This window comes from Rhineura floridana, chromosome 9 (genome assembly GCF_030035675.1).
Source record: "Rhineura floridana isolate rRhiFlo1 chromosome 9, rRhiFlo1.hap2, whole genome shotgun sequence".
Classification (NCBI taxonomy): Eukaryota; Metazoa; Chordata; class Lepidosauria; order Squamata; family Rhineuridae; genus Rhineura; species Rhineura floridana.
In genome coordinates, this window is record NC_084488.1 from 51,291,104 (window position 1) to 51,504,512 (window position 213,409).

General features: G+C 40.8%; 3 protein-coding genes and 1 pseudogene across 17 annotated transcripts; 3 read left to right on the forward strand and 1 right to left on the reverse strand.

Annotated features, from left to right (window-relative positions):
* Window positions 1-12,166: 12,166 nt before the first annotated feature.
* Window positions 12,167-12,285, forward strand: LOC133364621 (5S ribosomal RNA; annotated as a pseudogene).
* Window positions 12,286-49,627: 37,342 nt separating this feature from the next.
* LOC133364287 (histone PARylation factor 1) lies at window positions 49,628-58,780 on the forward strand. Of its 2 annotated transcripts, none has more exons than XM_061584646.1 (8): window positions 49,628-49,821; window positions 50,347-50,506; window positions 51,281-51,470; window positions 53,570-53,668; window positions 55,614-55,764; window positions 56,958-57,045; window positions 58,018-58,190; window positions 58,528-58,780. In XM_061584646.1, exons 1-8 carry the CDS (start codon window positions 49,687-49,689, stop codon window positions 58,657-58,659), a joined length of 1,128 nt encoding a protein of 375 aa, XP_061440630.1. In that variant the 5' UTR covers window positions 49,628-49,686; the 3' UTR covers window positions 58,660-58,780. The 2 variants fall into 2 exon arrangements, with proteins under 2 accessions (XP_061440630.1, XP_061440629.1); XM_061584645.1 differs by having other exon boundaries at window positions 49,731-49,821; window positions 50,311-50,506.
* Window positions 58,781-64,505: 5,725 nt separating this feature from the next.
* CLCN3 (chloride voltage-gated channel 3) lies at window positions 64,506-141,229 on the reverse strand. 12 transcript variants are annotated; one of them, XM_061584103.1, is made up of 15 exons: window positions 139,698-139,873; window positions 138,951-139,021; window positions 123,588-123,764; window positions 94,876-95,036; window positions 94,093-94,192; window positions 90,754-90,941; window positions 83,370-83,492; window positions 81,770-81,976; window positions 80,772-80,852; window positions 79,231-79,776; window positions 77,430-77,616; window positions 75,367-75,765; window positions 73,269-73,485; window positions 70,058-70,133; window positions 64,506-68,623 (listed from the first exon to the last, which is right to left on the reverse strand). In XM_061584103.1, exons 3-15 carry the CDS (start codon window positions 123,745-123,747, stop codon window positions 68,465-68,467), a joined length of 2,604 nt encoding a protein of 867 aa, XP_061440087.1. In that variant the 5' UTR covers window positions 123,748-123,764; window positions 138,951-139,021; window positions 139,698-139,873; the 3' UTR covers window positions 64,506-68,464. The 12 variants fall into 12 exon arrangements, with proteins under 12 accessions (XP_061440087.1, XP_061440088.1, XP_061440086.1 ...); XM_061584104.1 differs by lacking the exon at window positions 139,698-139,873 and adding an exon at window positions 139,397-139,677; XM_061584102.1 differs by lacking the exons at window positions 138,951-139,021; window positions 139,698-139,873 and adding an exon at window positions 141,044-141,229.
* A 118-nt stretch (window positions 141,230-141,347) lies between these two features.
* On the forward strand, window positions 141,348-213,180 carry NEK1 (NIMA related kinase 1). 3 transcript variants are annotated; one of them, XM_061584097.1, is made up of 36 exons: window positions 141,348-141,612; window positions 143,789-143,881; window positions 144,433-144,580; window positions 144,686-144,782; window positions 145,404-145,501; window positions 150,227-150,310; window positions 151,250-151,317; window positions 151,397-151,483; window positions 152,077-152,131; window positions 153,249-153,449; window positions 155,779-155,839; window positions 156,620-156,774; window positions 158,548-158,607; window positions 158,835-158,894; window positions 159,016-159,063; window positions 159,161-159,235; window positions 160,401-160,576; window positions 160,659-160,790; window positions 167,575-167,677; window positions 172,086-172,169; window positions 172,903-172,986; window positions 175,399-175,476; window positions 176,152-176,247; window positions 185,527-185,679; window positions 186,059-186,121; window positions 186,211-186,442; window positions 188,439-188,591; window positions 190,049-190,216; window positions 190,676-190,796; window positions 190,909-191,012; window positions 202,152-202,363; window positions 202,751-202,905; window positions 204,844-205,043; window positions 209,890-210,023; window positions 210,246-210,378; window positions 211,822-213,180. In XM_061584097.1, the coding sequence occupies exons 3-36, from the start codon at window positions 144,464-144,466 to the stop codon at window positions 211,833-211,835; spliced, it is 3,861 nt and encodes a 1,286-aa protein (XP_061440081.1). In that variant the 5' UTR covers window positions 141,348-141,612; window positions 143,789-143,881; window positions 144,433-144,463; the 3' UTR covers window positions 211,836-213,180. The 3 variants fall into 3 exon arrangements, with proteins under 3 accessions (XP_061440081.1, XP_061440080.1, XP_061440082.1); XM_061584096.1 differs by having other exon boundaries at window positions 141,350-141,612; window positions 190,046-190,216; XM_061584098.1 differs by lacking the exon at window positions 172,086-172,169 and having other exon boundaries at window positions 141,353-141,612; window positions 190,046-190,216.
* The last annotated feature ends 229 nt before the right edge of the window (window positions 213,181-213,409 follow it).

Consider the following 213,409-nt stretch of genomic DNA (forward strand, 5'->3'; position numbering starts at 1 on the left):
TATATAACAATCCTGTCTCTTAAATTATATTATAAAATCACTTTCCTCCAGTAGTTATCTTAATTAATCATCAAATCTCATAAACATTACTTTATTCTTTCCACAAAAAGTCAAAGAGAGGTTTCAATTCTTTAAGAAATATATCTATCAATTTTTCTCCAAATAAACATGTCGATTAATCCATCTCGTTAATAATAATAATAATCTTATTGTCATAACCATAGTCCAAATAAACATATCGATTAATCCATCTCATCAAAATCTGTTAGGTCCAATAATTTCAATAGCCATTATTCCATTATCCATATTAATTCCATCTTCCATCTTCAATAGTCCTGTTAAGTCCAGTAATTTCAGTGTCCAATCTTCCATTATCAGTATTCCATAATAATCTTGCTGTCATAGCCATAGTCATATAATAAGAGTCTGATGGGAATTTCCTCTATCCCAAATATTTTCTTGCCATCAATTCTGAATAAGTTGCTGAAATATTGTTGTAAAGTCATATCTGTGTTCTTCTTTTTTACAAAATGCACTGGCTCATCTCTTGAGAGTTTTTCCATTGTCACATGGCTGCAGTTAATTCCATAGATTTTCTCTATATCAAGCTCCATCACGTCATTCCAGTCCAGAAGATTATCCAAGCCATTGATAACTTTATCTCTAATATCTTCATTAATTTCTTCAGAGATAACGTTAAATTCCAAACAGTAGATTTTATTTCTAATATCCATAAACTCCAGATCTTTTTCCAATTCCACATTTGTTCCAATCTCCAGGGCTTGTATCTTCCCTTTATTTTTTCTTTTCTCATCTCTGATCTCATTCTCCTCTCTCACAGGATCCCCTATTTCTTTAAGCTCCTGCGTCATTTTGCTCAGTTCAATTTTCAGCTCCTTACTGCCCTGTCGCAGGGTTTGTTTCGTTATCTCAATCTCATCCATTATTTTCTGAAACATAATTACTTCCAGATTCTCAGCCACTTTCTTGATTGCCATTTTTAAAACCACGAAAACAAAACAAAACAAAAATAAAGAAGAACCACTTCTTATTTCAGCAACAATTGGGTTAATATTCCAGGCTTGATGACATCACAGTATAAACAGAGCAGCCTGCCTTATCTCTCTATGTTCAAGAATACAAAACAAATTTAGTTCCCAGCATCAAAACAGTTAGTGGCGTCGTGAAGAAGCAGATTCGTCAAAATAAAATAGACCAAAAAGAGAATAGTCCCAGACAATATAATGTTCCTCGGAATAGAAATCCCTCTTCTGTTTATATCTTTAGAATGCACTTCCAGGACAGCTTTTTGCAATAGAAACAGAGATAAACTGTTAATTTCGTGAATAACAGAGAAGAGTTATAGCTCACCCAGAAGTTCTTTAAAGCTGATTCATTTGACAAATCTCTTTTTGCTGCAACAATTTAAACCAAGTAAAAAAAATAATAGAAAGAAGGGTGCTTGCCTGTTAGTCCGTTTTCTCTTTGAAGAAAAGATAAACGTATCGCATTAATCAGATAGAGCTTGTTCGGAAGTCGGTCCGGCATTGCTGGCTGGACCTTTTCTCATAAATTAATGAAATCCAGTCCTCCCAACAAAAACAGGCTTTTGAGGTTGATCTCTACGTTTCTCCCTGCCCGGGAGAAATTTCATCAGTCAAAAAAAAAAATGTTCTGATTGATTTATATCTGAATAAGCTTCTTTTGAGGCGGGAGCCCGTCTCAAAAGCAGGCACAAGCGAAGTCACCCTTCCCGGAAGTCTGTCGAGTGGAACTTGCTTCTGAATAATCCTAACAGAATCTTACCCAGGCATTGTTAGATTTTGCTATGATGCTTAACTTAAATACCACATGGAAGCATGTTTTCAATTGCCCTTTCCAGCTGATTGTGGAAGAGCAATTCCTCAGCAGTGCTAAAAAAAAACTAGCATGGAAAAACCACCAAAGAGATTCTGTTCACGACATGCCTCTCTGCCTGCGTCCACCTCTTGGAACTTTTTCCCAGCTCAAAAAAAGACAAGATATAAGAAAGGAAAGGGCACATGCAGAAGAGAATTATGGGGGATGGAATTCTCTTCCTTGTTATGTCCCCCACTCTGCATTCTTTCAGGGTGCTTCTAGATGGGTGTTTATTATGGGAAGGGAGCTGCTGATGCATGCAAATTGTTTTGTTTATTTTTGGCAGAGTCCACAAATACGCCCTCCATTAAATCTGGATTCACCCTTTCCAGAGAAAATCTGATGAGTTTGTCATTTTGTAAACCCATTGCTGATGACCCGTTTGCAATATTAAACCCCCTTCTGGAAACACCCTCCAAAGAGTTGCTGAGGGGACAGGAGTAAACCGCATCTTTAGGAGCCTGATTTAGCCCAGAGGGCACCTGTTGCCAACCTCTCTTGTTTAGCGTGATCATTGTTTCAGTAAAGAATTTGCGCGGGATTGGATGACCATGTGTCACTGTTAAAAGCAGTGGTGTTTGGGGTTTATTGGTTCACATGATCCTTCAAATCATGTTGCAAATGCATACCTCAGCAGGATCATCAGGTGCTATGTCCAGTTTATGCAGGATATAGATTGGGGTTGGAGTGCCTTGCTACTGAAGATATAGACTTGCTTCGGGAAGGGACTTGCCATGCTGATATGAATCTACCTGGACCATAACAGCATCCTCTGAGGCCCTTCTCCAGGTGCCCCCTCTGAGAGAGGCTTCGAGGGTGGCAACAAAGACAGCCTTTTCTGTTGTGGAATCCTCTTCTCAGCAAGGCCTGCCTGGTGCTAACACTGACATCTTTTTGGTGCCAGGTTAAGACTTTCCTCTTCTCCCAGACATTTGATGAAATATGATCCAACTGTGTCAAGGCTTTATGTTAGTGTAGCTCTGGGTGCTGCTAAGTTAGTTTGTTTCTGTGAAGGTTGGTGTTTTATGTTTTATATATCGATTTGTTAAAATCTGATGGCCATTTTTAACAATGTTGGGCATTTTTAAATTATTGTTAAATCACCTAGAGACTGTCCGGGATTAGGCAACTAACAAGTTAAATAAATAACAAATAATCTGCCCCTCCTTTTCTTTTATAAATGTCCCAGTGCTAAGCACATCTTTTAATTTCTTGTCCTAAATGCCTTGCCACAGCTATATGGCTGTGTTTTGTCAATGGCGTTCCTGGAATTAAGATTGACAAGGATCATTCACAGTGCTGAGGGAAAAGGAGGTGTCTGGGCCTATGGTGGGAAGTCAACTATATACCAAACACACAAGTAGTTTATCAGATATGTTAGTAACTAGGCAGGCAAACGTAAGAGCAGGTTGCTCATAAGTAGGGATGGGTAAGAATTCCAATTCGGTTTGCATTTCAAGCAGAATTTATCAGATTTGCAATTTCCAAAACAATATGAGAACTGAAACACAGCCATCCTTCGAAATTCACATTTATTACAATGTTGGGATGCAGTTGCCAACTAAACAACATTTACAAAAATGCATATATTTGGGAAAGTGTGCATAAAAATGAATACATGAGTGAAAATAAGATGCAAAAAGGCATGAAATGATGAGAAATGGCTTGCAAAAATGTGTACCCTTGTCAAAACTGCCTACAAAAATGTGTTTATTTGGAGAAATTCGCACTAAAATGGTGGACAATTTTCATGAGGATTTTTTTTTAAATTTGCAGATAGCTGTAGAAATGTGGAGAACTGAATTTAACATTGGAAAAATGAGAAACTGAGAGAACCGAAACAGACAGATCCTTCCATCCCTACTCATAAGTTACACAAATTGAGAAGCAGGCCTGAGTCAGAACCCTCTTGGCCCCTTGCGTCACCTGATCCTTCTGGCTATCTACAGTGGTGATATTGAAGTGTGGCAGAAAGCAAGCCACCAATTCCTTCTTCTGGCAAGCTAGCACAGTTGTACAAAGAGTAGCTCCTGAGTCCTGCTGCTAGAATTCCTGGTTTGATATCTCTGCTGTTTTAAGCACAAAGTTTCAACACTTTGTTGTTGTTATGTGCCTTCAAGTCAATTATGACTTATGGCGACCCTATGAATCAGTGACCTCCAAGAGCATCTGTTATGAACCACCCTGTTCAGATCTTGTACGTTCAGGTCTGTGGCTTTCTTTACGGAATCAATCCAACTCTTGTTTGGCCTTCCTCTTTTTCTACTCCCTTCTGTTTTTCCCAGCATTATTGTCTTTTCTAGTGAATCATGTCTTCTCATGATGTGTCCAAAGTATGATAACCTCAGTTTCATCATTTTAGCTTCTAGTGACAGTTCTGGTTTAATTTGCTCTAACACCCAATTATGTCTTTTTCACAGTCCATGGTATGCGCAAAGCTCTCCTCCAGACCACATTTCAAATTAGTTGATTTTTCTCTTATCTGCCTTTTTCACTGTCCAACTTTCAAAATGATATTCACAAACATTAGGCACAGTGCTGGATGGAGTGATTTATCCTCTTATTTTATTTAAGGGCTCCTGTACTGGAGCTGTACAGTGAGGGATTACAGTACCTCCAACAGTTACACAAAAATAAAGTTCACAAAATTGCGGGGGTGGAAGGGAAAGTTATGATGCTAGCTACTAATGATGTCCCAGCCTCTAATGATGTCCCAGACACTATTCAATAAAGGCTCATTATATTTTCCTAACCACAATTCACCCTGCTATCTCAATAGCAATGCTTGAGTTATCTAAGCAAAGATTCCTATTTGAATACCTGGAAAAAGAAACATTCCCACAGTGGAAACACTACTGTCAGACAAGACATCTGTGTTCATTATCATCATCATCATCATCACCACCACCACCATCATCGTCATCATCTTCCCTGTCTTTTAGAAAGTTCTTAGAAGGTGACTGACAATATAAAAAATATCAGTAACAATTTAAAATACAATAAAATATAATAGAAGCAGTTAACAGCAACAGTGACAAATGTGTTAACAGCCAAGTATTTGCTGCACACACAAAAAACAATTGAGTAGAAAGGGTTTTAAAAGCATCACAGTTGCTTATGTGGCAAACAAATAAATGGGGAGGGGCATTTTTCATTTGATTCAGTATCACCTAATGTATTCAAAAAGCCAGCACTTAAAAGTCCAGGCTATCAGCCTGCTATTCCAGGGAGGTATACATGATTGGATTGGATTGGTGCTGGGCTGGCATTCCTCTTCATCCACCTCCCACAACTAGGGGATGAAACAATAATGAGATAGGATTATGGGCAAGAGAATTCCACCACAAGATTCTACATATGGAGCCTGTTTTATGAGTTTTGTATCTCTTGCCAAACATTTGCACCATCTCTGGGTGACACTTGGCAATTCACAACATTTATTTAGTCAAGCAGCTCTTAGCATGGGACAATGAATCATTTAATACCTCTCTCTCTTTAGTGTTTCATTGAAGGAAATACAATGAACACAAAGGATTTTTCCAGTCTTACTGCAATGCAGCAATGAACTAAAGACTATTTTCCTGAAAATAGTTTTTGTTTGTGGCTGAATATGGGGTTTCTTTTTGCCCCCAAAATATACTTGGAAAAGGAAATTGGAAAGCTTAAAAGTCACAATTGGTGAATCCAAAAAATAGAGAAGTCAGGTTTTTGTCACGTTGAAGTAGAAAAGCATTGTAAGCTATGTATTCGTTCCAATCTATGTGGTCACCATAGAAATAGGCACAAATGCCAAGGACATCTTTGCCCATCTTATTTCAGATCACTTCTGTTCCACTGGAACAGAACTATTGAGAACTATTAATTGCTCAGAGTGGCTGAGAAGCATTTATTTTCTGGGTTGTGAAAGAAGATGGTTCTACAACAGCCGAGCTGTAACTTGGCACCGAAATCATTCTGTAAATGAATGGTACAGCACATAATATATAAACAAGCTGTGCGTGAAAGAGGGTGCTTAAGATTTTAAATGCCCTCTTGAGAAAAGATAGAAAGCATTTCCTGGGAACAGTAGAAAAAGCTATCAGGAAACAAAGATCATTGATTTCCTCACAGATGACTTATGATCAGAGAGATGCGTATGGAATAGGAAAGCAGTTCCACGAAGGCTTGCATTCCCTAATGTCTCTTGTGGGACTTGATCCACACTCATTTAATAAAAGCATTTTTGCAAATCAGGGAGTTGTGCTTGTTAAACCTACTGATCTCAGATCTACTTCTTATGCAGTAATCCAGTTAAGAATCTGTTTAATCACCAACAAAGGCCCGCCTTCTTGTACAAGAACATGAAGCATATGCTGCTTTAAATGTTTTTGAAAGAGAGGAAAACTCCCTGTTTTCAAAATGCATACGAAGATCTACATTGGCAACAAAACAAAACAAAAGTGAAGCCCGACGCTAGTTCATGTGGTCAGAAGTACTGAAATACAATGAGAGCGTGATCTAGCCAAAGCGAAGCACTTTGGGTTCCTATTGATTTCAACAGGCGTGTGGAAGAGAGTTAAGCACCTACATAACTCTCTCCCACTGAAATCAATGTGCCATAAAAGGCACTTAACTTTTATTGTGCCCTATGTGCAATGGGGCTCAGGCTCACAGCCAACAGAGTAAATACAAGGTATTGTTTCCAGTCATTCTTGAGCTGAGAGCCATGTTAATAGGAGGTATGCACACATATGGCCTACATGTACATAGGTGTACAGCAGATGTTGTACACACAGTGATAGCCAAACACATGGTCCTACATATATGATATTTCGACACTTTTCATCTTGATATTTCTACATTCTTTGTGGGGCTGCTCTGGGAACAGGTGTTCAGAAACTTCAGCTGGTACAAAAGGCAGCAACCTGTCTCCCAAAAGGGATGGGCCCCCTAAGCACACTGTACCTGTGCTCTGATGTCTTTATTCACTCTGTTTTTTTTTCCTTGGCACAATTTCTTGTTCTAGCTTATAAACCCCTGGATGGCTTAGGCCAAACATACTGTAGCAACCACCAGTGGTCAGAGACGATGGGAGTTCAGCAACATCTGGAGAGCCACAGATTCCCCAACCCTGGTGTAAACAATACTGAGTTAGTTGGGCCAATGGTCTGACTCAGTATAAGACAGCTTCCTAGTCCTCCCGGGGCATTGTGGTGTCGCCCGGGCAGCTTGCTCAAGGATGTCAGGTGCAGAGCAGATTAATGTCAACAAAAGTCTCTTCTATTATGAAATTGCCATATTATGAAACTTATAAAACCTTCATGGTTTTTAACATCAGAGTGCTTCAGACTGAGACCATGAGTCCCTTCAGATTACAACAAAACTTTGGTTCAATGCTGCACAGGATTTTGATATGCAAAAGCCTGGTTGGGAAATATATATCTCCTCTTTTGAAGCTGAGATACAAGTGAGCCTTATGCTCATGCACTCCATTCTCACACCACCCCTTCCTTCCTCTCTTGTCTGTGTACCACAGTTCAACACTTCCTGGGTTAATTAACCAAACCAGGAAACTATGGGTTAGCATGATTGGAACAAGTCAGGCTTTCCAAATATGGTTTGAAGTCGGTTGTCAGGATTCCATCCAAGCCAGACCATGGAGAGATCTCTTTAAGAGGCTTTGGGTTCCATGAAGATCCCTAAAAGCTATTCCTCCACTTCCACCCTCCCCAGATATTATTCACGATAGCACAAGAGCAAACCCAGATGACAGTATTGCTTCATGGACCTTCTTTCTGGCATATCCTTTATTTCCTGATGCTATATTTTTACAGCTGGGTAAGGCTACCCAGACGTCTGGATCCTCAGAAATCTGAGGGCTGAAATGAGCCCCTTCTAGCTCTGCTGCTGAGAAACTTCCAAGGCCTAGAAACCTGCGAGTAATTTCTGCCACACAGCAAGCAAGGAGCTGTGCATTGAGCTGATTCCTAATTACTGCTGCCTCTAGGGGAAAGTGCTGGCATCTGGAGAAATCTCCAGCCCTTCTCAACTAATTTTATCACTACATACTGGCTTCCGTTCATTCTATGGCAATGAGAATTTATCCCAAGGTGGTGCAAAACCCCTCTGCTACTGGATCAAAGTGGAGCCTATATGATAATTGCAGAGATTAGCACAGCTTGGTTCTGCAGTAAAAGCACTGCAACACAAGTGCATTTGCCATAACAAGTATTCTGTATTTTCTACAATCCATGGAAGAATCCTCTTAAAGTCAACAGAGCTGGAGAAAGCAAGCTGAGGTCTGCAGCTTCATTTCTACAACTCTGAAAATAGGGATAACAATATCCATCAATTTAAATTATCCCCAGATTAGTGATAGCCATAAAAGGGGAGAGGTCTTATCTGTGTGGTTTGTTAATACGTATTAAATAAACTGTTTCTATGCCATACTAAACTATTGCAATTGAGTGTACATGCTGCCTTAAAAAAACACTGTAAAGTTGATTTGTGGTACAGTTCACAAATCAGATGATTAACCAAAATGCTTTAATTTATAATGGCTTAATTAGTTAGTACTTAACTATTGTACTAGTTTAAATCCAACTGCCCTGTCCCAAGTTATCTGTTTGGGGGTCATACTGTCTAATACTGTGCCAGATTTGCCAAATTTTGGATAGGTACTCACAGTCTTGGCCTTAGTTTTCCTGAAGAAAGCAGCCTATGCAACAATGAACCGGGAGTAAAAATGAGGCAAAGGTAAATCAAGATGAGTTCTGCTGTGTTAGTGTATGTGATTTCTAGATTTGCCATGAAAGAAAAGGAATTGTACCCTTTGGAAGCATTTCTGCATGGAGACAGCCTGCCAGCACACACAGGCCGTCCCTGTAACCTTGAGCACTCAGGGTTCCCATTCATGGGAGACATCCTAGTACAGTTTGGTTGGCTGCCCCACTGCAGTCATGCTCCCAAACACATGGGTAGCATTCAGAAGGGGCCAGTGTGGGGATAGACATAGGGCGAACATGCATTGCCCCATTCTCCTGCTCACATGATTATCATTGCTTGTTTTGAATGCCCAAATAGGGCTTTATTGTCTTGCTTTAAAAAAAAAGTTACTGCTTTCCCAATTCATCTGGACCGCAACGGGTTTACCCTTGATAGCTCCCCTTTTCCAGTAGAGTGAGCACTCTTGCCTGGATGAGTCACCTCCCAATGATGGTGCCTCACTAAGTGACGGGGAGGGGAAGAGAAGATCCTTAGTGGCTGCAGATGACTGTGATGACAGGATATAGATTCAGCAAAGATGATGGCACAAGCAACAAGGTAACAAGGATGCTTCCCAAGGCCAGTCCCCTCTCATTAGATTTCAAATGGGATACCGAGACTTTCAGTGCCAATCCAAAATCTGGCAAATTTGGGTTGTGGATACTCTTGGTGGTCTCAGTGCCTTACCCATAGTTCCTTCTCCCTTGAAATTTGTGTTAATGTCAAAGTATGATTATTGTGCAGTGCCGTGTTTAAAAAGAAGTTAGGTTTACTGATTTGGTACATGATTGCCAGGATACATGGCATTTGGGAGAGCTGTACAGAAGTTATTTATCTAACCCTGTGATGTCAGATTGCAGCATGGATCATGTTAATGCCACATCAGAGCTATAAAGGCACATCATGTGGTGGCAGCAGGAGCAGCAGCAGATTTTATTTATTTATTTATTAACTGGAGGATTTCGATGCTCTGTAACAGAGTTTTCAGCATGACTCACAAGAAGAAATAAAGCAATTCAAAATTCAATAGCACTAAAACAAATGATGATCAAAAGCGTAAGGCAGTATCAGTTCACAAGTCATGGAGACTAAAAACAGGTTAAAGCTAAGGCAAATTAAAAGACCTGTGGACATGGTGCCAAAATGACAACAAAGTAGATGTCAGGCAAGCGTCTCTGAAGAGGGCATTCACCGAAGAGGGCCCAGAGAAGATCTCAAGCTCCAGATAGGTGCATGTGGGGAGAGGCCACCCTTCATCTCCCCTGGTTCCAAGCCATCATGAAAGGTTTTAAAGAACAAAATGCAACCCCCTGAATTGGGCCTGGAAATGGACTGGGATCCAGTGAAGGTGGCAAAGCGCTAATGAGACTGAGTAGTCATACAGTCTTGTTCCGAACCAGCTGAAATTTCCTGACCATTTTCAAAGGTAGCCCCGTGTACAGTGCGTTGCAGTAGTCCAAATGGGAGGTGACCAGTGCATTGATAACTGAAGTAAGTCTGTCTCTATCCAGGTAGAGTCACAGCTGTCATGGCAGCCTAAGCTGTTAAGAGGTACTCAGGTCTAAGAGGCTACTTGTGTCATCAATGACACAGACTATGAACCTGATCTTTTAAGACAGCCTTCCTCAACCTGGTGCCCAGATGTTTTGGACTACATGTCCTATAATCTTTGACCATTAGCCATGCTGGCTCAGTTTGATGGGAGTTGTAGTCCAAAATAACTGGAGAAGACCAGGCTGAAAAAGGCTGCTTTGAGGAGAGTGCAACCCCATCTAGAACAGGTTAAACACCACTTACCTGGGCAGATTAACTGCCCACTAACAGTACCGCCATAGATTGAGGTTCAGTTTATTGGCTCTCATCCAGCCTATTGCCGCATCCAGGCATTGTGTATTCAGTAGATGCCTGTTATTTTTTTTTTGCTTAGGGAGAAATGGTGCAAAAAATCAGCAAAGACAGACATGCACTATACCTAGGTTATCACATGGAGGGCACTTCAGGTGTCAAAACAGATTCTGCCTGGATAAGCAGGGGGTTGGACTCGATGGCCTTATAGGCCCCTTCCAACTCTACTATTCTATGATTCTATGATAAAGGAAATGAATTTTAATCCTACTGTCACCAGATGGTTTGAGTATATAAGACACAGGAGAAGTCATGTTCAGGCAAGCTTCAAAAGCCCAAAGAAAATAGTTTGCATTAATTACATTTAATAGCATGAAATTTCCAAGGAACCCTTGCTGGTGTTCAATAACCATAATGCTGAACTAGCTGAGAAAAAAAGCACATGGATCGCTAAACTATACTACATTCTTTCATTGATCAAATGGCACCATTAGTCAGCCACATACAAAAAACCAGAGCTTGGAAAAGTTACTTTTTTGAACTACAACTCCCATCAGCCCAATCCAGTGGCCATGCTGGCTAGGGCTGATGGGAGTTGTAGTTTAAAAAAGTAACTTTTCCAAGCTCTGCAAAAAACACAGGGTGCTGAAGCGCCCCACCACAATGCACACTTGGCAGTCCTTTTTGTTTCCTTTACCCAAGCATCAGATTGGATGAGAAATAAATGTACAACTGTCTTTCCTACTATTTTGCACCCAGTAGCTTGAACTTATGCATGTTGATTCTGAAGGAAGTGTCAGTGAGTTCAGTGGAGATATAATCGTCTGCATGGACACAAATATCTTGGTGCACCTCTGCAGGTCATTGGATACTTCTGTAGAGGAAAGGTTCTAGAGGAGGAACCAGACTGCCATTTTCTTGGTTCCTCTTTGATTACTTATTGGCAATGCCAAAGGAAAAACATAGAACACGCTTCTGTGGAAATGAGGAGCTGGGTTTTTAAGGAAAAGGAATTAGGGGCAATCTCCAGTTTGCAATCTTGCAACCCTATTTAACACATGCAACTCAACAATGTATGGTAGAGGTGAGCAGGGAGAATTTTGAGAGAAACGGGAGCGGAAATTGCCAGTGTTCGCTTATTTGTCCCATGTCTGGAATTGAAATCGATCCAGCTACTGTTTCTGGTTGTGATGAGGAGGAGGGAGGGTGATGGTGGGGAAATCAAGGTAACACAACAGAAGCAAGAGACTTGCCCAGCTCACATGTCTGTCCTGGTGTCCACAAGCAGAAGGCCTGACAATGCCACTGAGTGCCGCAAGAGTTCCCAAGCGTTGCCACAGAGGTTTCCCCACCCAGCTAGCCAACAGCAAGCAAACTGACACAGTGCCCAGAAAAAGGCACAACAAAGGTCTTCAGAATAGCATACTGGAGCCACAGGAAAGGTGCACTGAGATAGGATCAGATATAACTCAGATATGCTCAGCTGTGATGTAACAAGCCATGGTTAATCTGATCATCTGCAAGACAGGTCCTCTTTATCCAAGGTTTATAAACTATGGATAATGCTAACAATGGTTAATGTGAAGTATGCCTTAGTGTGTCATCCAAACAAGGCCATAGCCTATTAGTCATGATGGTTGTGTACTGCCTATATTATTGGAGGTAGTATGCCTCTGAAGCCTACAGCCATATTACCCTGAACATGCCCAATCTCGTCTGATCTTGGAAGCTGAGCAGGGTCTGGCCTGGTTAGTGCTTTGATGGGAAACCACCTAGGAACACCGGGTGCTGTAGGCTTAGAGGAAGGCAATGGTAAACCACCTCTGAATACCTCTTACCATGAAACCCCTATGAATATATCCAAAAAAGATTCATAGGGTCGCCATAAGTCATAATCAACTTGAAGGCATATAGCAACAAATGCCTCTGAATACCTGTTGCTGTGAAACAGAAAGGGGAGAATGCAGTTGCCCTCGTGTCCTGATTATGGGGTTCTCATAGGCATCTGGTTGGCTGCTGTGAGAACAGAATGCTGGACTACATGGCTCTTTGCCCTGATCCGGAAGGACTGACTGACTGACTGATTTATTTATTTATTTATTTATTGTTTGATTTATATCCCACCCTTCCTCCCAGCAGGAGCCCATGGTGGGAAACAAAAGCACTAAAAACACTTTGAAATGGAAATGGACTGCCTTCAAGTCGATTCCGACTTATGGGCGACCCTTTGAATAGGGTTTTCATGGTAAGCGGTATTCAGAGGGGGGTTACCATTGCCTCCCTCTGAGGCTGAGAGCCAATGACTGGCCCAAGGTCATCACTTCCTTTGCTTGGTGTTAGCTTCTTTAAGCATTTGTTAAGGTTGTCTTAAAACTTCTTCTTGAAGGGGGTTAATAAATTATACTTTTTGAGTAGGTGAGAGATAGATTTAGATTGCCAGAAAATTACACTGCAAGGCTGAAAATAAAACACAATTTCCAGTGTTGACTAAAATTTGCACTGATGCCCATACACTGAGACTTTATTTCACTTTTATTTAATGGACATAAAAGACTTCCAATCAAAATGGGAAGATAGAATTTGGATAAAGCTGTGCATTAAATTAACTCAAGTGGATTCAATGCAATCTCTAAATGGATGCTTTTGATAAAATCAAACCACATTGCAATTTAGCAGGAACAACTTTTTCCTGCAGATGTACTTCAGTGTCTCTATAGTTAATAGAGATATTAGTGATGTCTTAAAACAGAAATGGGGAACTTGTCACTTTCCAGATGTTACTAGACTACAATTCCTGTCATCTCTGACCACTGGCCATGCTGGCTGGGAATGATGGGATTTGTACCCCCGCCCCATTGAAAAATATAAGAGCTGAAATATTCAGAGGTCCTTTTTGCATCACGGATGCAAAATAATTTTTTTATTATTTTATTTTATTATTAATTGCCTTCTACACACGTCAAGGCAACATACAATATGATTCAAACACAGATAGATAATATTTAAAACATTTGTAAATCCATGTTAGCATTGTAGCATATGGTGATATCCATTATGCTTTGCAAGATCTTGCAAGTGCAAGATCTCAAAACAGTTATATAAGTAGGACTAAGCCAAAACAGAGCACTTTTGGGAAATACACTGCTCTTTGGGGGATTTTTCAGTTATCATGAAAGGCACTGAAAGTGTTTGTAAATTCAAGATATGTTTACCGCTCACTCCAAACTGCTGTGGCCAAGTTAGTGATTTTCTCACTAAATCTAGTGTTTTTAGGCACGTGTCTGGTGGTGAATTTTCCGTCTAGTGGCTAGTGGAAAATCTAGTGGATGTCAAACATTTTATGGTAAGAATCTGGTGGATTCAATCTCATTATTTTTTTTCTCTGTTATGAATTTCATGAAACTGTCTAACAAAAATCTAGCATTTTTTTTTAAAAAAACAGCTTTTGGACATTTTCTTGTATTTTTCATTGTTTGCATTTCTGTTCCTATGTACAGTCTCTAAAGTGCTACTTGACTGTTGTTTCATTTCTGCTGTAAGCCATGGCTAGTTGGCTACCCCTTTGATTGAAAGGATACAAGAGTTATTTACCCAACGCAACACAATGAGCCAGTGACAGAGAGGATTTTTAAGTCAAGTCTCCAGATCCTCTGGTGTGCTTTTTTTAAAAAAAAAAAGGGTATAAAGACAAGGAAGTTCTTGCCAATTGGCTTACTGAGAAGGAATACGTGCAAGCAATATTCTGCCCAAGTGTGATGCAGCCTAAGCACCACCAAATCCTCTTCACAAACCACATCTGGCTCCCACAGACTTGAGCACAGGAGACATGATTAGAAACTGTAAGCCTCAGAAACAGATGGCATGAGAATGCACAGAACGCACCTGCCTCACCAATGAGGAATCTGTGTTTAATAAGGTTATTCCCAGAGGTATTATTTGTATAAACAGTACATTTTATAATAATAATAGGAAGAGTTTCCTGGATCAGGCCAAAGACCCATCTAGTCCAGCATCCTGTTCTCAGAGTAGCCAAACAAACACACATACACCGCATTTTTAAACCTAAAAAGCCAAGAATGCAAAACCTCCATACTTCTCTATCTAAAAGACACACACACAAATGTATACCTGCAGTTCCAAACTTAAATACAACACACAGGCACACAGAGCATTTTTGAACCTTTTAAATTCTCTTATCCACCTTGTTAAGCAATTCCTCACAACAAGTGTTTCACAATAACACAAAAATCTTATCAGATGCGGTATCTAGTGGGTTAAGGCCAGATTTTGGTGGATCTGGGGCGTGGGTTGGTGGGGGGAAAATTGTATTGTTGGCAACACTGCTCCAGACTAGTGTTGTTTGTTCTTAGTGATATTGTGATGCAGTCAAATCTGCTCTACTGCTTAGTGTTATGATGCCATTCTATTTACAATGTGAGCCTTGATTGGCTGGGATTACCCATGTGACTATTCCTACAGAGAACCAGAACCAGCAAGCAGCAATAGTTTGGGGAAGCAAAGGCAGTGAATCGGGTTGGAAAAGGTGAACGGTTACACAATTTAGAGTTTTTGGAATAATATTTCTCCCCTCCCCCAAAAAAACCTACTATCAACTCATGCATTGAACTAGGTGAATATTTAATGCAGCGCTAGTTATAAGTAGTTTGAATAAATTAAAATAATTCAGCATAGGTTTCTGTCACCTCTTTAGTGCTGTTCAGGCATTCAAAGAATGTGTGGGGAAATAAAGCGTGGAGGGGGGGGTGGAAAACTGCATGCCAGGCGTACCTCAGTTTTCCTGTCCCAGCTACTTCCACCCTCAACATGCATTGAGCAGGAAGGTCTCCAGGGGGTTGTGCAGGGTCTCCAATCACAGGGAGCATTCTAAGCATGTTCAGGTGCACTCAAGAAGAATTCCACTTCAGATTTTTGGCCTCAATGAGCAAAACTCCAGGGCACACTTGACCTCCCACTCCCTCTACACTTTATTCCCCCATGCATTCTTTGAATGCCTGAATAGGACTTTTGTTTTTTAAATTCCTGCCTATTGCTTGCATTGTTTCCACGCAAATGGGATGTCAGTGCATAATTCAAATCCATTTTAAATTCCCAGCGAAATTCACATGGTCAATCTTACACAGTAAAGATTACTGATATGATGTATTCAGGTGAATACAGCTACAGAATACAACAATTTTATCCATTTGCAGTTGCTCTCTAGGAAAAGCCTGTCTTCATTAACAACGGGCAGCCTTTAGACTGGAAGTGGATGCTCCAAGGAATTTTGGTTCATGCTCACCTGATTATTTAGAATGGATTTCTGTCTTTACTTGAAAGGAAAATGTGCCTTCCTATCAGAAGTAAAATGTTAGTATGTTAAGTGTGTGTGAGCAGAGTAATATTCATTCTACTGTGCCTCCTTTGTGAAGGTAGGTAGGCCAACACAAGTTTAAATAGGCAAAAAAAAAAAAAAACACCAGGGCAGCCTGTGACTTATTGAGCCAAATATGGTTAACCAGCCATGAACAGTAACCCACTGGTGGCCCAATAAGCTTCCTGTTTTTGCTGCCTTTTTGGCACAGAAACAATGGAAACTACATGTTGTTTACCTGTCTTCACCATTCTCAAGGGAAGAAACAAACAATTTCTTCTAAAGTCATCCCCCCGAAATTAGTTATATCTAGCTAATAAATCAGTCTTTTCGCTCTCTTTTTACCCTTTTGTCACAAAGTGCTGGTTCAGACAGCAATTTAATGTGAGATAGGTGCTACTTGCATCCCCGTTTGATTTGCAGGGTTTACATGATGCAGGCAAAGGGAAGGTGTGTTGCTGCTTTTCCCTTTAAATCCGAATTAAACCAGCCAGCTGAAAATGCAAAAAGTGAAGGAAGAACTGTCTCCGTTTTGCCAGGCTCCTCCCATGTAGGTGCTTTGCTCTGATGATTTTTGCTGGAGGGTAGATCGTCACTTTCAGATACTCCCCTTTCTCTGCCCACTAACTCTCCATTTTATTTCCATTGGCTCAACAACTTCCTGACTGCTCCTGAACTGCTGCAGCCCTCCTTTCTTTCATCCCTTTCTCGCCCAGTAAACTGCCTTTCTTTCTTTCTTTTTTAAAACTTTGGCACGGTTTGAACTCTTTCCACCCAAACTCCCTCAGGCTTTGCAAAAACGAAGCTGAACTACCCCCACGACTTTCCTGCACAGGAAGGAAGGGAATGTTGGGCTGTGAAGCATGTGGAGGTGGGGGTGGGGGTGGCGTCTACAATTCATTGCAGCACACACACACACAAAACCTGTCTCCAACTACCTAATTAAAAAAATAAAAAGGAAGAAAGGGTTTTACTAGGAATAGGAGGGGGGTCTAGTCAGTGTCATATCAGTTTCATGCTGAGGCACCCTCCCGACTTCAATCTTGAAGCCCGAACAGTCATGGGGATTGCACCCCACTCTCCATTCTGAGTTCCATAGTCTCTTCTTCCAATTACATCACATCATGAGTGTGTGTGTGTATTATTTAACAGTTCCCAGCATGATGGTTGATGGAACGCCCCTCCAATATCGTTGTATCGCCCAATTACCAATGTGCCTGAAGGCGCGCGCGCACACACACACACACACACACACACACACTTCCACTAAAAATTGCATTTCATAAGTACTTAATAAAAAGGGGGTTTTGCTATAAATATGTCAGGAGGAAATGAAACTGACAGAAAAACGTTTTTTGTGTCAATTGCACACACACACACACATGCTCTGCTGGCTTCAGCTGCAAGGAACAATGAAACAAAAGCCCCTCCCCTTCTCCATTAGCAATACTCCAGAGGGAGTAAACATGTAAATTTGGGGGCAGGGCCACAAGGAAACAGTGATACTAAATGTGAATAGAAAACAGTGGATTGGAAGGTAGTGTAAAACACCGGATTGGAAGGTGGTGTGAATCTTGCAAATCTATTGTGAAGGGAAAAGCTGTGGTTTAATCCAAAGTTCACCTCCCATGTGAATCAGGCATTTGTCATGCACTTAATAGCTGTACTCCCAAAGTGCTACAGAAGGCTCTCAATCTAACTGGAAACTATGTTAAGGAAAACATGCCAGGGAATCAATGGAATCATTCTCAGAGAAGCTTTGTTTTATTTATAAAAACATTGCACCTCTTTTTGACTCATCAAAATGGCAGTCATCCACTGCAAAATGGTATCCAAGCGTGACTTCTATTCAAAAGCAGCAGCACTATCTGCCCAGTGCTAAAACATCACTCAGAAATCCAGCAAGGGGGGTGATATATGGTGTTGCTGCTGCCATCATGGCAGCAGTGCCAGGGGGGAAAGTGTGGTGTGTGTGTGTGCATTCAGGGGGTTGGGCTGCTTGGCGGCACTGTGCCATGGGCTTCCTGAAGCCAGCTTCCAGCCCTGATGAGGCTAGTTTCACTTCCATTGAGGAGTTCTACAACTGGGGTGGTGCCAGAGAAAAGGCCCTGCCTCACATTTCCACCAGCCAAAGCTGCAGATGGCAGGACTAAAAGAGGGGTGCTAAGTTTCCTGGCATCTGTTTGCACAAAAGAAAGATACTCCTAACAAAACCTGGAGAGATGCACATAATGAATTTTCCAGAGGACAAATTTAAAGCAAGCTGACAGATTAAAGTAAAAGGTCAACAAGACTTGATAGCATAAATCCTAATGCACTTTGAAAGCACTTTAGTATGAAATTGCTGTATGACTCACTATGATGCGTAATCCCCTACTCTGTACAAAAAAAAAACCTGAAAAGGTAACTAATGTAATTTTTTACCAATATTTTGAAAGCCTCCAGAAGTTGGTTTGACAACTCAGTGGCGCTTACAGTAATGTCTAAAAATAGAAGGCAAAATGTCAAGATGCTGCAAATATTTTTTGCATGTCATACATGCATGACCTTGTGAATTTCACATGTTATTTAGGGGAGAAAGTGTTGCATTAAAAAAGAGCCTGAGCTTTCTCTGATGAGTCCAATCCTTTTCAGATCTATCTTCTTGCAGTGCCAATCAAATGAAACCATTATGGCTAAGAACAGAACACTCTAAATACATGAAGAAATATAATGTGTTAAGAGATGCGTCAACATGGATTTTGAAGTTTCATAAAACCATTTGGAGTATGAGGATATGACTGAACATGTGACTAAGGATGATTCTGTTTATATTAAGTACTTGGTCTTTATGATTGGAGCCTGTGCTTGGGGTTGGGTTGGACCAACATCAGTTGTTACCTGGGAAAAAGTAATACAAGCAAGGGAGGATGCAGGACACATTTTCTTAATAGTGAGTAGCTGCTATATGACACAGTTTCTTTTCCAGGTGTTCAAGTTTTCTTTCCGGATCTGTAAAAGACAGCCCAATTTCTAAACCTCCTGAAGTGGGCTTTCCAATACCTTCATTATATTCCGTTTATTGGAGGGATCTCAGCATTGACTTCTTTAAAAAAAATAGATCTCCTGGCTGTCTTTTTTCAGTGTCTCTCCAATGGCTGTTCCCCAAATTCCAGGATGGTCCCATGGCTGGAGTGTCAGCTGGTGATATAATTTCTGGGTGCCACCAGTTGGGCAGTAACAGCATTTTCCTAGGCAGGCAACATGGCTGCACAGGCTTGGGGAGCAGGCAACAAGTTCCTGACCCCAAGGCTTTTGACACAACCAAAATGAAATAATTGCGATGCTCATAACATCCTCCCCAGCCAAAGGAAGGGAGCAGATGTCTCCTTCCAGAACAGTCTCTCTTCCAGCTCCTTGCAATCAGCTTCACTGTATTGAATAAAGTGATAACATTTGCAATGTTTACCTCTACACAGATTTCTAGTTATTGCAGAATATATTAAAAAGGACAGGTCTTAATATAAATCCTTGCAATATACCTGCTGTTTTCATTTCATTGTGGAAAAACAAACCACTTATGCAATGTTGGCTCCAGAATTTGGGGGCCCCTCGGCCATGACACCCTCAGTGGACCCTCTTAACCAGGATGAGATGGAATATACAAAGTGAGAATTCGCTTATGCTGCATGTGATCTAGAGATGGGCTAGAATTCCACTCTATTCGGATTTGGTACCAAATTTTCCATTTACTCACTTATTTGCTATAGTTGCAGATCAGATTTTTATGTAGTGATTTTCCATGGCTATTTTCAGAAACAGTTTTCTTAAAAAACCAGTGCCTACAATATTGATATTAATAGCTATATTTTTATCCATATTTCCTTCAGCTTATTGATTTTTCCTTTAATTTACTGACATTTCCTTTTAAAATATCAATATTAATATCAATATTTTTTCTGTGGCAGAAAAAACTGATTGGTAAAAGCAACAGCTTGCAGATAAAGAACAAACTCAAATCAATACCAGCCCTTGAGGTCAACGGAATGCCTTTGAACTGGCACTGGTCAATGGATCCCATCCCTAATCTGATCTTGGATGTTCTGTGGAAAGTCAAATTGTAGCATTGTTAGGGTCGTCAGCCCTCTGCTGGTCTTGGGGCCCTGGCAAATGCCCATCCTTGCCACTCTCTAGAGTTGGGCCAGCATTTATATCAGTCTCTGCCAGCAGATTCTGCTCAGCTCCCCATATGCTGTCAAGCTGGGAGAGAGGAAAAAAATAAATACAAGAGAGTTCCATTAATATTTAATTCATATTTTATAAATGTGAATTAAAATTACTGAATTAACTAATCTCAAATTTGCCAAGTTCAAAACTTACTCTCCAGAGCTGTGAACAGGGGCTGTGGCTCATGCAAGAAGAGAAACAGCCTGAGTATATCAATACCCTTTGAAAGGAACTTGAATAGTTCAATAGGTGTCCCAGACACTACACATTATGCAGTGGTAATAGACACTCTAATTTATTCCAAACAGGACTCCAGTTTCAAACAGATGGCTCTAGTTTCCTTACATAGTCTGTTGTTACAAAGTGCCACTGTGAGCTTCATAACGTGACGGGCAGTACAATATCAACTATGAAATCTCTCGATGGCAAGGTACACCACCAGCCCAAGACATTTTGCAGCCTGAAGCAAATCCTAAATGCTCCCTTCCCACTACAGCCAACATTTTAAAAAGTCTAGCAGCACCATTCAGACTCTGTTCATCGACCAGGTTGGAGGGTGGGAGGCAGGCAGATTGCTAAACCAGCCTTGAGCTGTTCCAGTGATCAGGCCTGATGACATCACATGATGGCAGGGAAACCAGTTCAGGAGCTAATGGATTCTGGGCTGGCTTAGCCTTTACCACTCCCCAAAATGCCTCACTCTGGCTGCCACTGGTGGGGATTCATTTTCACCTGCCTACAAGTTCAGCCGGCAGAAGGGGAAGTGCTGTACTAGAGATGTGAAGGCCTGGAAAAAAACGGAAAAATTCAGGAAAAAGCTGTTTTTCCCCATTTTTGAAGACTTTTTGTTTGTTGTTTTTTGAAAAATTGGGAAAAAAATTGGGAAAAAATGGATTATGGAATGTTTTATTTTAGCACGATGAATAAAATGTTTAATTGAATCTTGGTCCCTCCCCTTTTCTCAGTTCTTTTTATGGGAATGGGTGCTTTATGTCTGCTTGACACTTTGGAGGACTAGCGGAGACATAAATAGTTTTCTTTGTTTTTAATGTTGATGTTTTTTTCTGTTTTTTTTAATTGTTTTTTGCCTGCTCATCATAAACTGGCAAAATGAAAGAGGTTCCTTACAGTTCAGGTGTTCCTTACAGTTCAGGAGCTTGTAGATCCATTTGTTACAAAAAAAGTAAAAATTTTAAAAAGTAAATTCAATGTGTAATAATTGCTTGAATAAAATGTACTTTTAATATACCAAATGTGATAATTTTATGCCGAACCAACTTGTACATAATTACATTTGATGTTCCTGATGTAACAAAGTGACTCAATCTGTAACAACTGCTAATATTGCATTTTTTCAATTTTTCTGAAAATTTCCGTTTTCTGGGGAAAAAAGGGGGAAAACATTTTTTTCCCATGGCTTCAAAATTTCTGGAAAGTTTACATCTCTATGCTGTACAAACAAAGTGACCCTTGTATCACTCTGCTGGTGGCAAATGGGAGTCTATCTTAACCAGCAGAGCTGGCTGGAGGGACCCTCCACCCAATCCAACCACCCACACCCCTGCTCAAATTTAATTGTGGAATGTAAAGGTATTAGCCATTAGGGAGTCTAAATTAAATATAAGGCAGCTCAATAAGAGTGCAATCCAAATCCTCGCTGCCGACTGGCAGGGCTGTAAGGAGCAACAGGGCCACTGCGAAATCCATAATCCTGCTGTGCACAACAGCTGAGTCAGAAAGCATGGTGGGGCAAGCTAGGAGGCACTGGGCAGGCTGTGACACTGAGGCCCAGCTGACAGTGGCCCAAAGCCAACTGGTGGGTGTGGTCCTACTGTTTGAAAAACACGGTAATAAACAATACAATGGCATGGTCTAAGTTTCCTTCCTTGAATGGAACAGAATTCAAGTTCAAGGACTGGGGCTTTCCTGCTTCCGTCTTCCAAACCTTGTGTCCACTGAAAATCTGCTCCTTGGGTTTGGGAAATCCTTGGGAATAGTTTGGGATATGAAATCAGTAGTGTAGTGGCAAATTTAGAAGTCCAGGGTCCCTTCATGAGTCATCAGGATCGGCCTCACAGGCCAAATTTGACAGGTGACTGGGGACACTCACCTGACAATCACATGACATTATTATCCAACCCACTTATCCGAACCCCTTGCAGGAGGTTCCCAAGGCACAACATCCTGCCATCAATCAGGTGCTTGGAAATCGCTGCACATGGGGTGTTGCTAGCCCTGTGCCCAGTGCTTCCCAAAGCACCAAACAGAGAGCTAGCAAAGTGGTTGCTTCTCCCCTCCCTGTGGGGAGCAGGGAGAAAGAAGCTGGTGTTTTGCAAGCATTGCTGCTTGCAAGAAGGGTCCCTCTCACAGGTGATCTGCAAAAAGCAGTTTCCCCCCTCAGCTCTGCATATCAGCTGAGAGAAAGACTTCTCTCTCACAAGTGATGCCTGTAAAATAAAAGGGGCATTGCTTGACAAGTGTTTCTTTCTCCTTGCACAGACTCACAGCAGCCAAAATGGAGGGTGCTTGGGCAGAGAGAGAAAGAGGGCTAAGAAGAGTGGTTGGAGAGTGAGGTGAGGTGGCATTTCCTACAAAGAAGGGGGCAAAGGAAGGCTGAAGAAAGGGAGAAGGAAGGCTGCCTGTAAAATACAAGGGGAATTGCTTGTAAAGCAGTTCTTTTTCCCTGGATTGTGCTTTTTGCAGATTGTCTGTGAAAAAGTGGAGGGGGGAAGAGAGAGCCTTACGGAAGGTGGGGGAAGACAGAAAAAGCAAACGGCTAAGAAGAATGAGGCTGCCTGTATTTTACAAGGGGAAGAGACCTGCTTTTTGTAGATTAGCTGTGAGGAGGAGTTCTGTTGTGCGCATTGATGTCTGTAAAATACTCCCACTCTTCTTAGCCCTTTGTCTCTCTCCTCTGACCCTTCACTTTATCCCAGACAATCTGCAAAAAGCACCACTGAGGAAGAAAAAATGTTTTACAAGCAATGCACCTTGTATTTTACAAGCAGCCTTCCTTCTTTCAGCCTTCCTTCCTTAGTCCCCCTTTCTGTGAGAAAATGCTGCTTTGCCTCATTCTTAGCCTCATCCTCCCCAGCCCCCAGTGTGGCTGTCTCAACCTACCCTCCGCATTGGCTGCTATGGGTCTGCGGGGACTGTTTGAAAGCCCTTCGTTTTAGGAAGATACTGATGCAAACCCCCTCTCAAGTCAGGCTTGGCTGTCCCTCCTCTTCTCAGTAAACTCCCCTCTTAACTCCTGTTGACTCTCTCCCTCCTCATGTTTCTCTCCTCCCCACAACAATAGATGGTGGGAGCCAATTAGCATGCAAGGAGATTCATACTGACTGCTGATTAACTGTAGTGACTCCTGACCTTGCTGGATTCTCTTGCTCTCCTAACGCAAGAGGAAAGGGTGTAGCTTTTAAATGCAAGCATACACTCCACATTAGGGAATTGCAGTGGCTTGATTGACTGTAGAGACAGACAGAGCGACTCCAGCAGGGGGAAGGCAGGGGGACAGCTGCAAAAAAAGTAATGGAGCTGCATCCCAGAGCATCCCCCCAGGAAAACATACCTTAATATGATGCAGCAGGTTGCCGATGAACAGGAAATTAAATGAATGGAGGACCACCCTAGGATCCAAGTCAATATGTATAAGCTTGGCTTTGCAGTATTGATTTATGTCTTGTTACATGTCATCCTCCAGCTTTATATTTATGATGTGAGTGATTTGTAAATGAAAGATTCACCCTCTATTCCAGAAGCAAAGTTGTGACTGTTAGAAATGGGTTTCCATCTTTCACTGTTCATTGAAACTTGTTCCTATGTCAATTTCATTTTTTTCTCCTTAAGGATATAGCTGATGAGTTGCAAAGTATTTCTCAATACTGCATTAGCAAAGATGTGATGGAGTGCAAGGATACTATTATTATTATTATTATTATTATTATTATTATTATTATTATTATTACCCCCACCCTTCACTGGTAGATGCCAGGGTGGGTCACAACAAACCAAAATACACCACTGAAAACAATTTAAAACAAAACACATAAACGTTTATTTATAAAATGCTTTTAGCTACTGTGTTGGACTCTCTTTTGATGTTAAATCTTTTGATGAATATTGTGTCCAGTTCTGGACACCACACTTTAAGAAGGATGCAGACATACTGGAATGGGTTCAGAGGAGGGCAATGAGGATGATCAGAGGACTGGAAACAAAGCCCTATGAGGAGAGACTGAAAGAACTGGCCATGTTTAGCTTTGAGAAGAGAAGACTAAGGAGAGAAATGATAGTATTCTTCAAGTACTTGAAAGGTTGTCACACAGAGGAGGGCCAAGATCTCTTCTTGATCATCCCAGAGTGCTAGACACGGAATAATGGGCTCAAGTTGCAGGAAGCCAGATTTCGGCTGAATATCAGGAAAACACTCCTAAGAGTGGTACAACAATGGAACCAATGACCTAGGGAGGTGGTGGGCTCTCCAACATTGGAGGCATTCAAGAGGCAGCTGGACAGCCACTCATTGGGTATGCTTTAATTTGGTTTCCTGCACTGAGCAGGGGGTTGGACTCAATTACCTTAAAGACCCCTTCCAACTCTTGTTGTTATGTTCCTTCAAGTCGACCACGACTTATGGCGAACCCTATGAAACAGCAACCTCCAAGAGCATCTGTCATGAACCACCATGTCCAGATCTTGTAAGTTCAGGTCTGTGGCTTCCTTTATGGAATCAATCCATCTCTTGTTTGGCCTCAATCCATCTCTTGTTTGGTTTTTAAGTGGAGCTGCAGTGTGTATTTATTACTTAAAAGAACATGGAATGGATGCATTAAAGGCAACTCTGCATAGAAAAAGTTGTCATGGAAACCTCAGACAATTGGCATCCAGTCAGAGTAATAATGCATTCTGATGACTCAATCAGTGGCACTTTTAGGCTAAGGAGCACTTGCACTCCTTTCATGACGCAAAACTATTTGTTTCAAGGACATCTTCTCCAGGGTAAAATTATGATGAGACAAAAATGTGTTCCCTCTTCTTGGCCAGAGTAATTGGCGTTAAACAGTGGGTTGCTGGGTTGTAGAAACCGCACGTTTGCCTGAAACCTTGTTAGAGGAGTCCAAAAGGAAAATATCATGGAAGCTTTGTTCTGAATGACAATCTTTCTAAGAGCATGATCTCTCCTTCCCACTCCCCCGGAACTTCAGACATAAAACAGGTCGTATGCCAAAAGGGAGAGAAAGAGAGCTTCCCTTCTCCATTAAAATCCTCAATTAAATATAAACACACACACCCCAAGCCTCTAGTAAGAGATCAGCTGCCTACTGCTCTCTCAAACTGTTACTCCATTTGTCTGCAGGGCAGAGAGGAAGAGTGTTGTTATTATGTGCCTTCAAGTCAATTTTGACTTATGGCAACCCTATGAATCAGTGACGTCCAATAGCATCTGTTATGAACCACCCTGTTCAGATCAGTCCTGTTCTGTGGTTTCCTTTATGGAATCAATCCATCTCTTGTTTGGCCCTCCTCTTTTTCTACTCCCTTCTGTTTTTCCCAACATTATTGTCTTTTCTAGTGAATCATGTCTTCTCATGATGTGTCCAAAGTATGATAACCTCAGTTTCATCATTTTAGCTTCTAGTGGTAGTTCTGGTTTAATTTCTTCTAACACCCAATTATTTCTCTTTTTCATGGTCCATGGTATCTGCAAAGCTCTCCTCCAACACCACATTTCAAATGAGTTGATTTTTCTCTTATCCGCTTTTTTCACTGTTCAACTTTCACATCCGTACATAGAGATCAGGAATACCATGGTCTGAATGATCCTGACTTTAGGGTTCAGTGATACATCTTTGCATTTGAGGACCTTTTCTAGTCCTCTCATAGCTGCCCTCCCCAGTCCTAGCCTTCTTCTGATTTCTTGACTAGTGTCTCCATTTTGATTAATGACTGTGTCAAGGTATTGATAATCCCTGATAAGTTCAATGTCCTCATTGTCAACTGTAAAGTTACATAAATCTTCTGTTGTCATTACTTTAGTCTTCTTGACATTCAGCTGTAGTCCTGCTTTTGTGCTTTCCTCTTTAACTTTCATTTCAAATCATAACTGGTTTCTGCTAGTAGCATGGTATTGTCTGCATATCTTAAATAATTGATATTTCTCCCTCCAGTTTTTACACCTCCTTCATCTTGGTCCAATCCTGCTTTCCGTATGATATTTCTGCATATAGGTTAAATAAATAGGGTGATAAAATACACCCCTGTCTCACACCCTTTCCGATGGGGAACCAATCGGTTTCTCCATATTCTATCCTTACAGTAGCCTCTTGTGCAGAGTATAGGTTGCGCATCAGGACAATCAGATGCTGTGGCACCCCTATTTTCCCAGTTTGACAAAGATGTGATGAATTTGGGAAATTCCCTCTAAAACATTTCTTGAAAACCCTGTTAGTTCACTTCTCTATGTGAGCTTCTACACATATGCCTGTTTTACGCATACAGAGACAAGGAAATGTGCCTATTGAAGTTAAATGAAGGCATGGATACTGCCAGGAAATCCAATAATATTACCTGAAGAGAACAATAAAATCTGCAGGTGTTAATTCGTTTAAATTAAAATGAGACTACAGCTGCAGTCATTGAACCACTTTTAATTATTTCCTTTAAAGGTATGCTACAATGTCCACATAAAGATATTAGTTGCACTTGAAGTTAATTTAAACCTAAGTTTTTAGCTTAAGTGCTGCACCTCTAAAATGCAAGTCAAGGGTAATATGGGTGTGGAGAGTATTGGAGTTGTATAGTACTGTTCTCACCTCATTTCTCTACATACAGTAAAAAACCACCACACAGTGGCCAATCAGCTGCAGCCACCAAGTACCCTGGGGAAAGGCCAGAGCTCTGTTCAGAACCCCAGCAACTGCGTTGACAACCTTACAGATGAAGGAGTATCCAGGTTGCTAATTTGGCAACCCAGCTTGTAAAACCTGGTTGATTATAGGTCATAGTGGTATGGAAAAAACAGGTGTCCACACCATGGGAAGCACTGCCTCTCTCAAACCACTTTCAGCTCTCTTAAAAATCGCACCCAAGACAGCTCTCCCTACTGACAAGATGGGGAAAAAAGGGTAAAGGCTCTCCCATCTTCCAAGCAACAGACCTGGAGTCCTGCTGCCACTCTCAGCTGTGCTTATGCAACCATCAGAAAAATAAATATATATATATATTGTTAGGATCTCAGTATTTGAAACATTTGTTTGCTGCCAAATCAGGTCCAGTTCACCCAGAGCTTGGAAGTAATTCATTACTTTTTTGAGGAACGAGAGGGTAATTCCTTTACATTTTGATTGTAATAGAACTAAGAGTAATTTTATTACTTTTGTGGAGTAACTGTAATGTTTCCAGCATTGCTTTTGGGGGGGAAGCAAGGGAAATCTTCTGCTCCTCTGATTCGTGGATTAAAATCATGTTCCTCAAACTGGGCTTCTGTGCAGCATCCCTCTTCCCTCTTGATCTGTGGGTGGGTAGGAGGTGACAAGGGAGGAGGCGGAGAGTGGGATGGGGTGGAGTGGAGGAAAAAATGGATGGTGGTGGTGAAGAATGGAGGGAAAAAGGAGCCAGAGGGCAAGAACATGGATAAGGGAGGAGGAGGAAGCAGCAGCAGAATGGAGATAAAGAACGGTGGAGGTGAAAGATGACAGTGTGTGTGTGTGTGTGTGTGTGTGTGTGTGTGTGTGTGTGTGTGTGTGTGTGTGTGTGTGTGTGAGAGAGAGAGAGAGAGAGAGAGAGAGAGAGAGAGAGAGAGAGAGAGAGAGAGAGAGAGAGAGAGAGAGAGAGAGAATACTGTGATTGCACTTGGCATACAAAGTGGCCTCCACCACCCTCTCTGGCTACTGCGCTGCATTTGCAGTATTTTAACTTTGTTGCGTCTCAGGGGAAAATGTTTGCTTGGGGGGGGTGTCCCTTAGTTGGTGGCAGGGCTGGGTCCAGGAGGTGGTTAAGTGAGAGAGATTATGCTTGCTGGCTGGGGGGGGGGTTGCACTTGGTTTGACATGCAAAATCTGAGTAGTAGCCTCTGCCTCCCTCCCCACCTCCCTTACAAGCAGAGAAACCACCATTGCTATCTTATGGATAAAAAGAATTATTCTACTACCTCTGTTGGTGTGTGTTTATTTTTAATGTTGTTTTAGGCTACTTAGATGTGCAGCAGCCAAGGCCAGCACCTTGTAGGCGGTTTTTTTAACTGAAATGTAATTGTAGTGATTACTTTTGAGAAAAAATAATCAGTTACTTTCAGAGCAATTGTAATTGTAACAGTAATTTCTACTTTTTGGGCCATGTAATTGTAACTGTAACTTATTACTTTTTAAAAGTAATCTTCCAAGCTCTGAGTTCACCCTTTAACTTGGATTGTTGGTTGTCTTATACCAGATCTGAAAATTCGCTGGAGAGATTTAGAAAACAAAAGTGCACTCTAGATGTACATAGTTAAGTGGTTTAATAAGGATTTGATTGTAAGGTCTTTAGATCTTTTAAACTATTCATTATTTATGGCACATCTGTCAACGTTTCAGACTTGCAAGATGCCAGCCTACCAGAATGCCTGCCTAAAAGGATTAAGATTGAAATCCTACACCCACTTACCTAAGAGTAAGTTCTGTTGAACTCAATGGGACTTACTTCTGAGAAGATATTATAAAATTGTGCTGTATGCTGTAATCCTATTCATATCTGCCTGGGATTAAGCCTCATTGAATAGAGTGGGTTTATTTCTGCATCAATATGCATAGGATTGCATTGCACTTATATAAATATGTGTTCAGTATGAAGATTTGGTCATGATTCTTTTGTACTATGCATTGATGCCTTCTGTTGCTGCTTATGCTGTTTTCCGGAATTTCTCTAAGTAATTATTGCTGGCTTTGAAAAGTGAACATTTTCATTTCAAAGCAGCATTCCTGCCCTAGAACAAGGTTGGCTTCTGTGGTCCCCCAGATGTTGGTGAACTACAATACCCCATCAATCCCAGCCAGCATGGCCAACAGTCAGGAATGGTGGGAGTTGTAGTCCTACAAGATCTGGAGGGCCACAGGTTAGCCACCTCTGCTCTAGAAAATAAGATTAAAATTCCTAAAGAAAAACCAGGATTTAAAGAAAAAGTAAGCTCTGTTAAACACTGGGCCCAATTCTTCACTAAGGATGATCAAACCCTGCACAAGATCAACATTTAATTCCAGGTGTTGGATATCATAAACAGCAATACACTTTTTCCTTCAAAGTGTCAGTAATTGATCTCTTTATTTATTTACATTTATAATTTATCCAAAGGCTTCAGAAGGTAACAGAACATTGCAAATTGATTGAAATAAGCACATTAAAATATAATAATAGTAATTTAAAAAACGTCCTCCGCCAATTTGTCAGTAAGTCCCCATAACTAGCTGAAACTAGATTGCTGTGCAAAAGCATGGACTTTGGCGAGTCTCCAAAGGAAGTGTCCTCACTTAAGTAGGGCTGCTATACATGTGGTAAATTCACCTGTGTCCATGGTACAGGGATACTACTGGTACTATTGTTGCCAAATCGTATGCTGCACATAGGACAGTTGTGCATTAAATAGCTGTGAAAAAAAGAAGTCCAGCAAGTGCAGTTTCTCCTGTTATAGGTGGGATGGGGAATCTGATCTGACCACCACGCCAGATCCTTATCTTCCCTACCCCTCATAAGCCAAATTTGCCAGGTAGTGATGTCAGGTAGCAATAGTTTCAGGAGATGATTATCAGAACAAACCACTACACGGGGCTTGCAAAGAACTTTGCATGGTGCTTTGAAGTGCCACTAATCAGCAGACTTGAAGCCACTGCCTATCAGCTGATGGGCAGTCATTGGAAGTCTGCTTTCTGCAGGGATCGGCTGCATGGTGTTCTCCATCGGGAACTTGGTTGTGCAGCTGATGCAGCTGTGTCTCTACCTGCATCTCTGCATCACATAACATCAGTTATGGAGCAGGTGGGTGTGGTTTGGGAAAAACATCTTGAAGGGCCAAACTGGAACCCAGGCCAAATTTGTCTTGTCTAACATGTATGCCAAAGGCAAGAGACCAAGACTGTCAAACCAGCCCACCAGCCATGTGCAATAGCCCATCAGAGTCTCAATGAAACTTCTATTTTTGCTATCTACCTGGCACTGCAAAAATAGCAGAGCTGTCATACACCAGCCACATACATAGGCTATGCTTGTACTGGTGGGTCACAGGTTATGCAGGCTTGGTCTAGAGTCGACCAATGTAGGTATGTGAAAGGTTACAATGCAGCAACCTGATAACAAGAAACTGTATGAGCCCATATTAATATTACCATCATGAAGTAAGGGCTCATCCAGACGACTGCAAAATGTGTGACATGACCGCTTTGTGTTCTCATTATTTTTCGGTCGTCCTGATGACGCCGAGTGCAAAAGCGCATTTTCGCGCGGTTAAATCCGCTTTCGCACAACCGCGGAAAATGCGATACACTTTCTAAAAGCGTGAATCATCCGCGGTTCCTTCGGCCGCTCGGACGCAATACCGTGGATTTAAGAGATGACGCTGTTGCATGGGCGGTCCTGGGGCGGTTCCCCAGTCCCCCTCCTCTTTTCCAGCCAATCCCGTCCTTTGCACGTTTGTGCTTGTGTGGAAACATCACCCGGGAAAACGTGGCCAATCAGTGCTGTTGGATATACTGCGCAGGTGCGGAAATGCAGGTTTGCGCAGAAGCAGGAAGTAGAGGCCGGCACTCTGACCTCCTAGAGAGCCCGGCGCACACTCTTTGTGTGAAGGGAACCGCTGCTGCATTGCTTTCCAAAGTATATGGGAATTGAGACGTTCGTGTATATAAAAAGGAGTGTAATAGGGCTGTTTAACCGTTTTGGATTAACGTGATTGCAGAAATGCAAGAAAGCATATTTGTGAAAGCAGCAGAAGGAAGGGGAAACTGGAAGGGGAAACACAAATCACTTTTGCGCCCCAGTTATGATGTACTTGCTGGGACCTATAAATGGCTGCAATAGGGAGTGTTTGGCAAGCCGAAAAGGGAAATATCCAAGAAGCCGCTTGCTAAATGGAGTAACTTTTCTGCTTTACCACGAATGTGCATTTCTGCGAGACTTGCCAAGCAGATATGCTGCTATAGGTGCTCTGTCACAGAGCTATAGCCTTTCGCCCATAGCAACAGAATTAGCTGTGATCCTGACTTATGGCTAACTGTAACCAGAGGGAGTGTTTGGCAAGCTGAAACGGGAAATATCCAAGAACTCGCTTGCCAAATGGAATAACTATTCTGGTTTACCACAAATGCGCAGTTCTGCAAGACTTGCCAAGCAGACATGGTGTTGTAAAGTGGGGGACACCGTGCGATGAGAAGCTGGGTGGGCTGTGGCGTGTTTTTCTCCTTTGTAGCCGTGCAGCCTCGTAAGCCACTTCCCGCTCTTGGGGCATCCCCCATCCCCAGATGAGTGGCTGGACAGCTTCCCCCCTCTCTGCTCATCAGCTGTGAATCGGGTTTGTGTGAGGTACTTTGGCGGGAGGTTTGAATCCCCTGAGTGAATTCCTTGTGCTGCCCGATTCCGGCTCATCAGCTGTGAAGCAGGCGTGCTCACGGCTTTTAGGGGGGAGGTGCGAATCCCCTGCCTGAGTGGGTTCTTTGTGCTGCCCGCCGCCCTTTCATCAGCCACCTATGATTTTGCCCAGGGCCCCACAGGCTACGGGAGGACTCGTGGCCGCCTCCTCCAAATTCGGTTTGGGCCATGACTGCCAGCTTTTTGCGCTTCCGCGTTCAAGCACGCATGCTCAGAACTGATAGCAGTGGAAGGGGAGAGGGGAGCAGACCAGAATGCTGGAAAGATATGGCTTTATTCTGTGCACAAAGGCATCTAATAATTTCTTGTATATAAAAAAAGATGAATTTCTGTATAAAATATATCAAAGCCCAACGCGTTTCAGCCTGTGTAGTCAAGCCTTCATTAGGGGCTACAATACAAAATAATAAATATTCTTTAAAAAAACATACTAACAACTTAAACACACATATTCATTTTTAGAAGGACACAGTTACAATTACAAAAATTGCTTTCATAATTCTCAAAATATAATTACAAAACTCTAACAACTTAAATACATACTGACAACTTAAACACACTCATTTTCATTTCTAGGAGGATACAGTTATAGCCAAATGTTGCTTTCATTATATATCAAAATATGGTTGCAAAACTTTAACAACTTAAATACGTATCTTGTTCTGAAAGACCAATCACAGAATAATATTGCAGTCAATATTGCTTCATATGACTTTTCAACTCTGTCTACCATCGCCAAAGCCCCTCTCCCTCCTTCCCACTACCCCCCAGTTTGCCAAAGCTCTCCTCCTTCCCCCCATGGGTCACCAATCCCCCCTTCTTGCTTCACGCCTCCCCACATTTCATCAAAGTTCTCCCCCTTCCCCCCAGGTTGTGGAAGTTCCCCTCCCACAGGTCATGGGAGCTTCCCCATGGGTCACCAGAGCTTCCCCCCAATGGGTTTCCAGAGCTCCCCTCCTGCTGGGAGGAATGGCAGGATATAAATCAAATAATAAATAAATAAATAATTCACACTTCCCAAAACAATATCCATACTACAGAAACACAGTGCTCCTTCAAAATGTACACTTCTTTGAGTTTTACAATGCAGTTCTCCAATCAGATGTGTACAAAAGTGCATATACTAGAGGGAATGTGTGTATAAAACTGCATATAATAGTGAAAATGACATGCAAAATGCATTATATAAGGGAAATTGCTTGCAAAAAGTGTGTGTATTAGGAGAGATGTGCAGTAAAATGCTGTCATTTTCATGAGGCCTTTTTTAAAAAAAAAATTGCAAACTGGTGCAGAAGTATGGAGAACTGAACTTGAGATTGCAAAAAAAAATGAGAAATTGGCAGATTTGCCCACCCCTTCCAGATGCAAAATTAAGCATCCAAAATTACCAGATATACGTTAAATAGAATAATTGATTGAGGTCACTGGATTAAAATTTATTGGGCAGGGCTTTGAGTTACCTTAGCTCAGATGATGATGATGATTGTTGTTGTTGTTATACACAGTGTACACAGTCCTTATTGTAACTGCCTCTGTGCTTTACCCCACCCACTCCCTGTTTGGCTTCTCAAAAATTCCATACTGTTAAATACATGGTGTCTATTCCTTTATTATATAAGCTGTGAAGCCAGTTGTTTTCCAACTTTTGAATAAATCTAAAATCTGATAACCTATTCAACGTGAGAAACAAGACGACAATGGACGTGATGGCAGATTTCTGATACAGAATTAATGGAATATTTAAGATTAATATAAAGGCAGGATGAGTGGAAGAATGGCAAGCCTTTTGTGTAGCTGTCTATATGCTCATATAAAAGTTCAAATCTCTCCTAGTTAAAATATTGTCAAAGATTGTCCCCTGGGGTTCTTTGACCTCAGCAACCCCAAGGGGGTGTCTTTCCTTCTGCGAACCGTCCCCATTCCCTGGGCCACTGCTTCCCGGGCAACACTCACTTTCCCAGGGTTAGTTTATACCTAACGCCAACCCTAGAAGGTAGACTGCCACCTTCACTCTGAGTAAGGGGAATAGTCCTTCACTCTGAGTAAGGGGAAACTCAAAGCACTGTCTGAAATCCTAGAGAAGATCTAAACCTTGCTCTGAAGCATTAACCTAAATTAATCAACAGTACTCAGTAGCTGTGGTCGAAGAATGGATTTAGGATCATTAACTCCAAGCAATACACACCAGTAAGAAAAGGTAGTTTATTTAAAAGAAAAAAAAGGTACATATAAAAAAGAGAGCAGCATTGCTTTCCTTTAAAGCCAATTACCCACAACTGGGCTGAGCAAGGGATACATTTACATAATACTGTGAGAGATTCAAAACAGACCAAAAGAAAACAAAACTTGCCTATTCTTGCTACTGCTCACTTCAAGTTGAAAGCCTGGTTCCCACTGGCTTACAAGAGTTTTCAGGCAATTCAAGGTAGATGGAAGGGAACAAGTAGCTGAAGGATCACCTTCATTTCATGGGGCTTAGCTGGCAACAGGGAGGGAGCCAATTAGCCATCCTAGGCGCCCCTTCCATGATCACTTTCTTTGAAGATAAGGAGAGCTAGACAGTCAAGGAGAGCGGTCCTTGATCTGCGATACTCAAGCTCTTGACTTGGATCTTAGGAAGCAGGTAAGAGATAACAGATAGAACTCAGCTGCATCTTCTTGACATTAGCAATTTTGCAGCTGTCTGGCACTAAAACACTTGGGTTTCCCCAGCACAGAGTATTTCAGAGGTATTTCAAAGAAAGCCCCCAGAATTCCCTCTGGTTGAGCCATTTTAGCTTGACCAAACTTAGCTATTCTTTACATTAATGTCTAACTAGAAAACTTGGCTTTAACTAAATCAGGAAGACAAAATTTTCCTATCATCTTCTCAATCCTGATGTTTCTTTTTCACGTTGTTTTTCAGGTAACTCAAGCATTTCAAGAGCAATGGGCAATTGTACGATTTGGAATAATCACAACTGGGTAGCAGTAGTGCACTACAGTTTATTTACTTCTTATTCTACCTTTGGGGAGATTTGGGTTAACGAATCATAGGCTAGCGTTGATGCTGCAGTCCAAAGCTGGATCTCAGCATATTAACACCCTCCTGTGGAATATAATTACTTTAATTGCTTTTTTAAAAAGCTCTTAGTATTTATAGCAACTTCCAGTGCTGAGGACTGAAAACATTATTATCACTCAGAATCTTTAGATTTTATCAGAATTGCATTCATTGTGAAATAAAAGGACTCCTGAGTCCTGATACTTGACTGCCAATTGAAACAGATGCAAATAGAAGAAATCCAAATATGATGGCTAGCACAGTCTCGCTGTTGTCAGTTGATGGCTGATGCAAAAACAAAAGTGAGATGGGAAGCTGGAATGTGATCCTATCCTAAAAACTACCATCATAAGAGAAATGCTGAAATTGCTTTTCAGTTTCTGGATTCCACTACTAATTCATTCCTTTCCCTTTTCTGTGCTTACATTTCTGCACAAGTGTGGGACAGAGCAGCCCACAATTGTGAATTGATAAGACCATAATACCATGCTTGTTAAAAACAGTTTTCCCCATGTGAGGTTCCACATGCTCAGCATTATGTACAAACCAAGTGCTCGTACCTACATGTGCAAAATTATTTATTTATTTGTGCATTTATATTCTGCCCTTCCTCCTTTTATCCTCTAGATAGGGCAGGCTAAGAGAGAGAGGTCCAAGGTAAACCAGCAAGCTTCATAGCTGAGGGGGCATTTGAACTTGTGCCTCCTCAATGCTAGCTTAACACTCTTACCATTACACTATGCTGGGTCTCAATTAGAACATTAGTATACCAGGCTTCAGTTGCCCACACATATGCAGTGCTGGCATGCTTACAGTGTATATTCAGGCACTAGAGAACCCAGTTTCATACTATACCAACATGACTAGTGTCATATTTAAACTAGGTCTAAGATTCACTTTGTCAGCCAACATAAAGCACAGCTTAGTCTATGATCCAACCAGATATCCGTAAGGCTGTATGCACAGAAACTGGGATTTCTCTCCCCTTCCCTCCCGCACCAAACTATTCCTTGCATCAAAGCAGAGGCCACTTCTAAAGTTCTCCGGGGGGGCGGGTGTATTTGTTCAGTAGCTGCCTCCAGAATGAGTGCACATAGAAGACCTGCTGTGCACATATAACTTGCCAGGTCTTTGGATCAAAACCTTAGTAGACTGTATACTAGTGTGACAGTACAAAATTACAAACCAGAAGTGAGGAAGCTGTGCTATCATCTGACTGTAACCATCAGCCATGTTGGATGGGGCTGATGGGAGCTGTAGTCCAATAACATCTGGAGGGCCTCAGCTTCCCCCCCCATTATAAACCATATGATCACGGTGGTGTTGATGGGATAATATGGTGGCATTGCAGGCAGCTAAGAATACAAATCTTTTAAGACTCTAGTGTAGAATTCTAGGAGAAAAAAGCCTGGGACACAAATAATTCAGACTAGAATGTTAAAACCAAGCTTGCTCATTAAGTAGAACACAAGGCTGCTTCACACATTACTGAAATTAGGAGATATATACTTGAATACCTTTTCTACCCAATGTATTTCCGGTACATACAGGGAAACTAATGAACACGCCCAGAGACTGGTGGACACACTCCGAGGTTCCTGAGCCAATCACAGGTCCTCACAACATGAACAGACATGTGTACCTGCTATTTCTGTAACATGTGAAGTGGACCCTATTCAATTCTAAACTGTGAAGCCAAATGCGAATTGTACCTAATGCATTTTAGGAACATGAAAAAATCCCTGCTGAATCAGACCAAAGGCCTATCTAGTCCAGCATTCTGTTCTCATAGTGGCCAGCCAGGTTGCCATGATAAGCCCACAAGCAGGACATGAGTGCAGTAGCCTTCTACTGCTTGTGATTCGCACTATCTTTGTGTGGAGCAGAGCAACAGCATCAATGTTTTGAAGAAACAAACTTTGAAACAACTGCAGGGTTGCGCCACTCAAACTCATTAATGAATACTGCTGCTGTACAATCAGTACTGTTTCTTGTCATTCTAGAACTATCTGCTCATTGAATATACAATAGATAATAATAAAATCTGTTTTCAGATTTATTTACAAAGTACAGATAGCCTACAGCTGTGTCCAGATAAGAAAAATGAAGTCCAGAAAAGGTTGTGCATAGAAAAATTCAGATAAAATTGTGTGGTTTTATTTATTCTTCCCAACCAAGGAACTGAAAAAAAAGGAGGGGGAACAGCAGCAGAAAAGCACATTTTCCCTGATTTTTAATGTATAATCGATATTAAGGCAAGCTCAGTAAAAGATCAATATTTAAAATAAGGATGTCTTAGTCTGTCATAAAACGAGCCAGAGTTAACACGTAATCTTTAGCATAGGGATATGAAGCTGAAAATGCAGTGGCAAAAAGAAAACCAGTGCCTTCTCTTCCACACTAAATTTACTCTGCCCCTGATCAAAAGGGGAAGGCATAACCTAAAACATTGTGCTGTTTCAAACATTTTAGATTTAGCAATCTAGCTACAGCAGAATCATACAAGATTTGCATAAGCACATAGCAGGACCTGCCAGCAAGGGGGAGATTTTAAAATAATGGTGATATGCTCATCAGCATTTTCTCCAGGATCACATTGAATAATTTTGCTATAACTACAAATCTATAGAGGAGACTAGTTTCTGCTTCCATAGCAGAAGTGTGCGCCTTGAAGGCCACTGAAGCTGCAATTCATGTTGGCAGAAATTAACTGTTATTTCTTTTGCCCCTCAACAGTAATGTGATTTGTTTCTTAATTAGTAAAAGTCATGCATTGCATTTGCGTTTTTCAAAGACGATGTGAACATTATCATCGCTACAAGTGAGTAATTCTGAATTAACAGCACCTGCAGTTCCCTCATCCAGACATAAAATGTGAAGCACCAGAAAAGTCAGGCTTTTAGAAGTCTGTTAGAAAACAACAGCAACATTCTCAATTGCTATGTGTTGCAGTGGGAGAGCAGCAAAACACAAAAATAAATTTTGCAAGTTGCTCTAGGTGTCATCTCAAGAATTCCATAGTCAATAGGGATGAATGAATCTGTCAATTTTGGTTTTTTTCTCCGTTTATTTTTCCAATCTTAAGCTCAGTACTGTACATTTCCACATCAGTTTGCAATTTTTTAAGTCCCCATGAGTATGCATTAGCATTTTAGTGTGCATTGCTTCTAATGTACACATTTTGTATGCAATCTTGCCTTATATACACATTATTGCAAGCTTTCCCCCAATATAATGCACTTTTCTGCTATTTCATGAATACATTTATGTAATTTTTTTCTTAATATACACTTTTTAATTTTTAATAACTTTTATTTTTTCAACATTTATTGCAATTATAAAAAAGTACATACATAGGAAATAACAAAATGCCGTACACAATTTCAATGATAAACACAATGTAAAAGGAAGTAAAAAAGTTTGAAATCCAAAAGTCCAAAAATAGTTATCCATCCATTCAAGCTAAATTCACATTACAAAAACAAATTTTAATCATACCTCAGCTCTGTAGGATTAATAATGAAAATCATTATGAGTTTATAATTTCTAATATTCTAATGTTTCTCGTATCTATTATCAGGTCTAGTAAAACATGTGATTGAACTCTATTTGGTATCTTACTATTCCAATATACCAGCCTTTCCCAACCAGTGTGCCTCCAGATGTTGTCGGACCACAACTCCCATCTTTCCTAACCATTGGCAATGCTGGCTGAGGCTGATGGGAGTTGTGGTCCAACAACATCTGGAGGCACACTGGTTGGGAAAGGCTGCAATATACAATAAATAAAGACTATTTTTCTACAAACAAATTGTTTGATGCAGGTGCTTCTCTAACTCTAATTGTCTGTCAACTCCACCATGCACGTTATGTTCCAGATTCTGAAAAGCCATTCATCAACTGTAGGGGATCTAATATTTTTCCAGTTAGCAGGATTTGTCATTCTGGCAGCTGGGAGAAAAAGAATTACCATTTCCCATTCTTCGGGAAGAACCAAGTCCTTAACAAAATTAAATAGTATGACTGGATCTAGAGATAATCTATATCCAATTACATCTTCCCAAAATTCTCTTATACAGAGGCAAGACCAAAATATATGCGACATGTCTCCATCTAACATTTGGCATCTCCAACAGTTACTTTGGGTAGTATTATGGGTAGTTATTGGGTGATTACTTTGGATAACCATATACACATTTTTGGTACACATTACAAACACATGGCCAAATTTGGAGAATTGCAAATTTTGAAGGACAGGTATGCTTTGGTTCATGTATTATTTCAGGAAGTGCAAATTAAGTAGGCTCACATTAAAATGTCCATTAAACTGAACCAAATTTCTCCCTCTTTCCTAGAAAACTATCAGCAAACTATTTCCTACCACTACCACTTTATTTGAGGACTTTGTTCTTGAACTTTGTGTTTACTTAATTATTAGGGTTAAGTTCTGGGTTAGGGTTAGGTCTGGGTTAGGGTTAGCTTTATGGTTGAGTTCTGGGTTAGGGGTAGGTTCTGAGCTAGGAGTAGGTTCCAGGTTAGGATTAGGGTTAGGTTCTGGGTTAGGGTTATGGTTAGCTTCTCGGCTAGGGCTAGGCTATGGTTAGGGTTAAGTTCCAAGTTACTGTTAGGTTCTGGGTTAGGGTTAAGTTCCTGGTTAGAGTTTACTTACTTATATTTCCATTTATAGACCGCTTACTATCTGGAAGATCTCAAAGCTGTTTACAATAAAATACACAAGATACAATTAAAAAAAAAATTACAAGGCAAAATACATGAACAATATCCATATTCATAAATACAGTATAAAAGCCAGAGTAGGCCACAAGGGACCCAAATGCAAAAGATTCAAACACTGGAATTCCTTGCATGGGCCTCAGGAAGAGTGTATTTGCAGCTGATACTCTGAGCTCTGATAAACCAGGCAGGTGATGGGGATTTAGCACCCATCAACAGCGCTAATCGGATCAGTATTTATAGCATTTTAACCTCATACTTTAGCCAAAAAGGGTTCCCAGAGCAGCTTACAAAGATTGGTAGTTTGACAGTCCCTGCCCTCAGGCTTATAATTAGAGGACATAACACAGGGGATGGGGAGGGAGGAAGAAAAGAGCAAACTCTGGCATTTAAAAGTTCTTAAAGTTATAGTGACCGGCTGGGATAAAAACAGTTCAGGTAGCCTGATGGAATGGCAGAAGATAGGCTGCTAAGTGCCAGTTGAGGAAGGCCAAAAGCAGTTGGTCTCTCAACAGTGGAAAGCAGGACTGGACCAAGATGAAGGAGGTGTGAAAATTGGAGGGAGAAATATCAATAATTTAAGATATGCAGACGATACCATACTACTAGCAGAAACCAGTTATGATTTGAAATGAATGCTGATGAAAGTTAAAGAGGAAGGCACAAAAGCAGGACTACAGCTGAACATCAAAAAGACTAAAGTAATGACAACAAAAGATTTATGTAACTTTACAGTTGACAACGAGGACATTGAACTTGTCAGGGATTATCAATACCTTGACACAGTCATTAATCAAAATGGAGACAATAGTCAAGAAATCAGAAGAAGGCTAGGACTGGGGAAGGCAGCTATGAGAGGACTAGAAAAGGTCCTCAAATGCAAAGATGTATCACTGAACACTGAAGTTAGGATCATTCAGACCATGGTATTCCTGATCTCTATGTACGGATGTGAAAGTTGGACAGTGAAAAAAGCGGATAAGAGAAAAATCAACTCATTTGAAATGTGGTGTTGGAGGAGAGCTTTGCAGATACCATGGACCACGAAAAAGAGAAATAATTGGGTGCTAGAAGAAATTAAACCAGAACTACCACTAGAAGCTAAAATGATGAAACTGAGGTTATCATACTAACATCATGAGAAGACATGATTCACTAGAAAAGACAATAATGTTGGGAAAAACAGAAGGGAGTAGAAAAAGAGGAGGGCCAAACAAGAGATGGATTGATTCCATAAAGGAAACCACAGACCTTAACTTACAAGATCTGAACAGGGTGGTTTATAACAGATGCTACTGGACATCACTGATTCATAGGGTCGCCATAAGTCAAAATCGACTTGAAGGCACATAATAACAGCACTCTTCCTCTCTGCTCTGCAGACAAATGGAGTAACAGTTTGAGAGAGCAGTAGGCAGCTGATCTCTTACTAGAGGCTTGGGGGGGGGCTTTTATATTTAATTGAGGATTTTAATGGAGAAGAGAAGCTCTCTTTCTCTCCCTTTTGGCATACGACCTGTTTTATGTCTGAAGTTCCGGGGGAGCGGGAAGGAGAGATCATGCTCTTAGAAAGATTGTCATTCAGAACAAAGCTTCCATGATATTTTCCTTTTGGACTCCTCTAACAAGGTTTCAGGCAAACGTGCGGTTTCTACAACCTAGCAACCCACTGTGTAACACCAATTACTCTGGCCAAGAAGAGGGAACACATTTTTGTCTCATCATAATTTTACCCTGGAGAAGATGTCCTTGAAACAAATAATTTTGCATCATAAAAGGAGTGCAAGTGCTCCTTATCCTAAAAGTGCCACTGATTGAGTCATCAGAATGCATTATTACTCTGACTGGATGCCAATTGTCTGAGGTTTCCATGACAACTTTTTCTATGCAGAGTTGACTTTAATCCATCCATTCCATGTTCTTTTAAGTAATAAATACACACTGCAGCTCCACTTAAAAACCAATAATATTGGCTAATGTTGCTTGATAATTACGCTGTCTACTGGAACTGTTCATGTGGTTTTCAGGTGGGCAACCACCACATATTGGAACATAGGAAGCTGCCTTATATCAAGTCAAATAATTGGTCCATCTAGCTCAGTATTATTTACACTGAGTTGTAGTGGGCCTCCAGGGTTTCAGGTGGGAATCTCTCTTGGTCCTTCTTGGAGATGAACCTGGGACCTTCTGCATTCAAGGCAGATGCTCTCTTACTGAGCTACAGCCCTTCCCCCAGCCTAATTTCATGGGGCAACAAGGAGGTGAAAAGGGGGCAAGGGGCTCACAGAGAGGAAGAGAGAAAGGGGGAGGAGAGAGAGAAACAGCATGTTCCACCTACTCTGGCTCAGGACCTGCTGGCATGTGGTCCTTGGCAGGTACTTCAGAGGAAATGTGGCCCTAGACAGCAAAATGTCCCTCACCCCTGCTGTAGTTGGAACAGTATGGCATATGCAAGTTTCCTGCTATGTTAATGAGCCTTCACAAAGTATGCTCAAGGTCACACGTTCCTTTCTCCCCTCCCTTCCTCCTTTTTGCTGCGCCAGAGGAAACTGAAGATTTTTCACTAACCAGTTTCCTTTGACATCTGTGGTTTTCTTAACTTACGTTTCATGAGAACATGCCAGGATCAAACCTTGGTTTCAGATCCTGGTTGGTCTCAGACCACAGTGGCATGCTCCTGCACATCACAGAAGAACACTGCACACAACCAACTCTGAAAGACATTGCTTGCAGGCACGTGCAGGAGTACATCATGACTTACAATATGTACAGCAGCATGCACTGCTGCACATTTGTGCACATTTAAATACAATGTATTACTCCGTATTTGCATGCAACAAGGAGCTTTATGGACATACATGTATGAGAGAGAGAGAGAGAGAGAGAGAGAGAGAGAGGCTGCCATGACTTCATTTGATTTTCAGTCTCTGGCTCAGTTGCCTTCCTCTAATGATCTGCTCTACATTTCTTTTGATATCTCTTGCCACATTCATTTAATTGCAGCCTGTGATAACATGGGGCTACATTCTAATCCCTCTGCTGCAGGTTTATTTGCTATTTTTTATTCCATTTATGAACCTCTTCCTATAAAGCGTCTCAAAGTGATTCCACAATAAAAAAATAAGGACAATAAAAACATGCACAATAAAACATGTATAAAACAATTCCATATATAAAAACAAGCTTTAGCCTCTCCCTTCTAGCTAAACAATACTGTCCTCCTGATAGTATTCTTTTTGAACTATTGGACAATCTATAATAACAACAAACTATCAATAATATGGAAAGTGTGGCTGCATGGAAGCCACGTTGTAAGTGAGCCCAATATATGAGAACGTATTTGCAGTTTACATGACACAGAGTTAAAATGAGTGCCTCAGCTTATATTTTGTGCTTCTGCCATTAATGTTTAAATATATGAATCTTTAAGACTCCAAACTCTTATCTTAAATCCAAGGTCTTTCAATCCACGAACCAGTGTAATGTGCAATTAGTTCTCTGGCAGACCTATGAACTGTAAGGTTTCAGAATCCTGTTGGCAGTTCAAGGGAGTAGCAGCTGTACTGCACATTAACATATTAGGGTTGTGTGCAAATGCAGAGATGAGAATGTCACATGGGAGATTTTCTAGATGCACCAGAGGTAATATGCGTAATGGTTGATGGTCAATGATATTCCACACAAATGTTATTGCAAACAATTTGTCTTCTTATTGCCTGAGAAGGCCACATTACTCACTAGGAGTTAATGATTGGAGAGTATTAACCCACAGTGTTTAAGCTACTTAACTCCTATTAACATTAATAGGAGTCATGTGGCTGATAATATGTCTCACACTAATGAAAAACCTTACTCCTACACCCTGTCTCATCTGAGTTATTTGGTTTCACATGGAGGATTCTTTATACTATTAACTGTTTCTTAATGCTTCCCTCTGGGGGGGGGGAGTCTATTCTTGAGAGCCACATTGAACAAGATCTCAACACCAGGTTCCCGTTAAAACCTCAAGTATGTATTTAGCTATCTTGAATTTTATTGAGAGCATATTTGAATCTTGATGACAAAAGTAAAACTACAATGGGACTAATTCAGAAGACTTTAGATTCAGAAGACTTTAGATTTGGAATATAGAATATATTGAAATTTAGATTTGGAACTGTGTACAGTTCTGGTTGCCTCACCTGAAAAAGAATACTGTAGAGTTGGAAAAAGTTCAGAAAAGGGCAACCAGAATGATCAAGGGGATGGAGCAATTCCCCTACGAGGAAAGGTTGCAGCATTTGGGGCTTTTTAGTTTAGAGAAAAGGAGAGTCAGAGGCAACATGATAGAAGTGTATAAAATTATGCAAGGCATGAAAAAAGTGGATAGAGAACAGTTTTTCTCCCCCTCATATAAAACTAGAACTCATGGACATTCAATGAAGCTGAACGTTGGAAGATTCAGGACAGACAAAAGAAAGTACTTCTTCATACAGCACATAGTTAAAAACTATGGAATTCATTCCCACAAGAGGCAGTGATGGCCACCAACTTGGATGACTTTAACAGATTCAATGAATTCATGGATAAATATCAGTGGCTACCAGCCATGATGATTGTGCCCTGCAACCATAGTCAGATGCAGTATCCATCTGAAAACCAGTTGCAGGTAGCATGCAGGAGTACTCTTGCACTCAGGTCCTGCTTGTGGGCTTCCCATGAGCATTTGTTTGGCCACTGTGAGAACAGGATGCAGGACTAGATGGGCCACTGGCCTGATCCAGCAGGCTCTTCTTAAGTTCTTATGGTGAGCTATTAAGCCATGTCTGACAATGACAAGAAAGGAGTATACAAGCCTCACATGATGAGGGGAGGAGTCCACTTGCCAGGCTCCATCCGTCACATCCCCATTGCCAGCTTCATCACCTTCCATGTGTTGGGAAGGAAACATCTAGAATGGAAAGCCTTCTCGGCTAGGGACTGGGGAAACATTCAGTTCAGTTTTCACATTTAAAGACCAATCTATCAAATTTGTTCTTTCTGAAACAATACAAGAACCAAAACACAGACACCCTTTGAAATTTGCACTTCTCTGAATTTTGAGATGCAGTTCTCCAAGCAATGTTTACTAAAATGTGTATATTAAGGACAAGTGTGCATGAAAATGAATATATTAGCAAAAATTATATAAAATGCAGATTAGGGGAAAGTGATTGCAAAAATGTGTACATCAGTCAAAACTGCACACAAAAGGGTGTTTATTAGCAGAACTTGAACCCTGACAAAACCGACGTACTGTTTGTGGGAGACAAGGGAAGGTTGGGGGATGTTGACCTGGTGCTCAATGGGGTACAATTGCCCTGAAAGACCAGGTCTGCAGCCTGGGGGTCATTCTTGACTCCCAGCTGTCCATGGAGGCTCAGGACTCGGCTGTGAGCCGGGCGGCACTGTATCAACTCCATCTGATACGGAGGCTGCACCCCTACCTTCCCAACCATCTGCTCCCATCTGTGGTACATGCTCTGGTCTCCTCTCGCCTAGACTACTGTAATGCGCTTTACGTGGGGTTACCCTTGAAAACGGTACGGAAGCTGCAACTGGTACAGAATGTGGCAGCTCGCCTGATTAAAGGCAGCCACCGGCGAGATCACATCACTCCAGTGCTGAAGGAGTTGCACTGGTTACCGGTTGTTTTCCGGGCCCAATTTATTTATTTATTTATTTAATTTCATCTATAAACCGCCCATAGCCAATGGCTCCCTGGGCGGTGTACAACATACAATAATACAATAAATTCAAGGTGTTGGTTCTGACCTTTAAAACCCTATACAGTTTCGGCCCAGTCTATCTGAAGGAGCGCCTCCAACATCATCAGGGATGCCGCTCAACAAGATCAGCCTCAAAAGGCCTTCTCTCTATCCCACCAGTTAAAACAGCTAGACTGGTGAGAACTAGGGAGAGGGCTTTTTCAATTGTGGCCCCCACCCTGTGGAACTCCCTCCCAAATGATCTCCGCCATGCCCCCTCTATGATGAGCTTCCGCTGGGCCTTGAAGACCTGGCTCTTCAGGCAGGCTTTTGGGGTGGGTTAGGTTTTATTATTATTGTTGAGATTTTTAATGTTTTGATGTATTTGTATGTTTTTACTTTGTACGTCGCCCAGAGTGGCTGGACAGCCAGCCAGATGGGCGACTAATAAATTTAATAAATAATAAAATAAAAATTCATACTAAAGTCAAGAATTTTCATGAGGATTTGTTTTTTTTTTTTTTAAAAGTCACAAGTTGCTGCAGAAATGTAGAGAATTGAATTTAAAGATTGGGAAAAAAATGAGAAAGATGAGAACCAAAATGGACAGATCTTCCCATCTCTATTCTCTACTGACGTGCAGTTTAGAACTCCGGAGGATTGAGCATTGTTTTGCCAACCCCTTTTTATCTAAGCCCTCTTCAGGTATTTTTCCTTCCAGGTGGCTATCTGCAGAAGAGGTGGAGAGCAGGGATGAGACCACTGCATTCCCTTCTTCACCGCCTTCTGTGCATTGGGAAAGAAATGTCTTAGCAAGGAGCCTTCTCTCCACACAATTTAGAACCCTGGAATATAGATGCCCTATTCAGGTGTTCACAGCACCAGCATGTCAGCAACCATGCAAAGGGGAGCAGAGAAGTAGTACCAAGCCCCACTCCCTTCTGCATGTTATCTTTATTCCATGCACAGCTCTCCACAAGTCTGAGGGCATTAGCCTGCAGCAGGGAGTCATCTCTGCTCACTGAGGCTTCCTACACAATTTAAAACTTGACAGTCTCCATGATTAAAGGAGACTCCCCATTGCAGACCTTTCTAGTATAACTAGCGTAGAGTTCTATATGGAATAAGGATGACATGCCAGAGGGGCATGGCTTGGCAGTGTACCCCATTGTGTGATTGCTTATATGCAAATGCAGTGAACACGCCAACAGGGCTTACAATTCTAAACAGTCCAGGGAGTCTATGTGAGTAAGCTGAGACGTTCCCTTCCCAACACATGGAATGAGAAGACAGCAATGGGGCATGATGGAAGAAGTAGGGGCAAGAGCTCTTCCCCACTCTCCTTACACAATGACAATCACACAAAGGAAGAATAAAGAGTGCTAAGACTGGAGAGCTGTTAGCAACACCTGATTTGTAAGATAACACTTCAAGCAGTTTATGGAATTTTGTGGGGTGGAGTGAGGAGATATGTTTGTTACTAAATTAAATGTCCTTTACAAGAGTCATGCAAAATCTTCTTGTGTTTTCCCCCCAGGTTTACATGCTTCTTACATTGTTGCCAAAATGGTGCATAAACAAATTAGTCAACATGTAGGGATATGCCCCTGACAAACCCACAACCCCTCTCATTGACGGTAACATCAAATAATCATAACAGGAAAAGTTCTTGCACTCCTGTGTGAGAGGCAACCAGCAGGGCTTTGAATTAAACAGGCTTTGGATTCATCCCGATGCCTTAGGATTGCACCCTAAAGAACCTAAAACACAAAACTGTGTGCATTTGTGCAAGTCTTACATCTCCAGTAACAACTTTTCTTCACCGTAAATAAAAATGTGAAGCCTATCAACTTTTCAAAAGGAAAAATACTATAAACATTTTCCTCTTAAGACAGTACAAGAACATAGTTTCTCATCTCATCCCTCACTGAGAGTTCTTCTTTCTCTGTTCAATCATCTTACTCTGCCAACCTTACAGAACTGCAGAGAGAAGTGCTGGGCAGAATTCCAAAATGACCCTGGCAGCATAAAAAGTAGTGGTGTGGTGACTCAGCAAACTCATGGTATGCCTTTGCAGTTCTGCTGCAGCATTCGTCACTTACTGTCTTCCTGGAGACAGTTCTTTTCTGTACCAACAGGCTTTATTGCTTTCATTTCATTTTGCTGAGATAAAATGCTGGGCTTCAAGCAATGCTGGGGAAATGTATGGATGATTCTCTCTCAAAATAGGTGGGAATTTTATATTAGATAAAAAAAGAAAAATCCACTCTGTAAAATAACAATGCTAGCTAGCCACAGGAGCTCTAAGCGTGTCATGATGGTTGCAATATTTAAACGTTAAAAATAAGTGGCATTTGCTTATTTTATAGATGATGTTTGATTACCAGGCAGATCAATATTAAAAAAAAATGTGAGAATTACAGCAGAACATTTCTCAAGTCTTAAACAATGAACAAAATGGACTGCCTTCAAGTCGATTCCAACTTATGGCGACCCTATGAATAGGATTTTCATGGTAAGCGGTATTCAGAGGTGGTTTACCATTGTCTTCCTCTGAGGCTGAGAGGCAGTGACTGGCCCAAGGTTACCCAGTGAGTTTCATGGCTGCATGGGGATTCAAATCCTGGTTTCCCAGGTCGTAGACCAACACTGTACAGTAGAGCCCCACTCATACGGCGGGTTAGGTTCCAGACCCCCGCCGAACAGCGAAAATTGCCAAAAAGTGGAACACCAACAATAAAATGGTGCCCGATGCCCGAAAAACGCCAAAAAAGCAGAATAAGCGCAGTATGAGTGGGACCCTGCTGTAATTGAAAACTGCCGTATTAGCAGAACGCCAAAAAGCAGGGCCCGACTGTAACTACTACGTCACACTGGCTCTCTAACAATGAACAAAGGACTATATAAATGCAAGAAATTCCCGCCCCAGTTTAGGAGATTTACAGTGCAATCCTATACATGGCAACTCAGAAGTAAATCCTACTGAGTTCAATGGAGGCTTACTTTCAGGAAGCAGAAAAAGGGTTGCAGCATTTCATAAACTTACACAGCAAAAACTAATAGACAGAAATTAGCTGGTGAGTTAGCTAGATCTAATGCTTACATCTAACAGAATAGCTAAGCTTTGGTTAAGGTCACTACCTCAAACTCCTGTGCAGTGTTGTCAATATTGGAGGTACTGAGTTCCAACAGCTTGTCTACATTTGAGAGTTTCTCCACCAGAACTACAATGGCTCCCTCTTGTGGTAAACAAAAAGAGTAGGGATGTTTTAAATACATATTTATGAACCCATATGCATTGTTATCTAGGGCCCAACACATGACCTTATTTAGAAGTGTAAAAATTGGACATCATCCACTTCAAAATTTAGGGACATTAAATTGGTTATATAGTCTACGGCTACACTCCTAAATATATTTACTTGGGAAGTAGCCTCCATTGAACACAGACTTAGTTCCGAGTACATAGGAAGCTGCCTTATTGTCCATCTAGCTCAGTATTGCCTACACTGACTGACAGCAGCTCTCCAGGGTTTCAGGCAGGAGTCTCTCCCAGCTCTACCTGGAGATGCTGAGGACTGAACCTGGGACCTTCTTTATGCAAAGCAGTTGCTCTACCACTGAGCTATGGCCCTTCTCCAGAAACATACATAGGACCGTGCTGTACATCAGAACTCTTACAGCACAAACCTATATCCAGCACAAACCTATATCCAGAAGTAAGTCCCATTGAGTTCAATGGGGTATACTTAAGTCGGCACAGGATTGCAACCTTAAGGTATGTTTTGTCAAGGTGAATCTAGCTGCTTTCATTACTAGTCTTTCTCTGACCATAGTTGAACAGTTACACTTTTCCGTCTGAAATACAATAGCTTTTTTGAAAATAGTAATAAAACCAGACAACATATTGTTATTGAAAGCCTGCAGGCAGGCCAGCTTCCAACATCTTCCCTGCTCCTGATTCTTCGTGCGATGAATGGTGCAATTCCTAGACACTTCCTAGGGGGCAAGGAATCGGATTGCACTGTCAGCCGTTCAGTGTTATACCAGGGTGCAGGACTGATTATTCCGTAGCCTAGCTAATAAAATCACAGCCCGATCCTACATTTACTCCAAAGCAAGTCCCCTTGAGTTCCGTGCTGCTTCCTCTCAAGTAAGCATTGCAGCCAATGCCTTACTCCCGTACTCAACCGTTTATGAATGATACTGCATCATTTCCCCGCTCGCTAGCCACCTTGGCTACTCGCTTGCACCTCTTATGACCCCTAAGCTGCAACGCACATACAAAAGCCAAAAGGCAACAGCCGCGTTCGGCCTTGAGGAAAAAACCCTCCCCAATCCACCGTTGCTAGTCAGGTGGATTTCGCCTACAAAAAGAGTCTCTATAACGTGCAAGAGACCCTTACAAGCGCCTGGCCGGTCTCACGTCTTCAACGTGCCCTTGTTTTAAGCATTCTCTGCATTGCCTTCTCCAAGCCTTTGAGGGACCCAGAAGCCTTTGCGCGATGACGTCACGGGAACGGGGCCTCGGAAACCCTCGCGGCGGCAAGAGGCGGGATGTTGCGGTTGCGGTGGCGACGGCGGGAAGCAAAATGACTGGAGGTGGGAAGCGGCCACCCGAAGCAGCTGTGCAGGAACAGGTACCCTCCGCGCAAACCCCTTCCCAGCCCTCACCTGGTAGAGAGGGCAGCCTCATTCAGCCCCTTTTGTGTGGGCCGGCTCCTCTTCTAAACAGGGGTCCAGCAGCCTCCTGCAGAGCTCAGCGGCAGCTCCGGAATGTCTGCTGGGGTGAAGAGCGTATCTTTGAGCCTTGCCCGCATGCCTGAGCACCCAGAGCCAACCGCATGAAGAGACGATGGTGGGATGTGTCCTTGATTTTCCAGCAGGCCTGAAAGCGGCCCTTTATTTTAGCATCCTCTTAAACACGCTCCAGTTATGTCAGCTGGGCCTGACAAGCAAGGATTGGGTCTTTCTCTTAGCAGAGAGTCTCTCGGTACAAGAAACCCATAAGGGGTGCACAAGTGTTGGTTAAATTCCCTTCCCTATCCTCTTTCCTTGCCAAATTACTATATCCCCGACCACTCAGATGCCCTCTTAAAGTATAAAAGTACGAGTTTGCTTCTTCCCAGGTGTGGGATTAAAACTGATCTGCTGTCCACTGGCAGTGTGACAAGAGTAAAGAAGTCAAGAAGAGACGGTCCTTGGAAGCAGATGTCCCTGATCATGTACGCCAAGAAGTGGAAAGTTGCTACCGGCTCAAGATGCCTGAAGACTTCTATCATTTCTGGAAGTTTTGTGAGGAGTTGAATCCTGACAAGCCATGTGGTGGGTTCCAAAAAAAAACAATTTTCAATACTAGGTTATTTTTAAATGTGAAATTTCAGCAAGGAAGACTGAAAGAGAAACTCAGATTTTTCTGTTTGTTTGAGTTTAAAATCCAAACCTAACAAACATTTATTTTTGACTGTAGTCTGCAAACTGTTTCCTCAGATATATTCCTATGAAAAATGTGGCACTGCCCAATGAATCTTCCAGAGTCAATGGTTTGTACTTAGTTCACAGCTATATGGAAGTAATACCTGTTAATTTTAGTGGAGCATACTTCTGTGTTGTGTTTAGGATTGGGCTGTGGTGCAAAGAAATTATAACAACCAAAAATTGAATCTTCTGTACAACACAGACTAACCATAAGAAGTTTCCGCCTTAGCCTATAGCAGCCTTTGGGTCCCCAGATGTTGTTGGACTACAACTCCCATCACCCCAGCCAGCATGGGTCACAAGTGATGGGAATTGTAGTCCAGCAGAAACTGGGGACCCAAAGGTTGTGAAAGGCTGGTCTAGCTAGAAAGTTTTTACCCCGCCCCTTTTAAATTGATATTTTATCCTGTCATGATTGGCAACACATGCTTTGCATGCACCTCTTCTGTAGGTAGATGGAACATGAATTCAGAGTTTGAGAATGCAGAAGTGTACCTCAATTAGAGTTATGCTAATATGGGGCTAAGAATAGCTTCCTTTAATTAAATGTCATTTTTTAAGTTGGGACATATATTTGCTCAGATCTTTCTCCATGAACAAAAGATATTTTGTGTTTTGCAGATGCACTGAAATCAAGCATTGGACTTCAGTTAGTTGGGCCGTATGACATTCTTGCAGGAAAACATAAAAAGACTAGTAGATCAGGAGATGTGAACTTCAGTCTTCACTGGAGGTTTTTTTATGATCCTCCTGAATTCCAGACTGTCTTTAGTGGAGACAGCAAAATGCAATATCATATGGGATATTTTAGGTAAGTTATGTATCCATCTTGGAGAAAGGTTTTGCTGCATACTGGCACTTCTACTCCTGCCAAAGCTTTAAGACATACATCAGGCACTGCTGATTCTTACTTTCATGAAGTTCTTCCTGGAACAGGATGTGAGCCTGATGACCAATTTCAATGTAACATTTGGCTCTTCAGTACAGGAATACCCCGCTATATGGACCTTCACTTAACATGCACTTGCTTTTACGGACATACTCCATACTCCACCATGCTCCTGTTTACATATGCTTGCTTCACACTTACGGACACTTAACGGTGCATGGGGGTGGAAATAGATGCGATCGTGCCACTGCAAATCAGCTGGGAGGCGCGATCACGATCAGCTGAGAGGCGCAGCAGCGCAGCAGCAGAGGCTTTAGCGCGGGTCTTTGAGGCTCCGCATGAAGGAGAGGTAAAAAAAGTTTTAAAAGGTAGTGCTTCACTTTAAGGACATTTTCGGTTTACGTACTCGCTCTGGTCCCATTGAGTACATTAATGCAAGGTATTCCTGAAATACTTATTTAAAGTAATCCATAAGACCTTTGTCCATATAGATGAAAAAGTGACATCAGAATGTGTTATTCATATAATGAGGGAGTTCAATAAATATTAATTGTGTCTAGAAACCTTGTCCACACAGGCTGTTTTGATATTCATTTTCCATGCAAAATTTCACATTGTATTTAAAAGCTTTCATATTTGTGCCGAATATTTTGTAACAAGCCTGTAGTCTCATGTATGTGGGATACACAGGCATCCCACCAGAAAACAATGTACGTTGAATGCCATCTGATACTTGCTTATATGGAAATTATAAGCTCTTAAACTTAATTCCTTTATGGTTAGGAAGAAAAATTTCCTGATTTATTTGTCCAGCAGTTGACTCTATACATCAGGTGTGGTGAACCTCTGGGCCAAATATGGCCCTTCAGGGGCTCCCATTTGGACCCTGAGGCCATTTTCCCCAAACTGCCCATCTGGTGACATCACTAGTGACGTCAGCTGATGAGTGAGAACATGGTTTAATTATGCATTGGCTGTGCAGTCCTGTTCCCAGCTAAGGCAGCAGAATGCAATTCGCACAGCAGCTGAGGAGGAATTGCTGTGCAAAAACTCCTTTTGAAGCAGTACGTTCGTGAGAACTACTTCAAAGAGGCTTTTGCAAAGGCTTTATGACAGCTTCTGCATTCCAGGTTGCTGAAACAGAAGTGTGGGGGCTATCTTAAAGCCTTTTCCAAGTCTCTTCACCCTTTCCTTTTAAGTCTCCAACTTTGAAGAGGCTTTTGTAAGTTTTTGCCCCCTTCCCCTCTAAGTCCCTGATGTTGGGGACTTCAAAGGAAAGCACAGGGAGACTTCAAAAAGGCTTTTGCAAGTCTCCCCTCTTTCCCTTTTAAGTCCCTAATCTCGGAGATTTAAAAACGAAGTATAAGGGATTTTGACAGGTGGATGTGATCATCCACCTGTCAAATTTGACCTGCAAGGCAGAGCCAAAAAAGTTCCCCTGCTATATGTTACTTCATCCCAATGAGTGAAAGAGGAAAACATTCTGGGAGATATTGCTTCCTAAACTGACTGACTTTTATAGTAGGCTTTGGCAATAAGATTGCTTTCAAACTGAAAGCTAAACATTTTACTTTACTGTTATCTTCAATATGCAAATTAAGGTTGGAATCCTAAACCCACTTACTAGGTAGTAAGACCCGTTGAACACAAAAGGACTTATAAGCATATGATTGCATGGTAAGCATGCTAAATGTTTTTTTTATTGTCAAAAACTTGAAGGTATTATTAACTTTGATACACCTTGTAAAGTCTGTTCTTACATCTGTCAGTCTTGCCTGGGCCACAGCTTTCTGGAATACAGAAGCATAAATTATTAAGAAGCTAACATTTCTGATTTGAGATTAGAATAATTAGAATTTGAGAGGCAGTTGTATAACCCTCAAAGAAATGTGGGAACTCATCACTTGTTTTTTAAACAATTTTGAGAGGGGGGAAATCTGTATTGAGTCCTTTTTGCAATACTGTAAAGAATGCATTTGAAATTAGTTAAAATACTTTCACTTATGTGTGCATTTTTTTAGAGATATGCCAGATGAACTGCCAGTGTGGGTTGGTGAAAATGAAGCCAAGAAGGGGTGCACAATTTCTCAAGTTGGTGACAATGTGTTTGCTGCTGTAAAGTAAGAGTTAATACTTTCAACCTGAGGAGTGAATCTGGGCCAAAATAGATGAGACAGGAGAGCAATTTCAATGTTCATGGTTGTTTTTTAACTGAAATGTAGCTGCAGAGTGTGTGCAAATTGATTGGAGCAGTGTGTGTGTGCATTTATGTATGGCAAGCCATGTCCCAATAAAAATGGTACCTCATCTATGTTTCTCAATGGAAGGGAAAAGATATAGGAACTGTGTATTGTTTTCCCCCATGGGTAGGTGAACCAGCTTGAGGGTGGGGTACTTTGTCCAGACTGAAGTGCTCCTTGCCCTCGTGAGCCCTACTGGATGGCTTTCTTTTTAAGTCTATTTATTATTATCTTTTTTATTAAATTTGTATCTTGCCCTTCCTACCAAAGGAGTCCAGGGAGGCAAAATCAAAATTTAGATTATTGGGAACAAGTTGCTGATGAAAGAATTCTCTTGCACTTGCAACAAGACTAGTGTGTGGCACAACATGGCTTAGCTTCTGCTGCTGCACCATAAACTTCAATAGATCAACCTATCTTCCTGAGGCTCTGTTTCAGTTTCGAAAAGAATGTTTACATAGCTCATCTAGCTTGGGTCTCGGAATGTCTAATTTGAGTAATTCAGTGACATTTAGTGTGCAATCCTACACACTCTTTCCTGGGGAGTAAGTCACAATGCAATGAGACTTACTTATGACTAGGTATGGGTAGGATTTCACTGTTAGTTACTTGGTACTTGCGTTTGTATAGCTGTGTGTTAGTTTCAGCTTTTGTGATATTTTGATTTTTTCTTTTTTTAGTTTCTGTAAGCTAGTAAAACTTCCCAGATACTTCAAAAAGCAAGAACTGAATCACTTTCCTATCAATAAGTTTTCTTCTGAACACCATGCATTATTATTGCTCACATTGTGTTTCTTAGCAATCTAGAATAAAACAAATTTGGGATGTTCCAATAAAAATTTATAGCCAAGTTTCTGCTTTCAGACAGCAGTCAGCCTTTTGAGGCTGCCTTTACGTTATCATTTAGAAGTCATTACTCTTTGTAAACTGACACTGATGCAGTTTATGCATTTTCCAATTGTTAGCTCAAATACTTTCAGCTATTCAGTTCAATAATTTTATTGAAAGCTATGCATAATAATGGGGTTGATTAATGTACTGTGACTTGTTCAATTTGCACATACTGAATTTGTTTTTTATTTTTTACTAAAACACAGAAGAAAAAAGTGTAAATGTAGTTAAAAGCCAATAGCTAAAAAATACTGGAAAAGATTTTCCATGCAGCTTTTGTTTTGTCTTAGTTTCTCTTGGATTGAGAGAACTTGGTTGTCAAAAGTGTTATAATGTAGAACAGCATCTCAAGTCTCTTGTATAACCTGTTCTGGCACATCAGCTGAAAGCTGCTAAGTGATCATGTGAGCAGTTCAACCAGAAAAAAGTATGTGGTAACTAGTCATCTATGAATACAGCTGAGTAATCAGTGAATAAGACTCTCTTAATAGTATCCTTTGGGAAAGGTTAAGTCCCCCACTTAACTGTTGCTTCCCTATGGAGGCACTTGTGATCATTTCAAAAGTCAATGTCTGAGCACATAGCCTAATTTTGAAGTAGTCCTTTGGAATCTTTACATCTGAAGTTACTTAAATGTCATTGTTAAAAATTGAGTTTTAAAAAATAAAAGTGTTGGCTTGCTGATGAAATCCCTGTTAGATTCTTTGCAAGACCAAGAAAACTTTTTATGCTTTTATCACTAGAGAAGAGATGGGGAACCTGTGGCCTTCCAGATGTTGTTGGACTATAACTTCCATCATCCCTGATCATCAGTTATGCTGGTTAGGACTAATGTGAGCTGTAGGCCAACAACATCTGGAGGGCCATAGGTTTCCTATTCCTGTTCTAGAGAAAGGTGGATGGTAATGTAGTATGAAATTTTCTTTTGTTTCAGGCTTTTTTTGTCCAAAAGGCTTAAGGAATTGACAGACAAAAAGAAAAGCAGCATTTTGAAAGATATAGATGAAAAACTAACCAAAACAGCAAAAGAACTGGGTTATTTGCTGGAGCAAAAAACTGCCACGATGAAACAGAGAGATAAGAAAGTATGGCTTGATTTATTTCTAGATTCAGTAAAGAACTCAAATGTATAAGTCAGCTGATTTTTTCCTCCTAGAGGCCAGCTGGCACTAACTTTCTAGTAAGCTTGCAAGGTAACTTATCCTAGAAAATAAGTGTTGAATATTTTTAATCACCTTTTTACAAAGATGTCAAATGTGTTGTTTTATGCATACTTAGAATCTGATTATTGTTGAAAGTAGGCATAAAATACAAAGTATTGCTTGGTCACAGCTATTTTTTAAAGCTGTAGTAGCCATAAGAAGTTATATTCACAGCAGAGAAAACATGTTCTTGGTGGCATCTGACAACTGAGCCTTTGATATAAATTACAGCACTAACACTGTCTTCATGGTAGAACTTGAGATCACTGCTAATGTGAAATATTTTAAAGATCAAAGGAACTTAAGTAATACAGAACAAAGCACAAGCAATAGTTTGGAGAACATAGAAGTAATTCAAGGTCAACACAGAAAACAAATTGGGAATTAAGTATTTTGAGACTCTTATGGATTTAGCCTATCAGACAAAATATGTTAATTATAGCTGATGAAACATAAGCTAGTTTTATGCTATGCATAGAAGGTTACCTTGGACAACAGGAATACCAACTGCTTGTGTCACAGTCTATATATTAGAATGGTAGGTGTAAATTGTGAGCTATGAATTCTCAGGCAGAACATTTTTGTCTCTAAAAATCTTTAATTTCATTTGGGAAAGAGTAGCAAGTTATAAATCCCTCCTCCCCACAGCTGCTAAGGAAACAGCTGAATAGTGGCAAAGAGGGGGTTCCTTTGGAAACAGCCAGTTCAAAGCACTGTAGGTGCCCCATGGTGGTGACTTCCTTGTCATCTGATGGAATGGAGAGGTAAGTGGAGGTCAGTGGAACACTGTTTTCAGTGGGCTGCCTAATGCTCCAGAAGATTCCAAGGAGGAGGAGCTAGGAACACTGAGCAATGTTTTTTAACCACTTCTAAAAAAAAAAAAAGGAAGCTCATGGTCTGATTCAAAAGGATTTGCAGGCTGGTTAATTGCTTAGTTAAGTGTAAACCCTTTAGAAAAAAAGCTTAAGTTTTCTGAATAGATGCAGAATCAATATTTTAAACAAAGCTTGTTTCAGTATAGCATGACAGGTCTATGGGTAATATTATTTATTTGTCTCTTTCTCTTTTCAACACAGGTAGTAACCAAAACATTTCATGGAGGTGGCCTGGTTGTCCCTGTAGATAAGAATGATGTCGGGTACAGAGAGCTTCCTGAAACAAATGGTAAACTATTTTTAGGATTTCTAATCTCAGAAAGAAAAAGAAAAGTAGCATTTTGCTATTAGTAGTAGAGTGTATTTAGATATTTGACTGAAATTTTCAAAGGAAACTGATGCAACTATATTTTAGTGGAAAAGACTAGAAATCCACATAAAGTAAGCAATTGATTATATTATTTTTGAACAAGATAGATGTCTGGTAAAAAATAGTGGCATGATTTTCACACCATAATAAAATAGCTTTAGATGTCATAGGACTCTTGGTCTGTTGTAGCAGAAACATCATGCTTGCCCTTTTGGAATTCATTGTCTCTTGCTGAAAAATCAGTCATGCTTTAGTTTTCTTGAAGATAGCTCCTTAAATACATAAAAATCTTGTGTGTAACTAACGGATGTTTTCACTGTTAACTTCAAACTAATCTGCCGTTTTCCTTTTCCTAATCTAGTTAATTTTTTTTATGTTGTGGGAACTGTTTCTGTGTTGGGTTGGATCCAGATTTCTAGTCCTTCCAATGAGAGCAGAAGGGCGGGGAGGTGACTTTTGCTGGTCCCTCCTTGGGAGATGCTCCAGAACAGTGTGATACTGGGGGTTGCAGGGGGAGTGGAGAAATGGGGGGAAATTCTCCCCCCCACCAGCGGAAATATCTCCTGAGTTCCTCAGATCTTGTTTGAAAATTGTTACTTTAAGCAGTTCTCTTAAGAAGATCATTTCATGGCTAACAGTAATTCACATACGTTTTAGTAACGGGCATTTGTCCAGATTCGTGACCTTGCCTACAAGATTCCCAGGAACCTGCTGCTTGGACTCAGTGGGACAACTCCTTTTGGCCTGCCCTCCTCAATAGTACTGTATATTTAGTGTACTTATTTAGTTCAGTTAATAAACTGCCTAATAAAAGTATTACCTAGGCAACATACAGTAAAATAGACAAAGGAAATGTTCCATTTTATTTATCATGTGAACCTTTCTCTATAGCTAATCTCAAAAGAATCTGTAAAGCCATTGTAGATGCTCCTAATGATGACCAGAGACTGAAAGCCTTTGCCCCTATTCAGGAAATGCTGACTTTCATTCAGTTTGCTAATGATGAATGTGACTATGGAATGGGGTATGAACTGGGAATAGACCTCTTCTGCTATGGGTCGCATGTAAGTAAAATCACTTTCTCCACATAAATTATCATGTCCAGTACATAAGAACTACTTTCCCTAATTTATTTGCTTCAGAGGTTGATATTAAAGCCACAACCCTAAAGTCACTTTGGAATAGTAAGAAATGAAGTAAAACAGCATTTTTATCTGGAAGTAGTTATTGTGGAAAGTTTGTGAATGAACAGAAAGTAAGTTAGCTCAAGCAAGTAGTTCTCAAAGCTGTGTTCCTCTAGAGGAAGCTGAGACGAAAAACAGACTAGAGAGAAATCTGTATGGCTGTGTAATATGTTAGCAATTTCAGCAGGATGATATGTGTTCTTTTAATCTTTTGCAGTATTTTCACAAGATTATTGGCCAGTTGCTGCCTCTTGCTTACAACTTGCTGAAGAGGAATTTATTTGCAGAGATCATTGAAGCTCATTTAGCTAATAGGAAGGAAGATAATGTAGACCAGCTCACAGCATAATAGGCAATGTCACTGAAGTACAGTAAAGTATGGTGTTTTGTTTTGGGGGTATTTTCTTGGATTTTGGTATTAAACTGATGTAGTTTCTATGTGAGAGAAATAAACTTTTTTTTTGCTAAAGAAGAGTAGCTTATTGGAGTAGGTGGAGGAATCCAAACTGCATATGTCTTTTAACTTTGATTTTACCCTCTATTTTGGCCCACGCTGCAGCTGCTGTACCAAAGCTTGGGCTCCCTCAACAAGGTGGCCTTATGGCAGAAAAGCTTTTTCAAAAATACATCTTTTGTACCTTTATTGATATTTCAACTCAGACAATGTCAGGCTTACCATGGGAAGTCATCTATGTCCTGCTGGTCCTAATTGTGGAAATCACACAATAGTGATTGTTCCCTGACACACAATGCTGCTGTTCCTGTCTAACAACAAGGGTCATTCCCCGGTTCCAGGAAAAATATACAAAGTGGCTGTGCCACTTTCACTCTCTTATGCACGTGAACACACTTAACGCCACATTCAGCCCACAAACCAGTGACGATTCTATGTCTGGGCAGTGGAATCTGCTCTGGGTTTTAGTCCAGACTTTCAAGGGAGCTGTCCAAAATGCTGAATCTATTTTTGGGAATAGGTTTCAGTGCCTTGAAAATTTGGACTAAAACCCAGAGTGAATTCCACTGACATGGAGTCACTGCCACTAGCATAGGCAAACATGCATCTCTCACAAATTCATATATACATTTCACAGACATTTCCTCTCTTACCCCCCCATTTACATCTTTCTCTCTTCCTGTACATCAATGATTCTCAAACGGTGCACTGCGGCACACTGGTGCGCTGCAAGAGGTGACTAGGTGTGCCGCGAGTATTATGAAAGTATATTTTAAAAATGAGAAGAAACCCATTTGTATAGAGATTTATTACATCCATGATCAATTAATATATATATATATATATATATTGTACACGAAGTGTGCCAGAAAATTTTTATATGTTTTACAGTGCGCTGCAAACCAAAAGAGTTTGAGAACCACTGCTCTACATGCATCTCTCTTACACATGGGAGTCTGCAAGGAAAAGGGGGGGGGAGAGCATTGAAAGGGTGGAGCAAGCTAATTTTTCACAAAAGATGAGAATGGTATCTATACATTTTGCTTCATGTTTCAGGTTCTACAAGTGGTAGAAAATGTTTTTTTTTAAAAGCTGGGAATCAGTGGGTTAGAGTTTATCTTGGGGGCACCATAAAGGGCTTTGTAGGTGCTGAATTAGTGACCCTTAAATCAAGACTGAAGCATAATCGAAGGGTGAACAGATCTCAAGTACCCCATCTACTAATGGAAAAGGGCAAATATGAAACCTTTCCACATTACTTGAGTGGTACTGTTGCTATTGCCTGCACAGTTACACTCATCCCATCCTCAGCAAGTGGAGCTATATGTAGCATGGCCATCACAATCCCTTGCTCAGAAGCTGTACTAGATTACAAAGGTGGCAGCAAACATGCTGTTCAGGTGTAGGATAAACTAAGCCATAGTCTTATAGGAAGAAGAGAGGAAACACACAACAAAGCACAAATTCATTATGCTTGCTTGCAACAGACAAGCTAGTAAAACAAATTTAATAAATGATTTTTTTCTTCCAAAATGATTGTTTTCCAATCAGCCACCATGGACTTTAAGAAAAATCCTGTTGCTTCCCTTTTAGGTGACTTATTTACTTTTTTTAAATCCTGCCTTTTCAGACATTTGGTATCTCCCAAAGCAACTCACATTAATTAAAAATAGCCACTACTATCAAGCTTTGGCACACACACGGAGAGTAAAAGAAATACAGGGAGATCTGTTCTTTCATGCCAGAACAAAGTGGTCAGTTGAAAGTGGGCTATCCTAGCTAATGAGTCCATGCTGATTATACCTTGCTGGCATTCTTACTCAGCTAGTGGCTTTTTCCTTTGAGAGATGGGGATAGTGTCTCCTTTTGTCTTATTTCTGCAGCTGCTAGTTCTGTCAGAAAGGAGGGAAGCAAGCTCCCTTCAGTTGCTCCTTCAGTGGCTGATGGATGGGGCCAGGTTGGTCTGCACCTTGCCATTTATGTTCTTCCTGCCAGGCGGACGGGGGGGGGTATCCAGAGTATGCTGCCTCTGCAGCCCCTGGGACCTGAAGCAGAGCTTTCTTTCTGCCAGAAAGCAAACAAAGTACCTGACAAGGAAAATGCAGGTTGAGATTTTAGCTAGGTTTCCATATGGCTTTTGACCTTGTCTTGTATGTCATCCTTCTACCAAAGTTTAGAAGTGAAATGCAAGTCCAGATTATGAGTACACAAACTGCCTGAAAACGTATATGACAAATAAATATAATTAACTTTATGTGCAACAAGCTCAACCACTAAAATTGTGTGTTAAGTCTTTTCAGTATTTCATAAATCTTAGATTAATTCTGGTTCAGTTTCAGTACAATCCCTGTAAATTTTTAAAAAACAAATATATAACTTAAGAATTGTTTATAAACATGCTATTTATATACACTAATAGTCCAATTTTTCCTCTGGAAGAATAGGATCAATTTTAGACACAATTTGTATTATCTTAGCCAATTATTTTATTAAGCTGACATCCTCTGCTTAAAATATGTAGGGATCAATCATCTCTCTTGCTTCATAGCATTTGTGCATTCCTGAGTAGTCTGAACTCATAATCTGAATTCACCAGACATTTCTAATTGGAAAACGAGTCTCATTCAGTTTATGTTTTGAAATACCCATCTCTAGAAGAGTGCATCTAATTTGGATGAAACACAAAAAGAAGTGTGTTGCTTCAGAAAGATTTGGGCCTTCTCCAAGTTGAAGCAGGATCTGTCCAAAGTGTCTCAGGGACTTCCAAACGGGTCTGGGGAAATGTGGATGTTAAAAAAATTAAGCCAATAGTATGACTGCAAAAACTGCAATATTGCTCCCCAACCTTGCCATATAATGAAAATGCTAGAAAGGAGGAGGCAGGGAGAGCTCTTCTGTGACTAACAAGTCTAGTTTCTAATCAGAGAGAATGATACTAGCAGGGCTCTTCAATCAGGGCTTTGGAGAAGGGATGTTTTAAGTAACAGTGAAATAATATATCACCTTATTCTTTTCCATTCTATGTTCTTGCTAGTTCTGCTAGCAGTTCTTGCTTGGGAAATTGTTTTCCTTGTCTCTGTGCCACATACCTTCACATCTACTCATGTTAAATCCATTTTCACTTACACAACCCTGAAGCTTTTTTTTTTTAATTTATCGTTAACTCCCTGGAACCTACACCCATCCTTCAGAAAATTTGCAGATTACATTCCTAGGGGCATCTCTATGATGTGTGCCATTTTCTATACTAAACTTGTTGCCCATGAAACCACTGGGAGGAAGCAAATCTAAAGCTTCATTTTTCCAAATCACAAGGCCAAATTAGGGGCTGAACCAAATCTTATTGTAAGTGCACAGTAGGGATGGAATCCTCTCCTTTTTACATTGGTTTTTAAGTGTGGCCCCCTGATGGTCGTTAAAAATAATTCCTTTTTCTTCCAGTATCTTTTTTATTTTTCCAATCTCTGACATTTTTGTTTTGCTTTGTAGAGAATTATAGATATTATAATTGCTATTTATTCACAAGTCTCCACTGGTATAGAACTTTATTCTGAACTCTGTAATGATTGCCTTACATTCCTTTTCAAGTGCACCGGATAAGGCAGATAATGAAGTCAGTATCTTCTGCCGTGCTGCTTACAATCAACACCTCATTCCCCCTGCTGCTGTCTGTCCATTATAATCAAAACTTCACTGACAAGTGAAAGGGAATACACCTTTGAAGAGCTCATATAGAAAGTAGACAAAAGTATCACACAATTGATATAAACCAATTTTTTAAAAGAATATAAAAAATAATGAATTGGAAACCAGGTGTGTAGAGTTGTTACTTCAAAATTCTCTCCGCAAAGATAGAGAATATCAGAAATAATAATTAATCTGATGGCAAATCCACTTGTTGCAGAAACAGAGCCCATCACTAGTGCACAGCCCCTCAGTCTTTAAAGGTAAAGGTGTCCCCACACTTATAGTGCGAGTCGTTTCCGACTCTTAGGGTGACATCTTGCGATGTTTACTAGGCAGACCTATATATGGGGTGGGATTGCCAGTTCCGTCCCCGGCCTTTCTTTACCCCCCAGCATACGCCGGGTACTCATTTTACTGACCACAGATGGATGGAAGGCTGAGTGGACCTCGACCCCTTTTACCGGAGATTCCACTTCCTCCTTCTGTTGGAATCGAACTCCGGTCGTGAGCAGAGCTTTGGCTGCGTTACCGCCGCTTACCACTCTGCACCACGGAGAAATACCAAATTCACAATGTAGCTTCGCTTTGTCTTTATACGAGAAAGTTTGCACTTGAGAGTTAAAGTAAGTGGATTGTAGAACTAACCCCAGACCCACTCCTTATTTCCTAGGATTGCCTCAAATGTTGAGATATCTGCCTGAGCTTCTGATGATCAAACTCCTTATTTTGACATGATGGTTGGATTTGGTGCTTAGGAATTCAGATATTAGAGTGAGACTTAGTTCTTATCCACTGACCCGCCCACCCAAAACTAATTTGGGGTTCAGGTACAATGCAGTTTAACTTAATGCTTTTTATCAGGGTAGACAAGTCTAGGAACAAATTTAAAACAAGTACAGGTTTGCAATCAATATTTTGGCATTGGACTGGGCTGCGTACACAGTATGGATTCTTCAGGGGGTCTCTAAAACCTACAAAGCAGATGCAGGGGATATTTTAGAGATAGCATATATAAGCAGGGACGGATAACATGTAACCCTCCGGATGCTCTTGGGACTAGGGTCCATCAACCCTAACCACTGGCCATATTGACTGCAGCTAATGGGAGTGTGTGTCTAACATAGGGAGAGTGACAGGTTCACCATCTTGGATATATAGTTTTAGAGTATTTAGCCCATTCAATCATAATTTTGATTTGTCCTTTTATTTACATTTTATATTCTGTTCACTTTTAGTCCAAATGATTCACAAAATTTAATACAATTTAATGGTCAAACCAATCTTTATCTTCAAACACTATACATGTATGCTCAAATGAAGGGGAGAAGCTTCTCTCTACAAAATACTTAAGACAGCCCTGCATCTGGGGGAGGGCAGAGCCAGCCAGCAAAGAACTCTTCAACAGATGGAAGACCCTGCCAAAGCCATTTTGATAGAGTAGCAAATAACTATTTGCTTAATATACCTTTCCAACAAATAGAAGTTATTGATGGCAGATTGTGTTGTCATAGCAGCACTGCATACTGAATCTCACACTTCTGTGCTATAAAATTTCTTAGCAATAATAGTTGTGGTGTCCTCAATGTGTCAGCATGATGTGTGACATTGTGCTGACTTGGCTTTTAATCGCATGCAAGGCTTTGCCTCTCAAATTTTTTTTTACACCTGAAACTTGTTTATGTGGAAGAAAAAACAAGACAGGCATCTGTAATACAAATAGGCATGCTGGCCAATGTGGGATCTATATTTGCATTACAATCCTAAGAACAGTAGTTGCTGGCTTTGTATTTGGCTTCTATATTAATATATTTGGCAATTGTTGATTGTAAAGCTAGACCAATCTTTGGTACTGACCAGTTTTTACTGGTTCTTCAATTTCAGAAAAAAAGCAGTTGTGCCTTTTCTGTTCATTCACTAAGCAAATGCAAGTATGTGGAAAGCTGTGCTTTAACATTCTTCAATTCTGGCACATTACTGTACATTCCAAATCTTCAGGTAGAAAAAATGTTATATTTGTGTAGTAAATGATTAAAGTAATGAAAAATGAAACCAAATTGTCATACAGAAAAATTTAATACGTTTTTATAATTAAATCATCACAGTACTAGGATTTTATTTTACTGTAATGATATGCAACTATACCACACTAGTATAGATAAAAACATTAGGATTAATGTTTAATACAGGTCTAGGAAATATCACAGATTAACAAACTATGCATTCATGAACTAACTGAACTGCTATAAACAAAACAAAAAGATGCTGACACCCTCAAATACCACATCCTGTTCAATTTTAATAAGGCTCTGCAAATTTTTACATTAGTAACCCCCGCACACACTTTTTTGCACACAACAGAGGGACACTTAGTTCAATGCCAGAGTCTCTAATGCGTCATAATGAGCAGAAACACATTCCATGTGCCAGTAAGGAAAACTGAGCAGGTAAAAACAGCAAAGTGCATTAGATCAGCACAGTATAGAAGTGAAGTATTCAATGTGAAGATCTAATGTTTAAATAAGTGATTATCGGGCATGAATTGGTATCTTTTCACTTCATGCCGCTGAGGGCAGTCGAAGGACAATGAATTTATAAACTACATATAACTTGAGTGCTATGGTAAAGCAAGTCGCCAGATGGAAGTTTCAAACTGAACAGGAGGCTTTCAAAATTAGTGCATGTTACTTTGAGAAACAACATTTGGCTTTAGATATACATGATTTTGAGTTGGGGCAGAAGAGTTTTAACATTATTTAACAGTTTAAAAAGTGATAGAAGTATCACAAGTAGTCATGTATCTACACATAGGCCAAATTCTCTTCATGTTAACACTGATTTATACAATAACAGGCTCCAAATGAAAAACACCCAGGCAAAAAAACCAAAAAGGGTTCACAATTATTAATTTTAACTCACTAAAAATATAAAGAACCGTTTGGACCCAAAGGTCCTCTTTCTCTGAAAGAGGACGCTCCTTCCATCAAAGGAAGGAACCTTTGAATCCAACCAAATGAATTGTGCCAAAAACAGAGCTTTGGCAAAAGTTCAGACATAGAGTTCAAAGCAAAACTTTTTTTAAAAGAAGTCTCTAATCATACTGACCAATTAGGCACTGCAGAAAAATATCAAAGGATTTCAAAACCTACACCTAAATAACTATCAATATTTGGGCCACTTAGGAAAGCATTTGTTTACAGTTCTTCGTTGCATTCGCATTTACTTCACCAAATTTATTTTGGTACTCCTTTGGAATAAGTTTTCCTCATTTAAGGTTTTGGATAACCCTGTGTCATCAAGGATTTTTGCAAGAAATAAATAGGTCATTTTACTTTGGCAATACACTTAAGGCCCCCTTTTTGGTGTCTTATATGAACTTTCATCTATGCTGTAGGGCAGAGTTATCCAACATGGAACCCTCCAGAAGTTGGACTCTACCTCCAATCAACCCCAGCCAGCATGGCCAATGGAAAGGCATGATGGGAGTTGGAGTCCAACATCTGGAGGTCACCATAATGGTTAACCCACCAGTAGGGCTTCTGGTTCTTTTTGTCTCATTAAGGGAAGGTTGCTGTGCTACCTTACAAACATCTTGTGAACTTCCAATATTTCAAAATGGGCTTATCAAGTGAGGTAGGAGGCTACTGGGCAGCTGGAAACAGAGTCAGAGCTACGCTGTGCATAAAGGGCTTACCACACAACCCTCAATCATTTTATAGCAGGAAACCTCACCATAAATGTTTTAACAGCCAACTACATGAATGCCCTCCCTCAGGAGATGTGATGCTTTGGAATGTTCAGCTACAACTCACACTTCCAAACTCTCCTATTTATATATTTCAGTTTTATTATGGTCAATACGTCACAATAACTTGAGATATTTAGTCTGGTTCACATGACATGCTGAAACAAATTTTGGTTGAGAGAGAGACCATGGAGGCTCCCAGAAAGGAACTCATAACCACTTTGCTCTGCATTTCTTTTTGCTACCCCCCAGAGCTATGCCAAAGTTTGGCTTAGTGTGTTGGCCAAACCAGGGCTCTTGGTTAAGCTCTCTCCTCACTAACCATGAGGTATAAAACAAGGTGGTTACAGCTCATGATTAGCGAGGAGAGATCTTAACCATGAGCCAAACCTTGACATAGCTCAGCGCGGTGCAGCAGCAAAAAGGGGCTGAGTAGCAAAGTGGCTTGAAAGCTCTCTGGAAGCATTCATGGTCTCACTCAGCCAAGATTTGGCTTTGTGAGTCATACAAACCAGGCCACTGTGGTGGAGCTGATGCTTTGCTAAATAGACATTTTAGTAAATAGACATTCAAAACACAAAGGATCGTTATATCATTGGTGTTTCCTTGCTGATAGAAGGCAGTGGAGTTTCCCTCAGTAGAGTGGGGCAATTTTCAGTGATTCCCCTTTCAGCCCCCCTCCAATCAGCTTTGGAGGATGGGGAACCCTTTGGAACAATGTGGAAGGTGGTGCAGGGGGCTGCAAGGGCGAGGGGAAATCACCAATGATTGCCTTGATCATTTTTCCACTGATGGAAGGTTCCACCACATCAAAGTGCCTTCTGTCAGTGGAGGGACATCAAGCAGATACAAGTCAGAAAACTCTAATTGGGATTAAAAAAATGTTCCAGTTGTCAAGTCCTCCTTGCATCTACTGTGGATAGGAGTTAAACCTTACACAGTTTTTAAAGTAACAATTGCTTCTTACAACTGAGTTATCACTTCAGCTGCTACATTTTAAAGTTCTTGAAAATACAAATTAAATTATTACAGGTCTATAATTAAAATATTTTTAAATCCTGCAATATTTACAAATATTGGGTCTCCAATTATTTCAGTTATTTGATTAAAAACAGTAACTAAATTTATGGCAATCAAGTGTCAGGCTGCATTATAAAGAAATATTAAACACATCCTCCATTGGTAAGCTTTTGCCTAAGTTACCCATCTTTACTTATGGAGGATTCTGAATTACTGTATAAAAAATCACATTATAAAGGTAAAATTAACTGTGACTATTAACTAATTTTATTTTCTATATTTTTAATTCATAAAAATATAAATAAAACAATGGTCAAATATCAGTGTATATCTAGTGCAAAATAGGACTACAGTTTTGTAGGAACAGGAAACAAAAAGCGAAAGACCATAATTTAAGGGCTGGGGAGGAAATCTCCAGTGTTTGAGCATGCAGTTGTTACCAGACATATTTATATAGAACTGTTCTTTGCAGAACAGCAGTATTTTCCTTGCACTGCACAACATTGGTATATACCTTAGTGTTTTTAATAATACAAAAAATTGCATAAGCCCAGGTCACCTTGAGACAGGTTTTGGCTGTTTTAAGTTGCAGCTCAAAAGCTGCAGGATTTCAAACATGCTTTGTGCAAGTTATTTAAACCTGTTCAATCTACTTTTGTTGCAGTAGATCAAAACTGCCACAAGAATTTCATGATATACAATCGTTTAAATGGCAGAAGAAATACTTTGTTCTTGTGATCAAACTCAGCAGGTCACAGTACATCTCAATATGAGAAACAACCATTTCAAAAGGGCGCACCAATTGTAAAGAGGCTGTTAGGGCTCAGGAGAGAGAAATAAAAGCTCTTTTGGAATGTAAAGAGGTGATGTGAAGTAATTATGCACTTCATGAATTAACACAACAATCATCTGTGGTAAAAAGGGCAAAATCTTCCAGTATTCAAAAGATGGCTCAGTTCAAAATGATCCCTCTGGAAACAGGGACTAATAAGCAGTTTCTTCAATGCTAAAGCAGCAGGGTACAGATTGGAGCCTTCCATCTTCTGACACAACTTTGTACTGCACTATCATGGCCGCTCTAGCAACTCAGAATGCATCCAGTGCAGGACTGCAGAACTTTGCTCCCAACCTCTTTGCCCATGAGGAACATCCTTTTTCCATCTCCCCACCTTTTCCTAAACCAACTCCTGAATTCCAACAGCTTTCCCAAAAATCCAATTTTCCTTTTGCATTGCAAAACAATGCTTCATGCTAAAGTGTTGTGCTAGTCAACAAATGAACCTCCTCTTCACTTTCCTCTCTCTCCTCCGTTACTGGATTTAGTTGAACATTATTGATGCGGGGTCTTGGTTTGCCGTCTGGGCCATATGACGGAGGATATCTTTTTTTGTTATGATGCCAAGGAGGCGCCTGGAAAGAGACACAGAGAAGACGGCTAATTAAATAGAAGGAGAAAAGGAAATAGATGCGCTAAATTTATAGCCAAATCCTTTTGGCTGACAGGAGCAGAGTGCAGTAAAGCCTGATTTTCTTATTCCAAGAAACACATTTTATTGACATCAACCATCATTTTGTTTAAAACGACAGCAGTATTAAAATGCTAGAGGATGGTCACTAAACTATTACCCATTTTCAACATCCAAGTACATAAAAGACAATCCTGTACCCACTGGTAGTTATTTTTTTGTTGTTGATCATATGCCAACAAAAAAGTAACAAAGGAGAACAAAGAAAGAACAAATGGGTGAATAAGTGATATCGATCCCATTACCAAAGGAAATTATAGTTGAATATAGCTGAACTCAAAATTGTTTGATAGATCAATTTTGAGGCTCTGCCCAACATTACCTATTGGTTTTGATATCTTCATAAGAGCACATGCACATATGTTTGAAGATCAGGTGATCACAAATTAATTTGTTTCAAGTTCAAAACATATTTAGACCCCTCCTTCCTTCCTTTTTTTTTTTTTTAAGAAACAGTGCTCTTATGATCAAGATTTACTACTAATATACCAAGGAGTGAAGCTGTCCTAACAGGTTTATCACAGGAGTGGCAGAAAGAAAGAATGAGCTTTCTGACCTTGTCATTCTGGTTAGTAGTTTATGCTGTAAACCTTTTTTTTTTTTTAAGAGGATGCATGAAACACTTGTGAAGTATTAGAATAAAATGCAAATTCAATTAGCATGTAAGCAGCTAAACTTGGAGGGCAGGTTTTAATACCAACTACTGCAGAGCAGCAACAATAATTTAAGTAGCACAGAATACAGCAAGAGGGACAAATGACAAAGTACATCACTGTTGATCATGTTACTTGGGAAATAAAGTTCCTTCTAGCAGTCACTCCACAAAAGTGACTCTGCAACTGGGCAGGAAACAGTTCTAATGCTACAATGTGTCCTAGTATAGATGTCAAAAACTATAATGAAGTTTGCAGGTCGATTGGTAGCTCTTGTTAACAATAAAAACCCCAAACCTACAAAGCTTTGGCACAACGTTATTTTACATAAGTCTACAAAACTTATCAAGAAACAGATGTACTCTGGTACCTTTGGGATAGCAGGATTTCTATCTTTGAAATCTCTAATCCACTTTCTTGCATAACATTCACTTTTAATTAGTTAACAGTGAATTTTCAGCTCCCATCTTCATTTAGTGTATTTTCCACAATAGGATTTTGCTCATGTTTCAAAACCATACTGTATCCTAATTGAAAGACCTATATGCTTGTTTGTGAAGGGTTGTTGTTGTTCAGATGTTGTAAGAGAACACTGAACAATTCACAAGTTTCATGCTTCCTGATGTCTAAAGTGTCTAATGAGGAGATCTGATATATCTAATCACCAAGAGTTCGACGTGCTGCTTTAGTTGCTCGAGATGCTCTAATATGTTCTTCTTTGTGATGATCCCCAAGACAATCCTGAAACAGATTATGTTATGCTAATAACTGTGTGTGAAATCAAACAAAAAAAGCTCCAATCATAATGAAAGAAGGGGTTTTTGGGGGGGAAGTAAAATGAAAACATGGACAGCAGAAATACTAACAATGAAAATGTTAACTGAAAAATGATTTGCCCCTTTTCTCAAAGATTTAAAATCCTTAAAATGCACATTAAACTTAGAATAATGTAGACACATGCGGAACACAGGTATCTAGATGTTTTACCCTTATTACAACCAATTTTTCTGTTTTCTTAATGAAATGCAAGAACAAGCTTAACTTGTGCATTTTAATTTTACAAATATCAGATGTTCAAAATGTTAAGCCCGCTTCTCATTTGTATTTTAATCATATTAAGAAGTTATTAAAGGTGCAAGAATGCTATGTCGTTTCCCCTCTCCTTGAATTCTGCATCTAGAATAAATTTGATCGAAAAATGCATACAGACACTTAGTTTGGATTTCCTTTAAAAGCACGGATGGTAGAATGGAAACAGGCAAGAATAGGGAGACTGGGGATAAATGTCTTGTAGGAAAATAGAGGCAGGGAGTAGAGGAAACAGCAGATCGACAAGGTGTTAAGCAGGATGCCAACACCCCACATCCTGACTCCTGGTAGTCCTGCTTAGTTTCTTTTCAACATCTTGGACTTACTAACACCTGTTTTATCTTCAAGCTTTCCTTGCAAGCCATCTGAACTGGAAGCTTTTTTAAAAAATCAAGATTCCTAGGATGCCACATACTGTACCAATACTAAATCCTACACATATACAATAGTTCCATCGAATATACGCAGCCACAATTAAAACAGAACAGTTAGGATGCGAGTAGTACCATCAAAATGCAGAAACAAAAACCCTGAGTTTTCCTTTAATTTTCTTAGTTCTACTCAAAATGGAAACAATAGTGGGATCACAAAAATTAACAAATATTTTGTAAACCAGCTTTTTAAAAATTAAAGGTGGTATTAGAGTAGACCCACCAAGACCAAAGGACTTAAGTCCAATGGGTGTAATCTGAGCATGGCTAACATAGGCTATTCTCCCCAATGTTTAGATATGTGTTGGAGATATTAAAATAGTTTTATTGGCCCAGATGTTACCACCTCTTGCCTAGAAGAAGAGATTCAAATTTTCGGTCTGCATAAATGTTTTCTTGGCTAATGCAGGAATATGCAGCAAATACACTAGTCTATTTGGTGATTTTGCTAATTTGGGGGTTTGCCCCAAGTTGACAAGTGGAATGGTATCTGGCTACTACTAAAATTATAAAATGCAAAGTAACAAGCTGAAGCAAGAAAACAAATATGGACATTACACAGCTGCAGATTAACAAAGCAAGTGACTTCTTTTCAAACTCACTTAGGAATTTGTTAAGAAATGTTGCATAATCATTTTGGAACATGAGAGACTTTCAGTTGCAGCAGTATATTTTGCTACACAACAGATGCCCTTCCACACAGCTGGCTTCAGGCATTATCAGTGGTTTAGTATATATTTAACATTTAATATATAAAATATTTTGTTGGATGCTATAGGATACTAAATCCCATAACACTGTAACTTTCAGCCTGCACTCCTATACATACTTACCTGGGTGTAAGTCTCAATTAACTCGTGGAAAATTACTTCTGAATAGACATGCATAATATTGTTCTGTTAATTTAGGTTGAAGGCAACTATAAACTTTTCCTTTAAAATACTATTTAAGGCAGAAAATTTAATTCATTTGTAAATTTAACTAATGTGCAAGATCACATAGTAATGTCCAACTAAGTCATACTTCACGTAAACCCACTGAACTCCATGGGCTTAAGTCCACTTATTTCAATGCATCTACCCAGAGTATGACTAATGTTGGATATCGCCCATAATTTATTTTTATTTCAGGATTATTAGTGCTATTTTTGTGGGCAAAAAGTCTCAGGTTCAATTCTGAGCATCTCCAGATCGGTCTACAAGGCAACTTCCAAGCTATGTACTTGGCATGAATAGCTGGAGGGAATACATGTAAACTTAACAGAATGGCACCTGTGCTCTAAGCAAGGATTTTCTGTTTCAGTGTGTCTGAGGTTCATGGAAGCTGATATACAAAGTTTCATAAGTCTCCTCCTCTGATGTCACCGTGCTCCCATGAATAGGTCATTCCTATAAGAAATTAAATGTGCAAAAGTAACATCTGAACCAGCTCTGTAACACTGTGGCTTCACAGATCATGCTGAGAAGGGGTGTGTTTGTAGGTTGTAAGTTCCAACCTTATGATGTAAAGCAGAGAAGGGGAAATGCACCATGTAATAGCATCAGGAGTAAATTGTACTAGATGTTACAGATGGGGAGAAGGAACTTATTGTGGGGCTTCCACTGTGGGGACAGCTTCACATTCCTTATAATATGCAGTTCCTTGCTGATATGTTAGTTTGAGGGGTATGTAATCAATAGAAAAGGAGGAAATCACAATAAGGACAGTGGCAAACGTTATGGCAATGTAGCATTCACTTTTATTGTAACTGAAGGGCACAGAGACGGCAAACTATGAAAAGCTTTTAGGGCCATTTTGTGACATGAGAGCTCTTGTAATACACAAGGGGGAGAAGAGGCAATACCTCCAGGAAAAACACAAATGTGTTGACAAACTGGGAGCAATTAAGTGGTATTAGTATCTTAGCTTGAGGCAGAAATACGTATAAATCCATTCTATATGATGGTTTCAGACACTGGAACAATATGAGATAGTGGTCCAGTATCTTAAGAATAAAATATGGCCAAAAAAATCATTTTTGCATGCCCCTCATCTCATGTCAAAATCCAATGAGAAGAATTTTCTGATGTCACAGATTACCCTGAGTGGATGATTCTCAGAGTTTATTTGGGGTTTGCTTTTAAATAAATAAATACAAAGAAAGTGTTTACAGTGTTCCCTCCTCTGACACAATGCTACTCATGCCAAGTACAAAATGCAAACTAAGTTAACACCCTGCTACACTATTGTCCCACATTTAATATTTTTAACAAGTGAAAGGGTGTTAGGCTTCTGAAGGAGCAACTAGATGGAGACAGAAAAATAAGCAATCTCAAACCTTTGTGATATAAACAGCTTTTTCCATCACTGGACTCACCCATTGTGTGTTACAAGGCACTGTCTCAGGCCCAGTTTGCGGAAAATATCGACCACTATCTCCATTGGTGTGTGATCTGTCACAGTAAAAGGACTCATATCAAGAATGCTTCTAAGCTTCAAAGGTCGAGGGCTTTCTGCTGGAAGTGATGGGGTATGCTGGGCGAAACAGACTCTGGAACTGCCAACAATACATTCTTGCTTCTTTCTGGCAGTTTCTTTAATCGGAACAAGAGAAGGCAAATATGCAAAGGAGGATGAATTCTTATCTTACATCTAAAACAATGTAATCTGCATTTTTTAAAAAATGAAAGACACAAGTAGATTTGAGCCCAAGAACTGTAACTGGTGGTGGTACCCCCCCCCCAAAAAAGTTGCTTTTCTTTTCTAGTAATCCATGTCATGTTAATGTAGTTTAATAACCCCCAAATCCTAAACAACAATAAAGAAATTCAATCCTACAAATCACCCAATTTAGGAAGCATATTGGGGATGTTTCAGAAGACTAAACAATGACAATTTTGTTTTTAGAAAACATAATTTTGTTATTAATATATTTGTAATGTGCCTTTTGACTAAAAGTCTCCACAGCGGCTATCACTAGAAACGCTAGCAGTTCAAAATTGTACTAAATTTTAAAATTAGGAGAACATTAATCGTAAGAGCAGGAAAAAGGAAGCAAGCTAATCAGGACAACTCAAAAAGCCTTCCAGAAAAGGGTTGTCTTGGTCTGGTACCTAACAGGAAGTAGTGACTTGCACAGCTTCAGTGTCACATCACTGCCCCTCACATTTCAGAAAGTGGGGGCATACAAATAAGGCATATGAGGAAAATCACACTGCATCGGTAGGTTCATAAGGGAGGAGTCAGTCCTTAAAGTAAGTGGGCCCAGACATTTCAGGTTTAAAAAGGTCAGAACTTTAAACTGGACCTAGAAATCAGTAGGGTCCCAAGTTCTATGTACCATGCACATATGGATGGATGTATATGTGTGCGTGTATATCTTTACACACAAATATTTTCTAAACAAGCAAGAACAAAAAAACTCAACCTACAAACACAGTACACATGTAGTAATATCAGAGATAAGAAGTTGTGCATACAAGTGAACGTCAAGTGACAAGAGAAACATGGTGGATTGTACAGACACATAAGTCAGTCCAAAATTATCTCGTGATTTTAAGATTTTAAGAGTGTTTCTTATCTTCATACATTTGAGCACATTAAACCAGTATAATATATATGTGACTAAGGCATGAATCATCATGGCTAAGTCATTCCTCCTGCAACCCAGCCTACACGAACTCCTGGGTATACTTGCATATCCAGGTGGAGCACTGAATCCAGAAGATCCTCCAAGCTGCAAGCCTGATCAGAGGATCCTATAATCACATTTGATATATTCCCAATCAATAGAACTTTCATCTTGCCTGGATTAAGTTTCAGCTTGTTTGCTCGCATTTACTGAAGCAGTGTTGTTTAAATCCACAAAATTAATGCAAGCCATGCTGTTTCTCCACAGAGCCATACTGCAAGATTATATTCACTTCTAGGACTTCATAATTGGCCCTGAAACCACCATATTCTGTTGTACATGTCACAAACTCCTCCTAGATATCTCAACTTAAAAATGTGGCAGTAAAAAGTAGTAACAATGTACACAATCCAATCTACTTAAATACTACTGAGGTACAGTTGTCACATAGTTATGCATGGCATAATTTCATCTCAAGACTGTTGTGGGATCTTTTCTTTCCCTTTCAAATTTCTCTATGGTGAAAGTCCCAGTAGACATTTCACTTGGCTGATTTCCACTGCTCCTCCTAAAGCTACTTTACAGTGATAGGGCTGCCATATTTACTTACATGGGACTAAAAGTTTATCTCGTCTTCTCAATTTGGTGCAGAAATGGAGAGCAGAGACACAGAAACCATACCCAAAATGGCTGAGAGAGCCCATTTCTGCTTTTTCAAATATCATGTCCCCATTTCCATCCCATAATTGATGTAATCCTGCAAGATTGCTTCTATGGTTTGGCTTCCTGTTAATGCTTTTCAAAAAAAAAAAAGACAACAGACAGAATACTAAAACACAATTACCTATTGCAATAGTCAGATCTCTCCTTAGGGCAAATCCCACTAGTCTCTGGGACTCTTTTGACATTATAACAGGGAAACCATTATAGCTGGTTTCATTGATCAAGTTTTCTATATCATCCACTGTCATGTTATCTTGTGTTAACACTGCCAGGGGTGCATCATTTCTTCGAGGTCTCATGACATCTGCAGCCAGAGTTGTGTGGGTAAATTCTTCCTTGGCATCCAAGAAAGGATATCCATTCAGACGAATGTGTGCTTCATAGATACCTTCCCTGCCAAAAGCATCTCCTACCCATTTGCTTGTCATTACTGCAGCCATGAGGGGCACAATGTATTCTAGCCCACCCGTTAATTCAAACACTATAACCACTAGAGATACTGTCATCCTTGTCACACCACCTGAAAGGCAAAAAACAGAGGGTTACTTATCAATATGTGCTTATGGAGTAATATTTAAATGTGGTTTTCCCTGGCCATCTCGATAATATCAGACACCGCCAGGTAATATGCCAGTCACCACAGGCCTTCAACCTGACATTAAGTCTACACAAAAGTAACAATGAAAGGCACTTGAACACCCCATGGGGGGAGAGGGGAGACATACAATTACCTTAATGGAAGGAAGATGAATGACTGGTTTTTGTGATATAAAATAATTTAATCCCAAAATCACAAACTAGTCCTTTTATGCTGCAATCCTACAATACCTGGGAGTAAGTCCAACTGAGCTCAACAGTGCTTAGTTATAACAAGATATGCCCAGGACTGCATTGTTTTATTTAAGTTTCAAGATTTAATAATGCGGTTAAGTGGTACTGAGAATTTCAACAAACAATTTAAAAGTAAAACTAGCACTCAATAAGCTGGCTTGCAAATCAAATCAAAATACAAAAAATGCTGACATCACATCAGGAATGAAAATGGCTATAACTCAGAAAATCTACTGATCCTCCCCATACAGTACGGTCCCGCTCGTTTGTGCCCCGCTTTTCGGTGTTCCGCTAATATGGCGGTACCAGTGGGGCGATCAGCTGTAGTGCAGGGAGCTCCAGCCACCGCACTCCAGCTGACAGCGATCAGCTGGAGCTCGCTTGCTCCAGCTGATTGCTGTCAGCTGGAGTGTGCAATCAGCTGTAGGGTGGGGAGCTTGAGCGTTCCAGCTGATCGCTGTCAGCTGGAGCGCTGAGTAGGGCCTCACTTTCCGGCAGTTTTCGGAGGGGGCCTAGAACGGAACCTGCTTTCCCAAGACATCTGTTCCTAGTTCCTTAACATTTTTCCAAAGATCAACCAAAATCTGTCTGGTCATTTACTGACTCAAAAGCTAATTGGCCAGGAGTAGCAACAGCACCAGTTGTTGGGGGTCATTTCGTAGTTTTTGTCAATTTGCAACTCTAGATTGTAAGGGCCTTATGACCTTCTACATCAGGGGTTTCCAATCTTTTACCCCCATGGATCACTTGAAAACTGCTGAGGGTCCAGGCAGACCATTAAAGATTTTTTTGCCTGTTGTAGCAATTGTAACATGTTGTACTAGATATTGTTTAATTTTTAATTGTATTTTCACAGACATGCCACAGACCACCTGAATGAAGCTCATGGACCACTGTTTGGCAACCCCTATTCTACATCATGATTCCTAATGCAGCGACTGGCCGAATCTATGTTTATAGAATATACCAAAGACAGAGTTGAAAAACAGCCTATGGATGTTTCTGAATAAATATTTCAAGTATTAGCTTCCTTATGATCAACACTAATCCCAATTCAGCTTCAGCTTTAAACTTTTAAAGTTTGTCATGCTACATCTCAGGCTGATTCTGAATCTTGTGATGGGGATTTTTTTTTTAAATGGTGATTTAAATATAGCATCACATACACACAAGATGGGCTTATGGAATAATAGTGATTGTGCTATAATTAGGATACTCTAACGTTCAGTAAATTTTCCCAGTTCAACACAACAAGCTCTTCAAATATAGGGCCTGTCCATTTCCTTCATAACTTACCTATTAAAGCAACCTAAGAATGAATCCCTGTCATTTACTGTGTTATGATTTAGTTACCTAAGCATGCAGCAGCACCAACCATAGCATAAAGGCCAGGTGTTATACAGTCTGCTCCAACTTCACACCACTCCTTGAAGATAAACCAGTCGTGGTGATAATAAGCAAGCTGCTCCACAGCAATTCCCACAATTCTCCCAGCTATTGCTCCAATGGCCATACTAGGTATGAACAAGCCTGATGGCACCTAAGAGAAAGAGGAAAAAAACAAGATTGTGACCTTGTAGAGGAAATGCTTCCTCATAAGAACAAGGTTGAAGAACCTGCTGCCCACCAGATGTTGCAAAACTGGGACCCTCATCATTCCTAACCACTGATGGGAATTGGAGTCAAAGAACACCTAGACAACCACAGGTTCCCCATCACTGTTGCAGAGGAAAACTTTAAAAATGCACTAAGACTATCTGGTTGTGTGAATGATTCCAGAGCCACAAGCCTACACAAATATTACATTCTACTGCCTTTCCCTCTCTCTATTCTGATGGGAAGTGAACTGAAAAAGTGTGAAGACACACCCCTCCCTAGGTTCTAGCTAACTGGGGCTCTACTAATGTCTGAGAAGTATCACCAGCCTGTTGGGGCATCATGGTAGGGTACATACAGTGCCAGGTACAGCTGGAACAGGGAGAGTCTATTTAGATTTATTTGGGGGGAGCAGAACCCAATGCATACAATACAGGCACAGACCCACTACAGCCATGTGGAGGCCTTCAACAGCTTGTAGAAACCATCAACAGCATTAGTTATTGTTAGCAGAAACAGTCAAAATCTACAGGTGCTGCAATGCTTCGTTAATTACAGTCTCCCCCCACCCCCAACACAAAGGTAACAAGTCAGTGCTCTTATGAATCTCTTCCCCTCCACCACCACCCCACTCCTCTTTTCACTACAATGAAAGACAGCCAGTGCATTATTACAGCATGCTTTCCCACAAAGCTGCCACAGCAATCTTTCTACTGAGCTAGTTGTTTCAACGACAAAAATATCTGCATTTGAAATCTTCTTAAAGTCCTATCTAACATTACATCAGATCTGCATCAATTGTTTATTTGTTCAAGCCTACTAATCAAACCAGTATGGGCTCCCTGCAGAACACTGCAATTTGACTTTAGGGCAACGCTCAACCATTCTTCTACTAAGCCTTCAGAGATCTGGAATATATGTTGTTTTTTTAAAAAAACTTACTACACATTGTACTAATGGAAGCATGGAGGACTTATGTAATGTCATATGAACGTCAACACCAATTCTTGCTGGAGTTCAACATTTCAAAGCAAAGAAGATTTTATCTTCTGAAAACAGGTGTTTCTATTCCATATAATTGTTCAAGAGAATACAATAGTCTTTGTTTCCCTTATCTGGAGTTTTCAGTTCAAACTTCAGTGTGTATTACTCACTGAATGCTCAACAAAGTACCATTTGTCATCTGTACTGAATTAAACTTGAAGCCTATTTTACCAAAAGCCATGTGCCATATATTAAAACACCTAGTTAACATTAATGTGAAAACCTAAGACAGTTCCTTCTTTCAGCCTGCCTAAAGTGAAATAGATATCCAAACAATCTTTGCTGAAGCTGTATTTGTATAATGCTCTCTTTCTTTCTAAAATATATCTAACTATATAGATTAATAGCATAATCCTATGCATGTATACTCAGAAGTAAATCCTAGTGAGTTCAATGGGACTTACTCTAAGGTAAGCGTGTACAGGAGTGGAGCTTGAGAAAAAGAGCGCTCCAGATTTGAACAACAGAACAGACATAAGCAATGACTAGAGAAACATTGCTTGTTACATCTTACCTTGATACCAAAGGTGAAGACTGTCATTATAATCTTAAATATGAGGGCTAAACACAGCTGCCATATAGCTGAATACACTCCAGTGCCCGCTGGACGATCAGGAATATCATCTACTATTTTACTGACATTCATGTCATTTCTGTAATCACAAAGGGAGGAGGATTCCAAGGGCCCACAGTCTGTGAAAAGTTCTTTAATAAGCTCACTGGTGTTGACTCTGGTGTATGGATTTGGAAAAGCAATGACAGCGGTTATTGCTGCTACAATAATGACCTCCAGAACTGGATATTTTCCAAATTTTGTTGATTTGCGTCGACGGCACCAAGCAATGTTTGCACGGATGAAAAATGCTCCCCACAGCCCACCAAACACCCCCAAAAGAATGAATGGCAACAGTTCAAACAGGTACCATGGAGTATGGTATTCAACATAGAAAAGAACTAGGCGACTGTTACCAAAAGGATTGATTGATCTCAACACAAATGCAGCCACCAAAGCAGCAAAAAATGATCTCCACAAAGTTTTCAGTGGAAAATAATAACTGACCTACAAAAGAAAAAAAGAGAATACGTTTGCTCATTCCACTAGTAACAGGTATGTGAAAAATTATATTGGCAGTATCAGCTAATACTGAACACTACTTTATGTGTTGTAATAACTTAGACATCACTTAAAGCGTTGAGGAAAATAACTTGCATTAGAAGATTTTAAAACAGAACGTTTTAACAGTTAGGACAATGGGTTAGATGTGCATGGATTCTGTGCCAAATTTCCAGTCAAATATGGCAGACATGGGCTGAGCTTGGCCTAAAGCAGTTTCACTATAGCTTCACTGTATGTCAAACCCATGAACTGTCCACAACTCAACCCAATTATCAATGCTACTGAAAACAGCTTGGTGGTGCACAGTAAAGATGGACTGAATTGCAAGCTAGGTGTGTAAAAATTACAACTGCTTCTTCATATGCCAGATTCAGTTAAGATTTCTGCAACCCATATACTTCCCAACCACTTTGGCCATGCCAATTCACCTTCAGTATCTGAAATGCACAATCGTGTTCGCACCAAGCGCTGCTGGTAATGACTGAGCTTCACTGAAGATAGGAAGAATGGAAGCATTACATGCAGATAATGTTCTAAGGAGCTTCTCGCTATTTAAAGATAACAATAAAAAGCTACTTGCCTAGTAGCCTGCAGCAAGTAAGGTTTATCTCCAGGTGGCAAGACAAGGGAGGTTTTTTAAATCGGAAGAGATATTCTTTTGCCACAAATGACTAACATTGTTTAGGCAGGGAAGCTAATAGAATTTTGTGTTGGCTAGTAACTTCTTGTCAACTTATTTGCAAGGGTTTTATTACAAAGTTTGCAAGTTAAACTTTACCACTCATTTACAACCAAACTACCCTGTAATGAGTACACATGAGTACACTGTGCTAAGCTTAGACCTGCATGGTTATGTATGTGAGAGACGAAGTTTGAGCAGTCATGTAAGATTACAGTAATACTGAAATACATGTTTTGTCATCATTACTTATACATACTTCTTCTAGGCTGAAAAGGACTCCACCAATGGGGGCACCAAAGGCTACTGATACTCCAGCTGCTGAAGCAGCTGATAATACCTGCAGAAAGGATTACACCACTTTAGAGTTTGAAAGAGAATCTTAAATGTTAATAGTTCACTGTTAGGACTTATCCACAAACACTGGCATATATAAACCCCACGGCAGCAAAACTCATCCTTCATGGTCTACTGGGATTATGTGAATTTTTCTCAGTTTAAGATTGGGAGATCCTGCTTTTTCTAAGGCAGCAATATAGTCACAACTAGACAAGTATTCAAAAGTTGCTTATTCCAAGACTAATTCTATAATTCAGAGGAAGAGCTCTGTTATCTGACCAAATGGAAGAAAAGGTGTGTTTCCAAGGAAGAAAAGACTGCTGCATTGGAATCTGAGAGCCTGATCTTATGCACTCACAACGTTACAATATATGCACCAAACAAGTGTGGCACAGCTGTCAGATTGTGTTCCAGTTCCTTCTGAAAAGCTCTAACACCTCTTGCTGCACATTTTTACAAGAGCAAATTTATACCAGCAGCACTGAATGCACAGGACCATATCCGTAGTCCACAGGTTGCTGAACCCTCTTTACATCTATGAAAGCTCCTTGTGCAACATACAGGCTTTCTAACCAGAGCAGCGGTTTCTGCACTGTAGCATGGGGTTAGGGGTCTCATTGCACCGGGAGCCCTATATCCAATACTAGGCCCCTGGCGCATGCTGCCAATTCATTACAAATATGAGAACACTGCAAATTCTAGGTAAGATTACCCCCTGAACTAGCTGAAAATACAAGTAATCAATTGTCCTAATCCTGTGTGGCTTACTATCCTACTCAATTAAGAAAACAGCAATTTTATAACTACTTCAAAAATATTTAACTATTAACTGGATTAATAAACATGTTTCTAACATAAAAAATCAGTACTGCCATTTGATAACAATCAATTACTGCAAATGTGTATCATTTTACACACCTCCCTTTTTTTTGCTTCATTTGTGCTATACTTCGGAAAGAGGTAGGAAAAGATATTTCCACAGCAACAGGCAACATGTACTAGAGGACCCTCTTTTCCTAAACTCAAACCTGAGGCTACAGCCAAGACTAAAGTGATTGTTTTTATCATCAAGGTCCACTTGCCCAAGTATCCTCTAATGATGAAGCCACTCAATATAGTTTTGATCTAGAACGGAAAAGAACAGACATTAAAAAAAAATCATTTCAGCTTTTCATGAAAATTTTCAATGTCTCTCAGAAAATGTAACTCATTCAGAACTTAAAATTACACAGCTGCCACTACAAAAAGAACCAGTTTGCAAATTCTCATTCCACCATGTTTGAGTCTAAAAGACTGAAACATATTAATCTGTAATCCTGGACAAATACTACAAATACAATATTCCATTCAGCTTTCTAAATATTCTGATTATAATGATTATTTCAATATGTTACAAAGCAACTGCAGCATTCATTATATTTTACTTATTTGCTCAAAATATAATTAAATGTTTGACCAAATACAATGACTTCTAAGAGCTTCTTAACTATTCTATATCCTCCCCTAGATTATTGCTTTTGGGGCTATTTCACTTTGTGCTATGATGGTTCAAGATTGCTTTCATCTGTATCTGCTATATAACTGAAAATAATTTTTATAGGTGACATAAGCAAAATGTAAGTTGTTGTAAGTGGCTGTCATTAGTGTTTCTGCCACTTTTATTTCACTATACAACACTCCCACTATGTATACTGATCTTCTGGTCTTGTAGCCGTACAATGCCAAAACATGTCTGATATTATTGCATTAACTTTAATTTTACTGGGCTAAGATACAAAGTATAAAATAATCCTGCAATGTTTTCCCTCAAATTAGAAATATGTTTTTTGGTAGGTGGGAGCTCTTCTAATTTGTGAATAGCTAACATGTAATATACATGACTAAAACTGCATTATGATCAACGTTATGGAATGTGTTTTGATATGTGGAAGTCTTATGTTGCTTAATTTGAATATAGAAATATTCAGTGGTGTGTTTTCATTGAATAGTTTCCTTTTGGATATTCTGATGAAGCATTTTTAACCCTGGTTAGTGATATATTATAATTTGTCATATCCTAAGAGCAAGACAAAGCTCTTTCAGCAGGGCAAAAATGGTTTTTACCATTTTTTAAAAAGTATTTCCCTGCCATTGAGAACAATGGGAGGGAAAGGAGGAGACGAGATTTATGCCACTTCCTTAGCTGGCATAACCCCCCCAATTGGGGGACATCCTCCTTTCGGGCCTATTCAATGTTGCTAGGGACAGAGTGTTGGAGGTTTCCATGGTAGTGGGGAAGGGGGATCTGACATCAGATCTTTCTCCAACATCTGAAAGGGAGGTCCAATGTATCTTATGGCCCTTGGAACCCCCTCACAGGGGCTATAGGATTGCAGCCTTAAAAAGTTTTGAATCACAGCCTGAGTTCCAATGCTTTGTTTTGTATATTATTTATAAAGTAACATGTAATGAGTTATATGTGACAACACTTCTCTTTTAAAATTTCCTTCAATGTTGATAATAATAATGGAAACCTTACCTCTGGAATCCCAGAGCCACAAGCATAAGGTGCAAACACCTTCACCAGAGAAACTGCTAGGAAAGCAAAGCTCAAGGCCCAGAAAATATACATGATGTAGTTCATGATGTAGGAGCCTGGGCCCTAAAAGAAAAAAAAGGACAAACTGTTAATAAATTTTAGTTAACTGCCACACAGGTATTTCACTGCAGATCAGATTAATATTTTGACACAAAAGAGCCTTTCCTTTTTAAAGTGTAGCAATTGCAGCAAGTGGGGTAGGGTGAGGTGATCATTGGCTATATTCAGTGACAAAGTAGATCACTTGCAGTCCAAGCCTATGTATCAGTACTTTGATCCCAGAATGCCAACAAGTATTTGAATGATATGCAAGGGACTGCCACAAAGGTTCCATCACACACACCAGTTCATACCCAGAAGGGATTTGTATAGATACAATGGAGTCTTTGGGTCCCAGCCAAATTTGCAGTACCACAGAGTTTGAAAAGGAAATGGTTCTGGTTATAGATCTGTGCCAGTACTCAACCACTGGCAACATAGCTCTCCCTGTATGTATAAGTTCCTTTTCCTTGCACACAGCACCTGGACATACAACTCAATCAGGCAGAATACATTTTGTTTCTGTTTTTAATAAGCAGTATTTCTAACACTTCCACACAAACATGAATCAGGAAAATGAGCAGCCCAACACACAAACCAGTTAAGCAGGTTTTAAAAATTTTAAGAGGTGCTCCATGCCAACTCAGCCAACAAGGGTTGCATCATAGTCATAATTTTGTTGACAATTTGAAGCCTTTATACATGTTGAGATTTATCTACAGCCAATTAAAAAAAAATCTGTTTGAGTGGGGCATGACCTCACACCTCCAAAATTGTGTTCCATGTCAAAACTTTGTTACAAGCTCCTTGTTTCTGCTACAGAGTGAGATGTACTCTCTCTACAATAGTGATGAAAGCAGGTGTGGAAAACCTGTGCCTCCCCAGAACTTGCTGGATGACGACTTTTTAGGCCTATAGCCAGCCTAAATGTTTGGGGAGGCACATTACCAAAGCGGGGGGGGGCATGGCTTGGCACTGAGCTGAATGGAAGCAAAATAGATCCAGTAGCTATGGGACAATAAAGGCTTTGAAAGGCGGCAGAATTGAGCAATCAAACATTTAAAAGTAAGCAATATATAAAGAATGTTCTAAAGTTGAGCAGAAGTTGAGAGAAGACTGTTTTTGTCTTCCTCGCCAGACGAAGACAGGAATAACATGGCGAAGGGCAGCACTAAAACACAGAAAGGCGCAAAATTGACAAGTTTATTGACAGACAGTAACGATATCAACAAACAAATCAGGAAACTCAGACAGGCTTTAATAGCAGATTGGGGGTAGCCTTGCAACCATTAGAGATTAAATAGAAACTATGTCTGCTCAAATTTCGGACATTGCTAAAACGGCAAACTAGGCAATGCAAATAGGTCTTGATAATCACACTAAACTTCAACTTGTCAAAATGGTGACAGCAGACTTTGAGATCCACCAGGAAAAGCAGGAGAATAGGGAGCGTAAAAAGAATTTTCAGGTGCATGGGATCCCAAAAAAGAGGAAGGGGTGGATATGCCTAGTTTCTTAGTAAAATGGATTAACTTTTTTTTTTACAATAATTTTTATTCAAATTTTCATAAAACATACAAAACAAAATCATAAAACATTCAAAGACAAAAAACAAAACAAAACAAAAATGATTAAACAAAAAAATAAAATGTTGACTTCCCATTTGTCGCAGATCAAATCAGTTGTAGGTCTACAATATATAACAATCCTGTCTCTTAAATTATATTATAAAATCACTTTCCTCCAGTAGTTATCTTAATTAATCATCAAATCTCTTAAACATTACTTTATTCTTTCCACAAAAAGTCAAAGAGAGGTTTCAATTCTTTAAGAAATATATCTATCAATTTTTCTCCAAATAAACATGTCGATTAATCCATCTCGTTAATAATAATAATAATCTTATTGTCATAACCATAGTCCAAATAAACATATCGATTAATCCATCTCATCAAATCTGTTAAGTCCAATAATTTCAATAGCCATTATTCCATTATCCATATTAATTCCATCTTCCATCTTCAATAGTCCTGTTAAATCCAGTAATTTCAGTGTCCAATCTTCCATTATCAGTATTCCATAATAATCTTGCTGTCATAGCCATAGTCATATAATAAGAGTCTGATGGGAATTTCCTCTATCCCAAATATTTTCTTGCCATCGATTCTAAATAAGTTGCTGAAATATTGTTGTAAAGTCATATCTCTGTTCTTCTTTTTTACAAAATGCACTGGCTCATCTCTTGAGAGTTTTTCCATTGTCACATGGCTGCAGTTAATTCCATAGATTTTCTCTATATCAAGCTCCATCACGTCATTCCAGTCCAGAAAATTATCCAAGCCATTGATAACTTTATCTCTAATATCTTCATTAATTTCTTCAGAGATAACGTTAAATTCCAAACAGTAGATTTTATTTCTAATATCCATAAACTCCAGATCTTTTTCCAATTCCACATTTGTTCCAATCTCCAGGGCTTGTATCTTCCCTTTATTTTTTCTTTTCTCATCTCTGATCTCATTCTCCTCTCTCACAGGATCCCCTATTTCTTTAAGCTCCTGCGTCATTTTGCTCAGTTCAATTTTCAGCTCCTTACTACCCTGTCGCAGGGTTTGTTTCGTTATCTCAATCTCATCCATTATTTTCTGAAACATAATTACTTCCAGATTCTCAGCCACTTTGATTGCCATTTTTAAAACCACAAAAACAAAACAAAACAAAAATAAAGAAGAACCACTTCTTATTTCAGCAACAATTGGGTTAATATTCCAGGCTTGATGACATCACAGTATAAACAGAGCAGCCTGCCTTATCTCTCTATGTTCAAGAATCCAAAACAAATTTAGTTCCCAGCATCAAAACAGTTAGTGGCGTCGTGAAGAAGCAGATTCGTCAAAATAAAATAGACCAAAAAGAGAATAGTCCCAGACAATATAATGTTCCAAAGTTCATATTTTTTATTTTTTTCTCCTCGGAATAGAAATCCCTCTTCTGTTTATATCTTTAGAATGCACTTCCAGGACAGCTTTTTGCAATAGAAACAGAGATAAGCTGTTAATTTCGTGAATAACAGAGAAGAGTTATAGCTCACCTTTAAATAGAACTTTAAAGAAGTTCTTTAAAGCTGATTCATTTGACAAATCTCTTTTTGCTGCAACAATTTAAACCAAGTAAAAAAAATAATAGAAAGAAGGGTGCTTGCCTGTTAGTCCGTTTTCTCTTTGAAGAAAAGATAAACGTATCGCATTAATCAGATAGAGCTTGTTCGGAAGTCCGTCCAGCATTGCTGGCTGGACCTTTTCTCATAAATTAATGAAATCCAGTCCTCCCAACAAAAACAGGCTTTTGAGGTTGATCTCTACATTTCTCCCTGCCCGGGAGAAATTTCATCAGTCAAAAAAAAATGTTCTGACTGATTTATATCTGAATAAGCTTCTTTTGAGGCGGGAGCCCGTCTCAAAAGCAGGCACAAGCGAAGTCACCCTTCCCGGAAGTCCAGTAAAATGGATTAACTCAATTGACTTGGGAGTTACTATATCAGTTACTATACAAAGCAAGAACAGTTTATATAAAAGACACACTGTCCCACTTGCAATTATTTTGTCAAGGAGCAATCATCGTGGGAGGTGATTTGAATGCATGCCTTGATGAAACCATCAATAGGAGCACTTTTACGGTAAAATCCACACAACAAGGATCAAGACTAAAAACACTTTTCAATAATTATGGTCTGATAGACATATGGAGGAAACAACAGCCTACTATGCATGACTACATGTTCTTCTCTTCCAGGTATCAGTCTTTTTCACGCATTTATTATCTATTCACATCAACAGACCTATATCCTACGATTTCGCAATCTACATCACATCTACATCACAGCACCTGATCCTGCGCTAGTTATGCTAGACTTTTGCTTGGCAGACTGTCCCAAGGGATCTAGAAGGTAATACTTTCCTATGGAGATACTTGCTGATGCGGTATCTCAGACCAATAGACTTACTTTCAGACTCCAGAGACATTGTGCAGGAGTTTGCAAATTTTTATGCCTCTCTGTACTCCTCGGACAGTCCTGATAGCAGTGCTACAGAAAAATATCTAAACACAGCTAAAACAGGCCGATGGTCGGAGAACAGGGAATTCTTGCAAGGTCCAATGTCTGAAGATGAAGTGAGGGAAGCTATAAAAAAACTCAAAACTGGTAAGTCTCCAGGCCCTGATGGGTTCTCAGGGAATTTTTATAAAGTCTTCAATAATGAACTAACACTTTGGCTCACTAAACTGTTCAATGACATATTATTGGGTGGGAGGATACCAGAAACATGGCAGCACTCCAGGCTTGCGATTATATTGAAACCTGATAACGACCCCGCCATAGTGGGCTCATATAGGCCAACAGCCTTAACCAATATAGATGCAAAACTACTATCAACTGTTACGGTAGCCCAATTAAATCCGTTATTGGAAAATATATCTCCTCAGACCAGATGAGATTTATTCCACAACATAAAATAGCGGACTCCATTTGAAGAGGGTTAAATGTGGTCCATGAGGCTAATAAAAAAAATGAAGCCAGTCTTGGTATCACTAGAAGCCTTTAAGGCCTTTGATAGAATAGAATGGAGCTTCCTAAAATATCTATCATCTAAAATGAATTTTAGGGAGAGATTTTTACATCTTATCCACCAATAGTTGAAAGCGACAATAGGCATTAATGGGCTAGACTGCAAGTATTAAGCTGGGTAGAGGCACAAAGCAAGGGTGCCCATTGTCACCCCTGCTGTTTGCACTTGTTATTGAAGTATTGGCAAATAACATTAGATCCCATCCGGAAATAAATGGAGTAAGCACTGGGTGAGTAGAACACAGAATCAATTTATTTGCCGACGACGTGCTCTTAATGTTGAGAGATCCACTGAAGGCTCTGTCACTCCTAATGGCAGTCCTAGAAGATTTTGATAAAGTGGCGGACCTTCAAATTAATTATTCTAAGTTGCTAGTCTCCCCTCTAAATATGCCTAAATGGGAGAGAGATCAAATGTATAGATCATCAATTGGGATTCCAAGCTACAGAGGCTTCCGTTACCTTGGAGTAATTATCCAAAAGACCTCAATCAATCAATTATATAGAAGAAATATTGTTAACCACTGCAACTCAGTGTTAAATGAGTTATATTCTTGGAAACACCTTAATCTTTCCTAATTAGGAAGGGTAGTGGCGGTCAAGATGTCTATTCTTCCCAAATGTAAACACTTGGCAAAAGATACTTAATGATTTTGTCCATCATGGAAAGCCAAGTAGGTTCAATAAGCCTGCATTATATACACTGAAACATAAAGATGGCTTAGCTATGCCTAATTTACAGCTATACTACGATGTATTTCAATTAAAGCAGATGGCACATATCATTAACGGAAATGTAAATATCCCATGGGTTCAAATCAAATTGATTCCAAGGCAGTCCTCTCTCCAAGCAGTCCCCTTTCTACACCTGTCATGGGCAGCTATTCATAAAATAATAAATCCCTTTACTCATACCACCTTGTTGGTATGGAAAAGATCGGGGAAATTAACTCTGAGGGACCCCTCCAATCCCTTTCCTTGACTCCCCAGAGTTTTCCTCTCCCAAAAAATACCAACAGTTTTGAGACTGGAAAGAGAGAGGTTTGTTTAGGATTAGGGACTTAGTGGAAAGGGGACACCCAATAACTGAAGCCTCTTTGATAGAAAAACTGTGTGGTCTCCGAATCAATTGGTTTAGTATTCTACAGGTCATGCCTTTTATTAAGAGGCTAATAAGGGATGAGGTATGTCTTCATTCCCTCACGGATCAGCCTCTTTTATATATGATACTTATTGATGAAAAAATGGGAAACATGGATACCTTTTGTCAGGCTTGGGAAGATGACTTAAACATCCTAATAGAGGAGGCCAAATGGAATTATCTATGGACATCTTCCCCCTTGAAAACCACATCAGCCGATATACAAGAGACAACATTCAAAACCCTATTAAGATGGCACTGGACTCCAGTCAGACTCTATCACATTACAGGTCAAGTGTCACCATTATGTTAGAGGGGATGCAGTGAACAAGGAACATTAATTCACCTCTGGTGGAATTGTGGGGTGGTGTCTGAGTTTTGGACATGTGTCTTCACTGAAGTATCCCAAGTGACACTTCAGAATGTAGTTAAAGACCCATCCTTGGTGTTGGTGTCCCTTGAGAGCAACTTGAATCCTAAGGTAAACATAGGGAGCTGATTGCTTTATTGTTTACTGCAGCCGGCATTGAAATAGTGAGGCACTGGAAAGATCCTATAGGACCCTCACACTCGGGCTGGTTAGAAAGGGTGTGGGAGATTGCTTTGTCAGAACACTTAACTCAGTATAGAAGGGTGGTCTGTGGTCTAGCAAAAAATGACAAGTTTGAGAAAATATGGTCTCCCTTTATTAACTTTTTTAACAAGAAAGGGATCATTCGTTCTCCATGAACACATGCAACTATGTGAAGAGATTATATACATGTATTACAATGAAAATGTTGATGTCAGTAAGATAACTCAATATGAATAGTGTCCTCCAATGAATTTATTTGGTAACCTTACACTTTAAAAGAACCACACTGCATAAGTTTATATTTTGTGTTTGGTTGTTTATTCAAGAAAAGCATGTACAAGATAATATAATTTGCTGTACGTTCTCTTTGAAAATTAATAAAAGTATCTTGAAAAAAAATTACCAAAGGTGTTACTGGATTCACTTGCATGCAAAGATAATGGACGTAAATATTCCTGAAAATGTGGATTTTTTCCAAACAGTTGGCCATCAGTTATGTTGTTTCTGCTAATTTTGGCATGCAGCCCTTAACTTTTGAAAGAGATCTCAAACTTCAAATAAGTTCTTAACAACTGATGTAGGTAAAGTACATCTCATTATATGGCAAAAAGAACGAGCACACTTTTTTCCGAGAAATGTCACCTTGCACACATTTTTGGAGGGGTGTGCCTCTTCTGCCTTTTCAGTGACAGAAAAAAGTTATTTTGACTGTAGGTATATCAACATGTATAATGACTCTGCACAATTTCAACAAAATCCATTACTACGAAGCGACCCACACATGCCAAATTTTGCTCATTGAACATGGAGTGCTCTTTAAGCCTTAATTTTATGTTATGACACAATTAAATCATTACATTTTCAGTGTTTAGATAAAATATCATCCTTATTCCACAGACTGGTCAAGTCAGTGAAGCAATGACTCCAGTTTCAAAGCTATACTTACTTCTGCTTGACCAATTATGAGTTCTGCCCATGTTTTCCATAGTGGACACTTGTCCCGCTCTTCAAATGTTGTTTCATTTGATGCCCAACAACACTGTTCATGGTTGAACCACAGGGCACTGAGACAAATACCTTCCTTTAAATCAGTCATCCAGTCTGCAGCAATGTCTATCAACCCAGCCAATGCACCTGTTGTATTGAGAGAGATAGTTTAGCACTTTCAGAGGCCATAAATAGGCAAAACCATCATCAATTCACACAGAATGTAATAAAAACACATGCATTCAAACAACAGGCCTGGCTGAAATTGCTATTCCTCAAGAAGTAGATTACCAAATCTCTTCTACCAAAAATGCCAAAACATTAATGGTGCCATTAATTTAGAATTTGTTTCCAGCACACTACTTTACATTAGTGACTTAAGTGTGTGATGAGAAATATCCTTAATGGTGCTTCTCAGGATTAAGTCTGTATGACGACGGCACAGATAACCTGATCTTGTGAAGACAACATTGCACATGCAAAAAAGGTGCTGTGTGAATGGTTTCTATGGATGGATCTTGCATCTAGCAATTGGTAATGGACACAAAATTCCCACACTGGAACCATCCAGTGTTGGTGGGCTCTCCAACACTGGAGGCATTCAAGAGGCAGCTGGACAGCCATCTGTCTGGTATGCTTTAAGTTGGATTCCTACATTGAACAGGGGATTGACTCAATGGCCTTATAAGCCCCTTCCAACTCTACTATTCTATGATTCTATCATTCTCTGCAGATATTCAGCGCCATCAGCTATCACACCACCAATTACCAATGTGGTAGGGTTGTAAGGGGGACTGAATTCAAGCTTTTTCCACATCATGCAGTCAAGCATGATGTAATGTGTAGGCAGAAGGGGACAGGGCATGCTCTCAATGCATGCAGGGCACCATGTAAACAGTAAAAGCCTGCAAACTAGCTAGGCCCCCACTGAAAATGAGAGGACATAATTGGGTATTTTACTCTCAACAAATGAAGCTACTTTATATACCAAATCACACCATTAGTCCATCTTGCTCAGTACTGTCTACGGTGACTGGCAGTGGCTCTAACTAGCCTCTTCTAGCCCTACCTGGAGACATCAGGGATTGAACCTTGGACCTTTTGCATGCAAGGCAGGTGCTCTACCACTGAACTACAGTTCTTCCCCAAATTTGTAGCTCTCCTCAAAGTCATGTTGCCATGAATACCATTCCAAAGCAGATCTCCTTGATCCAAGGAGTAACCTGGAACAGCTATGCCTCATAATAACTCGTTAATGATGTCAAAGCCGACCGCACTAACCATCTGTTTTGGGCCTAAGTACATATAGATGTACACACAGTAATACAAGGACAGCCCATGATGCACACGCACATGATAAATCTAGATTTGGGCTAGAGATAAACTCTGCTTTCAAGAGAGTGGCTAAAGCCAGACAACTAGACAAATCTCTCTATTTGGGCTGAACTTTAAATGTTGGATTAAACTTTTTTCCTAATGGTTTTTAAAATCTTATTTCTTTTATTTTTTTAGTTTGCATCTTCTGAAGTATGCACAGGGGTGTAGTCATCCGGGGTCTCAGACCCCTTACCTTTTTGGGAACAGGGTCCCAATGTCTCCTGCATCCTACAAGCCAATGTAGGTAGCTGCTAAGAAGAGTCTTCTCACATGCTTCCTTGTCCTTTTCTGCTGATTGGAGTCAATCAGAGAGAAAGGAGGTGAGTCAGCCACTGAGAAGACTTTTTAGTAGCTAACACTCTCCCCTTTCATGCTGATTGACACCTATGGACGTCTGTTGTAGGAAAAGGCATTAACAAGGGTCTCCTCAACCCAGCAGCAAAAAAGGGGGAGGGAGGGATGTGGCTGTGACTATTATGAAGGGACCCCACACTTTTGAATTTGCTACTACACTACTGGATATGCATGTAAATTAGAATATCTACCATATTTCCTTTTTCATACATACAAACATCTATACACACATAAGTTTGGATACAAATCCCATATGCAAGTGAAAAATATTTCAATTCACACATTAGGGGGTTGTGTGTGCTTCCAATTTCCACCAATACTCCTCTCTCCACCTGCTGCAGCTCCCTGTGACGGATCACAGCCAGAGTCCCACCAGCCTTCACTGCTCTTCAGAAGGCACAAGAAGTTGAAGGAGAAGGATGGGGGAGAAAAGCCCTAAAGCACATACAATATTATTCTCTGTATACAAACCACCCTTAACACCCTTAACTCTTTGATTTAGTATTTACACTGAAATTCAGGCTAATATTTACACAGGCGTTCAGGGTGTATGTGTATATGGGGGTATGGGTTGTCCCCTATGACTTATTTCTAGTAGCACACTATTTGATCTCAATGAAGCTGGGCTGGAGGGGGTGGAGATGAGAATATGACCAGCAAGAACTTCTGGGACATAAGAGGACAAGTGAATCTTTTAAATGCTTAACAATCTCTAGGGAGTTCGATATTAATCACATTTCTTCTCAAATTAAAATGAGGAAAAGTAAAGGCTCAAGGTATCAATCAAAATAACCAAAAATTAGAGAACTGTTCAGTGGCCTCTGAGAAGAAGCAATCTGCTTTGAAACAATACCATCTCTCTCTCTCATATATACACATACACACACAGGGTAATTCTTAGAAAATACAAGACAATGTTGATATAGGACTGAGATAGCAATCTAATGAATTGGGGTCTGATGAAAGCACAAGCCCCACACAAGCAGAAGTTGCTGACTCCCATTTTATAAAATGAACTGTACAACCAGCCTGACTTGTTCTGTACCTGAAAGAAAAAATATATTGCTTACTGCATGTAAGTTAATATTTAACTTGGCAGGGAAACAAAAAGCCAAGAACTGCAAATGTTTTGCACTCAGCAATATTCTAATATTTGAAGTTGCACTCAAGAAGTCCATGAAAATTTAGTAGACGTAATAAAAATACTGTATGCAAGTCAATTTACCTAGACAAAGTTATAGAGACACAAAAATGGTTTGAAGTCAAGAGGAGGAAGAGTGAGGTATTCATATGTATGATTTACTGCACGATTTATTATACTCATCAACAAAATAAACAGAGATAAAAGCCTTCACCTTTATCTCTGCTCCACATACTGTAGATTGCCAATATTCTAATGATCAGATGTTAACATTGCACTCCAGTACTCATTTGTCTAGGAGTAAGCCCCCTTGAACTCAATAGAGACTTATTTCTGAGTAGACATATATAGCATTGCACTGTAAATATCACACAATTCATCAGGAGTTCTGTAAAAACTAGACAGGCTTCTTCAGATTGTTCCTACCTGATGCCAATCCAGTTAGTGTTACAACTAGCCATCCTGACCATGCATCATACAAACTCTTTGTCATCTCCCAGGCAGATTCTTTCTTCTTGCTATTGATCTGTAGAAACAAAATATTACCTGGTATATTATAAATCTTTATTTGGTTAACAAGCTATATGAAAAGTTTGTGTTCTCCTACTGAGAGATGGTCCTTCTCTGAACTATGTGGAATAGGCCCTGAAACTTGCTACATTCTTATGTCAATGATCACACCCTTCTTAAAGTTGTCCATCTGTGGCAAGTTGCCAGATGTTGGTGAAGTCAAATCCTTTTCCTACTGATGGATGTTCTCTTAGCCCTTCTGTTCTGAAGCTAAGGCCAATCTCCCATAAGCAAAATTCCACCTTTCCTGCCTGTTCGCCCCCTGCATAAGCTGATTTAGAAGGAGTCAAAGAGTGCTTCTCATGCTCAGAATGTACATGCAGACACATAACGAACCGTAAGTGGGACCTATAGCGGAGCCCACTTGCACATTCCCAGACAAAACATTTGTTCAACTTTGGTGTGATTAATCATTGTACTGGTTTATGGCATTGTAAATGAGAAATGAATTTTAAAAATTCACCCAGCAAAAAACCAGTTGAGTGTCGCTACTGCTGTGACTCAAAATTCAATAGGCACCAACAAACATGCTACAGATATGACACCCCTACTGGACACTGATTTAAATCACCATCTATTAATCTTACCAAACAATATGTAAACACATAATAAAAATGCAGTATCTTAAGGAGTTTTTACCCGTCTGTGTCTTTCTCTGTCTTTGCACTTCTCTCGCACCCAGTCAATGGTGTGGAAGTCATCATAAGTTCCAACCCCAGGAATGGGCTCATCCAAGAGGTCCAGTAAGTGCGTAGTACTGTTAATATTTCCGCCATTTGTCATTGTATAATGAGTTCCTGCTGTGGAATGAGAATTTTAAAAAATTAGTTTCTAACAGGAAATAACTATCTATTCAGCTTATACGTGCCAACATTCTAAACCTAAATCAAATAAACACCTTGTGGTATCATCGTCTGGATTGAAGATGATACTGGTTACTGATCATCAGTATGGATTTGTTATACATCAGCTCTTTAAAGACAAATCCTGTTGGAACCTATGGGCTCACACATGACTCAGTGGTCATATCAAGAGCACCTCACACTCGTTTTATCCTGGTATGTAATATTTATAGCAACAGTGAGGAAACTATCAGGCATAAATAGACAAAGGTGACTTAAGTTTTGGGCATTTTCTTCATATTAATACTTTTCTCCCACATTATTTTGTTCTACTGGTTTCAATTAGAGACCAAGGGTAAGAAAAACCTAAGGAGGTATAACAAAAACTTCCTATGATTACATTTCAGTTCACTTTATGTTTTGAGATATCAGTATTTTTACTGGTGATAGTGTCAAACTTCTTTGTAAATGAGGGTTCAGCAGACTTCTTTCAACTATCTATCCAAGGCTTACACTACTAAGTCTAAGACCCCTAATTGCTTCATGTGCTCCAACAGTCAAATGTGATTTCCATATCTACAGTGGATGAACTGTCATTTTCACCACTAAAGAATATGGGGTTCTAAAACAGCTCTTACTATGCACATCTCCACTCCATATGTCCCTCTGCCAGGCAGAAAGAGCATTCACCAGGTCACCTCTGATGAATGCGTGCCTCTAGAACCCCTGACATGTAACCAAACTCTGATTACGATTCTCTTTGGCAGAAAAACGAACGCAGAGCCACAAAAGCTCTGCTGCGTTCACACACCTGGGAAAATACGATAAACCTAGCTGGCTGCATTTATTCTTTCTCCTTCCCAGACTCAAAACAAGAACATTGTTGCTATCAGCGTTGTGGGCACAGCATAAACCCATTCCAGCTCCTCCTTGTCTTCTGAATGTGTGGGGCAGGGGTGAAGAAGAGCTCAGGTAAGCAGAGCAGGGAGCAATCAGGGAAATATTCTGATTTTATTTACAAGTCTGTGTTCATAGCATTTATTTCTACTGGGTAAGATTTGCAGTGGCAAATTAAGCCACATTATGAATCTATAACATGAGACAATCTCTGCCTCAACAGTATCACCATATTTCAGTGTTCAGCCACTAGATAGCATCTGGAGTAGGTGGATCTATTTGCTGGATGCTCACTGATTGTCTGAAAAATTAATCTGATCCAAATTCATTTCTCAGCAGACTGGGCCAGAAGTGTTTACAGGTGCCCCCACCCACTTAACAGCATGCGATCACAACTTACTGGAGAGATGGCAAGGCAAACTTCCAGGACTACTGGAACAAGGACCGAGCTTCAAACTCTAAGGTGCATGTTTGCTAACCATCCTAGTATGCTGGAAATAATGGGGAAGATAGTTCCCATGGCTCCCTGGTTACTGCCATGCAAGCTTGCACTCACACCCTTCTTCAAAGTGTGCTATGCTACATGCACACATACCTGCCATCAACTAAGATGGTGGCAGGGGAGTCAGCCCCTTAGGGAAGCCTCTGCCACCGTCCTGGTGGATGGCTGGTATGCGTGAGCAGCAAGCACAGCATTCACTACAACAGGAAAGGTAGGTGAGGCATGTGGACAGGCATCACAGGTCAACACTTTTGTAGGGGGGCCTGGCAGCTCCCCTCTGTGATCTGAAGCAGGGTTGGGAGTTGATGCTGCTGCAGATCATAGAATGGGAGCACTACCCTCCCACCCTAAGAAGGGACCCTTCGGGGCAGCTCTGGGCCACAGGGGCCCTCAGCCAGGGCCCAACTTGGCCACCCTCGGGCACTGGCCCTGTGTGGGGGGACAACTCCTGTGAACACTGACAGGGGCAAGTTACATATTCATTTCAAATGATTTGAATCAGTTCTGGAGAGTAAGCGGTCTGGCCCAAAATAGACTGGCTGCACCCCATTTCAGAGTTCACCTATGTCCTATCTGGCAGCTTCTTTTCCTTCAAAAAGCCAGCTGACGTTGCTTAAGACAAAACATTTTAAGTTTTACAGACTTTGGCTGCAATCCAATACACATTTACCTGGGAGTAAATCCAATGGAGCTTACTTCTGAGTAGAACTATATTGGATTGCCGCCTACATGGGCCAACTGCCGATTGTCTTCAAACAGGATTTAGTTCATAATCTCAAAAGACAGATTGCTATAAGTGCTGTCAAGTACAGGAAAGGCAGCATATAAATGTTTTAAATAAACAGAGTATGTGTACAATTTTCAGGAAACTATATTCATGTAGGCTAAGATCTCTCAGCACTATGACTGGGCTGCAAACAGCAGAATTGTGACTCTGTAACAGGTAGCATGTTATTTGAACAAGCGAGGTCAATAATCAGAAAGAGGCTATTAAGACATCTGCTCCAGTACTACATGAAATTTGGTCCAGGTATGGCACAGACACCACTACTTTACAGCCACACATATCGGTTATTCTGATCTAATATTCTTACTCTGAGTCAAGTCTCTTCTTTGGTGGAATATTGGGTAACATATCAAAAGTATCAAACAGAAAAGGTATTGCTTTTAAACAATTAAATCCTCAATGCTGCTTTCCAGCCAAATGACTAAGAGCCGCAACACTGCCAAACTGCAGATACTAAAGTCACTAAAATCATGAGTCTAGTTTCAAAATAGCAGCTTTCTATAGCTCAATTTCTCTTTTCCACTCTCCTTTCAGAAGTTTAGTACAAATGACATCCATATTTTCATCAGATTTCTTGAAACCATGAGATCTAGAAATGTGAATAATTTAGCAAAATGTCCATTTATAGATGCTCAAGTTTGCAGATGTTTTAAAACCCAAAGTCAAAAGTGTTAGAATGGTCAAACAGATATTAACGTGGAAGGTTATAAGCAGATGCCATTTACTATATCCAAAAGAAACAAACTAGAGATATTGAAAAAAAATATTTCATCTCCATTTGTTTAAATTGGGTTTTGTTTTTTATTTTTTGTAGTTATGTTTGTAAATGACTCTTTCCTCATATTTCCCTACATATCCTCCAGGTATCTTTTTGAAAAGCCCTCCAACACAAATAATTACCTCCCATCCACAACTATGCTGTTAGCAATTCAGTATAGCAAGTGGCTGGAGGAGTATTCTGAAGGTGTCCTTGGGTCATGACTAAACTATGAAAGTGGGTCACGCTGCAAGTATATTAGCTAATAAGTTTCAAGTAACACACTTCAAAACAGGAGTAGAGATACAGTTCAACACCTTCAGAACACTCCAGCTGCTCAGGGATAAATAACTAGTCCACAGCTTTTGTTTCTGTTTCAGACTACAGCTTGTTGTAAAATGTGGATAACCTTAACTATGGTTGTTTGAAACAAGCCAATCTCATGCAGATTTGGGGTACTTTTGGACCCCAGCTGCACTTTTCATTGTGTAATTTACACATAAACAGACCTACATGGTGTCCTAAGATATTGTTGCAAACTGTCACCCATACAGTATCCCCAAATTTCAGCCAGTTATTATTACTGTTTTCCTTCTGGAAACAAAAATACCCCAGAAATTGTGTTTACTCAATATGCATGGAGAAGAGAATGTATACTGCTAAAAAGATTCTACCTCATCTGCATCAGTGTTTTTTGGGCACAAGGTGCTTTGATAGTGTCAATCACACTTGTGGTGACCAAAGAAAGGTCTCTGTGGTACAAAGTGATCCATCCTTCCACTGGATATCTCACTGGGGTCCAAATATACCCCAAAGTCAGCCACTGTGATTTTTTTGCCGGGTCTGCATTAAGGTTAAAACCATGGGTTAAAAAGATGCCTTGTTTCAACAAGCCATAGTTAGGATCAACCTCGATTTATGGTTTGGGTGAAATAACAGATGGTTAATCAATGTAAGTGAATAAGTGAAAGCTTTCCACCATCTCCTCCCAGCAATACCAGAGGAATGCATGAACATGGACCTTTTTAACTCACAGCAAAGCACAAAAGGTTTCATACTTCAACTGGAGCCATACAAGATAAATATATTACAGCCTAAACTTCAAGAAATCTCCAATGACAATCCTATCTTGTAAAAACTAGACAAATTTTATCTGTTCATTCAGCTAAAGTAGTAACATTTATATGCCACTTTTCATCCATTCTTTTCAGACTGCTGATAAGGAGATTTCTTGGGATCAATTTTGATGAAGTGAGCTGTGCTCCCTGAAAGTCTATGCCATAAATTGAATATGTTACTCTTTAAGTTGCCACAAGACTCTTGTTATTACTTCTGGGGGCATGAATGCCTGGTACTGAAAAACAAGCTATTAAGTGTGCTTCAGATATGGGGATTCGTCCTATTTAATACTCATAATCATCTGCCAAAATGCATAATAGCAGAACGTTGCTTGAAATAAAGAACACAACCCAACAAAATGGATAAAAATAACAGGAGTTTTTTTAAAATGAGATTCTTTTGATTTTTTAAAAAATGTAAACACTAAGTTTCTGTTCAACACTTTTCTGGATATAAGCATGTTAGCCCTACATTTAACCTCTAAACGGAACCTATGTCTCTACCAGACGTTGGTCATTTTCTCTACGAGTGTTGAACCAATTTGATCAGTTCTCAGATATTAATGTTTAGACTCTACCTATCAATTACAGGCATTTCATTGTCACCTGATGAAAATGAACTGCTCTAGACTATCCAGTAACTCACTTATCATGAGCATTACAATTTTGTTTCCTACTTTGTTTTTGTAAGGGTGAGGCCGGACCAAATCAGGGTGAAGCAGAAAGAAGCAATACTGGAAACACAAAGAAAAAATAACATTGTCCTGTAGACAAGTTTCTCTATTCCCATACGAAGGCTAAAATCCTATATCCACTTGCCTGGAAGTAAACCCCATTCAACTCAAGGGGACTTTCTTCTGAGTAGGTATGAATTATGCTGTTGCTCTTACAACCAGCAACCATAATAGTTTGTAAGACCAGTAATAGAAGAATATTTAAAAAACATTCCCTTGGAAAGCATACCGAATGTTTACAATGTGACAAAGAGATAAGACCTGACTGTAAGAATGAAACAATGTAAACAATATTCTATTTAGTCGGGATGTGTGCACCAACCACAAGATTAAGTTCTGATCTGCAAGCCTCTTAAGGAAGCAGCCCAATCTGTTCTGAGTAATTCTGTAGTCTGTCCAATTTGACTTGTATTTTGGGTCTGAAGCAGCTTCATTAAAAATGAAGCTCTGATGTTTCCCATCATTCATTACTATGGGGGAATTAAAAAACAGCTATACCTTTTTTTCTTTTTTACAGGAAATTTGCAGGAATAGCGGCCTCTCCAGAATGGCCTAATCCTGCAAAATTTCAGGAAAATACATCCAAGGGTTTGGGAGCTGGAACCTTGATAATTCAGAAAAAGGGAAAGATCTTATTGGAGGGAAGGAAAGACTGGATGAAATTTGCAGCTATGGTTACCCCTTCTGAAGGCATGAACTCTACCACATTTCAGAATTATAGCTGCAGTAGTGTTCAAGCAAGGACAACCATTACAGTTTGGGTTGTATAAAGAAGGGATCACTTGCCCTCCCATATAGGTTTGCGGGTAAATGGTTTTAAAAATTGCAGACATTACTTGTTGTGATATCTGTAATCACAAACAGATCACACAGAAAACACTTGTACTGTTTCAACTTTTATGTGACTTACACCAAGCCATTTATAAACACAACTAAATATTGCCAAGACTCATAGCAAAGAGCCTGGCAGCCACCTTGAGATGCATTGGTACATGAGGAAGGAAAGCTAGAAAACATTTGGGAGGACTGGTACTCATCAACAATGCCACCATAGCCAGTGTTCAAATAACCAACTAGCTAGAAAACCTTTAAGAGAAGATCTAGCTGAAACTTTGATTACTTCTAAAAAGCATTCAGAAAACATGGTTTCCAGCAATATCCACAATTCCTGGAACAAAACAAAACTTTGGTCAGACTTCTAACTTAAACTTAAAAAATTGTCAATACAATCTTCATACTGTTTTATCAAAGGCTCACTGCCAGTGAGATTCCATTTTGGAGTGCATAAGCAGCGAGCTTCTAAAAGCAGCTGCTATGATTCACCCTCCCCAACTGCCCTTAATTTCCAGAAGCACTCTCTGCCCTGAGCACAACCCCTCCTGGAAAGAAATCACAATAGTCTTAACTCGTGATGCAGAGAACACATTCCCTAAGTGAGGAAATCAGAGCTTTCTGAAAATGTTCTACCATGCCTCACATGAATCAGCACAAGCAAAGGATGATTAGTTAAGAATGCTAAGTATAAACAGTTGTATGTATCAATATGAAGATTACTTTGTGCAAAATGGAAAGCTGGACTTAATGTGAAGTGTCCTTCTGGTCAGCAGAAGGTGGAGCAGACAGGAATGGGTTAACTCTCCTGGAGGCAGGGTCAGCACTATAACACAAAGGTTTAGCTGGTGGCCGGCCAGAAGGGGAGGAACCTTCTCCCATTCTCCAGTTTGTGACACAGCCGTAAAAAAACGAGTACTGAGAAGCTGGCCACTCCACCTACACGAACTTGAAACTTGAACAGAGGATAGAATAAGAGCAAGCGTTAACAAATCAGCACACAGTGCCAGGAAGGGATGAAGGGAGTCCTTACTACTCTATCCAGAGGGTGAGCAACTGGCAGTTGCCAGAGGGTTTTCGGAAAGGTGCCCTCCCCACCCCACAGCCTAGGTTTTGCTGCAGGGTGGGGCTGTCTGCTCCACTCTCCGCTGACCAGAAGGACATTTCACGGTAAGTCCAACTTTCCATTCTCGGTCAGCAAAGGAGTGGAGCAGACAGGAATGGGGTGTACATGAGCAGTGACCCCCCTTACATCCTTGGGTGGGAGCAAACCTAGGCCACCACCCTCTGAAGAACCCTTCTGCTGAAGCTGCTTTCGGCAGAAGCAAATTTATCCACCTTGTAGTGCTTGATGAAGGTGGATGGGCGAGCCCAGGTGGTGGCTTTGTAGATTTCCTCTAGCGGGGCATCCTTGTGGAGTGCTGCTGTGGTGGCAGCCCCTCTGAGTGTGCAGTGATCCCTGGAGGGAGAGCTCTCCCTTTTGCCTGATAGGCCTTAACTACGTAATCCCTCATCCAGCGGCTGATGGTGGACCTGGACACCTTTAATCCCTGCACCCCTTGTTTAAAAGACACAAACAGGGCCTCAGACCTCCTGAATGGTTCTATACAGTCCAGGTAGGTCCGAAGTGCGCACCTGACGTTGAGTTTGTGCCACTTTTTCTCCCTGCGATGGACTGGGTTGGGGCTGAAGTTGGGTAGAGAAATGTCCTGTCCCCTGTGGAATGAGGAATTGACCTTGGGTAGAAAACTGGAATCAGGGCAAAGAATCACCTTGCCTGGGTGAAAAATGCATAGCTCCTCCCAGATGGAGAGAGCCCCCAGTTCCCCCACCCTCCTGGCTGAGCTGATTGCCACCAGAAAAACTGTCTTAAGGGTGAGGTCCTTGATTGGTATTGAATGTGCTGGTTCAAATGAATACTGTGAGAGAGCTCTAAGGACTAACAAAAGATCCCAGGAGGGAAACCTGTGTTGCACTGGAGATGACAGCAGGGTTGCCCCTAGGAGAAAGTGTTTGACTCGAGGGTGAGAGGAAATGGAATGGCCCCCCACTGTCGGAAACAGACTGCCTAGGGCCGCTGCCTGTCTCTTGAGCATGTTGAGAGCTACCCCCTGGTCCAGACCGTCTTGCAGGAAGTCGAGAACGGTGCGAATATGGCATTCCGCAGCAGGTAACTGTTTGCATCTACTCCACCTGTTGAACGCCTTCCATGTGAGATCATAAATTCCCTAGGTAGATTGTTTGCGAGAAGCCAGAATGATGGAAACAACCCTCTCAGACAGCCCCTCTTCACTTAGCCACTGCCGCTCAGCCTCCAAGCGTGAAGGTGGAGCCACTCTGGATCTGGGTGAAGGATGTGTCCTTGTGAGAGGAGATCTGGCCTGGAGGGAAGACGCCACGGCAGACTGGAGCTGAGGTCCACTAGGTCGGAAAATCACAGTCTCCATGGCCAGTGTGGAGCCACCACTATCACCTGGGCCTGGAGAACTCTGATTCTGCGTATCAGCCTGGACAGAAGAGGTAGAGGCGGGAAGGCGTAGAGGAATCCCCAAGGCCAGGGGGCTGACAGGGCGTCTATGTCCTGGGCACGTGGATCCCACCTTGTGCCATGAACTGGTCCAGTTGGGCATTCACAGATGAGGAAAACAGGTCCATGCATGGGAGCCCCCACTTCTGAGTGATCTCTAGGAACATGTCCCGGTGAAGCGCCCGCTGTCCCTGGTGGACTTGTTCCCAGCTCAGCCAGTTGGCCTTTCTACTCACTGGAAGAGCAAGTTGGTCTCTCTCTGAAGCGGGCCTGATTTTGTGCCCCCTTGTTTGCAGACATGTGATTTGGCTGTGACGTTGTGGGTGCGTACTAGCACATGAGTCTGATAAATAAGAGGTAGGAACTCCTGGAGTGCTAGTCAGATTGCTCTGAGCTCCAACCAGTTGATTGACTGGCATCGCTCCTGCACTGACCACTTCCCCTGTGTGATGTTGCGAGCAACAGGTCGGCCCCCCAGCCATATAGGCTCACATCTGTGGTGACTACTGAGACTGTTGGAACTCTGAGGAAAAGGCCTTTCTCCAGATGAGGTAAACATTCCCACCACTGGAGGGACTCCCAGCACATGTCTCAGGAGGGTGATAAGCCAGTTCTGGCACGAGGTGATCTGGTCCCAATATGGAAGGAGAAGCCACTGCAGGGCTCTTGAGTGGAAGCACGCCCACTGCATTGAGTCTATGGCTCCTATCATGGAGCCCTGCAGCTGAGCCAGTTCCATCAGAGGAGCCTAGCTGCCTTGCAGGCACGTGTGCAGCTGGTGCAGGAGCTTGTCTGTGCGATCGTTGGTCAGGAAGAGCTTGCTTTGAGCTGTGTCGATGACGACTCCCACATGTTGAAGGCGCTGTGTGGATATCAGATGGCTCTTGTTCCTGTTGATGATGAAGCCATGGTTCTCCAGACACTGGATGGTAGTCTGGAGATCCCGTTGCGCCACTGTTGCTGAAGAGGCCCTCACCAGAAGGTCGTCCAGGTAAGGGTATACATGGACTCCCTGAGTGCGAAGGTGTGCCACTGCTGCTACCATTATTTTGGTGAACATCTGCGGGGCTGAGGCGAGGTCAAAGGACATGGCCCTGTACTGAAACTGGTGGTGGCAGTGCGCAAAGCGGAGAAAGTGTCTGTGCTGCTGGAGAATGGGGACATGCAGTTATGCCTCCGTGAGATCTATACATTCCAGGAAGTCCCCAGGTTGAATGACTTCCGCAATAGACCTGAGCGCCTCCATCTTGGAACTTCTTTGTCCGCAGGAAGCGGTTCAGGAATTTTAAATCCAAGATGGTGCTGTAATTGCCGTTGCGTTTGGGAACTGTAAAGAAGACAGAGAAGACTCCTGATGCTCTGGCACGGGTTCTATGGCATGTATCTCGAGAAGGTGAGAAATGGCATCAAGGGTTCTCTGCCGCTTCTCTGGCTGAAGAGATGGAGGAGCAGTCCTCCATCTGTCCTGCGGGATGGTGGCAAACTCTAGTCCTAATTTGGCCTGCAAACCCATTGTTCCCAGATCATCACAACCTGACATCATATCTGTAATCGGGTGTGCAGCAGGCAGACACATAGCTGCCAACAAACCACCTTCTGGTGGGATGCCAAAAAACAGAAAACCTTAGTGGGGAAGACTCAAATTGGGAATGTGACATGCATCCAGTTATAGATGCATCATTCTGGTTAAAGTACATAGGCTGCAATCCTAACCAGGTCTACTCAGAAGTAAGTCCTATAGAATTCAATGGACCAACAGCCATATGAGGTAGGTTAGGCTGAGAGTTCTAGTGGCTGGCCTAAGGCAGTAAGTGAGCAAAAAAAGGTGGGTAAAGTTCAGTTTTAAAAATGTGAAATTGCACAAGCTCAGTGTATTTTTGTTGCTGTTTATCAAGGCTTTGAGTGCTTTTAAACAGTTGTATATGTTCATTTTGAATATATTTTTAAATATTTTAAAATATGCTAAGTTGCCCATATTTTGTTGTTTTTACTCTTACCTTGAGTTCTTTGCATGGTTTAGGGTTGGTATTGTGGGAGAGCAGGACTCTTGTGTCTTTAACAGCTGTGTTGCAGGCAGAAATTAAACAAAAATTAAATTAAACCTTTTCTAGTGTGGAAATACTTTTCATTTCCTTCAAAATTTGTTAAAAGTTGTTTATATTGTTGTAACCTGCCCTGGGACCTTCTGGTGAAGGGCAGGTAATAAATATCATCATCATCGCATTTGTTTTTTGTGATGAATAAGAAGTGACATTATTTAATGCTTCACTATGTATTTTTTTCAATTAACAGATACTAAAATTACAATACTTAGCATGTGGGGGTTGTGAATTTTTTTGAGGTTACAATGGGGTCCCATACTTATAAAGGTTGGGAACCACTGATCTAGACCAGATGTTGTGTGAGTTTTTGCTACAATACTGTAAGCTGCAATTGAGTCTGCTGTATTCAACCATCCGAACGGATGCAGTGTAGGGCTTGAGTTTGAATGTGAATGGCGCATGTATAACAGGGAACTACTAATTATATCCAAGAATTCATTACTACTCTCAAGTTTAACAGAACTTAGTATTTTAATACATTTCCTTTTGAAAAACCAGAGTAATTTTATGATTTTATTTTAAAAAAACTCTTCCAGTTTAGGATCAGAGTTAAGACACTTTCCAGCAGTAGTTTGCTTTTATGTTCATCTGGGTTATAGTCTCCCTAAACATTTTAATTTGCAGATTGCTATTATTTATACTGAGCATTCAAAAATGCCTGGAAGGTATGCACATAAGTCAGTTTGAAAAAAGCCAAGTCACAACCACCTTTGGAACCACTTTTAAAGAATGTGTCAAGAGTCTTCTGTTTTGTACACATAACAAAACTAGGACATAATCCTCAACCTCAACAGCTTAAGCTGTTACTAAAACATTTTTAATATCCAGGTAACTCTGAAAACAAAAGACATAGTTCAATCTTAGGAACAATTTAACTCAAACAAGCTACCAAGCTGCACACGCAGTTTTTAATGAAGAAATAACCGCTCCTAATTTTGTTTTGTTGTTGGGCTGCAGAAGCAACAGGGACATCATTAGATTTTTAAAGTAACTGCAGTGTGTCAGCAGGATAGGATAGAATAGATTTTGACATACAGTACAGTGCAAAAGAAAAACAGAACAAAGTGCAAGCTAAAGAAACCTGAGATCTTTCATTCAATATGCTATTTAGTAGTTGGAGAAAGAAATGAATGACAATCAACTGTTAAAACGAAAGTTGTTCAAGTCATGCCTGTTAATTAGTTCTAATATTTGTTATTATTAAACCCAAGTTAGTACTGTGAAATTTTATTCCAGATCTAAGGGACAAAATATGTTGTATGGCATTTAAGGAAGGAGTGGATTCAACAGATCTACTTACAACAGAACAGGTAAGAAAACCATGGATCTATTCTGGGAGCTGAAGATTCCATATAGCATTGTTACTCAACTGGTGAGCAGCCCATCCCTAATGCTACTAGGAACAGATAAAGATGGATGTGGGAGAAATAGTAATGAGGAGAGGAAGAGGTTCAGCAGGTCAGACAGAGAGGATTAAATGCTAGATGAGGCCCATAGCAGCCTGTTGAGAAATAGGATCAGATAAGCACACATCCATGTTCAGATGGAATCATGTCTGTAGACTCCAAGGTGGTGGTGCAGAAATCCCTGGCACTGCTAGCATTCACAAAAAGCCAAGGACAGGCTTCCCTATGCTTAGGTACGCCAGTGCAAAACAGACCAAAGAACAATATATGAAAAGCAGACAACTAGATACAAACCATAGTAATTCTTGCCTGACTTCCTTGGGAAGCCAACATGGAATTTCACTGAATCTGGCTTTTAAACACTTTTTATGATACAATTTAATACAAAAACAACTTCCAGATGTGTATCTCTATTTTTCTACTGCTACAAAAACAGAGTCATGTGACTAACATACCACAAAACTCACTCTTTTTAGAGAAACCCTTTCATATCAACCAGGAGCACTTTCACGATAGCTGTCTCCCCTGTAATGGTTATTGACTTATCTTTAGCCATTAGCTTCTGCTCCTATACACACCAATTATTATCATGTTTGAATGTACTAAGGAATGTCTAGGAGTTAATGCATGATTATAACCTTCAAGAACCTGTAACTCCAATATGTTTGTCAAGGCTAATTAAAATCATGCCACCTAAGAAGCATCACAAAACTAATCACGATCCTCCTGTCTTTACATACAAGAATCTCTCAGATGAACAAAGGAAGCAATTTATATTAAGCAGCACAAAAGAATTTTATATAACAAAGATGTTAATCTTCAGATACATGCACAATAGTGAATATAAGGTAATTGATCCATATGCATCTGAATAAAAGATCTCCCTACTATTCAGTTGATGAACTCTCTCCACCCATAAGCACTTTATACAGACATGAGAAGAAACATAAGACACCCATAAAAGCTGAAATACAAGAAACTTCCTGGTTCTTTCCCAAAGACATTATTTTTAAATAGATGTAATATTATTTGCTTTAGAGTGCCATTTTAGTAAAATCTTATTCCTTAATATACATGTGACAATCATATGAATGACCTCTTCAGCTGTGGCTCTGCATAAGTGTATTTTTACCAGCTGTATAAGGCTTAAATTTGATCCTATGCAAGAAAGCTAGTGTGCTGACTTGTTTTTGATAGTTATGAAACAACTTGGGGAAATAATAAGCTTGAGTTCAAAGAGTTGCTTATTATTTCATTTTAAATTTGTGACAAAATTAAATTTTTTGGTAAATGTCATTAGTTTACTGAAATAACTTGAGGAACAACTAGAACTTCCTGAATGCTTTTTCTTGCTTGTATCACTGCCACGTTAACACTCTATACAAAGATCAGTTTCCTTAAAGGCTGTACAAAGTTTCACATGGGCATTTATGTTATGCAAATCAGAGCCCTTCATAGAAGAACTGTGCTCCAGCACCTGACCGCAGGTGATTCATAGGATTTCTGTCTTTAGATTTATGTTCTACTCACTTAAACCAGGCTGCTTCTGTGCCTCACTGCACAATTAACACACCTCATAGTGTTCTCTTTATATATGTTGGACACACTGGATCAGCCCTTCAAAACCCCTCTTCCCAAAAGCACCCATGCAGCCCAATCCTATGCATGTTTATTCAGAAGTAAGTTCCTCTGGAGAAGGGCCACAGCTCAGTGGTAGAGCACCTGCTTTCAATTAAGTTTTCAGTTAAATAATACTTTATTGCAAAGTCTACAGACCATCGCAAACACACAGAATACAGGAATGGACACATAAGAAAAACAATTAGCAATTATAAATACTCAGGAGCCCGTCCCAGTCATGACCTTCCTAATCATCATGGCCTGATTTAAGTATTTAGCCACTGTCATGGTGATTGCTTCGTCAGAGCCCTGAAGGAGAATTGTTAAAAGTGAGCTGGGAGTATGACCTGGTATATTTGAAAAAATAGGGATTAAAAGGTCATTTCTAACTCCCTCATAAAATTTACATTTAAAAAGAACGTGCAAAACCGTTTCCACCTCATGTGTATCGCAGGGGCAGTACCTGAGCATTCTCGGGGTCTTATCGTACCTACCCTCCAATAATTTCAAGGGTAGGGCTTCAAAGTGAGCCAACGAGTAGGCCCGCCTATATTTGGGGACAGTAAGCCAGGGGAAGTATCGCATCCCATCATTACTGGTGGATACGACCAGACCTACAGCCTGAGGAGAGCGTGGACCTGAAGCTGCTATAGTTTCACCATTGCCTTGGCCACGCTAAGCGCCATTTTCAACAGTTCCGCTGGGGAAAGCCCTACCGAAACAATCTTTTCTAGGACCAGTTTCAGCCAGGAGGCGTTAAACGAGTCTTTCAGGCCTGCTTTCAATCCCTGGCATCCCCAGGTGAGTCTGGAAGAAAACCCTGTCTGAAATCCTGGGAAACCAGTGTAGACAATACTGACTTTGATGGACCAATGATCTTCCTATGTTCCTATTATGTTCAACGAGGTTTACTCCCAAGAAAGTGAGTAAGGATTGCAAGCTTCATTTCAAAGAACATTGATATAAAAATGGCCTAAGTGTCAGTACGCATATATAAAATTGGACAAGATTCTTCACTGAAAAGGGAAAAAAGAGACAGGTCAATTCATAAGTCCAAACAAGCTTCTAAAAATTATCATAAACAACCACATAATGATTATTTCAGCATAGAAATAACGTGGCTGAAGACTAGCTCAAAAGACTTATTGTACAAGGTGACAGACATTTTAGCTTCTGGTACTTCAACAAGGAACCTTAGAGAGAACTGTGTACAAAGTGGCATACACCAAATGCTGACTGGACAAACTCTTGTCCTAATTACTTCTCTACAGTAATAAAGTGTATTGCACAAAGATGAATAGCTTGCTACAAATGCATAAAAATGTGCTTTATGGAAATCAAGCTACCATTCATGAGTAACCTAACCTCAAGTTCCCAAAACACAAAATGTGAAACAAAAAACACACTGATAACATTCTATTTTTAGCTCAGTGAGCTACTCAGAGACTCAAATGAAATGCATCTAGCTCAGTATATATAAATATTATTTCAGGGCAAACTCAACCTTACACTAATAAACATTAATAAATAATGAACAATAGATTCCTAGACCTGTGTTTATTCTTTGTGCCTTAGTTCACTGAGGCTGCAATCCAATACACGTTTACCTGAGAGTAAGTGCCATTGAACCCAATGGAGCTTACTTCTGAGTAGACACGTATCAGATTGCAGCTTAAGTTCCTTTGGTACAAAATAAATCACTGATTTAAACTACATTCAGACAGCTACTCCCTCCACACCCAGTTCTATAATTCACTGCTAAATTGCAATATAAATATAAAATTATCTCCTGTTTTGCACAATAATCTCTTATTAGTATTTCATCTGGACTGTGTCAGCTATACTGACTCTACAAAATGCATGTCTGCCATTTGGGCTAGTGAAGAGAAGCATAGCACTTTGACAGTTTGCATTATATTTGAATGCACTGAATCAGTATCAGCAATATCCCCAAACATTCTGAAAACAGCCAATACCCCTGAAACACCTTAAAGTACCCACAATTTCTCTGAATAGATACATATTTACATCAAAATAGCTAAATGGACAATATATAATTGTACTAATCGTGGTACTCTTCCTTCAAATATATCCTATTTCCTGTAAATCAAAATGTAACAAGTGCAGCTTTTATATTTTTAAATTTAAACAGCTATTTTGAATCATAGCAAATTCATTGCACCAAGCTTCCAGAATGCCATGAAGGAGTTAACTGTAAGAGCACGCACAGAAACTTCAATGCCCAGTACAAACAGCATTCCTTTTAAGTTCTCTAAAGAGAGGAATCAGCTTCCTTAATTCTCGTCAGTAATGGCTGCCCACAGCTAGACTACGGAATTTATTTCACGACTTACATAAAAGAAAAGGTAGGGTTTTATGCTCTTTTAGAAGAATGCCAGATAGTGAAGATGGAGTCACTAGCTGACGTGATCTGAAGCAGAACTAATCTGTTATTTAAAAAAAAACTACTGGCCTACTAAAGAGCCGGTACAGCCTGATTTTTACCAGAATGCAACATATTGGAGCGGTTTGATGAAACAGTGCAGCATTTAAAAAGCAATTAATAACTCATCTCTAAATGTGAAAGCAGCTTGCCACACATACGAATACATACAAAAACTGAATCACAACATGAATTTGCTGTACCTCTTTTATGCAACTCTCTCAGTGGAATGCTGTCTCCTCCCCCATCATAGGGTAAATAAGGATCAGAAGATACTTCCATGAGCGTAACAGACAGAGGGCTTCTAAGATCAGAACTGAGCCATTTCTTTTAGAACAGCAGCAGGCTGGGAAGCTGCCATATTTGATCAGGATTTGGACTGTGCGCTGGCTTGCTGCAGCAACTCGGTTCTTCCACAATTGATGATGTCATCAAAGGGAAATTATTGCAGCCTGGTTGCTACTGGCTACAATCTAGGGAGTGCTTAAAGGTGGAAGAACGACTTTATCTAAAAAGCCTGCTATTTCTGAAGGTGACTATGCATGAAGGAAAACAGAATAAACTAGTTTAGGAGAATATAAACTAAACCCAGCTACCTACCCAAGCTACTACTAATGTAAAAATATCAGCACTGAAAAGGCAGCCATGTTTGTTCTTGAGCTTGTTTTTTTTTTTTAATACAGTCCAAATGCTTAGATTTTATTCCCAAAAAAAGAACAGGGAAGAAGACAGCCTGATTCATAGTCTTAAATACACAAATCTATGAGTATTGTAATAAAAGCATAAATCAGAGTTGCTTAGAAACTTGAATGTTTTCTCACATCCAAAAAGCAGAGGAGGGTATCAAAACTACAGAGACGGACTTGATATAGTTTAGCGTATCTCACTTTAAATATGTCATTGCGCTTGCTTAACCAAGAGAAATGCAAGCTCATACCCTAGGCACATTTAGAGATCCCACTGAAGTCTCTCAGATTTACTTCCAAGTAACTATACACAGCACCAGGCTGCTTCTTAACTTCCCATATGTATCTCCTTCAACATGGGCTGCCTTTTGGTTTGTGGGTATCCAATACACTGAATTATCAAAGTGGTTATGGATTCCTGGACATTTAAGAATGAATCTAACTGCTGTTTAAAGTCCATTCTTCAGAAAGGCCGGACATAATCTGTGACAATTGATTTTAGTGACAACTGAAGAGTTGAAGGAAGATCCTGAACATGAAGGTTTGGCTCTAATTTTTTGTCCAGACACCAATACTAACACATCCCAACGTGAGGAGCAAAGGAATTATGTGCTTTGCTCTGGGCAAAGGCAAATACTTGTTCTGGTTTCTTAGCACATGTATTGTGAATGAAACAATCTTGCCCTGATATCCACATATTAGTATGCTTCCATCCCAAACAGTGATAATATTCTGAAAAAAGTAACCCAGATACCTGGGTTTGTGCTGTGCATGCACACTGCAAGGTGACTTGCCTGCTTGGCGGATGGTAGATAGTGCTGGAATGGAAAAATGGAAATGGACTGCCTTCAAGTTGATCCCGACTTATGGTGACCCTATGAATAGGGTTTTCATGGTAAGCAGTATTCAGAGGGGGTTTACCTTCCTCTGAGGCTGAGGCAGTGACTGGCCCAAGCTCACCCAGTGAGCTTCATGGCTGTGTGGGGATTCGAATCCTAGTCTCCCAGGTCGTAGTCCAACACTCTAACCACTACACCACACTGGGTCTAAGGAATTGGTAAATATTATGTATGTTGGCACCAATCATATGAGCAAATATTGATGTGAAGTCCTGGAAGCAAAATTTAAGTTGCAAGATAGGAGGTTGAAAACCAAGACTTTCAACATAGCTTTCTCTGAAATCTATCTGCTTTGACAGACAGGGCCAGCTAGGTAAGTGCAGCCAATGAGTAGATGAGACAGTGATCTTGGGAGGAAAAATTTACATATGTTAGGTGCTGGGAAATATTTTATGACAAGCCAGTCTTGTACAAAAGAGATGGGTTTTACATGAACCAGGATGGAACCAGACAGCTGGCACCTGAAACCAAAGGTGGCAAAGCAGCTTTTAAGCTGATTGTTGAGGGAAAGCCAACAGGAACTAAGGAGTATTTGGTTCAGGACAGTCATTCCCCAAGGAAGAGGGTGAAAATGTTTATGACTGTCCAAATGGAGGAGGGGTATAACTAGACACTGGAAGTTCAGAAGTACATGATAGCAACTCAAAGAGGCCAAAGCGCCATAGACAAAACACATGTGCCAAAGACATTTGGAGAGACACACGATATATACACGTTTATATGCTAATACTAGACACCATGAGCGAATACAGGCAAGCTGGAGTGCTTGGTCTTAGAGGAGAACACAGATACAGTGGGCCCAATGAAAACCTGGTAGAATGGAGAGAACCAGTGGGTCACGCTAATCTCTGGATACAAGGGTTATTTCTATACAAACAACAGGGAAGGCCATATTGAAGGTGGTGTTGCACTGTACATCAGAGAGGACACACAGTCTAACAAGCTTAAAATCTCAAAAGGACTGCAGACTCCTCCATAGAACCAATATTGGTGGTGATACTAGGCCTCAAGTGTAATTTAGTAATGTGGATGTACTACTGCTCCCCTGACCAAAATGCTCACAGTGATCTTGAGATGAAGAATGAAATTAAGGAACTATCCACAGGTAGAAGAGTTGTAGTCAAAGTGACTTCAATTAGCCTCACAGAGATTGGCTATGTGTGTGTTGCAGTAATTTATTTATTTCACAACTTTTATATACCCCTTATATATAAATCCATCCAAGCAGTGATTAGTTGATTGTAATAAAACCAAGCAGTTTACAAAATAAAAACTAAAACTTTAAAATTATGTCCTGACACAGAGGAAAACATTTCTAGGTACCCTAAATGACTGTGCCCCAGAACAGTTCATCTTGAAACCAACCAACCAAAGGGGCAGCAACCCTAGCTTAAAGGTTTGTATTCAATTAAGACCTAATCAGAGTAGAACCCCTCCATTGGAATAACGTTACTCATCTTTATTAATTTCAGTGGGTTTACTCTAAATAGGGCTAGCACTGAATACCACCCAAAATCTTAACTGACACCCAGGACTAATGTGAGGATGTTAATTGTTATTGAACTGATTTGCAACAGTAACCATAGTGCTATTAAATTCCATAGACAATTGCTAAGAAAGTCCAGCAGAGTCACATATGACTTCAAAAGAGGAAACTTTCCAAACACGAGGGGCTTGGTAAAAAGGAGTAAGTTGAAAGGGAAAGTGAGGAGGGTCACATCTCTCCAGAATGCTTGTTCAAAACCACAACAGAAGCTCAGCTAGAATGTATACCGCACGTCAGGAAAGATAACATCAAGGCCAAGAAGATGCCGGCATGGTTAATGAGCCTGGCCAAAGGAAGGAAATGGTTTCCCCAAATAGGAGTGGCTTTGTTCAGACGTCATACCAAACCATGGCCTGTGTATTAACTACAGGTCAGTTTACCACAACTTAAATTATTATTAGCTTCCAAATATATATCAGGCAGTCCATGGTTTGCAGCTACTTGCCCACTATTGTTTTTCATCCTCTCATTCCTCAGCTCATTAGTTCATTTCTAACTTTATCACGTAACAGCCTTTCTGGAGGGAACTAAGGCCATGACTATGGCTTGTCGTTTTTTGGTGAACATTTTACTTGTCATGTAGTTTGCCTCTGCATGGCTAATTTTGAAAATAGCTAATATGGGGGGCATAGGTCAGATCAGGACCACTACATGGAAGATGGGGCTTTAAGCCTTTAGCCTCACCACGCTCCCAGACGGAATCATCCCCTCCATCTGCTGTTTACAATGAGAGAAAAACCTCCCACTGGCACCAAAACATAGACACCATGCCAAACCACAGTTAACCCAAACCATGGTAAACTCACTACAAAACACTTCTTTTTAATTGTAAAGTTAGAGTATGTGAATGATACCCAACATTAGTCATTCTCAATAAATTGTTTAAGCCCATTAATTTCAGTAAGTCTAGTTGGATATCATCCAAGGTTTGGCTGGCAAATCAGAAATGCTGGCTTTTCAGACAAACACATATCATGATTTGTCAATTAGGATAATATGCCAAAACCATACCTAACTTCCCTTAACCAAAATTGGTTATGCTTGTGAACTGCTGCAGTAAGATGGTAATTACTTTGAATGGCCTTGGAAGACAAATGCAAAGCTCTCTTTCTTAGGTGTTCCGATATCCAATTACAAGCTAGCAAGAGAGATCTGTTAGTCTCCTGCAGTCTGAATACATTTATGCTCTCTACATATACTAGATTCAAAACAAGCCTGTCCCAGAAACACAAATGAAGTAGGGAAGTCTTGTTTCAAGCCCAGCTGCAGTCCTAACTCCACTGAACTCAATGGGACTTCTGTGTAAACATGGTTAGCATTGCAGCTGAAGACATACTGAATGAGGCAAGATTCAATATGCAGCTCTTGTTTCTTTTCTTCAGTACCTTACTGTTTACTGATTTACTGTTTACTGATAAATATAAGCTATATCACCTGAACACATCAGCACCTGTTATAAGCAGGGCTTGTCCAAACAGGATGTGGGGTTAGAGTTAATAGTATATGAAAGAATAAAGCGGATCCATCCAAGTTAAGCAGCAATTAATTACTTGACAATACTGCTAGGTGGCATGGTAAGAATGTAGAGGTGAAAGTAGAAAGGGACACACACATAATAGAATGTGAAAGAAAAAAACAGCATAGGTACTACAGAGAAGGCTTTTTATGTATTGTTACATACCACATTGTTTTCACATGCAATGACAGGAGCTATCTAGATGACAACTGGACACTAGCCTGAACATACTTCCCCTGGATTTGCTGCCATGTGCTTCAAAAATATGGGGTTGACAAGCAACTAGCAGGTCATAATAAAATTGCTTGTAGACGGATTAAAGTTAGTGGATCACAAGTCAGGCAGGCCTCTGTGAGCCACTCTATCTTAAATCCAATGATCTGGATACAACATGGAAGACACACTCTGCAGAAAGTACTTAATTTTGAAAAAGAACTTGGATAACCAGAGTTTTATGAACATATCATTTAATTTCTTATCAGAGAAATGAGGATCAGTGTAAAAAAACTTAAGCTTGTACTTGAATAGCACTTCATATGTAGGCTTATTTGATATTTTGTTGCCTATTACTACTACACTATGGCTGCACACTTACAATTTATATTGGAAAAACGAAATAGCTCTTTATGCAAACAGAGAAGTGTGCCATGTAAATTTCAGTGACTCACCTTCAACATGAAGTATTACGCAGTGGTCAGTGGTTCCTGTATTTTTCCAAACTACATATGACTTTACATACTTTTATCTTCTCAGCACACTGAGAGTTTATTCAAACATTTCCTCCTCAGTTCCTAAGAATCTAGTTGCAACTTAATTTTTTAAAGTCTTTGGGGGACTGTTAAGATTGAAATTTGTCATTTTAAATCAAGTTATGAATTCCCCCTCTTGTTGCCTTTGCAGAATATGGATCTGTGTTTTAAATCACCTTAGCATATTACAAATATGACTTGTAGTCAATAAAGCCGGAATAAAGCTGATCAAACCTGTCTCTAGGTTTAATCTTCCATAACTGTGCCATAAGTAAACAGGCTTTTCCCAACATGTTCAAGACAAGTTGGCACCAGCTCATTTCATGTACATTTCACAATTCCAGTATATGATCTAAAGGCACTTGAGGCCACCACCTTGTTGAAACTCTGGGTCTGGTCAGAGACTGGATGGGTGATTGCTTGGAAATCATATGCATACCACCTTAGACTCCATGACAAGAAAGGCAGGATATAAATGTAAGGAAAATAGTACACCTTCTCAGCTTAAGTCTCATTTTTCCAGGTGAACATTTGTATTTATTTATAAAAATTCATTGAAGTAGCTAGTTTGCAGTATCACAACAAACCATAGTTAACTAAAGGTTTACTGTGAACAGACAGCTTTCCTCCCCCCCCCCTCCAAGTGGCAGTAACAAGCTGCAATCCATAACTACAGTTACATTCTAACCAAGAATTGTGGTTTGTCGTCCGATTACCACTCTGGCTTTATTTGAGCAAAACAAATGACAGTCCTTGATTAGGACATAATGCTAAGACAAGGATAGCGGTTGGTTGATCCTGCAGGGTGAAAGGGAGGAGCAAAATGAGAGGCTTCTGTACATCCACATTAAACTGCAGCTATTAAAACTGTGGTATAAACTCTGGCTACCATGACATGCAAATGCTGCCATTCTCTGCCCTCAAAGTACTATATAAATTAAAAGCATAAAAATTACGTATGAAGTTGCATACTCATGTCCCCAAGACCCTACACATGAACAAAACTGGCAGACAGATCACAAACATCTGAACATTTTCAGAATCATGGTACAAGTGTTCATGATTTAAATATTTTTACAAATTCCATCTGAACTACCTCTAAATCAGCGATTCCCAAAGTGGGTGGTAGCGCCCCCCTGGGGGGCATTACAGCCTTTCAGGGGGGCATTGGCATGACTACAAACTTTAGGGGGACGTTTGGGTTCATTAGAGGGGCGCTGACATTTGGCGGTCTGATGCAACAGTTGAAGCATTTAAGTTTAATTTTATTTAATACACAAATCATTAATTTTTAAACTGTTTTGTCCCCAGTTAGAATGTATTTAATAGTCTCAATTCATGGAAATAACACTATAAATAGTTTGTGCTGTTTAGTAAAGAAATTCTGAATAGCAGCCAGTGTCATATCAAGGAATGGGGATATCAGCCACGCCCTGGTAATGTTCCGATGCTGTCTTGAGGGATGTTGGAACCAATCACAAGAGAGTGTTTGATAAGTTGGGTGTATTGGTGGAGGGCGCATTCTTCCAACGGATGAGTGCTGTGTGCAAACGGGTGACGCAGACAGTCAGTTATTCGCTGGTTTTCTTGAGGAATGGGACACACTCGCTACCCGTTGTTTCTGTGATGTTTAAATGAACTTGTTTAACGAAACAATGCCGGTAAACTGAATGAGTTTGTTGTTAAGTAACACAGTGTATTCTATTGGTTCATACTGTGTGGACTTAATTAGTTAGGATTTAGTGCAGTGAATCGCATACTAGTGAAGAATCGAAACCGTTTGGATATTGTTAGTCGTGGTGACTTAAGACTATTACTATCCAAGTATACTCCAGATATTGTGAAGTTAGCCAAAAGTCATCAAGCTCAAGGATCACACTAGTATTTTATAATAAATCTCATTTTATTTACTTTTCTATAACTATGTATGTATATTAATAAATCATACTAAGAATTCAATATGTAATCTAAGTGCAATAAAAAGGCATGATAAAAATGATCAGTAATAATCATTGAAAATACCTTTTATGCATTACTCATATTTTAAGGGAAGAATAGGAAGCATTGGCATATACTTAATCTGAGGGGAGCGTTGGGCACAAAAAGATTTTGCAAAGGGGCATTGGGTTGAAAAGGGTTGGGTAACGCTGCTCTAAATAAACAAGGCTGGAAGGCAATACCTGTCACTGGCAACTTCAAAAACATGGCACCAAAATCCTGAACCATGCTATAACTTCCTACCATTCTCTCCCACACGTTAATAATAATTATTTATTTAATTGATGTACTACTCTTCATAAAAAATCCCAGTGGTTTACATAATACATCATTAAAATCCAATAAAAATATCAAGTTAACATTATAACCTGCCTATTTAATCAACATAGGTAAAATCCAACAGCAAAGGCACAAGCTAATCACACAGCCATGTGACTACAGAAAAAACCAAATCAACCACCTGGCTGAAGATCTTATGGAGACCCCAAAACCAGGAAAAACAGGCCATCACAAGTGAGCCACTGTGAGTGTCTGCTGCACCTCCAAAGGCTGGGAGTTCCATAGAAGGAGCGCTAGAACAGAAAAGGCCCTATTAAATATTAATGGATAGTTCAGACAGTAATATCTCATGGAAGCAACAGCAATATTCCTGTAACACTGGTATCGATAAAGAGCACTCGCAGCTTGGTTTGTTTTCTCAGTTCAAAATATGATATTCCCACACACAGCAGTGGCTGGTAACATTTTGATTTAGTAGGGCTGCAATATTTAGTAGGACTTGTATAGCACTTATTTAGGAAAGTGTGCCATTATGCATGTGCAGAATGCCACTGTCTCCTCACTAAAAATTTATCAATTCTCTGCACATCTATGAGCAATGGTATAGCTTCTATAAAAGAGGGCCAAGTATGGTTTTCAGACAAGATTGACTCCACACCTCTTACTTAGAAATTAACCCATGCCAAATGACTTGTTTTTGAATTCATGTATTGATTATACCTGCAGAGCCACTGCCAAAAACAACAAGAAACTACCACACACAAATCTTTTAAATTATAAGAAATACTTCCTTCCAGTTTTGTGGAGTCCCCCCCCCAAAAAAATCAATTTAACTTTTCATTATCCAAAACACTTTCTTCTTTAAATTAAAAGCACAAAGTATTCTAGCCAACAGCCAAAAGATGTCTCATCTGAGCATCATCAGAACATATTTGCAATGCACAGCTCAGTCCTGAAAATGTGAATAATGTCTGCTCATGTGCAGAGTATATCACATCAGACTATTCCTAATCAGCCTCTTATTTCTGTGATTAGGGACAATATCTTCCAGGTTTGGGGAAGGATGTGGAATCATATCCAGACAGGCATACAGCCCAAACTTTTCATTTTAGAAATTACTGACAAAACTCATCACAAAGCAAGCTAGAAGTAACAGCACCACATTTCTTCCTCTGCATTCAACCTACTTTGAGCTAAGAGGGGGATTTGTTAGAAGCAGATCCACACCCCTTTTCTGAAATATTCTTTCATTACAAGTGACTCAGATGAACCTGCCCTGCTCCGCTGAGTGAATGCAGGAAAATGATTAATGCAGAGTTTGTTACAACACATACCCAAGCCATCCACCATTTCTCTTCCTAGTTCATAAAAATAAATGCAAATAAAAAATGATCTTTATTATAGAAAGAGACTCACTGCTTGCTTGCTCGCTCGTGCTCTCTCTCTCTCTCAAGGGCACGAAGAATTAAACAAAAAGCTCGTCATAGTAAGAAACACTCCTTACTTTATTTCTCTAGTTAACTAAGAGATCTGGCCTTCAGGGAAATAGCTCTCAGCATGCTCAGGTCCAGGCTAAGAGTACCACATAGGGCTGTTCTTGAAGCAGGCCTGATTCAGAGCTGACTCTTCCCTAATCTGCTATACTGGCTGTGCTGGATAAGCCTCAGAACAATAGATGGAGTAGGAAGGCTTCCTAATAAGGCTGATAGCAGGCAGTCCAGGAAGGGACCTCTTTCCCAAGGCTACACTTTTGGATTAGAATTGGCTGAGTGGTGTAGAGAGCTGATTGGCCAGAGAACAGGAGATTGACAGAAATGCCTTCTCAAACCTCTTTAAATTCAAGAAATTATATAATGTGTGTGAAACACAAAAGAGTGTATAGCTTTTGAGATTTTTTTGGAAGGGGAGGATTTTTTAAAATTGCTTGACATTCTCATTGGGAGGGCTGTGCCCCAATAGCCCTAGTAAACCAGCCTCTTCTGCCCATACATTAAAATTTTAATTTCTTAAGAGTTTTTTTAAAAAGCACAAACAACTATTATATACAACTGCACCACTGCATGGTAAAACAATATAAAAATGAGAACGTTGGAAAAAAAGAGACAATCAGGGAACCAGACATCTCATTAGTGGCAAGCACCCTTCCCCTCAGGTAAGCACCCTTCCCCTCAGGTAAGCACCCTTCCCCTCAGGTAAGCACCCTTCCCCTCAGGTAAGCACCCTTCCCCTCAGGTAAGCACCCTTCCCCTCAGGTAAGCACCCATGCCTGGCATAAAGATGACTTTTCCAAATTCTTCACACATGGTAGAGAATTCAGAGGATAAAGGGGTCTTTATACTGAATGAGGGAAACCAATTCTGTACCACTTCCAATTTTTCTGGCATGTGCAAAAAAGAAGGAGGGGAGCAGAGTTGGCATCTTTCACTTTGCACAGGAGATACCCCGGAATAAAGAGCAAGAGAAGCAGCAGACACACATACAGGCCCAGCATCAAGTTTCTGTCACAAAAGTGAGGGAGCTGAGATCTGAACTAGTGCTGCTCCTTCAAATACCTATGTGGAAAGTGGGCCTCCTCCCACTAATATGGAACACAGAGATTGACAAAAGGGCTACAAGCACATGACAAGGCTAGATGAAGCTCTGATATAGGGGAAACACATTTTTGAGGAGTGATTTTTATGAACAAGCAAGCCAATGAGCTTGCGCAATATGAAGAACAATATAATGTTTCAAGGAAACTAGTACATCAAAATAATGGTTTTTTTCACTGTCCATGCTAGGGAGAAAAAAGGAGACCCGATATTTACTGGCAAGTTTCACAAGCTGATGCGCTACAACCTTAATATATATATATATATATAATATATATATATACACTTAATATAGGATAGCTCCCATTTCAAATGTCTGTTACTTAAATCAGGAATTGTCATTGTAGTGCTCATCGGCACGCGCATGCCCAGAAAGGTTTTCCCTGACACCTGTAAGTGACCTGCCACTACTGAAATCTGGCTTGAAATAAGCATTTTATTGTCACCAATAGAATAGGTTGTGGTGTGCCCTTGACTGCACTGTGTGTGGTGCCCACAACAATTCCTTCCGGCTGCAAGTGTGTTCATGGGCCCATAAGGGTTGGTGGCCCCTGACTTAAATTACAGCTAAAATTGTCAAAATTGTGTGCAGCTGTTAAGCTGTTAACAGTATCAAGTTTCATTATTTAACACAGTTCTATTCCAGAGACTCAAGACAACTATAACATTTAAAAAGTGTGGCAGATATTGTCATCATAATCTTTGGGGACATTATACTCCTCCACAAGTTTGTAAAGGTATTTACTAATGGCTCAGATTTCGGCAACTAGTTCCTTCAATACACAAAGGTTTGTGCCTGGTTTGTTTGAACTTCTTCATCTTAAGCTATTGTTCTTTGACCAGCCCTGACCCGTGTTAGAATTTCCAAGTATAAAAGCAATTTAGCACAAACATTTTGTCCTTAAACAATGTAACACATTTTATGTTTTCCTTTAAAGCTTTTCTTATTAAGGCTTAAAAAGAACAGGCTTGAACATTTTCTTCCTGTAATTTATGGACAGACTATCTAAAAGTTCATGTCAAGCCTCAGTATTCATCAGTTATTGTTCCCGCTTGATTTTCTTCCCAAATGTTCTCATGTAGCATCTGCATTTTAATCAGTTGTGGGATTAGTTATGACAACCACACTTAAAGAAAATATAGAGAGGGTTGTGGTTTTTTTAAATAAGTTAGTTCTGGAAAGCATTAAAATCCAAATTATCTGAAGTGTATGCATTGCACAGCATCTGGAAGAACTGTAGGTACTAGATGCACAACCCCTTTATATGGCCACCCAACTCAAGCATATTCAGGACAAGTGGTGGGAAGAAGAGGGGCAAGAGCACACAAGACTGCTATCCAGGACTCTAAGATTCAACTACACCCAGCACTCAGTTCTACTACATGGAAATGCACAAAGGCTACAAATGATCGTCATCATCATTATCATCAATTAAATTTGTATCCTGTCCTTCCTCCAAAAAGGAGCCCAGAGTGGCAGTGGAAATCAAATATAGCATTGGGGGACTTTAGCTGAAGAATCTCTTCAATCAACTCTATACTACTATTAGGTACAGACTTAAATTTCGCATTTAAAATATTTATGTCTAAAGATGAAGTCGCTTCTAATAATGAAGTTCATAATGCCAGTATTCATTCAAACATAAAGAAATATATCAGAAAGGTATAATGTGGCATACGGAGTGTACACTTTCTGTTCAAACATTACATTTGTCTTAAGAGCACACATTGGATATCCAAAGTCTGCAAGAACAATCAGCTTAGCATATTATAGTCTAGTTCAGATATGGCAAAACCATAGTTTTGTTATAAAGGTTATGCATGGGGCTCATGTGCTCCCTTCTTCCTTGAACTATTCCTCTTCTACCTCTCCTTTCTTCCTACAGTTGAATTCGGTCCTGCTCTTCCTAGTTTGTGATTAACTATAGTTATGTCTGAACAGGGCAAATTATAGTTACCATGCTTTGTCTCCAAACCAGAACTGAGAACCCAGTAAGGAGCAAGATCTAACACGGCACAACCAGGCATCCATTCAGGCAATGGGGCCTCATCTCCCCCTGCAGACTCCCCATGTGCCCTGGAGATTTGGGGGGAACAAGTGGGGTGGAGGGGAGAAGAGAAACCATAAGTCTTAGTGCGTAGGCAAGTTTCTATTGTGCAAGCAATCTGACAACACTGGATGTCACCCATGGTTTCCAGCTGTAATCTGAAGGCAAGCTATGGTTTGCAGTAACCACAGTATATCCAATGTAAATATTACAGCAAACTATGGTGATTACCAGAGCCAAGAAGCAAGGATGGGAACTGAAGCACATGAGCCCACTAAATGGCCTCAAATGCCAAACCATGGTTTGGCTATGACAACTGAACTGGACCATAAATTTTATATTATTTGGTACGTCTCTTTCTGCTTAGAACACTAAAAAGGATATGCTTTAATGCCACATCACATGGGCATCCTAAAAGCCCAATCTACCAGCATGTATATACAAGAAATAAAAACAGTGGTTTACTGACTTACCAATGCATGCATCACCATCTAACAAATTGTCATCTTCAGAGGTCTGGAAATCCATGATAACACCAGCGCCATCTAGAAGTTCTTCATCACTACTTGCACTAGTTATGCTGTTGTAGCTATTTCGGTAGTAACCTCTATGGAACAACTGCTCAGACTCCATTTAGCTGCTTTTATGACCTAAGAAGAAATTATAGTTAGAAGGCATTGCCTAAGTAAGGTGAAGAACATGATTTTTTCCCCAAGTATACTTCATCACAGCTCAATGAATGTGCAACTACCATAAATATTATTAAACAGCAGGAGCTACTACCTATTTAAAAACAGACTCATGGTTTATGTTTAATTCTGAAGATGTAAGTGCTTTGAAGACCAGTCTATAATCTTTATCATAGACAACCATTCTATAAAATTTGTTTTTCATTTGGAAGCACAGAATCTATACTACCTCCTTTTTTTGAGATGTGAACTTAAGGACATTACATTTAAATAGGATGAAAATGAAACTTAACAACAGAACTATTTATTGATCAGGAGGGTCTGAAAAAGGACAATTATCCAATGCAGTTCTGTAGCTCAGAAAGCAACCCTATGGTTTCCTATAAAAGGAGGACTTCATCCAATTAAGTCATGCTCAGAGTAGGCCCAATGAAATCAATGACCTTAAGTTAGCCAAGTTCATTCATTTTAATGGGTTTATTCCAAGTATGACTTAGTTGGATGCAACCCAGAGCTCCTTTTGTAGAATAGGATGGGAAAGTGGTACAGAAGTTTTTAAGTGTGAGAGGGGCGTGTAGAAGAAGTGGTAGAAGTGTGAAGGGAAAACAGTCTTTCTACTACCATTCTGCACCGCAGGTGATTTTACCAATTCCCATTTTAGTAGTTGATCTGCATAGCTATAAAGGTTGCTTACCTTATTGATACACAGCACCATCTACTTAACAAAACGTAACGGCTGGGACACCAAACTTGTACAAACAGAAAACACTTCTGGTGGCAGCTCATGTGGTGCTGTTCCAGAGGGCCTCTACCCAGAGTAGAGATGTAAAGGCCCAGAAAAAACCCAGGAAAAAATGTTTTTTCCCCCATTTTTTCCTGAAGCCTTATTTAGTTTTTTCCTGAAAAATTGAAAAAATGAAGAAAAAATGGATTATGGAATGTTTTATTTTAGCATGATGAATAGAATATTTCACTGAATCTTGGTACCCCCTTTTTCTCAGTTCTTTTTATGGGAATGGATGCTTTCTGTCTGCTTGATACTGGAGACATAAATAATTTTCTTTGTTATTAATGTTGATGGTTTCTTCTTTTTTTAAATTGTTTTTTGCCTGCTCTTCATAAACTGGCAAAATGAAAGAGGTTCCTTACAGTTTAGGTGTTCAAGAGCTTGTAGCTCCATTTGTTACAAAAAAGGTAAAAAATTTAAAAAGTAAATTCAATTTGTAACAATTGTTTGAATAAAATGTACTTTTAATATACCAAACCAACTTGTACATAATTACATCTTATGTTCCTGAAGTAATGAAGTGACTTTCAATCTCTAAAAAGTGCTAATATTGCATTTTTTCAATTTTTCCAAAAATCTCCATTTTTTTCTGAAAAAAAGTAGAAAAAACTTTTTTCCCATGGCTTCAAAATATCCAGACATTTTACATCTCTAACCCAGGGTAGAGAGCCAGTGTGGCGTAGTGGTTAGAGTGTTGGACTACGACCTGGGAGACCAGGGTTCAAATCCCCACATAGCCATGCAGTTCACTGGGTGACCTTGGGCCAGTCAATGCATCTCAGCCTCAGAGGAAGGCAAGTAACCACCTCTGAATACCACTTACCATGAACACCCTATTCATAGGGTCACCATAAGTCAGAATTGACTTTAAGGCAGTCCATTTCCATTTTCAACCCAGAGTAGGGAGCAGCTGAAAGTTCTGTTGGAATACTGCACATGGTGCAGTGTATTACAGCTAATATTAATATTTAACATATTTGCCATGCTATAATTTGTAGTTTATAAAAATCAGATAATCAAGGCAAGCCTAGGATAAATATGTAAGATTTCATTGTTCTTAACCAAAATTCATTAATTCAGATCTATGCAGCATACCACTAAAACTCCCTCACTGTTGTGTTACAAAGTTACAGATTTCTTTCTTATTCCTGTGAAAACTTCTTTTTTTACATCATGGTTCACCAATGGACTTTATTTTTAAGACAATTTAAAAAAATTACTTTGATGCTTCCTGAGTTTTTCCTTCCCAATAAGAAAAAGTCAAAATATGCATGTAAGTAGCATGTTATTTAATTTACGTAGAGACTGGAAAAGATCAGCAGAAGTAACTTCTCATTTGCACACTTTACCTTCATTAATATTTAGTATTCTTTTGCAATTATAGTCATGCCCATAATTCAGATGAAGTCTAAATCTATAGCAAAGAGTTCTTGTAAAAATCACAAATGACAATGAAACAAAACACCTATAAAGCTGTCTTGTAAGTGAGTGCAACACAGTTTACTGGAGTGCTCAAATTTGGACCCATTTTCACAATAAAATAGACAAAAAATAAGGACTGCAGACTATGTTATATTGGCATGTGTAATTCATATGACCCATACTTTCAATGAATGCTCAGTGGAATTTTTTTTTAAAAGGAGAAGGGCCTCTGGAACTTCCTCTCACTAACTTTGAATACAATTTTGAGGCTTAATCTCAACTGACACTTTTAAAATTAGGGCTTGATAAATTATTTTAGGGATAAGTATTAGAAAAAACTCCTCTTCTAAAAGGATTTGCTATCTCCCGTGTTTAAAAAAACGCAAACACACCACCATCACAATTGTCAGTATGTTATACCCAATAAGAAAGATACTGAAGGGGTGAGTGACTGAGTGAGTTTTTATATCTGGTGGTAATATTTCATGATACAGTATCTTTGGCTCAAGTGGGGTTGAATATAGTCTTAAATGAATAGTCTTAAACTAAAAGTTACATTGAAGATATGATTAGGAAAAATCATATATTTATTCAGTTTAGAACTTCTTAGCGCACTATCCCCAGAACAGACTCCAAGCAAATAGAATATAGTAGTTCCTTAAACAACATACCACATCTTGGATGTTCCAAACTAGTCTATTTCCTCCAATAAAAACCATTTGCATCTTAAATTAACACTCCTAAACTCAATTACCTGGGAGAAAGCCCCAACGAATTCAAGGAGAGGCATCCAATGGTGTCAGCTCACTTGTACAATGGGACTTCCTGTTCCAGTCCTCTCCCCTGCAGCCCACCACATACCCCCAATATCTATTCTGGAGGATTGGGGAAAATGTGGGGGGGGGGGCTGCAGGGAAGAAGGTATCACCCAATGTGACTTACTACTGTGTGGGCATGTATAGGGTTGTACTGGTAGATCATTTTATCAGACCAATACTTCTGGCTTCCTTTTTATTGTATATTGTTTTACACAATACATGATTAATAAAAAATGTTTTGTATTCTCCAAATCATAACAATCTGCAGTGGTCAGGTTTTGCAAATATTTGTATTCAGGACTGTGCATAATCTGAAACTGCACAAGTCTTTTATCCCAGACTGCATCTGTGCAGGAACTGTTTAATATGTTTTTAAAGCTTTTTTAAAAAGATGTTTTTCAAGATTTTTCTTTTAATATGTTTTTAAAGATGACTTGTTTTAAGATATTTTAAAGTCTGTTTTTAAGATATTTTAAAGTGCTTTAGGGTTTTTGTTTACCGCACTGAGCTCCTACTGGGAGAAAGGGCAGGATATAAATTTAACAAATGATAATAACTGCACTGCATGTACACAAAATAAGTATTATGAGCAGAATTCCGCATCCTGAACATTACTGAAGCAGTTCTTCAGCTATTAAGGATGCAATGCAAGGACAGGCATGTAAGTGCATGTACAATGCAATGCCTGATAATCTCACAAGCCAGAGCTAGAGCCGTGCATGATTTGTACTAGTCAGGAGAAAGGCTTCAACATCATGAATATCTTTGTACTTTCTCCATATCTAATACAAGTGGAACAAATATATGCAAATTAAGCAGATTTGGAAAAGCTATACTGGTCACAATATTAAGCCCTTTCTTGGCTGAGAACTTTAATGTTAGTTAAAAGTATGTACAATCTAAGAAGTTTTATCACCTATATATAATAAAAATAAATAAAACTACTTAGCTAATGAATGGATACAGAAGTAGAACACAAACCACAAAAAGCAATGATTTGATGTCTCAATGGCAGTCTTGTATGCTCTGAAATGGAAGTTCAGTTCCACTTAAATTTGAGACCTTCTTCTAAATTATGTGTAAGATTAAGACAGTATTAAATGTTTTAACATCTACAGCCATATAGTTAACAAATTCAGGTTACACTTCAGGATGCTTTATGAAATCAAGAAAACTAAGTAATAACTACATTGTTACTGAAGTGACTAGCTTTAAGCATTGTACATCAGAGCAAAATTGTTTTTTTACCTGTGATACTATTTTCTTCGCTGAAAATATACCAAATTCAATGTCTGTATTTTATGGTGCTTTCTTGTATCTTGAAATGAAAGTTTTATTCCTTTTATACATAAGCACAACTCATGCTCTCAAGTCATATGACTCTTAAGAACTATGAAACCATTATGGAAATTCATCATACTTTTGACACGCCTAGCAGTAGAACTACATGTTATGAGTGGATGTGCCATTAATGCAGGACAGCTTGGAGCATTCACAGGAAGCAGATGGGAGGGGATCCTTTCTCTGCCCACTGGAGGATGGGAGGCAGGAAGAAGAGAATGGCATGGGTATGACAAAAGATGTTCATGACTATCTCATTCCTGCCCGATTCCTTCTCACAAGCAATATGCTTAAAGGAAGTGCCCTCCAAAGATACCAAGTGCACACAGAGGATATTACTGCAATATCTAACAGCTAAAAAAGAATGCTGCCATTTTACAAGTGCCACAGAATGCAATGAAAAGTCAAGTATTTACAAACTTTGAGCAACATCCAATGATGTTCACCCACTTGGGCAACAAGACTTCCAGTTTCTCTCCCCTCCAGTCCCCCATGACTCCAAAATTTGCTATGGAGGAACCCCCAACCTTCAAGATCAGATTTTTAGGGCATACAAGGAGGAGGAGAAGCTCCATTGTGCAAGACACCAGCTCACACTACAATGGATCTCATCCTTCCATTTTTTTAAAATGAAATTTACAATTAGGCTAATGGAGAAAAAACATTTTATAATACAAACATGAACTAGCAAGAAGAGTACCAAGAGCTGGGAAAGTACACTTACTCTGTCTCAATTGCAGTCTTTATTCACCAGATATAGGGGTCCTTAACCCAGATTGTGGAACTCCCACCAAAGGGTTAGCCCCCTCTTGAGTTATATTAGAAAACAGAAGGGTTTTTTTTACTATTCCATTCCTTTAATTTGCTTTACTTTCCTAACATGGAAAAATATTTTTAAACTGATCCAGTTGTTTTATGTCTTTCTCATTCTGCTCTTCTGATGATTTAGTTGATAAATTTTATTTATCTTGATCTCATTAATTTTTATTACATTTTTGTGTTTAACCTGGAGAGTATCTTCGGGATTCTTTTGGGGTCCAAAAGAAGGGGAAGATTACATAACTCTAGAGATCGTTGAAGGAAAATGTTTGCCTAGATCATCTTTAGTCTGGTTTTTGGCCTGGGTTCAAGACTGAAATTGCCTTGCTCACCCTAATAGGGAGCTTGTGCTGGGAGATGGAGAGAGGGAATGCAGCCCTTTTGATGGTCCTGAACCTTTCAACAGTGTCCGATACCACTGACCATATAACTTTTTGGACCACTTTGCGGGGATGGTTATTGCGGGAGGATGGGACTGAGAAGGTGGTGTTGGGAAACAAATGCTCTTCCCCTTGGCTTGTGGCCTATGGGGATCCACAACGATCCATAATCTTGCCCCCTATGCTGTTTAACATCTACATGAAACTGCTGGAGAAGTCATCCGCAGATTTGGGCTGGGGAGTCAATATACTGATTATACCCAGCTTTTACTCTTATACAGCTGATCCTAGGTAGTCAATGAAAATGCTAGACTGCTGTTTGTCTGCTGTGAAGAACTAGATGGGACATAAGCTGAAACTTAAAAGCTAGATAAGATCGAAGAACTGGTAGTAGGCAGATCACCTGATTTGGGTTTTGGGGTACAGTTGTCTTGGATGCGGTTGTAGTCTATCTAAATTATCAGACACATATTTGGGGGTGTTTCTTGATCTGGGGCTCTTATTGGATGTGCACGTGATGTTGCCAGCAAGGAGCATTTTTTTCCAACTTTGGTTGGTACCTCAGCTATGACCTGATGAAAATGACTTTACCGCATTCATTTTGTTTGTTTATTTTATTTTATATCATTTTTCATTTGATTTCAAACCACAAAGGCAAAAATGGATCACCTGATGTAATTGTTATGTCAGGTGACTGACAAGTATGTGGTTCCACCCACCTGTCAAACTTGGCCCATGGGTGTGTGCAAAGATGGGGATCTGGCCTCTTGGCCAGATCCAGTTCCCCACCCCTGCACTAGAGGAAAGAAATAACATCGGTATGCTGATGATTTGCAGCTCATGTCACAGTAGTCTAATCTGAAGGTAACTGAAAAATGAAACGGACTGCCTTCAAGTCGATCCCAACTTATTGCTACCCTACGAATAGAGTTTTCATGGTTAGCGGTGTTCAGAGGGGGTTTACCATTGCCTCCCTCTGAGGCTAGTCCTCCCCAGCTGGCTAGGGCCTGCACAGCTTGCCACAGCTGCACAAGCCAGACCCTTCCTTGTCCACAACTGCCAGCTGGGGGGCAACTGGGCTCCTTGGGACTATGCAGCTTGCCCACAGCTGCACAGGTGGCAGGGCATGTAACCTCTGAGCCACTCACTGTGATCTTTAGCTGGCCCTTGACACCCAGGAGACATGAGCGGGGATTTGACACCCAGGAGACAAGAGCGGGGATTTGAACTCACAGACTCTGGACTCCCAGCCAGGCTACCTCCCCACTGTGCTATACCAGCTGTCTAAAGGTAATTAGGGCATGGATATTAATTTGGAGAAGTCATCAAGGGATTTGGAGTAAGGTTACACCAATATGGGAAAAGTACCCAATTCTATTTTTCTGTGATATCAGAGTTGGGTGTGGCTGAACAGGTCCTGGAGTGGGACTTAGACAAAGTGGTAGGCTAGATGAGGGCAAATTAGATGAAACAGAAAACAAGTTCACAAAACACAAGCAAAATACAACAACATACACAATACTTATTAAAACATCAAACCACTGCAAGAATTCCACCCACTGTAGCCAGAAATATATATTTATATATTATTCCAAGCTTGGAATTAGTAGCCTGCAAAAGCCTGGGTAAGGTAGATCTTAAGCAGGGGTGTAGTCATCCAGGGTCTCAGGGGGTCTTTGATCCCTTACCTTTTTGGGAGCAGAGTCCCAGCAGTGTCCCTATGTCTCTATTATCTTAGGAACCAATCAACATGAAAGTGTTAGTCTCAGCCACTGAGAAGAACCTTCTGACATGCTTCTTTGTCCTTTCCCACTGACGGAAGCCAATGAGAGCTAAAGGAGGCAAGAGAGCCAATGAGAAGACTCTTCTCAATAGCTAACATTCCCTTTTCATGTGGATTGGCTTCTAGGGAGAAGCTTGTTGTTATGGGAGAAGGCACACACAGGAAGGGCTGAGGAGTGTGGAAATGATGAGGGAGAGTGAGCAGGTGTGGCTGTGACTATCATTAAGGGACCTTGCACTTCTGGAGTTGCCACTACACTACTGGTCTTCAAAAGGTGTTGAAACCCTGTCTTAATTCAGAGGAAAGGGAATTCCACAGAGGAGGTCCCACCACAGAAAAGGATCTTCCTTTGATTGCTGCCTACTATGCCGTAAGAGCAATGCCACCACAAAAGCCTTCTCTGATGATCTTACAAAGAAGCAGGTCCATATGGGAGATGTTCCTTCAGAGATATCCAAGCCCAGAGGTATATAGAATATTCTATATCAGCAACAACACCTTACATTTGGCTCAGTGGCAGAATTAGTGAAATATGGTTGGGCTATGCCATCCCATGCACAAGTCCAGCCACTGCATTCTGCATACAGCTTCCAAGCCAGCTTTAAGGGCAGTCCCAAACACAGCACATTAAGTATAGTAGGGCCCCGCTTTTCGGCACCCCACTTTTCAGCATTCTGCTAATACAGTGGCGCCAGCGGGGCCATCAGCTGTAGCACGGGGAGCTCCAGCATGCGACCAGCTGATCGCTGTCAGCTGGAGTGCGGCGGCTGGAGCTCCCCCCGCTCCAGCTGATCAGCTGTAGTGCGCAATCAGCTGTAGCGCAGGGAGCTGTTCAGAAGACACATCCTACCCAATTCCCAGATCTAGGAGCCAGCTAGCCTTAAGGTCTCAGTCTTGTCAGGACTCTGTTTCATCTAATTTGCCACCACTTTGTCCAAGCACCACTCCAGGACCTGTTCAGCCACACCCAACTTAGAGCAATCTAACAAGAGTTTGGCAGAGGTGGTGTAGGGAGGAAGAGACAAAGACAAAGACAGCTCTGAAGGGCTCGATAGCAGCTTGATCAGAAGGGGCACGGCCTGGTAACTGCTGGCTGAAGGGGCGTAGCCTGATAGCTGAGTGCAACTAGGAGCAGCTCTGTATGCTGAGAGTTTTCATTTTGTTTCCTGACTCCTAACTGAGCAGAGGGGGCTATTTCAGCTGGTCCAGAGGATATATGTGAGCCAGCTCTGAGAGAGAGAGCTAACAGAGTGAGCAAACAGGGAGTGCTAACAGGAGTTTGGCAGAGACAGTCAAGGGGAGTTCCCTAATTTTTTTTTCTTGCACAGTGCACCACATACCAGTGGGACTCTCCTATTAAGCCTGAAGGAGAAGACAAAAAAACATAGGTCATTCCAATACAAGTCAAAAAAAGAAACAAAACACAGCCAAGACTAGAGAGGAAGGACACTCTAGTGATCTGCAAGATGTGTGTGATGTTTGTTTTCTTGCCTGAGAACAACATTGTGTACACATAAGTGCAAGCTGGTGGCGCTGCTGGAAGAAAAAGTGAGGGGCCTGGAATGGCAGGTGACCACACTGAAGAGTACAGGAGAAGATGAAGAGTTCTTAGATAGAATGCTGGAACAACAACAGTAAAGAGAAGTACAGGAGGTGGGAGAACAGCAGCATGTTGAAGCAGAAGAGGAGATTGTTGTGGAGAGCACCCACAAAGTGGAGGAAACTCCATGGAAAAGGGTGGCAATTAGGTGTAGAAGACCGGTGGAACTATGGAACTGCTTCCAGGTACTTGAAGATAACACTAGCCTGCAGGGGAAGAATTACAGGGGCCCCACAAGACAGCAAGCAAGAGGCTGAAGCTCAGTCAAGCACAGGCAAAGACACAATGCCCCACAACAAGAAGAAGAGAAGAGGAGGAGACTCCCTACTGTGTGGGATTGAAATCCAAGTATGCCAAGAAGATCCAGGGACTCAGCAGGTGTTCTGTTTCTCTGGAGAATGGATTAGAGATGTGACAGAAGGGTTGCCATCGCTCAAAGTCCACTGACAGATATCCCTTTCTTCTCGTCCATGTGGGAATGAATGATACTGCCATGTGGAGCTATGAAGAAATCACATCAGACTTTGAAGCTCTGGGAAGGAAACTCAAGGTCTCTGGGACCCAGAAAAATTCTCATCCATCTTTCCAGTACTTAGAACAGGAGTAGAAAGGGGAAGAAAAATACTCCAGGTGAATGACAGGCTACAAAGGTGGTGCCGATGCAAGAGATTTGGATTCTGGGACCATGGCTACGCTTTCTGAAAGATGGCTTGCTGGCAAGTGATGGGTTATACCTCACAAGGATTGGGAAGAATATGTTTGGCCACAGCACGGAGAACTTCATCAGGAGAGCTTTAAACTGAATCCTAAGGGGGAAGGAGACAAACTTGGCGGTTATGACTAACAAAGGCTTGTGCACAGTAAGAGGATCTGAGGGAATGGCTCTAACGGGGCTCAATAATACTTTTCATAAAAATGTAGGAAGAAAGCCAGGCCATAAATCACATGGTCTTTGAAGTCTGTATACTTATGCCCATAGTATGGGAAACAAATAGGATGAACTTGAACTATTAATACAGAAGAGTAATGACTTGATAGGTATAACTGAAACTTGGTGGGATGACTTCCACGACCAGAATACAGCAATTGAAGGATATAACTTGTTAAAAAAGAACAGAAGGAATAGAAAGGGAGGTAGAGTCACATTGTATGTTAAAAATATATATCCCTGCACAGAAATACAGGAGCATGAGCTTGGTAGCTCCACCGAGTATCTGGATTAAAATAAATGGGGCAAGGAATAAAAGGAACGTGGTGGTTGGAGTCTATTACTGACCAAGGAGAAGAAAGGATGAAACTTTTGAAAAGCAAGGTGCCGATGTTTCGAAGCTACATGATGTAGTGGTAGTGAGGTACTTCAATTACCCTGATATCTGCTGGGAGACAAATTTTGCCAAACACAGCCCCTTCAAAAAATTCCTGACTTGTGTTGGAGATAACGTTCTCCTGCAGAAAGTGGAAGCAGCAACTAGATGACCAGCTATCCTTGACTTGATTCTAACCAATAGAGATAACTTGGTTGATAAAGTGGCAGTTATGAAACTCTGGGGGAAAGTGACCACGTTATATATGAGTTCTTGATTTTCCAGGAAGCAAAAGCTGAGAGTAGCCATATGTGTACCCTGGACTTCAGGAAAGCCGATTTTAATAAATTCAGAACAATGGTAAGCAAGGTTCCATGACAAGTGACCCTAATGAGAAAGAGAGTCCAAGATGGGTAAGAGTTACTAAAAAAAGGAAACACTAACGACACAATGGCATACAAATGCATCAGGGAAAAAAGGTGGAAGACAGCAGAAGAAGTCAATGTGGCTTCTCAAAAAGCTTAGAGATTACTTGAAAGCAAAAAAGGACACATACAATAGGGTCCCGCTTCTCGGCACCCCACTTTTTGGCGTTCCGCTAATACGGCGCCAGCAGGGCGATCAGCTGGAGGGTGGGTTGGAACTCCCCGCACTCCAGTTGATTGCACCGGAGGAGGGGAAGGTCAGCTGTAGTGTGCTACAGCTGATCTTCTCCTCTTCTGGCATGATCAGACTCCCCCGCTCGAGCTGATTGCGCCGGAGGAGGGAAAGATCTGATCTCCTCCTCCTCGGGCGCAATCAGCAGGTTAGGTTCCAGTGCCCCGCGCTACAGCTGATCCACTTTCTGGTGGTTTTCGCTTTCCGGCAGGGGTCTGGAACCTAACCTGCCGTATGAGTGGGGCCCTACTGTACAGGAAGAGGAAGGAAGACCAGGCCACGACGAGTACAGACAGGTAGCATGGAACTGCAGGGATGGTATCAGGAAGGCTAAAGCTGAGAATTAGCTGAAGTTAGTGAGAGATGCTAAAACCAACAAAAAAGCTTTCTTCAGGTACATTCATAGTAAAAGACAGAAAAAAAACGGTGGTACAGCTACTCAATGAAGATGGCAAAATGATAACAGATGACAAACAAAAAGGCAGAAGTGCTGAATTCCTACTTTGGCTCAGTCTCCTCCCAAAAGAGGGTCTATGACCCTCCTGGAAACATGAAATTGAAGGGGCAGGATCACAGCCTGAAGCTAACAGACAAACGCTCAAGGAATACCTAATCAGTTTGAATGAGTTTAAATCTGCAGGGCCTGATGAACTGCATCCTAGAGTATTGAAGGAACTGGCTGAAGAACTCTAGGAACCACTGTTGATTATCTTTCTGAAATTGTGCAGGATGGATGAAGTGCCACAGGACTGGAGGAGGGCTAATGTTGTCCCTATCTTTAAACAGTGCAAAAAAAAAAAAAAAAAGGAACCTGGGAACTACAGACCTGTCAGCTTGACATCAATCCCTAGGAAAATTCTGGAGCAGACTATAAACCGTCAGTCTGGAAGCACCTTGAAAACAATGCAGTGATTACTAAAAGCCAACATAAGATTTATCAAGAACAAATCCTGCCAGACTAATCTTATCTCAGGTTTTGATCGAGTAACCTCCCTTGTAGACTGTGGGGATGCTGTGCCCGTAATATATCTCGACTTCAGCAAAGCTTTTGACAGAGCGTCCCATGATATTCTGATTAGCAAGCTAGGTTAATGTGGGCTGGATGGAACAACTATCAGGTGGATCCACAGCTGGCTAAAGAACCATACTCAAAAAGTACTTATCAATGGCTCCTCCCCAAATTGGGAGGAGGTAACGAGCAGGGTACCACAGGGCTCAGTCATGGGCCCAATCCTCTTCAACATTTTTATTAATGACTTGGATGAGGAGGTGCAGGAAATGCTTATCAAATTTGCAGATGATACAAAATTTGGGAGGGATAGCTAATACCGTGAAAGACAGAAACAAAATTCAAAGGGATCTTGATAGGCTGGGCATTGGACTGAAAACAGAATGAAATTTAGTAGTGATAGTGAGAAGGTCTACACCTGGAAAAAAGAAACAAATGCACAGTTATAAAATGGGGGATACATGGCTCACCAATACTACATGCTAGAAGGATCTTGGGATTGTCGTTGATCACAAGCTGAATATGAGCCAACAGCGTGATGTGGCTGCAAAAATGGGAAATTCTATTTTAGGCTGCATTAATAGAATTATTGTTTCCAAATTGCATGAAGTATTGCTTTCCTTCTAGTCGGCACTGGTTAGGCCTCATCTTGAGCACTGCGTCCAGTTCTGGACACTGCACTTTAAGAAGGATGCAGACAAATTGGAACAGGTTCAGAGAAGGGCCACCAAGATGATCAGGGAACTAGAAACAAAGCCCTATGAGGAGAGACGGAAAGAACTAGGCATGTTTGTTTATTTTATTTATTTATTATTTGATTTATATCCCGCCCTTCCTTCCAGCAGAAGCCCAGGGAAGTAAACAGAAGCGCTAAAAACACTTTAAAACATCATAAAAACAGATCTTAAAATACATTAAAACAAAACAATGTTAAAAACATCTTCAAAAAGGGTTCAAAACATTATTTAAAAAACATATTAACAAGCAATTCTAACACAGATGCAGATGTTTAGCCTTTAGAAGGGAAGACTGAGGGGAGATATGATAGCCCTCTTCCAAGTACTTGAAATATTGTCACACAGAGGAGGGCCAGGATCTCTTCTCGATCGTCCCAGAGTACTAAACATGGAATAATGGGTTCAAGTTGCAGCAAGCCAAATTTCAACGGAACATCAGGAAAAATGTCCTGTTATAGTGATACAACAATGGAGCCAATGACCTAGGGAGGTGGTGGGCTCTCCAACATTGGAGGCATTCAAGAGGCAGTTGGACAGCCACCTGTCGGGTATGCTTTAATTTGGATTCCTGCACTGAGCAGGGGGCTGGACTCGATGGCCTTATAGGCCCCTTTCAACTCTACAATTCTATTATTCTAATGTTGATTTGGGTGGTTGCTTAACGTGTATTTCATTTGCGGGAAAAGGGGAGTAAGTTTTTAAAATTAAAATCAACAAAGCTCATCACAATAATTTACAGCTGCTAGAACCTCCTTAATCCCAAATATATAAAACTATCAAGTAGAAGTACCCAGCCATTATTTGTTTGTGAGTCTTCCCCCTCTCCTCTGAGTGTGCAAGAGAACATGGGGAAGGGGATCCCCATTATTATTTATACTAAGCCGTAAGTGTAGATGGTGCCTTGCAGAGTTACGTAGGGTGCAGATACTGCTGCCCCAAAGGTCCTTATAACCTAAAGCAGACAGCAGGAACTCAGAAAAAGGAACAAACAAGGGCAGTAAGGGAAAAATTTGGGCAAATGGTGCTGTTACTTAAAGCTTATGTATTAGGATTAAGAGAACAAGCCAAAGGCCACTGGAAAAAGGTTGGTCTGAGAACAACCTTGAAGGGGGAGAGATGGCATCACAAACATGTTCAGGGAGACAGTAGAGCAGGTTCATTAAAGGGAACAGGGTCCGGTCTCCTCACTGATAGAACTGGGAGATCAACAAAATGAATATGAAAAAAAAGACTAAAGTATGTTGTGGGTGGGACAAGGCCATGGGTAGATTTAAAAGTAAGGACAAGCAATTTGTGATGGATGCAGAAAGGGATAGAGAAGCTCATAAATGAATCATAGTATCATATGACTTTGGAAAAGTAAAAGCAGTATGCACAAGTCTCTTCATCTGCTTCTGCCTGTTCTAAAACTCAGTGCATCCGTGCAACAAAGAGCTACCCATCTCTCCTCTGCAGGGAGTGATCAGCTCTTGTATCATACAGAGCTGTGGATGAGGAAGAAACTTTGGCCTGTTCCAAACCTCAATATGGCCACGGAGCTTTCTACAATCTGCAGAGAGCTCAGAAGAGAGGATCTAAAGGTGGTATTCTACTAATCTGTCCTCTAAGCACAAGGATTACTGTTACCACAATGGTACTTTCCTCCTCCTCCTCCCCGCAAGCTCTGTACCCTCCCCAAATCTGCTCCAAATGATTGGGGGAACCCCTAGAACAGATTTAGCATGTGTGTGGAAGTAGTCCCATTACATTAGTGGTAATCCTCGCAGTTACAGGATCCTGAATTAATGCTCTATGCATTCTTGGGCAACCTGCCTTGTAGAGACATTTACTGCTAGTTTGACTAGTCAGAGACTAGTTTACTGCTAGTTTACTACCCATTTGGGTAGGCCTGAAGCACTTACAACAAAAAAAGAAGCTTGGTTTCCAATCAAAAATAAAAAAATTAGTCAATAGTAGATGTCACTCATTAAGAAAGTGAGTGAAACACTTTAGAGCAGCCTTTTTGATTGCAACGAAAGGAGGAAGTCGAATCTCCGGTAAAAGGGGTTGAGGTCCATTCAGCCTTCCATCCATCCGTGGTCAGTAAAATGAGTACCCGGCATATGCTGGGGGGTAAAGAAAGGCCGGGGACGGAACTGGCAATCCCACCCCATATATATGGTCTGCCTAGTAAACATTGCAAGATGTCACCCTAAGAGTTGGAAACGACTCGCACTTCAAGTGCAGGGACACCTTTACCTTTTTTCCCAACCTACTGCTGTCCAGATGTTTTGAATCATAAGTCTCATCAGCCCTGATGTGAGTTATAGTCCAAAACATTTGAACAGCAGCAGGCTGGGACAAGGCTGACTTAGGGATACTTAGGAAGGCAGTAGCTACTGAACTTTAGGACTATGTAAGCATATTTTTCTACCACTAATGTTAATGACAGTCACTGTTAAGCAGTACATAATTACCACATATTAAGGCTACAATCCTATGTGGATTTACCTGGACATAAGCCTCACTGAACTCTACTGGACTCACTTGCGAGTAGGCACGTATAGGACTGTGCTGGAAATCTGTCAATGAAATAACATAGCTTACACCGTGTATATGCAGCAGCAACTTCAGCATTATATAGCACAGTGCTATGCTTATTTACTTCGAAGGAAACCCCACGGTGGTGAATAGAGTTTACAGTGAAGTCTGCCCAGGATTACAACCTTAAGCAATGTAAGGGATTCCAAAAGACCAGCCATGGAAACAGGAGAGAATTGTTGAACAAGACCAAGAAGGCCGCCCCCACCGATACCTTGGGTCGATAACAGCAGGACACGACAATACACTGCTTTTTTCACGGAAGGAGAGAAGCCTCCCATAAGAGAAAGGCAGAAGATGAGTTATAGGTATCGGCTCATTTCCCTCCACTAGAAAGCGAAAAGTGAAGCACAGACCATCTCTGCAGATCCTTGGTCCTCTAGGTTCCGACTCGCCCCGAAAGCCTCCAGCACCGCCATACACGTTTCGTAGCCGCCACACTCTGAAACACGGACGCTCCTCCACCTCACACCACACCACCCACTTGCAGCCAGACGAGTTTGTGAGGCGAGAACGATGCTGGCGACAGTTCCAGCTGCAAGCCGCGTCTCTCTCGCCTATTTTGGTTTACCCGTCACTCAAGTGCTGTGGCTATGCCAGTGAATAATACCGTCCCCGCTGTGCCGACTCAAGCGCCTCAGCCGAAATCCGCCCTACCTGGCCATGTAGCGCCGGCTGGTGATCCCCAGAGAAGAGCTCGCACATCCTCCTCCTGCTGGGCCGGACGGAGCAACTGGGTCCTAAGCAGGGAGCGAGTTCGTAGAGTCAGCACAAGCTCACTCCTCGAGGTCAGACTCAGCCAGCCAATCAACCCTCTCCAATTCGGCGCTAGCATGACGGAACCCCACCCTTCAACTGCAAGATAAAAAGTCCTACGCCGCGCAGGCGCAGCCGAAAGCCCTGCTACCAGAACGGAAATCCTAATAGATAAGCGCACGGCAGGCGCTTTTCAGTGTCGCGCATGCGCTTTAATCGCCGTGCCCATCTCTGCCCAACACGAAATTGTATCAAAGATAGTGGAAGTAGTTGGTGATGCTCACTGCTCTCTTAACCTTGGCTATACAGAGATCTGACATAAACAAAGTACCATGCCTCCAGCACTGCCTTGTGTTTTGGGGACAAGGCATAGGGAACAGTACTGACGGTTACAACAGCAGCGTTTTTCTTATTATTCTGCTTAAAGAGTTTTGCCCAGCGGTAGATTGGCAGGTGCTATAAGTAAAGCTGGAGGTTCCCGCGACATCTTGCTCTGAAAGCATCAGTCTTAACGCCTAGATCGTCTGAAGGATGATGCTTGGAAAGGCTGGAGTTGTTTGTTTAGTACAATCGGAAATCATAAACATTTGTATTGCAAGTATATACATCACTGTATATTTAAAAAACCGGAAAACCGCGTGCACGGTTTTTAAGTATAGTTCGGAGTACCCACTAACGCAACAGTAATATTATTGTCTACTCAGAAATAACCCGCAATAAGTCCAATGGAACTTACTGCTGGGCGACTGCATCCTTACTACCAACCAAATGCACACTTCCTCAGAAGCAAATATAACTGGTTTAAATGGGAGTTTACTCGCAATAATGAGCGTATAGGATTACAGTCTCGGGAATTTTCTCAGGCGATTAAAGGAAACATTGTTATTGGCAATATACAGTCTTTTAGTCCTAGGTTATTAACCTCTATAAAAAAAAAGGAAGATTCTTTAGGCCTATCAAGCAGTGACTTTAGAAATGTTAAACATGCATCGTATGAACAGGAGAAAAATATCAGGGGTAAGTGTAAGGGAAATTAGTTAATCATCTGAGTAAGCACACGCATAGGCAGTAAAAGACTTTTTAAAATTGTATTAGAACATTTTAGGTATCAAACTTAAACGGGGAGAAAGCAACGAGGGGAGAAAAAGTGGGATATAAATGCAATAATAAAAACAAATAATTAGGCCGCATACTTGCATAAATAGGTAGATGAAAAATGCTTACGCGTGCAGAAATTCCGTACACACCTTCCGTGTATCATGGTCCACCATCCTCCCTGTCTTTACAGATGCTCGAGTCGGACATAGAACACGCTAAAGTAAGTCCCACGCACAATAATAGTAGAAGCGGGAGCCACGTGCATTGACTTTCACCCTCCTCCAGGACACACTCACCTCCCTCCCCCACTTGGAACTTGGGTCACGTGACCTCCGCGTTACCAAGGTGAAGCTATAAGCAAGCGCTGATAGTACTCTCTCTGTGGTGCATCCGAACTTCCAGCTCCCGACTTCACCCAATGGCAGGCGGAGTTTTATGTCACTGTCCTATAGCAACGCGAAGGGGGTGGGAGCGAAGCTTGGGTTTGGTTGGAGCTGCTGGAAAAAGGGTGAGGTGGATATATCAAAGAGATTGGGGGTCGAGGGGAGAAGCTATAAGAGGCCATCTGGCCCTTGCTGGAGGCGGCGGCGGCGGCGGCGACGGCGGCAGGAGGAGCAGGAGCAGGAGCAGCGCAAGTGTTCTTTTCATGTTGGTTTGTAGCAGAAGTCATGCCTAGCTTCGCCTTGTTTCCCGTGCTTGGTGTTGCGGCTGTTGCCTCGTAAGTTACCTCGCTTTGTGCCTTGCTGCTTTTTTAAAACAATGGGCGTGTCAAGGCCAGGACCGCAGTGGTAGTTTTGAGAAGGGGAAGGTTCCCCCTAGTCACTCAAAGGTACCTTAGGTGTAAAAGAAAAGGCTGCGCTCCTTTCCTCCTGGGGCGCTTCTGTGCAGAGGCTTATTAGAGCATGCTGACCAAGTCAGTCTTTAGATGCAGGGCGATTACTGCGGAGTAGCTCTCATGGCCTGAAAGTCAGTTAACAAAGGCGAACTAAAAAAGTCACATCACCCCCTCAACGGAGACTGGGGGGATAGGAGCCTTTCTTTTTCCACTCTTTAGCATCCTTATCAAGAATGATTTACATAATGGGTGTTGCCATGCCTTTAATATTTTAGAAAATTAAATCAATGGAGCTTTACTGTGATAAGAAAGTCAAGCATTTCAGAGAAATTAAAATTTGCTAAATACAAGCCACTCTACATTGTACTGAGTAAGTTTACATTGTACTGAGTAAGTTATAATTAAGTACAATCTAGGGTGGCTTGTATTTAAGCATGTTTCTCTGAAATACCTGTGAGAGGTGGCTTGCCTGTCACTACAAACTTCCTATTGATTAATTTTCTAAATTTTAGCCAAACTGGTTTTTAATGGTGGCTTACAAAGCAGTAAATTTAAACTACTCAAAGCACAAAAATGGAGCATGTTCTGTACTAACCATTATGGCTGTAATCTTCTGCATACTTATCTGGAAGTAAGCCCCACTGAACATAGTGGAACTTATTCTGAATAAGAGGTACATATACAGCAGTGATGGAGACCTGTGGCCATCCAGGTGCTGTTGGAACTATAGCTGCCATCATCCCTCACCATTCTATAACACAGGAAACTGCTTTATATGGTCATACTATTGGACCATCTAGTTCAGTATTATCAATACCGACTGGCGGAGGCTTTCCAGGGTTTAAGATGGGAATATTTCCCAGCTGTGCTTAGAAATACCAGGGATTGAACTCGGGGCTCTATGCACGTAAAGTATGTACTGTACCACTGAGGATCACAGGTTCCCCATCCCTGATGTATGGAACTGGGCTGCCAGACTGTGTAGGGATTATAAAGATCAAAAAGATATGTTTCATTGTACCTAGGAACTAACTAGTAACCAGTACACGTCTTTCAAAATTGAAAACTATGCCCCCTTATGGTCATAGTAGCCAGTGAGTGGGCAGCCATGTTGTGGACTAGCTGAAATTTCCTCTAAGTCTAGGCAGGGCAGGCCCATGTAGAATGCACTACATTAATTAATGTGGAGATGATCAAGACGTGTAGGACAGTGGCCAAGACTTTTATCACTTAATATATGGTGCCATTGTTGTGGTGAATGAAGTTGTAAAATGTGTTCCTATGTATTGTCATTATCTGAACACCCAAAAGTGCCATGATGTCTAGGTGGATGGACAAATTGTAAACTTTATAATCAGTGGCAATATAACCCATCCAGAGTAGGCATCATCCCATCTCAAAAATTCGAATGATTTTTGTGCCACCAGCATATCTAATGTGGATTTTTGTTTTGCTAACCTTCATCTAGCTGGCTATCATGCTACGCCACTTGTTTAAGGATTTCTCCCTTTCCACCTAGTTTAGACAAAAAGAAGAAATTAATAAAGTTATGCAGGGTGCCATCTGCTTATTAATTACACCAGGCTTGTCTCCCAGGTCCCTGACATTAGCCAGCAATTTCATGTAGATGTTTTAAATAGCATCAGCACCTAGATTGAGACTTGTGGCGCCCCAGAGGAGAATTTCCATGAGGTAGAGCAGAACTCTTCCCATACCACCTTCTGGTACTTGACCAGTCTGGTAGGAGCAGAGCCACCGCAAAGGGGATGCCTCCAACTTCCAGCCTAGTCAGGCACTCAAAAAATATATGATGGACAATGCTACTGAAAGTTGCTGAGAGTTCCAGAGGAATCCACAGGGTCACATTCTCCTTGTCTATATCTTGGTGACAGTTATCTTCAAGGGCACCCACCCACTGAGCAAAGTTCCCCAAGTTGAAATGGGTCCTAACTAGCTTAATGGGTCATAGCTAGCTTAAGCTCTGCTATGATGCCTTACCAAAATCAATTTGGGTTATTATTTTAAGAGTGTAATCTTAAATATGTTTACTTGTACGTAGGTTTCAATGAATGCAGCGGGACTCTGTCTCAAATAAGACTTTAATCCTGACTTGGGAAAAACCTTCACTTAACCCAGTGGGATCTACTTTCAGGTAAGCATGCATAGGGTTAGACTATATCGCTAAGTTCCAGATTCACTAACTGGCAAAAAAAACCTTGCGGTTTAAGAACGTGCCTATAGCCAACAGATATTTCTATCAAACATTAAAAAGCAGGGAAATTGGGCACTTACAGTGAATGCACTAAGGAAGCAGGAGACCTGACCTCCTTTCTGAGATACTGTACTGCCCTACACATTTGTAAAAATGCAGACACAATTTGGGTTGGTCTTTCACAGTCCAATCCACTTTCTGCATAGCTTGGAAGAATTTGGTAACATGGTCCTCTGAGCATGGTGAGTGGTGGCAACACCTGCAATCAGGACTGCATCACCAGAGATGGAGAATTACATTTTTTCGGTATGTTTGTTGGTATTCTTCTTACTTTGCTTCTTTCCTGTGTTACTACTGTTTCTACAGAGAATGTTGATGGCATTTAGAAAGACAAGGGCTTTAGAAACTGGCTTGCAATTCATAAGTTGATCTGACAGATACAAAAACAGCAACTTGGTTATTCGGTTAAAAATTTTACTTTTTCTCCCTAGCCCAAGCATAAGGATGCCTTAGAAAAATACCATGGACAAATATATTAAGGTACAAAAGATTGGTGAAGGCTCTTTTGGAAAAGCAATTCTAGTTAAAGCAAAGGAAAATGGCAAACAATATGTTATCAAGGAGATCAATATATCCAAGGTGAGTTTCTTAGATTTTCTTTCTCTTTATAACATTATTCATTATATTTATTTATATATTATTAATTATATTTATATTCTTAAAAAACAATGCTTTTTTTTTCAGATGTCAAATAAAGAGAGAGAAGAATCAAGGAGAGAAGTTGCAGTATTAGCAAACATGAAACATCCAAATATTGTGCTGTACAGAGAATCGTTTGAAGGTTAGGTTTAAAAATAGCTTGACATCTAAAATAACATGTGGCCATATAAAAATGTTAACTGGACTGAAGTGGCTGGATCAGTGAGGTTGTTAGTTTATGCTCTTTGTTGACTGCATTACAACTTCAGTTTTTCTATCCCGTATTTCTTATTTAATACTGCATGTCTGTGTGTGTTTGCTTAGAAATAGGGATGAAGGAGAATTTCATTAGGTCCATCTTTTTAGCAAATTGACCTAATTTGCATCTCTTAGACTATTGTACAAATCAGAACATAATTATCTGTTGGATGTTGTACATCTTCCAGTATAGTTCTCAACACAAAAAAGTACCAAAAAATGGAAATGGGGTGGAAAAGACTTATAAATGAACACATGCAAAATTAAGATGGTACAGAAATAGACTAATTTGTCTGTCTGTACTTAGAAGTCAGTCACGTTGATCAGTATAACGTTCTAATAAACATAATTAGGATCAGGCAGCAAGTCTTCCATGTCATCCATATGAGTTCAAAAATATACAGCAATGATAACTAAACAAGAATTAAGGAACCAGCCAGTGTGTTACAGCATGAAGTATAAATGGACACTTGTCATGTGAACTTGTCTATGTATTTATTTTCAGAAGGTGGCTGTCTTTACATAGTGATGGATTATTGTGAAGGAGGAGACCTTTTTAAAAAAATTAATGCACAGAAAGGTGTCTTGTTTTCAGAAGACCAGGTAAGAGGATTTGAGACTTCTGTTGCTTGATAACTATAGATATTCTAGCTCTGATAAAAATTCTGTGTTTGTCTACAAATAATGGCTTGCTTTAGTGGCCAGCGAAAATTATGTGATTGCAAGAACCCTTCCCCAAGGAGGTAGGGTCTTAATCGTGACCTTAAGCTTCGCCTCTGAAATGCAGTGTAAATTCAGGAATGGGAAGCCACAGCTCCGTTTCCTATGCTCCCCATAGTGAATGTTCCACCCTCTCTGGCAACTATGAGTAGCTCCAGCCTTCCTTCCCATCATGGAGCTGGGAGGGGACAGAATATAATTCCAAGGACAACAAAAGTGCAGCATAACAAGGACAAGACCCAAGCTTCCTATCAAGCTTGGGTTTGAGATTGTTCCTTCTGAGGTGCTCAGTGAGCTTCAGAGGCACAGCAGAACTGTGGAGATGGTTTTCTACTTGTTCTCCAGCTGCAAGCTTAGGAGTACAGCTGAGGATTTCTGTTTTCACAGTGAGCTTCCAAGGCACGGCATTTGGAGCTGGACAGAGGAATAGAAATAGTTTCTGGCTTTGCAAGGAGTTTTGGAGGTACAGGGCAAAGTCAGACACATAACCTCACTCCTTGCAGAAGTGCAAGAAGGGTGAGCACAAAATTTAAGTTTGCTACCAAAGCTAGTCAATATATGTGGACCTCTTTTTAGGCACAACCCCCTGTTCTGTGCTTGGGGCTTGGGATGACATATCATTTACAGTGTGTAAGCAAATCTCAGTCTCCTCCTATTCCACACTCTTCCCCCCCCTTCCCCTGCCTCCTAGCAAGGTGCTCGCAACAAGTTGGAAGCAGAAAGCCAAGCTTCTCCTGCCCTTTTCAGCTAAGTGCTGGAGAGGAAGGCTGGAACATTTTAGTGCTGTGCCTCTGAAGTGCAGCACAGCTGCTAGGACAGTCTGTGCCCTCCTATCCAACTCAAAGGTGTGAGGAAGTTAGAAGCTTGCTGGAGAGTAGCAGAATACTTCCCATAGTGAGTGTAGTGAGATAAACTGAGGATCCCTTTCTGAGACTACTTAGTTTTACTGCTTACCTGGGCTAGCAACCAAATAGCAAACATTACCTGATTGCACTTCCGTCACCATCGCAGGGCTGTGCTACATTTTTAGTTTCTAGAAACACAGCACTATGGCAGCTGCATCATCGGCTTTCTGGGTCATGTGGTTCAATCCTGTTAGGCCAGTTCAGAAGTTAGAAAAAGACCAGAACTGTGCTGTTTCCTGGCCCATGATGCCACATTGCTTACTTTTGAGGCTGCATCACTTGCCCCAGTTTCAGAAGATAGTCAAGTTAAGGCAATGGCCTTTTCTAACACAGCACCTCAGGTCTTGAGATCCCACTAAATCTATGGCTAAAAAATGGTACATGGTTCTCAGGTGATGATATATTCTTGCATTGAAGTTATCTGGAATAATAATTAGTAGAATTAGCTACATTTATGTGTATTTAAAGTTTTCTGTGCAATAGAAAGCTCTGTAGTGTATTTCCAATATTGGATTGTAGGAGCAGAGCAAATTCTATAAAGCTACAAAAACAATTCTTATTTCTCCAGTGGGCACCAGGACACCCCCAAGTGGGTATTGTCTTCCTCTCCTGTTGCTTAAGGTAGGAAAGAGTTAACACTCCAAAGGACTCTCATCTTAGCCCTTCGATGGAGTGACAGTTCATTTTCCTGCCTGGCTTTATCAGTACTGTTTTTGCCTTGCTCTTCAGTCTGGCTGGCTTATATCTTTACTTAAAATCCCAAATCTTTACCTACTGTTGTTGATTTGTTGTTTCTGAATTCCTTTCTAAGTGGTTTGTGTTTGAGTGTCATTTACAGTTTTTTTCCAAATGAATTGTGTGTGTGAGTGACAATTAAGTGTCTGTTATGTCTGTTGGTCAGTTTATTATATTGTTAAATTGATTGCCCTAAGCATATGATACTCTAATAAATTACCTAGATTATTAGCTGTGGTGTTCAAATTAATTTTGTTTTATCTAATAAATTCTGTGTATTCATTCAACTGTGACAAAAGACTTTTCTGAAAGGAAAAAAAGAATAGAATAAAATCAAGAAAGCAGCAAGAACAGCTGATGCTGTAGTGCCTCCCAGCCGCTCAGAGAAAAAAATGTTGGGTAAAGACACAAGGATCATAACAAAGTCTCTACAGAGCGCTCTAAAAGATTAAAGACATGGCACAAAGCGGTTGGTGCGGTAGCACCTTCAGCCTGCTCAGGTAAGATCTTGATGGTTGAAAAGGCAAGCCGTGGCAGCATGCATGGAAGTAGCCGCCATTTTGATCAACAGCAAACAGCCTCTCAGTCAGCGCGTGGCCCATCCACTCTTGTGGTAGCACAGAGAGCCCAATCAGCAGCGGCAAAGTGCTGTAAACCCTGCAAGCAATGCAGTAGCAGAGCAATCAGGGAGGGAAAATGCTGCCAAAACTAAGGACAGAAATAGAAACACTTTTACCAACAGCATTAGTAGAGTGCAGAAGAGCAGTTTACGTTGGAGAGCAAAGCCAGCAATGGGTGGCAACAGAAGATGAGATGCTCTCAGAGAATGAAAGTGCTCCAGATCCTTTGGTATTTTTCTGCTCAAATTCAGAGGAAGAAGAATGCACTGGGTTTAACACCCAGCAGCCTGAACTTCTACAGACCTGTTTAGTTACTGTGCCATTGCATAATGCTGTCACCTCTGGTCAAAAACAGCATTAACATCATAAAGATTCAACACAGTTAATTTTCTCTCTGCTGCCATCTCCAGTTTCCATCAGGAAATTCAGCAGGTGGAATCTTTCCATTTAAGTCCTGCTGCATTAAATCACATTAGAACAGCCCTGATGGATGACATTTCTAGAACTAGCTGAATTTCACCAGTCTTTTCAAGTAGCACCTGCACAAATGCAAGTTACACAATCAAACCCTGCATCAGTGAATAATTGATTATCTTCCAGTACATTGCAGCACAGTGTTCATTTGAGACAGCCAAACAATACTGTTAATGAGCAGCAGGGGCAACAGAGAACATGTGGCAATGCTTCACCAGACCCACAAGATTTGTCCAGAGGCAGAGCAGTGACGCTGATAGTACAGAAGTTTGGCAGACAAACCAGTGAGATGCAACAGAATGTGTATGATGATTCAGTTGCCTCTCTGGAGGAGTATATAGATGATTCACAAGTGGAAGAGCAGTCCACCTTGAGGCTTTTCCATAAAGGATGGCAAAGTCAACTCCTGATGTCCATGGAATTGTAAATTAACTGTTTGGTGTGAGTTATTATTATTATTATTATTTCATTTATATCCCACCCTTTCTCCCAGTAGGAGCCCAGGGCAGCAAACAAAAGCACTAAAACACTTTAAAATATCATAAAAACAGACTTTAAAATATATTAAAACATTTTAAAAAAACATTTTTAAAAAGCTTAAAAAACATTTTAAAAGCTTTAAAAAAAACCTTTAAAAACATTAAAAAGCAATTCCAACACAGACGCAGACTGGGATAAGGTCTCTTTATTCCTTGTCTTCAACAGGTAGATAGTTTTTTGTATAGTTTTTTGAGAATGGGCAACAGAGTCGAAGACAAACACATGCTGCTTATATAATCCTTAACTCACTGGAAATTAAGGCTACCAGGCCTTCTGTTATTCCTTTGTGTACATTTAAACAACAGCTTACATTTGCAGATTACTGGTATTCAGCAGGTTTGCGTAGCATGGCAATATTTCAGGGATTGCTTTGTAGGTATGAGAAGTTTCACCTTGGAGATTTCCTGACTGCTTTCAAAACACTTGGGAGGGTTGGTTGCATAAATTACCAGGTTCCATTAGTGAGTTCTTCCTAGCCAGCTTCTCTGGCTGCTTCCAAGCATTCATGGGGTCACTTTACTCTGAACCTGGTGTCATGGCACATTCAACAAGAGCAGTAGCTGCTTATGCAGCACATACAACAAATGTTCCTCTACAAGAGGTTTGTAGGGCAGCTGCTTGGGCAAACCTGGATACATTTATGAAGTACTATAAGATGGGCATTTATGCATCTACGGAGGAAGCTGCAGAGGAGATGAGTTCCTTAGGTGTTGCCGGATCATTAAGGGGCATGTACCCACCCATACAGAAGGTCAACTTTGGAACATCCCAGTTGTGGGTGTCCTGGTACCCACTGGAGTAGGAACTCTTTTATTCACCGGAAAGATGTTTATCTGGGGGCACCAGGACACTGCCAAGGCTCACACTGGGATGCAACATGAGGAAGGATAATACAAGGAAAATGGGAGGAGATTGAAGGGTCAGGGAACGGACCTAGAAGTTTGCAAGTTCATGTTTCATGTTGGCTTCAGCGAATACAATGTTATTTTGAGTCATGATGTTGTTAGTGTTATAAGTGTAATACTTTCAAGCTTGGCCAGACAGCAAACTGTCACTCTGTGGGAGGGGCTAAGATGAGAGTCCTTTGAGTGTTAACTCTTTCTGCCTCAAGCAACAGGAGAGGAAAACAATATCCACTTGAGGGTGTCCTGGTGTCCCCAGAGAAACACATTTCTGGTGAGTAAAACGGTCCTTTCCCTTATTTCCAAGGTATTGTGCTGGAGAAAGCAACAGGGAGTGGGATATAGAAAACTGTTGCTCACTTGGATTACTCCATTCTTAAGCTTTAAAGATAACATCTAACAAAAGCCTAACCCTTTTAACTTAAATTTTAGATCATGGATTGGTTTGTACAGATTTGTTTAGCACTGAAGCATGTACATGACAGAAAAATTTTGCATCGAGACATAAAGTCACAGGTAGGTTAAGCTAAACTTCTCTATTAAATTTCAGTATTCTAATAGCTAAGCTTATGCCTAGTTTTCCCAAAAAGCTGATGAGGTAGCAGACGTGTGTCTGGATAGTGCTAATTCAGACTGCAGGTAGGACTTGTCAGAAAGGTAAAACATAAATGATATAAATACTGGTTTTTTATTTTCCATAGAACAAACTGAACAGTATAAATATACTAAAAGGCTACTGCCAATTAAAAATAAGCAATCCTAAAAAGATAATAGCCAGACACGTTTCAACATTTTCTCTTCTTCAGTGACCAAATATTTATATATGCTTCTTTAGGGGGGGGAAATTCAAACTGAAATTCCAGTACAGATATCCAGACAACTTTCAAAGGTCAATGAAAAGCTGTAGAGGTGCATTCAAAACAAAACACTTTCAATCTCTTCCCCTTGCATTCAAAATCGAGATGGGTAGACTTATAGGAACCCGAGGTTTGCTACGACTCATTCTCATAATGCAAAACCATGATTCAGCATTAGGGCTGAACCAAGCCCGAGGTTTTGGGCTACTTGCCTTGAGTACAAGGATATTTTCTATTGAAAGACAGGCATCAGATAATACAGATAATTCTTAGGCTTACATAGTGAAGAAAGGCAATGCTTACTTTCCCACATTTCTAGTGTAAACTGTAATCCCAGTATGATTCTTGTTTGGAGTGCATGAATTAGCTTTCAGGTTACATATTACATTTGTGAGCTTTAAGGAAACAATTGGACTGGTAAAAAACAATCTGCTACTACTCTTAATTAAAATACTGACTAAGGTTTCTTAATATACATTTAGCTAAGATTGGTTTTTTGCTATGATGATGATTTTGGATATAGGTTATTTTTTTGTTAATTGATTGTGACTTGGTATTGAGCTTCCCCCCCCTTTTTTTCCCCCTGTTTCCACTCCAGAATATATTTTTAACCAAAGATGGAACGATACAGTTGGGAGACTTTGGAATAGCTAGAGTTCTTAACAGGTAACCCTCAACTACTTTCTGCCCAGTCCTCATAATACTACCAAACATGATTTAATTTGTTACTCTTTTTTATTTTTAGTACAGTGGAGCTTGCTCGAACTTGTATAGGAACGCCATATTACTTGTCACCAGAAATCTGTGAGAACAAGCCTTACAATAATAAAAGGTAGCCTTTTGTTGTAAGCTTAATTATTTTCCATTGAATATAGATGCCATGATCTCTTGTTACAATATAATTTATCTAATTGACTTCATTATAATGGTGTATGAAAATACAGAAGCCTTTTATCCGATCCCAGTGTTTGTTACCATTTTGGGACAGAGTAAATACACGTTGCCTACCAAATTGCTGTGCATGATATCTGTTCCTTCTGTCTTTTGAAAGTGATAGCTATTGTAGGCCAGGCTGGTGTGCTTTGATCCTAATGTCAGTCCAAGGTAAGAACCTGAGGTGGAAAATCTAACTGTATTCTGTATAGCAAAAATATAGTAATATGCATCTGACAATTTGCTATCCTTCAATGACACCAAAATATTCTTCCATACGTGACCCATGTTACTCTGCACCTGGCCCAGCCTAGTCCACTGAGGTACAAGTGGAGATCAGTGTTCTTCCAACAGTACATATATTCCTGACATAAGCTGATCTTAAGAAGGTGGCCAAAAGTAACACAAGCCAGTCTAAGTTTGAAGGACAAGCTAGATTACTGGGCATCTAGGGAACAGCACAAACTAATGTTATGTGTCTTGTTTCTTTAGTGACATATGGGCTCTTGGTTGTGTTCTCTATGAAATGTGTACCCTGAAACATGCAGTAAGTAGAAGTTTGTAAATACTTCATAAATGCAACTCTTCTTCCAGTTGCATGCAGATGCAATATTTTTAGTTAGAATAATATAGTAGTTTAGAAGTCAAAATACTTTGTACCTTTGTATCCCTTGCTGATCATATTATTTTAGTAGCTATATGTGGGGGAAGAGAGAGAAATTGGCAACTAATTACTACCGTATCCGTGTTGTAATTGAGCATAACTGACATGGTTGTTTATCTTATTTTTAAAAGAAATTAATACAGAACATGTTCTATTACTACATACTTAAGCTTATTTCCTTTACTATATGAAAGTGATGCTGGGATTTAAAGCATCGTGCACTAATAGCATATATACATGAATCGAGGTCCCAGATATAGTTGCTAGCTGACTTGATCAGAGCTGCAGATTCAGGTTGTGCAGTCATATCAGTGTTTTATGCCAGACACAGCTAGAGAAAAAGAAACAAGATTGTGCCATTGCAGTCAGCAAGTGGCATCCAATGTAATGTTACAATTATTAAATTTCTATTCCACCTTTCCTCTCAAAGAAGCCTAGAGTAGCAAACAAGTAGTAAAAACAGTATAATTAAAAATACAACCTATTTAGAAACATCTAAAATGTTTAAAATATTAAGAACATTAAGAACATGGCAACATACCCTCACAACTAATAATTTTGACATTGCCAGGATCAGTAAATTTTAGCCATCAAATGTCTGGGTAAACAAGAATGTTTTTAAATTCCTCCTGAATGTTAACAATAAGGATGACAGGTGCATCTCACAAGGAAAGGCATTCCACTTTCTCCAGCAGACTCCACCCCGCCCCCAATTGCAGCCTCAGAGCAATTATTTAATAGCTTATTGAATATATTTCACTCTTATGCCTGAGAACCTACATTCACTATCTCTCTTAACCAGAAAGGGAATGGGAGTATCTGATGTTCTACAATGTGCCTGAGAGGGAAGGGGAAAAACAATATTGAGAACCTTTATGGATGAAATGTGAGAATAAAATAAAGTTGATTTTTGTAGTATTAAGAAATCCAGTTGTCCCTTTTTTGCTTTGCTATGGCATAACTACTGTCTGATACATGCATATTACACTTATCTCTGCAGTTTGAAGCTGGCAATATGAAAAATCTGGTACTCAAGATAATTTCCGGATCATTTCCTCCTGTTTCAGTGCATTATTCCCATGAGCTCCGGAGTCTGATTTCACAGTTATTTAAAAGAAATCCTAGGGATAGACCATCAGTTAACTCCATATTGGAGAAAGTTTTTATAGCTAAACGCATTGAAAAATTTCTAACACCGCAGGTATGTACTTGGGCCTTTGTCACAAATATTCTACTGTGCAATAACTTTTAAAAGCCCGTCATAGATATACTGCTTCTGAGAATCCATTAAATCTTTCACTTATCATGGAGTATATCTGTGTGCCTAAAAGTTTGAGCAAATTAGTTCATACTGTTTTTTATCATTTATCCTTCTATAGAATGAGAACACTGAAAGACCACCTAATTATATCACTATACAGCAATATTTGTTGGAACTAACACAGTTTCAAATATGAATCTTATTTTAGTTATTTGAGATACTTATATGCCAGATTCTAAGTGAGCATCACAAATAGTGTGGCGTAGTGGTTAGTGTTGTACTGGGACCTGGGTGACCTGGGTTTAAATCCGCACTCAGCCATGAAACTTACTGGGTGACCTTGAGCCAGTCATAGTCTTTCAGCCTAACCTATCTCTCAGAGTTGTTACGAGGATAAAATAAAGAGAGAGGAGAACCATGCACACCACCTTGAGCTTCTTGGAGGAAAGGTGAGATATAGATGTTATAATAAATAAATAAAGCCGTTTACATAAAGGAGTGGGGAACTTCAGGCCCAGGGCTCAAATGCAGCCCTCCAGGCATCTCTGTCCAGCCCTTGAGACTCTGTCCAGGCCACATCCCTCATAGGCCCTGCTCTGTGGCTAGTCATTTTTACCTGCCTGGAATGTGTCCTTGAACAGTGAAAATACCTCTTGCTTGCCTGGAAGAAGCATGGCGAGAGGGTGGGTGGCCACACACCCCCACTGGAACATCTAAAGATGTGGGGAACCTATTTACATGAAACATTGAAATTATGCGAGTTACTTCCAAAAAGCCACATGTGTAACTGACTTGAATCAGCCAGCATCCTAAAGCATTCTTGAATCTTTTTTTTCTATACTATTTAAAGACCTTTCTAACTTAGTAGATTTTGGAGAGTATAAAAGATCTTAAGCCCAAGTCCAAGCTTCACAGGATCCCCCCTCAATGCACATGTGGAGCTTCCAGTGAGCATGACCTTTCCTGGTTGATTGAAATGTTAAATGGCTATGAACATGTCATCAGCATGTATGTGAAGAAATGTTACCAAGTTTGCAATCTCTGTGTGCATGTGAGGGAGCTCCATGTGTTCACTGAACTCTTTGTGTATTTTTTGAAAGAGCTATATGCTTTCATAACACGTGTGTCTATTGGGAACCTGAGTGTGTGACACATGTCCCATTAAACATGCTTCCTTGAGAGGAGGAGGATCTTTTGCTAGGGATGAAGCAGAAGCTTTGCTCTGAAATGTGCCTAAATAATGCAATAAGAAATGCAGATCCAAACCAGACTGAAGCAATGCTTTCTTTTATTGAAAGAAAAGAGAAGAATAGCAATTCAAAATTACTGCGTGTGTGGCAGCATTGATCATTAATAACTAACCCATTTGTAACTTTAAACTAAAGAGATAAAAGGTCCCTACTGCTATAAGAGATAGCAGGTAGCAGAGATTCCCTATCCTAGGCCCAGGGAATGGGCAGTGGAATACAGCTGAAGTGATATGAAGGAGCTCTGCCCAAAAAGCAGAAAGGAATCTCTTTGCCTCGAGACACAGACTCCCTTCCTGATCTGTGGCCTGCAGTCCTGCGCTGCGTTCCTTGAGAGTGTAGTTATACATGTTGGAGCTGAGGTTGCCATCTTGGGTCTCAAACCCTGCTCTTAAATGTACTTTCCCTCTTACAAATCATTGTGAAAAGAAGGGGTGTGGGTATGAGGTGACCTCATATTATGTGTGTATTTCTTGCTGGCACTCTAAGAAAACTAGTTCTGCTTTCTAATGCTGTCTTTGAACAAAGGGAATTGTTCCGCTGGGCATGAGGGAAATCAGCCAAGAAATTAGATAACATTTAATTCACGGTCTGCACGTTCCTCTGAAAGTGCCTAAAGATGGTCCTTGCTTCTGTCCTCATCTCATAGTACTCAGGAAGGCACAACAAGTCAGAAAACAGGGAGTGTAGGATGGGAAATGTAGTACAGAATACTCCAGCACCTTGCTGTCCCTACAGCTCGAAATGAACCAAAGTGGTGGTTAGTCAGAGCACTCCTAATAGCTTTTATTCTCAGTAAGTCTTTCTCTTGAGTTTCTGAGCCAAGGTTCACAATGAGCAAACAGTTTTTTCTCTCACACACAGATGAACAGCCCATGTTAGGGTATAGCTATCTCTATAACCACCCTTATTTTTGTAATAAATACTTATTGCAAACATTGATTCCATTTATCAATCATTCTTCCATTTATTGGTCATAACAATTAGTCTTGTTACTCTCTAACATAATGTTTTTCTTTTAGCTTATTGCAGAAGAATTTAGACATAAAGTATTTCAAAAGTTTGGACCTCATGCTGCACCAGGTAATATGTGAAAAAGTCCTCTTTAGCTACATTTTAGTAGATTCCAGTACATCATTGACATGATGCCTAAACAGTCAAAGTGTCAAGTGACAGTAGCAGTGGTATGTGTAGGTGTAGAACCTTTGTCAAGTTTATAGCCTCTAATTTTACAGTCGTAAATGTTTATTCCTCCAAGATAACTTCTGCATAAAAAGAACAATAATCCAGAAGTCAGTTTTGAAATGTGTTATCACAGATCAGCTGTTCTACAAGATATTATTCAATATCTGTATTAAAATCAAATCTTTCTTATTGTTAATTACTGTTTCAATTGATTAGTTTGAAACAGCCCCGTGTTGCGTTAAAAACCGTTCCAAATATGTTACTTGTAGCTGGAGCATTTTACTGAAAGTTGTTAAACTATTCTTTGATAGGTAAATAGGTGAAGATTGCTTTTTGCACATTGGGAGAAGGATTTGGGGAAGCTTCTCTATCTTGAAATAAATAATATTACATTTTACCAATCTTCTGGGAGGAAGAGTGGGATATAAATTTAATAAATAAAGTAAAAGTGAGGAAGACTTGACAGTCATGTCATGTCTTCGTCTAATCTAATAAGCATTCAACCAGCTCAGTCTTGTACAGAGTGAGTTGTTCCTAAGCCTAACTCTGCATAGGAAGAGTTGTTCTGCTACAGAATGCTTTCTCAATTTTCCTTTGATGTCACTATTCTTAGAGCAAATTCCTAAAGAAACCCAGCAATGTATAAAGGAGTTCCCCCTTTTTTTCTTTCTCACATAGCAAAGAGACCAGCCCAAGGACAAAACTTGGCCTCTGCTGCACCTGCTCAGAAAATTACTAAACCTGCTGCTAAATATGGAGTGCCTTTAATGCTTAAGAAGTCTGGGGATACAGCTAAAAAGTCCTGTGAGAAGCCTTTAGTTAAATGTCGACAGGTGAGAGAAAATACTCAGAAATGAAACAAAGGTATATCCTTATGATGAGCTGGTGGAGAAGAGGATCTATTCTATGTTGAGACTTTGGGGTTGTTTTTTTAAAGCCTTAATTGCATTTTATTTTTGTGTGTTAACTTGTCACAGGCATCGTTTTAGCTGCGGATAGATTTCCATTCAGGAGTGGGAGCATAGTATGTACTAGTCTTTCGACTGCATTGTGATCTATATTCAGGTTCAAGGCATCCAATGTGGCATCTGTTGCCTTTCCACCCACATTCCAGCATGGATAGGATGTAAATAGTGTTGGACTGCTTACATATTATTGCATGCAATTACAACTAGATTAAGACCCATAACTATGTAATGTTTTGTTTCCACCCTATGTAAAAAGAATATAAAGACCATATACGTTTATAACATGTTAAATCAGCAGTAGCAAGTAAACTCTGCCAGTAAACATTCCTGAAAAGAAAAACTAAAATACTATAAGGCCAAACAAGCAGCAAAAGCTCAGCACAGGATCAAAGTGTTGAATTAACATTTCAAAGTATAAAGTGACACAGCCTAGTGAGCGTTCCTGAGTAAATTACAATATTATGTTAACCCTGCTGGTATGTGTCCCATCTTAAATATTTTGGATCAGGGTGCCAAAGCTCATTTGCCTTTTATTATTTGATTTATTTTTGGGACCTAAATACTTGAGGAACACCAGTGTGGTGGTGTAGTGGTTGGAGTGTCAGACTAAGGCTGGGAGACCCAGGTCCAAACCCCCTCTCAGTTACAAAGCTCACTGGATGACCACTGGCTGTGGTGCTCCCTGCTTGGGATGAAGATGGGATGTTTCATGCCATCTGAGTTTGGGCCTTGATATTCAGCTGACTCCTTCCTTGATGCCATGTGGACACCATCAAATTTTTGGCATGATTAGCTCTTGATTTTTTAAAAATTGTGTCATCTACTGTTGACTTGCTTTTCCATTTAGTGATTATTTTAAATATAGCCAGTTCTGAAAACATCTCATGGTGATTTGCAATGAAATCCTTTAAAAATACAATAATAAGATTAATCCACAAGCATTAACATTCAGTACAAAATTCAACTAAAACGTTAGGAGAAATGGCCAGCATTAGTAGCAAGCAACAGCCTTGGGGTGGGATGGGTTGGATTGGAAATGGGTGTTCCTCTGCTCAGCCCTGTTGGCCTCGCATTGTGGTACACAGTGAGAGACTAACTTCAACTGGCTTTTACCTAGCATTAAAAACAGCATGCACTGTTCCATGCGTAAGTTAGGTGGTATAACGAAGCAGGGGAAGAGAGAGAGAGATTCTGTTAGAGTAGACATATCTGCTTTATTTAGATTTCATTTTCTGTTAACCAAATAACCCTAAAAGCACATTTAAAACTGTTAAGTATTTTAATACTTATATCAGTACCATTGTCTTGGACAGACTGTTGGCAATCAAATAAGTGATGGAAGAAAAATAGCTTTCAGTTTTCTCTGTAGTGCTGGAATACATTAAGATTTCAGTACTCTATGCATTTACTAAGGCGTAAATACTGTTGACATCAACTCCAGTCCTGAACGCAGTTCCTTGAGAATAAGCCCTTTTGACTAAAGTGTGATTTTACTTCTCAGTACACCTGCAGAGGATCAGACTGAAAAGGTTATAGCAAGTTTGCAAAGTTAAATTTGTTTACTCCCATGTTATTAATTCTACATGCTCAGTTACCTTCTAGAGCACATTCTAATTTGTAGTTTCACTCTTTATTTAGGCCCCTCCATCTCCAGTGAAGAAAGGGAAACCAGTAGAAGAAAGGAGGAAAATGTTTGAGGTATAAAGACATGAAAACAAAGGAGACTAAGCAAAATGCTTTTAAATAAAAAACAAAACCTTCAAACCTTTCCTCCTTATTTCCTTCCACTTAGATATCCTCTGTCCTTTTATATACATATATTGTTAAAATTCTGGAGTATGATTCTCTGTCATGAAGTCCTAACCATCCTGATCTAAATCTCAACAACTAACGGTTCAGGGTTTAAGTCTGTATTTATTTTTCAGGAAGCTGCCAAAAAGAAAAGACACGACATTTTTGAGAAAGAAAAACGACAGCGCGAGCAGGTAAATGCAGGGAGTCACGATTCGGGTTCTTGTTTTAGTAACAGAATGCAGGAATATGTTCTCATGAGTTACTGTAGCAGTTGATTCACTTAAGATGCTATCATTTGGAAACTTATTACAGATCAGTTTCATGAAAGCTGAGCAGATGAGAAGACTTGAGAAGGAAAGGGTAAAATGTTTTGACTTTTCATTTCTAACTCTAAAGTTTAATCTTCAGAACCTTTATCAGTTTTCACAGTCCAGTTTTAATTTTTTCTCTCTTCTAGATGGAACGAATAAACAGAGCCAGGGAGCAAGGATGGAGGAATGTGCTCGGTGCATGTGGAAGTGGTGAAGTCAAGGTTGGTAGCTGCTGCTGAATATATACAGTATGCAGACACGCCAAGTTCTTCTAACCTTTTAAATTACCTTCAGATGCTTATCAAACATTACTAGTAATCTTTACTCCAGAGTTGAGGGACCTTTTTCAGCCTGAGGGATACATTCCCCTGTGGACAATTTTCCAGGAGCTGCATGCCAGAAATAGGCAGGGTACAGGCAAAAATGGCAAGAGCAACAGATGTCTCTCTTACCTTTGTACAGTAAGCTATATGCAAAAAGCAGAGTTCTTTCTATTCCCCATCCAAGCAAGCAAGAAGCATTATCACAGTTCAAGAACATATTCCAGCCAGGAATGTGTCAAAAGTACTCAAGGCAAAAGTTCTCAAGGACAGCATGATGCAGAGCTGGTGGAGGGTTGGCCTAAGAAGAGTCCTGGAGGGCCACATCTGGTCCCTGGTCCTTAGGATCCCTATCCCTGCTTTAGTCACTCCAGTCTTTAAGTAGGATTGTGTGTTGGGTGCAGACAGCATGGGAGAAAATGGAATGGCTGCCAGCAGCCCCCATCCCCACCCCAGACTCTTTGCAAATGTCTACTTTTTAGCCTGTGTTAAGATAGAGTTTTGGATTAGGTCCAATCCAAGACTGCATGAGGATGGAGAGTATGTATGCATCTGAAACGTTTCATTTAAATGTATCCGCCATGTAAATTTTTTTTACTTTCAGTGCATTTCTTTGTGTTGGCATCAATGATTATAGAAGTCATCTTACTGGTGCACAATGTTGATCAGAACATGTTGTGAAATGAATGCATGTTTTGGGATAGATAACTATTGGAACAGACATTGAAATATATATCAGTAGATCCTGTACTCTTGTCATAAAGGGACATTTAACAGTGCTGTAGATGGCAGTGTTCTTTAAACAATTCTTCAAAGAAGCCATAGGATGGATAGGAACAAATGCATGAGTATTTATGGGTCTCTTTTGCTGATAGTGATCAAATAATTGTCAGAAATAAATGAAAGCTACTTTGTACCACCAACTAGCAGGATATTATACAAAAGCAATTTTTATGTTTTTAAGAGTTTTTAACTAAAATATCTAAAGCTTTACTACCTTAGGGATTACAGGTGCTGCCAGTGCTTATTGGAACCATAACATGAGAGCTTATGCTTAAATTCCTAGGCTCAATTTTTTGGTGGCGGAGGAGCTATTGTGCCTTTACCCGTGCCTGGTCGAGGACAATATGAACACTATCACGCTATTTTTGATAAGATGCAGCAACAAAAGGAAAATATTAAAGTAACGGATGGAAAAGATGCTGAATTGAGAGAGAAGCATGGTCAAGAACCTATTGAAAGGTATGTCTACCTGCATTAAAAAGAACAAAGCATGTAATTCTAAACAAAAGTAATGAGAATTGCTATACATGTTTATCTACAGAGGGCTTCCACCTGGAATTGATGCAGGAGTTCCTAATGGACCTGCAGTTCATCATCATTCACCTGATGCTGATGCAGTTAGGAAAAGAATGAAAAGACTGGAGGAGGTGTCTAGACAAGCCAATGCAAACAGGTTGGACTGATATGTGGATCTGTCCTATGTGTGTAGGGTTTTGTCATTGTCTGCTTAAATAACTATCACTAGAGTGTGAATGACAAACATGGATGTACATGCTTTGCATGTTCGTTGCAAGAAATTCTAATACAGCACTGGTGTGATGATGGTAAGCATGAAATATGAAACTGCTCTTAATCTGTTTCCAGTGTTTACTGAGGATTCCATTGTAAGATGTATTTAAGATATATGCAATTTCATTGATCTTGCTAGTTGTTGTGAGATTGGCATACCGAGGTCTCTCTATGAGTGCTTCCTTATTGCTTTAAATTTCTTATTTTTAATTTGCAAAGAGTTAATCCCATGTGTACAGAGGGAACCGGTCTAGCTAAATAAGAACATCAGAAGAGCCAGCTTGATCAGGCCAGTGGCCAGGGCCGACTCTAAAGGGCGGCAAGGTTGGGCCCTGGCCGAGGGCCCTGTGGTGGCCCTGAAGGGCCCCTCTTTAGGATGGGGGAGTAGCACTCCCCTTCCACAATGCATGGCAGAATCGCTGCCGCAGATAGCATCAACCTCCCATTCTCTCACTCCGCCTACCTTTCCTGTGTTTTGTGGCTGCACACGCAGCGCTGCCCTTAACCAAGATGGCGGCCAAGGTTTCCCTAAGAGGCTGAAGCATCTGCCACCATCTTGGTTGATGGCAGCCCTGCGTGTGCGTAGCAGTGGCCAACCCAGATGCCTGTGGGAAGCCCACAAGCAGGACCTGAGCACAAGAGCACCCTCCCCTCATATGGTTTCCAGCAACTGGTATTCAGAAACATGCTGCCTCTGACTATGGGGTGGGGGGGGGAGGAGAGAGAGCATAGCTATCCTGGCTAGTGGCTATTGATAGCCTTATTCTCTATGAATTTGTCTAATCTTCTTTTAATGCCATCCTATGGGAGTGAATTCTATAGTTTAGTTATGTGCTGCATGAAGAAATAATCCTAAGGGGGGGGGTTGAAGAGGAGTGACATGGAGGAACTACAACTATATCCCAAGCTCTGACAGCTCACTCCAGGCAGGGGAGGAGGAAGGTTATTCGCAAATGTTCACTATGGCAGCTGCAGGCCTGAAAATTGAACCCCTTGGGGAGGGAGGTTCATGGGGCTTGGCTTTGGATCCAGCAGGTCCAAAAGCACTGACTCTCCCATTTCAGGGCTTTCTGCCTGCTACTACTGATGGGAGAATTTCTGGCAGTAGCTTTTGGCTCACTAGGGTGTAGCTGGGTCCTTCACCATGGCACAGCCACTCCACTAGCAGTACTCCTTGGTGGAGAGGCACCTACAAACCATTCTACCTCTGACCACCCCCTTTCCCAGCCATCAACATTGTGGTGGTGGATAGGATTTCACTGTATTACATTTTTTCAGAGTATTAATTTCACCTAGCAATCCCATAATCCAGCTGTCTAGATCCAGAGTGTTTTCCCCCCTTTGTTGTACCATATTACTAATTTATTTAGGACCCAAATATGTTGACAGTTCATTGGTGTGCAAGCAATGTAGCACTTGCAGGGGAGTCCAATTAATAAAGTGTCTAATTATCCCAGTTTTATGTTTTCTAGAAAATATCATCCAATGCAGTAGACGTCAACTTTTTCAGACCCAGGACCCCCCTTTAACCTAAATATGCATGTGGGCACCCATTTTTTATTTTTTACCATATATTTGTATGGTAGTAGCGCTGCTATTGTAAACCATTTTCAATCAGGTGATGACCTGGTAGTGGGTCCCGGTCCACCAGCTGAAGACCATTGATCCAATGGGCACAACTATTTTGTTGCTATGTCCAAGGAGATATATTTATATCCCATTTTTAATGCATCACAGTTGCCTTTTTTTTAGCCATAGAGTTGCTTGCTTGCCTGTGTAACAAGTACCAGAAGTTACCACGGTGAGGTTTGAAGAACATGCATTTAAGTTTTTATTGTACACAAATGATACAATACTGCTGTGGGGTTTTTTATTTTTATTTTTGAAATCTCTCTTCCGGCCCTCAAATAGAATATTATGGTACATACATTTCAGCTTTAAGCAAAACTAGATCTCATGTTTGTTTTAAACAGTCAAGATTGATTCCTTATTTAAATTTGTCTTTCCTCTAAAGCAATTTCAAGCGCTTAGAAAAACCTTCCCAACTTGGTACCCTACAGATGTTTTCACCTGCAGCTCCTGTCATCCCTGGCCATTGACCATGCTAGGTGAAGCTAGTAGGAGATGGAGCCCAAAACATATGGAGGGCACCAAGTTGAGGAAGGCTTAGGTACACATTTGTGTGCTTTCATTGCAATCTAAAACTTCCCAACAAATGAACGTTGCAAGCAGAGTATCTTTTCCTCGATACCTGGGGTGAGAAAGCTGGTGCCCTCCATATTTTGGACTTCAACTCCCATTGCCCCAGCATGGCCAATGGTCAATGATGATGGGAATTTAGAGTCCAGCCACAGAGTCCTCACCCTCTCTGTAGACCGATCTGGAAAGGGCTGTAAATGTCTTTTTAAATTGGAAGCTCTCATAGGAGCATTTTTATCGCTGCCTGAATATGCGCTGATCTTGGCATCACAGCATTTGTCTTCATCTGGGTTCTGTGTCATACACTGACACACAAAATGTTTTCCATCTTGAGTTTTTGTGAAATACTCAACTACAGCTGACTTCATGGGAAGCTTCTTTGACATTTTGAATTTATATTTTTTAAAAATTGTCAATCAAAATTTATTTTGAAGTCGGAGTCTGAGTCGGTACATTTCTACCAACTCCACCCAAAATTGCTTCCGACTCCACAGCTCTGGGTGTAATGCAAACCTCTGTTGACTTACACTTGACCCAAGTTGGACAGCGGTTAGTAGTATCTGTTTCTAAATGTATTTACATACAAAATTGACTGTCAACTTGGAACTTCATTTGTCGTCAAGGCAACATGATATTTCCGTGTTAAAATTTATTTTTCCCTGGACTGTCACTGAAGTTTGTTCACCTCTAAGGGATTATACAGCATGGAGTTTTCACATTCTGCAGTGTTGAATTGAAAATACCCCCATGCCATTCTGATGCTTCCCATAAGCTCATTTCAAAATAAAACCTGACAAAACTGAGTCCTGAACTCAGAAATGCTTGCTTAACACCCCTGTAACTTTTCATGGCAATAAACAAAACAGAGAGAATAGAGAGTTCAAAATGTAAAAAGAGAGAAAAACACAAGACCCCTTTTGGACTTTTTTCCGTCAGTTCTCATAATTTGTTGAAATTCATTAAAAATCAGCCATGTTCACAGAATGCCCGTAATCCTATTACTGACCTTGCCTCATACTCTGACCTTCATCTTCTGCAGTTTAAAAGTGGAAAAAATGCCTGGCTGATTTTTAATTTAAGAAATTTAGCGTTGAACTCAGTGATAAGGCCAGGCATGCTCAGTAAGAACCAACTGTCAGTGTTCTGAAAGCCAGACTCCCAGCTGCTGGGCTTGCCTAATCAGGGCGCAACACACACACATCACACCTTTATTTCCCTTTAGACAGTCATGGCTTCCCCTAAAGAATCCTGGGAAGTGTAGTTTGTGAAGGGTGCTGAGTGGAGACTCCTATTCCCTTGACAGAGCTCCAGTGGCCAGAGTGGTTTAACAGTCAGCCGCTCTAATTGAAGCTCTGTGAGGGGAACAGGGCATCTCTTAGCAACTCCCAGCACCCTTCACTTACTACACTTCCCAGTATTCTTTTGGAAGCCATGACTATCTAAAGTGAAATAAAGGTCTGGTGCGGATGTGGCCAGGGACACCTTTGGTTTAAATTTGTGTGGGAGGCTATGTGTGCCTGCTGTAGAATAAAAAGGTGGGGGGAACCCTGAAAAAGAATGATACTGTTTACACTGTTTTCCTTTTAGAAAGGAAAGGGGATTCCTCTCTACCCAGTGCCCACCCATCCAATCTCCTCCCCTCCCTCTTCCTCCCTCCACCTCTCCTCACTGCCCCTCCTCCAGGTCCTGGGAGACCAGGGTTCAAATCCCCACACAGCCGTGAATCTCACTGGCAAGTCACTGCGTCTCAGCCTCAGAGGAAGGCAATGGTAAACCCCCTCTGAATACTGCTTACCATTAAAAGCCTATTCATAGGGTCACCATAAGTTGGAATCGACTTGAAGACAGTCCATCAAGCATGATTGCACAGGAGTAAATTCCACTGAACTCAAAAAGCATGCAAATGATCAAACCTATCCTTCCCTCCTATCCCCTCCCCATCCCTTTCCAATCACTTCCTGTCTACCCTCCCCCTCCCCCATGGTCAGTTTTACCTATCCTAATTGTAATTGCATGGGACTAAATCCCATTGAACTCAATAAGCATGTAAATGATCAAACCTGCCCTCCTTCCCATCACCACCCTTTTACCGCTTCCCTCCCCCTGCTTCCCTCCCCTTCCAATCCTCTCCTTCCCCCTCCCCCTCCTTCTGCTCCCCTCTACCCCTTTCCTCCTTCCCTCTATTCTCCCCTACCCCATGGTCAGTTTTACCTATCCTAGCCATGATTACACAGGAGTAAATTCCGCTGAACACAATAAGCATGCAAATGATCAGACCTGCCTTTCCCCTCTCCCTTCCTCCTCCCTTCTTCCTCTCCTCCCCTCTTCCTTCTTCCTCCACCCCTGCCTACTCCAGGCCTCCCTCCCCACGGCCAGTTTTACCTATCCTGATTGCATGGGAGTAAATCCCACTGAACTCAGTAAACATGCAAATGATCAAACCTGCCGCCCTCCTCCTCTCCTCATCCCCTGTGGTTAGTTTCACCTATCTTAAGCATGATTGCAGGGGAGTAAATCCCACTGAACTCAATAAGCATGCAATCCATTCTCAGCAAACTTGCACAGGATCCGCATTTCTTACTTCCCGGATTGAAAAGCAGAGAAATTCACTAATAGGCAAAGAACCTTGCAGTTTAAGAGTGTACCTATAGCCAACAGCTATTTCTATCAAACTTTTAAAAGCAGGGAAATTGGGCAGCTGTAGTGAATGCACCAGGGGAGTAGGAGACCTGACCTCTTCTCTGAGATATTGGACTGCCCTTCAAATCAGCCCAAATAACAGAAGCAAGACATGTGCTGTGCTGATCTTGTTTTAGCAGGGAGGAAGCAACAGTTGATATAGTTCAGATAGTCACTTTAAATATGTTTGATTTACTTTGCAATTTTAGTGAAGTTTCCTATAGTAAGTCATTTTCTTTGGCTTCTGTTTCTGTGAATATGTGAAGTACAGCAACACTTTGCAACGCTAAAACAAAGCTCCAAAAACAATTGTGGAATAATGGCACTGTCCAGTGGACATGAGGAGTGTCTCAGTTTGCACAAGATAAAACAGTGGGAGGTGAAATACATTCTAGCAAACTTCTGGGTGTGCTCTATGTTTTTAATTGACTATGCTCACCTTTCCTTAAGTGGAGTAGTTTAAGCATAACAGGCTGAAAACATGCATCTTGGGCAGGCCAAGCCTGTTTTTTTCAACAGCTAGAGTCATTGCTTAAGTAGTAACTTACTATAACCAGTCTGATTTTACATCGAACTGCAGTTTCAAATTCAACTGTTAATGTGCCCGAAATAGAAATAGAGCATAACCTCCAGTTTGAAACATAAAAGTTTGTCTTTACCATCATATGACATTGACCAATAAAAAGGCTTTTAAATTAATAAAAATAAATTTGACAGATTTCTAGGATGAATAATGAGAGAAATATAATTTTCTAGTTTAGATTCTCTGTAGAAACAGTAGTAACACAGGAAAAAAAACAAAGTAAGAAGAACACCAACAAACATGCCAAAATATAATTCTCCATCTTTGGAGATGCCAGGTGTTGCCACCACTCACCATATGCTCAGAGGCACATGTTAACAAATTCATCCAAGCTACACAGCAAGTGGATTGGACTGTGAAAAACCAACCCAAATTGTGTTTGCATTTTGACAAATTTGTAGGGCAGTACAATATCTCAGAGAGAAGGTCAGGTCTCCTGCTCCCCTGGTGCATTCACTATAGCTGCCCAGTTTCCCTGCTTTTTAAAGTTTGATAGAAATATCTGTTGGCTATAGGTACATTCTTAAACCGCAAGGGTTTTTTGCCTATTAGTGAATATACAATTAAATCATTTCCAGAGACTATCACTGTCAGCTAACTGTTCCTGTAGGATTTTTACTGTTTTTTGGTACTGCAAATGCAAGGGGTCTATATAAGCCTTAGCAATAATGGTAACACTCCTTCAGCAAAAACAATTTTCATCTCTTTTAAGATTCTGAAAATTACTCAAACACTGCAAATTCTGCCAGTTAATGGGCAAAACATAGTACTTTAGTAAACCAGAACAATCTCTTGAGTAGATGGAGGCCTATGCACCTGCTATGGTTTTGGAAAGCCAAATCATTTTTTGGGTGGCAAGTGATGATATCAAGATTTGGTGTTTGTGTCTGAATTCAGCCTCAGTTTAAAGTCCTTGAAACTATTCTAGCAGTGCTAGCATTAGAGGGGAGAAAATATGTGGAACTAAGTCACTGACCATTAACTGGTATTAATGCAAGTTGGGTGTATGCTGATCAAATGGCTAGCCATCTGTTAAATTACATACTTATCTTGGATCAATAAAATGTTGAAATGATTTTGCTGTATTCAAGTCTACTGAAATCTTAAAATCAGGGTCCATTTCTTACTACTTTCCAGTTCTTCTTTTTGTTTACATGAATTTTTATAAGTAAATCAGTGAATTAAATTCTTAAAATGCTTTACTCAGGCAAAAAGGATGGGCAGCTGCAGAAAGAGCTAAACAAGTTGAGGAATTCTGGCAACGGAAGCGTGAAGCCATGCAAAACAAAGCTCGTGCTGAAGGACACATGGTATTAATTTTTTCTTTCCTACTGTACAAACATTTGAATTGACTTTTTTAATAGTCAACCTTCATATGAACTTGTAAAATCTATCTCTGCAGCAAGACAGTAGTAATTCTTAAACCATGGCATTTTGTTAGAGCAGTCCACAAAAACTGAATGAAAATGATTTGTATTCTACATATTCCCAGTAATTGTTTGCATTTTCTTTTTGATTGTGGTTCGTGTTATGAGAAAGTAGCTTATGATGTGACAGTTATAATAATCCAAAGAAGTATCTTTAAGTTAACATAAGGGTTTGCATAAGCAGTTTTCTCACTTTTCCTGATTAAGGCTGCAATCCTCATGATGTCTATGCAGAAGTAAGTCGTTGAACTCAGTGGGGCTTACTCTTAGGTAAACAGGATTAGGATTGCAGTCAAAATTCATCTGAACTGAAATATTTTTCCTCATGCTATACCAAGACTTAAGGGCAGATTGCCAGATTGTGAGGAGGACAACACCCTGCAGTATGTATGGACCTTGATATGCAGCTCTGTGGGATGATCAAGGTACAATTTTAGGCCTCAGTTCAAACGATCAGCTACATAGCTGCTGCTATTTTAGCCACCTGTGAAAAATCAGTCGAACTGTTTCAGATGTAATGGAAAACTATGGCCTTCCACTACATAAATAAGCTATACTAAGCCTCAGGCTCATGTGCTTTCCTGCTTCTATCTTTTCATGGGCAAGAAAAGATGAGAACTCTCTGTTTTTAAGCAAGCCACAGTTCCCTAAGTATAGACATCAGGGGAGCCGTAGTTTGTTAAAATTGTGAGCAAAACCTTTGGGTCTGCTCCTAGCACACGAAAGGAAGAGAACAGAGCAGAAGGGGAGAGTGAATAAGTCCAGGGCTTGCTATGGCTTTTTATAAATGTCAGGAAAGCATCGTTTCCTATTACATCTAAACTGAGCCATTGTCACCATGAATAAACTTTGTGCTCTGATATTTGTTACTTTTGGAGAAAAACATCTCAATAGCTGAACAACAAAGTCTGGATAAAAAATGCTTACAGTTTTGCACTGCAAGTCTATGGTCAAGTTTTTGGGGGTTCAACGTTCAGACACAAAAATCAAGTTTAATTATTCCTTATGAAAGTCCTTGACTTTTAGACTTTTCTCCCAAAGGTATTATGAATCCCAGTCTTACTTGAGATCTATTTTGGTTGATATGGTGGTGATTTCTCTGACACACCCACTCCATGTTACAGGCACATGTCTTTCCTTCATGCTTTTTTAGAGCATTTGCTGGGAGATACGTAGTATACAGATGACAAAATGTGTCTATACCAGAGATTCCCGAACCGTGGTTCATGGACCACCAGTGATCCAAGAGCTTCGTGCTGGGGGTCCATGGTGTGTTTTTGAAGAACAGCATAGCAGTGGCTGCTCCAACATAATCTGAGCCTGAGCTTTGCGTGTGGTCAGGGCTGCTGACACATGGGTAGAATGGGTAAATTTTAAGCCCCTCCACAATACAATTTCTGTGAAATGAGTTAGCCTAGCCTGGCTGCTCCAAGTTCCTGCCCCACAAGCCTTCCTGCCAAACACTGCATGAAAGAGGAAGCCAGCTCAGCCCTATTCAGGACAGCCAGTAGTGGAGATAGTGACAGCTCTCCCCCCCCCCGGGGAGTGGGCCTTTCTGCTTTCCATTGCTCCATGATGCAATGAGCTGACTGGTCAGATGGTATCTTTTCTCTGTCTTTACTCCTCACTCCTTTCCCTCTCATGGCTTACTGGGGGGGGGGGGTAGAAGAAGCAGCTAAAAAAAATGGATCAGGGTAAGATGGACTCTCCTGAGTGGTATTGGTTGGGAGAGGGAGGATTATAGTGTGTATCAGGCAGTTCCCCCTCTCTGACCCCCACCCACTCACTGCCTAGTGAGAGGGTATGATGGCTTATGCTGCAGGGTCCCCAGAAATGAGTCTCCTCATTTCCTTATCATTTGCTATCTTTCCTTCCCACTCTTCCCCCTGCCCCAGCCTGGCAGGATGAGGTGGTGGAGATACTCTTTCCCCCTAGAATTGAACATTTATTTGTCACCTTGTTAGCAGTACTCTGTAGCATCTTTAAGACAAACCAATTTAGGTTGCAATCCTACATGCACTAAGGCTGCAGTCCTATGTGCATCTACCATTGATCATAGTTGTGCTTACATCTGAGTAAATATGAATGGGATCAGCTGCGTAATGCCCCCCTCCCCTTGAAGCAGAAGCCTCCTTTCCTCCTCAACAGTCTGGATATAAGAAGGGGTAAAAACAATAAAGATATCCAGGCTGTGAACCATGATGGTTACTTGCAAGTAAGCACCAAAAAGAACACAGACTTCTTTTTGAGTAAAGGTGCACAGGATCATCTGCATGATGAGGCTTGGGGAGAAACAGAGACAAAACTGTGATTATGTTGGGAGGGAAAGGGCAGAAAAATCATTAAGTGGTCCGCCAAGACCCTCAGCAGTTTTCAAATGGTCCATGGGGGGGCAGTTTGGGAACCACTGCTCTATACTGTAAATGAGAACAGGCCCAGTATCTTGGAAGGTCAAGGAGTCAGATGTAGCTTTACACAGAGGAATATTAGTGTACAAAGAAATATTTCATGTGCTTTTTTATGGTTTGTTTGCACATACTTGAAGTCTCCCATCACTTTTTTGAAATTACAGTGAATGTATGAGATGCACAGACTAGGAGCTGGCAGTGATCTGTACATGGCACAAAACCCTTTTCCATACAAAGTAAAATAGAGCATTGCTGTATTTCCCAAATAGGAAGAGCAACTACAATAGTATGGCTAGCTGTCATCTGAGTTTTTATTGCATTTCTTGTTTTAGGTGGCTTTTTTGCCTTTTCATCTATAAGCCTACAACTTGCATTAGGGCAAGTTCACAACCTTTTTGTCTCTCTAATCTAGAGCACTGTTCTTCAAACTTGGGTCCCCAAATGTTGTTGGAATACAACTCCCATCAACCCCAGCCAGCTCAGCCAATGGCCAAGGATGATAGGAGTTGTAGTCCAACAACATCTGGGGATCCAAGACTGAAGAAAGAGACCCTGTGTGGTGTAGTGGTTAGAGTGTTGGACTAGGACCTGGAAGACCAGGGTTCGAATCCCCATGCAGCCATGAAGCTCACTGAGTGACTTGGGCCAATCACTGCCTCTCAGCCTAACCTACCTCACAGGGTTGTCATTGAGATTAAATGAGGAGGGGGAGAACCAAGTATGCCACCTTGAGCTCCTTGGGGAAAAGGTGGGATATAAATGCAATAAACAAACAACAGTGCTCTAGAGCAATTGATAATCTTGGTGAAGTTTTCAAACACTTCCATCAGTAAATTAATGAGAGAAATGTGAGTACTCTGAAACTTTTATGATTTACTGTGTTGAGATCAGTATCGTTTGTGCACTCAACACAGGTTTTTTTACCAGTTTCAACACATTATGTCATATCTAATATGAATAACATTATGAGACAATTTGAAAGCAGCATCTGTTTTGAATTGCATATTTCTGCTGTGTTGAAACAGATATGAAAAGCCCAAGCTTTGGAAACAGTAAGGTTTTGTTTTTTTTACACTTTTGTTTTATTTTACATTTTGATTAAGATCAAGAGGAAAGATCCCCTTGCCTAGTCTTACCATAATATGGATGGATTCCTTGACTTCCTATCTTAGCATGCAGGAAATTGGGCTCAGAGATTGTTCTGGAATTAAAGCAGATTTGACTGACTCCAGATCAAGGTATCCCATTAAAAGATCAAAATCTTTACTGACTCCTACAGAAAGGAAGCAAGGGTAATCAGCTCTGTGTTTGTTACCCCTGTGTAGTATTGGTAAGATTTTGACAGATTAAACAAGCTGCTGGCTTTCCAAAATCACCAAGTATACTACATTTATTCCAATAAGTATCTGTATTTGATCACCTATAATATGACACTGACAGCAATATGCATTTATGTCATTGCAGTTACTTGAAGTTTTATGAATGATTTCTGAGTGGGATTCCACTGAACACATGTCAAAACATGATACAATAAAACATTTTGATTTAAACAGAGTTTTGAACCTTCAGTAAATACACAACAATTATACACTAATAATCCTTTGAGAGTTCATGGCAGTAAAGCTCCAAAAATGCATGCCAGTCATTGTAAAATGGTATACAAAGTTCTAATCTGAGCAGATGTTAGTTTTAAAGGCACACGTAAAATATGAGATATACGGGATCAAGAAAAGAGAAACGTGGGTAATTAGATATTTTAGAATGCATTTTTGGTTTATCTTAACCGTTCATTGAGAATAACTATTAAATGTTGATAAATATAAGGTTAGATAATGTGGTGGCCCCAGCCATTCTTGGAATTTAATACATTAAATGGTGAACAGGGCACACAGCAAAACCTGACAGCTATCTATGGAGGCAGGCCCATTTCTTCAAGAGGAAGGAAAGCCAGAAACAAGGAGGAAGAGGTATGCTTCCTGCATGTTTGCTGCCTTCATTGCACATATAGAACCCCTTGCTTTCCTCATTTTTCTGCATGGGTTGTCATATATAATCGAAGGAAAAGGCTTCTCCTTAGTGTTCTAATTAGTTTCAACTTGCAACTCCTAGAGATGTCCCTTAGATAAATTAACATACTTGTTACATAAGTCTTTAACCAGAAGTGAATCATTCATCTTAAGACACAATTAGCCCTCATTGCTTTGTAATAATCTACTCCACAACTCTACTGATAGGTCAGCTGAAATCACTTAGAAATATAGTGGTGCTACTCTTCCATAAGAGAGTTGTTCCATTAATGTCCCACTTTGTGAAATTGCTATATATTATTAAAAAGGTAAAGGTGTCCCCGCACTTGTAGTCCAAGTCGTTTCTGACTCTTAGGGTGACGTCTTGCGACGTTTACTAGGCAGACCATATATATGGGGTGGGATTGCTAGTTCCTTCCCCGGCCTTTCTTTACCCCAGCGTATGCCGGGTACTCATTTTACCGACCATGGATGGATGGAAGGCTGAGTGGACCTCGACCCCTTTTACCAGAGATTCGACTTCCTCCTTCCGTTGGAATCGAACTCCGGCCGTGAGCAGAGCTTCGGCTGCATTAGCGCTGCTTACCACTCTGCGCCACGGAGGATCTTATATATTATTAAACATCTGTATTATTGCAACATTCCTCTGACAGAAACCTTTATTTTCTTTCAGGAATACTTGGCAAGACTAAGACAAATTAGACTTCAAAACTTCAATGAACGCCAGCAAATTAAAGCTAAACTTCGTGGAGAAAAGGCAAGACTCTTTACCATGAAAGCATTTTATTATACTTCTGTTATCTGCTTTGCCATATGAAACTGAATGGACTTCTTAAGTTTGTCAAGTGTTATGTTATCTTACATTTTATTTCTAGGCCGCCTTTTGGCCAGAAATGCCCCCAAGGTGGCTTACACACAAATAATAATAACTACTACTACTACTACTATTATTATTACTATTATTATTATTATTATTTACATTTGTATACCGCCCCATAGCTGAAGCTCTCTGGGCAGTTTACAACAATTAAAAACAAATATACAAATTTAAGAATGCTTACAAAAAAAAAAAAAATACATCCTAAAATGCCTGGAAGAAGAAAAGACATGATGCAAATAATGTAAACATGATGTTTTTAGTTACTGTAAACTGCCTAGAGAGCTTCGGCTATGGGGCGGTATACGAATACAAATACAATAAATAAATAAATAATAAAAATACAAAATACAGATAAAAACAATACAATTTACAAAAAAAAATCAAACTAAGAAAATCCTAACATTTCTAAAAAAGCAAGAACAGCTAACCAAAACCATTCATCTTCCTGGTAAAGGGCAGTCCCCAGAAAAATGTCACTAGAGCAGGGGTGGGGCAAGGCTGGTGGAAACGCTTGCCCCTTGATGGTCCCAGCACAGTCTCACCCCTGCAGCAGCACCTTTCAGTCTGCAGCTCCTCCTGATAAGGTCCAGGCAGAGAGGTGGGGCAAGGCAGGTAGAAAAGCTTGCCCCTTGATGGTCCCAGCACAGTTTCACTTATTCTGATGTAGAGGTGATGGCCTTCTTGATGTTCAGCTCTTCAAGGAGAGGCTTTAGACTACCACTGCTCACAAATCAGCAGTTGCATGGAAGGTACTCTACACATACCATGGAGTGGCTCCTTTACGCAGCAAATCATCTGTGCACCTGCAATGGAGCCATGCAAGCCCCGAAACGGTTTGCACTAAATTCTTGTTGCAAGAAGTGGTGGTTGAAGCTTCATGTAAGACAATACTGACATTTGGGAAATGTTTTATGTGTAAGAGAGCCTGGCTGGGAGTCCAGAGTCTGTGAGTTCCAATCCCCGCTCGTGTCTCCTGGGTGTCAAGGGCCAGCTAAAGATCACCCCCACAGTGAGTGGCTCAGGGGTTACGTGCCCTGCCACCTGTGCAGCTGTGGGCAAGCTGCATAGTCCCAAGGAGCCCAGTTGCCCCCCAGCTGGCAGTTGTGGACAAGGAAGGGGCTGGCTTATGCAGCTGTGGCAAGCTGAGCAGGCCCTAGTCCGCTGGGGAGGACTAGCCTCAGAGGGAGGCAATGGTAAACTCCCTCTGAATGCCGCTTACCATGAAATCCCTATTCATAGGGTCGCCACAAGTCAGGATCGACTTGAAGGCATTTCCATCCATTCCATGTATAAGAACATAAGATGTCTTTATACCAAATCAGATCATTGCTCCCTCTAGCTCAGTACTGTATACACGGACAGGCAGCAACTCTCTAGAGTTCCAGACAGCATTCTACCTAGCGATCCCAAGGGTTGAACCTGGAACTTTCTGTATGCAAAGCATGTGTTCAGCTACTGAACTACAGGCGGGCCCCGCTTATATGGCAGGTTCCGTTCCGGACCCCCGCTGTAAAGCAGAAATTGTCGTAAAGCAGAACCCTATTGAATATAATGGGGCGCGTTGCATGAAAATGATGCGAAAATGCCGCAAAATCGGCTTTAGAAAGGGGGGATGAAAGCCGCCACATTAGCGGAACGCTGGGAAGTGAAGCGCTGGGAAGCGGGGCCTTACTGTATGGGCCTTACCCTGAATTCAGCCAAGCATTTAGATGCTCATACAACTGCTTGGAAATGTTGAGGTTGAGTGTCAATACTTGACACATTACATGACTAGGCTACAAAATAATTGGCTTTTTTGTGGAAGTTCTTATGCTGCAATGCTCAGTCCACATGGCTCTCACAGGTTAGACTTGTCTCATAGTGAGTTTTTAAATGAATACTGTATGGTAAAGTGTCTTGTAATTCCTCCCAAAGATTCCTTCCTCTCAGTACTTTTCAGTTATCAAAATGGAAATATCCCTCATATGTGCAAATGCATGATACATAAATATATATTAGAACTAGGAACTATAGGGATTTTTACGGCTATTCTGAATTTCAGTATTTACAAATACTTCTTTGTTTCTGTCATGCATGCTCCTTAGGATTAAGTTATTAGGAAATCCTCTCAAAACTGTATGCATTAGCGTGTTTCCAAATACTAGCAAGGCTGCAAAACTATAATGGACTCTCAAGAGCTCCATGCATTTGCAAGGTAATATTTTTTTAAAAAATATATGCCTATAGCTGCAGTGTTCTCTTCTGTTATTGATATGTAAAAATATAAAATTGAAAATAACTATGTTACAGAATGAAGTTTGTGGTTCTCCAGTACATGAAATAGATGAAGAAGCCGAGCTAAGGCGTAAAAAAATTGAAGCGCTAAAGGTAATGCTGAAAGAAAGATATAGGGAAAAACTTCCTCTGTTGGATTCAAAAAACTATGAGTGGAAAGAGTGTGCTGAGTGCCACAATGGTGTGTCACAATCTAAGAAACATGGTCATAGAAGATAAATGCAAGGACACCTATGGCATAGGGCAGGAGAGGGGGGAGCGGTAGAAGGACAAGTAGTGCTGACTGCATTGGTGCAGATGGCCCTTGACATGCCTGCTGCACCTCATCAGTTGTGTTGCTCCTTCGCTTCGTCCTGTTTCTCATCCAGCTGCTGCCTCAGCATATGCTGCCTGGCTTATGCAGGCAATTGAGAATATATTCTGCAATAGCTAGCTAATGATTTCTGATTTTAAAATTCACATGGTTTTATTGTGTATATATAGATATTGTTGTAAACTGCTTTGATTTTTTTAATGAATAGCAGTATACAAGTATTTTTATAAATAAATAAAAATAGCTCTATATGAACCTGCAACAAAGATGAAGATATCACAGTGATCCTAAAATGTGCCTTCCTGACTCAAGTAAAGTCAGGAAATTACTCAGCAGGAGTGCATAAGGTTTCCCAATTGCTGATGCAATATATTGTACATGCTCTTACCTTTAGAAAACTTACAGGAGTGCCTCTTGCTGAAAAGTTACTCTTTTTGTGTGTGTCACATTTCAAGGCACAAGCTAATGCCCGGGCTGCAGTCCTGAAAGAACAGCTCGAACGAAAGAGAAAAGAAGCGTATGAAAGAGAGAGGAGAGCTTGGGAAGAACATGTAAGAAACATTAATTTTGATACTTTCTGTCTGGTTAAGAGATTTCTACTTAGAAGCTTAAATTAGGTTATTATTGTCTCTTACATTTTTCTTGGAGCTCTGGTAATCCTGAAGTAAGTGATCACAGCTTGGTGTCTTTTTCCATACTAATTCTCATTCATTTTTGAGCATTGCTGTAATCTTGCTATTATTGATGGGATGTATTCTCACCCTGAGCCTAGAAGTTACCCAATCTTGTTTGGGCAGATCAGGTAATAGACTCCCCTGAATATAACACAGATTTCAAACCAGGAGCCTTTTCATGACCCTTTAGTGTGTTTGAATGTCCTCTTTTAATGAATTAGCGTGTTTACCTTCTCACATAGCACTCAGTAACGTATCTACAAGATGACCCTCCTATGTAAAGGAATATGGATGGGAACTATGGGTTCACAGAACTACCACCATTGCCCAAACAAATACGTTGAAGAGCCCACAACTCTGTACAACAAGAAAAGACTGTGTGTGTTATGTTCTCAGAACCATAAAGAATTTGGAGGAGCTTCTGTATTTCATAAGACGTTTTGTGTCCATTTTGAGTGTAATGACTCAAAACATAATTTTAGATATGAGTAAAGGAACAGCATGTACAGCCAGCCTTTGCTTTAGTATTTTCTCTGCAGCAGCTCCCACTTTGAATATGGAAGCATTTGTTTCTTTTAAAAGGAAATTGGCTTTTTAGCAATGGGAACTGCTGCCAACAAAAAAAAATATTCAAAGGAAATCTCCAGCTGCCCATGCAGGTTCATTATGTTTAAATGACAATTTTATATCATGACTTTTTAGGCAGGTGAGTAATTTAGAACTGAACAGGAGTGTCCTCCTTTCTTATAATTTTTCATGGAGTGTATTTCAGATGCTATCTTTCCAAAACACTTTTTTTGAGGGTGGTATGAAATAGTGCTATACTCAAGGGTCCACAAATTATTGGGTTGAGTTACTAACCAGACCATATTTGTATTCAACCAACTGCTCTGATGTGTGAGGACTTGGGGGAGAGGCAACATTTTCTCTCACTTTCTTCTGAGGTATGTAGGAGGTAAGAAATGGCAGGAGTCTCTTACAAGCAGCACAAGAGACTCCTGGTCTTCACCTTCTTGAAAGCCCAGCACAAAGTGAGGGAAGGTTCTCCACTCTTCAGATTCATGGAGAACATGGAAGGGACTTTTGTGCTGTGGTGGGTGAGGTGGTAATAGCAGTTGCCAGAGAGCGAGAAACAGTCAGCACTAGCAACCAGATTTCCAGACACTGCCTACTACTCTGATTTATTAAAACTAGAGCCAGTAAGGTCATATCCCACCTCGTGCCCATGGCATAGAACAATTTTTGAAAATATAAGCAGTTGAATTGTCCTAGTTAATTTAACCTTCGTGCAGACCCAGCAAAACAATCACACTGGCCATCTGCAGGTTATATACAGTGCTTTGCAAAAGTAATCAGACCCTTGACCAATGCTCCCATATTACTGAATTACAAATGGTACATTGTAATTTCATTCTGTATGATATTTTATTTTGAAACACTGAAACTCAAAATCAATTATTCTAAGGTAACATTGCTTTTAAGTTGGGAAATGTTTGTAAGAAACATAAAAAACTGAAACATGTTGCTTGCATAAGATTTAACCTCCACACATTAATATTTGGTACAGCCACCTTTCACTGCAATAACAGCTTTAAGTCTTTTGTGGTAGGTATGTACCAGCTTTGCACACAGTATTGGAGGGATTTTGGCCCATTCTTCTTGGCATATTCACTCCAGGTCATTCAGGTTGGTTGGACATTGCTTGTGGACAGCAATTTTCAAAGAGCGCCACAGATTCTCAGTGGGATTAAGATCAGGACTTGACTGGGTCACTGTAGGACATTCATCTTTTTGTTCTTGAGCCACTCCAATGTTGCTTTGGCCTTGTACTTGGGATCATTGTCCTGCTGAAACGTGAATTTCCTCCCAAGCTTCAGTTTTTTAGTGGACTGAAGCAGGTTCTCTTGTAGTATTTTGCTCCATCCATTCTACCTTCAGTTTTAACAAGATGCCCAGTCCCTGCTGATGCATCCCCACAGCATGATGCTGCCACCACCATACTTCACTGTAGGGATGGTGTGTCTGAGGCATGGCAGTGTTAGGTTTGCGCCACATCTAGTGCTTTGAGTTTTGGCCAAAAAACTCTATCTTGGTCTCTTCTGACCACAAAACCTTTTCCCACATCACAGGTGGGCAGTCTCCTGTTTTCTGGCAAACTCCAGACGTGCTTTTGGATGGTACCTTTTGAGTCATGGCTTCTTTCTTGTCACCCTCCCATACAGGCCAATGTTATGCAGAGCTCTTGATATGGTTGACAGGTGCACCATTACTCCACTTCCAGCCACTGAACCCTGTAACTCCTTCAAAGTGATTGTTGGCCTCTCTGTGGCTTCTCTCACAAGTATCCTCCTTGTCTGAGCACTGAGTTTTGAGGGACAGTCTTTCCTTGACAGTGCCTGGCTGGTGTGAGGCAGCTTCTGTTTCCTGATTATTGATCCAGCTGTGCTCACTGGTATTTCCAAACACTTGGATATTATTTTGTACCCTTTTCCTGATCTATGTATTCGTATTACATTCTCTCTCCCCTCTGTAGAATGCTCTTTGGTCTTGATTTTCCTTCAGATCTAAAGCCTGACCAATGCTCCTTCAACAGTAGGGTTTTTATCCTGACAATTTGACAGCAACTTTAATTGTTTGCAAGTGAAGGCCATTGGTGAGATACTCAGTAGGTTAATTTCTTTCATCTGTGTAAACTGGGAGCTTCCACAGCACAGGAGTTGAATAGTTGCACAAGCAACATGTTTCAGTTTCTGAACAAACATTTCCCAACATAAAACCAGTGTCACCTTACAATAATTGATTTTGAGTTTCAGTGTTTCAAAATAAAATATCATACAGAATGAAATTACAATGTACTATTTGTAATTCAGTAATATGGGAGCATTGGTCAAGGGTCTGATTACTTTTGGAAGGCATTATATTTACACCCCAATGAGATTTCCAGTGGAGGGATGGGGTAACATTGTCAGAGACCTTTTGTGTGTGTGTGTGTGTGTGTGTGTGTGTGTGTGTGTGTGTGTGTGTGTGTGTGTGTGTGTGTGTGTGTGTGTGTGTGTGTGTGTGTGTGTGTGTGTGTGTGTGTGTGTGTGTGTGTGTGTGTGTGTGTGTGTGTGTGTGTGTGTGTGTGTGTGTGTGTGTGTGTGTGTGTGTGTGTGTGTGTGTGTGTGTGTGTGTGTGTGTGTGTGTGTGTGTGTGTGTGTGTGTGTGTGTGTGTGTGTGTGTGTGTGTGTGTGTGTGTGTGTGTGTGTGTGTGTGTGTGTGTGTGTGTGTGTGTGTGTGTGTGTGTGTGTGTGTGTGTGTGTGTGTGTGTGTGTGTGTGTGTGTGTGTGTGTGTGTGTGTGTGTGTGTGTGTGTGTGTGTGTGTGTGTGTGTGTGTGTGTGTGTGTGTGTGTGTGTGTGTGTGTGTGTGTGTGTGTGTGTGTGTGTGTGTGTGTGTGTGTGTGTGTGTGTGTGTGTGTGTGTGTGTGTGTGTGTGTGTGTGTGTGTGTGTGTGTGTGTGTGTGTGTGTGTGTGGTCAGCACAAGTGTGCTTGACAATATCAAAGCACCTTGAGCCAAAAAAAAAACATTTTTTCAAAAGAGGTAATTTTTTTCTGAGCAGCATACATTGGCCCCTTCCCCCTGCACATTGAGTACAACACAATTTCTGGGGTGTACTTGGACCCCAGTGGCTTTTTGTTTCCAGAAATTGCAAGTGGTAACTGGCTAAAACTTGGGGATGTTGTACGAGTGACAGTTTGTGACAGTGTCCTGGAAGAACAACCCTGTAGGTCTATGCATGTGCAAATTACACAGTAAAAGTGTGCCTGGGGCAGAAATTTGCCTCAGGGCATTTTGCTGAAGTATATTTGGCCTCAGTGGGTTTTTGTTTCCAGAAGAAAAATGGTAAGTGGTAACTGGCTGAAATTTGGGAACATTGTACAGGTTAAAAATTTGTGACAGTGCCCTAGGACATTCCTATAGGTCTACTTATGTGTGAATTACATAATGAAATGTGCATCTGTGGTCCAAATGTACCCCAAATGTCAACATGATGAAAGCAGGGGATAGGATGTGGTTAATTTGTCTGAAACCAGGGCTGTGTTGGTACGCCAAACCTTCGACTCCGACTCCTCTATTTTTCTACTGTCTGACTCTGACTCCTTCATAAATGGCAAATGTATATTAACTAGTAATAACAAATTTACTGTAGTAAAATGGTAGCACAAGGCATTTCATCACCACCACATGAATCATCAGGCTAGATTGATAGAACATAAAATATATTTATTTGATTAAAATTTCTGAACAAGAAAACTTTCCTAAATTCCTATGAAAGTGAATGCAACAAACTGTGCATTTAATAATTTTTAAAAAAGGTTTTTTAACAGAAACATAGGATATACCTTAAAACTAAAGAATATATAAAATTATGACTACAAGAACATAATACATAAGCTGTCCTCTTACAAACTTTTTATAATTACATTAACAAATGCTTTCCTATAATTTCTTTAATAAACATATGTACTACAGAATTAGGTCTAATAGACCACAAAATTATTTATTTGAGCAAAGAATCTGAACAAAAAAATGCTGTCAGATGAAAACATACAAGACACTGTTACGCACTTAATATTTTTAATAAATCTATGAAGAACTTGTCCTCAGAAAAAGAATCCCCTCAATCAGATCCTCCTTCATGGATGCCCTCAAATCTGATCTAATTATTCTAAGAGCAGAGAACAACCTCTCAACACTAACTTGGGTCGGTGGCAAAGCAGTAACCACCAGGGCAACATCTCTGACAATTTCAGGATATAAGGGAATGACTTCTTGCACTGTTAGTTTTGATGAATGATCACATTTTTCTATTTATTTTAGTGCAAGTGAGAAATTTTGCTGAAATTTATTCAGTTTGTTCTGCATGGGTTCGGAGGAGTCCTTTTCTATGCAGCGACACTTTGCACGCTCCTTGTGATCCAAATATTTTTCAAAATCAAATTCATCCTCATTTGATGAGGTTGAAGACATGGCAACACTAACTTCTTCCTCCTCCTGACATTTCTCTAACCCAGTCATCCTAACTGCTACCTCACACAGAGCATCTTTCCTTTTAGTCAGGTGTTCATCATCCAGCAAAATCCGGTGCATTGGGTCTACATAAACAGCTGGCAAAAGAATCTTGTTTTGTAATAATAGTGCCTCTCTTCATTTCATTGAAGCAGCAATGCCATCTGCAATTAACGCTCCTCTTTGGGACAGGCGAAACATCAGGTTCTTCCACTCCTTCAAGAAAATGCCTGGAGTTAAGTCCTCAGCTTGTAATTTTTTAGTCACTGTATATGGGTGATGAAGCAACTCTTCCAATTCTGTCACCTGTGTCCACTGACCTTCGCTTAGCATCACTTGAGGGTTGGCTATGTCCACAAGAAAGGGTTTCAGGTCAAGCAAGCGCTGAATCATTAAGTAGGTACTGCCCCAGCGTGTGGCTTGATCTATAATTGCCCCTTTTCCAGCGTGTCTCTTCAAAATGGAATCAACTTTAGGTGTTCTGGCAGCAGTAACTAATTTCCTCAACTTGCCAATCAGAGCAGCAGCATGTCCTTCTTTCAGACTGTCTCTTATTGCCAGCTGCTGTGTGTGCACAACACAGCGCATGTGATGAATTCGGGACGGTTTTGAGGCAGCTTCAACAAGATCATCTAAATGATCATCATTTTGTTGTTCTGTAGCAACTTCAGTTTGTTCCTCAGTTGCAGGAGCGTGTGTGAGGCGTCCTTCCCTGGCTCTCCCTGTCAGGTTCCTACCTGCTCGTGGTTACTGCCTGTCTCTAGGCACCACCAGGGACTCCACCAGTCCGGACCGCACTCTCTTATGGTTTACCTATCCGCTCTAGCACAGATCTCAACAGATCCCCCTGCTAGGCAACCACCAGTAACGTCCCAATACTAGTATTCCCAGAGACTCTGAATACTGGTATTGTTATTCTCTTCACCGCTGCCACCATTTGTTACAGTTCCCCTTCAGCCTTGGTCATTACCTTACCCTCCCTTCTGGTCTGTGAAACCCCAGCCAAGGATCAGGCCTTTGGTAAACCAAATTAAGTATTTATTACAGATAACAAAGCTAACAAGATTAACAAGATTTCTTCTTAAGGCACATAAGCATATGGTTTTACTCAATACTAATCCGAACTCCACCTCCCTCCTTCTCCACTCTCTCCTGGCAAACAACTCTCTAAACCCCACCAAGCCATTTTAAACACTCAGCCAATCATCTCACATTCTACTGCCCATTCACTCCCCCTCCTCTTTCACTCCACTTACCATGTATCTTCTAAAACAACAACACTTACCATATATACATTAATATAGGAACATCACAGCGTGCTCTTCAATTTCAAACATTCCTATATCTCTGAAGTGTTCTTCTAGCTGTTCTTCTAGCTGTTGGTCACCTTCATTATCTGCATTCATTAATTTAATTGTACTTAACATGTTTGAAGCATTGTCAGTTACAATACAAAGAACTTGTTCTTTTTTAAGTTCATAATCTTGCAGAACCTTTTCCCAGAGCTTGGTAAAGTTACTTTTTTGAACTACAACTCCCATCAGCCCAATCCGGTGGCCATGCTGGCTGGGGCTGATGGGAGTTGTAGTTTAAAAAAGTAACTTTTCCAAGCTCTGCCTTTTCCACTAAGACCTGGAGAAACTCGCTGGTGTGATGAGCTACTGTGTCTTTTACTGCCAGTGTCTTGGTAACTATTTCATTCTTGTCACAAACAAATCGGACATTGATGGCAAAATAGTTCACTCTGTGGCATGTGCAGGCATCCATTTTAAGAAATACAAAGCGTCCCCTGAGAGTTTTTTTAAGTTCTTCCTTTTGGTTAAGGGCTTCTTCAATCACTGTTTTTCTAATACTATCTCTTTCCAGAGAAACACCAAGATTGCGGGTCATTTATCCATTCAGACCTATAAAAGCCAGTCGTGAAAATAATGATAAAGGCACACCATCCTTTGCAACAAGTTCTATGATATGTTTTTTGAATGTATCTGCCGTCATTGTTACAGTAACTTTGTCACTGACAAAATATCTTGCAACTGATGTCTGAGAAGTTTTCTGATCCTTTGTTTGGCTGGAAGTGCTGGGCATTAGTTCCTAGCTTTTGCTGTTATCTTTCTCATTCACAACTTTGAATACTTCTGGATGAAAGCATTGTAAATGTCTTTTTAAATTGGAAGCTCTTGTAGGAGCGTGTTTATCGCTGCCTGAATATGCACTGATCTTGGCATCACACCATTTGTCTTCCTCTGGGTCTTTTGTCATACACTGACACACAAAATGTTTTCCATCCTGAGTTATGGTGAAATGCTCAAATACAGCTGACTTCATGGGAAGCTTCTTTGACATTGTGAATTTATATTTTAAAAAAATTGTCAATCAAAATTACAAATATTTTTCCTGAAAAATAAAGTATAAAATATAGCTATAAAATGATATATTTACCCAAAGCCCATGAAAGCCCAACAGCCTCAGCTCATTCCTCTGGCTATGCCTTTGCACACCAGTTATCCTGAAAAATAACCCCAAAACCCAAAGCCCCCAAATGACAACCTTCCTATGACAACCTTCCCAAAATCGCTGCCTCACAGAAGGTCTGCCAAAATGGCCACAAGGCAAAGAAAGGCCCAGTCACACGGCCCCAAACTGCCACCCAGGAGGCCTCAAATGAAGCAGGCCTGCCAGGTCTAGCAGAGACTTTCCCTGCCCCGACTCCAAACCTTGCAGTGCCAGCCCTCCTCCAGGCCCTTAACAGGTCAGCCAGACTGCACAGGAGGCTGCTAAGTGAAGCAGGCCTGCCAGGCGTAGCAGAGACTCTCCCTGCCCCGACTCCGAACCTTGCAGGCCCCTTGCCTCAACCGCTCCAAGCCTCTCTCTCACGCTCCAATGCTGAGAAGCTGACCCACCAGGTCCTCTCTCTCACGCCTTGTGTGCCACCGAAACAGATAACCAGCCAAGGCCCAAAGCGCCTAACATGGCCTAGCAACCTGTTCCGTCTAAGGCCTAAAGCACCTAACGTGGCCTAGTTACTTGCTCCGTAACTTTCTGGGGGCCAGAAAGAGGCCGAGGGGAGGTAGAGCAGGGCTTAAATAGCCACCCTGCGCCACCCCCTATGTGACAGGCATGCGTGGCCGTGCCACGCCCAAAAGGTGAGGGGTGTTGAAGCCATGCCAGGTCTTCCCCAGCATGACTGCAAAGGCCCACTATTGCCAGAACTCTTGGGTCTGACATTGGTGGGAATTGTTATAATATTATATGTTTTTATTTTGAAGTCGGAGTTGGTACATTTCTACTGACTCCGACTCCACCCAAGATTGCTTCCGACTCCAACTCCACGACTCCGACTCCACAGCCCTGTCTGAAACAATTCATTGAAGAAGAAAAAAAGCTCTTGCAGCTTTTATTGTTGTGTGATACCTAACTCTGAAGGAATGAAACTGATTTATGTACTGTTTGGTTGTTATAAACTGGTTGCTTTTGACTTAGAGGCTCCCTTGCATTAGAGTCAAAAGCTCACAAGAAGGTTAAAAGTACAGGGGAATGTTTTTGCTTAGAAAGTTTTGCACTGAAGGGTCAAAAATGCAGCCTAGGAACCTGGTAACTTAAGTGGAAACAGAAACGTAACCAGGAGTCTACTCTCCAGATTAGCTAAAATGTTTAGGAAAGGGGTGAGCTTAGTGTACACAGGTCAAGCTACAAAATAGGATGGTCAGTTGTGGAGTCAGAAACTTGAAGAGCTGCAAGACAGAAAAAGGTCTGGAACATCTTGAGTGCTGGAACACTGGAAAGTGTACGATGGCACAGTTGGATGCTGCAACAGGAAGGAACTAGGGGAAGACCGCAAAGGGATCCATTAGCTATACTGAAGGATACAAATCAGTAAGAGTATTGGCTTGGTTAGGAAAACAGTCTAGAATAAGCTAGGAAAACAGTCTAGAATAACCCTCTTTATATCCACTTGGTGGCAGTAGTGAAGTTAATAAGGAGAAGTTGGTTTGACTGGTTTGCTTGCCTCCCTTCGGTCTCTCAATGCAGGCTACAGACTGTGCTGTTATACTAATATTTCATTAATGTCATGTTTAATGTAGTATATTTTACATTATACCCACAGCTGGTAGCCAAAGGGATAAAGGATTCTATGGGTGCTGCAGAATTAAGTCCTATGCATGGCAAGCAAGAAGGTGGTGGTTCTCCTACTAGGCTGTTGAAGCCCAATTCACCACAAATCATTTCCATGACATCTGCTTTGAAGGAAGTGGGTGCGGTAAGTGGTATATTTGAAAGTAGCGACCATATGTATGCCTACTCTGTGTGCAAGTTTCTGTAAGCGAATATGATTCCCAGTGCTCCTGCCAAGAGTGGAAGAATTGTGTGTGTGTGTGTGCGTACACACTTCCATTGTATTTTACATGCTTTTTAAACATAGTTAACTTACATGGAAAATCAGCATGAAAATTGGCCTTCTGTTTCACAGATTAACATTGCAATTGTTGAAATTCTGCCTGCAAGGAATATGTAACAATTGTATGTCAAAACATTCATTGCACAGCTGCTAATGGCAAGCATTGTTTTTAATATGTTCTTCTTTCTAGTAATTGTTGTATTTGACACAATCTTTCATGTTATATGTTCTGGACTTAAAGGATGAAAATGCATCAATCATCCAGGAATCCGCTGTAGAAGAAAAACCTGATGTTGCTGTTCAGGTAAGCTAAATTACTTACGCTTTGTTTTGTTGTTGTTTTAGAGTGTTCATTTTTGTGTTGTTGTAATGGATTACTTCTTCCTGCTTCAGAACAAGCGAGAAATACTCCGAAGACTGAATCAAAACCTTAAAGCACAGGAAGATGTGAAAGAGGAAAATGAGCCTAAAGGCATCTATGAGGTAGCTCTGGCTGATGAGAATAAGCAGCATCAAGAAGAAAAAAATCCTCTTTTAGCTGATCGTAAGAAATGGGAGGCAGGGTCACAACTTGTGGTTCCACTAGCACAATTAACAATGGAAGGGTCTTTTTCTGGAACCGAAGGCAAGTTACTTACCTTTAAGTTTGTTAACTTAAAAAAAAAAGTGAAACATATGCACTTATTGGGTAATACAATCCTAGCTATGTTAGTCTTGAACTTATTTCTCAAAGATTTGTAAGGTACAAACTATTCAGTCATGTAGTGTAAATGGACCTGATCTTCTGCCTTCTGTGTCCTAAGGCTGGTCTACACAGAGAAGTTCCTTCTCTGTCTTTATCCATACCCTACCCTAATTACATCACATATTGTTGGCAACAGTGTGCCACATTCGGGAGTGAACAAGGTTTAGATCTGTCACGGTGTTTCACATGCAGTAGTTTGCAACTTGAAATGTAAATATGTGTTATCCGTTTTGTGGACTGCATGGTTTTTTGTAATTTCTGTCACTAGAATTTCCAACTCCTTTATAAACCTTGGGTTGTATCGAACTCTGCTTTTCTGCTAGCACAGCAGACTTCCGTTTTCACAGCTGAACTTTCTGTTCCTTTTCTCTCCCCTGCAGCCCCTGTACACCGTCAAAATCTGCTCAAGAGAGTTGGAGGACCTTCTAGAGCAAATTTTGAGAATGCATGAGGAGAGGGGAAGTCCCATTGCACAAGTAAAACTTGGCACACACAACATTGGATGCAACACACAGTGAATATAAATCCTCTGCCATAAGACTAGACATTCAGGAGCAGGTTTGTAGCTTGGGGGTTCTCCTAGAACTATCTCTTGTCACTTGAGGCTCAGGTATCCTCGGTGGCACGGAGTGCCTTCTACCAACTTCGGTTGGTGGCCCAGCTGTGTCCCTATCTGGACAGGGATAACCTGGCTTCAGTTGTCCATGCTCTGGTAACCTCCAAGTTAGATTACTGCAATGTGCTCTATGTGGGGCTGCCTTTGAAGACGGTTCGGAAACTGCAGCTTGTGCAAAATGCAGCAGCCAGATTGGTAACGGACCAGACGGATTGAACATATAAAACCAATTCTGGCCCACTTGCATTGGCTGCCTGTATGTTTCCGAGCTCAATTCGAGGTGCTGGTTTTAACCTATAAAGCCTTAAACGGCTTAGGACCACAATACCTGATGGAATACCTCTCCTGACTTGAACCCACCCGTACACTACGCTCAACATCCAAGCTCCTCCTCCAGGTGCCCATGCAGAGGGAAGCTGGGAGTTTGGCAACAAGGGAGAAGGCCTTCTCAGAGGTGGCCCCCAAATTATAGCATGATCTCCCTGAGGTGCACCTTGCGCCAACACTGTTATCTTTTAGGCGCCAGGTCAAGACTTTCCTCGTCCCCCAGGCATTTTAGCATGTGTTTTTAAATTGCTTTTTAAAAATGTGTTTTTAAATTTGTACACTTGTTGTTAATGTTTTTAATTGTTGTAAACCACCAAGAGAGCTTCGGCTATGGGGCGGTATACAAATGCAATCAATCAATCAATTCCTTCATTTCCAGTCATATTGCTTCTTCCATCTTCACTTTGGAAGTTGCATCCAAATATGTCACTGCTACTGTGACTTTATATTAATGTTCAAAATATAAATAATTATGCACTTATTTTGGAAAGTGTGCTTCCATTGACTAACCACCCTCCTATCCCCCCAAAATAGTGCTTTTTCACTTAGACTATTAATAACTCTTTTAAAAAGAAAAAAGAAAAATCTGTTATGTTTTTACTATTCATTACTTGTGCCACAAAACAATATACAAAAGAATGAAACAGTAATTCTTTAATTTCTGTAACCGGCCCTTAATTTAGATCATTGTAAATCATTTACTGAATGACAATATTTGTTTTTAATAAAAACTGGTATTGTTTGAATCAGCATTTTGTAAAAGCATTTACAGACCATTGTATTACCTTTACACGCTTTAGGAATGTAGGTTCCTTTATTCATAGGTGGTTACTCTTTTGGCTTTCATTGAAAATACAAAACAAAACCTCTCCCTGAAGCCTTAAATTCCCTTAAAGAAAAGCTTGTGCTAATATGTTAAATATCTCCCTACAGCACAGACATTAGGAGAGGTTATTAAGCTAGATGTTGCTGAACCCCAACGCAAAGTCTGGGGCAAAAGCCCCACTGATTCAGTGTTGAAGATACTTGGAGAGGCTGAATTACAACTTCAGACTGATCTGCTAGAGGACTTAAGTATTACTAACGGTAAGGGGAAATAGAAGTGCCGTTAGGTTTTAAAAACTGGTATGGGACTTATATTTTGTAATGAATTTTTCATTGGTGGTGGTTTAGTATAGACCTTTGGACTAGTAATGTTCAGTTATCCTTGATTTAACAGGAGAATAAAGCTTACATTTAGAACGAAGTTTGTTCTTGTTCTCTTTAGCCCCAAACCGTAGCAATTCAAATTGGGTCACCTCATGCACTGTGTGAACTACTGTCTGAAATCTATTTTCTCACTCCTACTTACTGGGCTTAAATACATGGGAGGGGGGAGCGGGAATGAAACCCAGTGAAATTACAGGTGACCAAAATGGTCATTGTGATCTACGATTTGATAACTAGATCAAAGTTTTAAGGCACACTTTAATTAGTTGAAGTGTGTTCACTATTTATTTAATACCGACTTGATACCATTTTAAAACGTATGGTTTCTTAAAAGTTGTTTCATTTAAAATTCCTGAGTGGAAAAGACTCTGGAATGTGACCCTATCAAAGTCTATGACATACTATAAATAATTGCAGTACAATTTCCAACAGTTTATAGAGTCTTAAAATAAAAATCAGTTTTCAGTCCCATTTGAAAGCACAATAAGCCCCAGTTTGTCATAAACCAGGGCAGCTAACCTCTTGTTCAGTGCCTTGATATGGTCCTTCAAGAATTTGTTTTCTGACCCCACCCCCAAGACCCCACAGCAGTCAGAACACAGGTGGACAGAGAGATTTGAATTCCAGCACCCTGGAAGGTATGCAATTACCCCATCCCTAATTATCAGATGAATCATTTAATGAACAGGAGGGGCAATAACCACTCTCTTCAACTGATCTGCATGTTTGTGTGCACGCATGTTAGTTCACAGTGGCCACACCCATAACTGGCATGTGGCCTCAGGGGGATTGGCAGATGGTGAATGCAAAAGTTCACCCACCTCAATCTTAAATCCTGGTTTAATCGTGAACATGTTTTCCCCCATCACACTAATCCCTGCACAGCTTAAACGAGCCAACCTAGAACATGGTTTTGTTTCAAACTATAAGGAGTAAGCCAGAAATAAACCAAGGTTTGTTCTTGGTTGGTTTTTGGCCTTATCACTCATTTGTTTGAAACAAAACCACGGGCCATGTTCAGAGAGCACAACAAGCCATACTATGGCTTGTGTGATTCACGTGGGTGCTGTGCAGTCAGGGAGAAGCCACACAAGAAGCAGTATGATGTGGGGAAATATGTTTATGGTTAAATTATAGTTTAAGATAAACTGCGACTTATCATAATGTGTGAATCAGGCTACCAGAGAGATGCATTTTTTTTCCTTTTAGTAGAGAGACCTGCTGTCTGTGAAGCATTCATTAAATCTGGACAGCTTACCTTTTCACCACACATTTGTGCTAGAACTAATTAAGCTAGGTATATATTTAAGTGGCAATTTATTACTTTACAGCAGAATCTCCAAAAGAAGCTTTAACTGTAAGAGACAATAGTGAAAGGAGAGCAGCAGCTCCTGTTGCAGAAGAATCATCAGCTGAAGTTAAAAATACTGAAAAGATGCCAACAGAAGGGTCTCATGCATCTGAATTCAACCTGTTGCCAGCCAAGCCTGATTTAATAGGGGGTATGACTTCCCAATTCCAAATTTACACACACTCCTATTGAGTAAGGAGCAGAAAAATATTGTTAATGGAAATGTAATAATGGTTGTGAATTAGTACAATTGAGCGTTAAGAGTTTTAATAAAATTTCAGAGTTGTCTTTAAATTTAGTCTCCACCTGTTGGGTATGCTTTAAGTTGGATTTGTGCATTGAGCAGGGGGTTGCACTCAATGGCCTTATAGGCTCCTTCCAGTTCCACTATTCTATTATTCTACTTGTAGTTCCTTGTTAATTGTGCATCTCAGCACTGCTGGTTTATAAGAATTAAATGATTGTTTCAATGCCTTCCCATAGGACATAGATGTTTATGCATAAAAACGGTAAATGGCTTCTGCTCTTCCTGCTGCATTTTAATATCATAGGAATTGTGCTGCAAGTAAATGCAATCAATGCTTCTTACATTAGCTACTTGTTCCCACAGAGCCTGATGACTTGGAATCAGAATTGTTAGAAGAAATCAAAGAAAATAAATGCAAAGCAAATTTATTCCCTGTCATTGCTGATGTGTGGATTAAAGAAAGAGAAGAAGTGAAGGAAATAGTGTGAGTCACGGTCCCTTTCTGCTGCCATTAGTTTAGACTTTCATTTTTTAGAGACTAATGTTGAGATATTTTACGTATCTTTTTTTCCCGTGGCTGTGATCATCTTTCACAGGTCACAAGATCCTACTGATAGTAACCAGTATGACAACAATGAAGATCCTGCTTCAGAAGACGGAATGTTAAAAAAAATGGCACTCCACGATGAAGCATCAGTAGGTCAGCGATCATATTATTGCTATTTAATGTAATCTAAAATGGAATTGAAGATGTCTGGGTATTCTCTGTGTCTTCTTTTGCCAGCATGAATAGGAAGACTTAAGCTGCCACTTACGCGCTTACCTGGAATTTAATGACCAGACACATGTCCATTAAGAATTAATTTTCTCTGATATGTTGGTAAACTGTTAAGAAACAGAAGCATAATTTTCATGTCTAAAGTACCTGTGATGACAAGAGACATGTATTTTAAACCTGAATCTGCTCCAGTCATATAAAAGGCTGAGAAGGTACAAACAACTTAGAAGAAGGGCAAAAGAAGCATGTGGATGAGGGGAGTGAGTAACCCTTCCCCAGCTGTGATGTACCTTCCTGCAGGCCCTTTCTCCCCCCCTCTCTCATATATGTACATACGCATAAAAACACACACACAAATAACAGGAGACAAGCTGGGAAAGCAAGTCATAGTTAAGGGGAAGGCTTTAGCACTCTTTACCCAGTTAGTACCTTTGCTCTTTTAAAAAAAAAAATTGGAGTTGCCCCCCACCTCCACTTTGAGTGATTTGGGACAGGCCCACATTTAATAATTTTTAGAATAAGATAACACCAGGTATAGTGTGATGCTGCTGTGTATCTAATTTCTTCAATTGTTTTAATCTTGTTTTAACTGAAGCTTTCTGGATTCAAAGAACTATAGAATAGTAGAGCTCCAAAGGGCCTGTAAGGTCATCTGGTCCAACCCCCTGCTCAATGCAGAAATCCAACTTAAAGCATATCTGACAGGTGGGCTGTCCAGCTGCCTCCTGAATGCCTCCAGTGTTGGAGAGCCCACCACCTCCCTAGATAATTGGTAGGAAGCTTTTCCTGATGTTCAGTCGAAATCTGGCTTCCTGTAACTTGAGCCCATTATTCCATGTCCTGCATTCTGGGATGATTGAGATCCTGGCCCTCCTCTGTGTGGCAGCCTTTCAAGTATTTGAAGACTACTATCATATCTCCTCTCAGTCTTCTCTTCTCAGGGATAAACATGCCCAGTTCTTCAGTTTCTCCTCATAGGGCTTTGTTTCCAGTCCCCTGATCATCCTTGTTGCCCTCCTCTGAACCTGTTCCAGTTTCTCTGCAGCCTTATTAAAGTGCAGTGTCCAGAACTGGATGGACTGCTCAAGATGGGGCCTGACTAGTGCCAAATAGAGGGGAACCAATACTTCATGTGATTTGGAAACTATACTTCTATAAATGCAGCCTAAAATAGCATTTGCCTTTTTGCAGCCACATCGCACCGTTGGCTTATGTTCAACTTGTTATCAACAATTCCAAGATCCCTCTTACCTGATGTATTGCTGAGCCAAGTATCCCCCATCTTATAATTGTGCATTTGGTTTCTTTCTCCTAGGTGTAGAGCTTTGTCCTTACCCCTGTTAAATTTCATTCCATTCTTTTCAGCCCAATGCTCAAGATCACTTTGAATTTTGTTTCTGTCTTCCAGAGTATTAGCTATCCCTCCCAATTTTGTATTATCTGCAAATTTGACAAGTATTCTCTGCACCATCCAAGCGATTAATAAAAATGTTGAAGAGCACTGGGCCCACGACCGAGCCCTGCGATACCCCACTTGTTACCTGCCCCCAGTTTTGGAAAGAACTATTGATAAGTACAATTCTGTAGCCAACTGTGGATCCACCTGATAGTTGTTCCATCCAGCCCACATTTAGCTGGCTTTGCTACTCAGAATATTATGGAGCATTTTGTCAAAAGCTTTGCTGAAGTCGAGATATATTATGTCCACAGCATTCCCACATTCTTACAAGGGAGGTTATTCAATCAAAAACTGAGATAAGTCTGGCAGGATTTGTTCTTGATAAATCCATGTTGGCTTCTAGTAATCCCTGCATTGTTTTTAAGGTGCTTACAGACAGATTGACCACTTTATAAGCTGCTGCAGAATTTTCCCAGGGATTGATGTCAGGTGACTGGTTTGTAGTTCCTAGGTTCCTCCTTTTTGAAGATAGAGATTAACATTAGCCCCCCTCCAGTCATTTGGCACTTTACTAATTCTCCTCCATTTCATAAAGTGGTTCCGAGAGTTCTTCAGCCTGTTCCTTCAATACTCTAGGATGCAGTTCATCAGGCCCTGGAGATTTGAACTCGTTCAAAGTGGTTAAGTATTCCTTGGCCATTTGTGTGCCAGTTTCAAGCTGCAATTCTGTCCCTTCAACTTCCCTCTTTTGAGAGAAGACTGAGCCAAAGTAGGAACTGAGGACTTCTGCCTTTTCTTCTTCATCTGTTATTTTGCCATCCTGACTGAGAAGCTGTACCATCATATATTTTTTCTGTCTTTTACCATGGATGTCCCTGAAGAAAACTTTTGTTGCTTTTAGCATCCCTCGCTAACAGCTCATTCTCAACTTCAGATTCCTGACACCATCCCTGCAATTCTGTGTTACCTCTCTGTATTCTTCCTTCGTGGCCTGGCCTTCCTTCCACTTTCTGTATGCGTTGTTTTGTTTTCAGGTCATCTCTAACCTTTTTGAGAAGCCACATTAACTTCTTTTGCTGTCTTCCACTTTTTTTCCTTATTGGAATTGTTTGCAATTGCGCCGTTAGAATTTCCTTTTTTTATACACTTCCACCAATCTTTGACTCCTTTTCTCATTAGGATCGCTTGCCATGGAACCTTGCTTATCATTGCTCTGAGTTTATTAAAATCAGCTTTCCTGAAGTCCAGAGTATGTGTATAGCTACTCTTAGCTTTTGCTTCCTTTAAAATCAAGAACTCAAGGATAACATGGTCAGTTTCCCCCAGAGTTCCCATAACTGCCACTTCATCCACCAAGTCATCTCTGTTGGTTAGAATCAAGTCAAGGACAGCTGATCCTCTAGTTGCTTCTTCCACTTTCTGCAGGAGAAAGTTATCTCCAACACAAGTCAGGAATTTCTTGGAGGGGCCATGCTTGGCCGAATTTGTCTCCCAACAGATATCAGGGTAATTGAAGTCCCCCATTACTACTACTAAAATTGGCAATTCACTTTTCGAAAGCTTAATCCTTGCCTTCTCTTTGATTGGATGGTCAGTAGTAGATTCCAACCACCGTGTTCCTTTTATTCCTTGCCCCATTTATTTCAGTCAAAATACTATTGGTGAGGCTACCAAATGCATCCTCTTGTATTTCTGTGCAAGGATATATATTTTAACATATAGTGCAATTCTGCTTCCATATCTGTTCCTTCTGTTCTTTTTGAACAAGTTATATCCTTCAGTTGCTGTATTCTGGTCATGGTAGTCATCCCACCAATTTCAGTGATACCTACCAAGTTGTATTTACTCTATTAAGAGTTCATGTTCATCCTGTTTGTTTCCCATATTCTGGGTATTAGTATGCAGACATCGAAGACCATGTGATTTATGGCCTGGCTTTCTTCCTACGTTTTTATGAACACTATTATTGGACCCCATTAGAGCCGTTCTCTTAGCTCCTGTGACTATGCATAAGCCTTCATCAATTGTTACCTCAGGTTTACATCTTCCTCCCCCTTAGGATTCAGTTTAAAGCCCTCCTGATGAAGTTCTCCATGCTGTGGCCAAACACATTCTTCCCAGTCCTTGCGCAGTGCAACCTATCACTTGCCAGCAGTCCATTTTCCACAGGTAGCCTGCCATCAGTTTGGGCTTTACTGCCATCTAGCGTCCGAAGGCAAGAATGCACCCGAGTTAAAACCTGGGCCTCGAGCCCCTCCCACTCCATTCCATTCTTGCCTTCGTCTGAAGAACTTGGATCTCTTACAGCGTAGCTAAGCGTCTCTTTTTTCTGATATTTGCTGTCCCTTTGTATTTTCCCCCTCCTCCCCCCTTTTTTGGTTTTGGGAGTGTGTGGGATTTTTGTGTTTGTTTTTTCCCTTTTGGGAGCTCTTTGCTTACTTTTTACTTTTTATTTTTTACTTTCATTTTTGGTTACAGCGCGGCTGTTTCCTCTTTGTTTGGGGACGCGCGGCTGCAGTCCCCGTTAGCAGCGGTGGCTGCTCCCCTCCTCTCCGGGGGATCCGCGGCTGCAGTTCCCCCCCCTGGAGCTGTTTCGCTCGGCGTAGGGTAGCTCGCGCCAGCAGCTCCCTCCTTCGCCTCTCTTCCCCGCCGGCTCCTGGGCAGTGTTTTCGCCCTCCTTTCAGGACCCAGCAGCTCTTTTTCTCTGGCTGGGCTGCTTCTCCTGGCCTCTGGGTCTTTTAAGCGACGTTTTTTGTTCCCTCCTCACCGCCGCGGTTCCTCTGGCGGTGCGTAGCTACGCGGAGGCTGTTTTCTCGGCCCTAGCCAGCAGCGTTCTCTTCCGGCGGCCAGTTAACCCTTGCAGGAGGTCTGCTTCCCAGTCCTCCATTTGTTGTTTGCCTTTTGCCTTTTTGTTTCTTGATTATTTCTTTCTTCATTTTTCAGCTGTTTTTTCTCTCCAGTGTTTTTTATAACGTTGCAACACCCGCTACAGCGGAGAGCCCTACATTTTGAGCGAGCTGTGTTGTTTATGATACCACGCCTTTCCCATTGTGTGTGTGTATCCATTTAAGTGCACCCAAATTTGTTACACGCAATTTCTTGTGTGATATTGAGTCTCTTTGTGCACATTGGCGGTACCGCACCTTCCCCATTGTGTGCATGTACTTAGCTTGTGGCCAATATTGCAGCCTAACCTATTTTTTGTGGCTCCCTGACTGATCAGGGCAATATTCTCCTGTGGGATTGTTCCCATTTCCCCCATTTTTTGCAGTGTCATAGTGAACAAGTCTTTTTCTCTTGGCACCTGACGCTCCATTGCACAGCCTACCTCTCATCGCCTCGCAGCATACGAGTGTTACCGCACCTTCCCCGTTGTGTGCGTCTATCTAGACTCCACCATGGCAGACCAGCAGCCGCAGGGGGCGCAATCCGCGGGGCCAAGTCACCAACGCATCGCCTTACCTCAGCGCAAGCCTGCTAAGCACAGACACTCCAAGGCTTTAGCCAAGACCAAGCATTTATCTGACCATGGCGCTTCCAAGAGGGCACGTTATGTTTCAACTCCGCCTTTAGAGAAGCCTGCACAGGATACAGTACCTACACTCTTTCAGTCCCCCTCTGGGTCGTCAGAGGATGAATTTGAAGGCCTCCCCAGTCAGACTCCACGTTCCGAGGTTCCTCTGCTTCCTCCGACTCCTCCAATGCAGTCTTCTCTGCCTACACAAGAGCATTCTGTACTCTCTGCTCCTCCTTTAGGGCTACAGTTGACTCCGAAATTTCTGTTACAGCTGCGAGAGGTACTAGGGTGTCTCTCCCAAGCCCAACCTCAGCCCCAAGCACAGTTGTCGCCCCAGCCTGGAGTTTCACGGCAGTCCACTTCTGCACGTCAACTATGATGATGTTCCTCCCTCCTCACCTAATCCATTCGATATTTTTCTAGGGGCAGACTTGGCGGCGACCCTCCAGAGATGCATGAATAGTTACCTTTCCTGCAGGCTGATCCTGATGAGTGGAGTGGAGAAACTGATCCAGATGAAGACTTCTCCTACCGCCTCTTCGACTTGGCTGATTATCCCCCACTCTCACGCAGGGTAATGGACACCCTTGGCATTCAACCTGCTCAAACGCAACCTTCCGCCCCCCCCCCCAGTTAAGGGTGCTAGAGTTCTGAAGTCTCCCAGATCTGTGGATCATTTTATCCCTGTGCCAGATCCCATTAACAAACTGGCCAGGGAAGAATGGGCCCGTCCCTTGCGCCCACGCCTTTTCTCTCCGTTGGCCAACAAGCTGTACCTATTGGCCCCGGAATGTATGTCTTTCCTGAACGCCCCTGGGGTGGACCAGCCAATCTCCGATCTCGCTCCCTCCTTCCTAAAGAAGGAGAATCGCAGCTCAAAGACCCATCCAAGAGGCAGCTTGACTTCGTACTTCACAAAAACCACGAGGCATCTGCCCACTCCATCAGAGCCTCCGCTGCCGCCTCCATCTTCTCACACTCATCCATGATGTGGCTCGATGACCTATTGGACGATCCTAATCCTGACCCAGCCAAGTTGCGTAAAAGCCTACTCAAATTGCATAAGGCTGCTGCCTTCGTGGCTGACGCCACTTTGGACGCGACCCACCAAGGAGCACGGGCCCTTGCTGCCGAGATAGTCGCTAGACGAACCCTATGGCTACGACATTGGGATGCCGACGCGGCTGCCAGAACTAACCTGTCCATGGCACCATACGCAGGCTCTATGCTTTTTGGTGATGATGCTCTGAAAGCGGTCTTGGTTGACCCCAAGGACAATCGAAAACCTACCTTGGCCACAGTCAGAAGGGATGACCGCAGACCTTTTCGGCGATTTACTCCCTACCGTTCTTTCCAGCCCTTTCGCGGGGCGCGGCCTGGTGGGCGGAGACGAGACGCCAGGTTCACAGGCTTTCGCCCCTCCAGGGCACCCTGACCCAGACAACGTTTCCAGGGCAGATCCCAATACCAAAGCAGGCTAGCCTCCTCCTCTTCTTACGGCAGGGGAGCCCGTCAGCGTCGGCAGTTCTGACGCCATCCCCATAGGTGGCAGACTGTCCTTTTATGCAAGTTCCTGGCTGGCCCTGATGCACATCTCCTGGGTCAGGGTCATCTTCACCCAGGGTTACAATATAGAATTTTGGCGGAACCCCCCGGACAGAATCTGCCCCTCCCCTGTCTCCAAGTCACGCAGGATAGTTATGCAGGATGCCCTACGTCATCTACTCAGCATAGCCGCTGTAGAGCCAGTACCACCATGCGAAAGGTTCCAAGGCGTCTACTCCATTCTCTTTGCAGTCCCCAAGCGAGACTCTTCTTGGAGGGCGGTCTTAGACCTCAAGTTTGTCAACCGCTTCATCAAGTACCGCCGCTTCAAGATGGAGTCCCTGGCCTCAATTGTGGACGCTCTGCAACAAGGGGACTTCCTAGCATCCATTGACTTGAAGGACGCCTACTTACACATCCCAATCTGCCCGGCTCACAGACGTTTCCTCAGATTTTCCCTCGGCCAACACCACTTCCAGTACCGCGCCATGCCATTCGGCGTTACATCGGCTCCTCGGGTCTTTACCAAGGTGATGGCCACCATGGTAGCCTTCCTCCGCCTACAGGGGGTTCATATTTACCCCTACCTGGCCGACCTTCTCCTCCGAGTGTGCTCCCGGGACCGGGCCGAAAGACAGCTCCAGTTCACTCTGGATGCCCTCACTTCTCACGGGTGGCTGGTCAATGTCGAGAAGAGTCATCTTCAGCCAACCCAGCGCCTCCTGCACCTAGGAGCCATACTGGACACGTCTCTAGCCATGATCTTCTTGTCACCAGGCCGTATCGCCTCCATCACAGCCATGGCGACCTCTCTGGCTCATCCCTCAAGGGCAGATGTCATGCTCCTGGCACAGATGCTCGGGACACTGGTCTCCACCATTCACATTGTGCCGTGGGCCCAACATCACATGAGACCTTTACAATGGGCTCTCCTACCCTTTCAGGCGGACATTGCCAACTCCCATCACCATGTGATCCCGGTGGCCCCCTCTCTGCTGGTGTCATTCCGCTGGTGGACAGTAGCTGCACACCTCACCAAGGGTACGCCCTTCCGGGAGCCTGTCAGGGTCATCATCACGACAGATGCCAGCCTATCAGGCTGGGGAGCACACTGCAATGCCAGCTTTGTCCAGGGAGTGTGGTCCCCAGCAGACCTCTCACAACATAAACTGGTTGGAGCTCAGGGCGGTTCATCTTGCCCTTCGACATTTCCAGCCACTGTTCTCCCTGCAGCACGTGCTGATCCGAACAGACAATGTTTGTGTAAAATCTCATCTCAACAGGCAGGGGGGGACCAGGTCCAGAGCTCTCCAGGCAGAGGCGGCCCAAATCTTCGACTGGGCTGAAAAACACCTACTATCCATACGGGTGGAACATCTCAGCGGGCTGCTAAACGTCACCGCCAATTGGCTCAGCAGGCAGCATGTACACCTGGGAGAGTGGAAGCTTCATCCGGCAGTGTTCGACCTGCTCCAGCTCCGGTTCAGCGCTCTCTCAGTGGATCTCTTTGCGTCACGCTGCAACTGCCAGCTGCCTCGCTTCTTCTCGAGGTACCTAGAGCCGATGGCGGAAGCAGTGGATGCATTGATGGCACCCTGGCCAGGGGGCCTTCTGTATGCCTTTCCCCCAATCTCCTTACTGGGCAAGACACTGATGAAGCTCCAGCACGAGGGGGCCTGGCTTCTCCTGATAGCCCCGTATTGGCCTCGCCGCCCTTGGTTCTCAGATATTCTCTCTCTCTGTCGTGGATCCCTGGACCCTCCCTGTCAGGCCGGACCTTCTTGCTCAGGGACCACTTTGGCATCTGGACCCAGCCTGGCTGAATCTGACGGCCTGGCTTTTGAACGGCGGCAGCTGACCGCTACGGGACTTCCCCAGGGAGTAGTGGATACTATTCTAGCATCACGATGACTGTCGACAAATTGCATTTAACGGAGTACGTGGCGCGCATTTTCAAAATGGTGCACTTCTAAGGGCTTCCAAGCTTCTCAAGCCACTGTACACCACGTTCTCCAGTTCTTATACAGAGGACTGCTTAGGGGACTACGGCCGAACACCCTGCGTTGCCACGCTTCCACCATCTCTTCAATTTTATCTGTCTCCTCATCGACCGCCCCCTTGGGCGCTCACCCACTCATCAAATGTTTTTTAAGAGGAGCCACCCACCTTGCACCTGCCGTGCGCCACTTTTTCCTTCCTGGAGCCTCTCGAAGGTACTGCATGCCTTACAGCGCCCTCCGTTTGAACCTCTTGCCTCAGTGCCTCTCAGACTGTTATCCTTCAAAGTCTTGTTCCTCATTGCCATTACATCCGCGAGACGGATCTCAGAACTACACGCCTTGTCTTTGGCTCGTCATCTCTGCATCTTTCATAAGGATTCCATGGTCTTGAGACCAGACCCATCCTTCTGCCCCAAGGTCAACTCATTCCACTGTAGCCATGACATTGTGCTTCCTTCATTCTGCCCGAAGCTGGTACATCCCCTGGAAAAGGCCTGGCATTCGGTGGATGTTCGGAGAGCCCTCAAATTTTATCTTTCTCGCACCCAGGACATTAGGCAGACAGAATCTCTTTTCGTATCCTTTCACCCTAGGACCTTAGGAAAAAAGGTCTCCAAATCCACATTGTCCTGCTGGCTGCAGGCCTGCATTGCCTTGGCTTATCAGTCCCTTAACCTTCCCGTGCCAGCTAACATCACAGCCCATTCCACCAGATCAGCAGCCACTTCGGCTGCATTTGTATCCAATGCACCCCTTGCAGACATATGTAGAGCTGCGGTTTGGTCTACCCCTAATTCTTTTGTGAAGCATTACAAGATCGACCGATATGCTTCTGCTGATGCCTCCTTCGGGAGACATGTCCTCCAGCATGTCATCTCTGAATAGTAACTGTGTGTAGTCCCTCCGGACTAGGGGGCTGCTTTGGTACATCCCAAACTGATGGCAGGCTACCTGTGGAAAATGGTCCATTGGACTCACCTGAAGGGTGATTTTCACAGGTACGCCTGCCATCACGTCCCTCCCTTCTGGGGGTCTATGGTTGCTTTGTTCCTCCTTTATAGTATATTTGCTATAAGTTGTTGTGCCTTGCTCTGTTTCCCTCGGTTAAAACCTCTCAGCTTAGGTGGTATGCTCTGTGTTCTCCATGTTCCCATGCCTTTTCTCCGTTTTTTCCTTGCTGTTTGGGCCTGCGGCCTCTGTTCCTTTCAGATATGCCACTTCGGACTCGTCGCGAATGAAATGGAGTGGGAGGGGCTCGAGGCCCAGGTTTTAACTCGGGTGCATTCTTGCCTTCGGACGCTAGATGGCAGTAAAGCCCAAACTGATGGCAGGCGTGCCTGTGAAAATCACCCTTCAGGTGAGTCCAATGGACCATTTCCCAGGAAGTGTAGCCTGTGGTCCCAGAATCCAAATCTCTTGCATCAACACCACCTTGGTAGCTAGTCATTCACCCGGAGTATTTTTCTTTCCCTTTCTACTTCTCTTAAGTATTGGAAGGGAGGATGAGAAAACTATCTGGGCCCCAAAGTTATTGAGTTTCCTTACCAGAGCTCCAAAGTGTGATGCCTGAGGTCCACAGGGATGATGTGAGAAGGATAGGATTTTAGTGATGGAGCTTGAAAACTGCATCTTGAGTTTCAAAGTCTGATGTCATTTCTTTGTAGCTGCTCTTTGCAGTATCATTTGTTCCCACATGGATGAGAAGAAAGGGATATGTGTCAGTGGGCTGTATGAGTGATGGCAATCCTTCAGTCACATCTCTAATCCGTGCTCCAGGGAGATAGCATACCTGGCGAGTCAGTAGATCTTCTCAGCATATTTGGGTTTCAATCCCATGCAGCAGGGGGTCTCCCACTACTACTCTTCTTTTTGTGGGGCGTGGTTTCATTGCCTCTGCTTGACTGAGCTTCAGGCTCTTGCTTGCTGTTACATGGGGTCTCCTGTAATTCTTCCTCTGCAGGCTGTTCTCCAGTCTCATCCCCAAATGCCTGCAAGAGGTTCCATGGAGTTTCCTCGGCTTCGTTGTTCCTCTCCTCAACACTCTTCTCTTCAGTTTCAACATGCTGCTGTTGTTCCATCTCCTGTACTTCTTCGCTGCTGTTGTTCCAGCATTCTATCTAAGAAGTCTTTATCTTATTTTCTTGAGTGTGGCCACTCGCTGCTCCAGGCCTCTCACTTTTTCTTCCAACAGTACCAACAGCTTGCACCTGTTGCACATGTATGCCATGTTATTCTCAGGCAAGAAAACAAACATTGCGCACACCTTGCAGATCATGACCCCTGGAGTGTCCTTTCCATCCATAGTCTCTATTATCTTTTGTTTTTTTCTACTTGTATTGTAATGTCCTGTGCTTTTCCTCTCCTCCTTGAAGGTAAACAGGAGAGTCCCACTGGCATGTAGTACACTCTAGAATAATTCTTTTTGTTGGGAAACTCCAGTGCCAAACTCCTTGCTTGCTTTGTTTGCTTGCTCTGAAAGCTGTCTTGCTTGTATATCCTCTGGATCAGCTAAGGCAGCTCCCTCTGCTCTGCTCGGTTAGGGGTCAGGATTGTTCATTTTACAAACACAAGTATAGGTTATTTGTTCTTTGTCACTCCAGAGACCAATGATTCGACGCAACCTGAACCCTTTTTCCAGAAGTTGGCACTGCATCAAGTAAGATTACCAGCTTTTCCAGTTCTATCAGCACAATCTTCCCTTGAAGATTCTCTTCCAACAAGGTCACGCTCTGTATCGCCAGAAAAAACAAAAGGCAAAAATTCATTGTTGATAGGACTTTCTACTGGTCTCTTTGATGCAAACAATCCAAAGGTAAGCGTAAAAAGTCATAATGTTGCAGCATATAGACCTGCATGCAAATGGTCACATGAAGTGATTGCACATGCATGGTTATTTAATGCTTATGAAATTGTTGGATTTGACAGTCTACAGAAAGCTATACTTTTGTACTTACGCTTGCTTTTTGTAATAATTTAATTTATTTTATTATTTTATTTATATCCCGCCCTTCCTCCAGTAGGAGCCCAGGGCAGCAATAATGGAAATGGACTAAAAATTTTATATGTATATATGTGTACACACATACACACTATTTTTATCAACATGCTCACATGTTCAGATTTTGATTTAAGATACTATTTTATCTTTCAACCAGCTTTGCTTCTGGATCTGGTCATGTAATGTAGTATTTCTTTTTAGCTGCTGAGAACCTGTTCACTCCCAGACCTTTCCAAGCTATATAAAACACTAGTTGATGTTCCCAGTGTTGCTGATGTACAGGATCAACAGAATCTTGATATAGATGATATGGAAGATGAGCCTGTCAAAGGAGGACATTCTGACTCTGAAGACATGTGAGCACCAAACCTCTCAAAAACTGAAAAAGTGTTTGCCTAGTAATATATCCATAAAGCATTAACTTAAAAGCTTTTTAAAAATATTTAAAAATCTAGTACAGCTACACTAAAACAGGCTGTGGTAGTATTTTGGTGGGTTTCCTCAAGGGAATAAAATTAAACAAATGCTATGTTGTGAATTGCAATGAAAATGGGGAATCCAAAAAGTTGTGCAGAGCGTATCTTCTGTATATAATAGGCTAAGTACTGAATGTACCTACTTCCAAATCACTACCCATCTTCCTATTGTCTGAACGACTGTCCTGTATAGAATGCTTAAAAATGTTAACTTACTGAGTATGGGAGAGTCAGCCACAAAAGTCTGATTATCAGTGCAACTGCTATTGAAGGAAGTTGAATGCCCATGGCAGGGGGGGCACTCTGTGGACTTAGCTTCTGTGTGAAGCAGAGGGGGCAGAATGACTGAAGGCTGAAGAGGAAATTAGGAGGTTACTATCTAGGGGCCTTTCTGGACTTATTTGTTATAATGGTATTGTTGCACATGGGGTGGAATTATGACACTTTGTGAAAGATCCAGAATGGATCCTCAATCATTTCATTTGTGTAAGATGTGTCTGAGCAGCATCCTACTTTCTGTGTGGAGAGGGGCGGGGTTGGTGGGCATTGCCCTCTAGTTCTTAGTCATGTTTTCTGTCAAGCTCAACATCAAACTGAGGAGCTGCTGTCTCCTTCTCAGTCGTGCATACGTATACAACCCATGCCCATGGTAGCAATCATTAACTGCAGGTAAAAATTAACCATGATAACCAGGTTTGCCGTAGCTCAAGGCAGACACAAGTAATTCCTTGGGGACCACCTGCCCACAACATCTCTTGTCTTGCCAGGATTCAGCATCAGTTAATTGACCCTCCTCCAGCCCACCACCAAATCCAGGCGCCTGTCTAGGGCTTGTGCACAGCCTCTCCCGATTCAGAAGTTACAGAGAAATAGAGCTAGGTATCATCAGCGTGCCGATGACACCTCACCCCAATTCCCCTAATGATTACTCCCAACTGTTTCATATAGATATTAAACAGCACTGGGGACAAGATGGTACCTTACGGCACCCCACAGTACAGTTGCCGAAGGACTGAGTAACAATCAGCCAATGCTATTCTCTGAAACTGACCCTGGAAATAGGATTAGAACCATTGTAAAACAATGCCCTTGATACACATCTCGCTAAGTTGGCTCAGAAGGGGTAACACAGTCAATGGTGTCAAAAGCTGCTGAAAGATCAAGTAAGAATAGCAGGTTCACACTTCCCTTGTCCTTCTCCCAATAAAGGGCATCCATCAGGGTGACCAAGGCAGATTCAGTCCCATAATCAAGCCTGAACCCTGATTGAAATGGGTCAGGATAATCTGTTTCATCTAAGAGTACTTACAATTTATATTATGATTGTTCCTATCTGTATAGTCTTTAAAGAAAAGATCCCCACACATAAGGTTGGAAAGCAAGGGGACAATTGAATAAATGCATCTAATCACTTGTGAAAAACATTCAATATTCATCTCAATACATTTAAGGCGTAATTTATATGTTACCTTCAGCAGTGTAATAGCTGCTTACTCTAGGCTAGCTCCCATGTTACAGTGGAAATTTATGAATGTTTTCATTGAGTACTTTCCGCAGTAGTGTAGCAGCTGTGATAGGGATACTGTTGTGGCGGGTACCCATGTGATCAAAACATCAATGTGTTACCCATACAGCATGGTAGCCGTCCACAGAGGTTTTGCTACACCAGTCACAAAGTAGAGGTACCACATGGATCAGCCCTTGACTCAGGCTCTTTGACCAACAGCAGTAGCTCATGTTTTGCAATTTTACTTTGGCCTCTTTAAGATCTGCTTCTCCTGTACCAAGGTAATGGCATACAAACATTTTGCATTGCAGTACGTTCGGGGAGGCAGATTCAGATTTGCAGGAGCTTCAGGCTTCAATGGAGCAGTTACTTAGAGAGCAGCCCAGCGATGAATTCAGTGAAGAGGAAGAAGGAACTTTAAAAGCTGAATGCCTAGAAAACGGCACAGCAGTGGATGAAGATGACAACAATCCCAGTAGTGAAAGTGCCCTTAACGAAGAATGGCATTCAGGTATACCTTCATTTCAGTTAATGTTTTTTCTTGCAGCATTATGACTAAATGGTTTTGGTTAGAGTCTCTCTCTCCAACTAATCAAAGACCCTGGCTTGCTGCAGATCACCTCTAGAACCTGTAAAGGCAAACTACTAGAATATACAAATTATATAGATATTTGGTTGGTACATCTTGTTTATTAGTCTGTCTGTTGTATTAGTCTAATTAGATACAAGCTCTTTTGGGCAATAATTGAACAATAGCTGATTTGAGATAGCACTGCTTATGGTATAGTTAACTGCAAAATGTATATTAAAACTAAGAAAATAGGAGTTGTACTCTCATGCAGATTATAGTAGATGAACAACATTCCTAAACTAGATAAAACCAAATACCTGCCTGGTCCTGCATGACATCTTCAGGACTTGCTGACTCCCCAAAGTCCCTCAAAAACTGTGTGTTTACTAACTCTGCACATGTGCAATGCAGTCATCTACAGACAGAGGGTACCTTTGTACAATTCCATTTTGAATACAATGAGGATCTCTAATTCTGTGCGAAGTGTGGGAGAATGCACAGCGGTTATAGGCTTTTCCTATTTTATGAAAGAACCCAGAAACTTTTAATGAAATTCTTCTACATATATGGTGAAGGTGGTAAGTTGTCCTGAAGTTTTCTTCATTCTATAATTTTGCCACATTCACCCTTCCATAGAAAATACGTTCACAGTAAGCACCTACCCTTCTCTGAATGGGGTGAAGGGGGCATCCATCTATTACTGGGATGCTCCCTATCTTAGTTTATGTAGGGTGGATATACATTGCTAGTGTTGATTGTGATAGGTTGTGTCCGAGTGGCTCAGAATAGAAACTGTAAGCCACATCTTGTTTTGTAACTTTTACAGAGATTGTCAATTTTTTGTATCTTGAAAGATCATCTGCATATTACTCTTCTTCTCTCTGATTCGAATAAGATTACAGAAACTATAGCTAAACTCCTGTGGTTGAGAGTAATGAAGACACGAGTTAAAATCTTACCCAAATAAACAACACTGTTTCCCTACCTGTCAATAATTTGCTCTTGTGTCTCATTTTTGTATGTTAATGGATGTATAGGTCTAATTGTGAGGGCAGTTGAGAAGTTAAATAAATTGATTGATTGATCTATTTACATGGGGGAGAGGACTTGCAAGAGAACTCTCCTGCCAGTGGCCACTTCTGCTGAAATGAAAGTGTCTAGTCTGTGGTGTCAGATAAAGGTAGATGGGGACTTCTAGGTGGCCAGCCTACAGATCTCAACCAGGGGTGCATCAGTGGAGAATGCCACAGAGGTACCTCAAGACCGTGACATGATGACACTTAGGAATGTGTTGATAGTCATAAGGAGTATGCAAGCCTTGTACCAAGTTGAGATGGTGGTGCTAGAGGTCTTCTTGCCTAAAAATCTAGGGTGAAAGGACACAAACAAAGAAGGTTGTGTGTAAGAGTGAGAGACTTTTATGGTTCTCCACACATCAGGTTTGTGCCAGAGAGGGTCTCTGGCTGGGTAAAATTAACTTCTCTGAGTTCCATAGAAAAGAGATTTTAACTTTGCTTTGAATACCAGGTGAGGCACAAGATGACTCTGCTTCTGGGCTCCTTTGGGAGGAAGGTTGGGATGTAAATTTAATAAATAAAATACAATAAATAGGTGTTTTTTATTTATTAGATTATATCCCACCCTTTTTCCCAGTACGAGCCCATGTTTTTTGACATGCATGGCACCTATAGTGCCTTGCAAATGTAATCAGAACCCTGACCATTACTTCATATTTTATTTTGAAACACTGAAATTCAAAATCAATTCTTGTAAGGTGACATTGGTTTTATGTTGGGAAATGTTTGTTAAGAAACATACAAAACTGAAACATGTTGCTTGCATAAGTATTCAATCGCTGTGCTGTGGAAGCTCCCAGTTTACACAGATGAAAGAAATTGCCCTATTGAGGACACAGTTACCTGACCATTGGCCTCCACCTGTGAACCACTAAAGTTGCTGTCACATTGTCAGGATAAAAACCCTACTGTTGAAGGATCATTGGTCAGGCTGTGTATCGGAAGGAAAATGAAGACCAAAGAGCATTCTACAGAAGCGAGAGATGATGTAATACAAATGCATAGATTAGAAAAAGGATACAAAATAATATCCAAGTATTTGGATATTCCAGTGAGCACTGTTGGATCAATAATCAGGAAGTGGAAGCTGCCTCACACCAGCCAGGCACTGTCAAGAAAAGATTGTCCCTCAGAACTCAGTGCTCAAACAAGGAGGAGACTTGTGAGCAAAGCCACAGAGAGGCCAACAATCACTTTGAAGGAGTTACAGAGTTCAGTGGCTGGGAGATAGAGTAATGGTGCACCAGTCAACCATATCAAGAGCTCTGCATAACACTGGCTTGTACGGGAGGGTGGCAAGAAAGAAGCCGTTACTCAAAAAGTACCATCTGAAAGCACTTCTGGAGTTTGCCAGAAAGCATGAGAGGGCTGAGCTGCGATGTGGGAAAAGACTTAGAAGTCAGATGAGACCAAGGTAGTTTTGGCAAAAACTCAAAACACTATGTGTGGCGCAAACCTAACACTGCCCATGCCTCAAGACACACGAACCCTACAGTGAAGTACGGTGGTGGCAACATCATGCTGTGGGGATGCTTCACATCAGCAGGAACTGAGCATCTTGTTAAAATTGAAGAATGGATGAAGCAAAATACAGGGAAATACTGCAAGAGAACGTGCTTCAGTCCACTAAAAAACTGACGCTTGGGAGGAAATTCACTTTTCAGCAGGACAATGATCCCAAGCACAAGGCCAAAGCAACATTGGAGCGGCTCAAGAACAAAGAGGTGAATGTCCTACAGAGACCTAGTAAAAGTCCTGATCTCAATGCCATTGAGAATCTCTGGCGCTCTTTGAAAATTGCTGTCCACAAGTGATGTTCAACCAACCTAAGTGACCTGGAGCGAATCTGCCAAGAAGAATGGGCCAAAATTCCTTTGACACTATGTGCAATGCTGGTACAGTAGGGCCCCATTCATACGGCAGGTTAGGTTCCAGACCCCCACCAAAAAGCAAAAACTGCTGAAAAGTAGATCAGCTGTAGCGCGGTGGTCTGGAACCTTAACCCGCTGATTGCACCAGAGGAGGAGGAGATCAGCTGTAGTGCACTACAGCTGATCTTCCCCTGCTCCTGTGCAATCAGCTCGAGCACAGGAGTCTGATCGCGCCAGAAGAGGGGGAGATCAGCTGATCTTCCACTCTGGTGAGATCAGCTGGAGCTCAGGGAGCTCCAGCCCCCCCTCCAGCTGATCGCCCCGCTGGTGCTGTATTAGCAGAATGCCAAAAAGCGGGGCACCGAGAAGCAGGGCCCTACTGTACATGCTTACCCCAAAAGACTTAAAGCTGTTATTGCAGTGAAAGGTGGCTCTACCAAACAATGTGTGTGGGCTGAATACTTATGCAAGCAACCTGTTTAAGTTTTTTACGTTTCTTACAAACATTTCCCAACATAAAACCAATGTCACCTTACAATAATTGATCTTGAGTTTCAGTGTTTCAGAATAAAATATCATACAGAATGAAATTACAAAGTACCATTTGTAATTCAGTAATATGAGAGCACTGGTCAGGGGTCTGATTACTTTTGCAAGGCACTGTTCATCAGACACTTGACAGCCCATGGTAATGGCAGTTAGGAAGGCTGTCTTGAGGGTGAGAAGTGAAAGCGAAATGTCCCTTATTGGTTCAAAAGAAGGTCCCGCTAGAGCTTTAAGGATTATGTGCTGTTTTCAGGAGACAACCAGCGGATGATTGACAGGCTAAGAAGAGTCACCTCAAGAAGAAAGCAGAGTAGCTGGGGATGAGGATTGAAAAAAATGTGTTTTACCTGAACAGGACCAATTATAGAGCCAAAGCTTCTCTATGAAGAGTACTATATTTTAGACCCATCTCAAGATCATGCTGAAGAAATTGGAACATAGAGACAGTAGCCTTGGAAAGGCCTATTTTCTTCCATTTGCACCATCTTTTGAATGCCTTCTAAGAGGCTTCATAGATGCTGTCTGAGGAGGGTCTGTAGAAGGCTAGTATGGTGCCCACAACTATCTTGTGGTAGCATAGTTTAAGCAGCACCAGCCGTTTGGCAGCCTGGCAGCTAAGTGAAGCTAATCCAGGTTTGCATGTAGTGTTGGGCCCTGGATGGATGCAATCCACACTCATCATTGATGTGAACTAGCTAGTACTTAGGGGGATGCAGACCTATACCAGTTTTTAAGGTTACACACTATTTAGAATTCAGCTGTGCAAGGCCATGTTTCAAATACATTTTTCAGTCTCTGAATGGATATAGATATTATCCTCAGTTGATTTCTGTGTGTGCATTTTGTGATATATTTCTAGCAGGTTTATGTGCATGCATGCACTACACACACAAATGTGTACACACAGGATCTATGTTACTAAATATCATATGTTGGAGAATTATATTTTGAACTTTACCATTTCTAAACAATAGCTGCTAATGAAATATGACTGAACTTGTGTTGTCATTGGCTCTCCTTAAAAATGTCTCGGGCTAAATTGATAGAGGTGTGTCTGGACCAGTAGATCTCCAGACCCGAGATGTGAACAGTGTGGCCAGTTAGAAGCTCACTGCTGTATATACCTATATTATTTTACAATATTATAGAATTAAATACAAGTACATACACAAAATTGCAAAGTGAAATTAACAAAGCTTCAGAATTTGAATTTACTCTCAGAAATAAATGGATGCATATTGATAAGATTACTATGAAACAGGATGTTAAAATATTTTCCTGTTTCTTTTGTAGATAACAGTGATGGAGATAATGTCAGTGAATGTGAAGAATATGATAGTGTGTTCAGTCACTTGGAAGAGCTGAGATGTAACCTGGAGCAAGAAATAGGCTTTGAAAAATTCATTGAAGTTTATGACAAAATAAAGGTTTGTGGAATATTTTACATGCAGAAACCAGAAGCAAATTTGTAATCTGTTAATTATGATCTATCATTGCAAGGTATGACCTTAAATTAATTTGGATTTATCTGTCAAATTAGTTGTTCTGCTATAGTTTTCCAAAGAAGAAGCAGATGTTGTATTTCATTCTGGATTATTTTGTTATTTTCCATTATCTCAAAAAGTACATTTCTGTGCCTTTTCTCCTAGGCTATACATGAAGATGAAGATGAGAACATTGATATTTGCTCAACAATAGTTCATAATATTTTAGGAAATGAACACAAATATCTGTATGCCAAAATTCTTCATTTAGTAATGGCAGATGGAGCTTATCAGGAAGGTAAATCATCTGACTACTGTATTTATATAGTACAGTACATTCTGTGTTACCTGTTGCATAGATTACTCTTTTGTTTGTTGCTGTAATTGCTAATTCTGATATACACAAGGCTTCCGTCCCTACTCCCAGATGTTGCTATTAAACATAGTAAATGGTATATATAGAAATCCTTCCTCAATTTTTAAAATCTGCCACCAAACTAGAATAGTAAAAACAATCCTCATGTCAGCAGGATACATACATTTACAGTTTTTGTTACTGCCACTTCCAAGAACCAATTCCCATTTTGAGATATTGCCAACAAATTCTCAGCGGTCCTAAAAATGTCTCTTATTTCTGTGAATTACCTTTTATTGAAATCTGACTAGACTAGATGATATGTGAATATTGCATATAATAAAGATTCTTAAATAAATGGCTGTTTATAAAACTTAGCTATATGTTGGCGCAGTGCAGACTTAACTGTGGATAAAAGGTCAGAAATGCTGAAAGGTGGAATGGGGGAGGTGCTGCCTGTTCTCCATTTGTGAATTTCTCTGTTCCTTCCTGTTTCAAAGCTAACCATGATGCAGCATTACATCTGCATGATGTTAATGCTAATCAGGATTTGTGCTTTTACTAATTTTAATTGCTTTAAATCGAATTGTGATTATATTAACATTAGGCAGATGTAACACTGCACCATGGTTAGCTTCAAAAGAGAAAAGGAAAAGAGAATTTGCAGGAAGTAAGGGGCAGGGGAAGTGTGTGAGCCTGCCTGCTATATGCTAATGTTTTTCCTAATCACATGTACTTATTTTATTCTTTATATATCAGGGCATCCAAGGTAGTTTACAATTTTAAAATACTAAAAATAATATCAAATGTAAAGTTGGCCCTGTCAGGGAGGACAGGGAGAGAAAAAATGCAACTGGAGCAGGCCCTGATGTTGTCTGTGCCTTCCTCCCTCACACTTTCCTTTTTTTCCTCCAGGGCAGATTGTTCAGTTGGCTGGGAGGGTGGGGAGAGGGGAAAGTCTGACTGGAGTAGGCCCTGAGGTTGTCTGCACCTGCCTTCCTCGCTCTCTTCTTCTTTCTCAGAGGACACATCGTGTCTGTTAGCTCTGGGGGAGGGACAGATGTTATAGCTGCTCTAGACCATTATCACTAAAATTTATTTTCTCTTCACATATGCAAAGTTTAAATCTTTGCTGCTTTAAAGTTAGATACATCAGTCATGGCAGCAAATAAGCTTAAGAACAGGCTTCAAATAAAACGCACAAATGGGAGATGGTTTACTGTTAGTGGAAAATGCAGTATTCATACATCACTCTCAGGCATCTTTACTCTTTGTGAATTTTCTGCCCTGCATTTTTTTAGCTTAATATGAGGTGTTTTAAACGTAGGTGTGTTTGGTAAATTGTTTTCTTCATTATACTAAACACTTTAAAATTTTCTTTTACAGACAATGATGAGTAACATGCTTTGGTGACATTCTGAGCCACATGTAGGTGTACGGATTTTGTTAAGTAGAATAACAAGGCACACTTTTAATCTTATTGATTGCGTGGAAGAGATGGAAAAACATGACACTTCTCGCTGAAAGGCTGTTTATAGATTTCTCCTGACATATAGTTTCATTCCTTCAACAGATAACTGAAAAGGCTACATTTCATTTAAAATGAGTAGCAAAGAATAGAAAGACTGACTCAGAAATGATTTAGAGATTATCATGTATGAATAAGCCCATATCATATTAGGCAATGCTGTTTGTTTAAATCTAAGCTGTTAAGAAGAGCAGCTCAAATTACAAAGACCTTTTTTAAGTTCAGGTTCACTTTTTTATTTAAAAAAATCCCAATTGGTACTGCTAGCATTTTTGGACAACTGACTTTGCTTTCTGTTCGAGAGAGTCTATAATTTCTCAATCATCTCGTTGGTCTTAAACACATATTATATGGAAGTGAGTCTAACTGAAAATGATTGAGCATTTCCATATGAAGTGATTTAGGATCAGCGTATTTTGAGTATTTCACCTTAATGTGTTTGTGTGTGTATATATATAGATAGATAGATAGATAATGAATAATCTTTAGAAATAATCAGTATTTTTGTCAGGGTCAATTTACCAATTTTTCCTCCAAATCAAAGCAAATAGTGTATCATCATTTTATTTTGTTTCTATCAAGTGGGTTAAGGAAAGAGTTGGGAGTTGGAGAGAGAGTCTGCAGTTTTCTCCTATACATAACAGAAGCTTCAATATGAAGAGTGTTTGTTTCTGTAGTACTGTGTACTGTCTGCTGCTCATTTTTGGTTGGTAATTAGGACCATCCTAGCAGTGACTGAGATGAAAGTTACTACAAATGTTGTGCTGCTGGTGTTTTGTAAATAAGCTATGTATCTTGCATCCAGATCTTCCAGAGGAAACTAGTTAAATTTTATTTGCTCTGTGTGTACTCTCTTTCTCTCACTCAGAGAGGAAGGGGCACTTTATGGGAAAGAAAACAAATTCCTATGAGATGACTTAAAATATTTCTAGTGTGCAGCAGGTAATATCAGCAAGCTAGCTGAATCAGCTGTAATGCTTAAGATCCAATTTTTCTGTTGAAAAAGTAACACTATGTTCCCTGGCTAAAATGCCAAGGAGAAAAGTATATATGTAAACACACAGTGACTCTAGCACAATATTTAAAAGTTGTATTATTTCTAACCACAATAAATAAATGCTTGACCTTTTTGTATGATAATTTAGATTTATCTTTTGATTTATGTAACTAATTTCTTTCTTGATGAAGGAAACAAAATAAAAATACTGTTTATATTTTGTTATGCTTTTGGACTAAGTTTAAAAACTTGACTCTATATTTATTTGTGATCATATTAGGCTATATACCCTTTTTAACCCCATTCTGATCTCTGTCCATTTAACTCTCAGTGATAGCCACAGAAGTTCTATTATTTATAGTCTACCTTTTTATTTCAGACACAGGGGAACCAATGGGATTTATATAGATAAAATATTCTGTTATTTTTCCTTTGGATGTAAACCAAAA

Bases quoted from the DNA above. Each gene is read 5' to 3' on its own strand.
- CLCN3 (XM_061584102.1), bottom strand. From the start codon at position 123,747: ATGGAGTCTGAGCAGTTGTTCCATAGAGGTTACTACCGAAATAGCTAC. The intron at 80,853-81,769 runs GTGTGTAAAATG...TCCTTTCTGCAG, and splicing joins ATGAAGCAAAAAAAAGGGAG to GTATTATCAGCTGCTTCAGC. The intron at 73,486-75,366 runs GTAATTGTGTTT...TTCCGATTAAAG, and splicing joins AGATCTGACTATTGCAATAG to AAACTGCCAGAAAGAAGCAA.
- NEK1 (XM_061584096.1), top strand. From the start codon at position 144,464: ATGGACAAATATATTAAGGTACAAAAGATTGGTGAAGGCTCTTTTGGA. The intron at 175,477-176,151 runs GTAATGCTGAAA...TCACATTTCAAG, and splicing joins AAAAAATTGAAGCGCTAAAG to GCACAAGCTAATGCCCGGGC. The intron at 191,013-202,151 runs GTCAGCGATCAT...TTGTCACTCCAG, and splicing joins CCACGATGAAGCATCAGTAG to AGACCAATGATTCGACGCAA.
- LOC133364287 (XM_061584646.1), top strand. From the start codon at position 49,687: ATGACGTCACGGGAACGGGGCCTCGGAAACCCTCGCGGCGGCAAGAGG. The intron at 51,471-53,569 runs GTAAGTTATGTA...GCATTTTTTTAG, and splicing joins TATCATATGGGATATTTTAG to AGATATGCCAGATGAACTGC. The intron at 57,046-58,017 runs GTAAACTATTTT...CTTTCTCTATAG, and splicing joins AGAGCTTCCTGAAACAAATG to CTAATCTCAAAAGAATCTGT.